General features: G+C 40.8%; 1 protein-coding gene across 1 annotated transcript; it reads left to right on the top strand.

Moving 5' to 3' along the window:
• The first annotated feature begins 20,131 nt into the window (after positions 1–20,131).
• On the top strand, positions 20,132–129,994 carry LOC103284875 (cytosolic beta-glucosidase). Its single transcript, XM_008140188.3, has 5 exons — positions 20,132–20,189; positions 56,724–56,951; positions 67,635–68,431; positions 69,163–69,286; positions 129,792–129,994. The coding sequence occupies exons 1-5, from the start codon at positions 20,132–20,134 to the stop codon at positions 129,992–129,994; spliced, it is 1,410 nt and encodes a 469-aa protein (XP_008138410.2).
• Positions 129,995–243,793: the final 113,799 nt, after the last annotated feature.

The following is a 243,793-nucleotide window of genomic DNA, read 5'->3' as shown; positions in this document are numbered from 1 at the left end:
CCATTCCTTTATTCAAGACATGTTTATTTAGCATCAGCTATGTTTTATATTTAGCCACTGGTTTTACAAATAAATAACAGTCATATGTTGATACTATATATTGTATTTTCTTCTGAGCCTCTTATTTATACTCACTGGTATCTTCCCAACAACCCTCCTAGGTGGATAATGTTCCCTGCACACTACAAGGAATTGGGCTGAGGAAGGAGCTTGCTCAATGACCCACAGCTCTTAAGTAACAAGTTTGGCATTCAAATCAAGGTGTTTTTCAGGTTCCAAGACTCTTATACTCCATGATAGCTGCTGCCAGCGGCTCATGATAGAGAGAGAACATCAATGAAAGAATTGTGATATATTATGGTAGGCTCTAAAATAGAGGTATTTGAACATATTTGACTTATTTATCCTCTAATTTACTTTATCCACAATGCTGCAAATAGTGGGGCAAATTCTCAAGACTTTGTAAACTATTGTAGTAGTTTCTCCCCAGCATTAATGCTCTCTCTCTCTCTCTCTCTCTCTCTCTCTCTCTCTCTTCTCTCTCAATCACTTTATTAATTTTTGGTGGAGGAAACTGGACTTTAAAGTTTAACCGACTTCATTAAAATTAACAGTTTCAAAAACTATACCCCCCACTGCCCTTGAAGTGCTCAGAGTCTGTTAGGTGCTATGAGATGGTGGGAAGGGTTTACTTAACTCTGCCTGGAGGAATCCTGGTGACAAGATAGCACTTGGACTAAGGTTTGCAGGATTAGAAGTCCACTAAGTGAATGAGAGGATGAAGGGCTTCTCAGATTGAAGAGCCTGTGTGTACAAAGCTTCCCAGGAGAGAGAAGCAGTGTTGACTTGGGGAAGAACACATCATTCGCCATGGCTGTCGGCAGGCAGTGGCATGCCAGATGAGCTGTGATTTCCCATGGCTCTACAACCAAAGCACCAGCAGAGTTCAGAGAAGGAAGGAAATGAGGCTGACTCTAGGAAACTCAATAAGGTCTCCTAGGAGTGGCACTTGGACCTTGAAGGATGACTGATAATTGGACAGAAGAGATGGAGACAGAAAAACATTTCCCGTGGCAGAAATAGTATTAGAAAAGGAATACATGGATATCCAATCTGTGAACAAATTTGATTTTACTTGTGGAAGCCACCAATGGAAAGACAGGATTCAAACTGTGCTTTAAGAAGCTGGAAGTAGACATAGAATTTAACAGACTTTAATAAGAATTATTGTCAGAATAATCTTGGTAAAAATCAACACTAAGACAGATAACCAAACTGACTTGTGTATCATGTTTCTCAGGTTGTAACAGGTTCCAGCGGAGGATTCACTTGGTCCTGAAACAAGCTTGGAGGCAGGCAGATGAGAACCATCAGAAACAGAGATTTTTAGGAGATGTTCTCAAACCCACTCTGTTCTGTCTGACAGGGTGCCTTCAAGTCTTCTGACTCCAGGATCACAATTTTCCGAGTATCCTCATGGTAGGTATTGGAATTTTATATTTCTTTGTTTTCCTCTTTACACCATCCATCTTATTTTTCTTCCCACAACGAAACTGATAAAAGTCTGAGATGTCAGGTTTGCATGAATATGATAGTTAATATTAATGATCATTATATATTTGGCACCATTGTAAATGTTCCCTGTGAACGAATGAGATAACATAATCAGAACACCCACCTAAAACAGGTGCCAGTTGCATTTCACTGGTAAGGAAATTGAGGCACAGTTGGTGTGAGGTACTTGCAGCTATTCCGTGATGGAGCCTGAATTTGAAGGCTTGGAACAGGGCACAAGGGTATAAGCTTGTCATCACCGCATCTTACTATTTTTCCAAGAGCAAAAAATTTTGGAGGGTTTTATTAATATAAATGCAAAATAAGAAGCATTTTTAAGATGAAAAAAATATTTCTGGCTTGACTGCATATCCATAGCTATGTTCTGTATTAGCAATCACAGTATAAATCTATACAGTGATGGATTTGCAAGGAAGACTTCAAATGTATAGGTTTCCCCATGGCATTCTGATCCTTTTATGGGCACCGCTAGCCGACCTAGAGTTATGAACAGTGAGAGCACATAGAAGGCAATGAGTTACAGGACTGACTCCCATTGGTCTGAGTGGCTGTCAGCAAGTGTCTTAAGTTCCTCCTTCATAAAATAAGGCAAGCAGAAGTAATTTCTAAGAAACTTTCTCATCATAAGTAAGAACACCTGGTATTCTTCCTTTCTTTGATTGTTCTCTTTACATTATTATATCAGTAGAGCATATCTACCCACTGCTGTGGTACTTGCCGTGGGCATCAGATCCAGCTTGTTGAGCTGTTTTCCGGGAGTGACTTATTTACATCAGGAACAAGTCACAAATCATGAGATTTTAGAGTCTGGGCTTGTCCACCAACAGAAAATTAAATTTTGCCGATGAAACACATTTGAGTGGCCGTCTATCTAATTTATGATTTAAAAGAAGATAAGGGAGGCATCAAGATGAGAAAGAGAATGACCAAGATGATTCATGGAAATGGATTTGAAAAAAAATGTGGCAGAGCTTGGAAAACAGCAGCTTTTTTTTTTTTTTGGGGGGGGGCAGGTATTAACCAAACCTTATCACTTCCCCTCTAATCCCCTTCCTTCTCTGCTACCTTAGAGTGCAAGTTCAGGTTCTCTGTACATGTCAAAATACTTGAGTCAGGGCCAGTATAAGGAGTTTAAAGTCTACTTTTGAGGAGGTCGGCAAACTGCAGCTCGCGAGCCACCACTGACCTAGACTCTCGATTCCAATAATTACAGGCTGTTGTTGTTCCTTGTGATTAAGCCCCTAGGGCAGTGGTCAGCAAACTCATTAGTCAACAGAGCAGCAAACCGCAGCTCGAGAGCCGAATGTGGCTCACGAGCCGCAGTTTGCCGACCACTGACAAGCCTCAATTATACAAAGGAAACAGCCCCTGGAGATAAAGCGTGTTAATGAAGGTGTGCATCATCCACAAAGTCAGAAGTCAGAGTCCCAAATAGAGGTGATCTGTGCACAGCAGGTTCCCAATAAAAAGGGAGGAGGGCCTTGTGTCTCCAGTGACTCCTGTGTGAATCAGGCAGGGTCCTCACACTCCACGTGGCTTTTTTTCATGTATCAACATGAATACACAATCCTACTCCAGGGACTAAGCCCGCTCTTTCCCAGCTACCATGTGTTTAAAGGAGTATGGCATTTTTGTCCCAATGGAAAATGGTGCTATTTTAGGATCTCAGATTCACATACAGGCAGCATGGGGGTGGCCTCCATCCTCTTGCCTAAGAGTGAATAGTTAAGGTCTTCACATGCTCTTTAAAACTTGGGTGTCATGATTTGGGGCAAAGCCACTCAGTTTTATTGTCCAATAAATCTCCAAACCTTTCTTCTCTAGTTTTGAATTAAGCAAAGTTGCTCAGCTTGCTAGGCCCCCATTTCTAAATCTTTAAAAAGGGAATAAGACTTCTTGGTTTTCAGGATGATTATGAACTAAGTCTGTATGGCAAAGCGGATAGGATGATCCTTGGTCTACACTTGTTGGTTCCCTTCACTCTCCCTCATAAATAACCAGTTCCACTATGAAGAATGGAAAAAGCTTTAAGACAAACTAAAGTGGTTAAAGTTGTCAGCAACGTGAACCCAATTCCCATGCATGTTCCCAGCAGTCATGGAAAGAATAACATGTCTGCTATTCCAACCGTTCCCTGTTTCCCAAAACATCTGTAGTTCATCGATGATCCATTTGCCTTTGCATTAGGTATTTATGAAGAGAGAAAGGAGAAGAGAGGTAAATGTTCCAGTCTGGGAGAGAAACATCTTACTCTTCACAGCTTTTTTGGCTGGTCTAGTTATTAAATCTATGTGATACAGATAAAGAAGAGAAAATAAATACATTTAAATATATATTTATGTATGGGAACCCCACTCCACATGAGAGGTTCAGAGACAGGAAATTAAAATGAGGTATATATCACATTGTGAGCTAAGGATGAGGTAAGGCACCTGGGGCTTCAGAGGGGAGGAAGGTCATATGCAAGACAGTAAAAAGCAGATTTTCAGTAATTAGTTGTTTGCCTTGCCATATAGATAGGTCATGAAAAAGTTATTTCTGGTAATAACTTTTATTATGGGCAAGGACCCCAATTTAGATTCTTCCAAGTAGTTAAGGGTGGAGCAGAAGTTTCTCGGTTGCCTACAGGTCAGAATAATCCCCAAGCCCAAGGGTCCCATCTTAGGGAGGCTTGTTCTAAATCCCTTCAGTCAATTCTTGGCTTGGGAAACCCACCATACTTTTTCACCCAAGCCTGGTCTTGTAGTATGGATGTCTAGAATCAGGCTGTGTTTTGGAATATGAGTTCCAAGCTGAAGTGGAAAATTGCAGGGCTAGAGCTGATCTGATCTGACCCTGGGAAACATGTCAAAGGCAAATAGTATTCTCATTTACATAAACTCACCCAAGTAGGTTCTTTGTTTCTTTTTATAGAGTGATGGCAATCATGAAAAAATATAAACAAAAGCATTTTTTAAAATTATAGTGTCAGTCCAACAAAAAGGGCATGACAGAATTCTGGCTATCCTGATCCTGGCCAGAGATAATCTGTCCAAAAATAGGATGATACCTTTAAATCTTTCTCTTGGTTTGGAAACCTGGTTCACTGTTTTCTAGTCTATGGGCCACATTATCATCAGTTTCCTCTCTTCTAGTGATGTGAAAACCAGTGCCAAGCATATACTACTATCAACTCCCTTTGCCATTTTTACTTTTATACAAGGCAGAGAAAGGGAAAGAGTAGAGGAGGTGATTTTTTTTTTTAAAGGCCTGGAGCGAAGAAACTTTGGCCAGGAGTAGAATATTCATGGTTCTTTTGGGTATTGTTAGCTACAGGGCTGTTGAAAAGTAGAACTACCAAGTAAAAAATAAGTGCCTGTAAAAAGGAATATATAATTCTCTGATGTCCTGGCAAGCTAAAAAAAAAAAAAAAAAATCAAAGAAAATTTGGGAAATGCTCTTGCATGGGCACTAGGGTAGAAATGTGTCCAACCTTCTAGAATAATAATAGACTGTATCTTCAAATGGAATAAAAATGCTGGAGAGAAAGACAGGCCTTGGAATGGAGACACTTGGACTGTAGTTCTGGCTCTGCTGACTTGTAACAATGCTTTTCCAGGCACTTCTTTGGCCCCTTTCCTTTTTATAAATGATTGCACCTTACTCGGTGACCTTTATCTCATTTTTAGCTCACAAGACTCTATGACTCTTACTAAATATTCCTCTCCAAACTCCATGAATAGGGCCTTTTTAGTTCTATGTTTTATAATGTTTGAATGAAGGTCTTGCTTCCACTTGACCACCGTAGAAAGAGAGGAAAGGTCTGGAAAGGGGCTGTAGGTCCTTAACTGCTCTACCATATGGCACAGAGAACAGCTGTATTCCAAGCATTTCTGCTTCCTAAAAAAGATGTGCTGAAGTGGACAAAGAAAAACCAAGCAGTGTGGAAGGTCAACAGCGTCTGGAATGTTCGCTTTATTTAGCCCCAAATGATTGGCAGCCAGTTGTGGTGTTATTACTCAATGTATCCATGTTGCCATTCAAAACAGTTGTTGGAAGTGCTCAAGTGAGAACAGTGGGGCTGTGTGGCTCTATGTTTCCTCTCTTTGAACCTGGTAGAGTGGAATTCATGCACAACCTGCTTTGAAGAATCATAGTGGTTAGAATCAGGGCTGGTTGATGCTCAGTAGAATTTATCTGTTCCTCATGTGGTCTCATTTTAAGAAAAATGCTTTCCTCATTCTGACATATAACATATACTATTATCAAACATCTGTAAAAATACTAATGAATATGAAAATCAATATCAGAATCTCCACACCAAGACAGGGGCACATTTTGCAAACAAAACTTTAAAGAAATCCTATATAATAAAACGCTAATATGTAAATCGACTGAACGGTGGAATGACTGGTCGCTATGAACTGACCACCAGGGGGCAGACACTCAATGCAGGAGCTGCCCCCTGATGGTCAGTGCACTCCCACAGGGGGAACACTGCTCAGCCAGAAGCTAGGCTCATGGCTGGTGAGTGCAACAGCATTGCCAGGAGCCTCCATAGCAGCACTAAGGAGCAGGGAGCAGAGCGGTAGGGAGCAGCAAGTAGGCGGGCAGTAAAGAGTGAGGGGGTCCCAGACTGTGAGAGGGCACAGGCCGGGCTGATGGATCCCTCCCCTCCAGTGCACAAATTTCATGCACTGGGCTTCTAGTATATTAATAAAATGCCCAAGTGACATGGGCAGTAGGAAACACATACATGCGCCTATGGAAAGAGACCTGGAGAAGTTAAGTCGCCTTTGCAGCAGGTCTAGATTCTGGACACTGGACACGTGTCCTCAGGGGCTTGGCGAACATTTCAGATGAGCAAAAGCATTGCTGACATTTAAAAGCTGGAGCAAGGACTTGAGGATAAGGCAATTTTGTTCTCTGTGTCTGAGAGAAGAAAAGAATTACAGTGCGTGCCAGGAAAAGAATTTTGGAAACTCAGTTAATTGTGAAGGTGAGGCCGAGCCAGCTTGTAGTTAGATACAAAGACGATATTGTTCACTTCCCATAAATGATTTCCCATATGTAAAGTGGGGCTGATCCTAGCAGGTGACTTCAGAGATGTGGAAACATTGAACCACATGTGAATAAATCTTGCAAACACTTTTGAAAAAAAATGCTAAGTATAACCTTTAAAATAACACCGTGACGGTCACATCTTGAGACTGAAAGCTCTACAAGCAGAGCTTGTTTATCCCAACCACAAAGGCCAGGAACCTGTGGTTTTGGAGGATTTCTCATCCCAAGAAAATATTTACACTTGGAGGAGATGATGCGTTTTTAACTATGAGCCATACATAGCACACTTGTGGAAATTATTGCAAGTAAAAATGTTTGCTTCCATAGTCTGCAAAATTGACAGTTATGCTTAAGGCATCAAAAAATAGGTAAAATGAAGAATCACACTTCTTTTAAGTGGGTAACTTTTTTATTATTATTCTTAGTGGGGATGCATATGGGTGATTGCCACGAAGGAAAAAGGACCTTTGGTAAATATCCTGCTTTCTATTGCCACAAAATTCCAGTCGCTAACATTTTTGGAAGCTCAGATCTTTATATATGGGAGGAAGAGAAAAGTACACCACACGAGAAAATTAGAAAAAAAAAATTAGGATAGACTTAGTTCAACAGACCAGACTCAACATGGAATTAACATTGTAGAGAAATAAAGGCAATTTGGGGGAATTTAACAATGTTTGACATTTAATTATTAGCAGTCCAATTAAAACAACAATTATTGATTAAGAGATCAATTAGTTTGAGGGAAAAACCCAACCCAAACTAAATATTTGCCATGTGCATTAACCATTATGCCATAAAACAAAGTTCTTATTTTTAGCTGAAGTCTCCAGTCTTCTAAATAACAGAGACAGAAGTAAGACAAAAGCTACAAGATGGGGAATGTGTTCCAGTAATGGATGTGGTGATACACGCTGGTATTTGTCCTAACAAAAGTACTATCCACATATACTAACATGGAAGGGACCAGACCTCATCCTTAATATCCCCAATTCTTCTCTCATTTTTATATTTTCTGATTGCTGCTCTAAAGAATGCAAGGCCAACCCCATGACAAAACTACATAAAAAACTTGTCAAACTGTATTGTTGGACTGAAATTCAGTTGTAGCAAGTGTAGCAAATATTTCGTGGAATATGGAAATGATGACCCCAAAGATTCCATTGCATTTTTTAAAAGGTTATATTGATGTGATTATATTTTCCCAAGTCCTGACACAGAGTTCCTAAGACCCTTATACTTTCTTGCGAGACAGGAGCATCATTCCAATGAGGTGCCTTTTGGTGGGTCCTGGATGGGGCTGGTCACCAGAAAGACCAAGACATGATGGGAACTTTGGAACTGTTAGCCCCATCTCCCATTCTCTGCAGATGAGAGAGGCGCTGGAAGTGAAGTTAATAATCCAGTGTTATGTGTTTTAAGTAAAAGGTAACCAGAAAGAAAATATATATGGTGAAAACATAGTAATTTTACTACATTTTAGCTACCTCTTTTTTAGGGCTCCCCCTCAGTTTCCAGCCCTCTCTCCTCCCTCAAACTCCTTTTCCTCTCTCCCTCCAAAGGTATCCTGCTGAGTTCTATGAGGAGTGTCTCCAGGGTAATGGATGGCACTCTAAGTGCACTTCCCTTCTCTTGTGGTTTGATTCTTCCCCAGTCTCTACCCACTTTGCATCATCTTCAGTTCCTTCAGAAGTTGTCTTTGGTGTTATGCTTAGAGTTTGCAATAGAAATTGGCAAAAGGTTAATTCTGATTCAAACTACTCTGACATTATCAGAAGCTAGAACTTCTTTTTTTATCACCGTTATGATTAGATTTTTTTTTTTTGTGTGTGTGTTGTTTGGTTTTTTTTTGTGTGTGTGTGTATATAATGTTGGTCTCTTCAATGAAATTCTAAGTGCATGGAGTGAATGTTAAAAAAATAGATTTTTAGGGAAAATTCTCATTTGTCACAAGCCCCTTCCCACAGATTTTAACTATCTTGGTGTATTTTTTAAAAATAAATATTTCATTGATTTTTTTACAGAGAGGAAGGGAGAGGGATAGAGAGTCAGAAACATCGATGAGAGAGAAACATCTATCAGCTGCCTCCTGCACACCCCCCACTGGGGATGTGCCCACAACCAAGGTACATGCCCTTGACCAGAATCGAACCTTGGGACCCTTCAGTCTGCAGGCCGATGCTCTATCCACTGAGCCAAACTGGCCAGGGCTGTCTTGGTGTATTTTAATGGCCTCACCTGGACTTCATGAATCATAATAATATATCACTCCTTCTTTATGCAATTTGATTATTATATATAAAGATTACAATCAAGAAGCAATTAGTCATAATGCAACCACATAAAACTCACACATGAAATTTGAATGTAGTTATCCTATATAATAAAGATGTAATATGCAAATGGTCGTCACACCGTGAAACATAACAACCGACTGTGTAAGGACTGTATCACGGATCAGCAAGAGGGTGTGGCAGCGAGCTACAAGTGGTGGTGGAGAGCTACAGGAGGGGGCAGGGCAGCAAGCAAAGAGGGGGGCAGGGGGTTGAGGAAGCTACAGGAGTGTGGGGCAGTGGGCGGAGAGCTACTGGAGGGTGGCAGGGAGCTACTGGCAAGCTACTGGTGAGCTACTGGTGCACAGATTCATGTGCAGGGCTACTAGTCTTCTATAATCACTAAAATGGGCAGAGTATGCTTTAGCTCTAAATGGAATGAACAGAAATATTAGTTGAGGGCTTGTGATGTGCTAATGTATTCAGTGCAGGGGTTCCCAAATAAAAGGATTGTGAGTACCTGATAGTGTTGCCTTCTGGGAGACAGGGAGGACAAGCTTCTTGGCTTGGTACAGGGGTCGTGAGACACCTCCTACTATCAGCACACCAAATTGGGCAGATGGATCTTTATGTCAATGACCTTAAGACTGAGTAGTTTCACAGACAACCTTTCGGATTTGAGCATCCTTATTTTCAGCTCCCTGAGCTTAAATCCTAAATCCATATCAGCCAGTGGTTCCAGAGGGTTCCCCTCTCCATCGATCTCTTGGGTGCAACAGAGCAAAGCATCCCTTCGTTTTTGTACACTCTTTCCTCCTTCCTATACTTCCCCATTCTCTACTCTGAATCTGTAAGTTATTAGGGGTAGGAGTGTCAGTAATACATTAGGAAAACTATAGGTAACTCTATGTACTCTTCACTTTCTCCCTTGGTAACTTGGGGTAAAACAGGATGATATTAAAACAAAGTTGGGGAACTAAGTAGATAATTGGAAGATGATTCCAACCCTGATGGATGAGAGACTTAGTCAGATTGGTTGACCACTTTCTTCCTAGGATTTAGCATGGTGCCTGGATCATAGTAATTGCTCACTATTCATTAAGTAAATGAATTGATTAATGTGGGGGGAAATATACCAAATCAGACTTTCATTTTTAGCTTGCCAGTTAAGACTATCTCTACTCTACGAAAAGCGATCAGTTGATGGGGAAGTCAGACAACTAAACACATCTATAATAATAAAAGTGTAATATGCTAATTAGATCAGATGTTTGACTGGATGTCCTTCCAGACGACCTTCTGGATGAAGCAGGGACTGTGAGGGAAGTCCGGGTCCCAGGTGCCAGAGGGAAGCGGGTGCTGGTGGCTGGGGGAAGGAAGGCCTACTCTTGCAAGAATTTCATGCACCAGGCCTCTAGTTTTTAAACAAAATGCCACAAGTGTTATGATAAGGGGCATACAAGGCACGATGAGAGATGCAAAAGGGAGACTTAACTCATCTTGGGGAATGTGTTGTGTCCCTTAAAAAGTCACCTAAATGCCCTAACCGGTTTGGCTCAGTGGATAGAGCATCGGCCTGCGGACTGAAATGTCCCAGGTTCGATTCTGGTCAAGGGCATGTACCTTGGTTGCGGGCACATCCCCAGTAGGAGGTGTGCAGGAGGCAGCTGATCAATGTTTCTCTCTCATCGATGTTTCTAACTCTCTATCCCTCTCCCTTCCTCTCTGTAAAAAATCAATAAAATATATATTTTTAAAAAGTCACCTTGAACTGGCCAATGGAAGATAAGGAAGACAGTCCAGAAAAGGCAGAGCAAATTCTAGGCAGAGGGACCATCGTTTGTCAAGAATCAGTGTTGAGGAAGAGCATGGAGCATGGCAGGTTCGAAAAGCTGAAAAAAGTTAGAAGAGCTTATGAGAGGGAAGACTGTGTGAATATGAACAGAAGGAGGCAGGATCCAGGCCATGTGGGCTTTGCATAGATCAAGATGTTTGAACTCGATGCCTAGCGAGTGTGGCTCAGTGATTGAGCATTGACCTATGGACCAGGAGGTCACGGTTTGATTCCTGGTCAGAGCATATGCCTGGGTTGCAGGCTCGATCCCCAGTGTGGTGTGTGCCAGATGCAGCCAGTCAGTGACTCTCATCACTGATGTTTCTATCTCTCTTTCCCTCTCCCTTCCTCTCTAAAATCAATAATTAAAAAAAAAAAAAAGATGTTTGAATTTGAGGGGCAGGGGCAATCCCTGAACAATGTGTTTTAGAAAGATGGGTCAGGCTGTAGTAGAATCTATTGGATGGAGAAAAAGCACCTGGAAGTTGCACATTTATTTAGAATGTTCCAGGCTTGAGATGATTTCTATTGCCTTTGCACAGAGAAGAGGCCACAGGGATGAAGCAACCTGACCTAGGGAAGAGATGTCAAGGCTTTAGGGTCAACAGTGCTCAGAGGTGGGCTGCATGTGGCAGGAAGTAGGTGGACAGGGAAGGGCTCAGAGCGGTGTCCAGGGTGTGGAGTGGCCTTTGATTGAGGATCCCAGAGAGAAAGATCAGGGTGACTTCCCCTAGCGACCCACAGGTTGAGAACCGCTAGCAGGGTCACCTAAGACCATCGGAAAACACAGATATTTACATTACGATTCATAACATTAGCAAAATGACAGTTATGAAGTAGCAACGAAAATAATTTTATGGTTGGGGGTCACCACAACATGAGGAACTGTATTAAAGGGTCGCAGCATTAGAAAGGTTGAGAACCACTGCCTAGATTGTCATGGGCTGTACAGAAAACCCTGCTGGCTGTTCCATTACAGTTCATCTAAAGTCATTATGTGATTCCTGAAATTGTTCTTTTTCACTCTGGGTTTATATTTTACTTGGCTCCATTCCACTCCTTTTCACTTGCTTTCCCGATTGTGGGCTTCCAAGGCCTTGCTTTATTCACCGCGGGAGGAAAAGGCGTTTGAAGTTCCAAGCCCCACCTCTGAAGTGAGATTAACAATCAAAGGTACTCTCAAAGGTGCAAACACTCGGGGGATTTAGTGGATTAGCTACAGTCTAGTCCCGAGGCATGTGGCACACCTGTGTGTTGGCACAGACAGTTTACAGGTAAAACTAGCCAGGCCTTTGAACTTGAGTGTGCTCTTTCTGGTCACTACCACCAGGGGCCAGGGCTGAGACAGAGTGCCGGCTTTAGTTTTGTAGCCTGCGTACCTCACTTGCTGCACCCTAATTCCAGCTCAGTTCACCACTTCTCCAAATCCTCCCCAGAAATGCAGGGGAGTTCTGGTTGTGTTGGTGGAGGATGCCCTGAGTGGCTAAATGAGGTCCACAGAATCATGGCAGCGGCGTACGAATAACGTCCTGAAATGCGTTACTGCTGGAATCTGATGCCACACCGTGGGCATTGGCTGGGAGGCTCCAAAGAGACATTCTGTGGGCTCTACCTCTACTGCCTGCCTTTTATTCTTAGAGCTCTGAGTGGAATTGAGTGGTTTTTGTGATTCCTTCTATGCCACTGTTATAGCAGCCTGTCAACACATTGAAGGGCAGAACATTTGGGAGTTTGTTTTGAAAATGACTCAATGGTAAATCCTTAATTGAGTGGCAGTGTGGCTTTTTGAAATATAGGGTGATGCATGGGTGTTGTTGTATATTGTTTTCATGATATATCTTACGGGGTGGATGGCCTTCAATAAGTTAATGCAAATAATGTAATTGAATTTCACTCCAACCGGCCATTAATGATCTCCCATATATCTTCATTCCTGGGCTGGTGATACGAGGCAACATTTAAGTTAGCTAGAAAAGTATCCAGTAAAGTGCCTGTATGTAGAGGGGGTTTAGGATATGTGGACATGCATGGGAATCATGTATATGACACACAATAACATACATCTACTTTTATATGTCTATTTCTACAGTCATTTATATAAATGTACATCTATACCAAGCCACATGTATAAATAAACATAACATAATGTATCTTCCATATATATACATTTATGTGTGCATAAGTATATGTAAATATAGATATAGATAAAGATACAGATACCCATATCCCACATATATATGATGCCATATATGAATCTTTTGGTTGCAAGGTATAGGAAAATCAACCCAAATAGGCCTAAACCATACAGGAAATTTATTGGTTCTTAACGGTTCAGTTCCCTCCAACCTTCCTTCATATCCCATAGCTAGTTCTCTTTATGTCTAGGAAATGACTTCCCCAAACATCCACATTCTTGGGTGGTAGGAGGGTAAATCTTTCTAGATAGTTCTATGGAAGAGGGCGAAAGCTTCTTCCTCAGAAACCCGAGGTGCATTTTCTCATAGCATTGTTCAATGGGGTCTGCAGCCCACCTCTGATCCAGTCCTGTCAATAGTGAGGTGAGAGGTGCAGATGGCCCTGAATTAGTCCCTGGAGCTGGTGGATCACTGGGTGGGTGGAGCATGGGCTTCCCCTGGAGCATCTAAGCTGCATGGGAACAAGGCAGGTACCCAAAGGAATTTAGATTCTGTTAGCAAGAGAGCGCTGAGAGTTGCCTGCATCCTGGGTGGCTCCCATGAATACATGTCCCTCCCCCCAGGGTACACACACACACGTACATACACACACATACACACACACACACACACACACACACACACACACACACAGTGGTTGTCAGAATTCGCACAATGAAAGGTTTCTCTTATCACTAGTATACTTTCTGGACTTCGTGTTTTGACAGATTCTGCTACGATGAACGCGAGAGCATTGTCATAACTAATTCATTTCTGCATTTTCATGCATGGGAAGCTGGTATTAGCACAATGGGTTTGTATAATTCAGTCAAAAGCAATAATATGGATGCTTTAGATAGCCTGGGAGAGCTGATAGGAAGTGAATTTATAATTGCAATTAGACTTATTGAAATATTAAAAACAGCCCGATGACTCTCAGGAGCGAGGGGGCCTGTTCGCAAAGCACTTCTTAGAATATGCATCTGTGGCCAAGATTTGACTAGATCTGGTTGACAAATGAGGGAAGTCCAGATGAATAATCCAATGCGAAACCAACCTCAGGTGGATTTGCCCTTTGGTGCGCCTCTTCCCACTTGGCCCCCTTCACTTCCCTTTAACTTTCTCTCCCCCCCCCTCGCCCCCCCTCCCTCCCCGCCCCGCAAACCTGCCAACCCCCACCACCCCGTGGTTGATACCGCCAAAGAGGCTCCCCTTGCTGGAGAAAAGTTCTTTGAAGTTACAAATTTTTTTCCATGGCCTTTTTTCAAAATGTGGTCATTATTTAGAGAGTGTCTTTTTTCAGTACCTCCCTAAGTTCAGTGGTTTAGCAAAGTAAACATTCAACCCATAGTCTGAAGGGGGTTGCCTCTGGGGTTGGTACTGGGCCCTGCTCCACATGGGGCATATGGGAAACAACAGCTCCTTCCATCCAAGGAGTTCCGAGGGCCTCAAGTTTTCCAGTTGCGCCTCTGTGTCCAATCGGTGGATGAGAGGGGACCAACGACATGTGGATGACACAAGTGGCTGTGTGGGCAGATCTCAGCGACCTCGCCTGGAAGTGGTGGGCCTCATTTCTACCCACACTCTCCTGGCCAGGCCTCAGTCGCATGGCCACATCTAAGGCGGGGGGTGGGGCGGGGGGCCTGTTGACAAATGTGGTCTGACTGTGTGCCCAGAGGGAATAGGACATAGGGCTTGGCTCTTTGCTGTCTTTGCTGCAGATGGGGAAACGCCCATTTAGACCCAGACTTTCCTCCCGACAGGGGTTCTCAGGAACATTTGAGTGCCAGGATTTCTGAATCTCCACATTTCAAATTGGGAGGTTCAAAGTTATGACTAATGGGGCTGAATCCTTCCTGAATAACAGCTTGTTTTGCAGCTAACAAAAAAAATATATATATAATTTTTTTTACCCCAGAGGACACTGTATTTACAGTCCTTCACCACTCCTAGGACTTCTAGAGAGAACACATCTGTAGCCAAAACTTTAATGCAACTGACTCGTGTTCCCCTCCAGCTTGGATGGTGGACAGGAGTTGGTACCTGTCTTGAACGCTAGTGTTTGTTGTGCTGTGCCAAGGCAGTACCCTGGGAAGGTGGCAGGATCTCACAGAGATTACTGAGTAGTTTGGAGAAGGGGGTTGAACCTAAGGCCTCAGATTTACACCCTGTGCCTCCAAAGCAGAGAGTCCGTGAGTGGACTTGGAAGGACCATGGCTGGTCTGGAGGTTGGAGAGTGGGCGTCTCAGCATTCATCACTATGGACCAAAGCTGTGAGGGGAAGACTGGGGACACCAGGCATCGTTTCTTATGTGTAGTCTTCATTTAATGTAAGTCCTACTTCTTCTGTACGACTTTTACTTTAATGTATGGCCCTAACATGGAATGAAGGGGACAGAGAGAATGACAAGTTAAATTACCAGCTAGCCTTGCTAGATAGGACCATGATGTCAGAATTCTTTTCATATAAACAAAATAAAGAAATAAAATAATGCTTTTAACCCAAGATAGTGTGTAAATTCTGCAAATACATATGTCTTACAGCCATAAGGACTTTCATGCAGGGAATGTTGGTGGAATCAGATCTCTGAGAGGTGAGAAGATACAGAGAGGTGTGGGTAGCAAAGGAAGATTCTGGAGAGAGTGCTGGGACAGCTAAGGTTTCCCGGGGGTTCTCGAGACCTTTCTGGGCACCCACGAGATCAAAACTCTTTTCGTGATGATACTAAGACACCATATGCTTCTTTCACTCTCAGCTCTTGTTCTTAGTTGGCAGTGGAATTTTCCAGAAACAGCAGAAGGAAGCAGAAGCAGATTTGAACACCCAACTATCTACTGTGAAGTCGGGCATAAAAGAGATTTGCAAAATCTAAAACTCTCTCTCAGTAAGTATTTTTTGTTTTTGTTTTTGAGTACATGATTATTTTTCCTAAAACATGTTATGTACTATATTCACATGCTTTTAATGCTATTTAAAAGAAGTCATCAGTAAATATTATTTTTAAATCTCAGTTTTAGTTTTGAATAGAGTGAATGTTGATAAATATAACACACAATTTTAAAAGCTCCTTAAGGGCCTCAATTATTTTTGAGAATGTAAAGATGTCCTTGCTCCAAACACTTGAGAATTCTATGCTAGAGAATCCGATTAGAGCTGAGGAAAATTAAATTCAACCATTTGTGGTCAAATTACTTCAGAGAATGTGAAATGCTAAGAAGGTAGCATATTCTTTCTGGAGAAAATCAGTCCAAGCGTAGTTGTAGTTAGCCAGGGAGCTAGGGGTTTCTGGGGTAAGTGGCCATTGGTGGGATAACTAAATTTTAGTAACACTCCATACATTAACTTGTAAACCTAAAAAAAGTTGCAATACTGCCATCTAGTGGTCCACAGTGAAAATAATTTAATATATTTTTTCATTGGAGTTACAATGATTGCTTCAGAACTGAAGGACTGTAGGGACTCAGTTAATAGTTGTTTAATGCCCTGTATTTTTGGTGTTTAGATCACCAAACATGTACCTTTAAATGTCTTCCTTCATTTCCTTCTATATTAATGCTTCCTCTTGGGGTTAGGATAACCTGGTAGGGTGGGATATACCTCATTCCAATCTGGGTTCCTGATTTAGTGCTGTCTTTGTGGAACTAAAAAAGTGACTTTTTTCACTTTGATTTCGCCTAACTCTTCTCTCCATGGGCATTTAAAAATGAATGACCTTTTCCTGTGGATCTATTTTAGAGATACAGAAAGGTTTCAAAGACAGTTCAGTGAGACCCCGTGTCCCCTTCACCCACTTTCCCCTGTTGTCAACATTCCACATGCCTGTGGAACATGCTGGGCGCCTGGATGAGATGTCCCACAATGAGGCACGAGACTGTGAGGTTGCAGAAAGAGAAGCCTGGGGAGCAGCGAGGGCGGGCTGGACCACAAAACAGGTCACCTACAAAAGCTAGAAAGCCACTCAGAAGTTCAAAATTCTGAGTGAAAATTCTTTCCATCAGAAAATCCCATAGTGCACAAACCACATAGCAAGTGTGATGTTAGAATAAAGACAATTCTAAGAATTACAAGGTTTCAAAAGGTGTACCTTCCAAGCCCCTTTTGTCGGGAAGTTATTCATGGATTTGCTTCTCTAAAAAAGGAAGAAGAAACAGGGAGAAAGCCCAGGAGACAGGGGAGCAGGTAGCTGATGATATAACTTAGCTCGCCGGCCGCCTAAAAACAAACAGTGCACAATGGAGCAGGAAAACAGAGGTGTTTGAACAACGAGGAGATTTATGGTTCTGTCAGGGTGTTTGGGGATGAATTAGTTATAGGTATAGAAAAAAATAAATATAAAACCCAGACAGCTGATTAACCCCAAGGAAATAAAAAGTTGCATATAAGCATGGTATACCGCATGACTCAATTTTGAACTGTATGTAGTTATAGTAATGTAAATGTCAAATACTTACTTAAACAGAACAGGTAATCTGATTCTGTTTAGTGGGGGGGGGGGGAGGAGGGAGGGAGAGAAAGAGTGAGAGAGAGAGAGAGAAAGAGAACTAGGATTTTGTACTGTATCCAGAAGTCAATAATCAGTCCCTAAAATCTAAAAACAAATTCAGAACAACCAGTATCAGCCTATTATTTAAACCACATGGAACTAAATGCAGTCTTCTCTTTTTATCCACAGTTTCACTTTCTGAGGTTTCAGTTACCTATGGTCAACTGTCATCTGAAAATATTAAGTGAAAAATTCCAGAAATAAACAATTCCTAAGTTTTAAATTGCACACCTTTCTGAGTAGCATGAAGAAATCTTATGTCAGGCTCTGTCCTGCCCAAGACTTGAGTCATCCCTTTGTCTTGCAGCTCCATGCTGTAGACACTCCCTATGTGCCATGTTAGTAGGTGATCAGATTGACTGTCATGTCATCAAAGTGCTGGGTTCAAGGAAACCTTATTGTACTTAAAAGTGGCCCTAGAGGCAAGAGTAGCTTAATGCTATGTCACAGCGCCTGTGCATTCACCTCCCTTCATCTCATCACAAAAAGAAGGGTGAGCACAGCCCAAGAAGATATGTTGAGACAGAGAGACCACACGTACATAACTTTTATTACAGTACTAGTGGCCCGGTGCACGAAATTCGTGCACGGAGGGGGCAGTTCCCAGAGCCCAGCCTGCACCCTCTCCAATCAGGGACCCCTTGGGAGATGTCCCATTGCTGGTTTAGGCCCGATCCCAATTGGACATCCCTCTCACAATCTGGGACCACTGGCTCCTAACTGCTCACCTGCCTGATCGCCCCTAACTGCCTCTGACTGCCTGATCACCCTAACTGCCCTCCCCTGCCAGCCTGGTTGCCCCCAACTGCCCTCCCCTGCCGGCCTGATCTCACCCCAAAGGCCCTCCCCTGCTGGCCTGATCTCGCCCCCAACGGCCCTCCCCTTGCCGGCCTGGTTGCCCCCAACTGCCCTCCTCTGCCAGCCTGATTTCGTCCCTAACTGCCCTCCCCTTGCTGGCCTGGTTGCCCCCAACTGCCCTCTCCTGCCGGCCTGATCTCGCCCCCAACTGCTGGCCAATTTGGTTCTAATTGGTCAGTTTCTATGGCAGTCAGTGTCAAAAGCTCCACCTCCTTGGCAGCTATTGGCTCCTCACAGTTGATCCAGATTTGGTTCTGATTGGCTGGTTTCTAAGCCAGTCAGTGTCTCTGGGCCTATCAACAGCGCCTGATCAGAAAAACAGGGCTGATCAGCATCCCTGGTGGAGGCCTGGAGAGAAATGGACTTGGGACTGCTGGCCAGGCTCGGAGAGAGAGGCAAGTGCTGGCCAGGAAAGAGAGAGGCAAGTTCTGGTCAAAAGCTGCCTCAGATGCTACAGATCAGCCCCTGCTTCTCTCTTCAGGTCTCTTTCCGGGCCTGATTCGCAGCCCCCTCAGCAGTCACTGCTGGGTCATAGGGCCTGCAGCTGCAATAGTCAGGCTGTGGTCATGATTGGTCGTTACACCCTGGCTCTTTATTATAGAGATATTGTGGAAATTGTTCTATTTATTATTAGTTTTTGTTGTTAATCTCTTACTGGGCCTAATTTAAAAATTAGACTGTATATATATACTAGAGGCCGATGCATGAAATTTGTGCAAGAGTAGGCCTTCCTTCTCCCAGCTGCCGGCACCAACTTCCCTCTGGCACCCAGGACCCGGGCTTCCCTCGCAGCCCTGGCTTCATCCAGAAAGTCGTCTGGAAGGACATCTGGAGTGATTGGCATATTATGCTTTTATTATTATAGATTGGAGACCTGGTGCACAAAATTTGTGCATGGGAAGAGGTCCCTCAGCCCAGCCTGCACCCTCTCGCAATCCGGGACCACTGGCTCCTAACTGTTCACCTGTGTGCCTGCTTGATTGCCCCTAACTCCTCTGCCTGCCTGCCTGATCGCCCCTACCACTCGCCTGCCTGATTGCCCCTAACTGCCTGCCTGCCTGATCACTCCTAGTCTCCTCTGCCTGCCTGCCTGATCGCCCCAACAATTCACCTGCCTGATGCCCCTAACTGCTCACCTGCTGGTCTGATTGCCCTTAACTGCCTCTGCCTGCCTGCCTGATCACCCCAACTGCTTCTGTCTTGGCCCCCGCTGCCATGGCTTCATCAGGAAGGACATTCAGAATGAGGTCTGGAAGGTTGTTCGGCTGTCTGGTCTAATTAGCATATTACACTTTTATTATTATAGATACGGTTTCATATTATCCATGGTTTTAAATATCTACTGGGGCTCTTGGGACATATCCCCTTCAAATAAGGGGGTGGGGGGAACGTGCTACTGTACTAGAAGAAACAGTTGAAAATAGTTACCTCTAAGAAGTGGGAATTAGGAATTGGGAAGAATTGCTTAAGGGAAAATTTTAGTAGGATTATGTCCATGTATTTTATGAAAAGGCAAAAGATCAGATGAATGGGTGACCCGCCAAAGCAGGGACTAGGTCAGCACCCAGTTGATCCAAGTTCGTTAAAATCAGGGAGTGCCTGGAGAGAAAAGTCCAAATGCTCACTTAGTACAAAGTGCGTGGCATTTTATCAAGGCACTTTAATCTTTAATCTGTCCACTTGCTCATTTGCATACATGATGGCACCCTGTGACCCTTGTCAGGGGTGAGAGTTTACTTACTGTTTGCACAATTGCAGGGCTGCTCCGACAATAGGGCACAGTGCTCCTGTGGGCTGAGTGTCCAGATGGCCAGCTGTCTCCCTGGAACCATGGCTTTCCCTGCAGGGTTTGGATGGGGGGCAGCCACCGCAGCTTATCAAGTGGAAGGTAGGAGACGCTCCTTTCCGTTGGCTAGGGCTGGGATGGGTTACTCCTGGTGAGTTCTGAGTGTCTAGGGAAGAGGATAGAGTGAGAAAAAGAAGGAAATGGATTGCAGAGTCTATAACTATATAAATGGAACTGTGTCCCCTTGCACGCAGAAGAGGCTCACATTCCGTGGTCCTTTCCTGAGGCACAAGGGGGGCAGTGGGAAATCTGAGCACCAAGCGGCAGCTGTATTTTCAGTCCGTCCAACCTTACCTCTCACATCAGTTTACATTGGACCAGCTGCTTTTGGCATTCGTCATTGGTTTCTTGAACACATTTGCCCCAAACACCCCTAAAAATAACAATGTTTCGAATTGACTGGAAAAATATTAGGTAACTAAATAGGCTGGCCCTTCAGGAATGAAAGCAAGACAACCTTGGTTAGTTTCCTTGTCAAGAGAGAGGTCAGACAGACCAGAAGTGTGTGTGTGTGTGTGTGTGTGGGGGGGGGGTGGTCAGAGAGAGGAGTAGAAGGAGAGCGGAATGAAGTGAATGGAATCAGGTTCTAGCAGCAGCAAGAATAGCGACTGTGACAATGGGGTCTGGAGCCAGACCCCTTAGACTTGGGGGTCTATCTTTATGTATTTTTAAAATTAAATTTATTGGGGTGACATTGGTTAATAAAATTATATAGGTTTCAAGTGTACACTTTTATGATATGTCATCTGTATATTGCATTGTGTACATGCCACCCAAAGTGGAATCTTCTTCTATCACCATCTTTCTGACCCCCTTCACCCTTTACTACCCTCCCATCCCTCTTCCCTCTGGGAACCAGCATACTGTTGTCTGTGTCTATGAGGTTTATTTGTTTGTTTGTTCACTTGTTGTTTTCAGTTTTATGTGCCACATATGAGTGAAATCATATGGTTTCTTAACTTTTTCTGTCTGACTTATTTCGCTTAACATGATAGTCTCAAGGTCCATCCATATTGTCACAAATAGCTGTATTTTTTTTTTTTTTGGTCTTTTCTTATGGCTGAGTAGTATTCTATAGAATATAAGTACCATGTCTCCTTTATGCAATCATCTATCCAAGGTCACTCCAGTTGTTTACATGTGTTGGCCCCCATGAACAATGCTTCAGTGAACACAGGGGTGCATATGTCTTTGTGAATAAACATGTTCCTCTTTTTTTCTGGTAGATACTTAGAAGAGAGGTTGGTGGCTCATATGGTAACCTTATTCTTAATTTTTTGAGGAGATTCCACTATCTCTACATTTTACCAGCTCAGTGTTACTTTGGGCAAGTTACTCAACTTCTCTGTGCCTCCTCATCTGTAAGCTGGAGATAACTATAATGTCGCTGTGAGGTTAAGTAAGATGATGTATATTAGCTGCTTGGGGCTGAGTAAGTGCTCAATGCATGGCATTTATATTTAGTGGGATCAGAAAGGGATTACTGAGAAAGACTCACTGTAGGTTTCTATATTAAATTGGCAGGACTACTCAATCAGTTATATAGGACAAGATGGTGGGTTTGGGGTACCAGTTTCTAGGTCCTGCTTGCTCAGGCCTCAGGGATAATGACCTTGCTTGTCCATTCTGAGCTCCTCACCTCACAGGGTCTCAGTATCTCAGTGTCACTGCACCCATTTCATCTTCTGGAGGCCATTTGTCCCCTGCTCTTTTGTGCTGGCTGCAGCCTGATTTTAAGGTCTTTATTTGTGGCCTCACACTGCTCTTGTGCTGTTTACTTTTTATCAACAGCTTTCAGGGCGGCAAACTTGATCCAATGTGACTGCTCTCTTTAACTCACACAGTGACTTCTATATATGTTTGTTTGTGTTCCACCTCTTACCTTCCCTCTTGTGCTGGGTCTGAATACCAGTTCAAGCACTTACTAGTTGAGTGATTCTGGGCAAATAACATAGTTGTCTCAGTTTCCTTATTTGTAGAATTAGGGACATGGTCATGCCCACCTTGTAGGTTTGTTCTATAATTAAACTAGTAGGCATATGTAAATGGACCACAAGCGTGCCTGGTACATAGTACCCAGAAAATAACTGCAATAACACTATTAGTTATATTGGTACTATTACTATAAGTAAAAATAGTATTATTGTTGTTATTTTTCCTGGCTGGATTCTCTCCTACTCTGTAGCGACAGGTAAGTGACTTGTCTGCTCTATTTAGTGAAGATGCTCATTTCTACTTTGGATAGCACATTAGAATATGCTCCCTCCTTGCTCATTCTACCAGCAGCTGCTGGGAGAGTTGCTATTTAAATATCCTGTCCCCATTGCCCAGACCACATGTGCAGGCCGTCAACCCATGGCTTCGTTAAATCCACGGGGCCTGGGGTTTAGAAGCTGAGGTCACCCTGTCACTTTTTGATTTTTGAGAATCTGAACTTCAGGGCCTCCTTGGCCTCTGAAAGTCTGCAGAGCCGTTGGAGATCCCAGACACTCAGCAGCATGGAGGACTGAACGTGAAGTGTGTTTGTTAAGAAAACTAATGTTTCCGTGATTTGTTATAACGATGAGTTATAAGACATTACCATGTATCTCTTTCCACTGATGTTCAAAACACAATTGTCTGTGTAGCTCTCTTTGTTTTCAGATACCCTCTCGAGAGCCCTGAGTGGTAATTCTCAGACTCCACCACCTCCTCACTCACCTGTGTGCATATACCGCACCCCCGCACAGAAATGGAGCTATCGGGGCTCTGTTGTTTGGGAGAGAAGGCGCTGTCAGGGTCACTGCAGGCGTGGCTGACTGAAGGGCAGGACAGTAGCTTCTGATCACTGGATCTCCTAACATACTGTCTCCTTGGTTGCATATTTCCCCAGACCCCTGGCTCTTCCTTCTTCCTGACCTTGTTCATATCCTTTCCACCGCCACTCATGACCTCCCTGTTTAGGGTTTTAAGGCGAGTTTAATGTCATGTTTATTATATGAGAGTTGTCTGTGTGGTGCCTTGCACCTTTTGGAGGAAAGCACAACCTAAACCTAATAAATATTAAACAAGTGGTATAAGCAGGAGGAAAATGATGTGTTTTAGGTGGGTTGTAAAGAACACTGTAAAACCTGTAAAAATGTATTTGTTAGATGAAGAGGCAGGGGATAAAATGCAGATAATCATCGTTTTACTGCAGTGAGTCTCATGTAATATTTCAAAGCACAGAAACATTTCCAGGATTGTTAACCCTTTGGGAAGATGGCTTGCTTCTGTTCCTGCCTGGAGGGAATAGGATGCATGAACAGCAGGTAGCTCAGTGGCATTTTATTTACGTTCTCCTGGTAAGCTGTGGAGGAGTGTGAAAATGACTTTTAAGACCCAACGCTACAGCCTTCGCTGGCTTATAACTCCCAGTGGTTTCAGGGAGGGCTCTTTAAGGGTGAATGTACTTTGCAAAGTCCCACAAACCCTAAACAAAGTCTAAACTACTCCTTTAACGCCTCCTGGTGGGATCTGAGTTTGTGGTTCCTGAGGAGGCAAAAGCCTCAGTTTTATGAATGTCATTATTCATCTTGATACTGCACTGGCTACCAAGATCATGTTTGGGTTTTGATTTAACTTTGTCTTTGCTCTTATGTTGGCAGAAATTGGGGCTGGCCCCAAACTTTGGCCACCTATCTGCCTTGGTGTGTCGAAGGTAAAATTCTATAGTTGAGAAATTTGGGGTTAATTGCATTAAAAATATGGGAGAAGAAACAGGGCAGCTGAATTAGTTGGCTTTAGGTCCAGTTTGTGGTGCTTCTATCAAAGCTGTTTCTTCTGTGATATGTTTTAAAAACTCAATTGGTGCACAAAAGCCCAAGCTAGAGGCATACTTAATCTACCTGCAGTAGCTGTTAGCACAGATCTTATACTTATTTATTTTATTTTTAATTTTTATTGATTTCAGAGAGGAAAGGAAAGGTAGAGAGAAAAACATCAATGATGAGAGAGAATCATTGATCGGCTGCCTACTCCCCCCCACCCCCACAACTGGGGATCGAGCCCACAACCTGGGCATGTGCCCTTGACTGGAATCAAACCCAGGACCCTTCAGTCCACAGGCTGACAGCTCTGTCCACTGAACCAAACCAGCTAGGGCTGGTCCCATACTTCTTTAGACCACTTCCTGTTTGCTTTCTCCATTCAACCAGTTTGGACTGTGTATCTTGTTTCCTATATTCTGCTAAGCCCCTTGGATTAAACATCCCAGTTTGGGACCTGATCTTTTGGCTATCCTAGGTAGCCTTATAGAACATGACTCACCTATTCTTTGTCTGGGCCACCTACAAAAGAAGGAGGGAAGGCAAGCATGGTGTACAGGGAAAAAGAAAGAAGAGGGATGAACACTTTTTCCTAAAATTTCTCATAGCTTAAAAGTTGATGTGACAGAAACCACTCTCATTTCTTTCCTCCAGTTTCAAATTTGAGATCCATAAAAATCTCAAATACTGCCTCCCCTTTTTATTGTACAGTGAAATTGTATGGGCATCATTGAAAGAGAATGGGCTTACGCAGGGATGATATTCAGTATTCATCAACTGATATGATTACCAATCAGATGTCAACCACAGACAATAGGTGTAGACTAGATTGACGCCTGCATTGGTTAATGAGAGTGGATGCCAACTGTCAACAACTGTTATGGACCAGGCTGGCGCCCATATTAACTAATCAGTGTGGCTGTCAGCTATAAACAACCATTGGGGCCACACTTCTATGTGCTGTTTGAATTTCAGCCTGGGGCTTTTGAGTGGAGTACTTTGGGGTTTTCCAACTCTGTTTGTGGACTATTGGAGAGTTAAGTGACTTACCTTCTCCGAGCCTCAGATTTCTTACCTGCAAAATTCCCAATGCTGATCTCATTTTTTTTTCCCTCTCTCAAAATGTCATTGGATGAATACTGGAGAACTTTTTCTTACATGTTTGTGTTTTTTTGAAATTTCATTCCCTCAGCTTTTTCTTCCAGGTTGTAATTTGGACTTTAGCTTCATTCATTCTATTTTTTCAACCCATCTATTGAATATTGAATGGTGATCATCATAATTTTAGGTTTTACCATAGGAACTCATTCTTACTCTTTGATTGCTTCATTTTTAGGAAACCATGTTTTGTTTTCTGGATATAGTCACGCTTCAGATATTCTTAAGAATGCTAGTTTAAAAAATTAAGTTCTCTGTCTTTTTATAATTCCTTCTTTTTCTGACATTACTTTGAGACCTTCAGGTTATTTGTTCATTTTTGTCTTTACCTTTCATGTTATTTGTTTTTGGCGAATGTATGGCCATCCTTGAGTGCCTGTTCATGCTCATGAATGAAAGAATAGGTGGATTGCTATTCATGAGAGTTAAGCTTCCTTTGAAGTTAGGTAATTATATTTAACTGAAACAGAGCTCACTCTAGAACAAGCATGCCAAAGGCTAAGATGGGCCAAATAAACAAGGTTTAAGTTTATGTGGGCCATAAAAAAACAAAAGCTTCAATTTTCATAGAAATGTAGGTTTATTTTGATAGAGACATGAATACAAAGGGCTGAAATAAATGAGTAATTATTAGCATAAAATAATAGAACATTTTAATAAAAATTAATATTTTTTCTTGAACATTAACTTACCAGACACTGAATAACTGCACAAATTAATAAGTGTGATGCAAATAAACCTATTTTTCTTGTTCTCTGAAAGTGAAATATTTCCTGTTGCGCACACCAAACAAGTCAGTACAAGACTAATGATGTGGCAATTGGCCGCTAAAATATTTACTGCTAGTATTAGTGGAGAGAAATGGTGTACCTGCACATAAGATGCGTAAGGGAAATGAATGCAACACAATTATAGTGATCAGTCATTAGCGAACGTTGTAGTTCGTTATTAATAATCTACACTAATAAAAGAGAAAGATGCAAATTGACCATACCTTCGCGACACCCACCAGCCAGTCAGGAGTGAGTATGCAAATTAACCCAACAAAGATAGCAGGTTAATTTGCATACGCAGGCGTTCTGCACCACCCCAGCCACTCCGGGCCTCTGGGCAGCGTGGGAAGGCGGAAAAGCGGCTCCAGGGCCGGAGCAAAGGCAGAAAGGCCTCTCTGGGCCAGGGGAAGGAAGGCCCATTCTCGCATGAATCTTCATGCATTGGGCCTCTAGTTATGTATAATAGGATATTGTAAAAATTAAGTTACGAAATTTTTATTAAAACGGTTCTTACATACTATTATATTGCGAGTTTGACATGCTTGTTCTAGAAGAAGCGGGATTCTGTGTAAGTGGGTTGGAATCTATTGACAGGCAGTGTCCTCATAAAGGACAATGTGTGTGAGGGGAGGACACCAAGATTTAGACCCCAATAACTGCCATATGGCCAGGACTTTAAGGAAAGATGTGTATGCTTTTTGCTCTGTTTTTTTTTTTCTCCACTGCCCTTCAAGTTCATGTTTAGCTCTAGAGTTTGACTTTTCTTAGCCAGCTCAGTGTGCTTCTACCCTTTTTAGGAACGTGTGCCAGTCATATCTCCCACTTTTATTAAGCATTTCTTGGGACTTGAACGTGGGGTAAAGGCAGCACTGGCTGCTCTGTTTATAGCAGAGGTGGGGAACCTTTTCTCTGCCGAGGGCCATTTGGATATTTATAACATCATTCACGGGCCATACGTATTATCAAGTTAAAAATTAGCCTGCTATTTTGGTCAAACATTTAGTTAACTCACCCCTGATTCCTTGGCAGGGCCAGACCAAATGATTTTGCAGGCCTTATGAGAGCCTGGAGCTGCACGTTTCCCACCCCCCTGGTTCATGAAGAGAGGAACCCATCCGGCCAGCAGTAGGATAGGACAGGTAACCTTTGTGTTAATTACTGTAACGGTTGCTCTGAGGCCTGCTCTGCTCTCTGCATTGTTCCACCCACAGATTCCCTAGGGCAGCAACCTTTCAGACCTCAGGGACCACCAGTGGTCTGAGGACCATCACCACCACTGTCCTAGGGGACTCCTTATCAGCCATCTTCAGTGTGTGAGTTTATGTTGTAGTTCTTTGTTTTAGTTTCTCAGACAATTCAGTCCTATTTTTTTAAAGTATCTAGAAATTACTTAGTAAATGTGATAGTCTATTAGAACTTTACTTTTTGTTTTCAGCTCTGTTGTGGGTTCTTTTTATTTATTTAAAAAATTTAACTGTTGTTTCTATTGGGGATGTGAGAGGGAGAAGAATTAAATATGTATACTCCACTCCTCATCTTAAACTGGAAGTCTTTATTAATATGCATTAATATATGAAAGTACTCCATAGACCATGAAATATTCTTGAAAGTTAACAGATGAATTTGCCCTTCTCCTCTTACCATTATCACCCTCCTCGTCATCTTTAACACATCCAATCTGTGGATGTGAGATCTGAATTTTTTAGCCCTATGCTTTTAGGAGATAGGTAACATGGAATTTCAGACAACCGAACAAAAGAAAGTGAGATATTCATTGAGAGGAAAACCACAGTGAAGGAGGGCTACTGTCCACCAAGAAAGAAGGCGTGTCTAGGCATCTGCTTCCGAGGTCAGCTCCTCTAGGCCATCTTCACTTTCCATCATGTCTTACCTCCCTTTATTCTCATCACACAAATTCTCCATGTTCCAGATTTTCCAGTTTTTCTGTTGTCTTCAAAAGCAATGCTGAAAGGTATCTACTGAAATCACTATAATTTTATGTCGGTTATTTATCAATAAGAGTCTCCCTGCTGTTTGTTCTTTTGTATCAGCAAAGTTGTGAGGACAGAATGGTAATTAATCACATATGTTTAGAGAAAAACCAAATGATCGCTTTATAAAAGTAAGATAATTGTGAAACATTAAAAACATATAAACAAGGAAGATATAAAATTTAAAAATTAACTAGAGAGGAACTTTCAGATTTTGAGTATGTACTTCCAGTCTTTATACATTCACAGACTTTTAGGCACACATATGATTTTATTTATTTGCTAGAGGCCTGGTGCACAAAAATCATTCATGAGTGGGGTCCCTAGGCCTGGCCGTTGATCAGGGCCAATCAGGGCCTTCCGGCTGCCGGCCAGAGCCTTCTCTTCCACGGCCCCTCCCTCCAGCTGGCCCTGTCTTCCTGTCGGCCGCCAGCTGCTGGCTGGGGCCTGCTGGACAGGGGGAGGGATGAGGGGAGGTTGGCTAGCTGCGGGAGGTTGGCTGTGGGAGCACACTGACCACCAGAGGGCAGCTGCTGCATTGAGTGTCTTCCCCCTGGTAGTCAGTGCATGTCATAGTGACCAGTTGTTCCAGTTGTTCTGGTCGTTCTGGCATTCCAGTTGCTTAGGCTTTCATATATAGAGATTTTTTTCATCCTAATAGGAACATTCTGTAAATGGTTTTGGTTTCTTTAAGATACTTATAAATATTTTGATAATCTATAACATGTCTGCATCTTTTCTACTCTTCTGGTGTCCTTTCTCCCTTACCTATCTGTCTGTAGTTGCACATGTCAGTCAATGTATTTAACCTTGTAAAACAAGAATAAATCTGCTACTCCTCAATGATTTGTATGGATTCAAGGTTCTATATATTGTCCTACACATTTGTACATGACTTTTTTTTGTCACCACTAATTTCATCAGTTAAGCTAGAACATTTGTCCATTTGGATGAATATATGGCGACATCATCCTGGAAAACAAAAGGCATTACTTGTGCTGTTCCTTCCTGGGCCTGCCCATCTGGTAGGGATTGCTTTCCAGGTAAGTTCACTGATGCACAAGGTTGAGTGATTCTTTAAAAATTATTACACTGTCACACAATGCCCAAGCCAAATATATAGACTCTTGTTAGACTTTTCCTCTTATTCTCTTCTTTGTTTAACCAATTAATTTTTATTCTGTGTTCTCTAAAACTCTTGATTGCATCCCTCCTCACCATTACTATTACCTTTCCCTTAGTTCTAAAGCTCTCCATTCCTTGTCTTCTTAAAGTCTGCTTCCCTCCCCTCCACTTTGCTCCAATCTTTCTGGCGTATTGCTGCTAGCATGGTCTTGAAAAATTCTGACCACATCATTCTAGTTTTTGAGAGATAGCATGAACCTTGAAATCAAACAGACTAGGTTTGAACCCTGACTTCTCCACTTACCAATGAGTTATGTGACCTTGGAGATATCTGAGCTTTGTATGCCTCAGTTTCCTCATTTGTAAAATGGGAAAGTAACAGTGCCTATCTCAGGGTTGTTGTAAATATTAAATTTGTTTGTGAGCATCAACTGCCTAGAAGAGTGCTGGGAAAACTATGTGGGTTCAAATATACATGCTAACAATTATTTAAAAATTTTAGTGTCTTCTACAGAATAATTTTTGATCTTTTTGCATGGCATTAATAAAAAAAATCTCTGCCCCATTGCCAGCTTGATCCCTGGTGCAAGGCATGCAGGAGGCAGACAATCAATGATTCTTTCTCATCATTGATGTTTCTATCTCTCTCTCCCTCTTATTTCCTCTCTGAAGTCAATAAAAAGTATATACTTAAAAAAACCCACCTCTTTATTTTACCTTTGACTTCATCCCAAATGTATCTCTTCCTTCTTCATTTTTACCTTATTCTTTGACCAAAGTGATATGCATGTGATTCTTTAAATGTGCCATGACCTTCAAATGCTGTCACACACACTGTTCCCTTCTGATTGCATACCTGGCTATTGGCATAAGCAGAGACCAGCAGGGGACAGAGATCTAGGCCTTGTAACTCCCAGACTATGTCTCCTCCTAATGCAACATACTGTCTCTTTCATATTCATCCTTTATGCTACTCTCCTGAGTGTGTTCCTGTGAGCATGGTAGAGGTACTGGGGGTTGGTGTGTTCCTGTAGCTTGGTGAAGGCACTAGGTGATGGTGATAAGGTGGGGTAAAGGGAACCTCAAAGTAGCATTTAGTACATGTGAAAAATCTATTCTTATATTAAACTAGTGGCTCAGTGCATGAATTCATGCACATTGAAAGGAAATTAATTGAAAGAAATATTTTAATATCACTATTCGCCCTTTCTCTATAATAGAAGTGTCAATCAAATTCACGATCAACAATGACAGGTTGAAACACACACGTGTGATTGGACCCAGTGAGAGCTTTATATATATAGATAAACTTGCTTAATTAGACCTGCTTTCTGATTTAGCTAAACTTTCTCCAGCTCAGTGAAGCACCCCAACTTCTCTTTCAGGTAATTGTCAGCAACACAGCAGTAAATATCAACACAATGCAGATTATTATTGTAGATCACACAGGGTAAAATATTTAACTGCAGCATTGTTTGACTATATTCTGCACAGTGAGAAAACCTGAAGTCATTTTCAAGGTCCACCATTTCTTACTTCTTTTCCGTCAGGTCAAGTTTCTAAACTTTCTAAATCTCCATTTTCTGGCTAATGAAAAGAAAATAGGATTGCATTGAGTCTCCTATCTACCTACTCCAGGACTTCTGTGAGGATCAAATGAGATGAGGTATGGGAAAATGCTTCACAGACATTTGGTTAAAGTGTAAAATGTTTCCACCTGGCTATAAAGCAAGTTGTGTTCCTGGGCTGAAGAAACTGCAAGGGGGCTAGTTACTAGGTAGAGGAAGCTGGGCGTTGCTACATGACATCATTACCAAGTGCCCACAGCGACCGTTTCTGGGCTGGGCTGGGCTGGGCTGTGGGCTGCATTTTGTGCCATAGGGTCTTGGCAACATTGGCTGCGTTTTGGTAGGGTGTCGCTCTAGGGTGGTGGTGGGGCCTGTGTCCCACTTGGGGGAAACCAAGTGTTGCTTTGTTGGCACCAGGTCCCTGATGACGTTTCTTTGTAAATGGCCAGTGTGCGTCAAGGCAGCTCCTGTGTTGAGTGTCTGCCCCATGGTGGTCAGTGTGCATTATAGTGACAGGTCGGATGGTCAGAGGGACACTTAGCACATTAGCCTTTCATATATATATATATAGATATATGGAAAAACATGGATACTATAGCTTTTTACTTGGGAGCATTTGGGTGTAACTCCAGGCTCCTAAAGATGACTAATATCATGAAAGATGCTGATATGGATATCGTAGCTGAGAGTTGGTATTTTGGAGTCATGGGTGGTCACCATGGTAGCAGGGCTCTGTTGTTTCCTTCTGCTTTGCTACATGGGCCTCTGCTTGAGGTGCCCTGAACCAGCTGAGCAGATCTAGGCTGGCTTTGGAACTTTCTCAAGGTGCCTGCTCTTCCTTTCATTAGTATGAATAATCAGGGTTTGATTGTAAAGTATGCCTGGGCCAAACACAAGGGCTTTTAAAATTGTCTGCTGTTTTAGATTATCCAGGCCACTGATCCCCCTTCCTTAGCATGGATAATTGAGAGTGGACTGGGCTGAAGAATGTTAAGCAGAACCAATTGACAAAATAAATGAGATTTTAAAAAACCTTTACATTTTAATAATAGGAAAAAACTCCAACTTGGTTGACTTCTTTTTTTTTTAATCTAAAAGGGCCTAATTTATATTTTGAAACTGTAAATTTGTTTGGTTGTTGATTCAAAGTAGGAATACATTTTCTATGATGCAACCATTTACAACCTATTTAAAATGTATACCAATTACAATGTGTACTTAATATAGGTAGGGGAAAATTTTAAATACAGACGAGAGGTTGGCCAGTTTCACATTCAATGTCAAATCTTCTTATAACCATGTTTATGTTTCAACTAAATAGCAGGAAGAGAGTGGGAGTCACTTCAAATTCTGAAAATCTCTCTCTTGATAGTGGGGGCTATAAGTCCTTGCCCCTAATGAGCAATCATCATGGAGAGAAGAGCATTTTTTGAATGTTTGTATATGATTAACAGGATCCTGATTCCTGGGAATATCCAAGCTCATTCTCTTCTCATTTTCATCCTCTCATCTTTCCCCATGCACCCCTTAGTACAGGGAGAAATGTATTTACATGTCACTTGACTGGGAATTTAGAGGACGTTTTCTCTAAAGAACAATTTAATAAATAGGGATAGGTGTCACTGAATACCCTTCAGTGTGTAATGAAATAAATAGATTTTGGGGGGTTGGCTTGGGAATTTAGAACATATTGTAAGTGGCAATGGTGAGTTTCTGGGTAGTTGATTCATAAATAAGGTTTTGAAACATTACCCAATTTTACATTGGGAATTACCAAGCTAAAGCTTAAAGTCCTCCCCAACACCCATGAACAATCATTTAAATACAGGCTTTGAGACTTGGGCGAAAAAGTGCATTATTTACTCTAAAAACAATAATCTTACTTTGGAGTCATTGTAGTCCATCATACAGATGCACACTTTGGGATGTTTGAAAGAGTAACATTTTCTCGTGATGGTTTATTACATCATATATCTTGTACATTATTATCCAGGCACAGGTAGGGATGCCCATTGGCCCCTCTGTAACAGAGTGAGGGAGACTGAGACTCCTTCACAGGGTGAAATGTTACACAGGGGCTTTGGCCTTGCCTACTGTGTTTATGTAAAGAACAGAATATGGTCTGTATCTGTGTTGTATTGGGAGACATTGTATTGTGTTGTATTGAACAGAATATGGTCTGTATCTGTGTTGCCTTGGTTCTCTGGCATGAATTAATAATTAAATTCAATTAAATTAATGTTTATTTGAATTACTACTATGTAGGTCATCCTTGTTAGATATTTATTTACTATAGATAATAGATCCTGATGGTGTAAAAAAGCAAATAACATGATATGATGTAACAATTCTATCAGTAGACAGACAAAATGTTATTGGAGAATAGGTGGCAGGGTGGGGATACAAGAATAGGGGGTTATTGTATAGGCATCAAAGTTGGGCTTTTAAGATGTTTGCTATGTTTTGTTTTCAGGGAAAGACATAAGGAAGGGCATATAAGTGGAGGAAACATTTTGAGCCAAGGCACAAAAGTATGAATATTCCTGCTATATTAGCAGAATGGTAGGTAAATGATTTAGAATTCTAATACTTTAAAATTTATTAGAATCATCTGGAGTTCTTGTTCAAATATAGATTTGGGGGGCATCATACCATGCTATATATAGCAGTGTTTACAGATGGGGCTCAGGAATTTACTTTTTTTTTTTTTTTTTTTTTTACAAGAGCTGCTCGGTGTGATTGTGCTATAGATTTCTCATGCTTTGAGAAAACCTGCCACAGGCAATGTTTTCTGATGATAGGGTGACTGACAGGATTTGAAGCTGGAAAGATAGAATAGGTCCATGGTATTAGGAGCATGTGGAATAGGTTCTTGGTAGCCATAAAATATTCTTAAGCAAAGAGAATAATATGATCAGATCTGTATATTAGAGTTTACTGCAGTGTGGAGAATTCACTGAAGGATAGAGACATGGATGCTAGGGAACAGTTGTTAGGCAATTGCAGATGATGCATCTGATGATGAAGACCTACATTTGGTTGGAGGGGACAGAAGGGAGAAAAAGCCTTAAGAGATATCACTGAGGCAGAACCAGATGGATGTGTTCATGAAAACAATGTAGGGAATGAAGGAACTAGGAGGAAGACTAAGTTGACTCTTGTGATTGTAACTTAGGTAACTGGCTGGCTGACTGTGCTATGAATAGAAATCAAATACCCTGGAGATGGAGCAGGTTTGGAGTTGGTGTGACTAGGTTCATTTTGGGCTTGCTATTCCCTTAGGGTATTTAAGTGGGAATGCCTTGGAGGTAACTAGAAAATCCTATCTCCATTTCTGGTTGAATTTGCTGGTAGTAACCCATGTATAGCTGATAGTAGAAGTAATAATGGAAGAAAATGCTTGAACTAGAGCCCTACAGGTAATGAAAGAGGAGCAGACGTTGCAAATTCTGGATTAAATGGTGCAAAGAATCGAAAAGATTCAGAAGGAACCCACGTGAAATCAACCTTCTTTCAGAATATTAGAATGACTAGAAAGGTCTTTAGAAACCTTTCTGTCCAGGGATTTGAAAACATTTATTTAATGCAGAAGATCTAGGTTTTCAAGGAAAATATAACTCAGATGTGTAATAAAACAGACTCAGATGGAGCCTCTCTGGTTGGGGCAGGTAGGGAGGACTTGTGCCTATCCGCCCCTCATTTTCCTCTTTATTGCTTCTTCCCTACATGACAATTCTTGACTCCTCTTCAGGGAAGATGGTTTTACAACATCAACATCTATGTACATTCATTGTTTTATGGAGACCAGAGAGATGGATTGACATGATCAGTAGTAACAGAGTGTGATGTGAAAGATGGATTGACATGATCAGTAGTAACAGAATGTGATGTGAAAAGGATCATAAGAGACAAAGTAACAAAGGGCAACATGGAACCCATAGCCAAAACAAGTGGGGCAGAAAAAAGTGGTTCCAAGGTAGGGGTTAATTGCGAGTAGTGATTTTCATGGAAGGAATGGCAGGGGTGCTTAATTTTAGAGGCTAAGAAAACATTTAGGGATTCTGTTTCTTGTCCATCTAAAAGTCAGAGCTAAAGGTTTGTGCTGGGTTGGATAAAGAAAGTGAGTCTCTCCAACTTCTACAAAGTGGAGGCAGTTGTCACATATATTGCACCCCAATTATTGCTCAGATCCCATCCAAATTCCCATGGAAGTGGAATTTTAAAGATGGGGGAAGCTGGAGAATCAGAATGAAGGACAGAGTAGCTTTCCTTTCCATGTGGGAGGGATTACAGAGGGGCAACTTGCTTGGGTGGTGATGGATGTCTTCATAACTTGTCTTAAAGTTATATTTGCAAAGTCAGCATGCTCTGCCTATTAGAATGCATATGCATATTTATTTAAGAAGGCTGTTTCAGGGGGTTTGTTGATGGAAGACTCCTCTATACTGCCAGTTGGCATACAGTAGATATGATTGGTAGCTACCAGTCAGTCTTTAACATGAAAAGTACAGAAAACTCTGTATTCAGGGAGTTGTTTTGAGACATCAGCAGAAATCTGCCAAGACTGAAGGCTGACCCAGTGAATCCTGGGGGACCTTGAGGAAAGTCAATTCACTTATGCATCAAAGGAATCTCAAATTATTCTAAATGGCGCTTGCTGCTCAGAGGGTTCGGCTCTTGAATTAGCAAGCTGCAGCAAGTTCCAAGCTGGTGTTCTTTCTTAGAAAAATGCTTATGGGATATAAATCTTTAAAAAGTGCATCTCATTGTACCAATTGTTTCTTTTAGGAATAAAAAGCCCATCAGGTTGTTATTAAGTGGTCTGTTTAATAATGTCAATAAATTCTAGAATTGGAGACTGGGTATTGTTATTTCAGACGTTTTAATGGTCCCCATTGTCTAAGTTACTTGGCTTTGGCTTGTTTCACCTTTGTTTTAAGGGCTTGGAAAAATTTCCCCAACTTCACAAGAGTTGATATAGTGCTTCTTCATATACTGGATACAAATATCGAAATATTTGAATTAAGTTAACAGTAGTTGAATAATTGGACCCCATTAATACAAACAAAGTGAAAAAGATAATTGCAAATTATAGACGAATCAAAAAACTCAAGTAAAATTGATGTTTGTTTTTTTTTTTACAAAAAAGCCTTAACTTATGACATTTATTAATTTAAGTTTAATTATAACTATGTAATAATTATTCATAAAAAGGACTGGAAGATTATGCTGCAAAATATTAATACAGAGTGGTAATATAATCTAGTAGTTACTGCCACCTACTAACTACTGGATTAGGAAAAACAAGACTTCTAATTTGACTTTCACAAGCAATTGGTCTTGGTGTTGTTACTTAACCTCTTTACAACTTACTTCCCTCAGGTGAATAACATCTACCTTTTGGAGGTTTTGGGGAGTAGTACATAAAGTCATTTTGGCAATCTCTTAGCAGAGGACCTATAATTTTTTTTAAGAACTCAATACATGTTAGTCCTTATTGTCATTATCCTCACCACATTATGATTACCACCACCATCATCATCATCACTGTCATGGCCATCAGGTGTCTCCAAGAAGCACTTGCCAGGATGGCATTGAACAGGCAAGTTTATTAGGGGAAAAGCCCTTGAAAGAACCTGGAGGGGGAATCAGAAGAGGCTGGGATACAGACATGATGAGCGGAGGAGAGAGGAGAAGAAGGGAAGCTTGAGAGAAGCATTTAGACTGTGGTGACCTACAGTCACCTGTCAGGAGTCTCACAGCTTCCAGGGAGAAGGGTGTCATAGTGGCTTTGTCACACTCGACATTGGCTGGGAACAGCCTGGGGAAATGTGGCCTCAATGCAAACCCCAGCACAAGTGATGGATTTCAGGGCTCAGGAGTTGGGGCCTGCAGCCGGTTATGCCCTTTGAGGTTGGGCATTTGTAAGTGTGTTCTTAAGTGTCTCACAGTTGTGAGTGATTTACAAAAATCTTCTCATTATTTTGGCATTTTGTTATATCTAATCTGCATTACTTTAACATTTGGGAGAAGAGGTAAAATAAAGATTTCAAAATATATTCTTTTTTCTTGGTTAACCCAAACTGTTTGAGCCTTGCCCGATCTCACAGTAATCCCCAGCTTTTCACTTTACTTAAACATGTGGGTGCAACTGTGCCATTACTTCCCTGAAAAGTTTTATTCTTTTGATCCTACTTTAATTTCTAGTTAGAAACTTGATTTGATTAAAGAGTAAAAGTTTAAGTGTTCGTAACAGGATTCAATTAAAATAGGTCATTCTTGGGGCTCTGAAAATTGTCACTGGCCTTTGGGCAAATTGGAACTAAAGTTATAAAATTCAATTGGATGCATCCCAACATTTAACATCTTTAAGGAGGACGTTTTGCCTAATAGATTCAATTTAGGAATATTTAGTGTAGGTCATCAGCTTCAGCACCTAACAAATGCGTTTGTCTGTTTCTCCCTTTAGTTATAGCTAAGATCAGGACACCTGAACTCTAATCTACAGAACAAACAATTTGTGGTGGGACCTTGAAGAAAGTCAATTAGTTTCTGTGACTTTACCAGTAGGTTAAAAAGGAGATTGCAATATTGGTGAATAATGTGCTTAGAGATGTTTGCATAAAAGATGCTTTGTCATTATAAAGTATTATTGAATATTTATGGTCTACCAGACTGAGCCAAATGGCCCAGAGGAAAAAAACAGTCAGATTTATGTAAACCTTGTTCAGTGTCCCAGATACTTCAGGGTGGGTGTTCTATATATGAATGAATAAATCAATTCTATAAACATTATTTTAAATTTGGACGGTCCATCAATATTATCTGGGGTGTTAGCCAATGTGCCTGACCTATGACATTGAAATAAAATGTCTGCCTCCAGGTAACTATTTCAATCTTAGAAATATTTTTAAAGCCAGAAGCATTGACAGCAATTAATGTTTTCTTAGTTTGGTGTCTGCAAAGAAATGTAAATTGGGTTACCTAAAGGCTGCAAGAAATCATCTCTCATCCATGGGATTGCTCTGAGGATTCCCAGACTGACATCATGCACCTTATGCTTCTTCTTTTTTTTTTTTTTAATATGTTTTTATTGATTTCAGAGAGGAAGGAAGAGGGAGAGAGAGATAGAAACATTGATGAAAGAGAAACATCAACATCAATCAGCTGCCTCCTGCATGCCCCCTGCTGGGGATCAGCTGGAAACCCAGGCATGTGCCCTGACCAAGTGCACCGACCAGGAATCAAACCATGACCTTCTGATTCATAGGTCAAACTCCTGGTTCGTAGGTCAACCCTCAACCTCTGAGCCATGTTGGTTAGGCCTCTTATACTCCTTCCCTTCCCCTCCCACCCCATTTAAAAAATTTATTTTACTCACTGCACATTAGTTTCCAAGCACTTTATTGTGAGAAATCTGAGCCTCAAAGAAATAATAAAAAACATTAGCTGTAAACACTGCCCAGGAACTTAATGGACTTCCCTGCACCATACAATGCAGATGTGTTGGCACATAAATAGTGATAGAAGATAAGAGGCACAGAAGCGATTTGTTTGGATTGGGTCACTGCTTAATCCAAATGGGTTCAGCTCGAGAATTCATGAAACGTGACAGTGGGCCAAGAGAAGCTTGCAGTGACATTTCAGATTCCCCTACCTCTTCTGATTAACCATTTCAAGGATAACAAAATGCAGATCCCATACAGGTACATAAGATCCATAGGTTCCCAGTGTATACCTGTCTCTGGAGATGAATGGCTCTGCTGTCCTCCAGTCATGGACTCTGACTCAATAATACCTCAAGCTGGGCTTTTAATTTATGTGACACATTGATTCTGAGCGCAGTTTTCTAAAAGACAAAGACTATAGCACTGTTGCCTTATGACATAGCCTGTCATTAAATACATTTGGGTAGAGTGCATAAATCTAAATATACCTTAGCAAGTCATGAGATAATTGAAAATATAAAAAAAAATTACATATAGAAAAAGCTTGCTATCATGGGAATGCAAGGATTAATACCAAGAACAATCATAGCTGCCTTTTTAAACAACTATTATTGGCCACCATGCCAGAGATTTTACACACTTTCTATTAATTACTCCATTTTTATAGATAAGGATACAGACTTAAAGGAGTAAAGTTGTCCAGGGTGAATTAGTATGTGGGAATTCTATAAATTTTTTTACTTGCAGAAAAGAAATAAAACCCACAACTGATTAGGCAGGTTACCAGGAACTCTTGTCCCATTTGTTGGTGGGCTCAGAATTCTCTAGGTGTGAATATCTGGATATGACCCGACTCTATGCAGGTCAAGCTCTCCTGGTCTGTCCATCCCCAGATCTTCTCACTTCTCTTGGGAAATGGGTATGAGGATTCAAATCCCAGATCCCTGCCACGGTATCTGCATGTGTGATCCCTGACTGTGGTTGGTCTGATGAAAGAAAGATCCAGCTGAGTGCCCTAACTGGTTTGGCTCAGTGGATAGAGCATCGGCCTGTGGACTGAAGGGTCCCAGGTTCGATTCTGGTCAAGGGCATGTACCTTGGTTGCGGGCACATCCCCAGTAGGGGGTGTGCAGGAGGCAGCTGATCGATGTTTCTAACTCTCTATCCCTCTCCCTTCCTCTCTGTAAAAATCAATAAGATATATATATATATTTTTATTTTTAAAAAAAGATCCAGCTGAGTGTGAAGCCTGTGCTTTTCATGTGTCAAGAAAGGATGCCATGAGCCCATTTTCACGAATGCCAGGTTTAGATAGGAATCCTAGGAAACATATCAAAATGGAATTCATTAAAATAAGGCATTTGAATTTAACTGACGGGCAGAATTAATTTCCCTGGCCCAATTCATAGAATAGATTTAGGGGACCCACTTTTTGTTTTAGTTGTGTTGTACAATAAAAATCTGTGATTTGGAGTTGATACGAAAATCAAATTAGTGTTTCTAAAATTCTTGGGTTCATTTGCTTCTGGAATCAGACCCGGAAAATTCCCAGGAGTCACGGTTTCTTGGGGTATTTTATGTCCCACGTGAGGTCACTAAGAAGTAACAGATGCATCGCACGGGGCTCTCTGTAATTTTCCTGCAGCAGAGGGAGGAAAGAGTTAATGGAGGTAAGAGTTGCAGAGGGTGTTTCTTCTGGGCAACAGCAGTTTGAAAGCAGGGCGTCTTTTGCATTTTAAGCACTGCTGTTTGATCTCTTGTCTCATAGTTATGTAATTAGAAAACTTTGTTATTATTTCAAGGGAAACAGAAAAACAGCCTCTGAGAAAAGTACTTGCTCCTAAGGGCATTTTGTCCAGGAGCCCTTACCTCCTTCCCCAAAGCTCTGGAACAGGAAGAGTGCCCTCCTCAAGGGGCTGAGGCCAGAGTGACTACTAAATGTAGGCAACCGAGGACCCCAGAGTGGTGTGGGGGGCTTTCCCTGGGCACACCCAGCAGGACTGGGTGGTCTCTGGCTCAGAGCCAGTGCAGCCAGCTGGGCCAGGAAAGGGAACTAGGACTGGAGTCCTCAAGGAGGCCAGGAAGACAAAGTCGGTTCCTAAAAGGACCAGTCCACTGGGATCTTTTCTTAGGGGAGAGAGGATAGCCCCCAAACTGTATATCAACAACATTATACACTGCCTCCTAGCGAGTCAATTTTAAATGCATCAATGCCAGCAGTGCATCCAATAAATTTTCTCAACAACTCTTCAACTAGGACAACCCAGGCATTGTCCTGTTTTCATTTTGCCGTTGAAGAAACTGAGGCACAGAGAGGTTGAGTGAATTTTTGAAGCCACAAGTATAGGAAGGCACCGAGCTAAGTTAATATGTGGAAAAGGCCACAGGATGTAGTCAAGAGCACCGTCTTAGTTCAGTGACACCAGCTTAAATGTTAGTTTCATCAGTTACCAGCTCTATGAACTTTTCCAAATCCTTGAACTCAAGGAAACCTCAGCTTCCTTTATATCTAAATGGGGGTGATATCAATAGGAATAAGACATATGATGGAGTTAGGACATGCTACCCCAAAATATGGCACCTTGCAAGCTGAAGGAGTTTGAGAAAACAGCAGTAACAGGAACAGAAAGTCACCGTGACCTTCACCCCATCCTTCTCCCTTGAAACAGGTCATAAAACACTCATGTGAGAGGCACCTTCTCTATCTCTGAAGGAAAGGAGCATCCTTTGCTCTGAAAATACAGGGACCCTGAGGAGAAGCTGAATAAACAGGCTTTATTAAGTTTTCCCCCAATTTACTACACTTACTTCACACTCCTTAACCTATAATATGCCTCCATGACTGTCCATCCTTCATCACACCGGGCATAAAGTACCCAGGTTTAACTATTTCTTTCCTTTTCTTTTAAAATATTTTTTTATTGATTTTTAGAGAGAGAGGAAGGGGGAGAGAGATGGAGAGATAGACACATCAATGATGAGAAAGAATCATTGGTTGGCTATCTCCTACATGCCACCTACTGGGGATTGAGCCTGCAACCCGAGCATGTGCCCTGACTAGGAATCTAATCAGTGACCTTGGTTCCTGGATCAATGTTCAACCACTGAGTCACACTAGCCAGGTGTCTAACTACTAGTATTTCTTTAGGTCTTTATTTTTTTATATTAAATGCATCTGTATGCTTTTTACCTGTCACTCTGTCTTTGTTGGTTTAATTTGTAGACCTAGCCAGGAACCCTGGGAGGGTCAAGGAAAATGTTTTCCTTCCTTGCACATGTAAAGTGCTTATAAGGTCTTAATCAATGATAGCTATTATTACTATCACTAGAGGCCCGGTGCATGAAAATTCATGCATGGGATGGGGGGGGGGGTTTCCCTCAGCCTGGCCTGCCCTCTTTCAAAGTCCAGGAGCCCTCAGGGGCAGGAGGCAACCCAGTGATCAGGGGAAGGCGACACTCCCATCACACCTCTGCTGCTGCCACTGCCGGCAGTGCAAGCCTTGGATAGCTCTGGTTATCTAAACCTCAAGTGGCCCTGGGCAGCTGGGCAGCTGCCATGTGAGGCTTGCCTGTGCCTCAGGCTGGCCCTGCACAGCTGGCGGGGCTGAGGGGACTGGGCGCTGCCACTTTTGAGGGCGTGGCAGTAAATTAGCATACTTCCTCCTTATTGGCTGTGGGTGCCGCCATCTTTGTGAGGGCATGATGGTCAATTAGCATATTCCCTCTTTATTAGATAGGATGATGCTTTTCCCCAGTATATTGTTCCATACTTTTAAGTGGGGCTTGGATTGGCATAGTGGCAATCAGAAGCTGAAGCTAGCTTAGATTCATGCAATGCTCTGATGGATGAAAAGGAGAGGAGAGGTTCTCTACCAAAGAAAGAGGCAAGTGCCTTTCACTAGAGGGAGTGGTCCCAAGCGTCAATGGCTGCATGCAAAGAGACTTAATCAAAAGATGAAAGAGTAATTGCAGCAGAATAGCAGAGGCAGAGGCAGTTAAGACAAAAAGCCACAGATGTTAAATGGGACTGAGGTCCTTGCAGAGGGACTCTGAGAAATCTTTGTAGTTAAAGACATTATGATCCTCAGAGAAAAAAAAGACACAAGTAAGGGGTTGGAGTCCAGGAGGTTGAGTTCTAGAAACCAGGTTGAAATATATCCTCTCACTCTCCATTCCTAAAAGAATTGATCACCTCTCTGCATCACTACACCCACATTTAAATTATAGTCACGTTCTGTTATGTATTCTGTCAGTACAATGCATAAGTAGAACACTGTACTGTTTTTGTTTTTGTTTACCCATTCCTTAGTGGGGTCAGCCCTTCCTTTTCCTTGAGGAGAAAACACTGAAGGGCTGTTTCTCAGGTGGCCTTAAGTCTTCTTGTGAACTAGATATTTTCTGTTTGTTTGCCCATCAGGATCCACTTTCCACCTCTCCCTGCTCTGGGTCCTGGGCGGCCAGCCTATTTGGGTAGCATTGTCCTTTGGCTTGGGTTTGGACTTGATCAATGGGAAGCATTAGCAGGAGACAGTAGAGTCAGGTGGGAGGAGAGATAAACCAAAGTGTTTGTTCTTCTGGTTCCTTCTCTGCTGGATTGCAGTGGGTTGGCGGTGACCCTCTCCTGCCAGGCAGCTCTCAGCAAGCCAATACTGGCTGTAGGTTTTAGAGAGATTCTGCTTCTAGCCCCATCGTGGGTGCTAATGGCTTCTCACTACTGCAAGCCCTGAGGTCCTGCACCATCTCTGGTCACCATCCCCAGGCCCTCCTTACACCATTGTAAACAGTCCTTTTGTGAAACTCTCTTCAGTTACCCAGCATGAGTGCCATCTGTGTCCTGCTGGGACCCTGGCTGATAAAAATGGCCTCTTCTGGTTGCAAAACACCGTCTCATTTGTGGTCTTCAGAATAATTAATCTATGAAATACTGCAACTCCAAGTCTGATGTAGGGTTAAGTCTCTTTCATAGCTCTATTGGAGGTCAGGGTGTGAGTCACCTTCTTTCTTTCCCTGCTGCTCATAGTTCTGAGTGTTTACCATGGCTTCTGACCTTGCTGAAGCTGGTTAAAGGTGAGGTCATAAAAAGTTCTTAAGATAGTTTCACAATGTCTGATTTTGGCAGATATTTAGAGCTGATTCTCTATTTCATGGACATGCTTATGGCTTCTTCAGAGACCTCTCCATGGCTGGGAGCATCCTACTATCCCAGATACATATAAGGTTGTCTTCTTCATCTGGTCACTTTTCCTCTCCAGCCATTGACCTCAGCTTCCATTTGTCAAGGAATCATTCATTTTAAAGCATTTGCTGCATTAAAGTTGTTTGTTTTCAGGTGTATAGCTATCCTTAAGAGGATTTTAATAACACGTTCTTCCTTAAAAACCATTCTGCTCTTATTTTCTGTTTACTCCAAGATTTATGATTTTTATGAATACCCATGTTTTAATCTGCCACACCATTATTTTTTTTTTATTTTTAATGCAATAGTTTCATTTTGATCCCTCACTCTTTTATCTCCCCATCCGCATTATATAGCTCTTTACTCTTTTCCCATCTAGCACAGTGTTCCCCAGAGGAGGTGCTGTTGGCATTGGGTAGGGCCACTTCTTGGTTGTGTGTGGCTGCTCAGCTCTTGGCAAGACCTCATTGCTGGCCCTGCCACTAAATATCCGTAGTGTCCATTCTTGGGATAACTGAAGCATACTTGCCCATTTCCACATCCTCCTTTGGGCGTCATACCACTCCTGACCTTGAACCAGAACTTACTAGTTTGGGACTTAGGTCTACAATTTTCCTTCTCTTGTGGTTATCTTTATTTTCCTAACTTAATTTTAAATTTTATTTTAGTAACATGGACATAGTTTAAAAACTCAAGTGCTGTGAGAATTAGAGTACTTAACAACAAAGACAGGTTATTTTTTATGTCACTCCACTGTACTTATTATTTATTTTCCCCAAAGCCAACACTTTTGAGTCTCTTTACCATCTTTTCCTAGTACTGACTTCTATGTTTCTACATAGCATGTATGAACAGCTATGATTTGATGTTTTAGTTGAAAATATAATATATTGACTTCCTATATGTAAGATAAGATTTTTTTAAAGCCTGCTTATAGCATCATCCTCACAAAGCCAACTTTCTATTATCTACTTTTCTAGTTTGGATATTTAACAAGTTTTGTTTAAAACCGTCATTCAGTTTTTATGTCATTGTTTTATGTAAATATTGTGCAGAGCTGAGCTACCTTACGTCCTTTTAGTCTTGCATGGACTTTATCTTGCCTGAGAGTTAATACTTGTCTATTGTGGTTGGCCTCCCTTCTATGATTCTTTCACTAATTCATCCCCACACTGTCTGCCAGAAATGTAAATTACCTCTTGACGTGTTCACACACATAAGATACTTCATAGTTGGTGTTTGTTTGTTGTTGTTTTTTCCCTTGAAGACATTCCTTCTGCAACCCACCATCCTCCTGTGACATAATAGTAAAATGGGCTTCCATGAAGTGTGGTGGTTTTTCTTGTCAGCGTGGGGCCCTTTTATCTTTTGAACTAACTTTAAGCTGAGGGCTGCTTCTAGATCAGAGTATCTGCTCACCACAACCTCAAGGTTTCACAAAGAATAGTCGTATCGAATACACTTAATGAATGGTAGTGATAAAAATAAATACTTTTGTCGTACCTTACAAATGGCAATTACTTGAATTTTTAGCCACATTTCATCTTTCAAATGAAGACGGCAATAACTTACAGGCATGAAGATAACTTCCTTATATTTCTGTGAGGCGTCAAGGCAGCAAACATTATCATTTCTATTTTATGTGAAGCACAACACATGAGGATTTTAGTCAGCATCTACTATTTCCATATCCCGTCTTGTTACTGAAAAGACACAGATGAGTGAGTGCAGATTGGACCCCGCCTTACAGAGTGCCAAGATATTTTAAAGATGACTCTAACACTGTGTGTTAGTTGTGTAGTAGGTGCACCAAGGAGGGCCAGATTGCGGTGGGGACTCAGAAAATGCTACTGGAGAGGTGGTGTGGGTCCGGCCAGTGTGGCTCAGTGGTTGAGCACTAACCTATGAACCAGGAGGTCACAGTTCGATTCCTAGTCAGGGCACATGCCCAGGTTGCGGGCTAGATCCCCAGTGTGGGGTGTGCAGGAGGCAGCTGATCAATGATTCTCTCTCATCATTGATAATTCTATCCTCTATCCCTCTCCATTCCTTTCTGAAATGAATAAAAATATATTTTTAAAAAATAGGTGATGTGGTAAGTCCTTTTGGGGCTTTGAAGAAGAAGTCTACACACACACATACTTACCCACGCACACATTTATTTATTACTAGACATGATTTACTTTGTGCAGAACACTGAGGCCTATTTAGGCCTGCATCCTCTCAAAGGACATTATCATGGTAAAAGCGAAAGGGACAAGACCCTCTTTGTAATGATGGCTGCTAAATCAGGAAGCCTGGGGCCCCACGGACCAAGTCAGACAAGCCCAGATACTTGACTCATCACCACAGGCTAGTTTGCATATATTTTTAGTGAGAGTATTTCCTACATGTGTCCTCCTATCAGTAGCAGGCTGCAGAGAGAAGAAGAAAAGAGAAACTGGTCCCTTGTTGTGTAAGTGTAATGAGTGTCTTTGCATTGAGTTGAGAAGAGGAGAAAACGAACACTTATTGTGCGCATACCATCTGCCATGCACCCCGCTAGGCACTTTTGCTTTGGCTCAGATGGTGTTTTCCAGAACCCCATGAAGTTGGTGTTTACATACAGAGAAGTTAGGTAAGAGCCAGAGACAGGACTGAACTCACCGCTGCTCAGCTCTGTGGCCTGTGCTCTTCCCACGATGCTTTGCAGCCTTGGAAGTCTTCGATAGTTAGGTTTGTAACTAATACCAATATTTTACGTTTTTGTGGGAATGCCTTCTATGTCATAGAATTCAGAGACATTTTCATTTTCTTTCAAAATTACTAAAAAAATAAAATATAGGACCTTATGATTTCTTGCCAAAAATATTGAAATAATCTGCCAACTGGTCTTTGTGCCCCTAGTGCCTTCTTTCTGCCACTTACCTCCAACATTGCCACTGAGTGACAGGTTTGCTTTTGCCCTTACTGGATTCGCTGTGACAACTCTTGCTCTTCTTTCAACACTTGCCTTAAAATGTTTCCTCTTGGGTAAGTTTGTCTGACAGACGTAACTCTTGAATGCTTGCTTCTTGATTCATCCATAGTATTTTTGTACTATCTTCATAGAACTCATCTTAATGTGGCATAAGATTTATTTGTCTAATATTAACTAGATTGTGTGGTCCTCAAAGGAAAGTGGATGTGCAATTATTATTTGTAAAATGTATAAGTGTGGACTAAAACATTAATTCACAAAGAAAGATCTCATTTAGTCTGAGACTCACCTAAGTTGTCAACAACAGACTTCATAGAGTTTAATGTTTTGGTGTCAATCAGGGTAGGACTGGTGTATCACATTTTGATATTCACAGTAATTAGCTATGTGATATCTGTTCTTGGGAAAGTTCATCTTTATGAGTCTTAGTTTCCTTTTGTTCTTATTAGTAATAATAATAATAGTACATCTAAGGGTTATTCTAAGGCAGTGGTCGGCAACTCATTAGTCAACAGAGCAAAATATCAATAGTACAACGATTGAAATTAATTTTGAGAGCCAAATTTTTTAAACTTAAACTTCTTCTAACACCACTTATTCAAAATAGACTCGCCCAAGCTGTGGTATTTTGTGGAAGAGCCACACTCAAGGGGCCAAAGAGCCACATGTGGCTTGCGAGCCGCAGTTTGCAGACCACGGTTCTAAGGGAAAGAATAAGGTGGTTGATGTAAGTTGTTGGTGTAGAACTGACAGAGAGCTAAGACTCAAAAATTGTGTTTATTATAAACAATGGAATGCATTAAAGATAGATAAAATAAGTTATATTTTACATGTATAGTATAAAAATAAAACTAATATTCACTTAGTCACCATATTTCTAGAACCAGTCTCTAATATTTTCTCCTTAATCCTCTTCCTAAATGTATGAATTTTGCATTTATCAATTCCTTGCTTTTTGTTATGATTTTAGCACATGATAATGCACAGCTAAAATTTATTATTTAATTTTACATGTTTTGAACATGGTAGAAGTGGAAATATATTGTGTGTATTTTTTGCAACTTGCTTTACCCTCTCAATATTATATTTGGGAGATTTATCCATGTTGATCTGTGTAGATGTTATTCATTCATTCTTGCTCCTGTATAGTCTTTCAGTATATGACTATGCTCTAGTTTATTTATACTTCCACTGATTCATTGTCCTGACAAAGGAAATTGGCAGTTTCCAGCATGGATTTTGTTGTTGCTTTATGGGTATATATATATATATTCTGGTCTACGTTGTAGAAACAGAGTATATGGTGGTACATGACTCACTGGGTTTTGATATATATGTTCTTTCAACTTTGCTAGCTATTTCCATAATGTTCTCCTTCCTACGATGTATAAACATTCCTGCTATGCAATAATCTCTCTAATGCTTCATATTGCCCAACTTTTAAATGTATGCCAACTGTGTGGGTGTAGAATGGTATCTCATAGTGGTTTCCATTTGCATTTCCAAGTTTTTTAATGATGCCTTACATTTTTAAAAATGTTTGCTAGCCATGTGTTTCTCCTTCTGTGAAGGAACTCTTCACATCTCTGGGCCTTTTTTCTATAGTGTTGTTGGTCTTTTATATCAAAATATCCAAATATAATTGTGGATTTGTATATTATTTTGTAGTTTCTTTCATTTGTTGCTTCATGTATTTTGAATCTCTGTTATTAGGTGTATAAACTTTTAAAATTGTAATCCTCTTGTGCTGGCCGGGTAGCTCAGTTGGTTAGAGTGTCATCCCAATACACCAAGGTTTCAGGTGCCATCTCTGGTCAGAGCACATACAAGAATCAACCAGTGATTACATAAATAAGTAGAACAACAAATTGATCTCTTTCTCCCTCTCGCTCTCTGCCTTCCCACCCGCCCCCGTTTCACTCTCTGTCCTTTCCTCCTCCTTATTCTCAAAATTCAATAAATAATTAAAAAAAATCTTTATTGTTGAAAGTATGTGCCCTTTTTCCCCCATTGACCCCTTCTTGTCCCCTCACCCCCCACCCCAGGCCTTCACCACCTTATTGTCTGTGTCCATGGGTTATGCATATATGCATACAAGTACTTTGGTTAATTTCTTCCCATCCCCCTCCCCTCTGAGATTCCACAGTCTGTTCCATGCTTCTATGTCTCTGGATCTATTTTATCCAACATTTTATTATGCTCATTCGGTCCCACATATGAATGAGATCATGTGATACTTGTCTTTCTCTTTCTGCCTTATTTCGCTTAGCATGAATTCCGTAAATGATTTTAAAAAATGTAATCCTCTTGATAAATTGACCCCTTTAATATCTTATAACTGACTAGAGGCCCAGTGCATGAATTAGTGCACGGGTGGGGTCCCTTGGGGTGGCCTGCAGGGATCGGCCAAAACTGGCAGTCCAACACCACCTACCACTCCTGCCTGCCGCTCCCACTCATCCTGGCCCCACTGCACCTGCTGTGGCTCACGCCCAGTCAGTCCCTATCGGGAGAGGCTTGCGCCACCACAGTGGCACTCAGCAGACATGAGCCCTATCTGGTGCCCGTCCCAAGGGGGGTAGGGAGGGAGCCAGGATGTGATTGGCCCTCTGGGCGGGTGGTTGGACACCCTTGCTGGCCTGGGATCCAGATCGTCCTGCTGACGTTCGCACCGGTTGTCGGGAGCCACGTAGTGGCTGCTTTTATATTGTTTCTTCCTTGGGGAACCTCTAGGGAGGGGAAGCAGCCACACAGTGCCTGAGGCCAACTTCCAGGAGGCCAGTGGTGCTGTCAGGATTGTGCTGGTGGCATCAGTCCGATTTGTCGATGCCTGGCCAGTTCTCTAGACATTGGACCTGCAGGACTACTGAGGGAGTGAGTGGCTGCTGCTGGGCTGGTAGGCTGCCCAGATGGGTCGGTCAGCTGAGTGATACTCCTGCTGTGGGAGCGCACTGACTACCAGGGGGCAGCTCCTGCATTGAGTGTCTGCCCCCTGGTGGTCAGTGTGCATCATAGCGACAGTTCCACTGGTTGTTCGGTTGTTAGGTTTTCGGTCACTCCTGCCTGCTGCTGCCGCTCATCCTGGCCACACTGCACCTGCCCTGGGCTCGCGCCCAGTCGGTCCCGATTGGGAGAGGCTCGTGCCACCACAGCGGCACTCTCGTCAGCCACGAGCTCTGCATCTGGCACCCATGCCAAGGGGGTTGGGGGGAAGTCTGGGACTCGATCCCCGCAGGCCACCCCGAGGGACCCTGACCATGCACGAATTCGTGCACTGTGCCTCTAGTATATAGATAATATTCTTGCTCTGAAATATACACTTGTATCAACAGAACTACTCCAGTTTTCTTTGATTAGTATTAGCATGGTACATGCTTTTCAAACTGTCACTTTTAACCTTTTGTCTTTATTTTTGAGGTGAGTTTCTTGAATGCAGTATATGGCTGAGTTTAGTTTTTTTATTCAATCTGATGATCTCTTTGAATTGGGTTGTATAGACTCACTTACATTTAATGAAATTATTGTTCAAAGTTCAAGTGATATTTTACTACTTCATATGTAATCAAAGACATTGTTTTAACACTATGTTACTAGCCTGTGATATAATTAAAGACTCTTATAACAGCTTACTTCCACTTCTCCTCTCTTGGCCTTGTGCTACTGCTGCCGTGCATTTTATACTTACATATATTATCAATGCTATATTACAATATTATTATTTATTTAAACAATACATTATCTATTAAGGAGATTTAAATAATAAATATCTTACATATTTACCCATGTAGTTATCATTTCTGGTGCTCTTCTTTGTGTAGATCCATGTTCCCATCTGATATCTCAAAATGTATTATGAGAAGGTTTGCAGGTGAGGAGTTCTTTGAGCTTTTCAATGTTTGGAAAAGTATTTAGCCTTTTCTTTTGAAACACATTTTTACCAGGGTTAGACTAATTGGACAGATTTCCCCCTTTCATTATGTTAAGGATGTTACTCCACCGTTTCCAAGCTTGCATTATTTTTTGACAACAAATCTACTGTATTTTAATTTTTGTTCCTCTAGACATTATGTCCTTTTCCTCTGGTTATTTTTGAGATTTTTCTCTTCATGACCAGTTTTGAGCAGTCTGATTATGGTGTGCTTTGGCACAGTTTTCTTCATTTGTTTTGTGCTTGGGGCTCATTGATTTTGGAGTTATGGGTTTATAGTTTTCATCTTCCAATATTTTTTTTTTCTGTGTCCTTCCTTTCTTTTCCTTTGGAGATTCAGATTGCATGCATATTAAGCTGATTGAAAGTGTCCCATGGGTCACTCATCTTCTATTGTATTGAGTCTTTTTTATAGTGTTTCATTTTCAAGGGTTTCTATTGCTATGTCTTCAAGTGTACTAATCGTTTCTTCTGTGATATTTAATCTACCATTAATTCCATCTGGTGCATTTTTCCTCTCAGGTATTGTAGTTTTATCTCTTGCAGTTCCATTTTGATTTTTTTATTTAAAAAGTTTTCCATTTATCTACTTACTTTTGTATTTATGAGTGAGATTGACTTATAACTTTTTTTTGGTAGGGCCATTTTTTTTTTATTTTAGAATAAAGGACATTCTAACCACATAAAATGAGTTGAGATAATTTTTAATTTTATTTTCTGGACTATTTGGCAAGAGTTCTGTTTACTAGTACTCAGTTGTAGAACCAATTGGCATGGCATTTTGTTTGTGGAACATATAAACTACTGATCTTTTTAAATAGTTTAAAAAGATCTTTCAAGTGTTTTACTTTTAGTTGAGCCAATTTTGATGTTTTAATTTCTAGAATTTATCATTTCCATATAATTTTTCACATTTGTTTTTAAAAGTTTTAGAAACAATATACTCTTTCATCAGTATAATCACTGTAGTTTCTGTAGCTATGTTTTCCTTTGCATTACTAATACTTTAACATTTTCTTTCTCATTTTAAAATTTTATTTTTCAGGGTTTATTATATCTTGTTAGACTTTTTAAAAAACTATCATTTGCTTTTGATAATCCTCTCTATCCTGGTTTGTTTGCTATTTTATTATTTCTGATCTTATATATCTCCTACTTATGACACCTTCCATTTTTTCTTTCTCCTCCTCCTCTTCTTCTTCCTCCTCCTCCATTTCTTCTCCCTCTTCTCCTTTGTTCTTTATAACTTTAAAGTGAGAAACTCGGCTCACTAACTCTGAGGCTTGCTTCTGATCTAATATGTGCATTAAAGCTTTCTCTCTAAATATTTTAAAATAGATACTACAATATTTTAATATTTATTTTTTTGCTACTTAGTTTTTAATGTTTTCTAGTGACCACTATAATGTCTTCTTCAAGTTGTCCAGATGTACCTGTCCAGATATATGAACTTTTGGGACTTCTAATGTTCTTTAGACATTAAACTCTCACACAGTGTATTAGAGATTGTCATAGTCATTTCTCCAAACTTTGAAATTTATGGAGTCTTTATTTATGGATCAATTTGTGCTCGACTTTCATAATGGTTTTGTCTGTTTGAGAAGAATGGAGTGTATTCTTCAATAGTGGTGTTCATTATTGTGCAGGGTCATTTATATCAATTAGATCAAGCTTGTTAATATATGCCATCCTTATTCTCTCTTTCTCAGTTACTGCGAGAGGTTTTGGTATCAAGGTTATTCTACTCACGTAAAATGAGTTGAGGAACTCTTCCTTTTTATTTTCTGGAATGATTTGATTTGTGCAAGAATAGCATTTTTGTTTTGCTTTTTAATGTTTGGTAAAACTCATATGTTAATTAAAATTTCCCATGATGCGGTGGGTTTGTCAATGTTGCTTTTTAGTTTTGTCAGGGTTTTTGTTTTGTTTTTTAGTTTTGTCAGTTTTTGCTTCAGATACTTTGAAACTAGATTCTAGATGCATGCACATTAAAACAGTGTTGTCATTATGTAGGGACTGCGTTATCTTCAGTAATGCTTTATTCCTTGCAGTCCATAGCTTTTTTTGGTGCTCAGGGATATCTTATATTCATGTTTTGATTCCCAATTTATATATATTTTATAGAAATATAGGTGAATTTGTAAACAGCATGTCACTGAAGTAAAATTTTAAAAAAATCTAGTATGACCATATTTCTTTTTTATCTGGGGAGTTTAGACCATTGACTTGCATTCTCATAAGTGATCATTTATACCTTGTCCTACCAACTTATTTTATGCTTTTATTTTTCTTACCATTTATGTGTGTGTGTGTGTGTTTTTCTGATTCTCTTGTTCTCTTTTTTATTTACTTTTCCCCATCTGACATAATAGTTAAGACTGGGATTTGGGAATCAAATGTCACCACTAGCCTAATTTTGTAATCCTCAGGCATGTTGCTATATGTTTGTCTCATATGTATATGTTAAAAATACATGGATTACCATATATTTTTAAATGTATAAAACATGATAAACATATTACATATTTATACTCTTTGAAATGACAGAGTGAAATCTGTTATCTTAGAGCAACTTTGGGTTTGTAGAAAAATAGAGCAGATGGTCTAGAGAGTTACCATATAACCCATTGTCCAAGTTACCCCACCATTAACCTTTTGCATTATTGTGGGACATTTGTTGCAACTGATGAAGGAATATTGATAAATTATTAACTAAAGTTCACATTTATGGTTTTGACAAAGGTCTAATGATATGTATTCATCATTACATATTATACAGAATAGTTTCTTTGCTCTGAAAACATCTGTACTCCATTTATTCACCCCTGTATACATTCTTTTGAATTAACAACATATATATATATATTTGTTGTTGTTGACTTTAGAGAGAGAGGAAGGGAGAGGGATAGAGATATAGAAACATCTATAATGAGAATCATGGATTGGCTGCCTCCTGAATGCCCCTTACTGGGGATTGAGCCTGCAACCTGGGTATGTGCCCTGAAGGGGAATGGAACCATGACCTTTTGGTTCATAGGTTTATGCTCAACCACGGAGCCACACTGGCTGGGAATTCTTTTGAATCTTGATTTTTTGTCCTTTTGTTGTTCTTTAACATTATAATTTTCAGGGTAGCTTAGTATATCTGATCTTCTATAACAAAATAGCACAGACTAAGGGGCTAATAAACAACAACCATTTATTTCTCACAGTTCTGCATGTTGGAAGTTCAAGGTCAGATTGCCAGCATGGCTGGATGAGGGCCTTCTCTCACAGACAGACTTGTATCTTCAAATAGCAGAGGGAGCTCTGGAGCTCTGTGGCCTCTTTTGTAAAAGCACTAGTGCTATCCCTGAGGGTTCTACTCTCATGACCTAATGACCTCCCAAAGACTTACCTCTTAATTGATCACATCAGGCACTGGGATTTCAACACACAAATTTTGGGTGGGATGAAAACACTCAGACCATAAGAGTTGCGGAGGAGGAACCAAGATGGCGGCATAGTTAAACAACTAATCTGCTGCCTCACACAACAATTTCAAAAATACAACTAAAAGACAAAAACGTCTACCACCCAGAACCACGGGAAAGCTGGCTGAGTGGAAGATTTACAACTAAGAAGAGAAAGGAGCACAATCGCTGAAAAGCTGAGGTACGGAGGCACACGAATCGGGCTGGCGGCGGGCGGCTGGGTGCGTGGCTTTTCTTCAACCCGCAGGGAGACAAGCTCCCGATCACTCTGAAAGCCAGTTTCTGGGGACACTCGGGGGACCCAGGCACCTACGGGGAGAAGCTGGACTCTCGGCCATCGGGTCGGAAAGTGAGAGTGACTTTTTTGCAGAGGTGCGCCCAGCAATCATTGTTTACTGCGCTGGAGCGCGGGGCGCAGGGACTTGGAAACGTGGAAAGGCAGAGACGGCTGACAGCAGCCATTGCCGTTGGCCACGCCCCAGCCTAGTGACGCCCTGAGACCCCGCCCAGCCCTGAGACCCGCCCCGCAAATTCTACAAACCCGCCCAGGCTCCACACAGCGGCTTTTGCATATAAATGGCCTGTTCTGTGGCAGCTTAACCAACTACAGCTCCAGACTGCTCCAAAACCGCCCAAGCAAAGGAGGAGAAAACTAGCCCTTGCTGTAGCTCCTGCTGGGGAACACACAGTACACAAGGGTACACCAAGGGTCCACCTCAGGTAACTGGGAGGCTGACCCGTTGAACCAATAGGACACCTAGTACACAAAACTACCCTACCAACTTAGGGAAGCAGAGAATATGAGAAGGCAAGGAAACAGATCACAAACCAAAGAAATGGAGGAGAACAAGCGACTGGACATAGAGTTCAAAACCACGGTTATAAGGTTTTTCAAGAATTTCATGGAAAAGGCCGATAAATTCCATGAGGACCAACTAGAAATTAAACATACACTGACTGAGATAAAAAATATTATACAGAGACCCAAAAGCAGTCTAGAGGATTGCAAGAATCAACTCAAAGATTTGAAATACAAAGAGGCCAAGGACACTCCTCCAGAGAAGCATGAAGAGAGGAGAATTCAGAAAGTTGAAGATAGTGTAAGAAGCCTCTGGGACAACTTCAAGCGAACCAACATCAGAATTATGGGGGTACCAGAAGAAGAGAGAGAGCAAGATGCTGAAAACCTATTTGAAGAAATAATGAACGAAAACTTCCCCCACCTGATGAAAGAAATAGACATACAAGTCCAGGAAGCGCACAGAACCCCAAACAAAAGGAATCCAAAGAGGACCACACCAAGACACATCATAATTAAAATGCCAAGAGCAAAAGACAAAGAGAGAATCTTACAAGCAGCAAGAGAAAAACAGTTAGTTACCTACAAGGGAGCTCCCATACGATTATCAGCTAATTTCTCAACAGAAACCATGCAGGCCAGACGGGAGTGGCAAGAAATATTCAAAGTGATGAATAGCAGGAACCTACAACCAAGACTACTCTACCCAGCAAAGTTATCATTCAGAATTGAAGGGCAGATAAAGAGCTTCACAGATAAGAAAAAGCTAAAGGAGTTCATCAACACCAACCCAGCATTATATGAAATGCTGAAAGGTATTCTTTAAAAAGAGGAAAAAGCAGAAGAAAGATAAAAATTATGAACAACAAATACATATCTATCAACAAGTGAATCTAAAAGTCAAGTGAATTAAAAATCTGAGGAACAGAATAAACTGGTGAACTTAATAGAATAAGGCATAGAATGGGAGTGGATTGATAATTCTCAGGGGGAAAGGGGTGTCTGTGTGGGGAGTATGGGAAGAGTCTGGACAAAAATCATACACCTATGGATAAGGACAGCGGGGGGGGGGGCGGGTAAGGGCAGGGGGGAGGTGGGAACTGGGTGGTGGGGAGATATGTGGGGAAAAAGGAGAAACAATTGTAATCTGAACAATAAAGATTCATTAAAAAAAAAAAAAAAAAGAAAACACTCAGACCATAGCAGGAGGTTATTATCTATTCTCTGATTCATCCATTTTCAGTGTTGATTAGTGTTTCCTCTCTATTGATACACCTTAAATTAATTATCTGTTCTGCTGTTGATAGGGTATAAGTTGTTTCCAGGATTTTGCTATTATATACTATACTGCCTCAATATATTATAGATTCTCTGCCTCATATAATTTCTCTGTGAAAATATATCAGTGTGTCTGCAGGGTGTCCATTTTGAAGGGGAATTAGGGAGTCATGGGATTTTTTTAAGAATTAATTCTTTATACGATAAAATGTATTCTGACTACCTCTTTAAACAAGATTTCTTTATGAACCTAATGAATCTAACCTAATTTTTACTTTCTGTTTCTCTAATGTGCAACATTCTCTTATCTCTGAGTTTAGTGACATCCTAACTCTCCTTTTCTCTAACTTCCACCCATCCTCACTTTGATAATCCAGCATTTCTTTTATGCTTCAGTCTTAAGTCATTTCTGTAAGAGACTTCTGACTTGAGCCCACATCTAGATAAAGGCCACTCCCTGGTTACCTGGCGAAGGCCTTTGGGTTGGCTGTTTCCCACTTGCCTATAGCTCAATTCCCAAGGTCAGGAAGCACATCAAAGTTCATCCCCCGTCCCCTGTGCTCAGCGCCTGACACAGAACGTTGTATGAATGAATGAATGTACGGCACCAGGTTATCTCAGCAATGGTGGGAACCAGCACCTTACCTACAAATCACTGGCTGGGTTGTCACAAGCTCCATTGTTAAATAACAGGAGAATAGGCTTCAAGTGTAGAGGACCAAAGATAAGATCTTGGGACTTGGTCATGGACATCAAGGACAGAGCGTGTCAGTCATGGCCAAGGGAAATGTTCATAAGGAGATGTTTTCAACCCAGACATTTTGAGCGAGCGCCTGCCTGATTTGACCAGCCAGGAGATCTTCAGATAATGAACCATGAAATCCTGCTATGTGGCAGCACTATGCAATAATTTTTCATTTGCCACCAGTCAGCTTCAGGGATCAAGGACAGCAGAACACATAACCGGCTCGTGCACGTTATTGTAAAAGCATGTTTTAAAGTTATAAATATGGTACATTGAGTTAATGAGGTATGTTCTTTTGGCGACAAATATTTACATTCCACATATGCCCGTGGATGTCAAGAGTGTAAGTGTTTCATTTTCTTTTTCTCAGGAGGCTGGGATGCAGATGGAAAAGGCCCTAGTGTCTGGGACACATTCACCCATCAGGGAGGAGAGAGAGTTTTCAAGAACCAGACTGGCGATGTAGCTTGTGGCAGCTATACTCTGTGGGAGGAAGATTTGAAATGTATCAAACAGCTTGGATTGACTCATTACCGCTTCTCTCTTTCCTGGTCACGTCTGTTACCTGATGGGACGACAGGTTTCATCAACCAGAAAGGCAAGTGTTTCTTAAAAATAGAAGGTTGCAGCTTTAATTCAAGGTTATTGCTGCAGCCTGGCATAATTAATCCAGTATGCTATTCTGCCGTGTAGCTTGGAAATTGCAAGTTTTGGGAGTGATTATGGGATACATTTTTTGAAATGGGCTTGCATTAGCTTTCTCAATAATATCCTGGATTCCCTTAACTGCAGATCTTTGTTGGGAGGGGGTAAGGAATAGATGGGCAGGAAGAGGGTTGGAATAAGTGTTTTAACTACATAAGGTCTTACTGGAGTGTTAACCTGAAGGTGAATTTTCAGGAGTTGTGTATACATTGTTTTCAGTTGTGTTGCACGGGGAAGAGTTAGGAAAAGCCCTGGAAACTCGAGGTGATTCTGAGCATTTTATAGGAGCTGAATTCATGGAGCTAAGAACTAGCACAGAGGTTAGTACCAAGGCATCTGGAATCCACGTACCAGGGTTAAGTGCTAGCTACATCACTTCCTATCTATATAAGCATCTCTTGGTGCCTCAGTTTTCCTACAAGTAGAAAGGGATATTATAGTTGTTCCTACTTCAAAGAGTTGTTGGAAGATTCAATAAAATAGTCCTTACACTTGCTGGTATATCATTGAATCACTCAATAAGTGTTAGCTATTATTTGTATTATGCCTTGTAATTCAAAGGATGATGCCCTATTTGAAAGACTGTTATTTATGAGGCATTTATCATACATTTTTCTGAAAGGTAAAATTATCACATTTTACAGAGGTACACATCCAAATCCAGATATTTTGCAAATGGTGGGTCTGGAAATTAAATCTAAGGTCTGCTTACCTCCTTCAACACACCTCCCTTGCCTCACTTCCCTCCAACACTAGGAATAGTGTAAAATCTTTTCTAAGACAAAGTAGCAATAAAGGTTCTTTATTACGAGGCCATTATGTTGTAGTGCAGGGGTCACAAACTTTCATGTAAAGAACCATCTAGTAAATATTTTAGGCCCCTAGCCTAAATGCTTCAGCCCCAGTTGCTCGATTCTGCCACTGCGGTGGGAAAACAGCCGTAGACAACATGTAATGATTGCGCATGACTGTGTTGCGATACAACTTTATTGACAAGAATAGGTGGCAGGCCAAATTTGGCCCCCAGGTCATCATTTGCCAGCCCTGTTGTGTTGAAGGAGGTAAGCAGACCTTACTAGTGATGTCAAGAGAGACATTCAACCAACAGCAGTTAGTCATGGGGCTAATTTCTTTAGAATCAAGCAATGAACCTGCTAATCTTATGTTTTTCCCATTGAGTAGAGGCTACTCTAAGGCCGTAGGTGACATGTGAGCCTATGAGTTGTGGTTCCATGTCACAAGGTAAAGATCCCACCTGACATAAAATGAGCATGGCAAGTGCACAAAGCTATCTAGAAATTGTTATCAGATGTTGTGGTGACCCCCCAACCATAAAATTATTTTCGTTGCTACTTCATAACTGTAATTTTGCTACTGTTAATGAATCATAATGTAAATATCTGTGTTTTCCGATGGTCTTAGGCTCTACAGCAGCGGTTCTCAGGTCGCGACCCACAGGTTGAGAACCACTAGCAGGGTCGCCTAAGACCATCGGAAAACACAGATATTTACATTATGATTCATAACATTAGCAAAATAACAGTTATGAAGTAGCAACGAAAATAATTTTATGGTTGGGAGTCACCACAACATGAGGAACTGTATTAAAGGGTCGCGGCATTAGAAAGGTTGAGAACCACTGATGTAAGGAATCAGATCACTTGCTCACACAGAACCCCTTACTATCAGTGAAGGCTCTAGGCTGGAAGTATGCTGAGGCAAGCAGGTCCTTCCCTCAGGTGCCTGCAATTGCCCATCTTAAATGACTCCTACATCTGGTTGGTTGTCAAATGTGACCCATGCTACTTATGTCTCTTTGACTTCTCCCCTCCTAGCCATCTTCTCTGCCCCTGCCCTAGTTCAGGTGTTTATCATTCTCATGAAGGACTTTTTAATATACCCTTGACAAGTCTATCTACCTTCATTTTCTTTGTTTTTTAATGTTTTATACAAAATGCTACCACAACAGTTTTCCTAAAGCTTGGCCCATTTGGTTTACATCATCCCTGCTAAAAACAAAGCAACCTAAACATATTTTTAGTCACCCTAAGCCTCAATGTACAGTCTGCATTCCTTCACATATCAGTCTGGGTTTTATTTGACTTAGTCTTAACTCATCCCTGACTCTTGACAAGCTGCAATTACCCCATGTGTATGGCCCATGGATTCCCTGAGCATGCACCCCACAACTTGTTCAATATACTACATAATTTTCCACCTTTGTCAGAATTTTCTTAAGTTCTTCCTTTTGCCTGAAATGGTATTTCCTTAACTCCCAATTATACCCCCTGAATGTCTACCCTCCTATTAAGGCCTAACACAAATGTTTCCTCTTTTTAAAAATCTTCCCCTATTCCTAGACAGAAGAAATCCTGTTTTCTATTTTCATAGCACTTTGTAAAACTCTCTGGGTATTTCTCACATTCTTCTTTTTCTCTTAGTGTTATCATATCTCCTGTTAGACTGTGAACGCATGAGTTGAATTCAACAATCATGTATTAATTGTCTGTGTGTCAGTTGTGCTTGGTACTCATAACAAAGATATGACAATCCTTCAAATTGCTTATGGTATAATGGGAGATAACTCTGTCTTGTTCATCCCTGTGACCTGGTCCAGTGCCTTGCCGGGAGGAATTCAGTAATCTTACTGGCTTTAATCAAATTAGGTCAATAACAATAATAAAAATCACTCTCAGGGCAGGAAAGGTTGCTTTTAGTGAGATGTACTATGAGCAACTCACTGTGCATATTTTATACCTTCTTTTGTTGATTGAATGCTCCTAATAGTCCTATGAGTAAGGGGATTCTCTAACCAGAGGGTATCATGGCAACCTGGGTGTAAGTCTGAGCATAAATCTGCTAAAATGACAGGTTTCATTAGGGCTGATTCAACCCTATCTGATGTCAAAAACCTAGTATCTTTTCTCAACCCATTTACAACCTCACTGAATGACTTCTATTATTTGTGTTACAGTTGCCTTGTTGGTAAAATGAAGTAGAACACACTCCATCACTACAGCGCTGTCCACTATTCTAATCCATGATTCTAGGAGTTTGGAGTTTTCACTGAGCTTCCATTTGGTTGGTTAAAAAAAAACAAAACAAAAAAAGAAAACTTAAAAACAGAATGAAAACATAACCCATCAGCTTATACTATAAGTCCATAATTCCTTATCTGAAATTCTAAAATCCAAGTCTGAATAATGAATCCTTTTTAGTGAGTTTAGTTCTAAAACTAATTTGGCAGCAAAAGCTGACCTAAATGGATATGAAAGATTTTTATCATCTCAGTTTTCTTCTGCTTGATGAGGATATTTATATATTTTACTGCAGAAATATTAAGGGATACTGACTCAGACACCACAAAGAGGTGTTAAACTTAATATATGGTATTTCCTTTCTACAATCCAAAAATTTTGAACACATTGGCCCCCAAGATTTTCAAATAAAGGATGGTGAACATGTACTCATGGCAATATATCAAGCTACTTGATACCAACTTCAGGTGGACAGAAGTTAAAGGAAAACACTGTAAACCAGTAGTCCAGGGGCAGCTGGAGGGGGGTGGTGGTGGGACTAGGGCCACCTGAACAACGAGGGGAAGTCACACATGCAAATCTCATGTGAGCATCACGTATTCCCAGCACTGAGCTTCTTGTGTTTGTCCAGCTTTTGTAAGACCATAGCTGATTAATATCACAGACTTCTCCATGAACAAGAGGGCACTGTAGGTCCTTCCACGAGGCAGAATTTCAATAAGCAGCTGCTCACTCTTGTGCGGTGATCTGTTGAAGCAATTGGAACCATTTTAACTCAGAAAGGCCATAATTTGTTTTTTTTCTGTTTAAATATTTTCTCAAGGAGCATGAAAAGAATTGGAAATCCCTTGTCACTGTTCTTTCCAAGAACCCCCCTATGTGTGTGTGTGTGTGTGTGTGCGCGCTTGACTCCCTATTTTAAAGCTTGATTAGAAGACATTTGGAAGCTTATAAAATCCTGTGTTGCTAAATTGGAAGAATATTTTACAAAATGGAATTGTTACACAGTCTTTCTCTTTCAAATGTCAAGTATTCAAGGTTTAATAAGAAGAGATTGAGCTGGTAACTGAAACCACATATTTCTGTATTTCTCAACTGTTCAAGTGCATTTTCATATCTGCCACAAGTATGAGTTTCTGGTGATTAGTAAGGGACTCAAGTATTAGAAATAAAAGAAAAAGGAATGCTTATGTAGAATTTCTTATTCATTTTAAGGTTTGAAATATGAGCACACTTAGCAAGGATGTTAACTAAATAAATTAACACGAGAAATTTTATTGATTTCTTACTTTATATTGAGCAATGTGGCAGCTCCACTCCCCAAAATTGTCCACCTCCTAATTCTTAGAAACTGTGAATATATTCTTTTACCTGGTATAAGGGACTTTATAGACATGATTAAGGTAAGGGTCTCTTGCTGGGGAAATCATCCTGAATTACCTGGGTGCTTCCAATGTAATCACATACATCCTTACAAGAGGGAGGCAAGAAGATCAGGAAGAGAGAAGATACAAGGACTGAAGCAGAGCTCAGAAAGGAGAGAAGATGTTACTGTTCTGGCTTTGAAGATGGAGGAAGGGGCCATGAGCCAAGGAATGATGGCAGCCTCTAGAAGCCTGGACAGGCAAGGAAATTAATTCTCCTCGAAAGCCTCTAGAACAGATGCAGCCCTGCTGATATCTTCATTTTAGCTCAGAGAGAACCATTTTGGATGTCTGATGCCAGGACTGTAAGATAAAACATTTGTGTTGTTTTAGGCCAGTGGTTGGCAAACTCATTAGTCAACAGAGCTAAATATCAACAGTACAACGATTGAAATTTCTTTTGAGAGCCAAATTTTTTAAACTTAAACTTCTTCTAACGCCACTTCTTCAAAATAGACTCGCCCAGGCCATGGTATTTTGTGGAAGAGCCACACTCAAGGGGCCAAAGAGCCGCATGTGGCTTGCAAGCCGCAGTTTGCCGAACATGGTTTTAGGCTACTGCTGGGTTTACGGTGATTTGTTACAGCAGCAGTTGGTGACTAATACAGGCAATGTGCCAAGGGAACCTATGGCAATGAAAAAATTGGTTGTGTGAGTCTGGAGAGGAGTGAACTTAGAGAATTATATGTTTGACACGTGTAGCCACTCTATCAAAATTAATTCTGCACTAATACATTTATAGTTTGCCTAGGAGGATTCCAGTTCAATTATGTTTTATACTGAGACATCATTTTTTTTGCAAATTTCAGCCACACATTTTCCTCAGGGAATTTTCCCAATTTCTTTGTTCTACATAATCCTGCTCTACTCCTGGCCACAGCTGACTGGATGAGGGAAAGAGTTCTTTGTGACATTGGATTTGTGTAACCTCATTGAAGAAGGCCATCTTGACCTGTTGGTTTCTTTTTTCTCAGGGATGTTTGGAATTGAGAGCTGAGAGGCTGAGTTGGTTGGTGGTGGGCCTTGGAAGATGAGATGGCCATTTTGAAACACGGCAAATTGGGTGCATAAAGAAAACTGGCTCTGTGAGAAAGCCAGCCACATAGTCGGTGTATCCAGAAAAGCTGGCATGAGAGAGACCAGAATTTCCTGACACAAAGATATTTTTCAGTTCCCAACTTTGAGTTCCATTTGCAATAATTTTCTATTATTTGTTAGATGATATCTCTTGATCATTTCAAAGAATGCTCACTGCGTCCCAATACCAACCAGTCACCAGCCCCTACTGCCACCTTTATATTTGATTTAATCTGAGTGGGTTGCATTTTTCTTATATCCAAAAGCTCTTTAACTCAAATATGCTTCATATTTCCATTGGTCAAATAAAAATAAATAGTCTTAATTAAGACAGAGAAGATGGTAGTAACAATATAAGAAGACCATGTAAGTGTCAATAATTAAAATAACCGATCCTTTTCTAATATCCAGATGCAGAGCAGGGTCCAAGTGACAGCTAAGGTTTCAAGATCCTTAGATTGGTAACCGATGATCATTTATAATATGCATTTATTCAGAGAATTGTATCCGTCTGGTAAAACTAAAAAACACTTTGATGGTTTTTCCTATTTTGATACTCACTACACGCACGAGGTGGCACTCTTACTATTCCTCTTTACAGATGAAGAAACTTGGGTGTCGAGAGGCCAGATGCTTTGTCCATGACCCTTTGACTGAATTGTCTGACTCCGGAGCTCTAATCTTAAAAACCTCCCTCCACAGCATCACAGGAAAGTTTCATTGCAACACCAAATAAACCGTAACAGACCAGAAATAAAATGCTCCATTCTAGGATAAGGATTAATTATGAAGTCCTTTGTTACTCAGCCATGCTGATGTGTGAGAAAAAAAATTTAAGTATATTTTTAATCTTTGTTCAACTGAGAATTATCATGTTGTTTTAATTACATTGATTGCTATCATTAATGACTGTGCCATATCTAATGATGCTTACAGGAGATAAATCATTGATTCCTCCAAAAAAGATAAACAATATCTGAGTCAAATCACCAAAGTAGGTGATTGGTAAGGCTAGAAAAACAGAATCCCTACATTTCTGGTTCTGAAACATTAGTAAATGGGAGAAATGGAATGTCGCTGTGGAAATGTCTTTGCAGTGAGACAAATGGGTTTAAATGTTGGCTGTGCCATTTGACAACATGGGCACTTTAAGTCCAGTTCTCACTCTCTCAGAATCTCAGTTTTCTGTTATGTTCATTAAGGATAAAAATACCCACCTCTTGGACTTAAGTATGAATGCAATAAATAAAAGTTGATATCTTTATATGCAAAGACAATGGAAGGAAGTGGCTCTGTGAACCTTAACACAACCAGTTCCAAGATGATTCCATTATACCATCTTTGAAGATCCCATTTTACAAATGAGGATGTGTGGGTTTACAGAGGTCAAGAGATAGGATGACGGAATGCACTTTCATTGAGAGAGAAAATAAAAATTTTATAAATTTTGGTGAGTGTATTAGTTTTATTGATGCTGTAACAAACTACCACAAACTTAGCTGTGTACAACACACATGTATTACCTTAGAATCCTGTCAATCAGAATTCTGACAGGTCTGGCCAAGCTGCATACAGGGCTATGTTTTTTTCTTATTGTTTTTTGTTTGTTTGTTTTTCTGAAGGATCCAGTCTTGTTCTTGACTTTTTCAAGTTGACAGGAGAATTCAGTTTCTTGTGGCTGTAGGGCTTAAGTCTTCATTTCCTTGATGGTTGTCACCTGAGCACCATTATCAGCTTCCAGGCTCCACCTACATTTCTTGGTTCATGGCTCCCTTTCTCCATCTTCGAAGTCAGCAATAATGGGTGGAGCCCATCTCATGCTGTCAGCTTTTCTGTTACATCTTTCTGACCCACTCTTCTGCCATCCAGGACTCCTGTGGTTATATTGGGCCTACTTGAACAAGCTAGAGAAATCATTCCATCTCAAGATTCTTAACCTTAGTCACATCTGCCAAGTCCCTTTTGCTATGTACTAGTAAAGTAACCCATTCACATGTTCCATGGACAACTTGGGGTGGGGAGCGGGGCTTATTCTGACTACAGAGTGAGTAATGGCATTCAAGTGGGTCTTCCAGGTATGAAGTTGCTATACATGATTCACATTATGTTCCAGTTTGGAAGATAAGTGAGCCATTGTTTAAAATATCCACTTTTATTAACAGGCAGACAGCACATGACCTCGCATAATTTGGCTTTTGCTTACCTTTCACCATTCTGATACCTCCTCTGCTGAGCTATATGCTCTCCTCATATGCTTCTAAGAGAATAAATATGCAAATGACAATGGCCAGGCCATATTTGAGAATGAAACTCAGGTCCACTACAAAGCCCGGGAAGGCAAACTGGAGACTCTGCAGCAGTCACCCCGGAAAAGTCAGAACTTGGTCAACAACTGCCAGCTTCTCTGTTTTTAGTCTCCCCTGACTCCTGTTTCCAACTCAGAATCAAGCAGAGACAGCCACATATGTTCCCCAAACCAAGTGTTTAAGATGCCCCACTTCTGCCCTGTGCCAACAACCTCTAATCTGCATGTACATAAAGGTCCCCCCTTTATCACTGTAAAACTTTCCCTCTTCCCTGACAGCCTTCGAGTCTCTGCCAAATGCAAGTGCTGATGTCTGACTCCCTCGCTATAGCAAGCTCTGTTCACATTTGGGTTTGTTGTTGTTGCTCGTGTGTGTGTGTGTGTGTGTGTGTGTGTGTGTGTGTGTGTTATTTCCATACCTTTTTGGTTCTTTTGACATTTGCTTTCTCCTTTTCTCTTCCTGGATCACTCTTTTCTTTTTGCCTTCTGGGTAACTTCAATTTGTCCTTTGAGTATCAGCTTAGATGTCACTAATGACAATAATAATAATAATAATAATAATTAGAATGATAGCTAACCTATACTAAGCCTTTATCTTATGCCAACAACAGTGCTAAGCATGTTCACGTTTTCAACTCTTTAAGCTCACATAACAATTATTGAACTGGGTTTCTATTATTGTTCACATCTTACGGAAAGGGAAGGATAGTTCAGAAAGATGAAGTCACTTGCCAAGGTCACTGATATAGTGCAGGAATTGACATAGAATTTAGGCATCATGGTTCCCTTTTGAAACTGTTACACTACATTGCTTTTAGAATAAAGTTTCAAATGCTCTCAGTTTGTGATGGGTATTCTTTATCACCAGCTTAAATAGCATTCTGTACTTCATCTTTAACTGGTAATACTGTATTGTAATTGTTTATGAATTTATCTAGAGTCCCTACTAAATTGTAAGCTCCCTGAGGACAAGGGCAGTGTTTCATCTTACATCTGTGTTTAAGTCTGGTGTAGAGTAGCTTCTTTGTAAATGTGCATTTAAGAAATGCATCCTATCTAATAATAGAGTAACATGTAAATTACCATCACTCCACTACGCCCACGATTGGGCGGCGGGAGGCTGGGGGGTGGGACTCGGGATGGCCTATCCGGCCATTGAGAGGCACAAATCCGCTGCCACTGAGGGGGGCTACCCTGCTGTTGAGAGGCGCAGGGGGCGGGACTCCCACCCCCTCTGCCTCTCAACGGCCAGATCCGCGGCCGCTGAGGGGCCCTGCCGCGTACACCCAGCTGCGCCTCTCAACGGCAGGGTAGCCAGGTGTCCTCGGCAGCCCCCCTCAGCGGCTGTTGAGAGGCGCAGTTGGCGGGAGTCCCGCCCCCTGCGCCTCTCAACAGCAGGGTAGCCCCCCTCAGCGGCCGTGGACCACCAAAAATGGGGGAGCTGGGTGCTTGTCTGCTCCGGCACCAGGCCTTTCAGAAGCCTCCACAAGCCAGAGGCTTTTGAAAGGCCTGGTGCACCAGCTGACAGGCACCCAGCTCCACCGCGAAAAGCGAAAGCGTGTAGGGGACCCTACACGTGCATGATTCAATCATGCACTGGGCCTCTAGTAAATTAATGATTGACTGAAGGAAATACATACAAATGTCTATCTTATTACCTTTTTTTTTAAAAAAAATTGGAGGATACTGTGTTAAAGGAAAGGGAAAGGGACCCTTTTTCTAGGTATAACACAATTCTAATATGAAATTATAATTATTGGCCAGGAAACAACCTTTCCAAAGCAAAGATAGCTTATCTCTGCTCAGTGTAGGCTACCTCCATACTCTTATACTAAAATCACACAAAGTACTATCATCAGCCTCTCATCATATAGTCTTTTCAAGTTAAGAGTCATCATCAGTTTGGATCTGACATCATCTTGGCATTGGTTTCTGAGTATCTCTGACTTAATAACACCTCTGAGCTCTGCCACAATCCTGCAAGCTCACTTTCATCACATACCACACTGGAGAGTCAGCAGAGAGCCAGAGCCAGGGGTGGTGTGTATTCCCAAGAATATGTCAGAATTTTAGAGCAGACACCCCAACTTAGTATTCCTTAAGGTCCTAACTGCCCTGTACCCCATATTCTGGAACAGGTGCTGAGCCCTTGTTCATGCACAGTGCGCTTTTCTTCTTAGACTTTTGAGACTAATGGTTCTGGAGAAGAACTAAGTCAGTTATCTGGTTCAATTATTTTACTTTATATTGATTACTATTGAGATTTACTCATTCACTCAAATATTTATTGAGTATATCTACCAAATTTCCAGTATTATGCCAGGATTTGGGGAATCCAGAGGTAAAACAGACAAAGTTTTTGCTATCAGGGGGTTTGTATCCTAGTGCAGTTAAAAGGCAAATCTTGCATATAAAAAATAAACAACTTAAGTCTGTAGCAATAATACAAAATTATGTGATAACAACTTGACCAAATGTATCCCATTCAGAACACACATCTTCCACAATCATGTCACCTCATCACTCCCCCACTCCCTGATCGGCTAGGCCAGTCTTCCTTGGAATTCTTCCTGATTTCTCTCAGCCTTTAATTGATTATATGTAGGAAGCAATAAACCTTATTTTGAACAAAACATTATTTAGAAAATTATTCCCAATCATCTCTCTTTTAAAAGTTATTGCCAACATACTAAAAATAAATTTTCTTCTTATATATCTTCTTTTTTTCCTAGGAATTGACTATTACAACAAGATGATTGATGATTTGTTAGCAAATCGGATTACGCCCATAGTGACTCTTTACCACTTTGATTTGCCGCAGGCATTAGAAGACCAGGGAGGTTGGTTGTCAGACACAATCATTGAATCTTTTGATGAATATGCCCGGTTTTGCTTCAAGATGTTTGGGGATCGAGTCAAACAGTGGATCACCATAAATGAGCCTAATTTGTTTGCCCTGCTGGCATATGATTTGGGTGCATTTCCTCCTGGTGTACCTCACCTGGGAACTGGAGGCTATCAGGCAGCTCATAATTTGATTAAGGCCCACGCCAGAGCCTGGCACAGCTATGATTCCTTATTCCGAAAGGAGCAGAAGGGTATGGTGTCCCTAGCATTGTTCTGTGGCTGGGTGGAACCCGCAGATCCCAACTCAGTGTCTGACCTGGAAGCTGCTAAAAGAGCCTTGGCTTTCCACTTGGATTTCTTTGCTAAACCCATTTTTATTGATGGTGATTATCCAGAAGTTGTCAAATCCCAGATCGCCTCCGTGAGTAAAAGGCAAGGCTATCCATCATCAAGGCTCCCAGAATTTACAGAAGAAGAGAAGAGGATGATCAAAGGCACAGCTGATTTTTTTGCTGTGCAATATTATTCAAGTCGCCTAGTCAAGTACCGGGAGAACGATAAAGGAGAACGGGGTGTTCTCCAGGATGTGGAGATGGACATTTTTCCAGACCCAGCTTGGATACATGTGGATTGGGTCTATGTGGTGCCATGGGGAATACGAAAACTACTGAAATACATTAAGGTAAATGCATATATGTTTGTGTCCATGAATACCCAAATATGTGAAAATGGGAAGTCAGGCCTATGTATATGTGTATACGAACCTGAAAAAGAATGATTGTAGGCAATAGCATATACATTGTTGGCCTGGAAAAAGAAGATTAAGAAATAAATTGGTGAGGGGTAACTAGCAGATAAAGGGCTTCAAAATCATTGTCAAAGTTAGGACTCTCTGCTAAGTCGTCCGTGGCCACAGGAATTGCTTGGCTATTGTTTTCAGGCTGGTGTCCTGGCTGTAATTATTAAAAGGCATTCTAAGGGTTGAAATAGCTGGATCCTTTTTGGGTCTCTGTTTTGCTGGATGGCATCCAGGTAGCTGAAATTAAAATGTCAAGTTATCAGTTTTCTGGGCCCCTTCCCCGTGTAGCGGGGATAGAGAGTGTAGCTGTTGGTGGGACCAAAGGGTTAAGGAGCAGTGACAGTCAGCAGATGCTGATGGCAGAAAGATATTTCTGTCTTCCCATTATAACAGGAGTCATTTGACTGTCTTCATGCACATTTGCACAGTTTTGCTTTCCCATTGTTAGTCATAAAAGATCAGTGCGTGGAAAATTAAGTTAATAGGGTCAGTGCAATTTGCTGAAAACTAGTTTGGGGCTGGAGCTTGGAGAAGATAGAGGATAATGCACCTGACTTTATGAGCCATTTTTTTCTACATCTGTTTGGAATAAAACTTCTGCTCTCTTGTTTCAGGATACGTATAATAACCCTGTAATTTACATCACCGAGAATGGGTTTCCCCAGGGTGACCTCACATCTCTTGATGACACTCAACGCTGGGAGTATTTCAGACAGACATTTCAGGAACTGTTCAAAGGTACCATTTGAAATGATGAAAGATCAATTGTGCAAACTTATGTGCCTATTTGCATTCAGCAAAGACCAATGATGTTGAAAGCTGAAATTCATGTAAATCAGTGGAAAGCCGTGTAATTAAGAGAGAGGAGAGAAAGTATTTAGGAAAGAGTAGGGTGAGGATTTTGGCCTAGCTTCAACCTCCTAAAATTTAATCAAGTAAAAAGCGGCTGTCTTCAGCATTTTGTGACTCCTGGGTGAAGGTGACATGAATAGGAGGAGTGGTGGCAGTTGGAAGAGAACATTAGTTATTACAAAAAGATTAGCATTGACCAACTAGAGCATGCTTATTTGCATATTTTAATATCCTACCTACCAAGAAATGAACTGATAGAATTTTTAAAGGAAAAATAATTAAGCATTTGTGTAATACATTTTAAAGTAGCATGAGACTTTAACCAACATGTTTCATTTAAGCTATAACCAAGTAGCCCAGTTAGGAACTTATTTTTTGTCCTATAGATTTTGTGAAATTTGTTTCTAGACAATATTATTATTCTGGTAACTTCTTTCCCTCATGGAATTCTTTTCATATTTGAAAACAAATGTGAAGTAGTAATCTTTAACTGATAACAAACATTTCTAAAACTGTGACCCCACCCCCTTTTAGCTACCATTTGGAACACTTTTGCTTTATAAATTTAATTTCTCTTCCCTATAAGGAATCGTATCATAGCAACAAAATCCAATGCAAGAGGAGACTTTCAATATCTTTTTTTTTTTTTAGCATGTTAGGCATTACTTCTCTCTCATCATTTTATTTGAAAAGTCCTGAAATGATTCTTTCAAAAATTAATTAGTAATATACTGGAAGAAGCCAGAGGAATTCTGGAAAGTAACACAAACTGCTTTCTTTCTAAAACCTAAAATATGTTGACTTGATCCCTCACTCAGGCCTGGACTTTATTGGCAGAGTGCAATTGGATTCCTACAATTTAACCCAAGCAATCTAATCTATTTGTCTTACACAGAAAACATATTCTTCCTCTAGGTGGGAATTCACATTCTCATCAGAAAGGGGAATCTATCTTTTTTTTTTCTTCCCACTTTTCCCTGTAAATGGGCCCATTTATATCTAATACATTGATGATCCCAGCTTCATCCTGAGAGGCAAGTAGGCTAGTTACTACCAGGCAGATTTATGGGTGATGCAGGGGCCACAAATGACTTATCCAAAATTGTTCTCTGTGTTTTTGGGAAAGAGGGAAAAACAGGAATTGGCGGTTTTCATCTCCAGCTTACATGTTTAGTGCTAACCATGTAAGGTCTTTCGATTGGTCTTTAAAATAGTTTTGGGTACTTTACACAGTCCCTGAGATCTTTAGTGATAAAATCTCAGTGATGGACCCCCGAAATTAAAACAACTGAAGACCAAAAATAACTGAAAATTGAAAGCAAGGGTGGAAAATGTGAGTTGGGTTTCTGAAGGACAGGAGAATGGAATAGGGTTAGGGAACAAACTCCTGCTTTCAACTTGTTGATTTTATATTTTGTTTAAATTGATGGACAAAGTACTGTGCACTTAAAACATTGATTGTTCAGAGCATCTATGTTCTCCTCTGATTTTTAACATTAGATGATCTATATTCATCATAATTAACACATAATACTGTATTCATTTGGCTTTTTAAAAATATCACTTTCATAAAGTGCAGAATTCTACATATTGACAATAAACTCATAGATATGTGTATATATTTGGGTTGGGTGTAGTAATAGCTATTTTTCATATATTGTTACAGTGGACACCAATTATTTCATCTGTCATGAAACTCTATTTTCTTCTAACTAATCCTATTTCTTCTATGAAATACCCACCTTCCCCATCCTCAGGCTTACCCATAGGGAGAGCCATCTATACTAATAAGAGAGAAATATGGTAATTGACCGTCACTTCATGATGCCCACAGCCAATCAGGAGGGAATATGCAAATTAGCGGGACAAAGATGGCAGTGGCCACAGAGCCATCTGAAGCACACGGGAGGCTTGGGTCACCCAGGCCAGCCTACGAGGGAGGGGCCTGCAAATGGCCCTCAGCCCCTCACCCAGGCTGGCCACGCCCCCATGGGGTGAGGGTCCCTGCGGGGGGTGTGTGGCCAGCCTGCAAACAGCCATCAGCCCCTCACCCAGGCTGGCCAGGCACCCCAGTGGGGACTCTCACCCTATGGGGGTGTGGCTGGCCTGAAAACTGTCCCAGCCCCTCACCCAGGCCAGCACCATCCCCAGTGGGGACCCCCACCCCAACGGGGGCATGGCCAGCCTGCAAACCACCACAGGCCCCTTGCCCAGGCCGCTCCGCCCCCCAAGGGAACCCCCACCCTGATCCGGGACACCCTTCAGGGCAAACCAGCTGGTCCCCACCTGTGCACCAGGCCTCTATCTATACTAATAAAAGGGTAATATGCTAATTAGACTGGGAGACCTTCCAGGAGACCTTCCAGATGTTCTTCTGGACAAAGCCATGGTGGTGGGGCCGAGGTAGAGGCGGTTAGGGGCCAAGAGGGAAGGGCAGTTGTGGGTGATCAGGCCAGGATGGGATGGCAGTTGTGGGTGATCAGGCCAGTAGGGGGGGCGTTGGGGGTGATCAGGCCAGCAGGGGGGGCAGATGTGGGCGAGCAGGCTGGCAGGGGAGGCAGTTGGGGGCAAGCAGGCTGGCAGGGGCAGTTGCGGGTGAGCAGGCCGGCAGGCAGAGTGGTTAGGGGCAATCAGGCAGGAAGGCAGGTGAGTGGTTAGGAGCCAGCAGTCCTGGATTGCGAGAGTGATGTCCAACTGCCGGTTTGTGGGATTGGGCCTTAACCAGCAGTCAGACATCCCCTGAGGGGTCCCAGATTGGAGAGGGTGCAGGCCAGGCTGAGGGACACCCCCCCCCCCATGCATGAATTTCGTGCACCGGGTCACTAGTGTAAGTAGAATAAAATACTGCTCCTTGCCAACAGATAATTGATTGGTCTAGATGTAGGCACATGACATGAGCTGGGCCAATCCCATTTCTTCCCTTGGACCAATCAGTTTGCTTGTTTTTTAGCTTGATTTGGTGGGGGATGTAACATTGGAGGCCATTGGTGGCCATGTCCTGCCTCTTCAGCTATGAGCAATGAGAAGGGCTGCAGGTGCCTCAGGGGAAGTGGCCACAGGAAATGAAGAGACATTCCAGATGGCACTTGGGCCTCTAGTTCCAGTGTTTCCTCAACCCAGCTGCGTACATGTTCTTGCGATACATTACTTTTACTTTTAATTAAGTGCTCTTTCTGCTTCACCTGATTCTGATTGGGTTTCTATCACTTGGAACAAAATGAGTCTTAATTGACTCCATCTCATTTCCTTTTCAAAAGTTATGTGAGGTCACTGCTCCTACTTTGCAGATGAGAAAACTGAGTTTCAAAGAGGCTAAGTCATTTGCTCAAGATCACAAAGTTACTAGGTAATGTTTGCTGGAACAAGGTAGGATGTGTGCATTATTATTAGTAGTACTGCTACTATTTAGGTGTTTGTTTGATAAGGTCTGCTTTCTGACCCTGAGAGCTTGTTGTCCCACCACACAGAACGTTTTGCTCACCTTTGGCACTCTTTGCTGACGTGTATGCTTTGAGAGTGCTTCATGCTGCCTCTACACGAGCTGTCAGGTCCTGTGACCTTGGACAGAGCTCAGACATCCCCTATCCTGCCTGCTATCACAGGAGTAGAGCTGTGCTTACTAATCGAATTCCAGAGATTCCTCGGAGGTAGCACTGATGATCTTGATTGCTGAGTACTTTCTTAGTAAAAAGCACACCATCAGCAATTCAAAATAATAACAGGCCAATGAAGACATTCATGGGAATTGCTGCAGGTGAGAACCCACCAGAACCCAGGGAGTCAGATGGATGATGGCTTTGTGATTTCCATGAACAAATCCTTCTCTTCAACATCACGCATATGGACAGGCACATAACGACACTATAGTTGGATCAATGGCATCCGCTTAGAGGTCTTACTGATCTCTTCAGGTAAAATCCCCAGCAGTTAATTGGGGAGTAAAAAGTAAGATAATGCTTCTGTCTCCTTTTGGGAAAAGAAAAGAGTAAAATGTCATTTCACGGAGAGGAGGAAAGGAAGTCAGCTAATGTCTTTTTAATTGTTACATTATTTAAATGCCTTTAAATAGGCTGTGTTTTAATTAGTGTAGATATAGATAAGAGTAAAGCAACACAGTGAAGACACCAAAAACTTGAAATAACACACAACGAGGCTTGCATTCCAGCTCTGCTAAATATTCAATGAGAGGCATTAGGCAAATTGTTCACCCTCCCAAACTTACTTAGTTCATCTATAAAAATGGGATAACACTTTCCCTGGTGTGGTAGTTGTAAAGGCTTCATTTAATGAGCTATTGTGGAACCTCCCGCTAGCAATTGCCTGACACATTGTAGGCCCTCTACCAATGGTAATAATTATTTTTACAAAATGTATACTCTTAAGAATATATTTATCACCTCGTTATTTTAAAAATGTCATTCTAAGACTTTTTTTTTTTACTCTCCCCACCACCAAGTCTCTAAAAGTTATAGCAGAATATTCCCTCCTGTCGACATGTTTCTCTGTCATTCTTTCTGGGGAAGCTCTGAATGAGTGTTGTAACATTGACAGTTGAATCCTGTGGAGGAGAGAGGAGCAAACACCTCCCTTCCTTCATTATTTCCATCAGAGAGGTCGCCAGATTAGGCGAAAATCACATCATTGACAGCAGAAACAACTGTCAGGCAACTGGGTAGCTGGATGGCTCTGACGTGAATTTCTGTGGAAGTTCAGGAAGCAGTGTTCTTAGAGAGTTTAAGTTTTCTCACATCATAGGAATCTTCATTCTGTCCTTAATGTACACCAATCCTTGCTGGGCTAGAGCAAGCAGCAGATGTAAGTTCATAGGTACGCGCATGCAAATGGGTACCTCGCTAATCTGAGTATTATGGTGAGGCAAGAAGTGGGTGAAGGTTATTCCCAATGGGGAATACTCTGGCAAGACCGAATTCTCCCCAAGGGGATTCAAACCTATGCTCAGCCTATGCCTCACACCGACCCACCAGGCGCCTGCTTTTCTCTTAGTTCACGATCTTTCCTCACCTTGGCATGCCACCGTCTCTGCCTTCTGCCTGGCCCAGTCCTGTTGTTTGGAGTACATGAACTTGGTTCTTCAAGTCAGGCAAGATGTGGGTTTAGAACTTGTTTTGCCTCTTACAAGCTCAATAATTTTGGCAAAATTCGTTACCAGACAACACTTCAGCCAACTAATCTTTAAAATGGATATAAGAAGGCCATTTACCTACTAAAGAGTGGCAAAAAAAAAAAAAAAAGGAATAAGATGATGCTTATAAAGCCTAAACACAGAGTCTGGCACATTAGCAAGATTAAGGTTTTGTTGTTGTTTCTGTTTGTGTTTTGGGAGGTGCCCTATAACCCTCTTGGAGTAGGAGCTGTGTCTTTTTCATAATTATATGTTCAGTCCTGAGCATCATTTCTGTCAGATGGTAGGTGTTCTACACATGCTTGTTGAATTTGGTTGTGTCTATCCAAGAAAAGTTAATCAACGGATAATGAGAAATAAATGATTAAATGATTGGGAACTGTATTTTCTTTCCCTAAAGAAATATAGCCTACATAGGGGGGAAGAAAGCAGCCTTCTGGAAAGTTTGTGAGCAAGCCCAACTTTCCAGTCGGATCCGCGCCTGACTTAGCACAGCGGTAGATGACTGCAGAGAAGGTTTGTTAATGACCGGCTTTCGCTTTTAATGACAAAACCCCTCAGCAAGATGTCATCAAAGTTATTGAAGACTTCACTGGAAGTGTTGAAGCTGATGCATGGCAACAAGAAGGTTATAAATCTTGCATCTTGGGTATACCACCAGGACAAGATGCTGAGCACAGACTCGCCCTGCTGTTGTCTGTCAGCGTTCTCCTCCCCTTTCCGCTTCTCCTTCCCATGGAGAGGGGTAACGGAGAAATCCATCCATTTCCCAACGTAGCGCAGACCTGGCAGCCACCTGCCTATGTCAATTTCAGATCACAGAGGCCCATTTAACTGGACAAAATGTGTTAAACACCCGTGTTTTTCTAAATGTGCATGTAAGAATTCTGAGAATTAAGGGAGGATCTCAAAGGTTAATGCATTGACCTTTTAGAAAAATCAACCAATTAAAAATCCATTGCAAGCTCAGAATAGAGACCCAAGTACCTGAATATTGATGCCTATTCTATGCTTATTGTTTTATTGTTTCTCAAAGTACATCTTTGTCAGCTTAGCCTCTGTGAAGCAGTTCATCTCATAGCTCATGGATGCTTGCAGCTTAGGGTACGTGGAGGGGGAAGTTGGAGCCACTTTGTACTGTTTCCCCTGGCTGGACTGGGTGGCCTCTAGCAAAGAGGAGTCAATGTCAGAACAGAGAAGCAAGAATAAGATTCGAAGGCTGTGCACGAGAATTGTTAGTGTGTGCTAGTTTACAGATTGTGGGATTTGAGGTCATAGAGAAAACACTTTCCAAAATATTTGTTTTTGACAAACCTACACACTCACACCACACAGGAACTCAGACAGCCAGAGATTAGAGAGCTCACCTGGAGCAGATATGCCAGATGACCTTCCTGATTTCTTCTCCTGTACTTCCATTCAGTGGCATATGTACCTTTGCCTTCCGTTGCCCAAATGAAGCATGGTGGAGCAGGAAATCTGCAGGGCTTGGAGAGTGAAGCCAGGGGCTAAGTTTGTGTTCTAGGGGTGAGCCTTTGGAGAAGTTATCATGACTGCTGTCTGAAGGTCAACTTCATCACCTGTTGAATGGAACTAATGCTAATTGCTCTTCTGCCTAACCCAAAGTCAGTTGTGAAAATACAATGAGAGAATTTATGTATGTGTATGCTCTGAACACCTTCCAATGTTAAATGTTATTTTCATATTTGATATATTTGCTATATACCTTAAAGTTTTTTTCTCTCTGGCCAAAATACATGATCTGGACCCCGGTGTTGCAAAGGGAAGGAATTGGTGCTGATTATTCTTTCAACATCTACAATTCTTAGATTCTATGTGTTTTGCTTCTGCACATTTCTCAACTGCTATGACAGAATGATCAATTTAGGGGTCTTAGAGGATGTGTACTATAATCAGGTGATTGGTGCAGCACTTGGATAAGCTCAGAAACACACACACACACACACACACACACACACACACACACACACACACACACATTGTTGTTGAGCTGCTTCACCAGGCTCATCCAGGTGGGACGCATATTAATATGATCAGGGACAGACCATTTAGCAGGCACACCCTCTTAGAGACCTAGAGCCTGGTGCCCTGGTTTCCTGGAAACAGGCTTCATGGAGTTATCCATGTAAGAAGCAGCTCTTGCACATGTCAGAGAATCTGCCTGGTGCTTTCTGATTGGAAACCATTCTTTAGCTTCTCTTTCCATAGCATTCTAAAACGTAAGCTGTGCCCCTGCAGATGGACATTCCTTTGGGCTTCTCTGAGGGGATCATTACTTAAGGTCCCCCTTCATCCCAAGTCCAGTGGGACTATAAACCTTTGCACGGTGACTATAAACCTTTTAAAAATTTTCAGATCCTTCAAAATTTACCCTCCATTTTTAATGACTATCTGTCAGGACTGTTTGTGTGACAGAGTGGCAAACAGAGCTCAATTTTATTTTTATAACTTAAAAGAGGACTGTAAAATAATTGAAGTATTATTCATCTGAAGGAAAGCTACTTTTCCAATATGAATAGACTCAATGGAATCTTGTCAAAAAGGGAAAAAGGAAGAATTTGATAATGATTTTTTAAATTAAATATAATTTACATGTAACATTTTATAAGTTTAAGGTTTGCATGTTTATTTATATATTGCAATATAATTATTACCCTACTGTTAGCAAGCACCTCTATTTATCACATTACATAATTATCATTTCTTGTCTATAGTGGGAACAATTAAGATCTAGTCTCTTAGCAACTTTGAGGTTTAGAATACAGTATTGTTGACTGTAATCACCATGGTGTGCATTAGCTCTCCAGTACTTATTGATTTATTAGTTCTCAGTTTGTATGCTTAGATGACATATCCCTAATCCTCCCTAGGTCCCACCTATGCCTCCAGGTACCACCATTCTACTCTGTTTCTAGGAGTTTGGTGTTGTTTTTTTTTTTCAGACTCCATGTATAAGTGATATCATACAGTGTTTGTTGTTCTCTGACTTACTTCTCTTAGCATAATGACCTAAATGACCATCATGTTGTCTCAAAGCAGAATAATATTCCATTGTGTGTATATGTATATCTCACAACTTCTTTATTCATTCATTTGTTGATGAACACTTAGATTGTTTCCATATATCGGTTATTGTGAATGATACTACGTAAAACATAGGAGTGCATATATGTCTTGCTTATCATCAAGAATACAAAAGATAAGTGTTGGCAAGGATGTGGAGAGAGGGTATCTTTGTGCACTGTTGGTAGGAATGTAAACTGGTTCAGCCACTATGGAAAAAAAGTATCAAATTTCCTCAAAAAAATTAAAAATAAGACTAGTATGTCATCCAACAATTCCACATCTATGTATATATTCAAAGAAAATGAAAAGAGGACTTTGAACATATAATGATGTTTTTAAACCTGTTCCAGGAGCGAGCTGGAATATTTAGATGATAAGGGGGCTGTTGGAATTGAGAGAAGGTGAACTTATCAGGTTTTCCCAAGGCCCATATGAAGTGGTCCTCAAGCATCTGCCTACATTAGCTCTTAATTCCTCATTTCCAAAATAACCTGCTTATTACTTGGCCCCTTAGTTATCTTGAGAATAAAAGAAAGCATTGGTTTGAACAAGGCTAATAGAATTTATCTTAGTGTGATTAACAGAGGTTGCCTGGATAACTGTATTAAGAAGGATTCCATTGGACAGCTGTGGGATCATAGAAAGAATAGGGAGATATGGGTGGGCAGGTGTTAGTCTCTCTACTCAGGAAACTTAACTTGAGTTTTCCAAAGCTTGGAAAGGTATATTCCCTGTTATATATTACTAGAGGCCCGGTGCATGAAATTCGTGCACAGTGTGTGTGTGTGTGTGTGTGTGTGTGTGTGTGTGTCCCTCAGCCCAGCCTGCACTCTCTCCAATCTGGGATATCCCTCTCACAATCCAGGACTGCTGGCTCCCAACCGCTTGCCTGCCTGCCTGCCTGATTGCCCCTAACTGCTTCTTCCTGCCAGCCTGATCGATGCCTAACTGCCCTTCCCTGCCGGCCTGGTTGCCCCTAACTGTCTTCCCCTGCAGGCCTGGTCAGCCCCTAACTGCCCTCCCCTGCTGGCCTGGCCACCCCTAACTGCCCTCCCCTGCCAGCCCGATTGCCCCTAAATGCTGTCCCCTGCCAGCCTGGTCACCCCTAACTGCCCTTTCCTGCTGGCCTGGTCTCCCCTGCTGGCCCAATTGCCCCCAACTGCCCTCCCCTGCTGGCCTGATCGCCCACAATTGCCCGCCCCTGCCGGCCATCTTGTGGGGACCATCTTGTGGTGGCCATCTTGTGGTGGCCATCTTGTGATGATGCCACACGAGGGCGTGACACCAACTAGGCTTTTATTATATAGGATTATACTGACATTATGTTTTATAAATCATCATTTTGCAAATTCATCAGTGAGGATTAGTTTTGGGTATACTAAAATATGTTTCTGGGTTTCTAGTGTTGATAATCAAACCCTAAACAGTATGAATTTCACCAGTTCTATAGCCTTCCTCTCTATGGTCTTCTTATCTTACCTGATTATTGCTTCAACTTTACTTATGCTGATCAGTCACTCTATAGGGATATAAATATTGTTTCTTCAAGCTTTTCTAGACTCATTATTGGGTAAATTACTGGTTAATTACACCCTATATTATTTTTCCAATAATGATCGTGACACTGTGTAGAAGAAAATCAGCAACATTTTGAATAAAAACATTAACTGGTGTCAAAGCCAATTCATGGGCCTCTTGCACAACTGTAGCCTTGTCACAATTAAGTACTTATTGAATAAGACAATTAAATATCTAGAACTTGAGAAGTATTTTGATTATTAATGGTAATACCAATTATAATCCTTGAATGGAAGGGAAAAATCATTTTAGAAGGAAATGGAAGGCATTAAATGGTATAGGCACACATAGGTAGAACAGTGTCTATAATGTTTTATTCACTATTTTAAAGACAAAATTCTGACTAGAATAAAATTTTGGAGTTTTGAGCTATATACTTAGCATTCAGTAATTGTTCAGTAAATGTTTAAGGAGTGATTAGGAGATTTACTCTAGATTAACAGGAAAACAGGATTACTCCTGGGAATTTCATTGAAATATTATGTTTATACCACCATTTTGCTTTTTTTAATTTTTAAAGAAATGGTAGATTGCTTTTACAATTATGAGAACAATTTCCATGCATTGAGATTATGCATGGGTGCTACTTCTATCCTTTTGATGTTAAAATTTGGTTTGTTGTGATAGTAGTTTAAGTATATGCTAAAATTTTAAAACTTTATATAAAAAAAGTTTACTTCTCTGTGCCTCAGTTTATTTATTTGAAAAATAAAAGAGTTGAACTAGCTATCTTAGGGAAATTTTTCCACTTTAAGAATTATGTGGCCCTCTAAGTATCTTTTCTAGGCATGTATATCAAGAATCATACTTTTTCCCGGATGGTGTGGCTCAGTGGTTGAGCATCAACTTATGAACTAGGAGGTCATGGTTCCATTCCCAGTCGGGGCACATGCCTGGATTGTGGGCTCCATCCCCAGTGTAGGACATGCAGGAGGCAACCAATCAATAATTATCTCTCATCATTGATGTTTCTACTTCTCTCTCCCCCTCTCCCTTCCTCTCTGAAATCAAAAAAATATTTCAAAAAGAATAACATTTTATTAGAACTCTTCATAATTTATTAGACTATAAAATTAAGTATAAGAGATTATAATTAACAGTCTTATTTTTACTTTCTTCATTCTTCCCATCTAGCTTCTTCATTTTAAATGTAAATACCTTTCTTATCTGGACATAAAATTAGACCTTGATCTTCAATGAACTATTTCTCTTGATATTGATTCAGGTACCAGGTGACCTTTTTTTGATCCCCAATCTGGATTCTACCTCTGCTATTCATTCATATTGAAAATGGGTCCACTTTACTTCCCCTGAGAAAGTTATTCCTTAGAGTTCAGAGTCAGAAGGGCCATCTCAGATTTAAGTTTAACAAAGTTACTGTAGAGAGCATAAAATCTCAGAGAGGAAATTGAATGGACAATTCAGTCCAAAGCATTTGAGCAGTGAAATCTCCTTTCAGAACACGAACAAAGCAAGCACCACCCAATCTATCAAGTTTTAAGACAGTTAAGTATGATTTTCAAGCTTTGCCATAAATGCATAATTTAATTCAGTTAGGCAGTACGGTAATTTTAACTTTCCTTAAATTTAACTTGAGCATGAAACTTTTGTCTCTGAGCGAGATCCTGAATTAGAAGGAAGGATCAAGTTGTAGCACTTTCATAATTACCTACTTACCATAATTCTGTGTAGAGACTGCATACATGGGCAGTCTGTTTTTCTATTCTGAATTTTGAGCCCCGGGCTTACTCCAATCAGGACTCCTTTTACCCCAAGTTACTGTATATGTAGCATTTTCTTCAATACAATAAAAATATTAGCCTGGTACTAGAGATGAAAATAGTTTCTTTTGGAATAGAAAGTAATTCTTAAGGCTTATCTGGAAGTGCTACAAGCAGAGGAGGGGGAGGGAGACCCGTCTCTTTGAATAGGGTCACCTCAGCAACAGCAGTGTCCTGTGTGTGAATGAGATTAGCTAATGAACCAGTATCGTGGCCTGAGATTATTTTGTGCCATTCTAAAGTTCAACCACTTTCCCCCCCCCCCCCCCCCCCCCCCCCCCCCCGTGTTTGTGAAATCCCATTATAGGAATCACTGGCTGCTTGAGAGATAAGTGAAACCATTATAGGTGGAGGAAGAAAAGGCATTTATTTAAACCTTGAAGAATTTTAATTGGTGCTAGTGAGTGAAGGTGAACAGGAAGCCATACATGTTTCAGATGGAAACCTTAAGGAGTTGGGGTTTTCCTTGTCTAAGGGGCAGCAGCAGCAACAGCGCCCACCTCTGGGCAGCTTGTCTCTAGGCTGAGCATGTATGAAGCACCTAGAATTTTTTAATTAAAAGAAAGGCCTGGGGAAGTGGTGGGAGTGGGATGGAGGGGGTGAATGGGAGAAAAGGAGGAAAACTGTGATATTTTCAACAATAAAGATAAATTTAAAAATATATACATTATCTGGTTCTGCTGTGTCCCAGAAAGTGTTAACTTTTTTTTTTCTATTTTGGGTTTTAATTTTCACCCCCTCTCAGAAATTGGTTTTATTTGATGTAGCAAAGTCTTAAGTTTCTCAATAAAGAAAAAAATCTGCACAAGTGTGAGCACCTGTGCGTGCGCACGCATCCACACACACACACACAACCATTGAGGAGTTTGGACTAACAAATAGATGATGGGAGGGGGAATGGCTCACCTTAGTTGATGAAATAATGTTTTTCTTTCTGAATTAAGTGGAATTCATTTCTTTAATAGACTCAAAACCACTCTTCAATAATTTTAAATCAACAGGGTTTTTTTGTTTCCTAATTAATAGTCAAATCAAATATGTTTTATGGTTGAAAATAAGTGGAAAGACACAAGTGTTGTTGGAGAGGGCGGAACTCAGGCCAGTGGGGGCTCATTACATGAAAGCAAGTTTCAATTCAACAGAAGACAGCTTTCTAACAATCAGTGGGCCTGAGTCAGGGAATGAATGTCCTCAGGAGATCATTAGGTACCTGTCAATAGATGGCGTGGAAGCAGATGCCGGATGCCCATCTGTCAGAGACACTGTGGAGAGAATGCCTGCGCCATGTTGGGGGGTCACTCGCAAGCATAGGCAACCACCTAATATTCATTGAGTACCCACCGTGATCTTGCTTCTGAGGCGAGGATACAGAGATATACAGCACAGCTGCTATCTGCACACGATCAACTTCTAGATCTAAATTCTGTGGATCTCAGGGAGTTTTAGCCAAGGCTTTGATGTAATTCTTACCAATTCTACATTAAAGCTGTCTGAAGTTAGGAGGTCTCAAAACACTGCCAACCTACTGGTAATATTTAACCTCATGCCCAGCAGGAAGAACATAGCATAGAATACCACTTCATAGCCAAGCCCTACTTTAGTCTCCCTATTTAAGCTCTAACTTTGCTTTTTCGCATTTTTTTTTTCTGGAAAAAAATTGAAGTATATTTGGCATATAACATTTTATAAATTTAAGGTATATAACATGCTGATTTGGTACATTTATATATTGTAATATGGTTGCCATTATAGTGATAATTAGCTCCTCTATTATGTCATATAATCATCATTTATTTTTAGGTTTTGGAATAATTAGGATCTAGTGGCTTTGCTTTTGTGACAATGGAGGGTTATAGCATGTAGCAAGTTAGTATCTTTTCTTTGGTTCTCTTCTCTCCTGGTCTTGAAAATTAATGTGAATGCTGAGCTCAGGGTGATGTGTGTTGTTGGTTTTATTTCATCAAACTCTGTTGAGATAATTATTTTGTATTAGAATTAGACCTCTGTGATTCTCATTGATGACAAAAACATGAATTATAGAGATTTTATGGAATTCTAGGGGCCCAGTGCATGAATTCATGCACCTTGAAAGGAACTGTGGGCCACGAGGCTGCAGTAGGCACAGGGGTGGGTCTTGGCCCATCCTCTGCACCCCTGCCCGGCCCCTCCAGCTGTGGCCCCTGGTCCCCTGTCTGCCAGCAGCCCTGCTCCCACTGCCACTCCCACGCGCTGACAGAGCTGTCCCTGCTCACAAATGCTGAAGGTGCAGAGCACTTGGGGCTGGCACCAGCAGCGGGTGCCAGCTGCAGCTGCTGTCCCGATCACCCCTCAGGAGCAGGGGGAGGTGGAGAAGCCCTCAGGGATGATCAGGGTTGGCAACAGCTGCTGGCACCTGCTGATGCTGCCAAGCAATCAGGGCTGGCATTGGGCATCAGCAGTGGGTGCTAGTGGGGGCGGCATTGGCAGTGGATTAGAGTGGCGGCTCTGGCACCGGGAGTGGGTGCAAGCAGGGCTATCGCCAGCAGCGGGTGTGAGAGGTGGCTGCTGGCCCCAATCTCCCCTCAGGAGCAGGGGAAGGTGGAGAAGCCCTGAGGGGTGATTGGGGCCGGCAGCCGCTGCTCGTACTGGCTGACGCCACTGAACGATCGGGGCCAGTGCTGGGCACTGGCAGTGAGTGCAAGTGGAGCTGGTGCCAGCAGCAGGTGCAAGTGCTGGGTGGGACCAAGTTGGTGGGAGCAAGGAATTTTCAGTAACCATCAGAGACTGGCTCTGATGGCAGCGACTGGCACCCTGCTCACCTGCTCCACCATCCCACCGCGGCTGACGCCTGCCATGGTCTGCACACACCCCCTGGTGGTCAGCCCACGCCATAGGGACTGCTTGTTCAGTTGTTCGGTTGTTCTGCCATTCAGTATATTTGCATATTAGCCTTTTATTATATAGGACTAGTGGCCCAGTGCACAAAATTCATTCATGGGGGGTGTTCCTCAGCCTGGCCTGTACCCTCTCCAATCTGGGACCCCTAGCGGGATGTCTGACTGCTGGCAGTCGGACATCCCTCTTGCAATCCGGGACCGCTGGCTCCTAACCGCTCAACTGCCTGCCTGCCTGATTGCCCCTAACCACTCTGCCTGCCAGCCTGATCAATCCCAACTGCCCCCCCCTTCCAGCCTGCTTGCCTCCAACTGCCCCCCCCCCCGCCAGCCTGCTCACTCCCAACTGCCCCCCCCCGCTGGCCTACTCACCCCCAACTGACCCCCCCGCCAGCCTGCTCACCCCCACCTGCCCCCCTCTGCCAGCCTGCTTGCCCCCACCTGCCCCTCCTGCTGGCCTGCTCACCCTCACCTGCCCCCCTGCTGGCCTGCTCACCCCCAAATGACTCCCCACTGGCCTGTTCGCCCCAAACCACCTCTGCCTCGGCCTCGCCACCATGGCTTTGTCCAGAAGGATGTCTGGAAGGTCTCTGGAAGAGCTCCTGGTCTAATTAGCATATTACTTTTTTATTAGTATAGATAGAGGCCTGGTGCACAGGTGGGGGCTGGCTGGTCTGCTCTGAAGGGGGTACCGGATCAGGGTGGGGTCTCCTTGGGGGGCAGGGCTGGCCTGGGTGAGGGGCTAGGGCAGTTGCAGGCTGGCCATGCCCCCATTGGGGTGAGCGTCCCTGCTGGGGCACATGGCTAGCCTGGGTGAGGAGCTGAGGGCCGTTTGCAGGCTGGCCATGCCCCCATCGGGGTCCCCACGGGGAGGAGTGCCTGGCTTGGTCGAGGGGCTGAGGGCCATTTGGGGGCAGTTTGCAGGCCGGCCATGCACCAGACTTTGTCTGGAAGGACGTCCAGAATGTCTCCTGTTCTAATGAGCATATTACTCTTTTATTAGTATAGATAACTAAGCACACAATTCTTTAAAATCATATCTCCTCCAATCAATCACAAAATGGCATGGAAACCTCTTTCAGTGCAGTAGAAGACATAAATAAATATCTTTTGTGGAACAGTTTTGGGGGGTAGATTGTGATATCACATTATGAACATAACATTTTGGCCTTAATCCTCTGATGTATGTTGAAGACATGACCTTGGCTGTCACAGGGATATGGCCTCTCTTTCACACACTTCTGAAACAGGTGTGGTAGAACCTCATTAATATATGTAATATTTCTTTTTTTAAATATATTCTTATTTATTTCAGTGAGAAAGGGATAGTAAGAGAGAGACAGAAACATCAATGATGAGAGGGAATCATTGATTGGCTGCCTCCTGCACGTTGGACATGAACCCGCAACCCAGGCATGCGCCCTTGACCAGAATCGAACCTAGGACCCTTGGGTCCACAGGCCGACACTCTCTCCACTGAGCCAAACCAGCTAGGGCAATATATGCAATGTTTCTCACAGTCACTGATGTACATTCTATCACAGTGACCTGAGGCCTTAATGTGCTTCCTTAGGCTGCATAATATAACATTGGGAGCCACTTTGAGCCTGAGTAGAGTATAGCCCCAGACAGTTAATGTTTGCTTTCATTATTATATGAGTAAAAATATAAGATGCTTGAGCAGTCTTTAAAAATATTCCTTGATCATATAGTCTGGGGACCAAGTTATTTCCTCTTCTGGCTGAAGTCTTTTTGTGTGTGTCTACTTTTCATTTATTGATTCTGAAATTAATCCAGTTTAAAATTATGCTGTCCAAATGCAGTTTGATTCATCTGTTCAGAGTAAGGAATACAGTACAAAGATGGTGTGTGAGGGAGACAACTTTCGCAAACCATTGCTTTAGAATCCTGAAGGGTGACCTGCCAGCAAGGCCTAACGTGTCCCTTTAGGATGGCATGCAAGTATTTTAAAAGGATATTAGCTGAAAAAGCAATGCCTCTGGGAAATTAAAAACATTAAAATGGAAGTTTGCACACACTGACTGGGAAAGAAAACATTACCCCTACATTGCTCTTTTTTTAGTACTCAATATTTCACTCTAGATAGAGCAAAGATTAGGAGCTTCTGATCTTGACTATTTACATTGGAATGACCTGATGAGATTTTAAAAATACTGGGCTCTACCCCTGGTGATTATAATTTCTTCCACTTTATTGAGAGATAATTGACATATAACATGGTGTAAATTTTAAGGTATACAAGGTGATGTTTAGATACATGTATATATTGTGAAATTATTACTATAATAAGGTTAGTTAACACATAATTACCTTTTTTTCTTTATTTTGGATCTACTCTCTTAGCAACTTTTAGGTATATAATACAGTATTGTTAACTATAGTGACCATGTTGCATGTTCAATTTCCAGAATATATTCATCTTATAAATGGAAATTTGTGCCTTTTTGACCAATATCTCCCTATTTCCCCCACCCCCAGCCCCTGATAACCACCATTCTATTCTGTTTCTGTGTTTGGCTTTTTAAAAAGATTCACATATAAGTAAAATCTTATAATATTCGTTTTTCTCTAGCTGACTTACTTCACTTAGCATAATACCCTCAAGGTTCATCAATGTTGTTGCAAATGGCAGGATTTCCTGCTTTCTCATGGCTGGGTAATACTCCATTGTGTCTATTTATCATTTATCTATCACCTATCTATCTGTCTATCTAATCTACTATCTCACATCTTCTGTATCTATTCACCCCTAGACAGACATTTAAGTTGTTTTCATATCTTGGCCATTGTGAATAATGCAGAAACAGATTCTAATTTAAATGTCTGGGGTGTGTCCTGGGCTTTAGGGATTTCACACATTCCCCAGGAGATTCTAAAGTACAGATAAAGCTGAGATTCACTGGTGTAAGGGCTTTGATCTTCTAATATTAAAGAGCAATATAATACTTTCCATGTTATTATTTGTGGGACATCATTTGCATAGAACGTAGACAGTCTGGATCTGAGAATTGAAAAAGACCTAGTTCTAAGAGACACATAAGGTCAGTGTCCTCATTGATGTTGAACAGTCATGAAATGGTGGAATCTTTTTGAAAAAAGAAAAATGCTTCAGGAAGAGTTTTATACAGGTGTGATGTTTTCAGAGAATTTCCGAAATGTATTTCTATTGCCCTTGCACATAAATAGTAATCAGTGTGTGTCTACAATTCTCCTCCTCCCCATCCTCCTTATCCTGTTCTTCTTTGTTGAATTAAGGGTTTGATCCATTTTCTTCTGGATGTCAGTGTGTGGAAGCAAAGTTTGTAGATAGATTGTGTTTCTTTGTAGGGGATCAAGCATCTACATGGAGCCTATGAGAATATCTATTTATTTTTGAGATACATAACAGATGATTCCTGTCTTTTAATGAACACAGACTGCCACTAGCCATTTGCAACAATGATTTTAGTTTTTCTTAAGCTCAGGAAAACTTTGTGCTGTTATATATTTAATAATTAGTTCTGCTTCATCTCTACCATGGCCTCTAACTGAAATCCTATTTTTTACATCTAGCGTATTGGCTTCTCTGAATCTGTTCTTTGTGTCTTTTATTTATTTTTCTTATGGTTAAGTATTTTTGCCTTTCTGAGGGGTTTGGGCAGATTTTCAGTTGTTCTGTTTTACTAATTTGAGTTTCAGCTATACCTGATGATCTGATCTCTACCACCAGAGTGGTTTTCGATTCAGTAATTTATTTTCTCCATGTGTACTTTCCATGTGATCTCAAGACTGTGTACTTTAGTTTAATAAATACAACAAATGTTCATATTTTTCAGGCAAAGGGACTGGAGTGGGGTGAAGAGATTGAGTAAAAAGGAAAAAAAAGAGGAAAAACTCATGGACATGAACCACAATATGGTGATTGCTGGGTGGGGGGAGGTTGAGGGGGGAATTGGTGATGGATGAGACCTGACTTGGGGTGGTGAACACACAATACAGAATACAGATGCTGTGTTGTAGAATTGTGCACCTGAAACCTGTAAAACTTTGTTAGCCAGGGTCATCCCAGTGAATTCAATGAAAAGGGGGGAAATGAATTTTCTACCATGCATACTTTCCTTGCAATAAGTCTCTCTTTATGTGAAACATTTACTTGAATTTTCAGGAGTTCTCTTCTTATGACAGGCAGTACCTTTTCAGGGTCTAATTGTTTTTCTCTTCATCTGGGAGGAAGCCAGGCTGTGATCTTCCTGCTGGTGGCATCCACCTTCCACAGGTGTGTTCTCTACTTTCTGTTCACACTGACACGCCCTCTGTTCTTCCTTCAATCTGGTGTCCCCTGCCCTCTCTCTCCAGCAGACTAACAAGAAACCTTACATTTTTTTTTTGGCAAATGGAGCCATTTCTCTATGACTTCCAGACTTAATGCAGGTTTAGCCTACTGTCTGTTTGCTCACATTGACAGCTTTTATAAATCATGATACATCATTGGAAAATATGTTTGACCCAGCTTCTGTTGATCTCCTTATGATATAGTTCTAGATGAAAAAATACTGAGTCAAAAATTATGCATGTTTAAAAACATCTTGATATGTATTTTCAAATTGATGTCTGGAAATCTTTTTTTTCCTTAATACTTTTCAGGAAATATTTTTTACCTATTTTGCAGCATCTTCACCAATACTGAGTATTATCTTTAAAACACACATATATACATAACATAAAGTTTGCTAATTTAATATGACATATACATTTGCATATATGTCTTCACATTTATTTTAATTTCAGGGAATACTGGATGCTTTATTTATTTGTTATTTGAATTTCTTATGTGGGGTGTCTATCATGTCCTCTGAACATTCTATTGTGGTTTTTCCATTTAGCATGTGTTTTAAGAAAATAATAACTAAATGTAATTTCCCTCAGCAATCCCCAGGAAGTATAAAGTATATTGGGAAAATGATTTTAATAGATGGGGTGAAGTCACAATTTTATTTATATTTTTAAACACTGAATCCATTCGTTATAATCTTAGCTGCAGTTTTACAAAATTTTTTTGTTGTCTTCACCTGAGGATATTTTTTCCATTGCTTTTCAGAGAGAGTGGAAGAAGGGAGGGAGAAAGAGGGGGAGGAAGAAAGAGAGAGAGTGAAAGAGGGAGAAACATAGATGTGAGAGACACCTCAACTGGTTGCCTCCCACATGTGCCCTGACAGGGCGCAGGGAGCAAACGTGCAACCCAGGTTCATGCCCTTTGTTAGGAATCGAACTGAGCGAGCTGACACTCTGACCATTGAGCAACACTAGCCAGGATAATTTTACACATTTTTTAAACCTTAAAATGAGATTTTAAGGTGTTGTTATGTAAATGACATCATAAGAAGGTATCCAACATGGATAGAGGGTGGAGAGACAGAAGGAGAGAGCGAGAGGGAGAGGGGGAGAGAGAGAGGACTATGATACACTCCTTCCATAGGGCACAGTTTAAACACCAGGTTAGAGATTTTCCTTTTCTGTTCACAGTAATAAAACACTTTGGAATCATTTCACTGTAACTTTATTCACCTTCAATGTCAGCAAATCCCCATAGCTGCCAACTGCTGCAGAGATTCATGCGTATGTTATGGACACCCATTATAAATGTAGTGATAATGATGAAGAAAATTATGCTGCTTGTTACTTCCTAATGAAACCCTATCTTATTTTTATGATTCCTTAAATCTAGGCCAAATTTTACTTCAATCTCACTGACATATTCCAAATCCAAGGTAAACATAAATATATTGCTTTATCTTTTTCTGGCTGTGTAGGATCCTCTCTGGGTGAAATTATTTTCATATGATTTTGCTATTGTCATAAATCGAAGGTGTGATATTACAACCTGGGATCTGGAACAACAAAGACTACGAAAATTAAGTTTCTGTTCACATGCAAGATACCTTTTCAGTTGTCACTGAACTTTTTTAGTCAGCAATCAAGATGCTTCAGTATAACAGATATAAAAATTCTTCAGTTTTCTGAAAAATGAGTTTTTTTCAAACCTCATTTTTTATTTCCTGGAGTGCCTCTTCCTTTTCCTCACTCACCCTTCTCTGTTCAGTGCTTCCTTTACTCTTCACACTCTTTCTATTTTAAAATGGGCAAGCTGCAAGGTTTGAGGCTCCATTCAGCCGGGCTTGGAATAGCTTTGTATAAATAAGAGAGTTGCGTTATATGCTATTCAGTCTTAAGGAATAAAAATGACTTTCACTTCAGTGAAAAGAAGCATCACCATGTTTTAAAATTATAGGCTTTTAGAGCTGAGGAACCAGGAAAATCACTGAGTCCATCCTTCTGGTTTTATGGATTAAGAGCCATCAGGCAATCATGCTGTCATAGGTAAACTGCTCCCACACTCATGGGCCGGCTTCCTCTATTCTGCCTCCCTTATTTCCTCAGATTAAGTTGAGCCAGAGTTAGACTAAAGGACTGTAGTTAAGAGCATAATCTTGAGGTTGGACAGTGATGAGTTCAAACCTATTCTCTGTCTTTCAGCTCTTCGATTTTGGGCAAGTCATGTCACTTCGCTGAGCTTCTGTTTTCTTCATAGGTAAAATAGAGCTGATTGCATTGACCACATGAAGTTATTATGAGGTCTGCATGGTGTCATATTTGCAGAATGCTGAGTTCAGTGCCCAGTACAAAGTCAGTGTCTAAGGAATGGAACTTGCTTTTATTGACTCTATTTCCTTGTTCATCACCTCTCCTAGAGGGTGGGTTCTCAGAGCCACCGTGTCCCATTCATCTCTATATGCTCCCCGCGTGGCCCATCATCTATTTCAATGGCAACTCCAAGCTTCCAGTGACTTGAGTCATTTTCATGGAGTCATTTTCATCTCCTCTCTCTCTTTTGTCCTTTCTCAGTAAGTTAATCTCCAACCACCTAGGTTCAAGCTACCATCATCTTTTCTTGGAGTAATGGGATAGGATCTTAACTGGCTTCTCATTTCTCCATCTTACAGCAGCCATTTATCTTCTTAAAACATAAGACAAATCATACAAATACTCTGCTTAGAGCTCCTCAGTGGCTTTCCATCTCACACAGAGTAATAGTGAAAACCTTCAATTGATTGACAGGGTCCTGCACGGTCACCTTCTTATTCAAACCCTTGGGCCTCACCTCCAATTATTCCCTCTGCATCATTCTGCTCCAGCCACCCTTGCCTTCCTGCTATTTCTCAATACTGCAGGCACATAACTGCCTAGAGTGAGGGTCAGAGTCATACTTTTAAAGACAGGTGTTTGTTAGCCCAGCCACATATAGTTTGTGCATTACACATTAGCTCTTACAAACATTGTATATTTTTAAATGAGAATTTCATACTCTGTCTACTTGCTTTTATATAGTATTAGAGGGGGCTTAAAGCCATTAAGCAAAAAACAACTTCCATGGTTGAAAGCCTTTTGAAAACAAAGGGTCGATTGGGCCATAAAGGACCAGCTCCTGGGGTTTGAAATATAAACCATCAGCAACAGCGCTAGATGGAAAAGGCCACAGGTCTGCTCTCCTGAGATTGACATGCTTTTTCTTAATACATCAAATGTGGAAAGAAAGATTGTTTTGAAAGACTCTACATTGGTTACAGATAAGGGGGTGGGATCAGGTGGAGTGGAGGCAGTTCTATGATAGGGGTAAGGAAGAAATATTTACTACTTTGCTTGGTTACCGGCAACAGTCCTGGAAGTTCATGCATAAGCAGGGAGGGCTGGTAGAAGCCTGGATTCACAGCTCCAACATACATCAGGAATGCGAGTGGTCCTTCCTCAGCTGCCCCAAGCTATTAAGAGGCTAACTGCTCTGTCTCTTTCTTTCTTTCTCCTGCCAGCTGTAATTTAATTTAGAACATCTCAAACATTTTTTTTCTTATGGAAACAAAATTAACATATACAATTAGGCAGATTAGCAACAAAAGTGCAAAACTAAGGGATGATGACTTTGGGAATCTAAGCTGGGCTGGGGAACCAATCAATACCCTCACAAGGAAGATGGCAGAGTGCTTGTGCTGAATTCAGCAGGTTCTTGTCCAGCTGCCCCTCTCTTTAAATTTAATTTTCTCTAACCAACGTGTACTACACTCCTATTTTATTGCCTGTAATTTCTCTCTCTCTCTGATATACTCTTTGTACTAATTACCTGACTTTTAATCTTGCTAGGGTTTTAGTTATTTAGCTCATCCCACATGTAACAGACCCTCTTACTGGGCCCTCTACTCTTCATGATACATACATGTTTGTTTGTTTGTTTGTTTGTTTGTTTGTTTGTTTTTTGGGGGGCAGCTCTGTCTGAATTTGGCAGGAGCCCAGCGTGGCCAGAGTGAAGGGTGTGAATAAACCAAAAATACTAGGTTAGCGTAATTCCTGTGCCTGATCACTGCTGAGTCACCTACTAGCCAGGACAAAAGGAAAATACTATAAAGTACATCCTTTTCTTTACCCAACAAAAGGATACATGTCAGTTCTCCAAGAGAAGAAGCAGTGACTCTGTCAGTAACTTACTCTGTGCCATGTGAAAATAAAATCTCACGTTGAGTCGACAACTCATTGAGATTAAGATTTCACTTGATCAGTATTGAAATTTTATATGAAATCTCAGGACCCATAAGAGAATTTATAATTTGGTTATAAACTAGTCAGAGCATTTCACTTTTGAAATATAATAAAAAGTCTGCACAATTGTTGGAGGGATGACAAACCAAAGGGGTTGGCTGTATTTTCAAATGTCATTCACTTAAGAATAACCGTGAATGCAAAAGATGTTGTGGAAACAGCTTTTTGTGGTGCGGGTGATGACTTTGATGGCCTTTGGGGACTGTTGTGTTGCAGTGGAAAATAAACCGTAGATTAAACCAAGAATCCCAGGCTCTGTTTTTTGCCAAAAATATGTGACCATAAACAAGTCATTTGGCTAATTTGAGACTCTTTGTCATCACTTTTGGAATGAGGGCTCACAAGCAGCTTGTAAATTCTGGATGATGTTTTGACTGGTGGCCACTTTGAATAAAGTGACCACAACATTTCAGCATACAAAAGTCTCTCCTAGAGAGTGGGGGCTAATCCTTCATAATGAGGTTGGCCTTGCTGATGAGGCTGCGTGGCTGTTGGAGTATATAGTATGTACTAGGTACTATGTAGAATGCAGTATGTAGTATGAAGGGCACGTGCAAAAGGAACAATACCTAGAAAGTCCACCCAGACAGTTGGGTGAGGCCCAATGGAAGACATTATCAGGCCAGTGATAGTGTCCACAGAACTAAAGTGTTGTGAGCATTTCCAGAGTATATATACATTTCTCATAGAAGAGTCTCATAGCACTAACTTGCAAGACACTGATATATAAACCAAAATGTCAATTTATTAATTTATGACTTGAAATACAACTGTCGAGGACATAAGATATTTGTGTCAGTTAGTTGACTGACACATCCTCTTCCTGGGAGAAAGCTTAAGTGAAACAGAAGAAAAGCTTAAAAACTGGCTAGCTGGTGCAGGAAGGACTAACAGTAGAGAAATCTGTTAGCTTAATATTCCCACCTCAATTATAAAGGTACTAGAGGCCCGGTGCACAAAATTCATGCATGGGGGGGTGTTCCTCAGCCCAGCCTGCACCCTCTCCAATCTGGAACCCCTCAAGGAATATCAGACTGCCCGTTTAGGCCCGATCCCGATAGGATTGGGCCAAAATGGGCAGTCAGACATCCCCCACACAATCTAAGACTGCTGGCTCCCAATTGCTCGCCTGCCTGCCTTCCTGATTGCCCCTAACCGCTTCTGCCTGCCAGCCTGATCACGCCCTAACCACTCCCCTGCCAGCCTGATTGATGCCTAACTGCTCCCCTGCCAGCCCAATTGCCCCTAACTGCCCTCCCCTGCCAGCCTGGTCACCCGGAACTGCCCTCCCCTGCTGACCTAATCGCCCCAAACTGTCCTCACTTGCAGGCCTGGTCCCTCCCAACTGCCCTCTCCTTCTGGCCACCTTGTGGTGACCATCTTGTGTTAACATGGGGGCAGCCATCTTTGACCTCATGGGGGCAGCCATCTTGTGTGTTGGAGTGACAGTCAATTTGCATTTCACTCTTTTATTATATAGGACTAGAGGCCTGGTGCACGAAATTCGTGCATGGTTGTGTGTGTCCCTCAGCCCAGCCTGCACCCTCTCCAATCTTGGATCCCTCTCACATTCCAGGACTGCTGACTCCCAACTGCTTGCCTACCTGTCTTCCTGATTGCCCCTAACCACTTCTGCCTGCCAGCCTGATCACCCCCTCACCACTCCCCTGAGAGCCTGATTGATGCCTAACTGCTTCCCTGCCAGCCTGATTGCCCCTAATTGCCCTCCCCTGCAGGCCTGGGTCCCCCCAACTGCCCTTCCCTGCAGGCTTGATCGCCCCCAACTGCCTTCCCTTGTAGGCCTGGTCCCTCCCAACTGCTCTCCCCTGCAGGCCTTGGTCCCCCTCAACTGCCCTCCCCTGCAGGCTTGATCGCCCCCAACTTTCCTCCTCTGCTGGCCTGGTCACTCCTAACTGCCCTCCCCTTCAGGCTTGATCACCCCTAACTGCCCTCCCTTGCAGGCCTGGTCCCTCCCAACTGCCTTCCCCTGCTGGCCATCTTGTGGTGGCCATCTGGTGTCCACATGGGGGCAGGATCTTTGACCACATAGGGGTAGACATCTTGTTTGTTGGAGTGATGGTCAATTTGAATATTACTTTTATTAGATAGACTAGAGGCCTGGTGCACGGGTGGGGGTCAGCTGGTTTGCCCTGAAGGGTGTCCTGGGTCAGGGTGGGGGTTCCCTTGGGATGTGGGGTGGCCTGGGTGAGGGAACTGTGGTGGTTTGCAGGCCAGCCACGCCCCCGGCGACCCAAGTGGAGGCCCTGGGATCTGGGATTTATTTATCTTCTATAATTGAAACTTTGTAGCCTTGAGCTGAGGCCAGGGCATCCCAGGAAGTTTAGCTTCCTCCATCGCCAGGGAAACCTAAGCCTCCTGCACGCTCCATGGCCACAGCCATTTTGGTTGGGATTTATTTATCTTCTATAATTGAAACTTTATAGCCTTGAGCGGAGCCCAGGGCCGGCCAGAGCATGCGGAAAGCTTGGCTTCCTCCATTGCTGGGGAAACCCAAGCCTCCTGCTCACTCCGTGGCCGCAGCCATCTTGGTTGGGTTAATTTGCATACTTTCTCCTGATTGGCTGGTGGGTATGGCTTGTGGGTGTAGCAGAGTGATGTTAATTTGCATGTTTCTCTTTTATTAGTGTAGATTCCTACCTGGGACAAAACTATATATATATATATACTAGATGCTCAGGGCGTCCAGTCACTGTGTATGGTGGACACATATTGGCAAATGTTTCCACAGCCAAATTTCTCTTTTTCCTTGTTGCATCCTGTTTTTAGGTATAACCACACCTTTCCTGTGGCCCCGGTCAGCCCTCGTCTGTGCTGGGGGCAACTGTGTTGCTCAAGAGCGTGTCTGCAGCTGTCTGCTTGCACCCACTGTCACACAGCAATGCTCCTCTAACTGGCTGAGCACGGGGCCTGTCTTTTGTGTTCCACCCACATCATACTGCATGACTCTGCCTGCTGAACATCTTGGCAGTCACAAAAAGAATTGTCTCTAAGATCTGCATTCCCATGGCATGGGGTATCTCCAGGCCTAAAGGCTAGGGGAGGGGACAGGAAAATTAGGTGGAAGCAGGGAAGGGAAATGTGAGGGGAGTAGTGACTCCCCCAAACTGGATAATTTATCTTTGCTTTGTCCTTGGTGGGCTCAGGCCCTGGAGGGTGGATGTTTGGTGTTTAGTAACACTCACAGTAAGCTGGGACTCTGTTTTTGCAGACCTTGACTATTTCCCCCGCTCAGGGAAAACTGGAATCTCAGGAGTAAAATGAATCATCTACTCGGCTAATTAGCTAGGACATAACGAAATCCTCAGGAGGATCATCCCAACTGAGAATTGCTATAATGTATGCTTGTTTCTTCAGAGTCGATCTCGTCTCATTTTGTATCCTGCTTGTCCTCTAGCTCATGCTTCACATACAAGACAAAAATTGTCAAGTAGGCAGTTTCTCTTTCCAGCACCTTTCTGCCTTCCTCCTCTTACTCTGCCTCCTAACTTCTGATCTTCACGGGGGACCCAAGGCACTCAGCCCTCTCAGGTTGTCCCAGTTTCTGCCTTTTCCTGCTCTATCAACCTCTCCCCTGAGGAGATGAAATGTGTGCCCCTCCCTTCAACTCCCACCCAGACTTACATCCTCCACACACACTTCTCCTTATTGCTTTGTACCAGGCCAGGTACCATCACTGACAATCAGTGAACATACCAGTATCCTGATAAAGTATTAACAGCCTAAATTAGTTTTCTACCATACCCCTTTCTAATGGATATATACCACATCTTCTGACATTGGCCTACATTTCCTTTTAGAAATTCATTCTGTCCCTACTTCAGCCACTTACTTTTGGCAAGAATGACTTCACCCTTAGCTTCAGAGAGAAGCCCTGCTCACTCCATGGCTGCAGCCATTTTGGTTGGGTTAATTTGCATACTTGCTCCTGATTGACTGGTGGGTGTGGCTTGTGGGTGTAGCAGAGTGATGTTAATTTGCATGTTTCTCTTTTATTAGTGTAGATTCCTACCTGGGACAAAAGTGTGTGTGTATATATATATATATATATATATATATATATACACACACACACACACTGAGTTTGGTTCTAGTATATATATATATATAAATATATATATATATGTATACTAGTATATATATATATATATATATATATATATATATATATATATATATGTATACTAGATGCTCAGCGCATCCAGCCACTGTGTATGGTGGACACATATTGTTTAAGTCCATCAGAGACTCATTCCTCAGACACTCTTATTGGAGCATGGACAGAGATAAAGGGATGCAAAAACACATTTGTTGGTGTTTATACACAGGTTATTTTCCCCTTTTCATTGGAGCTCCTAAAAGGGACCCTTGGTCTTTCTCAAGTGGTGTGAGAAAGGAAGGTCTGAAACTCTGGCCATTGTGTTATATTCACCAGGGGAGCTTTGGGGGCTCTGAGGGCTGCCGAAATAGAAGCAGATACCATGGAAGTCAGAACACATAGTGGAGAGTACCTGGATGCTTGCTGAGATCACCTGAGCTGCTGGATCAAAGCTTACCTTTAGCTATATTTCCCCCTATTATATAGATGAATATACTGAGGAGTAGATAGTTGAATTACCTTGCCCTTGCCCATTAACCCTTTGCACTCGCTTGCTTTTTTCTCGATTCCTTTATTCTACTCGGGATTTAATTTTTTAAATACCCCAGATTTTACAAAGCACGGCAGTTGAATAAAAAACTGGAGTTTCTTTTCATACAAACTTATTTATTTGGATTTTTTTATATTTCAAATTATTGATACATTCAAAGAGTATAAAAAGAGCTGCTACCGATGCTAACCGTGTCGAGTCACACTCGACATCCGAGTGCAAAAGGTTAATTCCTTAAGTGGAGGGACCAGAATTTGAAGCCAGATAGTCTTACTCTGATTCCATGACCTTAATCACTCAATTAGGCTGTCTCTAGCTGTTTTGGGGGAGCAAAGAAAATGCTACTTTCTTCTCCCTCCAACTTTGTTGAGCTATAACTGACATATAATGTGTAACTTTTGATATGTGTATATATCACAAAATGATGCCCACAGGACTTCAAATATTTAGCACAATGACTAACACTTGGTAACTAATCAAAGAATTCAGAATGTCAGTCTCCTCCATCATCATTGTCAACATCATCATCATAGCCATTCTCGAACCAATTCCTCTTCAGATAAAAATGCAAACCTATACCCAGGTCACTCAAAAGGGGATACTGGGAGACAAGGCTAGATTAGGTAGGGACTGGTGTATACTAACCTGAGAGATCCAGAATGTATTTTGTGGGTAATAGGGAGCCACTGAAGATACTTGAGCTGGAGAGTGAAATGAGTCAGAATGTGCTTTGAATCAATTATCCAGGGAGCCACATGCATCGTGGTTGGAGTGAGGAGCCTGAAATAGGGGGACATAGTTATCAGGTTATCCTCAGCGGGATCCTCGGATTTCACTTTCTTATTTCCTCCTCAATCATTTTGGACTTGGCTGGCGCATAGCAAACACTTAATAAATACTTGTAGATTAGTTATTTTTACACTTGTTTAACACCTTCCTTTGAAGTACTTCCAATTGAGATTACTTCTACAAATCACATAATGCAAGATAAAATGCCCTATATATCTGTCAGTTTCTCTAAGACTATTTTCTAAGTGTTATATGCGCTCAGTTCATGGACTGGGTATTCAGTTGCTGGGAAAATAGAAATCACCCCATTAGTCATACCTCTGTAAATTTCACAGTTTATATTCTAAGTTTTGCGGTGGGTGATACTGAACGCCTCATATTTTGCTGGCTATTGTGTCCCTACAACTGTATATTGCTTGTGGACATGTTGGGATCTCAGATCTAAGGAAAATAATGATGCTCCATTTTTATCACTTTGAGTGAAGCGCGAAAAGACCTTAAAGTGAGAAACACAGCTTAATTAGCACATTGGTGATTTATATTACCCAGAGTGAAATCTCCACTGGCACCAAAAAAAAAAAAAAAAAAAGGATCAAAACAAAAGGCATCTTTTGGATTTTAAATGTTTTTTTATTTTATTCATAATCCATAGCCTTCTTTCTATATCTGTAATCTGCAAAACCCACAGTATAACATCATTGTTTCAAAGTTATCACATTTCACAATATCAGGCAGAGGGACACAGCTGCTTGATGATTAATCTCTGAGGACAAATATCCCCTGTGCCAATTTAGGCACAGGTTTATACCTCCATTTATGTAATGCAAGGTCTCTTAAACATTTTAGGATTTTAGAACTTGAAGGAACTGCCAAATTTTTCTAATTGTTCCTTTACTATCTATTGGTTGAAAAATCCTGATAAAAAGTCTTAAAAAACTTTTACACTGGTTTGTATTTTATTTGGCAAATCAATGTATCTTATAAAACAATTTGTATGTCTCTGTATTAGTCTGAATAAATTATTCAATTTACAGATCATGTATACCTAATACATTTCTTTTAGTCTACAAAAACTTAACAGAAACTGGTTTCAGATACAAAAAAAAAAAGAAAAATGAACAAAAATAAGGGACATTATTTGCTCAAGTGACTGAAAGGTCCAAGTTCTTTAAAGTAATTGGACTCAGAGGCTCAAACAGATCTATTACGTCTCCATCTCTTGGCTCTGTTTTCTGTGGATTTTCTTCAACTGCCAGACTTAATCCTTGTGGTGTCTAGCAGATCTGGCTTGTAGCCTGGAGGTTGATCAGAGGGAAGAGAACAATGTTCTCCAGTTTGGTTCAGTGCTGATTAGATAGCTTGAGTCGGGAGTTCATTTTTGGACCAATTACTGTGACTTCAGTTTTGGAAAATATTGGTGGACTGAAATAGATCTTGTGTCCACACTTGGATTCAGGAGATTGGGCCAATCGCATCTAGATCATGAACACTGAGTGTGGGCAGTCAAGTTTCTCCACAAAAACTGAGGCGTTCTTACAAGTGTTTGATGGGAGGTAGATACAGGGGCAGCAAGACTAACATGTCTATAAGGAGTTCATTTGTGGATTCCCAGGTACCTTGCAGTCAAAACGGGATGGGAGCCCTAACTGGTTTGGCTCAGTGGATAAAGCGTTGGCCTGCGGACTGAAGGGTCCTAGGTTTGATTCCAGTCAAGGGCATGTACCTTGGTTGCAGGCACATCCCCAGTGGGGGGTGTGCAGGAGGCAGCTGATCGATGTTTCTCTCTCATCGATGTTTCTAACTCTTGGTCCCTCTCCCTTCCTCTCTGTAAAAAATCAATGAAAGTATATTTAAAAAAACAAAAACAAACAACAAAAAATGGGATGGGAGGTAGAAGGCATTAGGAGGACTCCTACCCCTCCCTTCCCACCCTTCCCACCTAGAGGAGTATAAATACACACACTGGGAGCACTTTGTAGGAACTCCTTCATGATGATGTACTCCCTGAAAAAGGAAGTACCTTGTCCATAGAATCGCAGCTAAAAAGGTAGAGCCAGCCTAATACTTTTCTAATGCCCTTCCTACAGTTTAGGACATTTCTTAGGTATATAATACACTAGAGGCCCGGTGCACGAAATTTGTGCATGGGGGGCCAGGGGGGGTGTCCCTCAGCTTGGCCTGCAATGACACCAGTGTCCCTCACCCTGGCCTCTGGCCAGAGGCCCCTCCCCTCCCTCCATGGCCGAGGAGTGGATGCTGGGCTCACGTTGCCGGGGCGACACCGCCAGCTTCTGCCCAGGCTGCTATGGGCGCCACCATCTTTGTCATGGAGTAATGGTTAATTTGCATATTACTCTTTTATTAGATAGGATAGGATTTTTTTAAATAGTCAATTTTTAAATTTTTGCCTAATTTAGAAAGTCTGGAAAGCATCCAAGAGCAAGTGAATGTGACTTTATGAAAGAACCATTAAAACTTTCTCTGTTGAATTGTTTTGAATTTAATTCTGTAAGAGGAGAATATAGAAGCTTTATTTAATTGGTCTGTTGTGATGACTTTTATGTAGAACATTTTCACTGGGGTATTCTCACAATTTAAATTGTATTCATGCAAACCCATCTTTGCAAATTCCTCAATGAGATATTACATTGTTATGACATAAATGCATGGGTTTTAGGGTAAGTGGCTTTTTAGGCTTCCTCTGAATGCATCAGTCTGCTTTCTTTTACTGAGTGGCTGACCCTCTTCTGTGTGGCAAGTTCCGGAAGAGTTACTTCTATGAGTACTCTCGAGAGAGCCCTCCTCACATTTTCACTATACAGTCTACAGGCCCCAGATATGTGGCTCAGTCCTGACCTCTTCCTGCCAGTTTCAATGCAGACCATGGGCAGGTCACTCACCCATGGCCTCTTACTGCAGGGTCCCCTCATTCTTTGAGTGACTCTTGTGGAAGTGTTTTTATCTAACTATCTTGTGGCATCTGGTCGACCCATAGGAAGTACCTATGTCTTTATGATAGTCTTCATTAGGGCAGACAGCCCCCAAACCACTGCCTGTCTTACCTCTGCCATCTGGCTCCTGCCCGTTATCCCACATCTTTGTAATACTGAGCACTCTTCTCAACCCTTCAGATAAGAAATGATCACGAGTCTCTGACTTAGCAGCATGGGGAAGGCCATGGGGTTCTCTCAGTATTACAGAAGGGGATGGTGGAGAAAGGATGCTTGCTCCTCAGCCAACTTTCATAAGGTGCCCTCTATCTCCTGGTTCTACTCATAGATACTGGGTTGGGTGCAGGTGTTGACAGTGTTCATCATGGTGGGTGATGAACTGAGGACTTGACTGAAGCCAGCTCTGTGGGAAGGTGGCTGCCTCTGATGACTGGCTGCTCTCTGAATTGTATTTGCTTCCTAGTAGTTCATTCTTCTCACATCAGCCAAATCAGAAAATGTCACTGCTTTACTCAAAACACTCTAATGGGTTTCCATCTCATTCAGAATAAGATCCAAGTTCTTGCTGTGGCCTGTAAGACCTGCACCTGACCTGGCCCCCCGTGCCCCTCACTCATGCTCTAACACTCTTCTTCTGTTTCAAATCTAGCCTGGATTTCTTGTTGTTCCTTGGGCATGTCAAAACCTTTTATCCGCCAGCCTTTATACTTGCTGTTTCCTCTGCCTAGAAAAATCTTATTGTATAGTTTCAAGATTTTCTCCCTTTCTTTTGTAAATTTTGTCTCAAATGTCACTTTATCAGTGAGACCTTCCTTGACACTCCTATATAAAATAGCATCTTCTGACAATCTCAACTCATACCCCGATTTCTTATTCTTTATATCATCTATCACTATCTGATATGACATATGCATGTCTGTACTTGTTTATTTCCACCCCTTCCCAGGGACTTTCTGTTTGGTTCATAGCAATGATTCTGCTTCCAGGGCAGTGCCTGATACTTGGTAACTCTCAGTAAGTATTTTTTGACTTAATAAGTGAACGACTGATAAATTAATTATAATGTCTATGGTAAATTTGAGACAAAACAAAGAAACTTACTTTGAAGTTTCAGTTGACTGGTTTTAACAGAATGCAAATTTCAAATTCCCAACTGAAAGGCCAACTCCTCTCTTCATTTTGACACAACAGCTCTGACTGTTTCTGTTTTTGTGAAGAATAACCAGATACCTGCACAAGTGCTGAGAAGTCCCATGGGCATTTGGCATTGTACATTCATTTCTTCTTTGCCGGTGGGGAAAGTTTTACATTCCACATTTCCACCCACACTTTCATGTGATGGCAGCTACAAGACCAGACTGGGTAACTGGGAAAGTCTCTTTTTGCCCTAAACTGAATACACATTCCCTCCCCCCTCTTCATTTCACTCTGTATGCTCTTTAGAGCAGACATTGGTCTTTGTTGCCTCATCTGTATTGTTCATCTGCTCATAACTTGCAGATGAGGCTTTTGTGTTACATACTTTGAAAGACTGGCCTTGACTGTGTCTTCCAAATGAGAGCTAATGGTGGCTGCCGAGGCCACTAAATTAGGGATATTATTCAGGTAGTGTGGATGATGGAGTTATTTCTCAGACAAGGGCTCTCACTGATGCTGTCAGTTTTCATCTGTAGAGCAATGTGCAGGTCTGGGCTCAGAAAGCCATTAAAAAGGGATCCTCTCATTTGTCTCTGGATGTATTCTTGTTCATCAAATTAGGTTGATCATTATACCCCACATATGAGTGAGATCATGTGATATTTACCTTTCTCTGACTGGCTTGCCCGGAGTGAGAATGGCTGGGGGGACTGTAGGGAGGGAAGGTCAATTGGGGATAAAGGAGACATATGTAAAACTTTAGACAATAAATAAATTAAAAACAAACAAACAAACAAACAAAAAAAAAATAAATAAATAAATAAGGGCTCCTCTCTCTCCAGTTAAGTAGATTTGCTGAGGTGACTTTACTCTAAGTCTCTGAAGTTGTTGTCAGGGAACGAGGGGATAGGAGTCCTTTTTTCTTTTCTTTTCTTCTCTTTTTACATTATACCCCCAAGACATATTTATTTTATAACGGGGATCCACTTTACTCATTTTGACCCCCTTTATTCATTTTGCCCACTCCCCAACTCCTCTCTCCTCTGGCATATTGCCATTCTTTTTTCTGATATCTATGAGTTTTGTTTAGTTAGTTTGTTTGATTTGTCTTTTAATTTCCACATATATATCAAATCACACAGAATTTGTCTTTATTTGTCTAATTTATTTCACTTAGCTAATGCCCTTAAGATCCATAGACGTTCTCATAAATGGCAAGATTTTTCTTTTTCATGGCCGAATAGGTTGTTTTTATATCTTGACTACTGTAAATGATGCTGCAATGAATATAGGGGTGCATATATCTTTTTGAATTAACATTTTTATTTTCTTTGAATAAATACCAAGAAGTTTAACCCTTTGCACTCACTTTCTTTTTTCTCGATTCCTTTATTCTACTTGGGATTTAATTTTTTAAATACCCCAGATTTTACAAAGCGCGGCAGTAGAATAAAAAACTGGAGTTTCTTTTCATACAAGCTTATTTATTTGGATTTTTTTATATTTCAAATTATTGATACATTCAAAGAGTAATTTTAATCTCAACATCCGAGTGCAAAAGGTTAATTGCTAGGTCATATGGTAGTTCTATTTTTAATTTTTGGAGGACTCTCCACACTATTTTCTATAGTGGATATACCAACTTACATTTCTGTCAACAGTGCATGAGGGTTTTCTTTTCTCCACATCCTCAACAACACTTATTTCTTATCTTTTTGGTATTGCCATTCTCATAGATGTGAAGTGGTGACATCTCATCCAGTGATATCACCCAATATCATTAGGTGTGAGTTTTGATTAACATTTCCCTGATGATTAGTGATATTGAGTTCATGTGCCTATTGGTCATCTGTTTGTCTTTGGAAAAATATCTATTCAGATCCTCTGCCCATTTTTAAATCAGGTGTTATTTTTTTCTATTTGGTTGTATCAGTTCTTATATATTTGAAAATCATATATTTTCATCAGATATATGATTTGCAAATATTTTCTCCTATTTACTAGGTTGCTTTTGCAATTTTCTGATGGTTTTCTTTGCTGTGAAGAAAATTTCTAGTTTGATATAGTCCCATTTGTTTAGTTTTGCTATTGTTGCTTTTGCTTTTGGAGTCAGATCCAAGAAATCGTCACCAAGACTGATGTCAAGGAGATCACTGATGTCAAGGAGATCACTACCTATGTTTTCTTCTAGGACTTTATTGCTTCAGGTTTTACATTCAAGTAATAAATCCACTTAATTTTGTGTGTGTATGGTATAAGATAATAGTCTAGTTTCATTCTTTTGCATGTGACTGTCCAGTTACCCCATCACCATTTATTAAAGAGACTTTTTTTCCCCATTATATATTCTTGCCTTCTTTGTCATATATTAATAGACCATATATGCATGATTTTATTTCTGTTCCATTGATCTATGTGTCTATTTTTATGCCAATAACATACTGTTTTAATTACTATAACTTTGAAGTATAGTTTTAAACCCAGAAGAATAAGGGTTCCAGTTTTGTTCTTTCTCAAGATTTGTTTGTTATTTATGGTCTTTTGTGGTTTCATTCAAATTTTAGGATTGTTTATTCTATTTCTTTGAAAAATACTGCTGGGATATTGATAAGAATTGCATTGCTATAGATTGCTTTAAGTAATGGGGCCATTTTAACAACATTAATTCTTCCAGTTAATAAGTATGGGATATCTCTTCATTTATTTGTTTCTTCTATTTCCTTCAACAATGTCTTGCAATTTTAGTGTACAGGTCTTCTACCTCCTTGGTTAAATTTATTCCTAGGTATTTTATTATTTTTGATGCAATTGTAAATGGGATTTTTTTCTTAATTTCTCTTTCTGATAGTTCATTGTTAGTGTATAGAAATACAACCAATTTTTGTATATTGATATTATACCCTGAAACTTAACTGAATTTCTTTATTAATTTTAACAGTTCTTTTGGTGGAATCTTTAGGGTTTTCTATACAGTCATACCTTAGTGTCTATGGGGGATTGGTTTAGGACACTCCATGGATAACAAGTTCTGAATATGCTCAAGCCCCTTATATAAAATGACATAGTATTTGCATTTGCTTATATTTGCATGTCGGATACTGGAGTGTATGCCTACATATCATTTCACTCACATGAATTCAGTGTAGTGCTTGGTGCATGGCAAATTCAAGTTTTGCTTTTCAGAAACCACTGGGATTTTTTTGGTGGGGGAGTATTTTTGATCTGCATTTGGTTGAATCTACGAATGCAAAACCTGCAGATATAGAGCGCTAACTATGTATAAAATCATGTCCACAAGTAATGACAGTTTTAACTCTCTTCCAATTTGAGTGAATTTTATTTCTTTCTTGCCCAATTGCTCTGGCTAGGACTTCCAATATTGTGTTGAATAGAAGTGGTAATTAGGCTTCTTTTTCTGTACCTGATCTTAGAGGATAATCTTTCAAGTTTTCACCATCCTATCTAATAAAAGAGTAATATTCAAATTGACTGTCACTCCAAGACACAAGATGGCTGCCCCCATGTGGTCAAAGATGGCTGCCCCATGTGGACACAAGATGGCCACCACAAGATGGCCTGCAGGAGAGGGCAGTTTTGGGCATTAGGGATGACCAGGCCGGCAGGTGTGGGCAGTTGGGGCAGACCCAGGACTGCAGGGGAGGGCAGTTGTGGGCGATCAGGCAAGCAGGGAGGGTAGTTAGGGGTGACCGGGCCGGCAGAGGAGGCCAGTTGGGAGAGACCAGGTCAGCAGTGGAGGGCAGTTGGGGGGGACCAGGCCTGCAGGGGAGGGAAGTTGGGGGGACCCAGTCCTGCAATGGAGGGCAGCTTGGGGAGGGACCAGGCCTGCAGTGGAGGACAGTTGGGGGGATCCAGGCCTGCAGGGGAGGGCAGTTGGGGGGGACCAGGTCTGCAGAGGAGGTTAAGTTGGGGGAGACCAGGTCTGCAGTGGAGGGCAGTTGTGGGCGATCAGGCCAGCAAGGGAGGGCAGTTAGGGGTGACCAGGCCAGCAGAGGAGGGCAGTTGGGAGAGACCAGGCCTGCAGGGGAGGACAGTTGGGGGGGACCAAACTGGCAGGGGAGGGCAGTTAGGGGCAATCGGGCCAGCCAGGGAGCAGTTAGGCATTGATCAGGCTGGCAGGGGAGTGGTTAGGGGTGATCAGACTGGCAGGCAGAAGTGGTTAGGGGCAATCAGGCAGAGGCAGGCAAGCGGTTTGGAGCCAGCAGTCCTGGATTGTGAGAGGGATGTCCGACCGCCCGTTTAGGCCCAATCCCATGGGCCTAAGTGGGCAGTCGGACATCCCTCAAGGGGTCCCAGATTGGAGAACGTGCAGGCTGGGCTGAGAGACACCCCCCCCACCACCGCCCTGTGCACGAATTTCATGCACCAGACCTCTAGTTTAATATAATGTTAGATGTGGGCTTAGCATATGTGACCTAAATTATGTTGAGATACAATCCCTCTATATCTACTTTGTTGAGAGTTTTATTTTAAATCATAAATGGATGTTGATTTTTTTCAAATAATTTTTCTGCATCTATTGAGATGATCATATACATTTATTTTTCATTTTGTTAATATGGTACATCACATTGATTGATTTGCAGATGTTGAACCATCCTTGCATCCCTGGAATAAAATCCACTTAATCATGATGTATGATCCTTTTAATGTATTGTTGATTTGGTTTGCTAAGATTATGTTGAAATTTTTTGCATCTACTTTTTTCAGGAATATTGTCCTGTAATTTTCTATTTTTGTGGTGTCCTTGTATGATTTTGGTATCAGGGTAATGTTGGCTTTGTAAATGAGTTTGGGAGCATTTCCCTCTCTTCAATTTTTTGGAAGCATTTGAGAAGAGTAGGTATTAAATCTTTGAATGTTTGGTGGACATTACCAGTTAAGCTCTCTTGTCCGGGAATTTTGGGAGGTATTTTTTGGAAGGTTTTTGATGACTGATTTCATCTCTTTATTAGTAATTGGTCTATTCAGATTTTGTATTTCTTCATGATTCAGGCTTGGAAAATTGTATAAACCTTTTCTATAAAAACTTCTCACCAGAATTTTTAGACTCATTCCAGCCATAGAATTTAGTTTACCTTTGCTTAAAATCAATACTGTTCTATTTGTCTGGGTTCAGTAGGATTACTTGTGGAGATGTAGATTTTTGCGAGTGGGCGTGCATGCGCGTGCACACACGCGCACACACACACACGCAAGCACACACATGCACACAGCAGGTCCTTGAATAATGTTGTTTTGTTATGTTGTTGAGGTGCCATAGGGACTTAACTCTTGTTTATATCAATTAGCTTATGGTAAAATTGGTTTCGTTATATGTCTTTTTGCTTAAAGTTGCAGAAGCTATGACAATGTTAAGTGAGAAATTACTGAATATATATCTATTCCTATATCTATTTTTCTGTATCTATATTTGATTTGTTTTTGTTTTTCTCCTTTTAATTCACGTAGGATGGTAGAAAAGGGTTTTATGGCTAGATGGTAGAATGTTTGTGTTGAGTACATTCTCAGCACAGAAAAGAAAAGAACAGAAAACAAAAGCCACAACTTGGAAGGATGTTTGTTTACAACTGTAATTAACCTGTTTTGAACATGATAAATACCATAATTTTCAAAGGTTCATTATAGAATTGCTTTCTTTCTGTACGTTTCCAGTGGTTTAATTTGATTGGCATAGCAAAATACTACTATTTGATGTGGGAGAAGTTATTTTTAATGCACAGAACTGTAGGTGTACATTTTATTTGTGTTAATAATATTGCATAAATGGCATTTATGTGTTGGTTTAATTTTTGGCTATTGTGCTACTGCATAATTTGATTGTCCAGTGTTCAGACATAGTTTTAAGTCTACTCAGCTGTCAATGAGCTGGTTGCATTGTATCTGTTTCTGCTTGTGGAATTGGGAAAGTGATCACACTTAAGAAAGGAAGCTTTTTCAGGGTTTTCTTTTCTTTTTAAAAGTACAAAGTTATTTCTATAGAAAATTGGTAACAAAGAGTAATTTAACCAGTTACCTAACTCTGTCTGAATGACAGGCCTGAAAGTACAGTTCTGACTTTTCCATTCAACTGCTACCTATGCTTACTTAAATATGTGACCTTTTTAAAAGTTTTTCTTTAAACAAATCAACTTATATTTTTATACTTTTAAAATAGAATAAATATTAATAGTTAGCTTTTACCACATTATGAAGTTATTATTTTCAATGTTTACCTTGACAGTTATAATCTAATCTAATAATAGACAAATATGCAAATTGACCGCACCTTCGCTACACTTAAGCCATGCCCACCAGCCAAGCCACGCCCACCAACCAATCAGGATGAGTATGCAAATTGCCCCAACAAAGATGGCGGCTAATTTGCATATCAAGACAGCATCCAAAGAAGCCAACAGCTGCAGAAGGGAGTAAAGCTTCGAAGAAGCAAGCAAGGGCGGGGGGGAGGGCGGGGCGGAGGCGGGGCCGGGGGGAAGGAGAAGGGCGGGGCGGAGGCGGGGCCAGGGGTGAAGGAAAACAAGGGAGGGCTGGAAGAGAAGGCGGGGCGGGCGGGGTGGAGGCGGGGCCGGGGGTGAAGAGAAACGCGGGCGGGCTGGAGGAGAAGGTGAGGCGGGCGAACAAGGGAGGAACGGAGGCAGGGTAGAGTGCAGCGGGAAATCCTATTGCAGGATTTTTTCCTGCAACGGGAAAGCTAGTTGTAAATAATCATGAAGAACTCAAACCTATAAAGTGGTTGCTGAGTTCATGATGTTTCAATAACACCAAAATTATTTTTCATGCATACTAGAATATACTTAAAACTTCGTAGACAATAAAACTATTTGATCAAATTTGCATAACTTTAGTGACAATTACAATAATATAGGCAGAACTTCAAATTACTTTTCAGTGTTTTCTACTTTTGGAGCTAATTGGTGTCCAACTCCAGGGGCGTTAAGACCCTGAAGGCTTTAGTATTCATCTACTTTAACCTTATTATTAAAATAAACTACCTGTGGCTCAGTAGCATAAGCTATTGCCTTAGTTTATTTTATTACTATCACGTTCTGTGTATCTGACTGTATGTATGTTTAATTTGACACTGAAGCATGAATAGAGGTTAAAAAGTTTGAGATCCTTTATTCTGAAAGAACAAGTATTCATGGGTAGTAGGGCTAACTCACCAGGGGGTTTTCATCAGGAATGACAGAAATTGACTCAAGGTCATCAGTCAACAAACAAATATCTGTTGAGTGTTTGGATGCTCTTGGGGGTCATGAGGGTACATGGAACCTGTCTTCAAGAAGCATACAATTAAACTGATGAGATAATTAATGCTTAGGTACATGAAAAGTCATTTAGCAACATAGTAATACAAGCTAATAATAAAGCATATGTTAATTGCCACATGAAAGGTATAGCAGACATCACAGATACCCTGAGTACATTTATTAACTCCAATCTAATTAAATTAAATCTTTATCCTCATATATTTTTATGTCCAATTCCTTGGACTAAGGTGGTTTGTTCTACATAAATATGCTAGAGAAGTAAATGACACCAGCTAACATTATTGAATAGCTCCTATGTGCTGGACACGGGTGTATTACCTGATTTTCAGCCCCTCAAACCCCTGGAAATAGGTCCTATGATCCTCCTTTCACCGATGAGGAAACTAAGGACAGAATAACTTGCTGAAGGCCACATGGCTGATTAATACGAGAGCTGGGATCTGAATCCAAGCGGCCCAGGCTCAGAGGTTGTGGCTGTACCACTACCCCATCCTGCCTTTTCCAGCATGCCTGATTCTGAGAGCTGCAGAGAAAGGAGTCTGGCCACAAAGAGCCAGCTTCTCACTGCAAGTTTCCTTTCACAGGGCTCCAATTAGTACCCAGGAAAAGCTCATTTCCTGAACGGGCTCTGAGTAATTGGCTAATGGGCTTTTGGTGAGTAATGTCCTAGGTAGGGCCGTGGTCGGCAAACTGCGGCTTGCGAGCCACATGCAGCTCTTTGGCCCCTTGAGTGTGTCTCTTACACAAAATACCATGGCCTGGGCGAGTCTATTTTGAAGAAGTGGCATTAGGAGAAGTTTAAGTTTAAAAAATTTGGCTCTCAAAAGGAATTTCAATCGTTTTACTGTTGATATTTGGCTCTGTTGACTAATGAGTTTGCTGACCACTGGCCTAGGGAAGGCTGTCTCCACAGCCTGATGCCTTGAGCAGTGATGCCCAGGGTTGTTGATCCTGTTCTGGGATAGCACAGCACAACACACTAATGCTGCTAGGAAACGCTTCCTTATTGAAGACTCACCCTGGATCAGCGGAGCTTAGCACTGGCTCTCAGAAGGCGACACCAGCAGCCCAGCAAGGAGGGCCTAGTTCATAGGTTCATAGGGTGAGGTGGGGGAAAATTATCCCCATTTTTCACATATGGATTAAAACAGTCAGGGCCACCCGGCCTGCACGGCTCAGTGGTTGAGCATCAACCTATGAACCAGGAGATTATGGGTCAATTTTTGGTCAGGGCACATGCCTGGGTTGTGGGCTTGATCCCCAGTGTGGGGCATGCAGAAGGCAGCTAATTAATGGTTCTCTCTGATCATTGATGTTTCTATCTCTCTCTCCCTATCCATTCCTTTCTGAAATGAATAAAGATATATTTAATAACAATAAAACAGTCAGGGCCCGTGTCTGCATTTTCCCCTAACCCACAGGCTCTGAAGGAATCGTGGTCTCTGGTAAGAAATACAAAGGTGTTTGCCATAACACCAAACCCTCCCCAAGGGAGAAATGCCTTCAGGCTGATTTTTTTTGTCCAAACTGATACAGCTTATTGCTGGCACCTCTTTGTTTTCGTTATAAAATGGAGATAATAATACCTACTGTGTACTGTAGTTGTGAGGATTGAGTTGATAAACATGAAATTCTTAAAAGAGGGCATGGACATTCAACACATATTAACTCTCATCATTATTAGTTTGCTACTATTATTATATGTATCAGGTCATGTAGTGGAAATAAAGTGAGATTTAGAAAAGGTTCAACTTCTAGTTCTTCCCTCTTCTCCTTTTAGGGGCATGAACAAGTCACTGCATCTCTCTATTCAATGCTCTCATGTGAGATGAAGAGAGCACCTACCTCATAGGGTTGTTTAAAGAAATAAAACAAAATTACATTGGTAAACTTTAAGCATCATCATGTTCTTATTGCCATGAGTTGCCCAAACCTGATCCTTCTATTAAATTATCTTTTTTATTAAGCCAGTTGACATAGCTATAAAACTGAGGTCATCATAAACTCTTCCTCCCCATTTCTGGCCTGTAAGATTGGATTCTTCTTAATATTTTTAGTTTCTGGCCCCTCTCTCTTATCCCATTGGAATTTCCTTAAATATCAGGCTTCAGCAGCCTCCTAACTGGCCTCCTCACCTCTAGTCTCCAAGTCTGCTGGCAGAATGATGGTTCTAATGTGCAAATTCAATCTTCCCATCACCCTACTTAAACCTCCCTAGTGGTTTCTCATTGCCTTCAGCATAAAATTTCAATTTCTTAGCATGACAAGCAAGGTCTCACATGACGTGGCTTTTTACACACATTTTACGCACTTCCCCAGGGTCTTTCTTGCCCTTTTACCTTTATGGATGCCTTGTGTCACACCAAATTAGACGTAGTTCCCAGAACATGTCCTTGTCTTTTTTTTCGTGTGCTTTCTGGCATTTTACTCCTTATTATCTCCTAGCTGCCCTTCAAGATTATTTTAGCATCCCCTACTGTAAAGAAGCCTTTTCTGACATCTTCTTTCCCTAAAGCATTCATTGAGGTGGAGTCTGCCTCTATGGCCTATGACATCGAGAGTTTACCCTGATCACACTGTATCATAGCTACTCTTTTGTATGTCTTACTTCCTTATAAGATAGAGGAACCCTTAAGGATTAGAATCATATTCTCCTTGTGTCTGTATTCCTAGTATCTTAAAAATAAGAAATATTGATTGAATGAAAGAATAAATATCATTCTCAAGGAAAATAAGATAATATTGTCACCCTTAAAGTATCATCTCATATTTGCTAATCAAATCTACTCTACAAGAGGCCTACAAAGGATCCATGTTTGAGGTATACTATCCAATGTGTGACCTTAGGCATGTGACGTAGTCTCTCCATGTCTCATTTTTCTGATCTTGTAAAATGGGAATGATAAGAGGTGTACTTACAGGATTGTTGGAAAGAGCAAAAGAAATATGCATATAAAACTCTTAAAACAGTGAGTATGAATTACTACTTTCAGTGCATGTGAATTACTGCTCTCTTATTAGCTCCAAAATGGGAGTAAATTCACCATTTCCTTTGTCAGGAATGTTGCTCTTAGAGGTGGTCAATAAAAGATTGAGTGGGAGAGGGGTCTGTAAGTTTTCTTAACTTTAGTGAAGTAGCTCATGAAATAGTGGATTTATTAAAATCCAAACAAGCCAATATTTATCAAGCAAAAATAGAATTAAAAAGAAACTTACAGAGTTCTGGCATAAGTCAAAGAAAATAAAAATCTGTCTTTGATGTTTTTCTCTGCCTGCAGTTCACAGTAAAATATAAGGTTTTCAACTCCCACATACATTCTCTACTCTATCTCCCTTTCTGTTGATGCCTCTTTGAAATAGTATTGTCTTCTTAATTCCCCAAATGAGGAAAGATTAAATGATGTATGAGAGACAGCGAGGTCAAATGAAAAGAGGCACTGGTTGGGCATGCTGCTGTCAGTCACATGCTCAGCGTCCGGCACTCGTCCAGATTCTGCTGACACTCATCTGCTGTGGCCACCTACACAGCTGTGATCAACAGTCTTTCAAAGAATAAATACAGTGGAGAAAACAATGGCTGTTCTTTACCTCCTAAGCAGAGATGTGAACTCTCATAAAAGTGAATCAGGAAAAGGGCATCATAGGGTCTTGGGAAGAGTATGGACTTTGGGACAGACAGCTCTGTTTCAATCCTTTCTCTGTTACCTGTTTCCTTGATCACTTTGAACACCTTTACTTTCTCTGAACTTCATTTTCTGTGTTCATATAATGGACATAACACCACTGATCTTTAAGGGCTATTGTGAGGAACATAATTTTTAAGCTGTTCCTTTTTTTTCTGTACCTGGGCAGTATCACGTGCCATCTTTTGGTAATAACTCTGCTATTCTCCTTGAGTCTGAAAAGAATTAACAGATAATTCCCTGGCAACATACTTGTGAGCCATTGTTGAGAGCCTGAAGATAAACACAGTTTATAGATACTATTGATGTTTCTTTCTGTCTTCCGTTCTTCCTTCTTCTATCCCTACCTTCCTCCTATCTCGCTCTTTGCCTCCTCTCTTCTTTATTTCCTTTCTTCTTCCTTCCTCCCTCCCTTCAACCCTTTCTTCTTTTGATGCCCCCATGAACTTATCAAATAAAAACTCCTAGTCAAAGAAGCTCATCTTTCTTATTATTGATGGTGTCATCGTACCTGTGGGAAGCCACAGTTGCTTCTTCTACATGTCTCCAGGACTACCATATAATTTCATGGTCAAAACCTTTAATTCACCTACCATTACTGGTCCTGTGTTTTTTACTTTGAAGGTTGAATATGATATAATCCTACCATGATACCAATCGTTTGGGTAAAGGCTCTTTTGATGTGGGGCCATGGGCTCAAGTGGAATAAGATGGGATCTTAGCAGGTGAAACTCAGCCACACTCCATCACTCTGTATAATGAGTAAGCTAATCCATCTTTCATAAAATCAATTTCTAAAATCCTGAGCTATACCTCTGTGTACTGCTTTGGGGCGGAGAATTAAACGAGTTCTGAATTTTATGTAGACTCTTAGTTTGGGAAGAACACTGAAGACATCCTAGTGCCAATAGACCAACAAGAGCTCCCATTCTATACCCATTATTGGATCATGTGAACAAACTCAGACACACCTGTCTTGTTCATGCATAAGCTCATTAGATGTAGCGATAGAAATAGGACTCAGAGCCTCAAGCTGAATCACCCTGCTCGTGGCCTTTACAACTGACACATGCACAAAGTTCTAACCCTGATATGGTTCATATCTTCTATTACTTAACTAGCTACTGAACTCATGTTTCTTTCATGTTTTGATTCAAATGTCTGTTCCTCTGGAAAACTGTCCTTGAACTTCCCAGGAGAGCGAACTCACCCCCTGAGTGTCCTTTTGTATTCCTAAACAAGTGCTTTTGGGGTCTGTCTTATCAGTGAGACACTCAACTCCTGAGGGTAGAAACTGCATGCTATTCATCTCTGAACCACCATACCTAGTCTGGAGTCTGATGCATAATAGCTGCTCAGTGGATATTTGTTGAGTGAATAATGAACAAACTGTGCCTCTCAGATATTTGGACCAGATGTGGAGTCGCAGAGCTCACTTGTAAAGGGAAACTATTCATGTCCCCTCCTCCCCCTGCCATTGCTGATGGATAAAGCTCAGTGTAAGTTCATGTCAAATGCTCTCCTGTCTTTGCAGGGCTGCATGATTGAATTGGCTGCTTTCTTTTCAGGAAGACTGGAAGATTCTATGTGCCATAATGTTGGAGTCCCCAAAGTTTAGGAGGACAGATATTTCATGGCCTTCACTCTGAAGTCTATAAGGAATTTTATTATCTGAATAAGTATTGATCCAGCTTACAAAAGACTGCAAACCTATATAATTAAAAAGAATGAGACCAGTCACTGGTGGGCAGTGCATGGCTAAGTGTAAGGGAAGACAAATTCTTTAGGTGCCTGCAATTTTATAATTGCCCTGCTTGGGAAGCTTATTAAAGCCTTGCAGGTGCAATGTTTCATCACAGAGTAGTGAACCTTTGAAAGATATGCATAATAAACAGAGTTTGAAATATGTTTTTATTCCAGGCCATATGGTCCTGTCTGGAGCTTGCCTGGATCTTTGGGTCAGTTCACCGTTGAAAGATGGGCTTGCAAGGACCCACCTCTCGGAGCAGCTGTCAGAGCCCGATCAGAACAAATCTGCTTTTGCATGATTATTTATTTTCTGTGGCTCTCTGAAGCGAACCCAGCCCTGCTCAGTAGCTGAAATGTGCTGAGCAAAGTCTCTTCCCTGAACAGCTTGTGGCCACATCACCAAGCAGTGTCCTTCCTTGTCCTTAAAAAGCAGACTAGTGAGACTTGTACAGTAGGCCAGGACAGGCAGTCTGGGGGAAGTGTACCCACCTGGGCTTGAACTTGGTGCCAGCAATATGAAAAGGTACACAGTAGCATTTTAAAGAGATATCGTTGTTCTTTCTTCTCATCTCTCCATTACTCACTTTTTTTTTCTATCTTTCAACTATGCAATTGCAGTGGCTGCTGTATACAAGTACAAGTGTTTTTGTGGTGAGGATAATGCTAATGCTTGCTTCTTCTCCCTTTGTCATTAACAAAAGGTGTCATTGACTCCTCTGAGAATGGCTTTTTAAGGAGCATTTAATATAATTTATTCCGCATTTATTGTATATGTATAGGAATATCAGTAACTGACAAGGGACATGATCTTGGAGTCAAGTGATCCCGGAAAGATATTCTAGAATACAAAATGAGCAGTGAGTTGAACAGATTGGAAGGAGACATTCCTTTCACTTTATTAGGGCAAGGTGAATTTGGGGAATTGAATTTTGTCAACTTGGCCAAGAAAATAATCTTGTCCAAGTTGACAGAATTGCTTTCTTGAGAACTACTTTTTCTCTATTTATTCATCCAAGGTGCCTATTCTTATATTGCTAACAGTAGATTCAGTATTCTGTATCTATTTGTAGTCATTTGTTTATTTAAGCAATATACATTAAACACCTGTCCTTCATCAGCCACTATGCTAGGCTTTCTTGAATATAAGATCCATGTGCTTCTTGCCCCCATGGAGCTTAGAGTATGGAGTACAAGGCAGACACTGAACAAACAGTTAATTTCATGTCTTATTTATTCATCTTACAAAAGGAAAGTTAAAGGTGTTGAGTGAATGCACATAGCAGGGGACCTACCAGTATGTGGCGTCTTTGTTCTTCTACTTGACTACTTAACCTTGAGGCAAGGTCTACATGGAATTTACCCCCCTATATGAGAATCACTCTGCCTAAAAACAATAACTGGTGTATAGTAGATACTTAATAAAGTATTTTGTGGCTGTAAGGAGGAATGAAAGAAGAAGGAGGTATTAATACTAGTCCATTTATTTAGGATACAGTTTGACAAATTACAGTTCTAAAGCTTTACTTAAGTTTTAGAGCAAAACTACACACGTTTCTTTGCCCTTAAATGGAGGTATGTCAATTTTTATTCACCCATGGTGCTTATATCCCCACTGCTAGAGCCATAGAACCTAGAACCTATTCACCTTTGTATGGAAATACATGACTCTGATATTTCTATCTGGGACACCAGCTACTTTCTTTGAGGGCTAGACTTTGGTGACTATAGTTATTACAGATAGGCTATTTCTAGATACAAGTGGATCAATTGTCTTACAGCCTAAAAACGATAGCTATTCCAAAGTGTGTACCTCAGGCCTGGGGATAAGGTTATGTGATAGATTGTTTTCCTCTGGAGTTCTACTATGGTACCTAAGGGATCTCTGGGACCAAGGAACCACCATTCAAGCTTAGTACTGTGTCCAGGAGAGGGCAGGGACATGGCTCAATATAATCTGATTCCCTTTAAAACTGCCACCCCAGAAAAATGTGGTGTGATTACTGTCCTCTAAATTTCTCACTGGGAGAAGGTTTTTGGTTTTGATCCTGAATTTTTCCTGGGAAGACATAAGGAGATTATAGAAGACATGGAGAAGCCTTGAGAATTTTCCCTGCACTACAATACCCAGATATTGCTCTTAGGGGATTGATGTTATAGGTGCTGGCCTTCCCTCCACCCACTTTATACTCTCCATAGGTCTGGCTATGTACTTCTCCCAGTGACTTTGACCCTTAGGTGTCACCTTCAGTCCTATATTTGCAATCTTTCTAGATTTGCAATTTTGCCATGTTATTCTGATATAAGGATTGTGAACTTTGAAGTCATTTCTAAATTTCCCTCTTTTAGTGTGACTTTGATTAAATTCCATCCACAGAATGTATCACCTATGGTTGTATCAGGTCAAGGACATAGGACACTTCTGACCTTCCTTCTCAATATCTCTTTTCAGCTTATCTTTTAATGATGGAATACCATACCTCTTGCACAAAAGTTTTGTTTTCTTATTCTATAAATTCTATTCAACAGTATGGTTTCAATTACCATATCTACATGACGATTCCAAATTTTACATTTCCACCACAGACTCTAGTTTGAAATCTTTATTTATTTATTCAACTACATATTAAGCTCTTCACTTGGAGGTCAAAAATAGTACCTAAAGCTTGATTTATTATCTTCCCTTCCTTTTCTCCAAAACTTCTCTATGACCAAGTTTTCTACCTCAGAAACTGACAATATTATCCATTAAATTGTGCTAAATTTGCTACCTTATCCCATTCATCACTGATCTCCAGTGAAATGTTCAGTCCTGTTAATTTTTTCTACCTGTTGAATCCATTTGATTCTCTCTGACTTCACTTATGCCACCCCAGATGAACCCCCCATCATCTCCCTTGTGATTTATTAAATCATTCCTAAAAGTTCTCTCAGATTCCATTCTTGCTACACTCAAAGCTATTCTTCACAGAGGTTACAGTAATCTTCTAAAAATGCAAATTAGCCAAAGTGACTCTCTTGCTTAAACTCCTTCAATGACATTGCTGTTAAGATAAAGATCAAAATCTTTAAAATTTTTAGAAGGACCTACAGTCTCAGACATTGCTTTGTGGCTTTCTCCTGATAATTCCTTTTTTCCCTCTTCCAGCTTTTTAGAGATATAATTGACAGATGACATTGTATGAGTTTAAGGTGTACAATGTGTTGATTTGATATACTTACATATTGAGAAATGATTCCTACTATAGTGTTAGCTAACACCCTCCATCCCTTGCATAATTACCTTTTATTTCTTGTTATGAAAACATTTAAGATCTAGTCTTTTAGCAACTCTCAAGTCTATAATACAGAATTGTTAGCTATAATCACCATACTGTACATAGTTCCCCCAAACTGATTAATCTTCAAACTGAAAGTTTGCACCCTTTGAGCAACATCTCCCCATTCCCCCCACCACCAGACCTTGGTAAACACCATTCTACTCTGTTTCCAAACGTTTCTAATATTGTTTTTTTAAAGATGTTTTTATTGATTTTGAGAGAGAGAGAGAGAGAGAGAGAGAGACATCAATGAGTGAGAAACATCTATTGATCTATTGGCTGCCTCCTGCACACCACCTACTGGGGATTGAGCCAGCAACCTGGGCATGTGCCCTGACTGGGATCTAACCAGCAACCTCGTGGTGCATGGGATGATGCTCAACCGACTGAGTCACACTAGCCAGGGCATTTCTTATATTCTTTATGATCCACTGAACTGTGTTCTTTAAGTTCCTTACATGTGCTATGAACTTTCCCATGTCTGATCTTTCATACATGCTTTTCTTTTTCTTGGAATCCTGTTGTCCTTCTTCATCTAGTTAAAAAAAGTCTGTCATATTTTTTGTCTGTCTAGCACTTATTGAATATACTTGCTACATTTGAAGAATATCCAAACTTATGAGTTTTGTCTAGGCAAAGTAAAGGATGACATTCCTTAGGTTTCTTTGGAGCAAGAATACAGATATGTGAGCTAATCTCTATCCATAAGACTTATCCTTGTGAGAATTTAATTGGAAAGTGAACAGCTTGAGGAAGGTAGAACCCTTTGTGCTGGTGAGGATGGCAGCAGAGCATCCAGCTTTTGAGCATCATAGTGGTTGTAATGTCCAGTTTCTGGTGCAGAAGTTGTCCAGATGGCAACAACTTGCTCTGAAGAACTTAGTGATCAGAGGTTTATTGGCAATTAAAGCAGTTTCTTCCATCCACCAGTTCTGTGGTGTGCTTTTGAGCGTGGTTCCTGAAAGGTGTGTTTGAGCCTCGTTCTTCAGCTTGACCCTTTCCTTCTATGCTTCCTCAGCCAAGGTCAGCTTCTGTTACAACTAAGAAAGAACTCTGGCTGATTGCAGTAGAGAATTCCAGCTAATCTTTGAGCTCTCAGTTCTAGTTCATCCAGGAAATTCTTCCATTCACCCCATCCTCCCACCCTTGCTGACTAAGATGCATCTTCCACTGTAACATGTTGTCAAGACTCAGTAGTGGCATGACTTGGCCTGCAGACTCTGTTGTTACCCAACCTCTCTGTGAATCAATTCCCTTTTCTGTAACACGGGGACGACCCAATCTGTCTAACTCATGGAGTAACTATCAAGATCAAATGAATGAATGCATGCATACATGTAACCCTTCAAGTGGTACCTGAATGCTCAATAAATATTAGTGAATATGTTCTTTCTCACAGTTCTCACTTTTTCCTTTCATAATACCTCGCACATGTCATTAAAGGCTCAAAGGTGGTAATTGGATTATGATATGCATTGGTTATTAAGTTCTATAAGAACAGGGGTTGTGTAGTTTTCCCACCATTATAGACCCAATATATATGTATTTGATAAATATAGAGTGGCTATTACATAGGGTCCCAGACATCTTGAGTGATGTCGTCCCCACTTCTGACCACTCTGGGGCACAGGAGCTTCAGCAGCACTAGCAGCTTCACCCTCAATTCCTTTTCTTTAATGATTTATTTCTCATGACCCACAGCTGACCCATTCCCACAGAGCACAACCCTGCCCCAGATGCTACACTTTCCCTTGATGCCCTGATTTCTCTGGTTCTCAGCACTGAGCATTTTATGCTGACTCTGCATCCTCTGAAAGCTGTTGGAAGCCAGATGGGAGGAAGAGATAAAATAGGTCTCATCCATTGCCTTTACAGACTTTGAGAGAAATAATAACAATAGTAACACAAGTGGTGTATATGAAGTGCTCACCTAGTTCATAGTGAACTTTATACATATTAATTTATTTAATACCCAGCACAATCCGAGGGAGAAGATACTAAGACCTGCATGTTATAGAAGGGGAAAGTAAGTCCCAGAGGAAAATAAAGAAAGGAAGGGAGGGAGCAAGGGAAGGAGGGAGGGAGGGAAGAAAGAAGGAAAGAAGAGATGGAGAGAGGGATGAAGGGAGGGAGGGGAGAGGAAGGGAAACGATGGAATCCTTCCTGGTGGAAGAGAGCTTCACTCACTGAGAACTTTGATTTCCATAAGAACTTCTCTCCTGCAACAGAAGTAATTGTAAAAGTAAGAATGATGGAATAATTATGATATGGCACTGAATGTGTAGCTATCCTCAGATCAGCTTTATAATTCGGATAGTTTTATATGATCCCTTTCAACTGCTTGCTATTTGCAGCTTCTTTCCCCCAAAGTCTAATGTAAGTAAAAGGAGCAATACATATAATTAAGAAATCTGTATGGCTTGTTTCTGGTTAATTGGCATTTTCCTATAAAATATTTAATTTTAGCCTTTGGTTTTCAAAGACACTCTTTTCAGAAAGTCATAGTTTTTGCTACTTGTAGTTCCCATGTGCCAGTGGGGATGATTTGGGCATTTTCACAGATGCTGTCCAGCCACTAGCATTCACCTGGAGTTGGGGGCGGGGGCAGCTTATTCTGCATTTTCTATGTTTAGATCTTCCTGAGGTTGTTTTACTTAATTTTTCTCCAAAGAAAGGGGGGAGATTCTTTTTTCCTCCAAACAAACAAACAAAAAAAGAATTCTCTTACAGGAACTGTTATTCAGTTAAAGCTGCCCTCCAATTTGTAGTGTAGTGCTCTTGTGCATTATAAGCAAACTCAGGGAAACATATTTAAAGTTACTATGCAGGGCGATTGCCAGGAAATCTGCTTCAAACTGTGTCCTGGGAAGACTTTCTCCGCCTTTGACAGGCCTTGAGAGAGATTCTCATAAGCCATCAGCAAAATCAGGTGGCTGGTTTGGGACTCGGAGTCTAGTTGGCAACCGCTGGTGCATTTGTTTCCTAGGGCTGCCTTAACAAACGACTACCAACGTGGTGGTTTAGCACAACATAAGTGTATGAAACATATTCTCTCACAGTTCTGGAAGCCAGAAGTCTGAAATTCAAGCATCTGTAGGATCGGTTCCTTCTGGACATTGAGGGATATTGTGTTCCTTGCCTCTCTCCTAGCTTCTGGGGGCTGCCTTGGTGTCCCTCGGCTTGTAGACTTATCACTCCAGTCTCTGCCTCTGCCTCTGCATTGCCTTTTTCCCTGTGTTCCTTCCTTCTCTTCTTTTATAAGGACACTTGTCATTGGATTGAGGACTCACCATTAACAAGGGTAATCTCATCTTGAAATCCTCACCTTAATTACATTTGCAAAGGCCCTTTTTCCAAATAAGGTTACATTCACAGACTTCTAGTGGACAAATCTTTTGTGTGGTCAGTCAACCAACCCATGACATATGATGAGTTGAGAGGATTTCTCATAATCTACTGGGATAGGGCTAGGCCTTGACTAAGCAGTGGATGAAAGGCATTTTGACACCATCTCCCTCCCCCAACTCTGAGTATTCAGCATCTCCACCTTAGGCTCTCAGTAACCATCCATTTCTGAAAGGTGATGTGTCTCTTTGCCCAGAGATCCTCTGGCTATTACTCTTAGGGAGAGAAGCTAAGGGGTATTCTCCCACATTTATAAGCCTGAATATTTATGCCACTGGGGTTGCAAATGGTGTTCAAAAAATTGTAGTGGACTATCAGAGCTTATTCTAGACTTAAGAGTCTCAAACTTGATTAAGTATAAAAATCACTCAGGGGGTTTATTAAGGATAAACAGAAATCCTCAGGTCAACATCTATTAGTTTGGTAGGACTGCCACAGCAAAGTGCCAGAGAATAGGTGCTTAAACAACATAAATTTATTTTCTTACAGTTCTGGAGGCTGGAAGTCCAAGATCAAGGTATCAGCAGTTTGATTTCTTCTGAGGTCTCCTCTTTTGGCTTTGGGATACTCATCTTCTGGCTTTGTGCTCACTATCTTCCCTCTGTGCACAGCACACCTGGTATCTCTCTCTCCTGTTATAAGGACACTAGTCATATTGGATTGGGGCTCACCCTCATTTTAGCTTAATCCCCTCTTTAAAGACTTTCTGTTCAAATAAGGTCATATGCTGAGGTACTGAAGGTTGGTGCTTCAATATATGAAGTTAGCCCATAACACAACCCAAGAGATGCTCATTTACAAGGTTGGGCCAGTGAACTTTTTAAGCTATGTCCCAGGTAATTGCAAGTGGTTCAAGTGGTCATAGTCTACACTTTGAGATGTTTTGCTTTGACTCTGTGTCTTTATACCATCCTGATTCTTCCACATCACATATATAGCAATAAGTTAATGCAAATAGAAGATACTCCATGACCCTTTGCAGTTATTCCCAAGACCTCTCCTAACTCCTGTGTCTTTGTCTCAGATATTTCCTTTCTATTCCATTGACTTTTAATCTGAGGTTGTTTTGATCCTGTCTTTGGGACTTATTATGACATTGACTTAGTTACATACTACTTAAGGATCTTGCCCAGCCGGTGTGGGTAAGATCTTTCATTGACCAGAAAGTCACGGTTTGATTCCTGATCAGGGCACATGCCCAGATTGCCAGCAGCCCAGTTCCCAGTAGGGGCAGGAGGCAGCCAATCAATAATTCTATCTCATTGTTGATGTTTCTATCTCTCTTTCCCTCTCCCTTCCTCTCTAAAATCAATAATAGATATGTTATCTTGACTCACTCCCACTCTACTAGTTTGTCCACATCTGAGATAGGATTCGCTGCTCAAGAGCTAATCCCCATAATGCACCAGCTCAGCTAACATCATACAGGTTTGAGAACTTGAACTCCTAAAACTCAGTGCTTTGGGGGAGGTCTCAGGATCACTTCTCCGGACTCAGTGAGGTGGGAAGTCAGGCCATGACTTGGATATGTCACTCTGGAGAAAAAAAGGAATCTGTCAACTGACATAAAGAGCCTTGCTTTCAGATGTATATAGTATGTTTATATCTGTCTCTTCAACCTTAAACTCATCTTTCTCAGACTGAATGTTGTCTTTGTGACTCCTTTTCCCCTTTTACACAGTCCAATATTTTTATGTAAAACCAATTTCTACTTTATCAGAATGTTTGGGTTGGGGGAGAGAACACATCAGAGTAGGTTTTTCCTTTGGATTCTGCATTCTCCTAAGGGGTTGTCAGAGAGGAAAGCAGCAGAAGCCCACCATGGGCGAGTTATTGTGCTGGGTCCATGCTATCACACTCAGTCCTTACAGCATGAGAAATGATAGGTCTCTTTCACCTGTGTAACTGTGGCCCCTGAGATTCAAACCCAAGCATGTAGATCCCAAATCTGCCACATCACTTTGTTTTTTGGCTAATCTTCACCCAAGGATATTTTTTCCATTTACTAATAGAGAGAATGGAAGAGAGGGAGGGAGGGAGGGAGGAAGAGAGAGAAAGAGAGAAACATTGATGCAAGAGAGACACATCCATTGGTTGTCTTCTGCATGCACCCTGGAATAGGGGCAGGGATGGAACTGGCAACTGAGGTACATACCCTTGACCAGGAATCGAACCCATGGCCCCTTGGTCATGGGGCCAACGCTCTAACTACTGAACAAAACCAGCCAGGGCTGACACATCACTTTTTTATGACTCCTGAACCTTGATGATGTTTCAAGTTGGTCTCTATGATTTAAACATAGTGAATATGGTTTGGTTATTTGATAATCTGTCTGACAGTCCTTATAACTGAGATCTTTGTGGGTTTGTTTTTGTTGTCTGTTAATTCTGGTAATTTTTCAATGGCATCATTTTTCCATGTCTGTCTGGTTATATTTGATAATGTGTGATAATTACACTTAAAATATTTATAACAATTGGAGGTTTAGAATTTAGGTATATCCCTTCAGAAAAACTTTAAATAAATATCTTCCAGGCACTTGGGGTACTACCAGTCTGGAATCACCTCAATTCAATATCCAAACTTGATGGTCTCTGAATCATCAGTTGACTCGAGTCTTTCCAATGACTGGATTGCTTTTGGCTCACCCTTCTGCTAGTTTAGTCCTTGGGGATCTGAGTTTTCTGGGTGTGAGGTCGCATACTAGATTTTTGACATGGTGTGGCTCTGTGCTTTGACACCTCTGCTCACCCTAGAAAATAGAAAAGGTTCTGATTTCCTAAGACTGGAACATTCAATCAGGCAAACATAGCTGCCAGGTCTACCAATTTCAATGTCTACTTTCTGCTTTGGCTTGGTAAGTCCCTACTAAACTGGCAGCTTCCCATTGTTTTGAAGATTTGTCTTTAAATTTTTCTAGTCCATGTTTACTTGTTTTCATTGGAAGAGTTTGCTCAAATAATGTAGCCTGAAACAGGAACATAGATGCTGTATTTTTTTCTTCTCGCTCCTTCCAGGGTTTTATCTTGCTCATTTTTCTCCTGGGAGGTCTGCTGCCTTTCACATGGTCCTGAACCTCTCCACTGGTTCTTGTCACGGCAGCTTGGGTCTATGGATTAGCAGTTTGTTTGATAGCTTCATAGTTATGCCACATTCGTGGATATCTTCCGTAAGTCCCAGGCAATCTCGAAAACAAGGCTATCTCTGTTTGTAACCAGGGGGATATAAATCCCTTGAGACCAAATGCCCACTTTTTAGCCTTTTGTAATGTGACAAACACAGACATGATCACAGCACTTTATAAACCAGTAAGCTGAGAAGATGCTGCCCAGTACCATGAAACAATGAACTTCTAAAACAAGTTGTGTGTGTGTGTGTCGGGCAGCGGGGGGGGGGGGTAGTAAAGAATGTAGTTTTTGCCCAGAGAGCAAATTAGCCTTTGCCCTCAGCTTCTGGGAGAAAATCTATGTCATACCTGACAGAAAGTCCTTGTTAGGGTGGGAGCTGGTCACCCCAGAAAGACCCATCATGTGATTGAGGGTGGGAACTTTGAGTCACACAGTGCCCCTTAATCTGGGAACCAAGTTCATCTACATTGGCCATCAGTCAATCAAGCATGACAATGCAATTAATCCCAAATAAACGGTCTGGACACTGAAGCTCAGGTGGCTTCCCTGGTTAGCACCATCCTGTGTGGATTGTCACAGGCCCACAGCAAGAGGGTAACTGGTCCTCTCTCCCAGAGGGGAAGACAAGGGACATTCATGTTTGGAACCCCTCAGACACTGCGCTGTGTGCCTCTTTCTTTGGTTGATGTTAACCTGTATCCCTCTCTATAATAAACTATAACTGTGAGAATAATAAGTTTCAGTGAGTCCTTGTAGCAAATTATTGAAACTCAGAGTGGTTTGGGGAAACCTTTGAACTTGCATTTGGTGTGAAAAGTTTGGGCAGTTTAGTGAAGGACTCTGCCCTCAACCTTTTCAATTTGGCAGACTCTGGGTATTATATATATGCTAGAGGCCTGGTGCATGAAATTCATGCAAGAGTAGGCCTTCCTTCCCCCAGCTGTTGGCACTGGCTTCCCTCTGGCACCTGGGACCCAGGCTTCCCTCCGGCCTCCACCATGCATCCGGGATCCAGCCTTTGTCTGGAAGGTCATCCAGAAGGACATCTGGTCTAATTAGCATATTATGCTTTTATTATTATAGATGTGTGTGTGTGTGTGTGTGTGTGTGTGTGTGTGATGCAATACTGACTCAGGCTATAACATATGAGCAAGATTAGATACTTTTCTCTTTGTGTCTTTATAGTCAACCTGCTGTGAGACCCTTTCCACTGGCCTTTTAGTCCCAAACCAACTCTGACTCCATGGGGAATGTTACTTTCATCCCAGTGTGCTTTGCACCCACCCACAGTTCCTGTAAGTCCCTGTTTACTTTGCCTCCAACTCTGGTTAAAGAAAGAAATGGAACCCACAGAAGTGTTTTTTCCCCCCCCGCTAAGATGTGGACCCTCATAAATCATAGTGACAGGAAAGGCGATGACGGTCTCTTTCTGTTCTTGAGATTGGACCAGGAGAGGCGCGCAGGTTCCAGCACGCTTTTGTAATTTGTCCCAGTGGTGGCACAGCGCAAAGGAATCCCGCAGCAGGCCAGCTCCTCGGCCCTAACTAACTAATTCTCTACTTGAATGTTCTTGCAGCGAAAACGCAGAGACATCCACCAGTGTCACTCAGCCCGTTTAGTACCTGCTGCGGAACTCCTGGCAGTTAACAATGAAATTGTCCAGATTTCCTTTTTGTTCCCTTCCAAGCAGGCAGGGCACCATTTTTTAGACCCCTGTTTAGCACATGAATCAGTCCTTTTGTATTTGATCAGTGGGACTGCGCATGTTTTCAGAAACTGTCTGGCTATGTACCTAGCAGGCGTGCTTGTTGGGCAGTAGTTCTGCAAACGAGAGAAAGAAAATATGCAGATCCTCACATGTCGCCAGATGGGATTACAAGGCAGTGAAAAGAGGTGGTTGTTTTCTGGCCTGATATTTGCCTTTGGTTGTTTGAATTCTTAGGGATATACCATCCAAAACTTGTTAGTTTTTTGTGTTTTGTTTTGTTTTTTAAATTATTTTTAAAAAGAGGTATTTTGCAGGTTGTGGTGACAGAGAGGGGAGGAGACTCACATGGCAATATGGACAAGGAGGAGAAGAGGGAATATCGAGTAAATGCATATTCCTGCAAAGCTGGATGTGCTTGAATGTTATATATTTCTTCTTCCAGCAATACTTCATAAGAGCCAGTCCAGCTTGGCTTCATTTCTGTCCCGAGGCCATTCATAAGTAAAGCACTTCTCATGCCTCCACGCAAAAAGGTACAGGGGTTATGCATCGATGAACCTGTCATGAACCGTTTGTCTATGGAATATCCACAGTAAAACAATAAAATTCTAAGAAGATTTGGAAACCATCACAGATGTAGTTGTATATGCTTACAAGAGACCTGGAAAATACAGATTTACACCAAAGGAAAAATTTGAGGGTGGGTCTTGCTTTTCCGAAGCTAGAGGAGTCTCTTTGTTTGAAAGCAGTCCCCAGGGCAATGAAAATTTGACTTGTTACATGAATGTCCGTTTTCACCCAACTTATTGTAGGATATGTCTATCTTAGAAAGTAAACTTCCCTTTTAAGTTTAGTTTTTAAATTGAGAAGTGGAGAAGAGTGCACCCTATAGATATGGTTCATTATTTTCATTTACAAAAATGCTCAAAGGAAAGATCTATACCACCTCCGAGTTTATCATTCTTAAAATACTAATAAAAATGAGCTCAGTTCTGTGACTAAAGTGATAGACTCAGTGTAAAACTGCTTAGAGAATTCTCTACATGTTGGTATCTTACTATGGAGTCCATAGGTAAGTGGAGTCTATGGCGCATCCACAAATGAAATTACATAGAATGCTGTGTTTGTGCACATGTATATTGGGGGGTGGGGGCGGTCATTGTTTTGGCTCTTAGAGGGATTAAGCACCACTCTGAGTTTAGATGTGGAGCAAAGGAGATGGCACAGCATTTTTGTGCCTACTCAGTCTAGGCAACAGGCACAGCCAGTGTTGTGTGCTAGCCTCTTTCATTTTTGGAGGTTCTATTTCCAGAATTATAAGACATGTCTCCATTTGATCACAAGGTAAGTGTTGGCTTCCTTACTCATGTTATTATGGCCTCTTTCATTTACCTGTGGGCTTCCTGGATTATATGGAAGCTATACTTAGATGCTGGGCAGGGCCTTTACGGAATGTAATTCTAGGTACCAGGAAGAAACTCAGCTGTGTGTGTGTGTTTCTTTGTGTCTGAAAAGTAGTAGTCATTGACGAGATGTGTATGGAGTAAAGGAATCCTATATAATAAAGAGATAATATGCAAATTAACCCTCACACCCTCACAAGATGGCTGCCTATGATCAGGCCGGCAGGGGGGTTAGTGAGGGACAACCAAACGACTGAACAAACAGGCTGCTTGAGGCGACCAGGCCAGTGAGGGGCCGTGAGGGGCAACCAGGCCAGCAGCAGGGGGCAGTTAGGGGTGACCAGATTGGCAGGGGGACAGTTAGGGGCAATCAGGTTAGCACACAGAGGAAGTGAGGGGCAATCAGGCCAGCAGGGGGGGGGGAGGGGGGCAGTTAGGGGCGACCAGGCAGGCAGGCAGGTGAGTGATATGGAGCCAGCGGTCCAGGATTGTGAGAGGGATGTCTGACTGCCAGTTTAGGCTGGGATCAGGCCTAAACTGGCAGTCAGACATCCCCCAAAGGGTCCCGGATTGAAGAGGGTGCAGGCTGGGCTGAGGGGATGAATTTTGTGCACCAGGCCTCTAGTCCTATATAATAAAAGGGTAATATGCAAATTGACCCTAACAGCAGAACAACCAGGAACGACCCATCACTATGACATGCACTGACCACTAGGAGGAAGATGCTCAATGCAGGTGCTGCCCCCTGGTGGTCAGTGCACATCCATAGGGGGAGCACCGCTCAGCCAGAAGCCAGCTCATGGATGGCCAGCACAGTGGCAGTGGCGGAAGCCTCTACCACCTCTGCAGCAGCGTTAAGGATGTCTGACTAACAGGCCCTGGGAGCAGGCCTAAGCTGTTAGTCCATTGGTTCTCAACCTTTCTAATGCCGCGACCCTTTAATATAGTTCCTCATGTTGTCGTGACCCCCAACCATAAAATTATTTTCGTTGCTACTTCATAACTGTAATTTTGCTCCTGTTAATGAATCATAATGTAAATATCAGTATTTTCCGATGGTCTTAGGCTCTACAGCAGCGGTTCTCAACCTGTGGGTCACGTCCCACAGGTTGAGAACCGCTAGCAGGGTTGCCTAAGACCATCAGAAAACATTACAATTCATAACAGTAGCAAAATTACAGTTATGAAGTAGCAACGAAAATAATTTTATGGTTGGGGGTCACCACAACATGAGGAACTGCATTAAAGGGTCATGGCATTAGAAAGGTTGAGAACCACTGTGTTAGTTGGACATCCCTCAAGGGCTCCTGGGTTGCCAGAGGAGTGTCTGACTGCTAGCTTAGGCCCAATTCCCTGGGGAGCGGGCCTAAGCCGTCAGTTGGACATCCCCCGAGGGGTCCTGGACTGCGAGAGGGCAGAGGTTGGGCTGAAGGACCCCCCAAGTGCACGGATTTTCATGCACCAGTCCTCTAGTGAATAAATAAAACAAGTATCTAAATGAATAAATAATCCACTAATTATTACAATACTAGAGGCCTGATGCACAAAGATTCATGCAAGAATGGGCTTCCCTTCCCCTGGATGCCAGCAGTGCCTTTACTCTGGCCCAAGCCACCTTTCCGGCTCTGGAGTGGAGCCTCCTTTCCACCTTCCCATGCTGCCCAGAGGCCCAGAGTGGCTGGGGTGGTGCGGAACACCTGCATCCTGCCCCGCCCCCAGCCGCTTGGTGCCTGTGCATGCAAATTAACCTGCCATATTTGTTGGGTTAATTTGCATACTCACTCCTGATTGGCTGGTTGGGTGTTGTGAAGGTATGATCAATTAGCATGTTACTCTTTTATTAGGTAGATGTAACTTCACTTCTTCAATGAAGTCCCTGCTCCATTAAACCAGTAAATCAGAAAAGGGGATTGAGAGGCTGATTCTGTTCCCTTTGTGACCTCCTGCACTAAGAAGACGCCCACACTGGTCATCAGTGATTTTTGTCTGCATTCTCATCAAACCTTCCTAGAAATGTTTCCTAGTAATAGTTCCCTCCTTTTCTTTTGAATTTCAGCTATCCAGCTTGATAAAGTCAACCTTCAATTGTATTGCGCATGGTCTCTTCTGGACAACTTTGAGTGGAACCAGGGTTACAGCATCCGGTTTGGTTTCTTCCACGTTGATTTTGAAGACCCAGCTAGACCCAGAGTCCCTTACATGTCAGCCAAGGAGTATGCCAAGGTCATTAGAAACAATGGTTTAGAGGGACATCTATAGAAAAGATGTCTGGGTGGTATCACCCAGAGAAGAGGCCTCTGTATTTGCAAAGGAATCTGCTTTGGGGATCCCTCAGACAATCTCACATTGCCTTTGTAACCCTCAGGTCCTCTTTCCTCATTGTGCATTTGGATCAATGGGGCTTTTAGAAAAAGAGAATAGAAAAGCACTGAAATTTTTATATTAAGAAATCAGATAGACTTAGAAACTTCTATGTAAATTCCTTAACATTTTCTAGAAAAAAATAATGCAATATTTATTATTGATTTGCAACTCTAATAGCTGACCATTTATTATAAAAATACTTGTTCACGAGTCTATTTTTTTTTTCTGGTTACATAAACTATGTTTTTCTATTAGGTCGATATTTTTCCTACTGTTTAATCTAGTGTAAGAAAATCAAAATTAAAAGGTAGTCACATCATATAGTTGTGCATTCTACTCACTAAAGGGATGAGATTAATTGATAACCTATTTAATAAAATGGATGTGTTGATATATTTGGCATATATTTTTTTCTATGTAGGAACAAGTACATCTTTCTCTTGCCTGATGAACTTTTGAAAAATAATAAATCAATCAAACAAATTAGACTGTGAATGCCAGAAACAGTATTTAAAAGCTGATGTTTAGCAGAGACTGGATTCCTACTCCAGGGTGACACCAGTTGATAACACCCATGAACACATACATGAGCTGATTGACCATGAGTATAAGCAGAGGAAGGAATGAGTCACAACATTGGTAGTGGAAATGTCATATATGTATTGGGCTTGAGTGGAGTTGGGCCCTTTACGGAGCTTCTTTGGTAATAGATTTGGGCTCCCTCTGGACTCCATGTTTCCAGTCCAGCGGACTCCTCACATAGCTGGAATTTGGACTCTCACATCCCTGTTTAAGTACTATTTACCAAACATTCATTTGCACATCAGGCTCAAAACTAAGAGGTAAGTATTATTACCCCATTTTGCAGAATGAGAACTGAGACCGCAATTGATGTGCATCATCCTGAAGTCAAATAAGTGCATGTTTTCTGGACCCAGCACTTCTTTGGCTTCAGTGCTATGTTCTTTCCAGCACACCATGGATTGCAGTGCCTTGGAAGTCTGTGCATTTTTTGAACAGAGGAGAAAGGAGCAGAAGTGTGGGGATGCCTTTTACAGGAGGAGGTGGGTAAGACAGTTTTCAGTATTCTCAGTCTGCTTGCTTGCTTGGTTCTCATAAGGCTTTTGGCCTCAGCAGACACTATGTCATTTTTTAAAAAACTGTGGTCAATTTCTGGATCGTTTTCATGTTCATAACCAGGGTATTATTTACAGCAATGAACACTCTCTCAGTAGCTTTGGACAGAGTAAGAAAGAAATGGTCGTAGTAGTTCAATAAACGTGGATGCACCGGGGAAAATTATATGAAGATTAAAATGGTGTCCATAGGAAATTCTATTACATCTTTGCCACTGGTTTGTTATTTTTATTGTTCCATGAGACATTATCTCACAATTTGTGTTCATTTAAAAAGCACATTTCCAAATCTTATTTCATTCTTTTCCTATCCAGCCTGTCTTGTTCATTTTCAACATGCATCTTATTTACAATTTATGTGCCTTCTTATATTATCTTGCAAGACAACCAAGTTTTCCTTTTAATTAGGATATTGCTTTGAATATTACTCATCCTACAGGGCACATTTACAAGTTTTACAACAATATAAACGAAGACTGTATTTTGGTTACCGAAACCAATAACGTCATATCCGCGCTGTAAATACAGGACCGGTCACATTGGGTCCAGCAGGTGAAATAAACACCATGGCTGTAGCTCCCAGGCTTCCTCACAGGGCAGGGCCTTCTGCAGCTCTGGGCTGGGTGTTCAAGGCCAGTGTTTCACCCAGAGGTGGATCAAACTTCCCTAATTAGTCCTGTAAATTAGAATTGCCACAAGCTTAAACTGAAGGGGGAAAAAAATCCACCAGCCCCAAACCAAAGGGCCCCTATAGTATTTTAATTAATGTTACTTTTAATTGCTTGTATTAACGTTAGAAAATGAGATTGATTGGCTTTTGCCTGTCAGGGTAACAGAACTTGCATTCTTTAAGTGTAAAAACAGTTGTTAATTATACTTAAAAATCCATAGATACTGCACTTAGATGTCTTGAAGGTCATCTGAGGCTTGTAAAACACATGTTTTATGTCTGTTTTATCTAAGGAGAAACTTGGGTATCACAGTGATGGATTGGAGCTCCTTGTATTTCTTTCTCTCTACCTTCCTTCCTTGTTTTTTATTTGTTTGTTTTTTTCCTAAGGGAACATGAACATAGGTCATTAACATCCTGTGGGTCACTTTTAAATAATTTGTAATAGTTTTTATTTGGGGCAAGTTATTTCTAAATTGCTAAAAATATGCAGAAGATAACAGTAGCCCATTTTCATTTAGATGTATAGGGCTTTAGTTTTATAATTCCTACAAACAACACTGGAAAATGTCTACCTAAGCTCTTTATTGAGTGAGAAGGCATGAGTTCTCATTAAGAAACCCATAAACTAAGAAGCTGGCAACCTTGGTATTTGGCAGTGGAGTGCCAGTCAGGCTTTTGTGCTCAGGGAATTTGTGTTCAGTGTGTAGCTTTTAATTATTTTTATGAACGAGGGAATAATGAGTACATTTGTAATATATTGAAAAAATTCCCCAACACTGACTGACCAAAAAGTAGATTTACATGATAATCCTTAAACACCAATTCTATTGCTCAGTGCTGAGCAGTAAGAAAATAAAGTACTGAGCTTCATTACTGAGAGAGCAGAATAAATCAAAGCTGATAGAATTAATACTGTTTAATTACTAGCAATACACCTTATCCAGAGAATGCATATTCACCACCGATCACAGTATTTTAGGCTACAGTTGTCCTGGGAGGGATATAGCACTAAGCACAAAGCACGATGTGCCTTAAAGAATGAAATTAAAAGACATTTGAACATAAAGACACTTTATGGTGGCCTTTAGAATTACACAGCATGAAGGAGAATCAACCTTCTTAATTGTGGCAGTAGGGAAGACAGGAAGATGTATAGAAGCTCTGGGTTAGGGTGACTGGGTGGAACAATTCCCAATGGTGAGAGTTAATGAGTACTGCTTGTAGAGAGTAGACAGGGCCTATTGTCTCAGGTTTTCTTAGTATCTACAGTGTCACCTGACCCATGACTGGGTAATGTGACCTTGCCTGAGTGGCTACTGGTACCAGTATAAGGCAAATATAGTGTAATCATTATGAATATAGGCTTTGGAGTTCACTTGGAGTTAAATCTTGGCCCTGGCATTTTAATAGTCAAATGCCATTTAAGCAATTTATTGAACTTCTCTGTGCCTCCATTTTCCTACCTGTAAAATGGGCTCCTCTTAGGCTATTGTGTGCTCATCATTGTAACATGCTTAGAACAGTTCCTGGAACATGACAAGGGCATGATGAGTATGAGCCATTAGGTGTAATTCTCAAAATTGTCCACGTGGATCCTCCAGCAATTCATCAATTACAGCTCAGGTTTTTCCTCCTCTGATACCACCTCCATTTCTGCTGAGGTGTTTGCTAAGTTGTAATTCATTGTCTTTCTAATTTTCTGTCTCTCTAATTTTTGTGGCAGCCATCTTTTCTGTGACCTCAATTCTCTGACTAATCTAAGAAGAATTGTTAATTTTTATTTGTTTAGCTCTTTGGTGTTAGGAAGGGAGCAATGACTTCCAAGTTCCTCACATATTGGACTGGAAATGGGAAGTCACCATTATTTTTATCATCTTTGGAACTGAACATTTTCAGTACATATTTATTAAACCAAACTGTACAATACATTGTACAGATGCAATCCTGCAGACAAGATAGTTCTTCTCCAAAGAAGCTCAGGTCTGGTTGGGGAACTAGGATAGAGACATGAGATAAGCACTGTCAGGCAAATTTTCCAGACAATTAGAGGAGGGAGAGCTCTCTGCTAGCAGGGGTGAGCAGGTAAGGCTTCATGGGCAAGGGAAAATCATATACTATAAAAATAATACAAAGAATACTCTGATAATATAAATAATACAAGTAAAATTATGAAGGTGGAAAGCAAAAGACCTGCTGGAGGTGAGGGGCAGTGCACAGGCAACTTCACCTTAGAGAAGAGAGTGGGACTAGAATATGGAGATTCTCTGATGTTCTTCAAAGATGTTTTGGTTCCATCTTAACACAAAGTTGAAGATTTCTGAGCAGCATGGCAATGTTTAAATGCAACATGTTGAAAAATGGCAAAGAAATAGGGTGTAGGAATCAGATTGAAAGCTGCTTGTAACAGAATACATATAGTTGATGTGATAATTCCCTATTTAAGGTGGGAATTGTATGTATGAAAAGTTCATGTGTAATTAATGTATCAGAAGCACACATGCACACGTGCGCACACACACACACACACACACACACAAAAGTACATAGGAACCTAAATGCAACCTGGTCTCGGGCCAGATCCTGGATCAACAACAAAAAGGACATGAGTGGGAACTACAAATAGTCTTTAGTTTAATTAATAGTGCTTTGTAAATGTTAACTTCTTTGCTTTGATAAATAAATATACAATGACTATGTAAGATTTTTTTAGGGGAAGTTGGGTGAAGACTATATGAAATGCTTCATTTTTACTTTGCAACTCTTTTGTAAATCTAAAATTATCCCCTACCCAAAGTTTTAAAAATGTACATGGGAAGTTAATACTTTATTCAGAGAATGTATTAGATCAATACATCCTATATAACAAAGAGGTGATATGCAAATTGATCATCACACCCTCGCACAAGATGGCCACCCCCCTGTGGTCACAAGATGACCGCCACAAGATGGCCAACAGGGGAGGGCAGTTGTGGGCGATCAGACCAGCAGGGGAGGGCAGTTAGGGGCGACCAGGCCAGCAGGGGAGGGCAGTTGGGGGCGACCATGCTGTCAGGGGAGGGCAGTTGGGGGGGACCAGGCCTTCAGGGGAGGGCAGTTTGGGGTGACCAGGCGGGCAGGGGAGGGCAGTTAGGGGTGATGGGGCCGGCAGGGGAGGGAAGTTGGGGGAAACCAGGCATGCAGGGGAGGGTAGTTAGGGGCAACCAGGCTGGCAGGGGAAGGCAGTTGGGGGGGAGCAGGCCTGTAGGGGAGTGCAGTTGGGGTGATTGGGCTGGCAGGGGAGCAGTTAGGCATCAATCAGGCTGGCAGGGGAGTGGTTAGGGGGTGACCAGGCTGGCAGGTAGAAGTGCTTAGGGGCAATCAGGCAGGCAGGCAGGTGAGCGGTTGGGAGCCAGCAGTCCCAGATTGTGAGAGGGATGTCCAACTGCCAGTTTAGGCCTGATCTCATAGGAATTGGGCCTAAACCGGCAGTTGGACATCCCCCGAGGGGTCCCAGATTGGAGAGAGTGCAGACTGGGCTGAGGGACACCTCCCCCCAGTTCACGAATTTCATGCACCAGGCCTCTAGTATATTATAATATACATATACAGAGACAAAAGATAGGAAAGATATAACCACTATTAATATCCTATTATTTCCTTTTTTCTCTCTATCTCTCTGAGTAGTGGTATTACAGCTAATTTATTATTTGTATTTTATAATTTGCTCCCAAGTTATTGTTACTTCTGTTTTTTTTTTCTTATTAAAATATATTTTCAAAGACAAACTTCAGCAGTCCCTGTGATTCCTTTTCTGTTGGAGAAATGGAAGTAGATAGGTCAACAATGGCTTTGTACATGGGAACAATGGTACAATTGATAGAAATTGCAAGTATACACATTACTTCACCTAGGTGATACTTTAAACACGTCATGGCAATACATGTTACTTAAAAATTAATTGCTACCTCTAGCCTATAATCACCAATTTATTATATCTCTGTCACAACTCATGCTTTTTGTTTGTTTGCTCATCTGGATGGTGAACAATTCAAGGTCTTACTCATCTTAATATTTCTAGTATCTAGCATAATATCTGGCATATCTAAGCAACTTCTAAATGTGTATGAAGTCATTGATTCAGTGGACATTAGGTAGTCAAATTCTTATTTACAATAGAAACTTAAGACATAGATTGACTCATTTAACCTTTACAAGATAATAATTCTACAATTATTATCCCCGTTTTACCAAATAATAAACTGAGGCAGGGAGAAGGTATCTTGTCTAAACCATAGAGCTAGGAAGTGGTGGAGCCACCGTTGCAACCCATACAGCCTGTTTCCAGTCACCAAAATGATACTTCATACTCTTTCCTGATGAGGTTGTAGTAGAACAGGCCTCAGCAGGGCTTCTGGCTCCTGGTTCTTTTCTTTTTTTTTTTTTATTGAATTTATTGGGGATACATTGATTAATAAAATTATACAGGTTTCAGTGTATAATTCTATAATACATCAGCCATATATTGTATTATCTATTCACAACCCCAAGACAAGTCTCCTTCCATCTCCATTTACTCCCCCTTTATCCTCTTCTATCTCTCCCACGCTGCCTTCCTTCTGGTAATCACCATACTATTATCTGTATCTATGAAGGGTTCTTTTGTTTTTGTTTTTTCTTACTCAGGTTATTTTCACTGGGCTGCCCTGACACATGACTTCACCATTCCTCAACATGTCAGTATAAGGTCCTCTGAGATTCCAAAACTACAGCTGATTTTTCACATGACCCAGCTAGTCATTTCAAAAAATAGTAGTGAAATTCTTTCTTTCCTGTGATTACTATTGTCCACATCAAACATGATTTTCTTCGCTTCTGCACTTACCCAGGCCAATCTTCTAATAAGGTATTACTCTTCCCAGCAAGCGCATTGACCAAAGTGGAATAGTTCCCACGATAAAAGTGCTGCATTTTCAGTCACCAGCTGAGCAGATGTGGAGGGTAAGCCCATGAACGGTGTCAGTCACCCAGGGCCTGAGTGTAGCGCTGGCATTTATGGAATCTGCAACCTCCAGCAACGCGTACGTCTCTCTGATTTTTATTTCCCTTAACTGTAAAGTGAGAATTCAAATAAAACTATCCACTTTATAGCACTGTCATGAGAATTCAATGAGATGATACATGCAAGATAACTTAGAACACTGCCCACTGAGTAGTAGCTACAATGTCCATTAAGTAGTAGTTAGCTATTATTACTTTTCTCTGTTAACATTAGTACAAAGACTCTAAGTTTACGGGAATTATTTCAGGCAATTGACTCTTGCTACATGCCTATGTTGCTTCCTATTCCTTCCATCTGCCTTCTGGACCACTGACTGCCTTCCCAATGCTGCTGCCTGCCCAGTGCTGACTTAGAAACTGCCCTTCATCACATATAAGTCTGGGTGGGCTCCACGGGTCTTTTGTGGGTTCACGTTCCATGTCATGCAGAACCGAAAACATTTTATTTACTACTCACATAAACAAAGAAGACAGTGAAACAACAGTTTTCCATTCTCCCATAAGTCTCCATTCCTCTTTTTTACTTTCCATGAATGACAATGGGTAGTTTATTACTTTAATAGACCACACATTGATTTACTTGTAAGATGCAACTAGTCAAAGGGGGGCTGGCTAAGAACATTTTTCCTCTTTTCTGCGTTTCATTTTTTACAGTAGAATGCATCCCCCAAAACCTTCCAGATTGCCTATTTTCTGATCATACTGTCTATTGTAATTCCGCCCGATGGCAAATTTCTCCTTATTGACTCTAAATTACATTTAATCCTGTTAGGATCTCTTTTTATTGAAAGGCATGTGTTGTGATGGCATTGACAGGAGTCCAGAAGCCGAGATGCCCAGCCAAAGGAAAATCAGCTCTTGGAGCCTTCTAATGCTTGTCATTTTCCTGCTGGGCCCAGCTGTGTAGCCTCTTGAAGGATGCAGAGGACCAGGGTGTGGAGTGCAGATAACGGTGGGCTCCCGGGCGGTGTGGAGAGCTTTCCACCATAAGAAAATTATCTTTTGAGCCCAGTGGACTAAGAACCGAAGGCCATTTTGAGCTAAGACAGTATAATTCTATTAGTGCAAAGCCCTTGCCGAGGGAAATTGCCTGTGCTAAAATTGGTGCACAAATTAAAATAACAGGGCTAAGGGGAAAATATCTCTATAAAAGGCTTTATGACGCTGGTGGATAATAATATCCTTGTCACATTAGGATCTGGAGACCTAAAGATATAGAAGCACTTTTACACAGCATATGGGGCTTCTTTACTCAACTTTAGCCTGTGCAGTAACTCTGTTCTTGTACTTTGAGTGCTGATTGGATGATTTTGTATGCTGTGCCAAAGCCTATGTTTGTTCTCATCAAGAAAAAGCAGAATATAAGGTCTGCAGACCATTGCTGTGTGACACCTTATAAGACTGATGTCCGCTAAAAGCCCCATTTTGGCTAAGTGTATTGCATGTGTAAGTTCCCTGTGATTTGCATGGATTTTGTGGCAACAGGCATTGTTGTTAATATTACTGTTTTGATATGTGTGTAAAATTTATTTAAATTTAGAATAATGTCACTAGAAAGGGGTGAACTGGAAAAATAAAAAGCTGTCAGCACAAGTGCTGTTTATTTTCCAGGGTGACAGAACTCAAAAGTCCCGAGGACTGTGACTATTGAATGGCTAACTTCATGAAGCTCAGTGCTATCTCCTTGCTGATTGGATGGCAGCTGCAAATCTAAAGCTCATGCTACATTTCCCTAATTCCATGGCAAAGACAACATGGGCAATGGGCTGTCACACATTTGAAAATGGTGCCATGTAAGTAAATAAAGACACAGTTCATAATTCTATAAAAGGATGATGATGACATTTACTCTATAATTAAACAATAATAAAACATGATTCTTTGAGCGCTAGCCATAGAGTAGGAGTTTAGTGACAATACATCTCCTTATTAGCCTAGAACAAAATTAAGGTAGTAACCAACTGGTTTTATTTCCTCCTGCTCTTCTGCCCTCTCTAGCTCCATTCCTCCTCTTTTCTTTCTCTCATCCATCCCTCCCTGTCACTTTATCTTCTACCTCATTCTCCCCCTCTCTCTCCATCCACTCATTGGCTCATTCACTAACCCTCCCACTCTCTTCATCTTTCATTGGTCATTTATTATGGACTATCTTGGCTCAGGGGTCATGCTGGCCTGGCACTACACTGTGACCAAGACAGGTATACCTTTGGTCATCATGACTCTTGCAATTTATAAGGAAATAAGGCTGGGTTATCCAACATGAAGACCAAGGATATACAGAGGGCACCAGCAAAAGAAGAGTTGCCTTCTTCCCCTCTTTTGAAAATTAGGCTTATTCTATAATATTTGGAATAAAGCAATGAAGCACCAATGATTGGAACTATCAAAACCTTCTTGGACATCTTAATCTTACTTGAAAGATTTTATTTATTTTTTCTTCATTCCAAAATCCATATGGTGTTGGAGGAGACACCATTATCTTGTCAGAGCTTAGGGCCTCTTAAAGTCTTAATAGAGAACATGTGGAGACCAAATAATTAGACAGTGACATTGAACAAGTAATTAGAAGTGTGATGAGTGCTGTAAAGGAGAGTGCTATGGAGCATATGACGGGAGCCTAACCTCCCTTTTTTTCTCTTGATGAAATCTAAGACACACACATTTTAAATTACAGTGGGATAAAGACCTTGGAGGAGTTGGTGTTTACAGTGCCTGGAGTGGGTGAAGGTAGGGAGAAATAACCACTCTTTCTGGCTGTCCTTGAATTGGGTAAGAACACTGTTTGGGGCAGATTAAGAAAGAATTGAAGACTCTTAAAAAAGGACTCGCATAAGATAAAGGTTCTTTACACTAACAAAATTGAATTGTTGGAGGATCTTGAGTTCAAGAAGTGAAAACCCTTTCCTGTATTTCCAAATGGTTAGGAAAAGGGGATGAGAAGCACAGGAAAGGCCACGTCACCTGTATTGAATGGATAAATTCTAAACATTCTGCTCCTCATGGCTCTGAGGTCTTTGGGAGGCTTAATATAAGGTCTTTGGGATGACTTTTTGATACCTTATGTAGGAACATATTGCATGGTCCTGAGAAAGTTTGATATAAAGTCATACATCAATCACAGCATTATCTAGGCTACTATGTTTAGTGTATGCCAGTGGTTATCAAACATTAATGGGCATCAGCCTCAGCCAGAGATCTTGTCAAAATGCTGATTTCTGGGCTCCATTCCAGAGTTTCTGACTCAGCAGGTCTGGGTGTGGGGTGACTGAGGATTTGCATTTCTCACGAGTTGCCTGGTGAGACTGCTACTGTCCACTCTGAGCATTCTTGGTGTATATAATGGGCAGGTGGAAAGAGTATTGGCCTAAGAATCAGAAGACCTGAGTATATTTCCAGCTCCATGATTTAAACCACTTTTTTCATCTTAAATATTGTTGAACTTCTTCAAATTTCTTCCCTCCTCTGTGGAATTGGCTTTATAGCACAATTACTACAAGGATCAAATTATAGATCTGAAAGCATTTTGTAAACTAAAAACAAACAAACAAACAAAAACAACAACACAAGAATGCTGTAAGATTTAAAACTTTTTCTAATGATCACATACCTCTGTTTAGTGTGTCCAACAAACAATGGCCCTCAGATTGGGAAATTCTTTCTAGAGGATAGAAAGAACAAGTCTCTGACTTGGATATTCATGGTTACAGAAAGAATGCAGTGTAGACTAGTAATATGCTACAAACCAGACATCACAGAAGAATTAGGTACAACCAATTGTGTGGTGTTTCCATAAATTCCTTTGTTGCATTTGGCAATCTATCAATTTTGGGGGAACTAGAGTTGTCAATTTTCCCCATCAGATGGGATTCTGGGTGTATGGGTAAAGCCTGTTGGCCAAGAACGACAGCATGGTAAGAAGAGAAAAATGGTGCAGTTTAAATGTATAACGTTGTAAACACAAAAATAAAAATCAGGCAACAAGCTATTTTGGCTGTGTGAAGCAACTCATTCCTGTTGGTTGAGGAATCTCTATTGTCATTGTTTATTTCCTGGCACATTTTTCCATTATATATACCTTTTATTCAAATTTATTAAGGTTTAAAGAAATCAGACGTCAAATGAAAAACCTTTCTGTCCCCATCAGCTAAAAATGAGGCCCCATATTTTATTGACTGTCAACTTCCTAAGATGCTTTATCCTTAGTGTCTCAGCTGAGCCCTGCCAATGCTGAGCCATTCAAGAGAAATAGAAGATTCTGAGCCTTGGTGAAAATGTGAACATCGATGTGTCCTTGAAGCATATCTGTGAGATGTGCTGGGAGCATAGCAAAATTGAGAATCCCCTCTACGGGGTATCCAGAAATCTTTTATTTTGCCATTAAACTGTTCATAGAACTTATCACTTTCATGTGGTGACAGAAAATCATTGAGGAAGGTCCCTCCTGTTCAGTAATGACAAAGAAAACATCCCTGAGTCAATTGTCCTGGTGGTGGTTGTTCTGAGCCCTGGGTACATGCCAAGTGGCTTGCCAGGTTGCCTCAAGGTTGGACTTGAAATATGATTTTCCCTCAAGCTTTGCAGAGGAGGTGGTATACATGTTTTCTTGTGTTTTAATAATTATGGCTGGAAGATTACCTATAGGAGGCTGGATTATTATTCTATAACATTTCTAAGTGAGACTAATAGATAAGGAAAGAAAGCATATTGAAAAGACTGGACTGCAAGACTAGCAGGAGAACATTGAGGTCAGTCCTTAGCTCTCAGAAAAGGGAAACTTCAGCAACTGAAAGATTAAAGTCCAAGTTAATAGCCTGGATTCCAGAATCCAGAATCAGACAGACAGGGCTAAATTCCTTGCTTCACCACTCCCTAGATCTCTGAGCTTGAGTAAATAACCTTCCAGAACCTCAGTTTTCTTATTTACAAAATTAGCTTAAAAATACCTCCTTCCTCACAGTAGTGTGGAAGATCACATGAGGGAATGTCTGTTAATTCCAACTAGATTACATGTCCTTTAGAAAAGAAAGTAAGGTCTTTTCTCATTTATTAAAAAATCTCATATTAAGCAGACACTGGGTGCTGGACACTGGGGATATCTTCCTGCAGTACGCTCATCCCATTTCGTTCAGCTTCACGCTTAACATGCAGATAACATTTAAATATGCTTGATGTATTAATTAAATAAAAATTTCCCATATTGCTTCTTTTAAAAATTGTATAATGTGAGTTAAATCCTTTATTCACCTTTCACACCCTTCTTAAAATATATGCAAACTTTAATTTGGACACCCTATTAGTAAAAAGTTGGAATTGTAAAATTCCTTCTCAGATGCCATAGTATTTCCTGGGGATATTCTTGATTAAAACCTGAAACAAGAAAAGTTTTGTTTTATGCAGGATGAAATATATACAAAGGACCAAGACTATGTTACTGTCATAGTTTGTATTCTTGAAGTTTGGATTTAATTTTTGATTTAGGCATTTTGCCCCAATGAAATACTATATGTTATAAGGTAGCAGCTAATAAGATCTGATACAGTGGCTTTAAATTGAATTTCATTAAAAAATAAGAGCATAAAATGTCTTCCTAATAGTCTTAATTAGGGAAAATGGAGGACCATAGTGTTCCTATATTAATGCACTAACTTAGGTAATTGGGATAATATGCAATGCATAGTGAGAAAAATAGGAAGTTTGAAAGTCAGGGGAAAAATAACCCACTACTTTCAAGTTTCTAGTATTTTTGTTTTTGGTCCAGGGAAACTCACCAGATGTTGGGCATAACGTCTTAAAGTAATTATCCTCTTTCATGTGTACAAGTCAGTATTGTCCTCCTGCAGCCCTTGTTTCCTGGTGACTACTTCCCTGGGAAAGGCATTGTTCTGAATCTCACTGCTTCATAACAACTGCCACTTGTCCTCCTGATTAGGGCATTGTATGGAAACAGTGCATTCATCGCAGGGTTCTTGCTAATCTCTCTCCTTTCATGCACAGCCTCCCAGCTTCTCAGAGAGCTCTGCCTTTGCGTTTCTAATTGAATGCTCCTAAAAGTTGATATTCATGTATTCTGCTTGCCTGAAATCTCTGTTCATACCTCACTATGATGGTCTTATCTGTCTCTTTTATATTTCAGTCTGGTTGGGAAGTGAAATTAGGCTTGATTCCCTAATTGGAAGCCACATGGGGCATCCGCGTGATGATAACTGTCCCCAGAACTCAATAGTTACTCAGCACTCTGAAACAGAAGGTTGCCATTTTGTAAAACCATAGAAAGTGCTATTGGGCCTTTTACAGAATTGTCAATCAGGATAGAATGGACACTAATTGCTTCTCCCACAGATGTTAACATTCCTTTTTAGTGACCAGGCAACTCTTAAGACAGATAAACTCTCAGACATCTGAAAATTTCCTATAAACCTAAGTAGAGGTTTCCAAGGTGACATCTGTGATGAGTTGTCCATTGATTAACATAAATGAGGAGCTAACACTTCTGAACAAATAAAATATTTTAGATGCAAAGATCTGGTTCTATTCAATGATGTAGTTACCAGATAAATAAAATTATGTGTTCACAATTCTGGGAGTGTTTTGTGTCATTATGATTTCATATGCTGCCCTATCACAGTGTTCTCCAAAGTAGATGCAAACACATTAAGTGGTCCACAAACCAATCCCTTAGGGCCCACACCAATAACAAGTTATTAAAATATTCTCTATATTTATTATTGTCTAAAATTAAGAAAAATGTAACATTTAGTAATATTTAAAGCAAAAGTTTGCAGTAGTACATGTTTAGAATTCATAACTAAACATAAATATATTTGGACTGCATGCTCCAATATTGTTTTTTTTACTAACCAGAATATGTGTTAGTTATCTATTTCTGGGTAATAATTACCCCAACATATAACACCTTAAAACAGCAATCATGTATTATCCCACAGTTATAAAGCATCAGGAATCCAGGTGTAATTTAGCTGGCTTTCTTTTTTTTAATGTTTTTTATTAATTTCAGAGAGGAAGGGAGAGGAAAGAGAGAGACAGAAACATCAATGATGGGAGAGAATCATTGATCGACTGCCTCCTACTCGCCCCCTACTAGGGGTCGAGGCCACAACCTGGGCATGTACCCTTGACCGGAATCAAAACCGGGACCCTTCACTCCACAGGCTGACGCTCTATCCATGGAGCCAAACTGTCTAGGGCTTAGCTGGCTTTCTTAATGAATTTGAAATAAGGCTGTTGGCCAGGGCTGTGGTCACATTTGAAAGCCCAAAGGGGAGGATATGCTTTAAGCTCAATTTCCTGGTTATTGGTAGGATTCAGTTCCTTGCAGACTATTGGACTGAAGGCCTTCATTCCTCACTGTCTCTTGGCTAGAGGTCTTTCTCCTTTCCTTGTCTTTTTATACAGTAGCTCACAATATGGCAGGTGACTTCCCTCTGAGTAGGTGGGTGAGAGAGAGGGAGAGGGAGTCTAAAACTTAATTGTAGAAGAGGTATTTCATAATTTTCTCATATTTTATTCAATAATAGAATAGAAGCAAGTCTGTAGGATAGGACAGAATATAATAGAATCCAATCCAATATAATACAATAGAATTGGAGTTGCTAACTCTAGGCCATGTTCAAAAGGAGGTGATTATACAAGGACTTGAATAAAAGGACTCGACTCAGAAATCTTTTGGAACTAAATTAGAGGCTGCTTACCACAGAATGCATAATAAAAAAGTCTGGACACCAATTCTTTTAAAATATATTATTATTGATTTCAGAGAGGAAGGGAGAGGGAGAGAGATAGAAATATCAATGATGAGAGAGAATCATTGATCTGCTGCCTCCTGCACAACCCACACTGGGAATCAAGCCAGCAACCTTGTCATTTGCCCTGACCAGGAATTGAACCATGATCCCCTGCTTCATAGGTCGACACTCAACCACTGAGCCACACCGGCCAGGCATAGACACCAATTCTGTAGAGCATAATTCTGCCAACACTTTTGCAAAGATCCAGATTGTATATATTTTTGACTGGATGGGCCATATGATCACTGTTGGATATTTTTCTTCTTCTTCTTCTTCTTCTTCTTCTTCTTCTTCTTCTTCTTCTTCTTCTTCTTCTTCTTCTTCTTCTAGTTCTTAAGAATATAAAAAACATTCTTAGCTCCAACGCCATACAAAAATAAGACATTGGCCAGATTTTTTCTGCAGGCCATTGTTCACCAATACCTCCTCTACTGGACTGTGAGGCAGATTTCAGTTCAAATTCTAAAAGTTCTCTAAGAATTAAGGCTATCTAATGATAAAAACAAGTTTGCTCAAAAAATAAGATGAATCACTCATTCACAGAATTATTTAAGCAGAGTCATGAAGTTATCTTTTACTGAGTAAAAGTGTGGTTGGGATTGAGAGGTAAAGCTAAGAAAATAGACCAGTTGATAAGTTTCCAAAATCAGAACATTAGTTTCATAAGACATGGCTCAATAAAAAATGACCCCCTGGATGAATAAGGTTGGAAATGATATGTGCTATATCTGATTTTGAGAGAAATACAATTTTAGCACATCAAATTTTCTGAGAAATGAAGAAACTAGTTTAATTCTGCTTTCTCCAAACTTATTTGACCAAGGAATCTCCTAATCCCCTTTGTTTTGGTAACATCCATTACTTTTGTACCATGGAATTAACTTAGAAAACATTACCTTCAATGATATAAACTAGTAAGGTCTTTTCCAACTTATTTGGTTCATGATAATCTACATGTAAGATATTTCTTGGTTCTCTCAATTCATAGTTTTATGTATGTATGCCTCCCTAAAATGTTTAATTCACTTAAACATTTATCAACCATATCTGTTAATCTGGGCCCTCTTACTAGGCATGGGAAGATAAAAATGATATGGCACTTGCCCTAAAAAAGCATATTCATTCCTTTTAGGCTCTGAAATTTAGTATAGTGCTTCACACACAGAAGGTACTTAGGAAAGATTTGTTGAATAAATGAAGATTGAAAAACCAGGGCCCTTTGAACCATTTGTTATTATGGACACATAGGGAAACTCAATAAATATATAAAACAAATCAATTAATTCTGGTTGAAATATAACAATGCATTTAGTTATTCCAATATTGCCATAAGTCTGGATATAGTTTCATCAGCAATTAAACCAAGTTTATCACCATTGTTAATGAGGAAGCTTCAGTACTCCTGAAGTTTAGATTCACATTAGAATCTGCCACTTTAAAAATAACCCTTGCAGATTCAAGTTGACATCTTTCCACTAGATGGTTTGATATGACTGTGGCTTTCATCTTTGTATAATAGAGTATTATCTGGTTACAACACATAATTCAATTAACATTATCCTTTAAATTTCTCTATCCTCTGTTGAAATGCTTAAATGTATTCCTCTTTTATCCTTGCCTTTCCTTTTTCAATCTTAGAAACTGCTATCATTAATCTATATCTTTTGAGGATATCGTTTCACTTTGCTAGGAACCGTTTCATTCTTATCATCCAAAGAGCATCAACTGGGCTGTTCTTCTCTATAGTATGTACTGCTATCAATATTCCATCCTTATATATTTTTAATCTCAGCCAAGAATGTTGTATCATCTTCAATTCTGGTCAGATAAAATAAACGTTCCATTGGATATGTAAATGATCCTGTAAGCCAGATGAATTAGGAAGTTTTGCTTTCAGTGTAAAAAGAATACATTTGTCCTTAAGTCAGACATTATGGAAACAAACGAAATGTTACACGCTGGTATATTTTTAAATGCTATTTTATTTTTTACCTCCCCGTGGGGGAAAATGACATTTGCAACTCAGGCTTTGCTCTGGAAAATGAAGTCTTTCCATTTATTTACAAATAAAAAGGAGAATCAGGAGCACTTAGGGAAGCTTTCATTCTTTTTCTCTCTCTCCAGCTGTCAGGTGGTAATAGCACTGGCCTCTCCTTGTCTGGGCTGGAAGCAAATGGATGCCCCCAAAACAGCCTGAGAAATTAAATTTCAGAATGTTTAACTGGAAGCAATCTAAAAATGATATCTGGTCAACCCTGTTTTTATAGTTGAGGAACCTGGTGCTTAAGAAGATTAAATGAATTGTTAAAGGTCATCATGCTCTCAGGACTATACTGGAGGCCACCTCTCCTGACTCCCAACTCAGGGCTCTTCCTACTCTATCACATCAGGGTACCGTCTCTTCTTCAAGTTTTGCTGAATAGTTAAGTGAGGAGCTCATGAACAATTCAGAGTACTGACTAACAGATGTCCACTGGGTCCCAGGAGGGAACATTAAAGCAAGGAAAGCCTTAAAATAATTAAATACATGGAATTGTAACTTACGAGGCAATCTATGGTAAAGGCAGAAATAGAAGCATGGAAGTTAGTGGTGGGCCCGTAGTGTTGAAATAGCTCATTTCATCAAGACATCCTGATAAAGTCCACAGGAAGGGAAAGCATAAATGAGGGATGAAAGTTTGAAAGTTTGGGAGCCTTTGATGCTCCTCTCCAGAGGCCTAATCTAGTCTCATTTTACTTGCACAGTAGAAATATATTTTAGAATGTTTAAAGAAGCAGGACAGATCATTTAAATGTAGACATATTGGAAGGGTACCTTCTTGGGCTCTCTTGAAATTTGTTTATTAAAGATCTGAGGGAAAAGTCACATAAATAAATCATAAAACAAAATCTAGGAAGATCAGCAGTAATAAATAAACAAATAGAAATCATTCTTACCTTGAAAGGCAACTTGTAACAAAAAGTTCAGATTACAACAAATAGAGTAACTTCAATTATGATTAGGTGTCCACTGAAACTCTGTTTATGATTTTAGAGCATAGATTAGTTTCTGCCACTTTTCATTCCAGCTATGGATGTCTTAGCTCATATTGCAATATGGCCTCTGGCCCTGCACCTTCACATAAGAAGGTCAGATTATCTGGTATTTCAGGTAGTAGGAGTTCCTTAAAGCCACTCCTACTTCCAGATGGTTATCAATAACTTGGTTATACAAAGATGTGACTATGAATGGAACCATATAAATCTATCCCCCAAAACCAGGATAAATGTTTCCCATTAACAGAGAAAAGTGGAGACCCAGGAATGGTAAACAGCATGCCTTCGCTGACCAGCTAGTCAGGGCTGAGACCAGAGCCCACTTCTCTGACTTGTCAGGTGACCTTTTCACTACTTTATTGTGGGTGTCCAGGCTTATTCTGGGTTTCCTACTTCACTCCCCCCCGGGCACTGGGAGGAGGACCTGAGGATCCTTCCCAATTTTCAAACAGTAGATTGGCAACAGTTCTTAAAAACAGATTTTTGTCATACTCTCTGGATGGAATATTTTCATGGAATTCCCATAACTTTGAAGATAAATTTTCAGGAAGATTCCTATTTATCAACATTTATTTTTTTTTAATCCTTACCCAAGGAGTGAGGATATTTTTTCCCCATTAATTTTTACAGAGAGAGGAAGGGAGGGGGGGGAGGGAAGAGAGAGAGAAAAGAGAGAGAGAGATAGATAGAGAGAGAGAGAGAGAGAGAGAGAGACATTGATGTGAGAGAGACACATTGATTGGTTGCTTCTGTATGTGCTTTAACCTGGGATAGGGATCAAACTTGCAACCCAAGTAAGAACCCTTGACCAGTAATTGAACTCAAGAGCCTCCAGTGTGCAGGCTAACACTCTAACCACTGAACAATGCCAGTCAGGGCATTACATTTAATTTTTTACTCTCACCCCTGCCAGCTCCTAAGTATACTGCAAATTCCTTCATTTAGGACTTTTTTTAGTCTTCTGATTTTTTTTTTCCTTTCTGGCTTTTATTACTGTGTTTCTCTATGTGAAATGCCCTTCTGCTTTTCCCTGCCTGGCTGTAGATATAGATGAAAAAGCCGCATATCCCTCACCAATTTTTCCATTTCCAACAGTCCCTGAAATAAATTGCATGCAGCACCATGTGCCTGCAAAACTACCTTCAAATACGACAAATGGTTGCATTAAAATATCACCTCCTAGCCCTAAGACGAGACTGTACAAATATTCCAGAGATGGTTTGTAGTTAGTAGGCAAGCCAGCTCTTGGTTTTAAATGTTATGCCCAGAAGAGATCTTTGAAATTTTATAAACAGATGGATTCTTTTTGCTTGGTTCACTAGTGTTTTACAATTAACTAATTAACAGGTTTATTGCCAAAATTAGCAATAAGAAGTGTTCAGGAGCTTTGACCAAAGCAGTCTTTTGTGATTATACACACACCAAAACAATCTGCATGATAGTTTGAGGGTAAACGTTGCTCACATCACAATTTCACCTGCTGTTTTCAAATAAGAGTAGACAAATATGAAAATGAACCCTTCAGATATCCACACTCCTTTCATATACACAAGTCTCTGCCTTAATTAATCATGCTTAACACAAGCTATAGTGAGAGGGTGTAAATGTACCCAGATTGCTTTCAAGTGTGTAAAATTGCTTAGCAAGCATAGTTTTGAAGAACTATCAGGAACCATTTTTATGCAAAGTCCATCTGGTACTTTCTAGCTAGTAGGGCCTCAGGTCAGGTATTTAACTTTATCTCCTACTGTTCCTGACCATGAGCCAGGTCAGGGTCCTGTCCTTTGGGTCAGCTTCTCTAGTCCTACCCCTCATCCCTCTCCAGCACACCCCAAGCTTCGGTTGTACTCAAATCCCTGTAGTTCCTAGAATATGCCACATTCTCTGTTTTGCTTTGGCAGGAGCTATTTTTCTGCCTGGAGTACCTTCCAGGCTCCTTTATGATTTAGTTTGAGCATCACCTCTTTGGGGTTTATTCTCTACTCCTGCCTCCAGAAGATGGAATTCGATGTAGGTGGGAAGGAGGGCAAGGTACATTTCCCTTTGGTGTTCCTTTATTGAACTGAGAGCAACTTTCAGTGAATGAATAGATTTTTTATTAAAAAATAATTCTAGGATCAATAAATATCTATTAAATAGAAGAAAATAAGGAAAGAACTAATGAGAAAGGGAAGAAGGGAGGGAGAGGATGCATGAAGGAGGGAAGGAGGCTCTCTATTCAGACTATCCTCTCTGTCTGGAATCCTTTAGTCAGCATTTTTCAGTTCATCATTCAGAACCCTTTTGTATGCTTACTAACTACCCTTTTGTATCCTTACTAAGTACCCTTTTAAATGAACCTTGTTTTAGACCATTATTGTTTTCTGGCATGAAAAAGCTGCTTCATCAGTTAGGTAACAAGCTTCTTGAGCTAGAAGTTGGTAGAAATGGAGCACCAATATCCAAGGGACTTAGCAAAATGCGCCCCATTCCAACCGCCTTTCCAATGTGAGAATCCCATTGGTCAGGGTTCTGGCACTTCTGAAATTCTCTCAGAGCTTCTTTGGAGCCTACTCCTTTGTAAACACTCTATGTACATGATTAATCAATTAAACATTCTGTCTGCTTAACAAGATTAAATTCTGCTCTTAAGATTTTACCGATTTTTAAAATGAATTACTTTTATATGTATTCACTACCATGTTCCCCAAACTATACACCCCTGGATAGGAATCAGTTATGATCTCTAGACCTTATGGTGTGGTTTGAGCAGTGAGTTAAAGAACAGCATATGTGCCTCTATTTCACGATTTTTTAGGCTCAGTTCAGTGGACAATTTCTCCGGGAAGCCTTCCCTGACTTCTCCACCATGAGGTGGCTGGCCCCTCTGATTACTTCCAAAGCATCACTGTGCATCATTTTGTATAGCAATCATCTGTCCCCTGATTTACTTGCCTACTCAACTAGGCTTCTGCCATCTCAAGGCAATGACAGTGTCCTCATTAATGTGTGGTCACTAACACAGAGCCTAAGACAGGCTGTCCCTCCCTGAATCCATCCTCTCTTATGCTTCAGAAGCTCTCATTCTTATAAAAAGAAACCTGCATACACACCCCCTGCAGAAAATCCTCTGAAGGGCCCATATCTTCTTAGGAAAATGTACAAGTGCTCTGGTTTGGAAGAAATACCTTTCCTAATATGGCCCAATCTACCCTCATCCTCTGTTCCAAGCTCTCTGACCCATTCAGGGCTTTCACACCCATGTATCCCTGCATTACCTTACATTTTCAATGGAGAAAAACGATCTTCCTTTCCCTCAATCTCTGTAGTTGAATATTTTTCTTCTCGGAAATGCCCTGTCCTTCTTTAGAGATTCAGCTGGAATATTAGCCTACTCCTTGGTATTCTGAAAGCATTTTGACCCAATATACCACATCACCATAATTCAACTGACATTTCAGTAAGCACCTACTAAGAGACAGAGGACTGGGAACCAAGGACTCACTCTGTGAGCATGGCATTTCTCTGCTTGTCTTCTTCGCTCACTCTGACAAAGCACAGTGTGTGGCCAATTATGATAGTGTTTGGATGAACACACACTTGGGTATTTTTTAGTTATTTATTCATTATCAACCTAATGTCAATACTGCATTTTAACCAGCCATTTTACATATCATTTATGAAATTGTAAATGACTACAGGTGGAACTTCCACAGATGAATTTTTTTTCAGAGCATTGCATTAAAAAACTCTGCATTAATTCTAGAAGCTAACAATATCTTCTTGCTACCATCTTTCTAATCTCTTCGTTTAGAATTCCCTTCTTTCACTTTTGTACTTTGCTGTAGTTAATTTTTGCATTAACATTGTCTTTGACATTGTATTAGATATAATGCTTTAATTTTTAGCATAATGTATGGAGAATTAGGTATACAACTTCTCGACTGATAATGGTAATACTGATAATGGCAGTTTTAATGTTTCAAACTCCTTGCATATTTTATTAAAATGTATACCATTATTTCATCCAAGTTTCTTCAGGGAGCTGAGCAGACATTATCCAAGAAACTTTAGAAGAAATACAAGCCTGATTAACTATTATCTTTTCTTGTTAAACTGTAACCTGTTGCTGTGCTTTTCATGGAAGAATAAATGCTCTATAAAAATAGACAAAGCCCAGAGTGGAATTCAGCATGCACACCATGCTAATGCAGTTAACACACACAGAGACTTAACACACTACAGTCAGACAAACCTGCACCCATGATACAAGGTCGTTCCAAAGAAACTCAACCAGAAGCAGTAAATTCTACCAAGTTCTCTCCCTTCTCCTCCCCAGAGCACAGCCAAATGGCTGTACACTCTTAACTAGTCTCTACTTAACCAAATTGATGGATTTATATTTTTAATATTTTGATGCATTAATTGTTTTATTGTATTAATTGACACTCTTCTCTAAAATATATGTGCTGACAACCTATACTGACTAACACCCACAATCCTTCACTACTCAGTTAGCAGGCCAACTATTTAAACATCACCTATTTTCCATTCTCTATTATCTCTGTGGGAAAGACAATAATTTGAATGTTTCAGGCACAGAATAAGATAGGCTTATCTAGCCTCTCTTTCAATTTGGAAAAATGTGACCAAATTATAGACAATGGAATGTAGGTGGAAGGGATTCCTGTCCCATCTAGTTTTGGAAGACACACACGCAGTGCACCTGTTCATCACTTTTGTGTGGCCAGAGGAGTGAACACCTCAGGATAATATGTATATTGATTTATGGGAAGATACAATTATCCTGGACAGTGAATCAGGCATCTAGAAAGATAAATATTAGACAACTAGGGGCATGAGGGTGAACATATGGGAGAGGATGCTAGGTGTAAATATCTTTGTAAACTATATTAATGCCTATCAGAGAGCATTCTCTGTGGGAGAGGAACAAATGACTTGGCTGGTTGATGTTGGCCAGCCTCTGTCACCTGGTGCTGGATGATGGGCACATGAATGAGATGGCCATAGTGACAGAGATGGGGGTCATGAATGACCTCAGTAATATGGGCTTACACCCACCAAGGCTGATGTAGCTATTGCCATTGTCGAATGTCCCACTAATTAATACCAGGTACCAACAATGAGGCCCTGATCAGCACCATTTCTCAAGGATTCCAATAGACACTTTGGTGGCAAGTTGACTACTACATGTAGCTCTTTCTACCATTGAAGGTCCAGTGATTGATTCTCACAGGAATAGATACATAGTCTGTGTATGCATTTTCCTTCTCTGCATGTAGAGCTTCAAATAGCACCATGATTGAAGGGCTTATAGATCTTCCACTCACTGGTGCATGTGTCAGACCAGGGGACCCAGTTTATTCCAAGAAATATGCACATGGGTCTACACCAGGACATTCATAGATTTTATTATATAGTAGAGGGTTGAATATCAGTTGTGGCCCAGAGACCATTTACAGTAGCGGGACTGTTTTTTATTCCATTAGCCTTCCTCTTCTAAGTCTCCTTCCCTCCCAAAAGAGAGGCCTACTGGAGTTGGGAAGAAGCTGCTCCTCAAACACACTTAGAAATGTAGTTGAGAGCCACAAGGGATGGCCTGTGATGGACAAGGAGATGTACTGCCTGATTACTCTTCACAGAAGGACTTACTCCTATGTTTCTGAGAGCTCTAGTAATAGAGATCATTTAGATAACAGCCTCTTGCCCTAACCGGTTTGGCTCAGTGGATAGAGCGTCGGCCTGCGGACTCAAGGGTCCCAGGTTCGATTCCTGTCAAGGGCATGTACCTTGGTTGCGGGCACACCCCCAGTAGGGCGTGTGCAGGAGGCAGCTGATCGATGTTTCTCTCTCATCGATGTTTCTAACTCTCTATCCCTCTCCCTTTCTCTCTGTAAAAATCAATAAAATATATTAAAAAAAAAAAGATAACAGCTTCTTCACAGAATTCCTTAGCTGCAGATAGCCACCTTGCCCAAGTCCCTACCTTCCTGGTTGTGACTCATATCCAATGATTGATCAAAACAGATGTATAAACAGCTAGCTATTTTGGCCCAACTTGTTACTTTTCTTGGACCATTTTAGTTCCAGAGTTCCCTGTGGGAAAGGCTGAGGATGTTATGTCTTCTTCACATCTCAATTTCTCAATTTTTTTCCAATCCTGCCACCTTCACTTTCCTTTTTTAAGTGCTGATCCCAAGATCATACCTTAACAGGAATCCTCCATATTGAAATACGTTTTCTGTGAATCCCAATTCATGACAATGTTATAAAAATGGGATTTGTTAATCAGAGATGGGGCCAATTTGCAAGTACAATGAAAGGAAATAAAGAGATTTTGGAAACTCAGAACCTTACAGAATTGGGAAAGTTAAAAATTTAAATGTGGCAACTAGCAAAACATATCTATAGATTAAAAAAACCCAGGATAAAATCACATTATAGTTTTGGCCACACTATTTATTGTTCCAAATAGTTTGTATTTGCCATTAGATCAAGAAAGAGAGATATGTGAGATGAGAAAAAAAATAAATCACATCTAAAAACATGTCTATAAGAGCACTTCTGATATTGTTATCAGTGGAAGTGGGGTATCCATTTCCCTACTGAGTGTTGAGGGTGGTGTACTTACCGTATCTTAAGAAAATAGATTTTCTGAGACTGGCACAGAAGGATGAGTAATTTTTATTTGCATGGAATTACATCCTGGGTTTCCAATGTCCCATTTCCCTTAATCCAGTCTTGGAAGAAGTGCAGATGGGGATTCAGTAGAGCTCCAAGCGAAGCCGGTGTCCATAGTTTCCGTTCCATGTTGGAATTGGGTCTGGTTTAGCATTAGGCTAGTTGTAGTCCATTAGTTCATTGTGTGGGGTCCATGTGGCTGTGGGCCATATGGGCAAATGCAAGCGAGCAGGAGCATGAGAGCCCTGCAAGCCAGGAGTCAAGCACAACACGCCAAGAGGCAAGAGCACAAGAACCCAAGAGAATCCAAAAGAAAACCAGAAGAGACCGAGAGAAACCAGGAACACAAGAGTTCCTTTGTTTAGGAGATTAAATAGCTCAAATCTTCCTGATCTTGCAGTAGCCACGCCTACTCTGGCCAATCACCTGTTCCCAGGTATGACTGACAGACAAGTACCTTCCCTATGTCACCCAGACTTCACTGGGCATGCATCTATTTCCCCTCTTCAGTACCTTCCTCTAGCAATCTGGGGGGAGCAGAGGAATAGATATGTGGCCCTCTGGGGAGAATTAAACTGTAGATTCCTGGCAAAGCTGCCCAAATGACGGGCCTATAATATTTGGCCTTCACTTTGCTTCTTTCCTATTATTAATAACTAGGTTAATTACAACAGTATCAGTATCATTACTGGCACATGTAACTGACTGAAATCAAATAGATCAGAAGCTTAATGAGTTTTTAGGAAACCTATATTGACAAAGAAATTATGAGCATGGGTTTTAAAGAACCAGATTTTTTTTTTTAAGATTTAAAAGAGCCTTTCTGTTCCAACTTTCCAAAAACAGAAAGTCAGTTGTGAAACCTGTAGAGACCACAAGGATGATGGACTCCCAAAGCCCACTTCATATGTGGCCCTGGGTGGTAATTAAAAAGGAATAACATTTAGGGAATGGCACCACAGACATGAAACCAGTGGACAAAATTTCTTCCAAAGAAGAGAATCGGGGCGTAATCAAGAACAGTGTCCCTTGATAAGGAGCATGCACAGTATCCGCTCTGTGGATTTCAGTGGATAGTATATGTCTCCCATTCTTTTCACTTCAGAATGGGAATGTTTATTGTAACACTTTTGTTTCTGTTTCACCATTGTTGGTTTGATGGTGTGGGGCGTAATGACAACTTTTTAGTTCCCAGATCTCAGGAACAAGAGAAGCTATGTTTGAAAAGACAAATCTGAATATCACCCAGAATTCCTGGATTTTGAACTGAGGGCAGTGACTAGATGGGACCGTGGATTGGGGCTGAGTGTGTTCTATGTGTGGGTAGGAACATGGAAGGATGTGATGACTGAAGAGCAATGGAAAGCAGAGACAATGCTGTGCATTTACCATATAGTTTTGCTTATTCTGTGACCCCTCCAGCTTTCCCTTTTCTTTTGGAAGTAGTGATGGAGACCACTTATTGAGAGGGAAGAATCACAAAATCTCTAGGGCATCCAGGGGAGAATATTCTCCTAAAGGGTTGCCTGATTCACATGCAAGGAAAAAATACACTCATTTTGTTAAGGTAGTCAATTTGGGCTTGCTTTGTTGCTATCCCATAGATTATCCCATTCTGACTAATATTTTCTTTTCTTTCTGGACCACCAATTATGTTTATGCCAGACATTATCCCTGTATCCCCTATGACTTTTAGCCTCTTTAATGTTTTAATAACTTTTCTTTCTGAGATGATTCTACATAATTTATTTGGATTTATCTTTCAGTTACTAACACTCCTGGCTGTTAGAACTATTATCTTGATTAAATAATTAAGAGAACTTTTATTTATTTAATTTGTTATTTAATTTGCCCATTGCATTTTTATATTTTAATGTATTTATTTTTTGCTTCTGGAGTGTAATTTGGATCTTATCCAACTCTGTTTAGTTGTTCTTCATAGTCTATTTTTCTATGCTTATATTTTCAAGCTTCTCATTTATTTTCTTAAACACATTGCATTTGTCTATTTTATATTCTGCCTCTGATATGGCAATTGCTGAGGACTTACATTTCTGGAATTGCCATCTCTTTGTTTGTGCTGGCTGTCACTTTTGTGTTTCCTTTTGTGCTTTATGAATTTTGGCTGTGATCTGCTCATTTTCCTTGGCACTGTGATAATTTCTTGAGGTCTGTGTTGGAGTTGGAAACCTCCAAACTACATTTGTATCTGTTCAGGCTACTTGGCAGCATTACCAACATAGGATTACCTACTTCACTTAGGGATTTTTATTTTATTTACCAAAATGGAAATATGAGTTTGGATTGTAAACTTCTATAATGATTGCCTATTAGTAATAAATTCTCAAATGATTTTTTTCTCTCTTTTCACTCAGTATAGAATCAATAAATGCAATGAACTGTTAAATGCTATTTTTCTTGAGTCTCTTTTTATTATGAGTATATAGTCCTTGGGGGCTGAGTCCTATGGCATTTGTCTTCAGAGGCTCCATTCTTAGGAGGATCCTAGGTTTTATCTCCAGGCCCCTGCATCTTTTACAACATTAAAATAGAAACTCAAGAACAATAGGGTTTACCCAAAATCTCTGCATATAATATCATTTTAGTATCCTCTTATCTTTCAGGGTTCCTGCTTTTGCTATTTTATTTTTTGCCTCTGTGAGTTACTTCTTTTTGTGCCAACTCAGCAATGCTTTTCAGAAGATTGAATATATATATTTCATCCAACATTTTATCTGTTTCAGTCAGGAAGGTTGTTCAGAATTATCTAGCATGCCATACTGCTAGAAATAGAAGTCATTTAGGATACCCTCAAGAACTATACCCACACACGTACACCTCTACCAGTCAAGTTGTATGCTTATCAAAATAAAGGTGTCTGTCATTTGTAATTGTTTGCCACAGATTTTTTAGTATAACAAATTAATTAATAGAACTATTATTTTGATCAAATAATTGAATAGGAGAGCTTTTATTTATTATTTAACAATGGTGGTGAGTATCAATAAAGATGTTTAATAAAAGAACATTGAATTAAACCTTGGAAAAACAACAGCAAAGTAGTTGTACAAATTTGGAAGGATGTAGAAGGATTCTTTACTCAGATCTTTTTGCAACTGTGTTTAATTTCTTGTTCCCCTTTAGAGAAATACAAATAGAAATTGATGCTGTGTTATATGTATGGTTTATGTAAGAAAGATAACAGGGGAGCCAACTGAGAGAACTTCACTTGATGAGAAGGTACTGGACTCAAGTACAAAGGTTAGTAGGTAAAAATATCTTAGACATGTATGTATTATTTTTTATAGTTCTTCAAGCTAACTATTTTTTTTTCAATAAATCAGTCCTGACTATGGGAAGAAAAGGAGTTACTAATAATCTTAAACCCACATATACCTATTAGTTAACATACTTGGTACTAGACTATGTGCATAGCAAAGTGATTTAGAGGTGTTCGTTGTTTTCCCCCAGTCCTATTGAGTTACAATTGACAAAAAAGTGAAAAGTGTGACATCCTTAAATTGTATAATGTGGTGATTTGATATCATATACATTGTGAAATGATTCCCTCAATGAAATTAATTCACAAATGCATCACAGAGGTATTGGTTTTGTTGTACTGTTGGATGTAGGAAGAGGGGTTACATTTCAGCATTGCCCAGCAAGAATCATTTTTTATAAGAGAATATTTTTATTATGCCATTGTGAGGAGTGTCTTCAACCCTACTAATCATAAAATATGCAACTTAGAACAATTATTAAATGCAACATTTTCACAAATTTTATTGTCAAAATAAAATTCGCAGATCCAATTTTGGTGTGCAGGTATGAAAAAATCACTTCTATTTATTTTCCAATTTTTATTTTTTTTTTGGTTCTTTTTAACTTCTTCATACTTTCTATTTTCTAGAGGTTTTTCTCCATTCTCAGACTCTGGTTTTGGATTTATCTTTTTATAGTCTAAAATGATATATTAACAAAACACAGTTCTCATCCTCAGAGGAAGTTTGTCTTTGACTTTAAAAAAGCATTATAATTATTTTTCTTTATGACTTTTTTTGATTATTTACTTTGTGCATTATAAGTCGCTGGTCTTTTCCATATGCTCTCTTATTTAAATTCACATAATAACCCTGTCAAGAAGTTACAATTTTCATTTCACAGATAAGAGAATAGAAGACCAGAGAAATGAACTTGCCACAGGCCATAAGCTAAAAGTTGTTGATTCCAGTCTTGAAACTAGGGTTGCCTGATTCTTATGCTCAGGCTTTCTTAATATAACATCACATTACTATCTAACCCTTTTGGTATCACTTGAGCCTAATCCGGTTATGTCTAGCTCTAATCCACCTACCTTATCTAATTTCTTTCATAGTCAAACTTAGTGCAGTCCAAACAATCCACTTTTCCTAAAGGGCTCTGGAAGGATTTTGAGCTAGTTTTCCATTTTCCAGTCTAACCAAACATAACGAGGCTTCCTCTAGGATGACTTTAATTCAGGCATTCAGATATCTCTTTGGATGATCACTAGACTAGTAGCTTCAAGATGATAGTTTTGTGTCCTTTTATCTTTGGATCTCTGATATCTTCCCACGGGTCCACATGTAATAGGCACTCATATTTATTCATTTATTCTTCTTGTTCCAAATCTTCCTTGAGCCTTCCTCTCCAACACTCACTAATTTTAATGGCCATCTCCTGGGTGATTTGGATTATGTTGTAGGATATGTCTAACTTAGAGTTTTCAAAATTCTGGAAAATATTGACTTCAAGGAAAAGCAATTACTAAAAGAGGAAATATTAGAAATAAAAGGAAAGCAACTTAAAATAAAAATTATGTTGTACCTTTCAAATTATCAAAAATAGAAATAATGATAATACTCAGTGAAACAAGGTTGCAATGAAAAAACAAACAAACAAGCTCATATATTGTTAATAAGACTGTAAAATGATAGAGCTACTTGGAAAGTAATTGGTCAAAATGATCTAAAACTTAAAAAAAATTCTTACCTGTGATTCACTAATTCAATTTCCTAAGTGGAGAAAAAGCTTTACATGTGAAGATGATTATTGTAGCTTTATTTATAAGATGATTATTGTAGTTTTATTTATAAGATTAAAAATTATAAAGTACATAACCCTGAGTATTGTGGTTCAGTTGGTTGAGCATCACTCAGAGGTCAACAGTTCAATTGAACTGAGAGGTTAACAGTTCAATTCCCAGTCAGGGCACATACCTGGATTTTGGGCTGGATCCCCAGTAGGGGTCATGTCGGAGACAGCCCATGGATGTTTCTTTCTCTCTCCCTCTTCCTTTCTCTCTCTCTAAAATCAATTAAAATATTAAGAACATTAGAAGCTACCAAACTTCCAGTAATATTAAAATTGTTACACAGATTATAGTAATTCATATTAGTATAATATTATACAATCATTAAAATTATGTTGTGTGACTGGCCAAAGTGGCTCAGTTGGTTGAGTGTCATCCTATGCATTGAGGGGTTGCCAGTTCCATATTCAGGAAACATACTTGGTTTTGGTTCTATCCCTGGTTGGGTGAGTACAGAGGGTTCTCTCTCTCTCTCTCTCTCTCTCTCTCACTCTCTCTCTCTTTCTCTCTCAGCATGTCCTTGGGTGAGTATTAACAAAAATAATAAAATAAAATTATGTTGTGAATAATGTATAATACTATATAAAAACTCTATTTTTTAGGCTGATTTCCCATGAAGCAGAATCTGAGATGAAAGCTAGTGCATAGGTAGCATCTTTAGGATGGGATTCCATGTAGCAAGCTTGCAGAACACAGAGTGAAACAAGGAGAACCCAAACAAAGACATGTTTTTATGTTGTTCATGGCTGACAAAATCAACCCCATCAGGATTTTCAGAGGGGTCTTCTGAGGTACAACTTAGAACCATCTTTCCTCAGGAATGAAAAGAGGAAGCATTTATCCTCTGCCTCCTGTCTGTTGTTGGTCAAGGTGTTCTCATGGACACGACTCCAGGCTGTGAGTGTCCCTGTTTGTGGAATGAGGGAAGCTTTGAGGCTGGGAGCAGATTCCACGAAAGGCATTCTCCAGCTGCTCTCACATGAAGCTCATCAAGGCTGCAGGGAACCAGGGCTCTCACAGCACTCAGAGTAGTGAAGAGTCTGAAGGGACTGTGTAGTGAAACACTGCTCATTATGCTGCTATAGTGTTGGGGGAGAAACACGAGATCTAAAGTTTCATGTTCAATGAAATCTCAATTAATTTTGTGCAGCCAGTAATCTATTGAGTGCTGAAGAGGTCCCAAGTTCTGTGAAAGCAACAGCTCTTCCTTTTGGGAGCATACTTTGTAGAACAGGAGGAGGGTTTAAGGGTAGGGTGAGGTGACAGACATTAAATACATAAGCCAAGTATTTAAAGGCTGTGATTAGGTCTAAGCTAGACATGAACAGGTGCAAAACAAACTGACAATATAACAGTGCTTAGAAAAAAGATTAGGTAAAAATACATCAAAATGTCATTAATGGTGGTTTCTGAGTAGCAGCACTGATTACGTACCATCTCTGTATTTTCCAAATTCCCTATAATGGGCATAGATTTCTCTCAATAAGCAGAAAAAACACAATGCAATTGTTATTAAAAATTATTAAGCCTGGCTGGCATGGCTCAGTGGTTGAGCATTGACCTATGAACCAGGTGGTCACAATTCAATTCCAGATCAGGGCACATACCCGGGATGTGGGCTCCATCCTCAGTGTGGATCAGCAGGAGGCTGCCGATCAATGATTCTGTCTCATTATTGATGTTTCTATCTCATCTTCTCCCTTCCTCTCTGAAATTAATAAAAACATGTTTAAAAAGTTTAAAAAAAAACTAATAAAAGAAAACGAAGAAATTCCTCATTACTTCGGTGGCCCCTAGAAATGACTCCCTATCCCACTTTGCACTTGGTCCTCTTTCTCCATGGCTTTGGGCTTTGGTTTCCCTTTCCACTTGTTTTTCGCAGCCTTTGGGAAAGTTCACAGTGGGGAAACAGATGCGTGGGTCTGTGTGGATGTGGATGAAAAGAAAAGTCCCTCAGGGCAAGGGCATTTCGGAAGTCGCTCTGCCCTTAACAAGAACTTGGAGAGCTGGGCTCTGAAATATAATTTACCCCATTCACTACTTGTTAACAAGGCCAGCGATCCATGAAGTTGATTCTTTTTCTGGGTTTTGGTGTCTGAGCGTTGAAATTAATGGTTTGAGAGGAAAGTCGATTACTGAATGCAGCATAGCCGGCCGGCAACTGTTTCAATTCAGGCTGGACTATGCACAGACTCAGGTTTTCCGTTTTCAAGGTGCCCACTTAGCACTGCGAGTGGCAACTCAACACTGCTTTCAAGTTCCCCCTTGCTAGGTGTCCCCAGAAACACAAACCTATAAGGGGCTCTGCCACTCACCATCTGCTTGATACTCAAGGTCTCCAAATGGCCCCAGAGGTGGAGGCTGTGCGCAGTGCTCGGATTTTGAGTTGCATTAAGGAGCAGTCTGAATGTTCTGTTTGGCTGACCTCTAAAAAGGCAGAGGAGACCAATGCAGGCATCAAGTGCCCAGCCAGGGGACCTTGCGGGACAATGCTTGCTCCCGTCCCGATGCCAGTGTGACCAATTCAGCAATTGTGCCTTCACTTTCCCCAGGATGCAATGCGCATTGTGTCCGCGGAGCTGGAATCAGAGAGTGATGATCTGAGAAGCAGCGAGAAGGAAGACATTGACCTTGGAGAGGTTTAAGAATGCCATACGAATAGCTATCCAGAACATAATTAAAGGCATTTTAACATCATAAGCCTTGAAGAATGCGAAGCATCACCATGGCACGCTGGGGAGTAGAAGATATTGCTTTTATAGCTGCAGAGCTTATGGTCAGAAGTGATATGAAATATTAGAAATGTGGCAGTTTTATAATAATTTTATTCTGGTTCCTTGTGATCATTTTCATTTGCAGCGTTTTACCTTTGACTAGCTTGAACTGTATTAAGCCTTTTGCTCACTCCATCCTTGTCCTGTAATATCAGAAACTACAGTTTTAATCTGAGGGATTACAGGAAATGTTATGGGCACAAGCAAACAGACAATGGTATTTATGAAGCCTGTTTTTTGAAGAATTAAAAGTTCTGAGTGAATTTGTCTCCCAGTTAATAAAAGCAATAGAACCCTGAGTGAAAAAAAAAATAAGCCTCTTCCTTCTTTTTATAATATCACTATTACTTTTTATATCTGGTTTTCTATCTTAGCTGCTTTTTATTTGGGGTGGGGAAGGGGGAGGCAGAATCCTTTCTGGCCCATAATTTGCTCTATTTATTTTTCTCTTGTCAGTAGTCTTCTTTCAAATGGCATATGTGCTTTCTTTACTGAAAAACCCAAATTGGAATTAGTGCTAGAGATCATATTTAAATATTTCCATTTCTCAGATAGGAAACATGAAATCACAAGTAGCAATGGAACTAGGAACACAGTCTATGTCTCCTACACAACAAAAACAACAGCTAGGGTGGAGGAACCAAGATGGCGGCAAAGGTAAACAACTAAACTGCCGCCTCGCACAACAATTTCAAAACTACAACTAAAAGACAAAACGTCTACCACCCAGAACCACGGGAAAGCTGGCTAAGTGGAAGTTTTACAACTAAGAAGGAAAGAGAAAGGAGCACAAACGCTGAAATACTGAGGTACGGAGGCATGTGAATCGGACTGGTGGCAGGCGACTGGGCGCATGGCTTTTTTTCAACCCGAAGGGAGACAAGCTCCTGATCACTCTGAAATCCAGTTTCTGGGGACACACGGAGGACCCAGATGCCTACGGGGAGAAGCTGGACTGTCGGCCATTGGGTTGGAAAGTGAGAGTGACTTTTTTGCAGAGGTGCGCCCAGCAATCATTGTTTACTGTGCTTGAGCGTGGGACGTGGGGACTTGTAAACGTGGAAAGGCAGAGAGGGCTGATGGCAGCCATTGCCATTTGCCACGCCCTAGCCTAGTGATGCTCTGAGACCCTGCCCCGCCCTGAGACCCCGCCCTGCCCTTAGACCCCGCCCCGCACATTCTACAAACCCACCAGGCTCCACATATAAATGGCCTGCCCTGTGGAAGCTTAACCAAATAAACTGCAGCTCCAGTCAGACTGCTCCAAAACCGCCAAACCCCAAGCAAAGAGGAAAAAACTGTAGTTCTTGCTGTAGCTCCTGCTGGGTGGCCTCAGACAGTAGCTGACCTGCACCTCATTGGAGATCTAGAAACTAGTGTATCTAGTGGTCGGTGTGAGACAACACCAGATTTCAACTACTTTCATAAGGGACACTTCAAGAGGCAGACTCAGTGAGCACCAAAGCCCTACTGGTACAAGTTCTGCCCCATAAACGTGTCTCCAGCACAGCAATTCTTCCATTATAGACACAGCGGGTCCTCACAGCCAATTGGCCTGGAGGTCAATTCCTCCCAGTGACACCAACAACAATTAAGACTTAACTACAATAAGGCTGTACACACAGTCCACAAAGGGGTGTACCAAGAGTGTCCACCTCAGGTAACTGGGAGGCTGACCCATTGAACCAATAGGACACCTAGTATACAAAGCTACCCTACCAACTCAGGGAAGCAGCGAAAATGAGGAGACAAGGAAACAGATCACAAACGAAAGAAATGGAGGAGAACAAATGACTGGACATAGATTTCAAAACCACAGTTATAAGATTTTTCAAGAATTTCCTGGAAAAGGCTGATAAATTTAATGAGTCCCTCAAGGATATGAAAAGGACCAACTAGAAATTAATATACACTTACTGAAATAAAAAATATCATACAGAGACCCAACAGCAGACTAGAGAAATGCAAGAATCAAGTCAAAGATTTGGAATACAAAGAGGCAAAGGACACTCCTTTGGAGAAGCAAGAAGAGAAGAGAATTCAGAAAGTTGAAGATAGTGTAAGAAGCCTCTGGGATAACTTTAAGCGTACCAACATCAGAATTATGGGGGTGCCAGAAGAAGAGAGAGAGCAAGACACTGAAAACCTATTTGAAGAAATAATGACCGAAAACTTCCCCCACCAGGTGAAAGAAATAGACTTACAAGTCCAGGAAGCACACAGAATCCCAAACAAAAGGAATCCAAAGAGGACCACACCAAGACACATCATAATTAAAATGCCAAGGGCAAAGACAAAGAGAGAATCTTACAAGCAGCAAGAGAAGAAAAACAGTTAGTTACCTACAAGGGAGCACCCATACAATTATCAGCTTATTTCTCAACAGAAACTATGCAGGCCAGACTGGAGTAGCAAGAAATATTCAAAGTGATGAATAGCAAGAACCTACAACCAAGATTACTCTACCCAACCAAGATTACTCTACCCAGCAAAAATTCATTCAGAATTGAAGGGCAGATAAAGAGCTTCACAGATAAGAAAAAGCTAAAGGAGTTCATCACCACCAAACCAGTATTATATGAAATGCTGAAAGGTACTCTTTAAAAAGAGGAAAAAGAAGAAAAAAGTAAAGATAAAAATTATGAACAACAAATACATATCTATCAACAAGTGAATCTAAGAGTCAAGTGAATTAAAAATCTGAGGAACAGAATAAACTGGTGAACATAATAGAATCAGGGGCATAGAATGGGAGTGGATTGATAATTCTCAGGGGGAAAGGGGTTTCTGTGTGGGGGGTATGGGAAGAGACTGGACAAAAATCATACACCTATGGATGAGGACAGCAGGGGGAGGTAAGGGCAGAGGGGGGGTGGGAACCGGGTGGAGGGGAGATATGGGGGGGAGGAAGGAGAAACAATTGTAATAATCTGAACAATAAAGATTTATTAAATTTAAAAAAAAACAAAAACAAAGAAAAAAACCAACAACAGCTAACATTCACTGAGTACCTGCTGAGAGGCAGGCAACGCTCTAAGACCTTGGCATGCATTAACTAGTATGGGTGTGTCTGTTTTTTTTTTTGTGTGTGTGTTTTCTAAAAAACTTTATTTATAAAAACAGGTGAGGGGCCAGATTTGGTCTATGGGCTATAGTTTCCCAACCCTTAACTCTTTTAAGCTTCTGAGTGTCTCTATGAGATAGGTCCTTCTGTTATTATCAGCCCAATTTACAGAAAAGCGAACTGAGGCACAGAACGGCTCGGCAACTTACCTAAAGTTATATCCTTAAGGAGTGCCTTCATCTGAAGAAACTGGGCTATTGGACCTCAACATACACACTTTGCTGTAGACAAGTATCTGAAGATCTTCTCTGTGTTCTTGCCTTTCTCTTTATTTTCTGGGGTTCTTTCTTGGAAGGCAAGTGTCTGGGTTGGCATGTAGAATATCATACACATGTATGTGCTATGTGTTTATTTTGATAACTTTTTACCTTGTTCTCTTTCTATGGTTGCCAATGCTGTTTAGTACCATGCTTGGTCATCTGAAGGGGATATAAAAGAAAAATTTGAAAAGGTTAAAAATTTGCTGTGGAATAAAATACATTAAAATAAAATTAGATAAAAATTTACTGAGTACTAACTACATGGAGCAGATAATCCAAATCTTTAATTTATGATCAAGTCAGGATCCAAAAGCTGTTCATTAGCTCATTTGTTCAGAAGTCCCAGGACACTTGACAAGCAAATTCCATTAGCATATTTGTGTAAAGTTTTGTAAAAGAACTGTAAGTATTTGACAGTTCTGAATTTTTGACAGTTCTGATTTTTAAACTCACAAAAAATTTTATGAAACATGCCTGCATTTTTATATTCTTTTATCACAAATAAATTGATGACATGATACTGCTTCAGACATTCAATTAATTAATAAAAGATCTGATTGTCATGTCACCAGGGACCATTCCCAACCATCTGTTGATGGTTGGCAGATTGCATGGCTTTTGCCTGAGTAAGAACCTTTGTCTCTATGAAAGTTTGCAAATTGAATGCTCATAAATGAACAGATTTCTGGGATGATACATTACAGGTGATACAAAGATGACAAAAATATTCAAAACTGAGTTCTTGTTTTTGAGGAATAGATAATCCAGTTAGGAAGACAATATATACATAGTCACATATCTAAGATGCTTCCTGATTATTCTATGAATCCATGCAAGGGTTAGATTCCCTTCTAATGAGCATAATCATTCACTATCTGCCAACAGGTGAGCTGGCAAATGAAAGGGATAGGTGTGTGCCATGTGCTCATAGCAAAGGCACTGCCTGCATAGGTGTCAGGAAGAAAAAAAAACCATAAAAGATCGGTAAGATTTGGAAAGGTGGGTAGGGATGAGGAAAGAGATTGACCATTTTATTTCAATGTCAAAACCAGTCATCAAGTGAAACATAGCCAAGGCAACCTAAGACTTCTCTTCCACTGCCACTCCCCATCCTTTTGTACTTGCCACTAAGGAAGCCCTTGCTAATATGATTGAACAGATCAAATCCCTCCTTGGGGGCCATACTGTTGTTATAGGTACCCTTACAGTCCTTAAAAGTGGCATTGGCATCTCTCTCATCTCTCTCTCTCTCTCTCTCTCTCTCTCTCTCTCTCTCTCTCTCTCTCTCTCTCCATATAACAGTAGATCTAGGCAGGGCTCACCATCATAGGGAATATTACATATTCTTCAATAACACTTAGCTTATGACTGGGTAGGTAACTCAGGTCAGGGCCTGCTCTCCATGTTTACTCATTCATTTTCTTTTTCTTCATCCTCTATCTTCCAACCTTTTGTCCCTTCCTTCAACAACAGGTTTGACTGTGTATAACTGTCTAAACATTTAGATTTGCAGGAAGAGGAAAGGAATTTAAGGCACCTCTTAGGTCTCCACCAAAAGCAAGCTTCCTCTGATGCTGCCATGTAACAGAGAAAGTAGTAGAAGGACCTTGTGCTACTCTTAATTTAGTGGTTCTTTTAATCTAAGCATCCTGCTTCTGCATTTGAATATGCTTCTCTTGGGAGCCTTATAGGAAGACAAGAATATTTGTCATGGCAAGATTTGAGTTTGGAAGTGCTTGGGAATCAATCCTTTACCGTGAGTCTGTAACATTAACAAACATAGGGTTATCCTGGGAGAGAGTGCCTCAAGTTTATTATTATACTAGAAGGTATAAAACTATCAGGCACCATGATTATAGCAGTCCTTGGTGTTTTTAAAATGGTTGTTTCCTCTGATACACTTGATAATTTATCTGCTAAGTGACTGAGATGAAATGCTTTAATAGCTCTGCTTCTGTCAAGTCATTGGGCTGGTTTTGTGTGTGTGTATGTGTGTGTGTGTGTGTGTGTATGTATGTGTACATACAAACCCCATGCCAGTCAACATAGATAATCCAGTTCCTAACTGGATTATCTATTTCTCTGAAATCTAACCTTTGTATGGCTTAGCTTATGTGATCTTAGTATGAAAGGAATCCATTTTTAGGCCAATTCCACAGTTACTTGCAAAGGCTAAATTTTATAACTGAAAGTTGGATAAATAGATGCCAGCCAAGCAGCATCTAGATAGAATGTTTCTCATATTCTGGTCTATGGTTCAACCTATCTGCATCAAAACCACCTGAGGCATATGTTAAAAATAAAGAAGCACTTACTTTAAACCAGATGTATTGAATACACATTTTAGGGTAAGATATAAGAATCTATGTTTTTAATATGCTCCTTATATGATTACTAGAGGCCCGGTGCATGAAATTCATGCACCGGGGGAGAGGGGTGTCCCTCAGCCCAGCTTGCACCCTCTCCAATCTGGGACCCCTTGAGGGATGTCCGACTGCCTGTTTAGGCCCGATCCCGGTAAGATCGGGCCTAAACGGGCAGTTGGATATCCCTCTCACAATCCAGGACTGCTGGCTCACAACTGCTCACCTGCCTGCCTTCCTGATTGCCCCTAACCGCTTCTGCTTGCCAGCCTGATCACCCTCTAACCACTCCCCTGCCAGCCTGATTGATGCCTAACTGCTCCCCTGCCAGCCTGATTACCCCTAACTGCCCTCCCCTTTAGGCCTGGTCACCCCTAACTGCCCTCTCCTGCAGGCCTGGTCCCCCCCAACTGCTCTCCCCTGCAGGCCTGGGTCCCCCCCAACTGCCCTTCCCTGCAGGCCCAGTCACCCCCAACTTTCCTCCTCTGCCAGCCTAGTCACCCTTACCTGCCCTCCCCTGCAGGCTTGATTGCCCCCAACTGCCCTCCCTTGCAGGCCTGGTCCCTCCCAACTGCCCTCCCCTGCTGGCCATCTTGTGGCAGCCATCTTGTATCCACATGGGGGCAGCCATCTTGTGTGTTGGCATGATGGTCAATTGCATATTACTCTTTTATTAGATAGGATAGAGGCCTGGTGTATGGGTGGTTTTGCCAGCTGGTTTGCCCTGAAGGGTGTCCCGGATCAGAGTGGGGGTTCCCTTGGGGTGTGGGGTGGCCTGGGTGAGGGGCCTGTGGTGGTTTGCAGGCTGGCCTCGCCCTCCAGTGACCCAAGCAGAGGCCCTGACATCTGGGATTTATTTATCTTCTATAATTGAAACTTTGTAGCTTTGAGTGGAAGCCAGGGCAGGCCAGGGCGGGCTGAAAGCTTGGCTTCCTCCATCGCCAGGGAAACCCAAGCCTCCTGCTCTCTCCGTGGCTGCAGCCATTTTTGTTGGGATTTATTTATCTTCTATAATTGAAATTTTGTAGCCTTGAGTGGAGGCCAAGGCAGGCCAGGAAGCTTGGCTTTCTCCATTGCCAGGGGCAACCCAAGCCTCCTGCTCTCTCCAGCTCCGTGGATGCTGCCATTTTTGTTGGGATTTATTTATCTTCTATAATTGAAACTTTGTAGCCTTGAGTGGAGTCCAGGGCCGGCCAGGGTGTGCAGGAAGCTTGGCTTCCTCCATTGCCGGGGAAACCCAAGCATCCTGCTCGCTCTGTGGCCACAGCCATCTTTGTTGGGTTAATTTGCATAATCACTCCTGATTGGCTGGTGGGCGTGGCTTGTGGGTGCAGTGGAGGTATGGCCAATTTGCATATTACTCTTTTATTAGATAGGATGACTATATCCAAATTTGAGAACAAGTGATTCTAGGCTGTTTGAGTTGAACCTATACATCTAGAAATGTAACATTGCCAAGACATGAGATCCTGCACAACTGGCTGAACCACAGCCTGTTTACCCCTTTGAGCCATGTTGCATGATGAGGAATCTGTTTAGTTTCATTGGACAATTGTTTCAGTAACTTTTTTCAATGAATTCCCAGTAGGCTTCTATCATATCTATGATCTGACCATTTGCTTGAGCATGATAGGATGTGATGATGATAGTTCTTTTTTCTTCTTAATTTTTATTGAATTTACCGGTATTGGGGTGACATTGCTTAATAAAATTACATAGGTTTCATGTGTGGAATTCTAAATACATCATCTGTATACTGTATTGTGTGTTCACCACCCCAAGTCAAGTCTCCTTCCATGATAGTGACAGTTTCAATAAAGTCTCTAAACATTAATTCCTTAAACTCAGCAGATTTTAAGGCAAGCTCAGGGTCCAATGTAGAATGTATAGCAACTTATGCATTGCAAATAACTAGCAGAGTGTACAACTCAGCAGTAAACATTTAAATCAATTAGAAGAACTCTGCGACTTTTTGATATGTCCTAGAATGGTCCTGGTGAATCAATCCACATTCTTGACCAATGTCTCATTTCCTAAGGAATGGTTGGTCTATTTGACAGGGAAATGCCAGATATGTTTTAGTTTTCTGTTGTGTTTTCTGTCACCATTATCAGAATAGATTTAAATCCATAGCTAAAAGCTAAGCCGACACTTTCTGTAGTGTAGCCAAGGTAATAAGATGTCTGCTTTCTGTAATGTTGATTCTTGAGCATATTGAAAATTGATTCACAGTGCTTTCTATCATCCTGCTTTCTTTTTATTCATACTAAAATGCAGTGTTTTAGAAGGTAACAAGCAGATGACCAGCAATTTTCAGAAAGTATGCTTTCTTAAATGACATAATGCTACCAAGCACTCAACACAGAGCCCGCGGCCTGGTAGAACTGACTTAAATAGTAGTTACAACGATTTTTCCCCCCCAAAAGTTAATTAACCTTACCCTACTTCCTCTGCAATACAAGGGGACAACTCAATAAGAAGTTAGGGTATAAATGAGCACATTTATAGAAAAATTTCAGCGCTACTCTGCCCACATGGAAAATACAGGAAATGAAGGAGGGTTCCTGAAGAGATGAGCACAGCATTGCCAGACTACATTTCCTTCCCTGCAGATCCCACCTTCCAAAGCCTACAGATATCGAAAATGTCAGTTTCTGGCTTGGGTGGCCTCCTTTGCTGTTAGGGCTTTGGCACGGATTCCAATCCTGACCAATGGGACCTGAGGACCTGATACCAAACCTGATAAGGATACTTGTCAAAGAGTTTACACCCTGATGGAAGATAAAGAGCAACAGAGGGCATATCTTTTCCCATTTTCCTTGATTTACATATGTGTGATGTGATGATGTGATACTTGCTATGATAGCTATCTTTAGACCACGAGGACAGGTCCAAGACTATCACAGAGAAACTGACACAGAGCCCTGATATTGCTGAGCCACTGAATGAACCCTGGAACAATTCTCATTCCTTTTTATGTGAGACAAACAAACCTTTATTTCAGAGCCTCTTAGTTTCTGTTTATTCTGTCCCTTGAAACCAAAAGTAGCCTATCTTACATACCTTTGTGCCAGCTACACTTTGCGTTTAGAATGCAAGCTCCATGAGGACAAGGACCAAGTCTAGTTCATTTTGAATTACAGTGATTTTAACACAACGGTAGTTTATTTCTCTCTTACACAAAATCTAAGCTGCCGTGATGGCTGTGTGATGTTGTTCGGTGAACAGGCACCTCTTATCTAGTTGCTCTGCCATTGCTAGGGGGTTGCCCTCATCCATAAAGTCTAAGATGACTCTGCACCATTTCGACATTCCAGAAGGGGGAAGGAAAAGAAGAGGAGAGGTATTTCTTTTAGTCAACCCCCAGAAGTTACAGCATCACTTGGCTTATTGTCGTATTGGTCAAAACTTATTCTGTTGGCTACAGGTACAAGGACAGCTGGGAAATGAAGTCATTCCTCTGAACAATGAATATCGGGACACAAAGAACAGTTTCTTCCACAGCATCACTGATGACAATAATAGGCTTAAACTAATTTGAACATATGAAAACAATGAGTACTTGGTTAATGCCTGCACTAAGTTTTTTTTCTAAAATTATTTGATTCATTCTTCACAATAACCTTGCAACATCAATAACATTACTACCCCCAACTTTGCAGATGTCGACAATAAAACTCAAAGAGTTTGAGCAAGTTGTCAACGCCATACTTTGAATAATTGATGAAACCTGCATTTAAATCAAAGTCCAGGCCCCTGAGGTTTTATCCTTTAAGATCTACTTGGCTCACTACCATCTGTCCCTACCCCTAAATGCCTCATCCTGATATTACATTCTGTGTTATGTTTACCCCCTCTTCAAATTTTGCTTGTGAATTCCAAGGACTTATAATTTCTTTACTGGTTACCTCTCATTGCAATTTTCTGCTTTTCTTCTTATTCTCTGTGTCTTTATAGCACCACCACCAAAATGGTACACATCTCTTTCTCTCCTTATTATCTACCAGTGCCAGTCATTAAGGAATTGTCTCCCCACTCGAAACTGACCCTATGCTATTCCTCTTTGTGTTGGAGGCACTGGGGCTATCCACCGTTCTGCTTTGCTCACTGCTCCCTGGAAAGTCCTGCCATGAGGAGGCGCTAGAGGGATACTATGAGCAAGGCTGGAGTGCAGAAGGGACCTGCTCTTCCTGTTTGCTTTCTGCTTACTTCCTGTTTCCTTTATTGAACTTCTGGTTCCTTTCAGTATCACTCAGGGGATGCTTACTCACCCCAGCCGGCTGCTCATGGCACCTTGAAGTTTTTCCTACACTTGCAGGACCAATCCCGTTATGTATCACTCCCTCCTCAAAGGTATGAGTTTCAGCTTCACTTTGTCTTTGTTCAGTTTTAATGATGCTAATCATTCACCTTAGCTCTCCCAGCCCTAGCGGTGGTAGCTACTCGTGCAATTGCCCCATAATACTTGTCAGTTGTGAAGTTACGCTAAGTTTGGGTTAACCTTTTTCCTTCTCAACTATTCATTGGCTTGGTTTTCCTTTTCTGGGTAGATCTGTGTTTCCAGAAACTGCATAGAGAATCCTTGATTGAGAGCAGGATCCCATTTCTACTTCTCTGCCTATGCCACAGAGCTGGGCACAATCTGGGGAACATAGGGCTTGAAACACAGGAGGAGATGAATGATTCCCTTGGGTACATTCCTCATAGCCCAGAAGCTAACCTGGTTTTCATTGACCAAGTTGCTATTATGTTTTTTCTACTATTAACTCAGAAGCACTTTGACCCTGAAAACACCTGTGTTCTTAAGTATCTCTGAGGCAAAAAACAAAACAAAACAAAACAAAAAAAAACCACACAAAACAAACAAAAAACCTGAGTGATTCTGCCCACTCTACAGAAAGGAAAACTGAGATAGAGCAAGAAAGTTGGCCAAGCTTTCAAATTTGACTGCAGTGGGGAGTCTAATTTGACTGCTCTTGGACTGCTCTCTCCTAAACCCCCAAGACAAGGGAGGGCAACATTGACATTTGAGAGCCAGTTTGCTCTTCCTCTCAGCTCCTTGTCATTGGCAAGTACAGCCCTTCACTTTCCTGGCAACTGCCTCTGGCACTGTCCACAGGCATACAATTCACTGCAGAGAAGGAAAATAAAAGTAAGATCAAAGCCTCCTATAATTTCACTTCCCGGGGAGGAGAAAACCTCTTCTAGCAGCCTGCTTCCCAGGAGTTATCCAAAGCACCCTGTCACTTGTCTACAGTCAGTTGGAAGCAGTGGAGAGTGCGTGGCATTTCTTTTTTGGAGTCACAAATGATACATGGGTGGGTTAGGAAGTCAAGACAAATAACCACTTGGAGGCACCTAGAGGGGAGAGTGAGCCATGGGACCCCCACCAGGGTAATGGGAGCTGCACATCTCAGACTTTGCAAGTGTGGAAAGGTGAAGCCCTGTATTGATTGAGTGTAAAGTACTTGTTTAGATGTTGATAGCCAAATGGCTGTGTCTGAACCCTTCACCAGGTGCTGCTCCTTTGAGGGTGTCTAGCACTGTGGATACCATGAGTTGGTAATTGACTGATTGCATCACCAAGACTGATATTTTTTTTCCCTTTTAGATTTATTTTATTTTCTGATAATAGCAGATCTTGCCATGGGAAGGGTTTCTTGATATGATAAGTTGCTTTGAAGATTGAGTGATATTTAATATTTTGAGTGACTGCTTCTTGTTGAAGCAATTGGGTTCTTCAAGGACATGCAATACATGTTTAAAATGGGATGTCTGGGGCTGCCACAGAATAATCGACTGTGAAATAAGCCTCTTGGAAAGGACAATTACTCCTGGGGCCTCAAATGCAAGGCAAGTCTCCTGCGGAAGGAAGGGGAGGCTCCCGTTCGCTCCTCGTCAGGAGTGACAATGACTGTTGCTTAATGCTTAGCTTGGGCTGGTGCCTGCATTATAAACTCACCACCCAGTCTCACAGAGACGGGGGTACAGCCCAGACAATCAGCCAACAATGGCTCGTAGTACGAGCAGCTGTCGTGAACAATCCATCCATCCATCTGTCTGATCCATCCTACCATTAATTAACTACCCCCAAACCCATTATTGATAACTGACGTGCCAGGTATACATAAAGGTACTAGGAACAAGGAGAGACACAGTATGCTCCTTAAGCATGCAGTTAAGTAGAAATGGAGAGTGAGCCAATGTTTATTAAAACCATACCATATGCCAGAAATTATATATCTTAATAATCTCCTCAACCATCTTAGAAAATGTGTCATGCCCATTTTACAGAAGATGAAACTGAGGTTGAGAGCACTGACCTAACCAGCCCCCGGTCACACAGCTGGGAAGGAGCAGCACTGGAATTAGCTCAGGTGGAATAGGTGTCCTCGCTGCCCTCATGGTGCATGGAGAGAAGCTGAGCTGTGAGGTGATTGAGACTTTCTCTCTCACAGTCACAAATCTTGAAAGCCTCACTACTAATGTGGCCATTATTATTTCTTTCTTTTAATGGAGAGCTTTTCTTTTTCCTTTCCTAAACTAATCAGGGATTCTGAAAGCTGCTCAGGAGGTTTTAGTGAAAGGTACACAGTGAAGTCACATCAAATTAGACGCACAATTACAATGACAGTTTTCCAATATCCAAACCTGAGGCACCATATTGAACAAACCCCACAGAAATTTAAGCCAATGCTTGACCTAAAACTGCGGCTCAGATTTGAAATGCCAAATGAATTCAAGAAATCCCATGGATGGCTCGGGGATTCAGCAAGTCACAGCATAAGATGACAACTGTAGGCAGCCCTTCTGAGCTGAGGGATGCATTTTCCTTATCAGCATTTCATTGTTCCCTACTGATAAATGCCCTTATCAGTCATAAAACAGTTTTCTTAAAATACACACACACTCACACACTCAAAAGCAGGAAAGATATTTTTTAAAAAAATATCTTTTCATCAATAAAATCTCTGATGACTAGTTCACGTTATAAAATAAGTCTTTTCATTTATTTATGTTGGTTTCTCTTTTCTCAAATTCTGTTTAATTCATTCTGGTAAAATTTCTCAAACCGTTGCTTTTATCATCCGCACTTCAATAAGTTTTCTGAATACTGTGGTTGGGATCACTCAAACCACCAGCATCCTTCTAGTTGGAGAGGTTAAAAATCTGAAAACTACATTATAACAAAATTTCCTAGAATTCTTTATGGAGAGGGCCCTAGATTTGAGTGAGGTTCCACCGGAATGCTTTTGGGCGGTATTTGGAAAGTGCCATCTTCCTGTCCCGCTTGGATGAGGGCATGGACGGTTAGTGCAGTGGTCGGCAAACTCATTGGTCAACAGAGCCAAATATCAACAGTACAACGATTGAAATTTCTTTTGAGAGCCAAATTTTTTAAACTTAAACTTCTTCTAACGCCACTTCTTCAAAATAGACTCGCCCAGGCCGTGGAATTTTGTGGAAGAGCCACACTCAAGGGGCCAAAGAGCCGCATGTGGCTCGCGAGCCGCAGTTTGCCGACCACTAGGTTAGTGTTTCTGCCCCTTGTCCACCATCGGCTTCCTGGGCATTCGGAGGCAGTCGTGGTGGAGCCAGGGGCAGTGCAGCTTCCTGAGCCTGGCGTGGCTCTCCTGGTGGCTCATTCTGTACTGATCTGCGAGATGTCCCTGAGGTTCCTGGTGGTCAGCTTGGCATGCCCTTAGCCAACAGATTCAAGAATCCTAGAGGCTCCCAATTCCCTGTGTTAAATACCTTCCTGACTAAAACACCAAGGGTGGTGTCTGTTTCTCCATTGAACCCCAACTGGTTTTGAAGTTGGAAAGGCAGGCTAGGCTGTGATCACTTGCTTGGGGCCACTGTATGTCACTAGCTACCTTTTTTGTCTTTACTTCAAACTTGCCATCTTCTAATTTTGACTTCCTACTAATAATGATTTCCTACTTCTAAGCTTTTGGTCATGTCATTTCTCTGCTTGGAATGTCCTATTATTCTTCCTTCAAGCCTCAGTTCAGATGTCACTTTTTCCCAGAGAGTTTTCTCTCATATGACTTGGGGAAAGTGAGCTAAGTGTATGTGAGGTACATCTATTCTTTGGGTTTTGATTACACTGTGGTCCAGGGATATGGAGATGAAAGACCCTGCTTTCAGGGGCCTTTCATTCTAGTGTGGGGAGAGAGGTGAGGAAATATATAAACACAGAGAAATCCAACTACATTACAAACTGCCACAGCCCTCAGAGGTTGGTACAGTGGCGGTGCTAGTAAACATTTGCTGATGGTTTGATATGTCAGTGTGGGTGGAGTGATCACAGGTGGTAAAATTCACATGCCAGTACTTGATGCTGTGAGAGAAACACTGTCAGTTCCACTTTATGGATTCAAAGTCCACGTTTCGTTTCATTGGCACTCGGATAATGACTTGCCTACTGCTTTGATCCCTGAAAGTCACTGTAATTTCTTATGGAAAGTGAATATTCTGTTTCTCTCCTTTCTACATAAAATTCGACACTCCTTGAATCCGTTATTTCAAAAGACATCCTATAAAGTTTCATCTTAACATTTTTTAAATGTACTTAGTTAATTCCTGGATTAGAGTCGCTCCCCCTGCTGAGAAAGAAAAAAAAATGTTAATAAGTTGAGATTATTGCTCACTATCTCTATTTAGTGAAATTAAGTGTACACAAAAGGTTTAAATTGAAGTTTTATTAAAACAAGAAAACTAACAAAAGAAAAAAAATAATTCCTAAACTTGTCTGCCTAGCAACATGGCTATCTGCCAGATGGAGGCACCTTCAGACACTTAAAGTTCAGAGTGGTTTATAGTCTACATTCTTTAGTGCTTCCGCCTGTGCTCAATTAACGACCTGCAGAACTTGAAACCTGCTCTCCTTGCATCATTGTCTCTGTTTCTTGGTGGGTAACCTATTCTTTGTGAGGCAAATGGAATGCCCAGGCAGTATGCATCGCCCCCAGTGGTAGCAGTTTGACTCTCCCCTTCTTAGAACAATGCTGTCTCCTCTGTGTGTGCCTTCCTTCTTCCAACTTGACAGCCCTCCTTGGGGCCACCAGATAGTCCAGCTTAATTTTGAGTCTTAACATCAAACGTATCCCATCTTATCCCATCTACCTTCTATCCCCTGGGTTCTTAATTTTGCCCTCTTGCCAAGACGTCTCCTCAAACACAAAATGGGTCATTGCTCTCATGTTTAATAAGATACCAGGACAGTTCAAATCTGAGTACAGTAAAACCTTGATATAATGAACTAATTTGGGCAAGGGGGTATCCATTAAAGCTGAAAGTCCCTTATCTATACTAATAAGAGGGTAATATGATAATTAGACTGGAAAACTTTCCAGGAGAGCTTCAGGAAGTCCTTCCATACAAAGCCATGGTGGCAGGGCCGATGCAGGGATGGTTAGGGGCAATCAGGCCAGGAGGGGAGGTCAGTTGGGGGTGATCAGGCTGGCAGGGGGTGCAGTTGGGGGCAAGCAGGCTGACAGGGGGGCCAGTTGGGGGTGAGCAGGCTGGCAGAGGGGGGCCATTGGGGGCGAGCAGGCTGGCAGGCAGAGTGGTTAGGGGCAATCAGGCAGGCAGGCAGGTGAGCAGTTAAGAGCCAGCAGTCCAGGATTGTGAGTGGGATGTCTGAATGCCGGTTTAGGCCCGATCCCTGTAGGCAGTCGGACATCCCCTGAGGAGTCCCAGATTGGAGAGGGTGCACGAATTTCATGCACTGGGCCACTAGTATAATATATATATATATATATATATATATATATATATATATATATATATAATAGAGTAGGTTTTTCAAATGGGTATGCTAAAAAATTGACAAGTTAGTTTACCTGTTTTTACTTATGTAGACACATTTGTGTAATTAAAAGTAAGTATGTATGAAAAGTTTAATTTCATGAAAAAGTTTTCTATATGTATTAGCACACTTGGAACATTGGGGCACGCATTCATTAAAACTGCTGCAGAAAGTCATGCCACGTGAAAACAGAACCAATCACCCCAATATTAGCAATATTCACATGCTAATCATTCACTGAAAGTCATGCCACGTGAAAACAGAACCAATCACCCCAATATTAGCAATATTCACATGCTAATCATTCACTGAATATTGTTTACCAGCAGTGACTCTTGGATTTAAATATGGAGACTATAGTTGTAGATATGTAATAGTTATTTACATCAGTGAAATTATGACCATGCTTTTTCCAACATGTGGCCTAGTCACTAAAATTTGTTAAAAATAACAAAAAAAATAACCTGTTAATTTAATTATAAACAAATATTGGCTAAAAGAATTTTAAAATTAATTTTCACATATGATGTGTGGACTGGAAATGTTTTCTGTTAGATCCAAAATCTATTAAATCTGTGGTTTACTGTATTTCCTTTTTGGTGTCCCTCAGGGAGATATGTTGCAGTCCTAATCCCTGGCAGCTGGTACTCTTATGTAGAAATAGGGTCTTTGCAGATGTAACCAAGTAGAGGGCAAACTCTATTAGGGTGGGCCCAAATCTAGTATGACTGGTGTCCTAATGAGAAGAGAAAATAGAAACAGGGGAGGAGAATGCCAGGCAAACAAACACACAGACACACAGAGGGGGCAGCCAGGTGAAGATGGAGGCAAAGGCTGGAGTAATGTTGCTGTAAGACAAATAACATCTGGGGCCAGAAGTTTGAGGAGACAAGAAAGAGCTCTTGCCCAGAGTCTTTAGAGAGAGGAGGGCCTTATAGACACCTTGGTTTTGAATTTGTAACCCCTGGAGCTATAAGAGAATAAATTTGTAGTAATTTTTTACAGCAGCCACAGGAAAGTGATATGGAAATTCAAACATGATGTGGCCCAGTTGGCACTGGGATTGGGCACTGAACATCCCAAAAAGCAGAAAACATCCATTCAGCTCTCTGGAAATACTTCCTTATAATTGAACTAGAGGCCCGGTGCATGGATGGGGTCCCTCGGGGTGGCCTCAGCTCGCGCCCTCAGCCTCGCAGCCCCACAGCCCTGCCTGGCAACCCGCCTTGGCCTGGCACTGCCCCCTCACCTGCTCCACCATCCTGCCTGCAGGGGGAGATAGATTGGGGCCAGACCCCCTCCTGGCTCCCTCAGTGCCTGGGAGCCAGGCAGCAGCCCCGCCCCTGCAGCAGCTGCTGGTCGATGTCTGTGGGGTGATTGGTGGGGTGATCTGGCTCCTGCTCACACTGCCTTGACCTGCTGCCGCCTGCTCGTCTGCTCCACCATCCTGCTGTGGTCCCGCTCTGCTATGGTCGGGGCCCATCAGGGCTGGCAGCGCCTCCACTGCCACTCTCTGCCAGCCGTGTCACCAACGCCTGCCATGTTCTGTGCCACCCCCCTGGTGGTCAGCGCACAACATAGCAAGCAGTCGAACTCTTGGTCTAAGGACTGCCCGAGGGGACAATTTGCATATTAGGCTTTTATTATATAGGATACTACGTTAAAGGCGACAGAACAGTTTCCACAGATTTATCTTCACAATTCTGTAAGTGGTATAGTCCACTGAGCTTTACAGATGAGGTAGCTAAAGCTGGATGTTGAGCATCTTGATCAGCAACACAACAGGTGGGTGGTGGAAGTGAGATCATTCTAGGCTCTTTTGATTAGAAGACCAGCGTGCTTTCCATTACCCCATCATGTCTAAGTTGCATAGTGGAAAGAATTCTCTTGAATCCACCTCAATTTAATCCTCTCCACTGTCTACATGGACAGGTAAACTCAGGGCTGAAATTAAGACCTTTATCTTAATCAGATCAGTGACTATAAGCATGTACCAGGCTGACTGACCTTGACAAAATAGAATAGAATGTTCTGCACCTCTCTCCATCATGCTGCTACCACCATAGTCCATGTTCCCATCATTTCTCAACAAGGCCACGTCACCAGCCTCCTGTTGATTTGCTCCTGCTTTTGCCCATGACAATGTTCTCAAAAGCAGCCAGAGTGAGTGAGCATTTCAGTGAATACATCACATAACACCAGTTCCACACAGAGCCTTCCATTATGCACAAAAGACTACTTACCTTGAACTACAAGGTCCTTCCAAGACCTCTGACTTCATCTCACCTTTCTCTCATTCCTTGCTCACTACTTTCCGGCCTCACTGGTCTTCTTTTCCCCTTTGGCCATGTCAAGACCATGCTGCCGAGGCCTTTGCACTAGCTCTTTTCTATGTCTGAGCATTTAAGTGCAACTCAGAGATTTCCATTTTAGAGGGCTCTCTCTCCTGAATACCCTCCCTAGAGTGGCAGTTCCCCACCCTACTCTCTCTACCCCAGCTACTTGAGTTTATTTTGTTTATAGAAATTATTACTCATTTAAATGATCTTGTTTACAGTGTTTATTGTCTGTCTCCTTTACAAGTATCTAATGGCATATTCCCAAATATTCTCCATTTTTTTTCTATGCTGTATTTCCAGAACATAAAGGAGGGCCTGGTAGATAGTAAATGCTCAGTAAAAGTTTGTCGAATTACGAACTGCAATAAGCAATAAAAACCAAGTTTCCCAGAGCTTATGTACATCTGGTAATGATGTATTCCTTACACAAATGATCTCATTCACAGACTCCCAATGAGTTAAAAATTATTCTTAATCTCCATGTGAGAGACAAGACACTGTGAGAGATTAAAGGGCATGCTCAAGGTCACATAGCTTGTGAGCGTCAGAGGCAGGACTTGAACCCTGGTGTGTGAATGACAAGTTTATTCTCTTGTACTAGTGCTCTCTGTTTATATTGAGTAAAACTTGAGTTGCTTCTTTTGTTTTTCTTGTTGACACTATTATAGATGTTCCCCCATTTCTCCCCTTTGCCCACCTCCCCCCAGCCCCTGTTATTTTATGGTGGGCAATGACCATTTCAGAAAGCAAGTTAGGTGTTTAGGCAATGATTTTTTTTTTCTTTTTTATGGGTGTTGACCAGCTCAGTACTCAGATGAAAATGGAAATGGCCCTATTCTTGGCAATCCCTTTGGTTTTAGGGCTCCATTCTGACATCATTTACTTTGGTGCTTTACGGATTGGGAGGACACAATCCAGACAAGTCAATGGATCCCCTGCCTGTAGATCATTCTTAGAAACAAAGTGGGTCATGGTAGAGCATTGTTCGAAGCTTCCCTCCTCCTCATATGCCTCCCATTAATTTCCACTCCTGCTTTAGCAAAGCTGGCTGGGACACAGGCTCCATTTAGCAAAACGATGAAACACAAACGTTTATGGAGACCGTGCTTCGAATCAACAGGGTTTTCCTCAGACTGAGTTGCCGCCAATTATCCTCCATGCAATTATGGCGATCCCAGAAGCAAGCAGATGGGGAAGAGTTTTGTTTTCAAATGGAGGAGAAACCAATATGCAGGGAGAAAAGGCAGCTTGTTCATTTGAACACACTCCAGGTGGCTGGTCGCCAAAAGGCAAAGAGCTGGGGAGCCAGATCTGGCCCTGGATCAGTCGGCTGCCCACGGACCAGAAGAACCATGGAGACAACAGGCTCTGCCCCCCACTCATCATGCTGGTCTGCCAGCAACCAGTGTGGCCAGGACACTGGAGGCCCGAGGCCCAGGGAGAGACAGCCCACAGAGGCCCGCAGCCTCCTGACCTTGACGCCTTTGGAACATCAAGTCCTGCTTTTTGCTGTTGTTCAACAGTGACACGTTGGGGTGTTTTATTAAATAAAATAAAATAAAAAAAGCAAAACTCAAGCTATATGGCAAACCTCCATGGACAGTTTTAATCATTTGAAGTTTCAGGAAACCTAAAAGATATTTCCCTTTTCTTGAGGATGAGCTTGTCCTAAACTTCTGCCTCTTGAGCTGACCATTCACAAGAGAGCCAAGGATGCTATTGAGTGATGACCGTTTGTATTGATCATTGCAAGGTACACCTCGGGCTCTGTCAGACATAGTCCGTGTGGCCAGTTCCAGGATTGTGAGTGCTTACAGGGAATTTGGTCCCCCTTTGACAAGAAGGGAACATTATCAAATCCAAGGCATGTGATTCGGAGTGTGGGAATGATTTACTCAGTAAGTTAATTGAGGTAAGAAAGGTATAATTAAATGAGGGAAATGCAAAAATAATCTCAGCCCATAAGCAAATGAAAGTGGTTTGAATATTAGTTATCACCACATAGTAAATAATGACTTAAGATGCTGTTTGAAAAGATGGGCCATTTCCGTTAGATGGGAAAAGGCTCATATAACCTCAGTTTTAGACCCCGTTGAGGCACATACAGCTGTGTAACTTTGGTCAGATCACTTAATCTGTCTGAGGCTTGGTTTCATCCTCCAGGTTGAAGGAACACTCTCAAATTCTGGGGTGAGTTTCCCTAATGGAAGCTGAAACATGCATTTTTCGTTAGAGGGAGCAAAAATAGCCTGATACATTCTGGGCTTTTTAAAGAGGCTGATTCCTTTGTAAGCACCCGAATGAGGTTGCCAGAGAACATATTGAAGATTGCACGAGCGATTCGCTACAATTGCACATCTCTTACCGGAATGAACCTTGCAGGGATGAAGTGGGCTATGCAAACAGAAACAGCAGCATGGACAAGACGGATGGTGTCTATTTGGATGGTAAGGGGGAAAAACGCCCAGGAACCCTCTCAGAGGCAGGAAGCAATTTTGGAAGTGCTGCAAAAGACAATGATATTGTTCTTGTTCTAATAGGTGATCTACCCATGAAATAAAGCTGCAGGGCCACGTTTGTCTTGGTTAATAATGTCAGCGGAATGAGGAGGCTTAGCTGTAATAACTGTAATAACTGTGTCGATGTAACTGCTGAGCTGAATTTCCATCTGCAGCCTCATAATATATGACCTTTGTTATGCCTCCACCTGTTGATTTTTTAAAGGCAAAATTGGCTTGTCTGTTCTGTTCAGAGGACGGAGGCTGAGATAGGCCATTTTCCCTGGATAAATCAAGGTCTTGTGGGTGGTGATTTAATCTCACAAGTGTGTTTTTGGATTTGATTAAAATTGCAGAGAAAGAAGAGGAACATTAACAAATACATTGTTCCTTTGATCCCGAGTCAGGTGGGCTTCAAGCTGGACATTTTTATTTGCTTCTTATATTTTCTTTCTGTTTTTTTTTTTTTTTAATTCCCCCATAAAACAAATACTGATTCCTGCATTTTATTCCTGTGACATTTTTCCTGCCCTGCCCCAATAGAGTTAAGCCTTCCCTACTCTTGGGAATGTGTTTTTTGTATTACACTTGTCACTCTGCTTTGAAATACATTTGCTGACACATGAAGTCTCCATCCCTGGCCTGTGAGTGCCTTCAAGGTGGAGACTAGATCTTGCTCATCTCCGGATCTCTAATACCCGACAGGGAGCCCTCTTGGAAGCTGAGTGAATCATTCAAGATTTTCTAACTCATTAGTAGTGAACATAGGGTCACTAGCCTTGAACTTGGGTCAACCCAGTTGGTTTGGCATCCCCATGGGCCCTGGGCAGACACCTTTGTCCTTGTCATTTCCTCTCTACCATGCCCAGGCTCATACACCACTTTATTTATTTATTTCTCTATGCCATCTTTCTTTCACTCCACTAATTGCACTTTTTTTTTTTTTTACCTTATTCCATTTTGTTCATTTTATTACCACTTTAATCCCCCTCCGTTTTTTTTTCTTCTTTATCCTCCCATTTGAGGCCTTAGGGTGTTCTGTGACACATGCTGAAACCTATTGCTTAGCTTAAATAATACCAAGCATTTCCCTGGCTGGCCTGATCATGTAGATTTGTCCTTCTCTAACATGGGGTCTTGGGATTTCAGAATTCCCAGGGTAGACACGTTGTAATTAAAGTGTGAATGACAATGTGTCTAATGCCCTAAGGAGGATGTGATTAGGAAAGGGGTGTAGATGGGGGATGCTATGACTTCAGAGGACACTGAGCTCATTTAGAGGAATGGAGAGATCACTGGAGGGGAAGGAACTCCGGCTGGGCTTTAAAGGATTCAGTAGAGTCTGGACTCAGCGGGCTTGGGTTTCAGTTTAGCATCCAGCACTGATAACACAGTGAGCTTAGGCAAAGTCATGCTCCTTTCCAAGCCTTACTTTTTCCATCTGTAAAATGGGGATGTTAATGATCATAATGATACTATTTCATGCTGAAAGAATTTAAAAAGACAATGAAAGTAAAGTGCATAGAATAGTGCCTGGTTTACAGACAGTGTTCCACACATGTGAACTATTATTCCCAAAGTGTTAATTTTATGTAATTTTCTGTTGTCCTCATAGGCATTGGTACATCATAGAATATAATGCAAAATTCACCTATATTTCTGGGATAAAACACATCCTCAAAGAAGTTTTAATTCTGGGACGATAGGCCTCACTCCCTGGACAGTCTGTCCACTCTCCTCTGTCTTGATGGGCTCTGGGATCCATGGGTTGGTTTACAAGCATATACTGGAGTGGAAAAATTATAGCTAAAGACACTGAGTGGGGAAGTGCCGAGTTTCCTGGCCCTAACCAGAAAGCTAGCCAGGCCTTTCAGACAGAAGGCAGTGATGATGGATGATGTCTATGGACTGCATGGGCACTGCCCACACAGACAGGGGCGTGATGAACAGCTGAAGCCTGTGCTCACTGGCCCCTCCTTGACTCCCTTTAGCATCTCTCACACCCAGAGTCCCAACCAACCAGTTCTCTCTACCTGGTCAGACTGATGCCGTCTTCCTTATTCTTGTGGTTACCCATCTACGCTTATCTATCTAGTTCAGGGCCCTGTCTATCCCATTTTCCACCTCTGTCCTTACCTCTATAGCTTCCTCTTTATCCCTTAGAAGAGTTTGTAAATCCAATAAATTAATTCTGAAAAATAACCAATGAGTGATATTGCAGGCAACATGTTATGTCTTCACAGAAATAGAGTTGATGCTTGTTATTCATGGTGGCTATGTTTTATGAAGCCACTGTCAACACTGAGCTAGAGAATACTGAACCATTGGTCCAAGGGGAACACAGGGTTAGGTTCCTGTGAGCCTCTGGCCACATTTTTTACAACCAATCAATGCAAGGCCTTGTTTTATGTGTGTTTCTATTTAATATATTATTTAATGTATATTGTTGATTCATTAACATTGAACTCATGGCCAATAGCACTATAATTCACATCTGAATGAAGCTTATCTAACACATGTACTATCTCACACCAGAGCCGGCTTGTGCTAGGAATACTGGGCAGAACTTTAGCACTACACTGGGGATGGGGTGGAGGCATTTTCAACAGCAAAATCACCAGCAAAAAGCCCAGATGTGGAAAGCATGGTGCTGAATAGATCCTGCCAAGGAAACTTGTTTATAGGATGAGAGCTACTAAAGCAAGAAGGCAGAGCATTGCCATGTTGGAACTTAGCTGGGGGCATGAGTATTAGAAGACTCAATATTTGTGTGATACTGCACATGTCTACGAATTACCACAGAAGTGCCACAAATTTTTGTTTTGGCCAGTAGGCAAATTATCATATATTGAGCCTGCAAATAATAAGGATAGGTTGTTAATACATGATCACAGAGTTCAGGCTACAAGGAGCATCTCTTTTTAGGACTGAACATCTCTGAGGGCTCAGTGCCATCATACAGTCAAGTGCATGGTGGTTTACAGTTTCCCAACTGCATGTACACTTTCCAGTGTGGTGAAGAGCATGGGGTTCAGAGTCAGTCATACAGGCCTCCCCCCTCCCCATTATTAGTTGTGAAATCTCAGACAATCCAACTCCTTTGTATCACGGTTTATCTATAAAATATAAAGTATTGAGGAATTCTACTAAGATTTATATTCATTCCTCAGAAAATTGTTGGGAAGACTAAACAACACATGTAAAGGGCTATCAGGCAACCAAACTGGATGTATTAGAAGCACTCAATAAATTTACCAATTATATTTGGCCTCTATCTTTGATTGTCTTCTCTCTTCTTCAATAGCTAGCTAACCCGGGTCTGTCCTTCAAAGCCCATGATTTTTTCAAAGCCTAAGTTTTCCCTCCACAGTTTCAATCTGGAGTCCTTTTGGAGAGAGCTCAGTGTCTTCTGATATCATAGTACTGAATGTCCACGCCTCTCACTAATCACATGTTGTTTCATAAATCAGTTATATTGTCATTTGTAAATTTTGTCCTTTTTTTGCCCTGTTTTCTCAATTACATATAATAAAACAAGTTTGAATATCTATGATGTGCAGCACTCCATGATGCTCTGGAGGGTCCCTGACCTCAAAGAGCTCACCTTGGAATCATTTTTTTTATTATTTTCATGTTTGCTTATTGCTTTTGATGGCTTTTCTATGCATCTTTGCCTCATTTGTTTCTTGACATTTACATCTCCTTACTCTACAACATGGGCATGACAAAGTTCAATATCTCCATTTTACAGATGAATGCACTGATCATCAGAGAAGTGAAGTAAATTTTCCAGGTCACATGGCAACCTGAGGGTAGTATTGATGATGATGATGATGATGATGATGATGATGGCGAAGGTGACACATTACTTACAGGGAGACACTTATTGGTACCCTAATGTTTGTGTGAATATTTTTTTTTTTTTGTTAATCTTCACCAGAGGATATTTTTCCATTGATTTTTAGAGAGAGTGGAAAGGAGGAGGAGAGAGACACAGAGAAACATCAATGTGAAAGAAACACATTGATTGGTTACCCCCACATGCACCCAACTGGGGCCGGGGATCGAGCCTGCAACTGAGGTGCATGCCCTTGGCTGGAAATGAACCCTCAGCCCTTTAGTCTGCTGGCCAGTGCTCTACCTACTGAGCCAAACCAGTAGGGCTGTGTGAATTCTTTTATCCAATTAACTTAACCTGCCCTGAGAAAGGCCTTGAAACTTTCTTCTCTATTCCAAGTTAGCCACCGGCTGATGTGTTGATTCAAGTTTATCACTTACCACCAGGACATGACAATGAAAACTCCAATAGGGGGATCTGCCAAAGATTCCAGCAAAAATCTGACAGCAGCTATTTGAAATTCTAATTCTGATGCTGATTTTAGCCATAAAAACAGTCCAACATCATGGACCATTGCACAGAAAGAAAGAAGGAGGCCAGAGAAAGATAGTGGACAGCAGGACACACAGCAGGAAACAGATATGATGTCAAATATTTGTATCTGATGCCTCTGGTCATCCCTTTCTGAGATTGAGATTTCATATTGCAGAGCTTCCGCCTCAGCATTCAGAATTCTGTACTCTTCGAATATCAGATGTTTAAGCCTTTGTTTCAATTTAGGTCAAAATCACTCAAGCAGAACCCTGAGTTAATGTGTAAATTTTTCCCTAGGGTATCCCTCATTTTGGAATGAATGGCTTAGTCCCATCTAAAAAAATAAAAATTCAGGCATTAATGAGCAGGCTTGGGGGTGAGGGTCAGCAAGGAGAAATCTTTCAAGTATTATTCCAAGAAAATATCATGCATATCATTAGAATATACTCTGCTTTGTCCTTTATGAGTCTCAATGTTTGTAATATTCCCAATTATTTAACCATCTGTCATTTGTAAAGGCAAAGGTAAGGGGGTGAGTGGAAGAGGACTGTTCTTCTACGTGACTTAGTCCTTACATTCTAGGATTCCACCTCCCATCTTATCTCTTCACTACTTTTTCCAAACTCACAAAAACTTTGTGTGTATGTCATTACTATTTTAAAATTACTACATAGAGAGGAGAAAAAAGGAGGGCAAGAAAAGTCTCTGTCCTTTCCCCCTCATCCCTTCCCTTGTGTCCACTCCTTGATTCCATTGTCAACTATGTTTTGAACTATCAATCTTAAGAAAAAATATATTTTTATTGATTTCAGAGAGGAAGGGAGTTGGAGAGAAAGATGGAAACATCAATGATGAGAATCACCAATTGGCTGCCTCCTGGACACCCTACACTGGGGATAGACCCTGCAACCCAGGTATGTGCCCTGACCAGGAACTGAACTGTGACCTCCTGGTTCATAGGTCGGTGCTCACCACTGAGCTATACCAGCCAGGCAATCTTAAGCAAATTTATTGATATTTCCCTCCCAACACTTATGGAAAGGTAAAACATTCTTTCATTATCTTCCTTGTTTGTTTTTTTTTAATTCATATTAATTCTCATTTTGTTTATTGGTTACCCTTGAAAATTTAAATAATATGTTTCAACTTCTATTTCTTGGTCCATAAACTACAGTAAAGCAAGGACTCTTGTTTTGTTTTAGGCACCATTGGAAGAAAAGAGTCTCTGCTGGGGTTATCTTGGGAAAAGGCCAAGCCTAGGTTTTGCTCTGTTAAGATCAGCAGATCCAGGAAGACTACCTGTCATCAGGTTGGCAATAAAAACCTTGGGACAAATCCACATTGGAAACCAATAACACAGAAGGTTTAGTAAAGTTAAAACTGATAAACCCAGGGTAAAAAAAAATCAACATGATAAACAGTAATTGGGAAAATCACTCACTTAAAAAAGAAACACTATCCAACAATTAGCAGAATTAGCATCTCTATTGATTCTTGGAAGTATTTTCTCCCATTTAACCTACTCAGATCAATTAGCTTGGCATCTGCCTCTAACTTCATATATCAATATAACTGTTTGCTCCCCAGCCTAACTGGTACTTAGGAGATAATGGGAGAGGTGGGCCACCTTACAAGACAATAACATGGTTCCTGGAGAAATGGAGAGACTGAAGGAGCCAGATTTTTTTTCCAAAGAAAGTGGCACATTCCTCTCATGGTGCCTAATACACAGGCAGTTAAACAATTAAGTTTATTTTTGGATGCAAAGTTAATTACTTTGAAGTCAGTGATATGCCGTTGATAAATACTACCCTTAAAACCCTTAGAAATAACAAGGCAGTCACTCAGAACAGCTAAAATGGTAACGGTTGACATTTGTTACTGCAGGGACTGTGGTCTTCCTACCAAGTTACCTGATCTTTCTCATCTTAATTGAACCTTGCAGGGCTGGCTTAGAAGTTACCTGGAGGTGTGGACCAAGAACCCCATTATTTTCCTTGTTAGGACAAGTGACTATTCTCCAAATGACTTGATTAGCTGTTAATTCCCCTTTCTCTCCATCGTTAAATCCCTTGATTTTAAATTCCATTTAGGAGCCCGGCTAGTCACAAATATCAAAGAATCTATCTATCTATCTATCTATCTATCTATCTATCTATCTATCTATCTATCATCATCTCTCTCTCTCTCTCTCTCTCTCTCTCTCTCTCTATATCTATATCTATATCTATATATCTATATACAAGGCTAATATGCAAAGTGTCCCCTCGGGAGTTAACTGGGAGAACGGGAGTTTGATCGCTCACTATGATGTGCGCTGACCACCAGGGGGCAGTGTGTAACATGGTGGGTTTCCAGTGGTGGCCGGGCACTGAGGGAATGAGGGAAGGAGGAGGTGGGGAGGCAGGGAGGCGGGGAAGCAGGGGGAACCGCGTGGTGGCAGCTCACAGGTGGTGAGGGAAGGAGGATCCAGGGAGGTGGGGAAGCAGGGAACCACGTGGTAGCGGCACATGGGTGGTGAGGGAAGGAGGAGGTGGGGAGGTGGAGAACCATGGGGTGGCGGTGCATGGGTGGCGAGGGAAGGAAGAGGTGGGGAGGTGGGGAACCTGATTGGCCCTGATTGCCAGCCAGGCCTAGGGACCCTACCTGTGCATGAATTTCATGCACCAGGCCTCTAGTACCATCATAATTGGCCAATGAATGAATGGAAACTTGATTTACTCTGTGCAAAGTTCAGATTCCTGTTAGAAGCAAAGGATCACAAACAATGAGGGGGGCTGCAGTTGAACAGGTGTGTTATCCAAAGTAAGATTTATATGGCCATTAACAATAATGTCTACAAATAATATTTAATAATGAAAATGCTGCAGTCACCAGTTAGGTGTAAAAATGCAAGAAACAAAACTTTGCTGGGAATCTAATTTTATTTGGGACAGCTACATATGGATCACCAGAAAAGAAAACTAGAAAGAAATATGTTTATCTCTAGAAGATAGATGGTGTTTTTTGTTGGTGTTGTTTACATTTTTCTGCATATTCAAAATAGTCATTTAACACACATATCTTTTACAATCTGAAGAAATAGACTATTTTTAAATAATAAAGGGACAATGAAGGTTTAGAAATTCAAAACTTGAATTTCTCCTGCACCTATCCTTTTTCTACCTGCTATTTTACAACCTACCCAGGCACAGAGCTAGATATCTCCACATTTCTCTGTGCAGTGAACTAAGTCTGCTATCTCCTGGCCAGGTAGCTCAGTTGGTTAGACCAGTGGTCGGCAAACTGCGGCTCGTGAACCACATGCGGCTCTTTGGCCCCTTGAGTGTGGATCTTCCACAAAATACCACGGCCTGGGCAAGTCTATTTTGAAGAAGTGGCATTAAAAGAAGTTTAAGTTTAAAAAATTTGGCTCTCAAAAGAAATTTCAATCGTTGTACTGTTGATATTTGGCTCTGTTGACTACTGAGTTTGCTGACCACTGCGTTAGACCATAGTCTCAACACATCAAGGTTGCAGGTTTGATCCCCTGTCAGGGCACATATAACAATCAACCAATGAATGTATAAATAAGTGGAACAACAAATAGATGTTTCTCTCTCTCTCTCTTCCTTCCTCTCTTTCTCTAAAACAAAAAAGAAAAGAGAAGAAAAGAAAGGCTATCTACCTTTCTTTGCCATAGATGGACATAATGAAGGATGGTAGAATGATAGCTGTAAAAATGCTCACTACTTTAGAGGACAAAAAGTTTATATATTCTTTTAACACAGTGTTTCTCATGGTGGGTCAGTTAGAGGCCCGGTCGAAGACAGAGGGCATATCCAGGAGGGAACATTGACAAGAGCCCGCTCAAGGGCCTATTTGCAGAGATGGCAGCAGACCTAAGGGAAACCTGCAAGGGCGGTGAAACTGGGGAGAGGCCTGTCTGAAAGTAGACACTGTCTTCATTGTAATAGGCATTGGATGGGTTACTACAAAGCAATAATTTGTAATGAACTATTGATACTCAACAACATAGATAAATCTGAAGATAATTATGTTGAACACAAGAGTGCATACTCTGATTCTGTATCTGTGAAATTCTAATTAGGTGAAACACATCTATAAGGTGGAAATCAGATCAGTAGTTTCCAGGCTGGGAAGGTGGGGGACTGCAAGGGGGAGACTTATGTTTGTGGTGATGGCACGTTTTCTTTCTTGACTGAGGTGATGACTACACAGGTGTGTACCTTTGTCAGAACTCATTCAACAGGTCAAGTAAAAGGGGTTTTACCACATGCAGATAAAGTTGATAGAGAAAGAGAGGAGGAAGGAGGGAAGGAAGGAAGGAAGGAAGGAAGGAAGGAAGGAAGGAAGGAAGGAAGGGAGGAAGGAAGGAAGGAAGGGAGGAAGGAAGCCAGTTCTAACAATTGGTTTTCAAAGAGGAAACTAGGGGCATAGAAATGCCAATCTTCCTCTCTTTCCACTCAGTATTCCTCGCTGCTGTCTCTCAGCCTACCCTACCCAGAGGCCCGAGGACAAGGGGGCCTATCCAGGCAGGATTTAGAGGTCAGCCTCTGGGGGCCCCGGGCAGTGTGGAGGGGATCTGTAGAAGCAGGAGATTACTCAGCACAGAAGGTTTCCACGCAGTGTGAGCCCTTAAGGAATCCCATGGGGAGAAAAATATTAGGTAGGAAAGTACCTCTTGGGTAAAAGCCTTGCAAATGGGACAATTGACAAAAAGGGCAAATTGACCCAGGGACCCTGTCTGTACTAGGAAAGTACAGTGTGAGACTGTCAGACGGCCCCCAGGTGTGCTCTGTTTCTTGTCTCTCTCTCTCCATGCACAGAAAGAAAAACCAGGTCCTTCAGTTTGAAGCCCCTTTCTCAAGTGGCCACACACTCAGCTGCAGAACCCCCTGTGTGACAGTCCCAAGGGCCAAGCAGAGCCAGGCATGCCCAGCTTTCTGGGTGTCAGCATGAAAGGTCAGGGCCTACTTCACACGGTGGTCCCTTTGTATCCATTAATTTAATATTTTACTTACCTCCTGTCACTAAGAGGACTGTATATTTGAACTCAACGGATGACTGAAAACTGTGACATCACATGTCATTTTTAATGCCAAATCACAGTAATTTTTTTAAAGTTATGACACTTAGGGAGATAAAATGCTAAACATAATGTTTGGCATCTTTGGAAGTAGTCTATAAAATTGTGATGCATCCATGGATGCCATTGGAATATATAGGACTTCATTCCTCATCTCTAAATGGCCTCAGATTGCTCTTTCTATTTTTCAGATTTTAGTCTCATTTGTTATCATTTGTCTTCTTTCTATGTTTCCCATTACTTTGAAGACTGTCTGACTATGCAATTGTCTGAGCCTAATCGAGGGAGGACTGAAAAAGTCCATTTCCACTGTGGTTAGAATTATGTGTAAATTAAGGGTGAAGAGGCACCCAGAGACTGGAAGACACATAGAAACTTTGTTACACTAATTTTGCCTTTTAAAGACTCCTGTTACAGGTTTTATAGATAAACTCTGAATTTGTGAAGCCCCTTTTAGTTATGTATTTCTATATTTCCATTTCATCCTATCCCATTTCTCAGGTTTACATGTCTCATGTTTATTACCTATTTTACAAGGTCATGTTTTAAGTTTATTTTTCTCAGCTGTCATTGATTCCTGCTTCCGCATGTATTTGGGGGATGTGGGAAGTCTGAGAGCTAAGCGTACCTCAGTTGATGTTACAGGCTTGGCTGTTGTCATGCTCAGTTAGGAATTCCTGCCTGTAGGGTTCCACCCTTTTAACATGTCACTTGCTTTTGTGGGATCCTGGTAGTTGACCTTCTCTGTTTTTTGTTTTTTGTTTGTTTCGTTTTTTTTTCCCATTTAATGATCCTGTTTTTGGAAGGATGGGAAATGAGACCATTAATATTTTTTAGTTTATTTAGATTAGCAATTATGAACCCAGGGATTGGACCATATAAAACCTTAACAAGGTAGGTATTATGATGCTTATTTTACGATTGAAGAAATTGAGGACTTGGAGAGACCCATTTGCTTCCTCCAGATGTCTTTGTTAGTCAGTGGAGAGCCAGGAATTATATACAGATTTTTCTGTCTCAATACTCTTTCAAAAATAATTATCAGATTTATGAAGTTCTCTTTCACCCAGAATTCTACATGAAGACATCCATGAGTGGTAGGAAGATATGTGCCTTCTAGATTGAAGGTGCATTTTGGAATGTGGGATTATATCATATTCACTCTCTGACACATCGTTTCATAAAAAAAAAAGCTGTTAATTAAATAAGGAACCTGATTTATACACTTATTTTCCTATAGTGTTAGACTACAGAGTAAAGTAAAAGAAGCTGCTTTTATAAATCTCTGATTTTCATGTCTTAACTGTTGGTAAAGAGTCATAAGATAGTTACTTGGTTAATCAAAGAATATTTGTTGAGCAACTACCAAGTGTCCTACATCAGTGTATTAGTAATCCATTTCTGTATAACACATTATTCCCTAACTTAGTGGCTTAAAACACAACACACACACACACACACACACACACACACACACACTCATTATCTCTCAGTGTCTGTGCCTTAGAAACTTGGGAATCGATTAGCTGGAATCCCCTTACTTGGGGTCTCTCACAAGTCTGCAGTCAACGTGTCTTTTGGGGTTGCAGTCATCTCAGAGCTCAATGGCGGAGGCTCCTTCCGGGTTCATTCCCATGGCCATTGAATTCAAAGTCGTAGGTTTTAATAAAAGGTCTGAGAATATGCAGTGCCCAGCTCACTCACATGGCTATGGGGAGGCCTCAGGTCCTCGCTGGATATCCACTGGAGAGGTGCGGAATCTTTTTTCCTGCCAAGGGCCATTTGGATATTTATAACAACATTTGCTCAATATAATTCACTTAATATAAATTTATGCTGCTATGAAAAAAGCTCTTAGGTACATTGAATTTCGAACCTGTGGTTGCCTTGGCAGGGCCGGACTAAATGATTTTGTGGGCCTTCTATGGCCCGCGGGCCTGATGTTTCCCACTCCTGGCCTAAAGGATGGTTAGAGTTTTGGAAACATTATCTTCCAGGCTTCTCTGGGACTCCCACACCACGAATGAGAAAATGGACTAGTAAATGTGTTATAACCACAGAGAAGCACTCATTGTTTTCCCCTTCACAGAGAGGAGGGGGGCTAAGGAATTATTAAATGTGTTATTCGGATATGTCAGTTTATTCATTTCCAGATGGAGCTGACATCCACCCACTAGGGAATGCAAGTTAGAAATCTTCCTCCCTTCTCAGTCACAGGATCTCTCTTCCTGTCTCTGTTCAGAGAGCAGGTTCTCCACTGCTGTTGGTTTAGTCTCATCCATGTCCAGGAATATGCAATGAGGTTAATGTGGAAACAAAACCACTGAATTGGGAAAACAAAACCACTGACTTCTACCTCTAACATGGCGTAACTAGATATGATTTGAGGGATCTGCTAAAAATCTTAGTCTGATCATGTCACTTCCTTGATTAAAGGCCTTTAATGGCTTCCCATTGCTTTTAGACAAAAACAAAAACAAAAAAAACAAAAAACCCAACCATCTTCAAATTTGCCTAGAAGAAGTGGCATGTGCTGGCCCTGCTAATTCTCTTTCTTTGTATTCTAGCCTCACTGGCCTTCCTGTATTTCCTACCCCCACTCCCAACACAACTTGCTCAATATTTTGCTTCCAGGACTTAGAATGCACCCCAAGGACCTCCCTTGTAAATTTGGGTTTGCTTGCCGTCCTCTTACTCCATTTTGTTAGTGCCACTCATCCTCCTGATGACTGAAGTGCCTAAGTTTTAGTGGGGATCAGAAACCTAGTTCATCCTCATCATTTGACATTCCATACTGGTCTGCTTCTTCTCTTTGTAATAACTTTCAAAGTCAGTAGGTTTTTAACAAAATGGAATTCATTTATAACCCAGGCAATTTTAGGATATTCCCTGCATCGCCACTAGGGGGAGAGCTTCACTGCCCAAGTTTTCTGCTTCAGAGCTTTGATTGTAGGTTATATGATAGAATCGAGTGCAAAAGAGGAAAATGAAGGGCAGATATCCAGCTGCAGTGCAGAAGTGGGAGATGAAGGTAGTATTAGTGCTGGGGGGGGGTTAACAAGACAAAACACAAGACAAAAGTCAGAGAGGAATGGCCATTGGGATTCCAGGGGTTGAAAGGATGGAGCACCGCTTATTTAAATTTTATTAATGGCATCTTTGCAGAGGGCCCTGCTAGAGGCGGTGGTCATGGGGTTCTTTGCTTACTATGACTTGCACCTCCATTGTGGGCAAACTGGAGATAATCAAGCGGAAGGCTCAAATAAGGATTTTACCACACTCTTGATCGGTAGTCTGCAGACTTGAATTTTTGTTGCACACCCACAGCAGGTGGAAAGGGAGGCAGTGAAGAGCTTGGGCTGCTATGGTTCTGGAGTCTCTGACCAACAAGGTACATTTCTCTGTGCCTTGATTTCCTCATCTGCAAATTGAGAGTATTAGTTTTAGAAGGGTTATTATAAGAATTGATAACAATTAAACCCTAGCCGGTTTGGTTCAGTGGTTAGAGAGTAAGCCTGCAGACCAAAGGGTCCTGGGTTCGATTCCAGTCTAGGGCACATACCTGGGTTGCAAGCTCCTCCAAAGCCTGGGCCCTGGTCAGGCTTGTGCAGGAGGTAACCAATAGATGTGTTTCTCTCACATCGATATTTCTGTCTTTCCCTCTCTCTTTCAATCTTTCTGAAAATCAATGAAAAAATATCCTTTAGTGAGGATTAAAAAAAAACAACAATCAAACAAAACCAGCTGATTACATCGGGCTTATTCTGAATGTGTTATGTCTGAGTCCTTTAGTTCTCAGCTCAACCCTAGGACATAGATATTATTCATATTGTTATTATTATCCTTATTTCACAGCTCAAGAAACTGAGGCATAGAGGATTTAGAAATTTGCCTAAAGTCACATAACCACAAGGGGAAGAGTCAGCGTTTGAACCCAGCAGTCAGCCAAACAACATGGTATCTTTGTTTTGATTTGTATACTATGCAGGTTGGATTTGCAGCCTGGGAACTAAGCATCTAGTCTTTCATTGAATGCTGAAAGGTCAAACGTGGGGTATAAGGCAAGTTACTTTCTTCTATACTAAAGTCTATTATTATTATTTTTAATTTAGCAAAGATTTAAAAACTTTTTTATTTAGAATACCACAATACAGTCAAAAGGTTTCTAAATAAATACAACCAAACATTGTTAATAGACATAGAAGTGGTACCATACTTCTGGAATGTACTGAAGTTTTGAACCAAGAAAATCTTACCTATGGAAAACTGGATTCAGTTTAAAACAAGGTAAAAAATATATATATAGGTAAGCAGTTTGAAAAATTCATAATGGGATTCAGCCACAATTTTTTGAAATCCTCACTGGAGGATATGCTTATTGATTTTTAGAGAGAGGAGAAGGGAGAGAGAGACACATCTATGTGAAAAAGAACATTGATCAGTTGCCTCCCCTAACCTGCAACTTAGGTATGTGCCCTGACTAGGAATTGAACCAGCAGCCTTTTGGCATAAGGGACAATGCTCCAACCAACTGAGCCACACTGGCCAGGGCCAGCCACAAACATTTTTAACATTGTTTTGCTTTCCCTGAATTTTCTTTTCTCAAATCAAACTTTGTATTTAACAGTATAGGCTTTTAGCTGTCTATTAAAGATGAAAAAGTTTGGAGTGTAGACTCATATAGGACAAAGAATACTGAGTCTATACTGAATGGCTAAACAGCTGTGTCAAAATCAAAATGAGGTCCAAGTCTCGCTGGAATAAAGTTTCCTTTCCTGTGAATTGTAGAGAGCTGAACTAAATTATGTCCAAAATGACATTAGTGCTGAATTCTATGATTTCCAATGGGACACCATGTACATTCTTGTCAGTTTGGACTCTCATAGCCATGTGTGATGACGATGTCTCACCGTGACACCTGACAGTCCTTACCTGCCGCTCTGAAGAGGCGCTGGACCACTGATTAATATGTTGGAGGAACAGGGACAGGGAGAGCAACACACCAGACCTTAATTCGCAGCTATAAGTTCAAACACAACAGAGACAATTTTGGTAGAGATGCTTTAAAAACATGGAACAGTCTGTGGGACTAGACATTGCTGGGAGAAGAAACTGTATTAGCCCATGTACGTTGGCATCTTCAAAGGGTTGCAGAAAAGAGATAATACAGGAAGAGGAGACCTAAAAGAAGCAAGACTAGCATGGGGAGAAGGAAGGACAGACAGAAAAGGAAGGAAGGTAGGGACAGATAAACCGTGAAGGGAAAATAGTGCAGATAGACTCATTGTGGTGGGGATTAAGAGATGATTTTGGGAGGAATGGATTTGACTCTCAATTCTGTCCTTTGCTAGTTGTGTGAGCTTAGGCAGTTACTTAGCCTCCCTGAGCCTCAGGCTCCACATCCGTTGGCATCTCAGTTCCCTCACCAGAGTGCATTCTTTGTCATTACGTTGTAAGAGGACACAGATAAGGCACTTGGCTCAGAGCTGGTCAAATCCCTATGAGCTTTAGGTGTTATTATTGTTGCGGTGCTGAGGATTAGATGGTAAAATGTATCTGAAATTTTTCAAAATAACCCCTGGCACCTGGTAAACAGTAAATGGTAGAAAGAAAAAGGAATATAATTAATACTAATTGAGAATGCATGAATAATGGTCCTACTCTTGAGCACTATGCTGTCACCACTATGACCTTGTAAGGCTGGATCATCACTTTCACTTTCTGGGTGAAAAAATTGAGGCTTAGAGGTTACCTGCCCACAACCTTTCTGCTGGGAAGAGGAGTGCACTTAAATATGTCATTCTGTCCAGCTAGTTGCCTACGCTCTCTCTTGAGACATTTCCAGACACCCGCTTTGGCCCTTTCTTAGTTTATTTAGTTGTTGAAATAACTCTGAGTGGTGAGTATTCTGCTTTTTATTTATTAAAAAATCCCAGAAAAAGAATATAAACTGTAATTCTCATATTCCAAAGCCCAGCCTCTTTCCACACTAGTAGCATACAAGTGGATATTTTATAAACTGTGCATGTATAGCTCTGTGCAGGCCAGCACTGTCCAATGGAAATGTAATACAAGCCAAAAATATGACACAGTTGCATGATTTAAAATTTCCTAATAGTCACAGTAAAAAAAAAAAAGTAAAATAAAACCAGATAAATTAATTTTCATAATATATTAAACTCAATATATCTAAAATATTTTTACTTAAATGTGCAACCAATATAAAAATACAAATAAGGTGGTTTACATTTCTTTCCCTTTGCTTAGTCTTTGAGATCTAGTATATATCTAACATGTATTACAGCATATCTCAATTGGGACTGGCCACATTTCAAGTGTTGAAATCCACATGTTGAAACATGTGGCCAGCGGCTACCACGTTGGATAGTGTAGCTTTAGATACTTCCTCTGTCCTCGTGGGTGATTCTCCAAGTTATAGAAGGCACTGGAGTTGGTAGCCACAGCAAGCATAACAAAACAAGGAAACATGGATCAAAGACTTTCTGAATTAACCCTGCCAATGACATGTTGGACCACACTTGCTGAATCCCAAAGAAAACAAGAGTCTAATTTAATTTGCCCTTAAAAATGATTTGTTCACTCAAAACAGAAACTTGGTTGCTTTTATCCTTTTATAAGAAAAAGAAAATTAAAGGTAGTTCGTCTTCGATGTGGGACAGAAGGAAGTTTTTAGAATTCATTTACCAGATATTTAGGGAACACAAAACGGGGAGCTTGGAGAATGAGAACTGTGAGGATGCCATGAAAGTCTCGTATCAGCAAAGCTGTCACTTTATAGAGACGTAATCTGACAGGCACCAGGCTGAGTTTACTTTGGTTAAGAGCTCTCACTTGGAAGGTAATTTTGTGAACTTTACTCAGAAATTCATGGGAAAAGGCAGGAGACAATAACACATGCTTCTGCTTCTTTTATTTACTTATGTCACATGAACCAGATGTCAGAACTCTTAAATTTGGAGATTTTAAGTTTCATAGTGAAGTAGGTAATAGTTAAAGTTGACAGCTAGGACCAAGGAGTTTTTAAAAGATGCTAAACCTCTGACACTCAGAAGCCACAGTTATAAAATACTTCACTGGAGTGTTTAATAGTTCCAGAGAGTCACAGTGGTGTTCCAAGAGCATCCTCCCCAATCCTGGGCCATAATCAGCTCCATTTTTATCTTTGTGATCAATGAACCAAAATATGTGTTTGTGCCTGGGTTTTATGTACTAATTTTAGGTGTTTTCACATTGAAATGCCGTTTGCTCATTTTATATTTCTTGCTTGACTTTTTCATCTACACCATTGCTTTATCAACTTCTCCTTAATATTGTTATAATTCTAGAACAATTAGAAATAGTAGTAATTAAATTACTGAAGTCTGCCTTTGTAGAGTGAGAACATTTCAATTCCATCAGTATGGGTGTTAATTATTTTAGGCAAGCTGTCATTTAGGCTTTCTAAAGTGGATTTTGTTCTTGCAGTCAAGAACATTGCTTAGTGCAGAATTAATTAATCATTATAAATATAAAACCTGCAGTATCAGCTCCTGTGTTCAGATAGGTTTCAAGAGGCAAGGTTGAAGGAGTCAATAGGCTGCTGAAGGGAATCTTATCATGCACCCCACCCCCAATCTGATAAAGGGGCAATTAAACCATGCACTTCATTTTTATATAGGACCTTCAAGTATCAGTTCAAAAATTAGAAATGTCTACTTTTTTTTAACACAGTTTTTCTTTTTTCTTTTTTTGGTATCTTCTTTTAATGAAAATTTAGAAAGCAAGATTGATGAGGAAAGGGCTGAAAATTGGAATTTATTTTAGTCGAAAGAAGATTCTCCTCACCCAACCCAGACCTCTCAATTTCATTCTTTAGCACTATGCAGAATAGAATGTAAATCTTCTGTGGGCTCTGAATTTTCTCAGATACTCAGTGGCTGCTTAAGAAATGTTCTATAAGGTCATCATAATAATTGTATTCCTTACAGGGAGGCTCATCTTTTGCAAGAGAAAATATTTTAAAAAAAGTCTTTTTAAAAAAATAATTGCTCCACAAAAGTGTCATTTCTCTGCTCTACAATGGGAGTGAAATTCATCCAAGTTACACTGGAATACATTGACCAACACACTGAGATCATGCCTGTATTGTTAAAGAAACCAATTGGCATAACAACCTAGATAATGACCGTATTAACTAACATTTAATAAGCCAACTATGTAAGAGCCATTCTAAAAGTGCTTTAAATGTAATGACCTTGGATAAGCGCTTTTTGTGTAATTGTCTCATTTAATTCTTACCACGCTGAAGCAAAGGGTATTCCCCAATATGGAAAAATTTGCTCATTTTTAATGTGATTTGGCTAGGTCCTCAAAGTTAAAAGAAGCATTTATCTATTTAAAATTATAGATTGAGGTTGGTCCTTTCCGAGGCATTTCCTAAGAACAAGGCAAAGTGCTCTGCTTCTCAAATGTCAATGTCTAGACAGAGCTCCTGAGCATCTTGTCACCCTGAAGGTCTGGGTGGGTCTTCGGTCCCACACCTCCAATAAGCTCCCAGGTGATGTTGATGCTGCTGGTTTGAGGACCACATTTTGAGAACAAGGACAGAGTCTCTATTTCAAATAATTTTGATGCTATAATGGCCAAACGATGATGTCATAATTGTTCTGAGGAGCCAGTTAGTAATTGCAGCTGAGGGAATCAGGCTTAGCTTTGTCCAAGGAATAACATTTGAGATGGGTCTGGAGGGGGATATTGCTTAGTGTGTTCTTACTGGTTAAATGTTTGATAGAAAATATGTAGACTATGTCCTCAACCATGTTGGGATATCTACAGGGCTTTTGGCCTTCTCACCAGAGAACCAATGGGGACCTCTATGATTGATTGGTGTTCACACATACATTGTACAATCTCTTCAGTTGTTCCTTCTTCAGCAATTACAGCATCTGCCTGCATCAGGGCAGGTGGTGACTGGAAAGTATGATGCGGTCTCTGGGGCACAGGGTATTAATTATACAAGCACCTCCATTTTTAAGTTTATTTTAAAAGCTACCATTTTATGATTTGTATCACTACAATTATGTTTCAGATAGAATTAAACTGTTTTTGAATCCAATTAAAGAAAACCTATTTTTAAAGAATATCTCAGTTGCTGCGACTTGGAAGCCACGCCAGCTGGCGCAGTACTAGTATAATCATCAGAGCAGAATTTGAATGCATTAGGGATGAGCAGTTAGGGGGATTGATGAGTGAACTATATTTAATATTTAGAAGTTATTTTTAGTGTTTTGTACTTCTCCAGACTATATCAATTTCCTAATGATATAAATAATCATTTTTTATTTTTACTAGATAGAGTTCTATGGTCTTCTGGGTAAAAGTTATCAATACTGCTTTTGAGAAAGGGATATTTTTCTGGTGCACAGAACCCCTTTGTCCATATATTATCTCTGTACATTATGTTGTTATTTTCTCTCCAAAGCCATGTGATTCAAAATGTTCTGAGTAACTGTGTGATCTGCAAGTCTACATTTTTCGTCAGGTGGTTCTTTCCATGTTCTATATTTGCGGAACATTATTGGGAAGTCCTAATAAGGCTGCCCATAGAGCTGGCTTCTTCCACTTTTACCTATAATATAGGGGATACTTGTCCTCCATCTATCTAACTTTACTGCTTCTTTCTGAAGAGATGGATGTAGGAAATAGGTCTGATTATTTATGATCTAAAATCCAAACATATAATAAAGAGTTTATCCAGTGAAAGTGTGATAAAAATGCAAAGAAAGCATTTATGTAGTGAAAAACAACACCAACCTTTGAGTCAGCCCTGAATTCAAATCCTGCCTCTTTGACTAACTAGTTATCGACCCAATTACTCAACCTGTCCAAGCCTCCTCTGTAAAATATTGATAACAAAACCTATCTCCCTGGATTGTAAAGATTAAATGATATAAGATGTATAACTCACTTCATTATCTCTCTATATCACCGAGGCTGGCATGTAGTAGAACTCTACTGTGAGTTATTTTCCTCATTTCTCTTCTCTTGAACAAGTAAATTTATTTATCTTCCCCCTTCTCCACCCCCACACATACACATCCTCTGTACATTCATAACCCTATTTCACTTCATCATAATCACTTGACCTACTGTGGAGGGAGGAACATATTTGTTGGGAATGCAGACGATCCAGTGTAACATCTATCATACATACACTCAATGAAAATTATACTGTTGTGTTTTTCTTTCCTTACAATACAGCCCTATTGAAGCTCGGGTTTTTTCCCCTTACAATACACCTGCATTTTAGAATGTGATAAAAATGGTTTAAAAAGTCAGTCTCCTCATTTGCAAAATTATGGGATTTTATCATAAGGCTGGCAAAGAACCTTTGTGTTAAAAATTCTATAGTTATATAAAATGGCACAGTGTTGTTACCCTTGAAACTATTTTGTTTGTTGTTCTGGTTCCATGTAATTTCCGTAATAATTAGCCAAGGCTTGCATTTATAGTGCTTTTATACTTTCTTTCATTACATATAAAGATAGAGAAAAATAGAATTCTTTTTCTTTATCAGCAAAACCGTAAAAATATGACCTCAGTAAGTTATTATAAAAACCACACAGAAGCACACACAAAAAAGCCTATTTAAATGTGCCATTGCAATGGGTTTGGCCTGTATTTATTAATTATTTCATTTAGTGCACATTTGCTGAGCTCAACTTTACCACGTCTAATAGATACTGGGCACGTGGAGATGAATATGAGTTGCTCCTTGCCCTTAAGAGGCTCTTGATCAAAAATGGCAAAAGAAAAGGTGGTGGGCTCAGAAAACATATCACATTGGTGACAATCATTGCTTAGAGAAGCAGAACCAGTAGGAGATACACACTGTGGATAAAAAAAAAAAAAAGGAAGGTACTGTAATAAATCTAACCAAAAGTAACCTCACAGGGTGAGTGATTTCATCATAAATTCCTAACTGGGCAGGTCATGGAGAGTAGCCATGCCTCAGGTCTGTAACTTCTTTAGTAAAAGGTTTAAGCCAGCCCTGTCCATTGTTATTGTGCATCTAGGTTAATACCCTTGAACTGCCAGAATAATTATCTTTTTCAGACCCCTTAAAGGTGTAACCACCCTCAAGGGAGCATTTGGGATCTTGATTCCTGGCATTTGTCCTCAGTTTGGCTTAAGTAAACTCATAAAAATTCTGTATAGGTTTGGGTGTTTTCTGTGTTGACAATATTAAAAAATTTGCTGCAATGAATTGGCTTATGAAATTGTGGGGACTGTCTAGGCAAGTCCAAAATCCATAGGGCCGGTCATCAGGGAAGGCCAGCTGGAATTCATGGGCTCTGGTGAAGCTGCTGTCCCCGGGCGGAACTGCTGTTTTATCAGGGAAGCTCCAGCTGCAATTCAGGTCTTTCAGGGGATTGTAATCAGGTCCAGCCAGATTATCTAACACAACTTATTTAAAGTCAACTGGTTATGGACTTTCATCCCAGCTCCTAAATACTCTCAAAGCAACTCCTAGATGAATGTCTGATTCAATAACCTCTGCTAGAGCCAGCCAAATTGACACATAAAACTGATCATCACAATCATCATTTGCAAAATCCTCATGAGTCTAATGTAGATCTCTTCCCAAATCACAGACAACGTCTGCTGAGCAAATATTGCAAGAATATGTTTCCTAAAGTACTATCAATTTACCTCAAAATTATAATCAGGAGTTTTACTGTGGCTTCCGAGGTTCAGGACTCTTGATGCTATAATGTCTTTAGGGAGGAATTAAGTGGAGACGTGAGTTCTATATTACTCCCTCTCAACCATGTGTGTGTAGTGTGGGAGAAAATACAAGTCTAGAGTATTCTAAAAGAAATATAAATGCCCAGTTCTAATAAAACATATTCCTTTGTTATAAATTAATTGAATGAACCTACTTTTGTAAAGTAGGAACACTAATTTTTTTAGATGAAAAGCTTGTTTGCGATATTATTATCTACTAGAGGCCCAGTGCATGATTGAATCATGCATGTGTAGGGTTCCCTATATGCTTTCGCTTTCGATTGCGGTGGAGCTGGGTGCCTGTCCACTGGTGCACCAGGCCTTTCAGAAGCCTCCGCCAAGCGGGAGGCTTCTGAAAGGCCTGGTGCCAGAGCAGACAGGCACCCAGCTCCCCTGCTTTTGATGGTCTGCGGCGGGACGTGAGCTCGCTGCACCAGCGGCCCCTTCTGTTCTGCAGCACAGCCATGGCGCAGACGCTGAGCTCGCGCTGCCAATGGCGACACGAGCTCAGCGTCTTGCCGGCCCAATCGGCTACCCCGGCCACCCCGAGTCCCGCTCCCTGTGCCTCCCTCTGGCCCAATCGTGGGCATAGCAGAGTGATGGTAATTTACATATTACCATTTTATTAGGTAGGATAAATCTATTTGCATTTATATATGCATTTAAATGAAAACATACATTCTTTAATATACTAGAGGCCTAGTTCACGAAGGTCCCTCGGCCTGGCCTGTGGGGATTGGGCCGAAACTGGTTCTCTGACATCCCCAGAAGGGTCCCAAATTGCGAGAGGGCAGTTCTTGGGTGACACACCCCAGAATTGGGCTCCCTCTTCTCTGGTTCTGGGTATTGGGTGCATCACCCGAGAACCGCTACTGCCAAGTGACCGCAGCTCAGCAGCTCGGCATCTCCTGTGTTGAGCATCTGCCTCCTTGTGGTCAGCACATGTCATAGCTATTGGCCGGTTGGCTGGTCGCTTAGGCTTATATATATAATACTAGAGGCCTGGTGCACGAAATTTGTGCACTGGAGGGGGGGGGTCCCTCAGTGTGAGAGGGCAAGGCTAGGCTGAGGGACCCCACTGGTGCATGATCAGGGCTGGGGAGGGATGCAGGAGGTTGGCCAGTGGGGGAGGGGCTGGGGAAGGACTCCAGGATGTGTCCAGCCATCTTGTTCAGTCCCCATCAGCTGGACCCCAGCAGCAAGCTAACCTACCAGTCGGAGCATCTGCCCCCTGGTGGTCAGTGCACATCATAGCGAGCAGTTGAATAGCCTTAGCATATCATTAGCATGTTATGCTTTGATTGGTTGAATGGATGACCAGACACTTAGCATATTAGGCTTTTATTATATAGGACTAGAGGCTCCACGTGCACAAAATCATGGACGAGTAGCTCACTTCTGCTTGCCTCAGCTGGCTGCCCTGCCCATCGCCACTTGTAGCTTGCTGCCCTGCCTTCTGCTGCTCATAGCTCTCTGCCATTAGTTTCTTGTGCACTGCTCTCCGCTGCTCGTAGCTCTTCGCCGCTAGTAGCTTGTGCCCCACCCCGCCCGCCGCAAGAGATGCTGCTCATTTGGTCATGAGGGCGATACAGCGTGACTGCCATGGGCCTTTTATATGAGATAGATGTAAATAGCCCTGGCAATGGGCAAGGGTTCACCTAATTATTGGTGTTGGTCTTACATCAGTCAGGGGCAAAGCAGATGTTCAGTCCTTATAACAACTCCATGATGTGGCTACTATTATTATTCCTGTTTTACAGACAAGAAAACTGAGGCAAGCTAGGCATCCTAGCTTGATGCCTATGATGATGGCCAGAGCTGTTTCATGCCTGGGGCACATAAAAATAAATAATATATAAATATATGTATGGACATTTACATGCAAATAAATGTTTTATAAATTTATGTATTATATATGTAAGCACATACATACACATACATGTATATATGTATCCACACATATATGATATCTATAATCAAATACATGGGAGAAATGTTGAAACATTTAAACAATCTCTTTTGCCGGTGCATTTTTTCAAGTCTTAATCTGTTGACATCATTGTCATTTTTAAGAGGGAGATTTGAGTCTGGCCAATGTGGCTTGCTGGTTGAGTGTCGACCCATTAACCAGAAGGTAATGGTTCAATTCCTGGTCAGGGCACATGCTTGGGTTGTGGGCTTGATCCCCAGTAGGGGGCATGAAGGAGGCAGCTATTTGATGATTCTCTCTTGTCACTGATGTTTCTATCTCTCCCTTTCTCATCCTCTCTGAAATCAATAAAAACACATTAATAAAAAAGAGGGAGATTTGGAATTAGCTTTTGTCAGATTCATTTGATCATGGGACACCTTTATTCAAGGGCTCACTATTTGGATTATTATTCGTTTTAATGCACCTTTAAAATCTGTGTAATAAAGTATCATTTATGGGGTAAGGGATGGGATGGGTTTGCAATTAAAGAGCTATTCAAATCCAACAAAAATTTTTGTCATAACATGCGAGAGGTAGAAGAGAGCTTCAAGGTTGTCTAGCCCTATCACTCATCGGATGGATAATACTTTTATTTTCCTTCAATCACATCGCTGATCAATATTTCATATACAAAAGAAACTGCAGAATCTGACAACATGATCCATCACATTGTCTCCATCATTATTTTGATAATGCCATTTGTCACTGTCAAAGGTCTCCAACAAAAATGTTTCTAAAGAGAAAACCAACAGATTAAGAATGAAAGCAATGCCATGCAGTGTGTTTCACCTAACATTTACTTGAGGGTCTGTTACAGGTAGGGACTGGGGTAGCTCACGTCTCTCTTGGGATAATGGACCTGCCCCAAACTATTATTATAATAAAGCACAAATAATGTCCAGGTGTAAACAAATGGCACAAAAATGCAAGTGGATAAGGCCATTTCTTTCACTTGTAGAATTGTATGTATTGGGGGTGGTAAGGGACTTAACAAAGGTCATCACTGTTGAGGTTGATGTTTTTGGTGAATAAGATTTAACCAAATTGAGTAAGATATAAAGAGAATTTCATGTGCAGAGGGAAAAGAATGAGGAAATACCCAATGGAGTCAAGAGTCCCAGATGATTTGGGGAACTGGGTGTTAAAAGGTTCAGAACATAGGATGAATATTGGATGAGAAATGGGAGATGTTATGGATTGAATCCCCCCTCTCCCCAATGTATATGTTGAAATCCTAACTCCAGTACCTTAGAATTGATTTTACTTGAGATAGGGTCTTTACAGAGGTAACCAAGTTCAAAGGAGGTAATTAGGGTGGGTGTTAATCCAAAATTACTGGCGTTTTATAAGAAGAGGAGATTTAGGGCACACACACACACAGAGGGAAGGTGATGTAAGGAGACACAGGGAGAAGACAGCCATCTATGTACCAAGCAGAGAGGGCTGGCACAGGAACCAACACCTGATTTTAGATCTCTGGCCTCAAGAATTGTGGGACAATAAATTTTGGTTGTTTAGGTCACCCAGTCTGTGGTACTTGGTTAGCAGCTGTAGGAAACTAATGAAGGAGGTGAAGCCAAAAATGTACATTGGGATTGGACCGTGAGAACCCTTCTACTATGTATTCAGCATCTGAGCATTGGGAAGCTTCCTAGTCAGAGGTACAGTAACAAGCTAACTTTGCAGCAGTGGAAAGACTTTAGGTTGGAGGAGGCAAGGAAGGTGGCTGGAAGCCAGAGCCTGGGCTTCTTCAATGGGCCAAGTGAAATGTGTCTAAGGCCTAAATTAGGCCAGATACCCTGGGTGAGATTTGTAAAATGTTGCCTAGATAAATCTGATAAACCATAGGACAGAACCCACAAAGAAGGAGAAAGCAAAACCCCCATTAGATTTGTAGTCCTTTTCCCCTCAGATTAAGCTCAAGTGGGCAAGAATGAATGCATTGGTTCAAAGGCAATGGATTAGATTTGACTATAACCCTCTTGGGGCCCATAAGGCTTTGCAAATCCACTCTTCCATTCACGTCTTCCCTCTAGGCGCCTTATCTATGGCTTCCTTTGTGATCTATAAACATGCCCATTTCTTTCTCAGCCAGGGTCTTTGCATTTGCAACTCTCAATGCCTAGAAGACTCCACTGTTAATGGAGGAAAATGTGCCTACTCTCCTCTGGTTGTTGCTGGAGGTGGAGTCCTTGCTATATCCCAAGAAAAGGAATTTTCTGAGAATCACACAGAAGAATGAGTGACTTTTATTTGTGTGGAATTAAATCCCTGCATTTTCAAAGTCCCATTTCCCTTAGTCCAGCCATAGAAATGTAGCTAAAATCAGAGCCAGTGTCCAGAGTTTCCATTACATGTTGGAACTGGATCCAGGACAGCATCAGGCTAGTAGCAGTCCATTAGTCCAATGTGTGTGGGGGTCTGCATGGCCATGGACCACATGGGAGAATGCCAGGAAGCCAAGCATGAGCCATGAGCCAAGAGTGTCAAGATAAACCAAGAGAGTGAACTTCTTTACTCAGGGGATTATATACCACAAATATCCATACTTTTGCAGTAGCCATATGCATTCTGGCCAATCATCTGTATCCCCAGGTGTGATTGATAGACAAGTACCTTCCTATGTCATCCCAACTTTACTGGGCATGTATCTATCTTCCCTTTGTTGTATCCCTCCCCCGGTGCTTTGCAGGGGATATGCCTATAATGTCTGGCCTTCTATTTGCTCCTTTCCTATAATTGATAACTAGCTAATTATACTGTTATCACTATCAGGCATTGCCACTCCCTCCCCCCCTCACCTGAAGGGCTCATTCTCTTCCTCCTGGTTTTAGTGCCCTTATCACCTCCTTGGAAAGACTGCCCCCTTTTCTGAGCACTCTGCCCTCTGGGTTCTTTGAGGCCTCAAAGTACTTCTCAGGCTCAGTGTTCAGATTGCTTATTTATTTACTTTTGTTTATCCTCAGCCTCTCCCACTTCAAGTCTCTGCCCCCTCCCCCCTCCCCACCCCCACCAATATAATGCAAACTCTTAAGAGTATAGGACATTCTATCTCATTGTATAGCTCCTCCTGGGAGTCTAGTGGAGTCTCTAGTACGTAATAGGTGCTCATTAAGTAGTGCTTGAAAAAAATGAATGTACCAACCAAAAATAGTTTTCCTTATGTGTGGCAGGAAATGATATAAATAATATAAAATATTGAAGTGGTTGTAATTGTCTAAAAGTTGAAACCTCTTCAGTATTTTGTATCATTTCACTTTTACTCAAACAGATGGTATTTTGGGTTAATACTTTAGAATTAAATAGATCATCCTAATAATTTTTTAGGAAAAATTTAAATTTCCAAAAATGTAGCAACACACAGCAGTGAGTTATGAAAAGGTGAGTTTTGACTTCACATTTTCTCATGGAAAATATTTTAAACCAACTAACATTTTAAAAATTTGTATAAAGATCTGGCCAAGACAATGGAAAAGGAGTTCAATGATTGCATCTGTTATTTGCTCTCCTTCCTTGGACTCTGTGAGTCTGTGATTGGCATTAGGTTGTGCAACAGCAGATAGGCATCCTCTGACCTTTGGTTCGCTTAAGCCTTTATGCATGTGATGGCAATTTTTCATTGATTTTGGTAGAGCAGCAGCCGTTCTGGCAGGGAGGAGAGGACATGGTTTGCTTTTCTTCAGCAATCTTCCTACCAAATAGCTGAGACTGTTTCCCAGTGACAGGCAAAACTGAGCTGAATGTCTTTCTAGATGAGCATGGTGACTTTCATGAAGGGAACATGATGTGGTTAGATGGGCTCAATGAAAAGCAGAGAGAAGAGAAAGCAAAAATGAAGGGTATGCGTGGTCTAGATACATTTAGGGATGTGGGGAGACTACTTAGAGAGCAAGGATGTGATGCTAATGGACAGGAAACAAGTTCCCTGTTATTTATGTTGTGTTATAAAGCAGTATAGGCAACGGACCTAAATAGAAACTTTTCGAAAGAAGACAGAAGGAAGGCCAAGAGAATATGAAAACATGCTCAAAGTCACTAATTATTCAAGAGATGCAAATCAAAACGACAATGCGGTACCATCTCACACCTGTCAGAATCGCTATCATCAACAAATCAACACACAACAAGTGTTGGCGAGGATGCGGAGAAAAAGGAACCCTTGTGCACTGCTGGTGGGAATGCAGACTGGTGCAGCCACTGTGGAGAACAGTATGGAGTTTCCTCAAAAAATTAAAAATGGAACTGCCATTTGACCCAGTGATCCCACTTCTAGGAATATATCCCAAGAAACTAGAAACACCAATCAGAAAGGACATATGCACCCCTATGTTCATAGCAGCACAATTAACCATAGCTAAGATTTGGAAATAGCCTAAGTGCCCATCAGCAGATGAGTGGATTAAGAAACTGTGGTAAATCTACGCAATGGAGTACTACGCTGTGGTAAAAAAGAGGGAATTCTTACCATTTGCAACAGCATGGATGGAACTGGAGAGCATTATGCTAAGTGAAATAAGCCAGTCAGAGAAAGATAAATATCACATGATCTCACTCATTTATGGAATATAATGAACAACATAAACTGATGAACAAAAACAGATCCAGAGACAGAGAAGCATCAATCAGACTGTCAAACCTCAGAGGGAAGGTAGGGGAGGGGAGGGGTAGGGGGAGAGATCAATCAAAGGACTTGTATGCATGCATATAAACCTAACCAATGGACACAGACAACAGGGGGTGAGGGCATGAATGGGATAGGGGTTGGGAGGCAATGAGGGGGATGAGGACAAATATATAATACCTTAATCAATAAAGAAATTTTAAAAAAGCAGTATACTCTGACAAACCAGCATTCCCTCACTCCTTCCTCCTTTCTTGTTTTTTCCCCCCACTGCTTTCAACTTTACCCAAGCTTGGAATAAAAGATACAGTTTTGGTAGAAGGGTGGATATTTCTCCCCAGCAAGAATGAAAAAAACACAATGGAACAGGAAACTTCCCCATTCATTGAGCCAACATTTTCTGTGGCCTTGATGATATAAATATTAAGTAATAGTACCTTTTAAGAAGCATGCACTATGTGCTAGGACTGTGCAATGTACTTTAATTGCATTTGTCTTCTTGTAATGAAGGCACTAAGTCAGTGAGGATTTAGTTACTTTCCCAAGTCATTTTGGCAGGCAGGAGGCAGAGCATGGATTTGACTTGAGACCTAAGCCCTTACCACATTTTCCTTGTGGCTCCTTATAATCCACTTTTCAAACAGCAGCCAGGGTTCATTTAAACATGCAAACTAATTTTTTTCAGATGAGCATAATGGCTTTCATTATAGCCTCCCTTCATACCTGCAATAAAATATTTATACCTCCAAACCCTAGTTTACAAGCCTCACTTGAACTGTCCACATCCCCAGCTTCTTGAGCCACTCTCCCCATCATACACTATCATTGGTTGGAACAACATAAGCTTTTTCTTGCCAAAGGGCCTTTGCATAAGCTGTTTCCTCTACCTATAATGCTCTTTCTCTTCATTAGTATGAGTTATATTGGTTCCTCCTGGTTTTAGGTCTCAGATTAAATGGCTCCTCCATCAGAAAGATCATCTCTTTCTATTACATCTTTCAAGGGTATACCTTGTTCCTTTCTGTCATATTGACTTATCTTAATGTTCTGAAGAATCCTCATTGCTATCTCATTATTTCCTGTTTTTTGTTTGTTTTGTTGGTTTTTTGCTAATTATATATTTTCCCCCAATTAAAGTCAGCATCCTAAGAGCTGTTGTAGCACAGATATAGCAGGGACTCTAGAATAGTGCCTGACATATTGGCTGAGTGAATACATGGACTTGATAAGTTCTCCCTGTGTCATTTCATTTAATTTCACATATTTATTCTCTAGACTAGGTCCAATCATAATTTATATAAAATCCTATGACTGCCTTCTAATGATGTCTGAGCCCACATTATATCATGTAACAGGTAAGAAATTCTTCTACATCTATTTTTAATTTCTGAAAAGAATAATTATTTTTAACCCTGATAGTTTTTTGTTGTTGTTGCTGTTTTTTTTTAGTTTTTCCATCTTAAAAAGTGGCACTGCCTTGGATAAATCAGAATAACTAACAATTATCCTTGACTCCTCTTTCTTCATCAGTCTCCACATTATCAGTCACCAGGGTCTATTGATTTTACCTCCCAAATATGTTTCATATTCATTTATTTTCTCCTTTCCCATTGCTACAACCTAGTCCAATCCCCCATTATTTTTTGCTAAGTTTTGTACAATAACCTCCTATTGGTTTTGCTACTTTTGCCTTTCTACAATCTTTACCCAAATTATAATCAGAGAAATATTTCTAAAATACAAGTATAATGGCACTCTACTACACAGCTCTCATCATATTAAAATGAAGTACAAGATTCTGCCCTTTTGGACACTAAAAAAGTTGCTTCCCCAGCTTAAACAGTTATGTTGATTCCTTCCCATTGAGTGCTATTCCTTACAAGTGAAGTACATTTGATCTTTAGAATAGTCCAGTGAAGAAGGCTTATAATGCTCTACCCCATTTTATAGATGGGAAAATCAAGGCCTAATGCATTAATAGGATTGGCCAAGATCAAAATAACTGAGAATGATCATAAATTTCTCGATTTCTCAATTCCCTCATTCAGACAGTCATCAAGTTCTATTGATTTCACCTCAAAGTCTCACATAGTTAAAAAGGACCACTCTGGGAACTGAAATATCTTGATTCCTAAACCGTGTTTTATTTCCATCTCACTATAATATATATATATTTGTCTCCCTCATGGGTTCTATCCAGGAATCCAAAAGGCCATTATTCAGTGTTAACCAGGTCTTGGTTGCTTTGTAGATTAACAAAATATTTCTGTGTCCTTAGAGCTATAAGGCAGTAGGGATAATTTGAGGAAAAGTTAAGTTTTCTGCAGGGTAAGGATCTTTCCCATGACTGTGATCATATTTCATTGACTGTCTTGCCTTGTACCAGGCACTATCCTAAGAGGATAAAAGATTAATAACAATACTTTTAGGTGATATCTATTGAGATAAATATACCTTTCAAGGATAGTTGTTTGGATTTTCTGTGTTTTATTCAATTTTTATAACAACTCCATGATGTGGCTACTATTATTATTCCTGTTTTACAGACAAGAAAACTGAGGCAAGTGAGGTTAAGAAATTTGGCCAATCTTACAGGAATTGAAGGGACACAGGAATTAACTCACACAGTGTGTCTCTAAAGCCATGACACTCTAGGGTTCTCAATGGGAATAACATACAATCCCTTTTCATAAAGATTTTCTTGTTGGTGTGGAAGAGAGACCCATCAATAGAACACAATGTGATGATTGTTATGATTCATTCAACAAATCTTTCTGCTGACTGCTATATGGTATTTGTAATGTGCTTTCATTATATAGTATAGCAGAGCAAGGAATACAAACTCAGAAATTGGAGATTTTTTTGAAACCTTGAGACCTTGGGGGAGTTAATTAACCTCTCAGAGCAGTTTCCTTATACATAGAACATGAAAACCAATATCTATTTCAAAGTTTTACTATTGGTGTTAAGTAGTTGAATGTATATCAAATAGCACATAGTAGGCCCATATGAAGACTTTTGTAAGTTATAGGAATATTAATGAAAGAATTATGTATAACATGTCAGATGAGCATAAAGGAAGAAAACATCACTTTAACCTGGGAGATGAAGTGGTGGCGCTCCCCACAGCTGATGGAACACTGGAGCTGGGACTATACCTTTATTGAAAGATGTACTATACCTTTATTACTCCCCATTCCACATCCGATTTTTTCTCTGGGGAACCACTCTGTCCTCAGAAATGCCTCACCCCATGCAGACCTGGTTGCTGTTGATATTCATCCTGTTACCCTAAACTGAGTTTCCCAGATACTGAACTAGGTGTTTCAGAAGGCAGGGGAGAGTGATGGCAAGAAAGCAGACTCTTGGCCATGCCAATGAGCTAGCCATTTGTTCAACAAATATGAGTTCTGTTGATCTCTTGACTTTCCAATCTGTGAGCCAATAAATACATACACTTCACTGTTAAATCTATTTGAGCTGAGGTTTTTGTTCCTGGCAACTGATCCCCTCCTAACTGCAGAGAAATCTAGATGGGAGGGTTGCATGTGCAAAGGCTCACAGAGTAGAGAACATAACGGGTTTGGAGATATTACATTGAGAAATAAGACCAGAATGTGGGCCAGTGCCAGCTCCTCAAAGGCCTTGATTGCCATGTTAATGAGTTTGGACTCTAGCCTGTAGGCAGTATGGAGCAGCAGTTTTTGAGCAGAGAAGTGACATGATCCGATTTTCTTCTTAGAAAGATGACCCTTGCTGGGAAGTTTAGTTTGGGTAGGAGTAGGAAAGGCTGAAAGCAGAGAAAAGGGGAGATAGCTGCAATGGAATGAAGAAAAGACCACGGTAGTGGGGACAGACAGGTAAGGACTTGGTATCATTTTCTTTCTGGATCCACCTTACTATTACCTACTTACTCAAATGGATTCTCCTTGGCTTTTAATTCTGGGCTTGCAGATGCCTCACCAGTCACAGACAGACTGGCAGACAGGGGACTCTTGCTTGCTGAGTGCACTGCACAGCCTTCAAAATGCAAGATATGAGGCATAGGAGCTTTCCAACTTTTAATATTCCCTTGCTGTCTTATTACTACATCATGGTGATGCTCTTCAGCTGGACATTAACAAATGGCACCAAAAGTCTGCAATCTTCATGGACCACAGTTCAGGAAGCCAATTTAAGTAGCTTTCTGGACTCATAGATGAGTTCCCAAGTACCTTTTCTTTCATGCAGGAAATGTCCCAGCAGGGAGTACCAGAATACTGTCATAAAATTCATGTTATTGCCTCTTTTTCCTGTATCAGAGAACCTCCAACTAGTTTCTATGGAGTTAATACTGCTTCCCACTCTTCTGAGGTATTTTCAATAGAGAAGTGTTGGAATTGTATGGGGGCAGAAATACATAGCAGTTGGGAGTTTGATTTTAAAATATATATGTATTAAGAAACAACAAAAACCAAACAAACAGGCCTTCATGTCCAGTCTCTCTGGCACATGCTTTTATTTGCTGCATGCAATTTGGTACAAGTTTGAATGGTCAATTAAACATCTGTTTTTAGGACCAGGAAGAGTGATGATTCCCATGTTTCCATGACTACATATCAGCTACGTTGTGTTACTCTTCTGCTGAACTATGAAGTCATAGCTAGAATCGCATTGTGGGTCCTCTAGGGATTTAGGCCAGGAAAATCCATTTCCAATCTTCTACCGCCACCACCACCACCACCACCACCACCACCAGTTAATCCTATTCATATTCCTTAACATGGAAGGATGGAGCAGTTTAAATTTTTTAAGTTAAAGTACTGAAAAGGACCTTAGAAATGATCCATTCTAGAATTATTAGTTAATGAGTTCAGTTTGTTTGGCTGAGACTAAAGTTAATAAAAATTACATCCAAAACATGGATCTAGAACCTGCCATGCAGGACTTTCCCTAAAGGAGATACTTCAGTTTTGCATCTATAAGATGGAAATATCTACTTCTAATGGCTGTTTGAGGATTAAATAAATTAATGTATTTGAAGTGCTCAAAGTTTGCTAGCACATATTAAGTGCCACATTAAGTGTTAACTGTTAGAATGTGGTTGTTTGGAGACCATATCAGGTTTGCTAACAAACTCCCTCATGGTGGGAGTGACTGGCCAAATGCTCAACTTGTAGAACAAAGGCAAGTTTGCTGCATGGGGAAGCAGCCACTTGAGAGTCTGTTTGGCTGAAGAAGGAATGACTATTTCTTATGAATCATGTAGCTATATTCAAGAAAATCTGTACAGAGTGGTCTAAAATCTTGTCCAAAAGAGGTGAACAGATCTACCCAGAGGGAAGCTGGAGATATTACTGGATTCCTATGGTGGGAGGAAAGGGGTAAGAGTCAGCCAGAATAGAGATACATTCACCCTCCCTGTGAAACTGCAGGCGAGACCCATTGCGATTGAAGGATACCAAATGATTCTGGAAAGCATCGTAAGGGAGTCAGTTGTAAACATCTGACAACTTCAGGAAGAGCTAATGACAGATCTACACAATAGTGTCAGCTAATAAGACATTGTCTCCTCCTTTTACTCTTCTCTAACTTCCCTTAGCATTGGGTTTTGGGGGAAGCCATCAGAAACATTGTATGGCAAATTGGGAAAAAGGGAAAAGGCTGCAAAAGAGAGAAGGCAATCCAACCCCATATGACTATAGGCTTTTTGTTTATGGAGTGGTTGGCAAAGAAGAGAAACTCTTATTTTAATTGAAGATATACTGATACATGGAACTATACATTTTCATTACTGAACTGGAACAGTGTTTTGTGACTTCAAGTCACAAGGAAACTATTTGTATACTGAAGGATGACAAAAGAGAAAATTATAAGTTCTGCAGAGCTTTGTGGTAGAGTTAGTACCAGGAAAGTGGGTGCAAAAGGACAATGGGAGACTAAGGTTGTTTTGTGATTACACGCCATGAGTTGTGTCTGTTCAACACAACGGCTATACAATTAGCTAATATTTATTGAATGCTGCCACATGCCAGGCACTACTCTGCTCAGGTTATAGGAAGAAACAAAGACAAATCTCTGCTGTCTTGGGCATTAAGTGCTACAGAGAAAAATGGAATGCAAACCAATACAAATTGATTACGTAAGTAATAGGTCTGAGATAACTTTTAAGTGCTAGTTAAAAAAACAAAACAAAACATGAGAGTAAGAGAAAGGGGTCAAGAGAGGGTAAATGTGGGAACACAAAGGATGTTCTCTTCCGATGGCTTCCGTCTTCTCAGTGCACTTGGAGAGGACATCATGGGGGAGTAAGGAGGAGACAGGAGAGATTGGTATTTGAAAGGGAAGGAATAAAATTGTCTCCAAGGATTATGGGGGAGAAAACAGAGTTAGGAACTGTAGTAGGATTGTCAGACAGCTTTAAGGACCCTCTTGAGAGCCATGGTAATGATTGTAAGTCACATGAGTGAGCATTTCTGCATGTTTTTCTCCAGCTAAGTTTAATTACCCTGATGCAGGCACAGAGAACATGGAGAATTAAATTTATTCAAGGTTAGGGTTTGGCCAGGGAATCATAATGGAGGAAGAGCGGAGAAAGGACTTGAACCTAATGGCAAACAACCATGGGTTCTAATTTGGGTATGAGGGGAAATGAGGATAAGAGAAGACTTAGTCTAGGATGGGTGGCTTCCTGGTCTCTGTGGGACTTATTAACTGTTTGAGTCATGACACAGAGTGAGTAAGCTGCACAGAGAGGAAGTGTGGTCTGAGGAGAGGATAACTGAAATGGAGATTATGGTGATGATGAAGTTAGGGAAATGTCCTGAGGATTGGGTGACTGAAGTTGAGTCCACAACACATCACAGAAGGGTGAGGTCAAGAAACCCCAAACTAAGAGGCCAGAGTATTAAAATAACTGTGTGCATATTGAAAACATCAAGAATCATGGCAGATGCAATATTTAAGATTACTCATGATCCAGGCACTATAATGGTTAAGAAATGAGGGTGAGTGTCTATGACTAAGACTAGATGGAGGAGGGTAGGAATGGTTGGATAATCTGTAGTAGAGTTAACAGCTGTGAGTTTCAGTGAGAAGAAGAGACATTGACCTAGAAATTGACCGAGGTACACCCTACCTCTAGCTTCAGTGGTAGAAGAGGTACAGAAGAGAAATTAATCATTACTTGATAAAATTATGGGGAATCCAGTGTCTTTAGCACAGAACAAGATTTTAGTTAGAGTAAATCCGCGAAGCAGAAGAGAATGATGATAAAGGAAAAAGTTTGCTGATATTGGACCATGAATTCTAGAAGGCTCACAGGGAGAAGTGGGAGAAGGAGTGGGAGATGCGGTCAAATTATAGGAATGATAGTATGATGAAGGATGGCCTGGGAGATGGGGTCTCTGGTGTTAACTGACCTACATATGGAAGTAAGGTAAGATCAATTCATCCTTTTGTCCCAATTTAGGCTGATTACGGTGCTGAGAATTTTGGACTGGAAGGAGTGGAGGTCTTGCTTGGAGAATTCACTGCTCTGGGTAGTGCCATGGTCCAAAAAGAGTGTGATCATTCAATCACATTGCATTGGCTGGCTGGAGTAGACTCATACATTTGAAGCAAAAAGTTTCATCATAGATATGCCCAACTCAAATCAATTAGAATAGCTGCCTGGTGCGTAAGGGTGAGAAAGAGCCAAGGATGTGTTAATGAGGTGAGCCAGGGACACATAAGGTAGAAGTTGTTCATAAGTTGTAAGTAGGTGACATTTTATTTTTACATTTTTTGAAACATACAAAAAAGTAAGTGCTTTACTCAAAAATGGCAATTATTTAATGACAGAGTCAGGACCACTCTACCAGGAAAAACCCTATTTAGGTAGCCCTTGCCATCAAGTAAATGTGATTTTGTATTTATGTTCAGTTGATGAAGATTAGTAATATAAACACTGAATCTTGGCTTTGCCACCAGCTATCTGTGTAACTATGGGCAATTTATTTAACTGTGTCAGTTTGGTTCTCTAAGAAGCAGATACCAAGATGGGGTTAGACTAAGGTGACCAGACGTCCCGCTTTTGGCGGGACAGTCCCGATTTTTAACAATTTGTCCTGTGTCCCGCGGCGTTTTAAAAAAGTCCCGATTTTTGGAAAGAATGCATGACAAGCTAGGGAACGGTGGGAGAACGGGAAGGGAATATATGGTTTTCGGCGGCCACGTGGCTATTTAGCCAGGATATGAGTTTTATATTATTTTTGTTAATTTTATAATGTTAAACTTTAATAATAACAAATAATTGTTGAGAACTGATTATCGAGAACTGCTTATCAAACTTCGCATTGTTGATCAGTTGTTAGAATTCGACCACCATTGTTTGGACTTAATGAAAAATGGCATTTTTTGGGATTGGCAACAACGAAAACGTTTTGTAACTGTCTCTCAGACGATACACATCGTACTGCGTGCTAGTAAGCTAGTTAAACAAGTGATGTCATTACAAATTAGCTATTCAGATAATTTAGGCAAGTAATTTATTTATTTATTTCATAAATACAAAAATTTTCTTGAATTTAGCAGACAGTACTCGTATTATTTATATTTTATATTGGCGGCAAAAAGTCTAGTGCCGGCCTTGAAAGTGACACTTACGACTTACGTTACAGCAAATTCAGAGGAAAAATAAGTTAGTATTGTTATTATTTAGAAAGAAATATAGGATTAAAATAACTTTTAAAATATAGTTACTTTATAACAATCAAATTAATTTAATTTATAAACTTACAATAAAATATGTTCATGTAATTATGTACCTACTTACTGTGTTTTTAAGCAATATGTATATAATAATTTATAATATAATTTTAAATTATTTTTTTTTAGATTTTTAACATAATGAGTAAGAAAAGAGGATGCAAAAGAGGATGATTTAAGAAGTGAATTTCCTTTTATTAAAAAAACCAAAAGCGATTACAATATAGGCCAAATTTTTAATCAAGAACACCCCCCACCCCACCCCACCCCGGGCAGAAACCGGTTTGGCTCAGTGGATAGAGCGTCAGCCTGAGGACTCAAGGGTCCCAGGTTTGATTTAGGTCAAGGGCATGTACCTTGGTTGCGGGCACATCACCAGTAGGGGGTGTGCAAGAGGCAGCTGATCGAGGTTCAGCTGATCAAGGTTTCTCTCTCATCGATGTTTCTAACTCTCTATCCCTCTCTCTTCCTCTCTGTAAAAAATCAATAGAATATATTAAAAAAAAAAAAAAAAGAACCTCCCCCTCCCTTCTTCCCCCGGTCAATGGTGTCCCGCTTTACCAATGTTAAAATCTGGTCACCTTAGGTTAGACATGCCAGAGACTTACTGAGGGGAGATGCAGGTGATGGAGAGTGAAGAGGAGTGGGTAGGGGAGCAAAATGGAAGCCTGTCATGTTAAAGAAGAGAGGGAAGTGAATGCAAAGAAGCCCCAGTGCAGTGCAGTTTGAAGCAAGGATTGTCTGCTAGGTGAGTCCTGCTTTGGGTAGGAATAGTCCAGCCCTAGCATCCCTGCTGTGTTCAATCATTGACTGGGAGCAACCCATTTGAAAGAATGGCCTTGGAGCATAAATACTGGGGGAATCCATAAGTTTGGCAGCTAGAGGCTGTCAGCTGACTACTTTCCTTGCTGCAAGTCCTCTTAGAATAAGATATGAGTATAATGTCTCTGATGCTACCTCAGACTCTAACTCTCATTTAAAATTGTTACATTTTTTAAAAAATTGAGGTGAAATTCACATAACCTAAAATTAACCATTTTAAAGTATATACTTCATTTGTATTTAGTACATTTACAATGTTGTGCAACCAACTCCTCTATCTAATTTCAAAACATTTTCATCATCCCCAGAGGAGACCTTGTGCCCATTAAGCAGTTATTTCTCATTTCCTTCTCTCCCAGTCCCAGGCAATCACTAATGCACTTTCTGTTTTTATGGATCTACTTAGTATGGATATTTCATATTACTGGCATTATACAATATGCCATGTTTTGCGTTTGGCTTTTTTCACTTAGCATAATGCTTTTGAGGCTCATTCATATTGTAGCATGTATCAGGGCTTTGTCCTGTTTACAGTTGAATAATATTCCACTATATGAATATACCACATTTTGTTTACCCAGTCTCCCATTAATGATATTTGCATTATTTCCATGCTTTGGTTATTATGAATAATGTTACTATAAACATTTTTGTACCTATATTTTTGAGTATCCACTTTCAAGTTATTTGGATATTCAGGGTGGGACAAAAGTAGGTGTACAGTTGTGAGTACACAAAACATAGAGTTTACTTTTGTATTATTATTTATTAATTATTGTATTATTTTCCATGTGAACAATGTAAACCTATTTTTGCCCCACTCTGTACACCTAGGAGTGGAATTTCTGGGTTATATGGTAACTCTAGGTTTATCTTTCCAGGAACCACTTAACTGTTTGAGAAACCAAAAACTATTTTCTAAAGCTCCTTCTTCTCATCTATTACTTCATAGCATTGTTGTAGAGAGTGAATGAGAAAATGCTCATAGAGCACCAAGCACAATGGCAGGCACACAACAGGAAAAAAAAAAAAAAGGCTCATCTTACCTTATAATAGACAAATATGCAAATTGACCACACCTTCGCTACGCCCAAGCCACGCCCACCAACCAAGCCACGCCCATCAACCACGCCCACCAGGAAACCGTTGCAGGGAAGCACCTGCTCCTATCACAGGAGCCAGCCGAACCCTCTCCTGCGATCGGGGCTTTCTGGGCCTTGGGCGCCAGCGGAGTGCGTGCTCCAATCGCAGGAGCGAGCCGACCTGGGGGGTCGGCTCGCTACTGCGATGGGGTCACAGGGACGGTAGGGTGCAGTTTTCACCTGCACCAGTTTTCTGCCGGCACCGGGACCCTGAAAGAAGGTAGAAGGCGGTGGCCACAGCCAAGGCCTGGGTCCCCGGTGCCGGCAGAAAACTGGTGCAGGCAGCCAGGTGAATGAAGGTCTATTGCACGAATCTTCGTGCAAACGGGCTACTAGTAAATGATAATTATCTATAATAGATGTAGCATAGTTACCCAACAGACTGACTTCCAAAAAATAGATATTATAGTTTTATGGCCTCCCCCCCCCCTAAAAAGTGAAGGTATGAAGTTAAGAATATTCTTTGCTCTTGAAGAGAAATGGACCATACTTCAACTTGATTCACTGTGGCTTGTGGAAGTGAAGAGCCCTCAGGATTAAAAACATGATCACAGTGTGGTCTAAGGTTCTACTGGAGATGAGTGTGTGATCTCCTATCTCACTAGAGACCACACACTCACTGCAAAGAATTCCCTCCTGGCAGAATGGTCCTTGAAGTATCATTTCTGGGTTGTCACACTGGTCACTGCCTCTCACTTCTCATCAAATTTGAGCGGGCTCTCACAGACACTCATTTTGACACCTATTTTTTAAGGGGAAGGGGAAAGGAAATGTTAGAAGATTTTAAAAAAAAATAGTTATCACCTCGGCTTCCAATGGGGGACAGAAAGGGAGCAGTAGCCTAAATATTCCACATGTGGCTTGGAAAGAGGAGGGCACAGACTCACTTACAAATTTCTCAGTAACTGGTGTGGATTACGAAGGAGCATGGGCTAACATCCCTGTCTGTAGGCATTTAAAATACTGAAAACAATCCGAACATCTCTCCTGGCCTCTGACATAAAACCTTTGCCTCGGTCTGAATGATGCTGATACTATGACAGTATAAACCATGAGGACTTCTTTGATGGACAGTTTTTCTTCCCACCTTTCTCTTTCTGTTTGTTTTTCTTACGGAGTTGTTGTATCCCAAACAGTATTTGGCTAGTTGTTAAATATCCTTCCCCATCGATGACTGTCATGGCCTCTTCTTGGTGTCTCTTAGTCACCAGAAGCCTGTTTAGAATAGTGATGAAACACAGACTAAGTGGGTTTGAACCCTGGCACTACCACTCAGTAGTGCAGTTTACTTAGGGTACAAATGAAGATAATATTAATCACTCTCTCAAGAGGTTGATGTGAGAGTACACGAGATATGTTCTGTGACATGCTTGATAAATGCATAGCACATGATAAGTTAGTAGATGTTAGCTACTAGCATTAATGTCTGTCTGACCTTTCTGGCTTTGTTTTTTATCCATTCAGGTCTTATCTCTCATAGTAGAAATCCATGATTCTTGAGAGTAGTGACTGTGGCTTATATACATTCAGTACCTATATAGAAAATACACACACATACATGCAAATCCTATTTGACCAATGGATCTAATGCTAAAAATGTGTCACAGAAAGTGATGAAATCCAGATTTTGCATAAGCCAAAAAGTCCGCAAAAACATATATAGTAGAGATAAAAATAGAAAACATCTGGGCAAACAAAAGTCAATGGTTCCTTAGAATGTAATCACCATGAAGGCTGGGTCATGTTCCTCAGCACTTAGACTATTCCTTGGTACAGAAGAGGTATTTCATAAGTTCTGAAGAAATGACTGAGTAACATAATTAGCACTAAGAAGTGTCAGAAATTCTGCCTACACTTATTTCAGTCTCATAAGACCATAAGATATAATTGCCCCTACATATTTAAGAATTGAGGTAGGCTGTAATTGGTGAGATCTGACTATAACGATGTAAATAATAAAGGTTTAATTTTAACAGTAATGCAAGGAAGTCCAAGTGTCACTGGCTCTAGTTTACTGGTTCATGGTTCAGGACCAGGGTCTCTACAGGCTTTTCTGCTTTTCCTTATGGTCCTAAGGTGGTGGCTGCAGCCCAGCCATCATGTTCTTGTTATAAATGGGAAAGGAAAGAGAGCAAAAGCACTTCCCCTAAGGAGGGCAGCTTCCTTTAAGATTTCTTTAAAAACCTTACATTAAGAATTTCCACTTACACTCGATTGGCCATCTCTAATTTGAAAGCAAATGGTGAAAATAGAGAACTCCTTGGCCTCCCACCCCTCCTTCTCTTCACCCCTCCTCCTCTTTCTTACCTGTGTACATGGTTGTTCCCACAAAAACACCTGTTGTTAAGGAGGAAGGTGAGACTGATAATGGTCCCATTTTATACACATAGGAAACAGGATCAGCTCTAAGGAGCTTCTTACTCTGTTTACTGTGACTTTTGAGGGTTTCCTTTATCAATCACATCACACAGTGATGTCTTTGGAGGACCCTCTTGACAAAACCCTATTGCTAGTGATTCTCTGAGCAGTCACTGGCCTATGAAAGCTGTAGATTGTGCAAACAGTTGTATCTCTTTCTTTACTTATACCCACTGCTAAGAAGCTCCAGGAAGAGCAGAGACCTACCTATGTGATTACCAATCATTGGGGGATATTCTAGTCTAGCTTCATTTGCCCCCAAGATTTTCTTGCTATACTACATGCATTTCTTTAAGGTACCTGAAACTATGTTGAGGACCAAAAGGGTATAGTGAACAATAACATACCCAAATCTTCCAAATATATAAGCGGATAACAGGGAGGCTCTGAAAGTTTGTGTAATTAGCTGCCATCGTGGACAGTTAGGGATGAGTCAGGACTCCACCCCACTTCCCTGACTCCACAAGCTGTCCTTCCCCTCTCCCCCAGGGTCCTCAACCCTGCTGAACATTTCAATCTGCTGGGAGCTTTAAACTTCTTGATGCTCAGGTCACGCCTCAGACAAATTATAAATCAGAGTCTCTGGAGGTTGAACCCAGGCATCGATATTTTTTTAAATGTCCCCTGATGACTTTAATGCACATCTAAGGTTGAGGTTCACTACTTTTCAAATTCCCTTAAGCAAAATAATTGCAGTATAGTGTCCTCTAAAGAGTACTTTAAAAAATTATTTTAACTTCCTGCAGTGGTTTTCTCATCCACTTCCTTTTCTCCTAGTGGGGCCACCTATATGTAAAAGGAATAGAAATTCCTTCATGGAAGATGGTATGGGTGGTGGTTGTGGGGAGGTCTAGCTTTCCTTTCTTACCCCTCTGGCCACCCTATCCCTTGCAGATGGACCCTGTTGCTACTCACAGGACAATGACTGATGTACTTCAATACATTCCACAGAGTCGACTTTGTTAGACAATCTTACCATCACAGTAACATGCATGACTGGGGAAAGCCTCGGTCATATGGGTGATGGTGCTGTGGGCTTCCCTTCCTCTGTAGATAAGTTTCAGTCTCCATCCCTTTACCCATTGCTGTTCAGGGGACAAGTTGTTAAAAAAGAGTTCTAGTGTTAATAACGGAAATATGCAAATATTGTCCAGGTAATGCTCATGTGACCTTGTATGTATGTGTGCTTGTGTGTGTGCGTGTGCATAGATTTGTGTGTGTATCTTTATCCTCAACCCCCCAGAGGGATAACTAATCATGTGGATCCATAGGCAGAGTGCTTAAATGCAAATGCCCACAGTGGCCAGGCATAAAGCTGAGCGTCCATGTCCATGTTTATGTGGACACCATAGAGAAGTTTTATATGTTTTTCCTAAAGGCATTTGTATTTAAAAAAAAATTCATAACTATGTGTTGGCAAACAAACAGATCACACATACACACACACACATGCACACATATTTCTGGACATAAGGCATTTTAATGAGGTGTTTGGTGAGGTGGAATTTATTTATTTTGCTTTACATTTTAGCTATAGAGACTCTGAGTTGCTTTACTAGGTGGACCCAACCAGCATGTTTTGCGTAGTGACTTTCAACTGGTGTACAGGAAGAATTTTTAAAGCATGCAAAACCTGACTAATCAGGGGCAGTGACCTTTTTTCCCTTAGATTGTCAAATGAAAAAAATGACAACAGCTAACACAACCATAGCCATCTGATGCAAATGAATCAAAATTATACCTTTTATTTTTCGTCAGATCGGTAAAAAATATACTTTTTGGCGTGCTGCAGAATTTTAGTAATTAGGTTGTGTGCCATGAGCTGAAAAAGGTTGGAGATCACTGGTTTTGAGCATTGCTTATTTTCAGGGAGGAGTTACTCAGCTTTTAATTGCAAGAGGAGTGCAAATGTATTAGTCTGGGACAGAATATTCTGAGCTCTGATCAAACTGTCCTGCCTAAGCCACTTGGAAAGTAGAGTTGAGTAGATAAGCAGACCAGCATGAGTACAGGCAGATTTTCATAGGGGCCAAGGTATCTCCTACAAGAACAGGATGCACCCTGAATCTCTGATGGATTGAGAGGGTCCCAACTGATTGGCAGGAAAGAACCCAAAGGTCCCAAAGGCACCACAATAATTTCCATGAGGGAAAAAGATGGATGAATAACAGGAATCATCTGATGCCTAGATGTTGCTGTGTGACCACTGGAAGGATCCTCCATTTCTCTCTCTCACTGTCATTTGGAAACAATTCTGGCCCATTCATTCATTCATTCATTCACTAATTTATTTCTTTCTTTAATACATTTTTATTGGTTTCAGAGAGGAAGGGAAATGGAGAGAGAGAAACATCAATGATGAGAGAGAATCATTAATCGGCTGCCTCCTGTACGCCCAACACTGGAGATTGAGCCTAAGACCCGGGCATGAGCCCTGACCAGGAATCAAACCATGACTTCCTGGTTCGTAGTTTGATGCTCAGGACTGAACCACTGAACCATACCAGCTGGGCAGCACTTGCCCCTTTAGAAGAGCACATCCCTCTAAACCAGTGGTTCTCAACCTTCCTAATTCCTAATGCCGCGACCCTTTAATACAGTTCCTCATGTTGTGGTGACCCCCAACCATAAAATTATAATGAATTGTAATGTAAATATCTGTGTTTTCCGATGGTCTTAGTCGACCCTGCTAGCGGTTCTCTGAGAACAGTAGCAAAATTACAGTTATGAAGTAGCAACGAAAATAATTTTATGGTTGGGAGTCACCACAAAATGGGGAACTGTATTAAAGGGTTGTGGCATTAGGAAGGTTGAGAACCACTGCTCTAAACAGACCACTGTGTTACAGGTGATCCCCCAAAGAGAACCCAGACTTACTGCTTTTATAGCCATAGCAATATTTTAATAGTTTATTGGATTTGTGATATTTGTACATTGAAATTGGTGAAGCAGGACAAACTGGGATTAGAACAAAGATTCCTAATGAAATGAAGACATGCATTCCAAATGTATTTCCCTTGACAGACATTGCAACAGGTATCACAGGAACTTCAAAGGTACCATGTAAGTCCCTGTCGTCACAGAGCTGGAAGTGTGGAGGAAGGACGAGGTGGGAGTAGATGGCATGGGTGGCCGTGTGTGGTGGGTTTGGCAGGGCAGATGAAGCAGAGAATGATAGAGGAAAACTGCCAGAGTCACAGTCATGCCATGGATGCTCACCCAGAAGAAGGGAGCCCACATGGTTGGACACAGTTTCCCAGAAGTTTAAACAGCCTAAAAAATGTCATAATGGAGTAACCTGGCAGGGTGGGATGCAGAATTAAGGAGATAAAAAGAGGTCGAGAAGGGGTTGGCAAGGAGTGAAAGTTTGAAGGGTTGATAAGTAACACCTGATATTTTCCTTCCTGAGTTTGGAGCCAATAGGGAATAGATACAGGAGTTAGACAAATTGGGAGCACAGGATCAGCTTTGTGATGGATAAAACAGCTTGGGTGTCTGTGCCTCAACTGAGTTCCATAAGACTCCCTTTTACTGACTTAAACTTACTGAGTCGAAGGCAAAAGCAGCAGTTGCTCTCCTGCTCAGTGTCACCAATAGCACGTGTCTTACAGAGCCACAGAGGTGCACTGTAAGGAAAGCATCCTGAAAAACAGGACTGAACAAGCTAAGCCACTAGTGTCTCTGCCTAGTTTTACTAATCTCCGCCTGGCCTTCTTCTGGAGGAGCCATAAGAATGGGAAAGAGTCAACATTTTTACTCTAATTGGACAGGAGGATGGAGAGTCTCCTCAAACTCTTTCACAGAATTCTCACCCCCAAACAAAAGAGCAATGAGACCTTCCTTGCTTAATTGTGCTCAAAGAGCATGAGCCTTTCCCCACTTCTCTCCTCATTTCTACTAAAGTAGGTCTTTGTCCTTTGTGGTTCATCATGCCAACTTCTAATGTCTCCCGTTTGTACATAGCAATACAGTAGTCCCCCTCTTTTCCATGGTGTCACTTTCTGTGGTTTCAGTTACCTGCAATTTCATTTACCTGAGATCAAATGTGGTCTGAAAAAATTAAATAGTGAATTTCAAAAATAAACAATTCATAAGCTTTAAATTACATGCTATTCTGACTACCTCACTTTATCTCATCATGAAGGCATCATATCATCTCGCATCATAAGATGGGTGAATACATCATAAGAGATACAATAACGTATTTTGAGAGAGAAAGAGACCACATTCACATTAATTTTTTTATATTTTATTATTTAATAGTTATATTTTATTATTAGTTTTTGATATATTGCCTAATTTATAAATTAAACTCTATCATAGATATGTATGTATAGGAAAACATTTTACCTACAGGTCAGGATTCAGTTTAGGGATCTTGGAACATACCCCTAGGGTAAGGGGGCTACTCTATTGAATAGGTGACTTGTTTTTTGTTAAATCCCATGCCTGTAGGTGTTTTCCAGTCTTTAGAAGCACAAGGCAAGTTATCGGGCTGTTTTCATCTCACACTAAAGTTTTATCTCTCACTTGAGGATCATTTCCCTCAAAGAAACAAAGGTTTTATCACTCACTAGAGTAAGTGTGTACACAAGATGAATAGAGAAGCACAACCCTTGTTGAGATGCTAATGATAGGCAGTTAGCTAGACTCACCCACCAAATAAACAATGAACCCAGCAATCCAAGTTTGTGTAAGAAGAGCCTTCAACTCATTCCAGAATTTGTGAAACTTTGTTTAAGTCTAAGAATTCCCTGGCGTCCTCCCCATCATATTTCTATGTGTTATAAATGAGTGTTAATGTCTCTTTCTCCTTAACCATACCTTGAGTCTCATGTTAATTAAGTCCCAAATTCTGTGGCCCATAATATGCACTCAATAAATACTTGTCAAATGAATGAATGAAGACTTATTTATCAGAGCAGCATAGTATTCATCTTGAGCATATTTGATGTAGCAATTCTTGGACAGGGTCCTTTAAGGAAATGCCCATGTGGAGAGCAGTATCCTATTGTGGATGAAAGGGGCCACATGCTGACCTGACAAGCTCAGGGGAGGCCTGCATAGCAGTCTGGAAGACTCAGAGACCTAAAATAACCACAAAGGATGGTCTGAAATTAAACTTTTAACTAAAAGCAGTTATGGTGGGCAGTTACATACTAGGCCGGTATCTTTACTGACAAGGTCAACCTTTACCTTAACTGAGCCTATCTGTCTTTTTGCATCTATGATAACATACCCTTGAAATGTCTGGGTAACTTGTAACTTCCCTTTTTCTGGAGCCCCTGGGCACAACCAAATATGCTGGGCACCAGGACAGATACCACAAATTCCTTCATTATCATGTTAATTGTTCCTACACCCACCTACTTTTTATCCCTCTTCCCCCCTCCCCACCTGCTTTGCTTTATCTCACCTCCTTAATCTATCACCAATGAATTTCTTGTAACCCACCTACTTCCCTCCTTTGATTGCAATGTATAAATACAAATGTAACCCACCATTCTCTGGAGCATTATCTCCATTCCTTGAGGTTCTGCTTCCCAGCATATGTCCACAGTTTGGCTCAAATAAACTCACAAAAATTTTTTACATGTTTCAATGGTTTTTTTATGTTAACATTAACTATCATCACTGTGTATTTCTCATCTATGTGCAGTGTATGGAATGAACACATATGAGTGTGTGGACAGTGACAGTCCTATCATCTGTGTTTCAAGTAAAAATGAAGTTTGCCATGTTGTACTTACTGTCTGCTCCCCTAGTGGTTTTATCACTCCAGAGCCCTAAATCTCTGAGGAGTCCTGTGCTATTATTATATAGAGACTCGGAAAGGGTTGTGATAGGAAAAATAAGCCTTACTCTTTTCCTTGTCAGTGTCTTAGGAAAAGGAAATGTGTTCTCTAGAGATCCCCGCTGAATCCTCCCACTTCCCTGGACAGGTCTGGCTAGAATTGGGTTCTGGGGCCTGGGGCAGAGACAGATTGTCCCACTGAGTTTAGGAGGATGCCAGAACCTTAGGAAAATAAGGGTCTGTATTAGTTTCCTAGGGCGGCTGAAACTGGGAGGCTTAAAACGACAGGGATATTTTTCTCTCATGGTTCTGGTGGTCAGACTGCTGCAATTGAAGTGTGGGAGGCATGGTTCTTCCTGGAGGTTCTGAGGAAGAATCTGTGCCATGCCTTTCTTCTGGCTTCTGGTGGCTGCTGGCAATCTTGGATTACTTGGCTTGTAGACACATCACTTCAGTCTGGGCCTCCATCATCACATGGAGCTCTCCCTGAGTGCGCCCAGATTTCTCTCTTCGTATGCCAGTCATTAGATTAGGGCCCATCCTAATGCAACGTAACTTCATTTTTACTTCATTACATGTGTAAAAACCTTGTTTCCAAAAAAGGTCACATTCTGAGGTTCTGGGTGAACACAAATATTTAGAGGACACTATTCAACACAATATAGGGCCTAAGAAGCTAGAAGAGAATTCCATCAAAACAATGGGGTCCAGGGTCAGGATACAGCATCTGTGATGAAAACCAGGAAGCCAAAGCCACAGAGAAGAGGGTAATCACAGGCACCTCCATATGAAGGGGACAGAAGAGGTGGGGCCCAGGTCCTGGGATCATCTTGAATGACAACAGTTCTTTCTTGTTAGCTTTGGTGATTTTATCAGGCTCCCTACATTCCTCATCCTATTCCTGGCCTTGGTTGCTTTGACACAGGTGTAACTTAAGCATGTTTTTAATTCTAAGAAAAGTCCATTTCCATGAAATAAGTGATCAAGGTAGACTTTACTGAAGACATTATAGAGGATGGCTTTATAGATTTATACTTTGCACCCCACAGCAGTTAAAGAATCATAGCACACATTTTCCTCTCCTAAAACATTGCTACTGATAGGTTTCCTCTCTTGCCTTCTTTTCTCCAGATTTGGTCTGGGGTGTCTCTCCCTCTATTATTCATGACAATTGAGTTCTCTCTGCTTCCAACTCCAAACTCATATGTATTCATCCCAATGCTCTCCAGAACTGAAACTCTGTTACTGTCCTTCACTAAGCTTTTCAGAAGATAATCAGTATTAGTGGAAGCAAATACCGCCTTTTCATGGTGCCCCTAAACTAGGTGGCACTTTGATGGCCAGATCAACTATTTTTATCTCCATGTCCTGTATAGCACCAAGCAAGGTGCTTCCCACATATTAGGAACTTCATAAATGCTGGCTTAGGATACTGTTGGTGCCTAAATTTGAATTTGTCTTTCCACTCAAGGCTTGTGGTACCTTCTGTATAGGTATCACCTTAGTTGTCTTTTTGAAATACCAAATCTCTAAATAAGTTGTTGAGGATCAGAAAAATATAATCTTTAAAAAGTCACTCATTCCCCCTTATGAGCAAGTTTCTAAATATGTTTGTGTTTGTTCTAAGAGGGATTCTTCAATCCAAAAATATTTATTAAATGACAACTTTGTGAACATGAGGATATTCAAAGAAATATGAGATATAATTTCTTTCGTGTACAGGCTTACATTCTAGTTGAGGTTATTTTTGTGCATGTAGGAGGAATATAAATCCTTGCCACTTGCTGTGATAGACCTGGCATTTAAATTCTCACTCGACCACTAAATAATTTCTTGACTTTGAATACTTGTCTAACATGTCTGAGACTCAGATTCCTCATCTATAAAATGGGGATCTTATCAGTAGTACACAATAAGGCCATTGGGAAGATAAAGTAAGACAATACTTCCTATTTGGAATATAGTGTTCACTTGGTGAATGCTAGGTATCATTATGATCACTGTTTCTTATTAATGATGATGACTATAAGTGCTCTGGGATTTCTGAGCACTTTTATTTTATTGGGAGGGCTCAGGAAAGGCTGCACAGAAGATGGAGTTTTTGAGGTGGTCTTGTAAGAATGGTTCCAAAGTCTAAAATAAAATATTCTTTAAGTGTTAATGGGGTTAGTGCAAAAGTGCAGAGAAGGATTGAGGTAGGCTCAGATACACTATGGAAAGAAGAGGGTATTGGAGAAAAATTAGCCATTTTCAAATGATGAGAGCAGAGTTCTGTGGTCACACAATTGCGTCTTGTTTGACCCCATTTCCCGGTCAGATGACAGTCATTGGTGATGTTCTTCACGTTCTATAAGTATAATCACCTGGTAGGTACAAGCTGGTGAGAAGCATGGACCTCAAAACTAGTTGAACTTGTCCAATTAAATAGTCCTAGCACTTGATGTGTTTCTTATGAGTTGTTACAATCCCACATTTGACTCCCTTCTAAAAGTTTAAATTAAAAGGAAGCAAACTTCCAAAATTAGAATGGTAATTAAAATTTGACTTTGATCAGTAGCTGCTGAGAGGGTCATTAAGAGCCATGAATATGCTGACACAGGGGGGTTGTTGGGAGGATGAGGTGAGGAGGGAAGCTGGGAGATTGGAAACAAATAAAAAATTGTTAAGGAGCATTATCAAATTGCAAATATCAATTATTATGGGTCTATGGATGAGCGATTATTATATTAAAAACATTCTTGGCAGGCAGCCTTATGGGCGTAGATAGCTGTGACTCCTTCAGGCTTGGCTTTGATTTGATTTTTGCAAACATGTTTTTGGTTCCTTTTCCTTTGATTGGTTCCAAAGAACACTGGACAACAGCTGGGTAGAAACTGCATGTAACCCTTTAGAAAACTATGCAAAGATATTTTTCTGCCTCCTATAAAGCTTGGAGTACATCATCTCAGAAGTGGATGTTTGAGGGAAGGAGGAGGGAACATTGGTGACAGTGGAGGGGTTCTCAAGCTGAGGGTACCACAGTAGGCTGTGGCCCAAGAAACAAGGAGCAGTGGTGAGGAGACACAGATGAAGAAGCTCAGGGCTTGCTTTTGTTTCTTGATAACGAAGAACGACTCCCTGGCATGAATGATGAGGGTCGATGTTGCAAAACAATGCAAGAAAGATAGTGGTTGTAGCTCCCTGTGAGCCAGCTGTGTGGTGTGGCTGCCAAAAAGACTAATATGATCATAGGCTGCAATTATGGAGGATAGAAGAAAATGATCATTCCCCTTTCTCTGCACACCTGGAGTGACACATTCACTTTTAAGTGTGTGGAAAGCCCCCCTTGTCTGCCTGGTGTATTTCTATTCATCTTTCCAAAGCCAGCTCAAGGTCACCTCTTTTATGACACCTTTCCCAACCCCACGATCACCAGGCTGATTTAATCACTGCCATCTTGTGCTGGCTCAGTTGGACTATTACATTCATCACTTTGCTTTGCCACATTGCTAATAAGTCTACCTGCCCTGAAGGGCAGAATCCAATTTGATTATGTACCCTCGAAGCCTGGAACTTAGTAGGTGCTCAGTATAGGCATATCTTGTTTTATTGCATTTTGCTTTATTGTGCTTCCCGGATTTGTGTTTTTTCTTTATAAATATATTATTTATTGATTTTAGAGAGGAAGGAGAGAAATAGAAACATCAATGATGAGAGAAAATCATTGATTGACTGCCTCCTGTATGCCCCCTACTGGGGGCAACTGTGTACATTCCCTGATCAGGAAATGAACTGTGACCTCCTGGTTTATAGGTCAATGCTCAACCACTGAGCAATGCTGGCTGGGTGATGTGTCTTTTTTCTTACAAGTTGAAGGCAAGACTCTTCACCAGCAAAACATAATGACTCGCTTAATTGCAATATTCACTTTATTGCTGTGGTCTGGCACCGAATCAATGATATCTCAGAGATCTGCCTGTACATACTTTGGAGTTGAGTGGGCCAGACCAACAGGAGCATGTTAGAGAAGAGCAAATAGAAAGGTGAAAGGACTTGAAATGCTGAATTCCAGCTGGAATCAAGTCATGCTGTAGTTAGCAAGTTGACAAATAATGGTCTTCTTCCTAGCAGGAAGGAGGGGCTCATCCCTTTAGAGGAGAACCATGGAAAGGGTCTATAGATTGAGTTGGAAGAGATACTTCAAGAGAAGCCAAAAGTGATTTTCCACCTTGTCCCAAAAACAAGGATAAGAGAGCTATATGTAAATGGAGAAAATAGTTATGCCATGTAAAGAAAGGAGTTATATATTTTTTTCTTTTCCTCCAGTTATTTGGCAACATATGCCCATATATATTCAAAGAAACTTAGGTAGCCAAACACACAGCTGAATTTATGGAGCAAATGGAAGTATTTTCTGTGAGTCCTAGAAAGTAAAGCCAGTAACCAAGGTTCCAAGGATGATGAAGGCCAGAAACACCACATTTTATTTAACAGACAACAAAGCATAAGTCAAATTAAGAAGACTTGAAATACCTCAGTCACCAAGAGTGAAAGAAAAGATACAGAAGGGAGAAATTTTGTGGCATGGAGAATTCCAGTTTCCAATCATCATATGTCAGTTTGTTGGTTATCATACATAAAGTTTTACAGTTATTTCTATAAAACCTTTACCAACCACTTCAAAGTGCTAGAATGCCAATTGGGCAAGCATTTGTTGTCCTGTATTTCAGATATTTTCAGGAAAACCTGACAGTGGGGGGAGAGAAAGGAGATTGAAGGAAGAAAAGGGGACTTGACACATAAAAGAAGTTGAAGAAAGGTGAGCTGGCTTCTTAAAAAGGCATATAAGGCATGACTAAAGAGAAACATGCTAAATTATCACATATATAAAAGATTATAATATTAAAGTGGGAGTATGCCTGTTTATTTTTCCCCAGAAAGATAAGTACAAGACCAGTGGGGTTTCAGATATACTATTTTTTGGTTACGATTAATATAAGTTGACTTTGCCTAATTTTAGGCAAAACGTCTGCCTACTTGGCCATCATTTTCTTACCACCCCCACTAAAAAATTTCAAATTTATGAGAAAGTGTTGGGTGCTCAGAGATATGAAATTAAAATAGAAAAATCTGATCTTTCAGGAGAGCAGGATCTTCAAGGTACTGCCATTAGGATAAATTGGTTCCAACTATTTTTCTCTCTTAACCCTAACACTCAGAATTTAAATCCCCAAGGGAAAGATTTAGATTCTCATAGCGTGGATCACATGAGCACTCCTTGGCTAACAGGGAAGAGGTCACCTTGACTGATGGTCCCATTAAAGCAGCATTAGATGGGGAAGAACAATTCCTCAAAGGGAAAGCAAGGTGCCTCCTTCAGCCAAAGAGGAAATGCAAGATGTAGAGCTAAATCATTAGTCATCTGCTGCAAATGCATAGATTATTCCAGAAATTCCCTTTGACTCAAGGCACGAAGATGGGGGTTGAGTGACTATTTGTTAAACACATAGGAAAAATTAAATAATTGAATAATTCAAATATATGATCTTCTCTCTCACCCTGAAATTTTACATCTCTGTGATTTTGGAAAACAGGATCAAATCACGAGACTCCCTTTAGGAGGAATAATGAAACCTTCTTTATATTATTCCTGTTCACAAGTTTACTTACAAATATCCAGGATCAACCTGTAGATACACAAATAATAATTTATCGATAGGTGCCCTGCAGTGCAAACAGCTTGTAATTAAAGAACTAGACTAATGCAACATTTTCCCACTTACAACTCACCAACACTGTTAGCATTCTTTAAGCCTTCCATTATCAGGCAATTTTGTTATACACAATAAATACACACACATGTGTGCGGATGTTTAAATATATGTTTCTAAATGTAAATGAAGGGTCTTTATACAGCAGCTCTGGGTTTTGAGCCTGGTTTTATATTGGCTGAAATTACAGCTGAAAGTAATTCCAAGATAAGGGCATTTCTCCTCCATTGAGAAGTCTTGGAAAAGCTTTAATAGGTTTCTTTTAAGTTTGAAGATCTGTGGGTTCTGTTACCTGACAGATATTAATGATGGTTACTCTTCTGATTATATTACGGGATCATAGAATTCTAAAGGTGGAGAGCATGTTGAGCTGTCATCCTGTCCAGGTCCCTGGGGCACCAAGAACATTATTTTAGATGGTATGAGGAGGCATCAAATCTGGAGATGTGGGCTCTACTCAGGGAAAGGTAGAGAGCATAATATGGTCTGAAGAAGGTTTCTCTGAAGTTTCTAAATGGAAGGAGGAGTCTCAGATATGCAGCCAGTCTCTGAAATATTAGACCTTCAGGGGCCATTTACTGATCCAGATGTTGGAGTGGTTCTTACTTACCTTCAGAATTTAACTGAAGCATATTTCAAGCTACCCTTAGTAACAGCAATTTTACTAAAGCAGTGATTCGAAAATGTGGGAAAAGGGAACAGGTGGAGCAGCAGAATATTGGGGGTACAGAGAAGGTTGCTTGATATAACTCCCTCACTGTACCTCATCACTTTCATGTTGAGAGTAAATGGCTTATGGGACAAATGATAGATGTTTGAAACTGAGATAGTCTCTGAAACCTGCAGGGTATCCTGACTCTGAGTGTGATTGGCTTACCATTGGGGAGTAAAAATTAAGGACATTTTCATGTTCCTCTGCAAGCCTTCAAAGAATTGAGAGAAACAAATGAGCTAATCTTTATAATGTACAGAGCACCATGACAAGAACAGAGTAGGAATGCAATAAATTATATCATCCCTTTATCCCTATCATCAACACTATTTTCTCAGTTATCTCTAAATGCATTTCATTGCCAAATGCATTTTACTCATTTAAATATGCATCTACTATGATAACCAGATATTTAAGTTAAACCTTGATGTCCACCACTAGGAAACTGACCCACTATTCTATACATCCTTGTGTAAGGGAGGACACATTTCTCCTTTTCCCATCTTAGGTTCATTGGCTGAGGCCTTGCAAACATGTGTATCACCCCATACACAGGGGAGCACTTAGTAGTGAGTAACTCAAAGGGGGTGGTTAAAGCTTGAGTTTATGTAGCATCTTAGCAAAGAGTAGTAATTTTTAGAGAAGTAACGAGACAAGGAAAAGGACTGAGCTTCTGGGGCAGACACATGTGGAAAAGCAAAAATATGGGGAAAGTAATGGCAGATAAGGGGTAATTTTAGCAAGGCTAGTTATTATATTCCTCTGGTGAAGTTTCTGGGCTGATGAGGGTTTAGAGTTGCCTATAGTAATTAACTTCTATCCTTCCTGGTAAAGAGGGGAAAGGGGACACCTTTGCAAATTATGTTCTGGTTTTATTCAAAACTTTTTTATCCAAAAAGTTTTTAGCTGAAAACATTTCTTGTATCTGCTTCTTCTCAGTTGCTTTTGCTCACAACAATCCTTATGCCAAAGTGACATATTTAGGGGTGGTGTAGCCTGCTACACTTCCCTGACATAGTCTAATCATCCTTGGCCATAGAGTTCCATTGTTTCAGTTTCCTGGAGAGCTGAAGTCTTTCCTCTTCGTTGCCATGATGACTGGCAATAGTTGGATGCCACTTGGAAGGATTGACTGGCTGTCACAACTATTTTCATGCCTCATGACTTTCTAAAAGGAACATGTTTTCCTAGAGTGCAGTGTAAGTTTAGGGATATCAAAGGCAGTCAGATACTCAGCATAATTATAGGTTAGATTTGCTGACCAGATATTCAAATCATCTTCTTTTCCTGGGAGGAGGGTTTGGTTGATTAAAACATTTGAGGCAGCATCTGATACAAATATCCCAGAGAACATGTCATGGAAAACAACCTTCTGAAGCCAGGGAGTCAACTTCATCCAAATAAGCATTCTGAGAGGGAAGAATGGTTGACTTGAGGCCCATGTGCATGGATGACTGATCTTTTTGTGACTTTTTTCCCCCCCAGTTCATGGCTTTGAGACAATAGCTGGATTTAGGACAGCATTTCCTTGTCCCTCTACCACCTGGACACACATGAATGATGATGTTCAGAGCCTCTGTGCACTGAATTAAACTCGTTCTCTCTCACTCAAAAACACCATATCCCTGTGCAAATGAGAAAGAATGGAGTTTTTCTTAGGGCAGGGTTCCACAAAAGAGTGGTTTTAGGTTGTTCATAGATAGGAATCAAATAACATTGACCCACATAGTCACTTAATCCTTTTTAAATTCTCTTTCGGTTCTTCAGATTACATCAAGGGGAACAACTCAATTTGTTGCTAGTGTTTTTTTAAACATCTCAGCTCCCACTCTCTCTCTGTGAATGGAGCAAAGCACCAGCTGTGCTTAGAGTTCTCAGCAAGCAGCAATATCTAAAACTTAAGGACATTGGTAATTTTTTTTATATATTTCAGTTTATTTTCCATTTTCACAAGCGATACTGGTCTTTCATTTATAGTAGTGACATACAATTTCTTCCATAAATAAATTTAAGTCAAAAATCTGTTTAAAGAAAAAGATTTCAGTAAATAACAGAAAAGATATGTCCTGTAATACATAATAGTGTAGATATCCACTAAGAAAAATGCAGTTAGAGAGAACATTCTGATATTAGTACTTGAGTTATGGAAGTTTAGGAAATATTGATATAGAAATAATTTTGAATTGGTTCTACTTTTTCAAAAATAATTTTCTACTTTTAATACTTCGATGATTATTAGTAACAAATTCTTTATGATATATTTCATAAATGTTTGAGATGTTACTCTGGTTTAGTATTGCTGACCTATGTGAACTTATTACATAGAAAACATATAGAATTTTGGACTATTTCTATATTAATCTTTGAAATGTGTTACATCTATGATCTTTGCTGTGCTCTTTTGTAAAAATAAAATCAGTAATAGCAAATGGTTCTACCAGGCTCATGTTGGGGAGATGGCTAGTTTTCAATGCAATGCTCCCTTTCTCTCTTCCATTATAACTACAGTATATCCAGGTATACGGATGACCGGTTAATTATATATTTTTTCATGTGGCAAAGTTCTTGCCCTTAAAGGGATCATGCCTCCTCCCATTCTCTCTCTGCCTCCTGAGAGCTGGAAACTGGATAAGGTTCAAACCCAACTTCAGTCATAAGATAGTATATCTAAGCAAAGGTGTAGTGGCTAGATAGAGGAGACTGGGTGTTTGAATGGCCAAGAGGAGCAGAGCAGCTCACATTGCCCAGATTCCCACATGGGGTCTGTTATGTGACAGAGAAATTAAATATTTCCCCTTTAAGCCCTTGAAAGGCCCTTGGTTACAGAAACTTAGCTTTTACTCTAATATAGTATTTCCCCATCACCCAAACCACTCTCTATTAACATCTATAATAATAAAAGGGTAATATGCTAATTGGACTGGCTGTTTTCCGGACATCATTCTGGACGTCATTCCTGATGAAGCTGGGGTTGGAGGGAAGCCAGCCCAGGTCCTGGGTGCCTGCAGGTGGTCACATGGAAGCCAGCCGGGTTCTGGGTGCATCCATGTGGCCAGAGGAGGGAAGCAAGCTGGTGTCCTGGGTGCCTGTAGGCAGTTGGAGGAGGGAAGCCAGTGCCGGCAGCTGGAGGAAGGAAGGCCTACTCTTGCACGAATTTTCGTGCATCGGGCCTCTAGTTTGATATAATTAGTTGGCATGAGAAAAGGTGCAAAATAAGGTGCATCACCTTGTGCCTTTGTAAATAAATTGCATTTGGATCCTACACAGTTTCTTTCCCTGTAAGACTCAGAAGGAGTCTGGGAGAAGAGTACTATGGAGCAACTATTTAAATACACATGACCACAAACTAATAAATACCAAATCTGTTGCTTTACTCTTTGTATAAATCAGATATTGACTGTGGACAGATTAAAGGAAAACATTATTACAAGGATTTAAGAAAGCTCACATAATCATGGGAAAATTTGAAAGACCCAGGTTTACTAGAGCATGGGCATAGGTAGGGGATAGATTTGGAGAGCAAAAAACATTAATGATTTCTCTCGAGCCATTTTTTTTATTTGTGCCTTACTCAAGATTCAGATTTTTGGGAGAGGGAATCTATTGGACCGGTCTTAGTTCTTATGGTTACTCCTCCAGGCTATGGTGGGACATCTTTATCGTCAAGTCCGCCATGCAATGGAAGATGGGTAATTCTTCAAACACAGTTTGCAGCTTTTTCACTCTGTCCTCAGTAGTGTGTTGGAACCAGCTGTACTGTCTCAGGTTGGCTGAGGTGCAGCCCTTTCCAATTTCATGTTAAGGGACAGCTCCCTGGGGCTTGAAAGCAACCATGCTGGGAGTTTTACACCATGGAAGTGGGTAAATTATACAAATCAGGCTCCTTTCTTTAGAGAGCTGGTTGTCAGGCATGTAATAGCACACCGTTGCCTACACTTCTTTCCTTCTTTCCACCTGCTACTTGCTGTAGTACTCCTTACTACATAGGCTGGACTTGCATCAGACTGCACAGAAATCAGAGTTTTTTGTTTTATAAACATGCTACCAAATCGACATTGTATTACTTGATTTGAACATTAATTTCATCTGCAAAGAACATGAGTCCAATTTTAATGGGCTTTGGGGGTGCTGGTTCAGCTTATGCAATTCTTAGAAAGGCATTTTGGCCCAGCCGGCGTGGCTTAGTGACTGAACGTCAACCTATGAACCAGGCAGTCACGATTAGATTCTCAGTAGGATACATGCCCGGGGTTGGTGGCTCGATCCCCAGTGTGGTGCGTGCAGAAGGCAGCCAACCAATGATTCTCTCTCATCATTGATGTTTCTCTCTCTCTCTCCCCCATCTCCTTTCCTCTCTGAACCTCTGAACTAAATAAAAACATGTGTGTGTGTGTGTGTGTGTGTGTGTGTGTGTGTGTGTGTGTGTGTGTGTGTGTGTTTACAAAGCCATTTGGTTTGGAGACAAAAAACAGCCCTGCTTTAATGTCTGAGTAATCCTCATCAGATGTTCTTTGATCATTTTGTATGTAGAAGGATAGCCTTTCCAGTGCCCAGAACCCAATAGGAGTCATGGATATGGTTACTTTTAAGGAAGACTGATGATTGGGAAAGGGGAGGGTAGGGCTTCTGATTTGTTGGCAATCTTCTATTTCTTGACCTAGATGGTAGACAAATAGATATGTTCACTTAATGGTAATTCATTGAACTCTATAGTTTCAATTTTTGCCTCTTTTATATGTGTGTTTATACTTTGTTTATAAATTAAGAAATATTGATTAGAGGGATGATAAGAAAAAGTGGTATAATTGAGGCCAGAAACAAGAACAGGTTAAAAAACAATAAGCTGGAGTTGAAAAGAAAAATGATTTCTAAAACTGCTCTGAAAATAAAGCCTTAAACAAACAAACAAACAAAAAGTTCACAAGCCAGATGTGGCCCAGAGGCCAGTTTGTTTACCCCTCAGCCAGCTGCTGGTAATGCTAAAATAACTAAAATGCAGTTTTCCTCCACATCCCATGCTATTTATTCATTCAACATCTCTTCCCTGGTATCTTCTGTGTGTTGTAAGTGGATGAGACAGATATATAAACTTATAAATTACAGTACAACATGAAGAATACCCTAGCTGAGGTCAAACCAAAGGGCTTGAGGAAAATAAAAAAAGTTCAACTCTCACTTCCTGAGATCAAATTTCAATTGCTTTTGAAGTAGGTAGCAATTCATCAGCAGGAGAAAAAGGGAAAGGCATTCTCTACAGGGGTACATCATGAGAAAATCCACACAGGCATGATATAAACATATATTTATATGTTAAGTTTATTTTATTATATAACTTTGTGTGACTCAATCATCATGTGTGTAGGGTGACAGAGGACAAGGCTAGAGCAAACTTTTCTCGTCATGGCATGTGTCTACCTATATTTGTTTTGAGTTCCAGGTCAGACAGATGAAGCCACTGGTGACTGGAAGCGATGGGCCCAGGAACTCATGCTTTCCCAGCCCCACTAGCTGCTCTGGGGCCTGAATGCAATGCTCTGGTCCTTGACATCCCTTGACATACCCTTGGGGGAGTTCTGGAGTAACTAGGGAAGCTGTGAGTGAGTGGGTGGAATTCAGGTAAAGAGGAATTTTGGTGGCTTTGTGCTGCCCAAGGCTGAGGCTCAAATTCTGCTCCCTTTACTTATTTGTTGAGTGACCTCAGCAAGTTATTATTAATTTTTCTTAAAGATGAAGGTCTTTTGCCTTTTATTTTTTGTATGTATTTTTATTGACTTCAGAGAGGAAGAGAGAGGTAGAGAGAGAGGTAGAGAGAGAGAGAGAGAGAGAGAGAGAAACATCAATGATGAGAGGGAATCATTGATCAGCTGCTCCTGCACACCCCCTATTGGGGATTGAGTTTGTAACAGGGATATGTGCCCATATCTGGAATTGAACTGTGACCTCCTGGTTCATAGGTCGATGCTCAACCACTGAGCCAGGCTGGCAAGGCCCTCAGCAAGTTATTTTGAAGTCCCTTTGCTTCCATTTTCTCCTCTATGTACTAGTAAAATGTTGTTGGTATCTGGAAGAGATCTTGTGAAACTTAAAATTAATGAGACACTATATAAACCTTTTGCTGCAGACTCAACAATCAACAAGTTATTTATTTCTTCTCTATATCCTTCCAACTTCCCTATTTACAATAAAAAAAAATCCCTTGACAAGAAAATCCATGCCCTTTCCAATCTCTACACTAACTGGCAGGGGATAGTGGTAAGGCTTTTCTGGCATGGAGAGAAAGATAAGTGAAAAGAAACCATAATATAATAAGTACATCTATTTTTTTTACACTCTTATTTCAAATAACATTTCTTTAGAAAGAGAGAGGCCATCAACTCCTGGGACACTAAGATATAAATTGTATTTTTGTGTTAGAAGAGAGCTTTCTTTCTCTCTCTTTTTCTCTCCCTCCCTCCCTCCCTCCCTCCCTCCCTCCCTCCCTCTCTCCCTCCCTTCCTTCCTAGCTCTTTCTCTTTTCTATAAGCCAAGGTACAGAGGAGTGGGCTGTGCCCTGGAGGTGAACTGAGGACTCTGATTAAAGATGGTTTTGGAGGAAACTCATCAGCTGACTTCAACAGGAACATCTGTGAGTTCATATTGGCCAAGTCCCTCGAGAGCTTTTCACTGCTGAACACGCTACTTCCCAACTGTTCAAGATAGTGGCTCAGAGCTGTGTACATATTTTGAGATACATTCTGCTGATTGGATTATTTTTAAAGCCTATTTCTTATCTAAAGTATTTCCTTTAATTGCTTCTTTTTGGCCTGATGCTAGGTCTCAGTGAGGTTATTCAAAGTCTACAAATCACAGAATAATACTCTCAGAAATTGGAAGTAGCCACCCCATCACTTTCCAGATGTGGAAACTGATGTCCCTTGGGGTGAAGAATTGCTCAATTCATACAGATATCTCATACTCTCTTCCTTCCCTTCTTCTTCCCCCCTCATCCCTTTTCTTCCTTCCTTATTTACTGAATAACTCCCAGATGCCATGCACTTTTTTTCAGTGTTAGCGATACAAAGAGACACATGACACAGCCTGCTGAACTCTTAGTCTAGTGCAGCAGCAGTGATGTAAGCTGATTATTACTCTAGGCATGATAGGTAATTGGGTAGAGGGGCACACAGGATTCTAAGAGAACCCAGAACAGGCCAACTAAATTAGACTTGGAGAGTCAGAGAAATTGACTTGAGTGGAGTCTCAAAGGATGTGTTGGATCTGAGTAGGCTGTGAAGGGAGTGAAGTGTGAGATCAGAGATGAGGGAAATGATCTTCCAGACAGGAGGAAGAGTACCGTGTAGCAGCATCAGATGTACACTTCATTTTCCTGAATTCATTTATGGAGAGAGAAAGAGGAAGGAAGGGAAGAAGGGAGGGAAAGAGAGGGAATTAGGGGAAAATAAAATAAAATTTAACATGAAGGGTGACTCCTCCCACTCTACCAGTCCATGCTTCTGTGCTGTGCTTCTCTCCCAGCCCAAGGGAGTCCTAACTGAGTCTTACACTCATGAAGAAAGAGGGACAACCCCACAGCCATGAACACCTCTCACAGGCCTGTGTTAGCATCTTACCAATCCAAAACTGGTTTGATTATAGGTAATTTTATATGCTTAGTGTAGAACTGAAACCCCTATAAGATGCTTTTCCATGGATAAAGTCATTCTTTCCTTGTACTTATCCATAAGTGGTTTTTTTTTTTTTTTTTTTTTTCTTGTTAAGGAGCACTGGTTGCCTGGGCTGGCTTTAAGAAATGCAATCCTTTCTGTTGATTCAAAGAAGATAAATTTTATGGCTTCCAT

Source organism: Eptesicus fuscus, chromosome 2 (genome assembly GCF_027574615.1).
Source record: "Eptesicus fuscus isolate TK198812 chromosome 2, DD_ASM_mEF_20220401, whole genome shotgun sequence".
Lineage (NCBI taxonomy): Eukaryota > Metazoa > Chordata > Mammalia > Chiroptera > Vespertilionidae > Eptesicus > Eptesicus fuscus.
Note: the sequence above shows the minus strand (reverse complement) of the source record. Positions and strands in the feature narration are given on the sequence as shown.

What these genes read in the sequence shown, in the direction of transcription:
- LOC103284875 (XM_008140188.3), top strand. Translation starts at nt 20,132, where the DNA reads ATGGCTTTCCCTGCAGGGTTTGGATGGGGGGCAGCCACCGCAGCTTAT. An exon ending in AACTACTGAAATACATTAAG is followed by an intron (nt 68,432 to 69,162) that starts GTAAATGCATAT and finishes CTCTTGTTTCAG; the next exon opens with GATACGTATAATAACCCTGT. An exon ending in ATTTCAGGAACTGTTCAAAG is followed by an intron (nt 69,287 to 129,791) that starts GTACCATTTGAA and finishes TTTGAATTTCAG; the next exon opens with CTATCCAGCTTGATAAAGTC.